The sequence below is a fragment of the Lithobates pipiens genome, unplaced genomic scaffold, assembly GCF_037356315.1.
Source record: "Lithobates pipiens isolate NorthernLeopardFrog02 unplaced genomic scaffold, aLitPip1_a1.2 Scaffold_19, whole genome shotgun sequence".
NCBI lineage: Eukaryota > Metazoa > Chordata > Amphibia > Anura > Ranidae > Lithobates > Lithobates pipiens.
The window spans coordinates 91,673,194-91,916,986 of NW_027507764.1; the positions used below are offsets into that span (position 1 = coordinate 91,673,194).

The 243,793-nt window shown below is 43.7% G+C and overlaps 1 protein-coding gene across 2 annotated transcripts; it reads right to left on the reverse strand.

Annotated features, from left to right (window-relative positions):
* Window positions 1–126,986: 126,986 nt before the first annotated feature.
* Window positions 126,987–234,592, reverse strand: KIF5B (kinesin family member 5B). Of its 2 annotated transcripts, none has more exons than XM_077491078.1 (26): window positions 234,253–234,592; window positions 192,982–193,069; window positions 179,470–179,543; window positions 179,278–179,382; window positions 175,792–175,840; window positions 172,884–172,939; window positions 172,663–172,750; window positions 171,578–171,702; window positions 166,659–166,763; window positions 163,217–163,362; window positions 160,699–160,847; window positions 155,826–156,007; window positions 151,893–151,961; window positions 151,278–151,484; window positions 149,387–149,530; window positions 145,833–146,021; window positions 143,172–143,289; window positions 142,093–142,154; window positions 141,878–141,987; window positions 139,772–139,873; window positions 138,222–138,282; window positions 138,067–138,138; window positions 137,863–137,967; window positions 137,559–137,775; window positions 136,103–136,236; window positions 126,987–127,818 (listed from the first exon to the last, which is right to left on the reverse strand). In XM_077491078.1, exons 1-25 carry the CDS (start codon window positions 234,376–234,378, stop codon window positions 136,109–136,111), a joined length of 2,877 nt encoding a protein of 958 aa, XP_077347204.1. In that variant the 5' UTR covers window positions 234,379–234,592; the 3' UTR covers window positions 126,987–127,818; window positions 136,103–136,108. The 2 variants fall into 2 exon arrangements, with proteins under 2 accessions (XP_077347204.1, XP_077347203.1); XM_077491077.1 differs by having other exon boundaries at window positions 155,826–156,002; window positions 160,694–160,847; window positions 234,253–234,591.
* Window positions 234,593–243,793: the final 9,201 nt, after the last annotated feature.

A 243,793-nucleotide genomic window follows, 5' to 3' on the forward strand; every position in this document is an offset into this window, starting at 1 on the left:
GCCAAGTTTTCTTTAAATTTTTTTTTCAGCCTGTACATGCTCCTCTACAAATATGGCTGTAAACTGTAAAATAGGCTAACAGAGTTGCTTCTACAGCCTTAAGAAGAAAGAAAAAAAAAAATCCAAAAGCAATTATAAGCAGCATTTTTATGCCCACTGTGCATGAGGCTTAACCACATTTTTTGAGCAGAAGCAGGCCCATTTAAATTAATGGTGCTGCTCCAAAAATGTACTATAAAAACACGCAAAAAATAAAAAAGCACTAATAATGCTCACGTGTGAACAAAGCCTGAGGCCGCGTACACACGGGCGGATTGTCTGCCCAACTAAGTTCGTCAGACAATCCGACAGACAGTCCGTTCAACTTTTGAATGAACGGACTTGACCACACACGATGAACAGACAGTCCGCTGAAAACTTGCGCGATGGCGTGTACAGCAAGTACGACGGGACTAGAAAAACTACGTCCAATACACTGCAATGCAACCTTCGGCCGTGTAAATCCTTTCTGAGCATGCGCCATACTTAGTCCGTCCAACTTGCCTACACACGAGTGGACTGTCCGCTGAAACCAAGTTTGGACGGACAAAACCAAGTTTGGACGGACAAAATTACGGAAATTCCGAAAGACAAAGTCCGTCAGACTGTCCGCTGAAAAAGTCCGCTGAAGCCCACACACGAGCGGATTGTCCGCTGAAACACGGTTCAGCGGACTAAGTTGGGCAGACAATCCGCCCGTGTGTACGCGGCCTAAAGGTTGAAAAAATTCAGAAGTGATTTACCTTGGTCTTTTTTATTACATCTCGAAAAATCTGGCATTTTCACAGGTGTGTGTAGAATTTTTCTTTCCACTGTGTGTATATATATATATATATATATATATATATATATATATATATATATATATATATATATATACACTGTATACAGTATCTTGAAAAAGTATTCACACCCCTTGAAGTTTTCCGCATTTTGTCATGTTAGAACCAAAAACCTAAATGTATTTTATTGGGATTTTATGTGATAAACCAACACTAAGTGGCACATAATTGTGAAGTGGAAGGAAAATGATAAATGGTTTCCAATTTTTTTTACAAGTAAATATCAGAAAAGTGTGGCGTGTATTTGTATCCAGCCCCCTTTACGCTGATACCCCTAACTAAAATCTAGTGGAATAAATTGCCTTCAGAAGTCACCTAACTAGTAAATAGAGTTCACCTTTATATAATTTAATCTCAGTATAAATACAGGTGTGCTGTGACTCCCTCAGAGGTTTGTTAGAAAACCTTAGTGAACAAACAGCATCATGAGGGCCAAGGAACACACCAGACAGGTCAGGGATAAAATTGTAGAGAAGTTTAAAGCAGGGTTAGGTTATAAAAAAATATCCCAAGCTTTAAACATCTAACAGAGCACTGTTCAATCCATCGTCTAAAAATGGAGAGTATGGCACAACTACATACTTACCAAGACATGGCGGTCCACCTAAACTGACAGGCTGGGCAAGGAGAGAATTAATCAGAGAAGCAACCAAGAGACCCATGGTAACTCTGGAGGAGCTGCAGAGATCCACAGCTCAGGTGGGTGAATCTGTCCACAGGACAACTATTAGTCATGCATTCCACAAATCTGGCCTTTATAGAAATGTGGCAAGAAGAAACCCATTGTTGAAAGAAAGCCATAAGAAGTCCCGTTTGCAGTTTGCGGGAAGCCATGTGGGGGACACAGCAAACCAAAATTGAACTTTCTGTCCTAAAAGCAAAACTCTATGTTTGGTGGAAAACTAACACTACACATCACCCTGAACATACTATCCCCACCGTGAAACATGGTGGCGGTAGCATCATGTTGTGAGGATGCTTTTCTTCAGCAGGGACAGGAAAGCTGGAGTTGATAGGAGCCAAATACAGGGAAATCTTAGAAGAAAACCTGTTGGAGTCTACAAAAGACTTGAGACTGGGGTGGAGGTTCACATTCCAGCAGGACAATGACCCTAAACATTCAGCCAGAGCTATAATGGAATGGTTTAGATCAAAGCATATTCATGTGTTAGAATGGCCCACTCAAAGTCCAGACCTAATTTCAATTGAGAATCTGTGGCAAGAAAATTGCTGTTCACGGACACCCTCCATCCAATCTGACAGAGCTTGAGCTATTTTGCAAAGAAGAATAGACATAAGTGTCACTCTCTAGATGTGCAAAGCTGGTAGAGACATCCCTAAAATGACTTGCAGCTGTAATTGCAGTGAAAGGTGGTTCAACAAAGTATTGACTCAGGGGGGCTGAATACAAATGCACACCACAAAAATGTAAAAATCATTTATCATTTTCCTTCCACTTCACAATTATGTGCCACTTTTTTGTTGGTTTATCACATAAAATCCTAATAAAATACATTTGCGTTTTTTGGTTGTAACATGACAACATGTGGAACATTTCAAGGTGTATAAATACTTTTTCAAAGCACTGTGTGTGTGTGTGTATATATAATCTGACAGGCTGCTATCGTCAATAACTACACTTTGCCCATCATCACGCCCTTTACACGGCTTTATTAAATAAGACTGTTCACAGTTACCTTTGTATTCGGATGTAAGGGATTATTTGTGGGACAGCTCTGTCCCTGGCTGACTGCCATATGTCAGAAAGCAAATTATGACTTTCATAAACTGTGCATGAAAGATTTATTTTTTGTCATTCAAAAACCCTGTTTTATTCATGATCAATAATTTGTCTTATCTAACATGCGAGTAGAAATAGTCTTTCACAAAAAAACAACAAAAAGACCAGTGACACATTCAGGTGAAAGCTGTATTTATTCTTTTCAGATGATTTGCTAATTAGAGTTAGTCAGTATACCCTGTTTGCATTGAAGCTGTCCACATAACATAATAGCATATAGAATGGCAGCTGCTCAATCAGCCGAAAAAATACATGGGTGGTACATAGTGGGGGGCTATTCGCCAAGCAACATAAAGACTCTAATTTTAATTTTAATTGCTTTCACATTTATATGGCTGCAAAAGTATAGTGAAGCTTTTCTAAAGTCACATTGGAGTTTTGTTACGTGGTCACAAACAACACAAAGATCATACATTTCAGATTCTACCAAATAGCAAAGAGGACCTGTATAATTCATTTCAAAACAGAAATCTTAGTTACATACATTTGCAAGTATATGTGGAAGTACAGTACCCTCTATTCAACGAGGGCACTAGCAGTAAGACATGCAGTTGGTCCAACCGTGGTCAGAGGAATAGATATGCAGCCAGAAAGGCACAACTCCTATGTTTATAGTCTCTTGGCTTTCTTGTGCAGAGTGCTTTAAAGCGGGAGTAAACCCGTTGAAATATCGCGGCTCCGGCGCTGTGAGTGGCCGGAGCCGCGATATCGTCATTTCTTTCCGGCAAAGTCCGGCGTCTGCCGGGCTTTCAGCCGAAAATCCCCTGTGTGCATGGTGAGGGGAATATCTCCTAAACTATACAGGTTTAAGAGAGATTTTTTTTACCTACAGGTAAGCCTTATTATAGGCTTACCCCTGTAGGTAAAAGTAAAAAAAAACAGTATACAACCGCTTTAATATGAGAGTGCCATCCAGAACATACCTGAATCCATCCATAACTATGCTCAAGACTCGCTCCTCTTAGGCCTGATTCACACCTATGCATTTTTAGTCCTTTTTTGCATTTTGAAGATTTGCACTACAGAACGTGTTCCATAGGAAACGATGTTAGATGGACTGTAGTGCAAATCTGCATAATACAAAAAGCACTAAAAATGCATAGGTGTGAATCAGGCCTTTCCACACATGGACAATCTGGTTACTGGCCATTACAGTCCATCTCCGCTCTCCATCAAAAACAAGAAAAAAGTATATCAGTCGCACTCCAAAATGAGCTCCTCTTGCTGTATTATTTATTGACGGTCCGCAAAATGTCTGCATATAACAATGTCTAAACCGCTCAACAATGAGACATTGTTGTATGCAGACATTTTGCTGACAGTTAATGAATACGCCAAGAAGAGCTAAGTTTGGAGTGTGACTGACCTTTTCATGCCTTTGAGTGCTGTCCAGTAGGCACTAAAGTTAAAAGCAGGGCTTCCACTAATGAGCAGTGGTCAGACGTGCCCACTCTCCCCTTTGCAATAGAAGTCTGTGTGATGAAGCGTGTACTGAGGGGTGTGTCTGTTACTCAGCTCTGCCAGCACAGAGCACTGAAGTTGCAGAACAGGTAGCTGCATTTATAAGGAGAGAAAAGTTCCATGTACACTATCTTTATTTTTTTTTAAACAGTCTCCCAGCAGGTTTTAAAACATGAAAGTGGCTTTTGCTGGAATACACACCTTCTTTGCAGTGCAATCCTGTAAAAACTCACCTGTTCTGTGAACCAGCATCGGTCATCTACCAGGTTCAATGATGCCTAGCATCATTTAATTGAAGGGTGCATTATGGGCTTGCTCCCTGTGGGTCATCACCATGGGATCTCGACCTTACACACATTGAGTGGTGCAGAGAAGTGCAATGACTTCATCATGATAACGTCAGCACTGCTCATTTCCTCCAGGTGGGATTTGATGCCCTGGACCTGTATAGCATCCTACCAGAAAATGCAGTGGCATTATACCTTTATAAACTAAAAGGGTTTTGGGACTTTAAATGAAGCGCATGGAATTCATACGCTTCCATCCCTGAATCTGGGTAAAAAGGGGGGGAATTTGAGACTTTAAATGAGGCACGTCAGTAAAGACCAATGTAAAAACATAGTATCTATTCTGTCAATTGGTAAATTACATAGCACCTCTGGCAAATAGTAGATAGCATGACACATATACAATATGATATATACACAAATGAATGTAGATGGTGCCATATTTACACAGGATACCACATATAAATTCAGGTATTTATATAATATTACCCAGCCCGTTGCAATGTATAGTGTAAGCCAGTTGTACTAATGCCATGGAGCAAATAAAATGCAAAAATTACATAGCATGGTCAAGATAAAACTATGGCATTATGTAATAAAATATGTATGCATCCAAAAAGACTCGAAACGTTTCATGGATTTGCTCCACTTCTTCGGGAACTAATGCATCGATTTTCTGCAAAAGACATAAATATACCATTGTGCAGAGTTTAATATATGCAGGGTCCAGTGCAGATCAGCAACATAACACACTGTGCCTGTGTCGTGCCCACGCTTCGGCCAGTGCATGGTCCAGGTACCATTCTTCTGAGCGATTATAGCTGTAGGAATATATCTGGATATAATCAATCTCCCAGTCCCTGTTGGAATCATTAAGAAACTGTTGTAATTGGGCAGAGAGCTGCACAGAAGTGATCATCACCTTCAGACATTGGTAGAAGAACTGAAGCCTTTCCTACAGGGGAGGGTTATGCCTAGCAAGGGACTTCTTATCTTTTTTGCCAGTGTCCATTCATCTGTAGGTGGCATATAACCCTGTTTTTAAGGATTACTAAAGCTGCTCTGTGTCCCGTAATGTACTCCAAGAAATGGATTTTACATGTAAGCCAAAAATCAATTATTTTCCGGCATTTGTTATACTTGTGAAAGAAAAGCCTCCAGCAGCATTTTGCTATGTCTGGTCTTTATATGGAGTAACAATACCCTTGTTTTGCTCGGGAATATAATTGTTACTTTACAAACACATTGGGCCTTATGTCTGCAAGTAAGAATTGTTTTTTTTAGCCATTTTAATTATTTATTTCATATCTTTAATGTGTGGAATGGGGAAAAGAAAGGTGCTTTCAGATGCAAATACAAAGTGAGCTCAAAAATAATCATTCTAATATATTGCCTTAGTTTGCCAGAACACCCAGTATGTACTTGTCACAAACCTCTCAGATCTCACCCACTGTGTGAATGTTCCATGCTCCTGAATGAAAATTCAGATATTAATTATAAGACTAGCTGACAGCCTAGAAAGTGTTACCACCCCTGCTCTCTGCCACCTACTCAATTAAATTTCTTTAGTGGCTTAAAGGGAAGGTATAGCAGATTTGTATATATATTTTTTTCTTTATTATATTCAATGTCAAAGAAGAAACTTAAAAAATAGGTAAATATTTAAATATATGAAAAGTATTTACTTATATCCAGCCAGCAGGAGGAGCTTCAGGCACCCTTTTACATGTTTTCAGGTTCTCCTTAGCTAATGTTGCAAAAAGCCTATTGTTTAAAGTGCGTCATAGCTCAAGCTGAAATTTAAAGCTCATCTTTGGTATAGTAAAATTAAAATTTATCTTAACCACCCTACCCCCACTCCACACCTTTAAATATTTTTTAACTCTTTATTTATTATAGTTTTACATTATACATTATATATATAAGAACAATGCAATCATACTTAAAAAAATACACTTATGAGGGTGTGATATGGTAAACAAAAAAGGAATATCAGCTTAAACAATCCTTATATGTCATAACAAATAGTACTTACAGTTGAAGAAAAACATTCTACTCATTTCGTTATGCTGGTACACAGCTGAAGTCTCAAAAGTGTCTTAAATATAGAAGATTATTCTGTTCATATAACATGCCAGGAATAGAAATAGCATCTAAGAACCGGGATACAAGTAGAAGAAAGGGAGGGAGAAAGGAAAGGGAGTTGGGTACGGGAATAGGTAATAAGGGGTGTAGGGTGTTACCCAACACCCTACCCATCGGACGCTCCTGGTCGAGTTCTAGTTCTTGGCCAGAGAAAAGAGCCAGGTGCTCAGCAACGTGGCGTTAGATTTAGTGGATAGTAATGAAGGTCACCTTTAACAATTTTGAATACCTTCTTTTAAATCAATCTACCTAGAAGCTCTGTTTACTTATTATATTCTGTGGTCACATGAAAGGCTGGATCCCGGGTCCTCTATATTCCTGGGTGTGTAGTGTAGGAGTGTCCTTATTGCAATGCCCATGTCACTTTCTGGTGACACAGGCACTGCCCATTGGCTGTCAGAGGAGTCCACTGTTGATGTTTTCACAGAGTTCTGAAGACTTTTTGTGTTGGCTTCATGATATATGAGAGTCAGCCACAAGACTGAACTGCAGCTTTTTAACATAATAGGTTATGTTAGGATGGACTAGATTGGTAATAAATGGCCATAGAGGTTTTGGTAAAAAATTCCACTGCATTGTGGCAAAATCTGTCCACACTGTCACGTTCAATTGAATGGGGCCAAGCCACCACCATGTGCAATTCACACAGCTGTGGGGCAGTGGTGCAAGTTTTTAGGGTTAAAACAGATGTTATGGAGATAATATTTTTGCTGTCAGCTGTCAAATGCCCTCTTCAGAGGGTAACACTAGTGTAAACAGGCCCCAACTAGGGCAGTGAAACTTGCTCGTACAAAACTAGCTTAGGTAATGAATGAAAGGGGGGGGGGGGGTAAAATATCTGAAGCTGGATTTGGGCTTCACAGATGATGGAGTTCCTATACCTATATAGGCTATAAGATATTTCACATTGTATTAACATAAAATGTACATCAGATAACATGAGATAATTCTGAATCTGATATTATGATCATAAACATTCACTGGCTATAGTCATTTATATTACATTATTATATGTTGTATTATATTCCGCTAAAAGCTTACAGCACTCCCAGTTTCAAACATACATTACTATTATTATTATATATATATATATACAGTGGTGTGAAAAAGTGTTTGCCCCCTTCCTCATTTCCTGTTCCTTTGCATGTTTGTCACACTTAAGTGTTTCGGAACATCAAACCAATTTAAACAATAGTCAAGGACAACACAAGTAAACACAAAATGCAATATGTAAATGAAGGTGTTTATTATTAAAGGTGGAAAAAAATCCAAACCATCATGGCCCTGTGTGAAAAAGTGATTGCCCCCTAAACCTAATAACTGGTTGGGCCACCCTTAGCAGCAACAACTGCAACCAAGCGTTTGCGATAACGTGCAATGAGGCTTTTACAGCGTCCTGGAGGAATTTTGGCCCACTCATCTTTGCAGAATTGTCCTAATTCAGTTACATTAGAGGGTTTTTGAGCATGAACTGCCTTTTTAAGGTCATACCACAACATCTCAATAGGATTCAGGTCAGGACTTTGGCTAGGCCACTCCAAAGTCTTCATTTTGTTTTTCTTCAGCCATTCGGTGGTGGACTTGCTGGTGTGTTTAGGATCATTGTCCTGCTGCAGAACCCAAGTTCGTTTCAGCTTGAGTACACGAACAGATGGTCGGACATTCTCCTTCAGGATCTCTTGGTAGACAGCAGAATTCATAGTTCCTTTTATCACGGCAAGTCTTCCAGGTCCTGAAGCAGCAAAACAGCCCCAGACCATCACACTACCACCACCATATTTTACTGTTGGTATAATGTTCTTTTTATGAAATGCAGTGTTCCTTCTACGCCAGATATACTTGGACACACACCTTCCAAAGAGTTCCACTTTTGTCTCATCGGTCCACAGAATGTTGTCCCAAAAGTCTTAGGGATCATCAAGATGTGTTGTGGAGAAATTGAGACGAGCTTTGATGTTCTTTTTGCTCAGCAGTGGTTTTCTCCTTGGAACTCTGCCATGCAGGCCATTTTTGCCCAGTCTTTTCCTGATGGTGGAGGCATGAACGCTGACCTTAACTGAGGCAAGTGAGGCCTGCAGTTCCTTGGATGTTGTTGTGGGGTCTTTTGTGACCTCTTGGATGAGTCGTCGCTGCGCTCTTGGGGTAATTTTGGGCGGCCGGCCACTCCTGGGAAGGTTCACCACTGTTCCATGTCTTCGCCATTTGTGGATAATGGCTCTCACTGTGGTTTGCTGGATTCCCAAAGCTTTGGAAATGGCTTTATAACCCTTTCCAGACTGATAGATCTCAATTACTTTCTTTCTCAATTGTTCCTGAATTTCTTTGGGTCTCGGCATGATGTGTAGCTTTTAAGGATCTTCTGGTGGACCTTTCTGTGTCAAGCAGCTCCTATTTAAGTGATGCCTTGATTGTGAACAGGTGTGGCAATAATCAGGCCTGGGTGTGGCTAGAGAAATTGAACTCAGGTGTGGACAACCACAGTTATAGTATGTTTTAACAAGGGGGGCAATCACTTTTTCACACAGGGCCATGATGGTTTGGATTTTTTTTCACCTTTAATAATAAACACCTTCATTTACAAATTGCATTTTGTGTTTACTTGTGTTGTCCTTGACTATTGTTTAAATTGGTTTGATGTTCCGAAACACTTAAGTGTGACAAACATGCAAAGGAACAGGAAATGAGGAAGGGGGCAAACACTTTTTCACACCACTGTATATATATATTATATACAATGCTCATTCTTCCTTTGGTATGTTTAGTATATCATAAATATAAAAAAGAGGAAGGGCTACAACTGGTGCAGATCATCCAAAAAAAAAAAATCTTCACCAAAAGATTTTTTCATTTTTTGGATGATCTGTACCATTCGGAGCATTACCTCTTTTTATATATTTATATATACTGAATGAATGAATGAATGAAATACTTATATAGCGCACAATGCGAACTGAATCGCCTTTAGGCAGTATACTGGGTATACTGGAGGAAGAGTGAATCATTGAAATGGGGATTGGTGTTAGTACCCAGTTTTGAGATATCCTATATGGGGATTATACCATATGTAATCCTGTGTTGAAGCACTGCTCAAATTGGAGGACATTAATTATTTTTGAGGGAACAATATATATTGTATATTTATTTGTAAAAAATTTGGAAAATCATTTATTACAATTATGTGCCACTTTGTGTTGGTCTTTCACATAAAATCCTAATAAAATACATTTACGTTTTTAGTTGTAAGATGACAAAATGTAGAAAATTTCAAGGGATATGAATACGTTTTCAAGACACTGTGTGTGTGTGGATATATATATATATATATATATACATGATCTCACGAAAATGAGTACACCCTTCACATTTTTGTAAGTACTTTATTATATCTTTTCATGTGACAATACAGAAGAAATAACACTTTGCTATAATGTAAAGTAGTGAGTGTACAGCTTGTATAACAGTGTAAATTTGCTGTCCCCTCAACGCTGGCAACAAAAGTGAGCACACCTCTAAGTGAAAATGTCCAAATTGGGCCCAATTAGCCATTTTCCCTCCCCAGTGTCATGTGTTACAAGGTCTCAGGTGTGAATGGGGAGCAGATGTGTTAAATTTGGTGTTATCTCTCTCACTCTCTCATACTGATCACTGGAAGTTCAACATGGCACCTCGTGGCAAAGGTCTCTCTGAGGATCTGAAAAGAAGAATTGTTGCTCTACATAAAGATGGCCTAGGCTATAAGAAGATTGCCAAGACCCTGAAACTGAGCTGCAGCATGGTGGCCAAGACCATACAATGGTTTAACAGGGCAGGTTCCACTCAGAACAGGCCTCGCCATGGTCAACCAAAGAAGTTGAGTGTATGTGCTCAGCATCATATCCAGGGGTTGTCTTTGAGAAATAGATGTATGAGTGCTGCCAGCATTGCTGCAGAGGTTGAAGGGGTGGGGGGTCAGCCTGTCAGTGCTTAGACCATACATCGCACACTGCATAAAATTGGTCTTCATGGCTGCCGTCCCAGAAGAAAGCCTCTGCTAAAGATGATGCACAAGAAAGCCCACAAACAGTTTGCTGAAGACAAGCAGACTAAGGACATGGATTACTAGAACCATATCCTGTGGTCTGATGAGACCAAGATAAACGTATTTGGTTTAGATGGTGTCAAGTGTGTGTGGCGGCAAACAGGTGAGGAGTACAAAGACAAGTGTGTCTTGCCTACAGTCAAGCATGGTGGTGGGAGTGTCATGGTCTGGGGCTGCATGAGTGCTGCCAGCACTGGGGAGCTACAGCTCACTGAGGGAACCATGAATGCCAACATGTACTGTGACATACTGAAGCAGAACATGATCCCCTCCCTTTGGAGACTGGGCTGCAGGGCAGTATTCCAACATGATAATGACAAATTTACACTTTTATCAAAGCTGTACACTCACTACTTTACATTGTAGCAAAATGTAATTTCTTCAGTGTTGTCACATGAAAAGATATAATAAAATATTTATAAAAATGTGAGTGGTGTATCCACTTTTGTGAGATACATATGTTTTTTATATGTTTTCATTGGCGTCACTAGGGGTGGCGACACCCATTGGTAGTGGCACTGCTAACACCGCCCCCTGCCCTAAACTAATCTGTGCCTCTGAGACCTCGCAGCTGTGTCCCTCAGCAGAGCGGACCAAAGTTGCCCCCTCCTCCTCCCACAACCACACAGGATGAGGAGGAGGCCGAGGGACACACACCGCTGTTCTGAGGTCTGTACACTTCACTATGTGTAGTCGGGGGGGGGGGGGGTGCTATGGGAAGGCAGAGGTGGTGTCCATATTGATGGGTGTCTGCATTGAGGGTAGTGTCTATACTGATGGGGGGTCTGCATTGAGGCGGGGTGTTTATACTGATGGAGGGTCTGCATTGAGGGGGGTGTTTATACTGAGGGGGGGGGCCGGATTGAGTGGGTTGTTTATACTGATGGGGGGTCTGTATTGAGGGGGGTGTTTATACTGATGGGGGTCTTCATTGAGGGGGGGAGTATTTATACTGATGGGGGGTCTGCACTGAGGGGAGGTGTCTTTACTGATGGAAGGTGTGCACTAAGGGGGGTGTCTTTACTGATGAGGGGTCTACATTGAGGGTGGGTGTCTATACTGATGGGGGGTCTTCATTGAGGGGGGGGTGTTTATACTGATGGGGATCTGCACTGAGGGGGTGTCTATACTGATGGAGGGGGTCTGCACTGAGATGGGGAGTATCTATACTGATGGAGGGGGTCTGCACTAAGGAGGTCTATACTGATGGTGGGTCTGCGTTAAGGGGGGTCTATACTGATGAGGGTTGTGCACTGAAGGAGTGTCTATACTGATGGGGGGTCTGCACTTAGGGGGGAGTCTATACTGATGAGGGGTGTGCACTGAGGGGGGTGCTAATACTGATGGGGGGGTCTGCACTGAGGGAGGGGAGACTGTACTGATGGAGGGGGGTTTGTACTGAGGAAAGGCGGTCTGTACTTAGGGAGGAGGGTCTGTACTGAGGGGAGGGAAGTCTATGCTGACAGAGGGGGGTCTGTACTGAGGGAGGGAGGTCTATATTGACAGAGGGGGTTCTGTACTGAGGGGGAGGTCTATATTGACAGAGGAAGGTCTATACTGACAGATTGGGGTCTGTACTGAGGCGGGAGGTCTATACTTAGGGAGGGGAGTCTGTACTGAGGGGGAGGTCTATACTGAGGGAGAGGGATCTGTACTGAGGGGGAGGTCTATATTGACAGAGGGAGGTCTATACAGACAGATTGGGGTCTGTACTGAGGCGGGAGGTCTATACTGAGGGAGGGGGGTCTGTACTGAGGGGGAGGTCTATACTGAGGGAGAGGGATCTGTACTGAGGGGGAGGTCTATACTCATGGAGGGGGTTCTGTACTCAGGGAGGGGGGTCTATACTGCGGGAGGGAGATCTGTATTTGGTGGGGGAGGACTATACTGGGAGAGGGGGCTCTGTACTGAGAGAGGGGGGTCTGTACTGAGAGAAGGGGGTCTGTACTGAGGGGGGACTATAGTTGGTGAAGGGAGGGTGACACCAATTTTTTCTGCACTGGGTAAAACCAACCCTAGTGACGCCACTGTATGTTTTATGCGCTTTTTTTGGTGGAAGTTCCTGATAAATAAATGGACATATTTCAGCTATTATACAGTATGTGATTTTTATTGCCAGCTGCAGCAAGAATCCTGTATTTTCCTGCAGCTGAATGCACAGTTAGATGTGGATATTTGCAGCCACTGTCAGCTATCATTGCCATGTACAGACTGGCATTGAAACTATCCCCACCCACCTATGAATTTAGCTACAGAAATATGTTGGATTCTTGCTGCAGCTGTGACAAAAAAATTCTGTGTGAATGAGGCCTAAAGCTGCAATTGGATCCTGATTTTAGTTTAAGACATTCCTCAGATCATTCTGAATTTATTGACAGGAGCATTTTACCTGAAGTTGCATTTGCATTCCTATTTGGAATGACTTGTATGGGGAGAGAAGCAGCTCTGAAATGAACAAAAGCTGATTTAAAAACATTTACAGGTTGTTCTTTCTCCCTAAAATTGGATTAAAAAAAAATATATATACTTAAAGTATTCCCACGTTCTCTATTCTGCTTCAAGTAATGGCACTGTGCTGGAAACAGCTGTTCGATGCAGGGACATTTTGTTACACAGCTGGCTGAGCACTGTTCACCTCAACAGCCAAACTCTGTTAAAGCAGAGCTAAACTTACCTTTCCTTCAACAATTCCTGCCTTGAGCCGACATCTTCTGCTGGGTGCCAGTCTTCGGCCATCTTCGTTTGCTGGCATGGAATGATATACAGAAGTCAATCACCCCAGCATACAGAGACCGTGCCAGTGATGTAAACCGAGCTGCACATGCTCAGCTCAGTTTTCATTGCAGAAAAGACAGCAAAAGCGGGTAGGTAGGTAGGTAGGTGTGTATTTTAATGCTAAATCAACATTGCATGCTTTTGCTGCAATAAAGAGCCTGCCTGCTCACAATTTTTGACAGCAGAACTTTAGTTCCACTTTAAAGTATTAGTTCTTTTTTAAACATCTAAAAAATTGCAAAGAATGCAAAATATATTTAAGCTAATTCTTCAAAGACAGTTAAACTCCCTAGTGCTTTCTTTCCTCTCCTGTAATTATAGTTCATACTTTCATTCATTATTTATCTAAAGAACTTCAAAGATACATTTGATGGAGATATACAACTTGGGGTAATATATTCATGCATGCCAAGTATTTGTCCTCAATGGAATTACTTTTATTTAAAGCGGGAGTCCGCCGGGAGTTCCGCCGTTTTTTTTTTTTTAAAAGCCAGCAGCTACAAATACTGCAGCTGCTGACTTTTAAAATAAGGACACTTACCCGCCCAGCGCGCCCGCGATGTCGGCACCCGAAGCCGATCTCTTGATCGTCTCTCGGGTGCTGCCGCCGCCATCTTGGGTATGGGAATCAGGTAGTGGAGCCTTTCGGCTTCATTTCCCGGTTCCCTACTGCGCATGCGCGAGTCGCGCTGCGCAATAAGGATGGACCCGCTGCCTCTGGGATCTGTTTGTTTCCCAGCAGGCAGCGGGGGACTTTCGGAAAGGGGCGTAGATCTACGCCCCTTTCCGCAGAGAGCTATCCCGGAAGTGGGTGCAGATACCTGTACTGTACAGGTACCTGCACCCCCCTCCCCCCTGAAAGGTGCCAATTGTGGTGCTGGAGGGGGGGGAGGATTCCAATGAGCGGAAAGGTCCACTTTAGAGTGGACCTCCGCTTTAAGGGAAATACCAGGCATTTGCCAGTTAAGCTGGATACACACTATACAATTTACTGTAGATTTTTTCCTTCAGATTTACCAAAACCATATAATATGAGGTCAAACCTTAAGAGTTTCAATTTGTATATAATCAGGCAGGCCTTTGCACTACATGGTTTTGGTAAATCTAAAGGAAATCTGACAAAAAAAAGTTGTATAGTGTGTATGGGCCCTTACATTCATATTGTGCTCTTAAAGCAGAGCTAGAGATGTGATGTACATTAGGAGCTCCATTTTCCCCTGTTATACACCTGATGATAAAGCTGCTGAAATACCTATAACCAGAATCACATCCCTTTTTCTGCCACAAAGGCACAGGTCTGGTGCAAAGGCACTCATTGGCTACCCAGACTGAGGCAGCCAGTTGGTGCCTCTGTCTCATACATATCCCCCCCTTGCTATGGTCATAAGCAGGAAGCGGTCAGGAGATGCGGTTCCCTTGACAGCCAACCAGTACTGTATGGATTCTTCAGAAACTCATTAAGGCTGGGTTCACACTAGTGCACGGAGTGTTTCACAGCACGAGTCCTGTGCGTCTCCATTCCCCGGTTGAAATTTTTGCCTGAATGGGGACCTGAAACGGAAGGAGAAGACTCACAGGACTCCTGTGCAATTCGCACCGGAACCGCTCCATAGATCTGTGAACCGGCTCCATAGAGAGCCAGTCACAATCTCCTGCTATGCGAATTGGATGCGGGGAAACCCGCATCCAATTCAAAATAGTGTGAACCCAGCCTCAAACTACATCACCATTGGTAAATCTTATGGTGGCCATTTATATTCACATTCACCATTCACATTTGTTGTAGATTTTGTTTTTGTATTTTTATTGAATTTATTTCAAGTACTCTGACAGCACAACACTACTTTCTGTTCATATGTATTTGGGTGTTGATATGTGCAATACAGTGAGTGCAGCTGTTAATCAGTACTATATTTAGGTAATTACACACAGCACAGATTACTCTTTTTTACATTTATGGAATATCTATAGCCTCCTTGGGTTAAGATGGCCGCCCAAGTCTCAGGAGAGCTCTTTGTTCAGTCATACACAGGCTCTCCCAAGATGGCCACTGGGAGTCTAATGCAGAAGACACATCAGTCTTCTGCAAGGCTCCTCCTAGTGCCAGAGATAAGCAGCGGTCACGTGATTGCTGTGTGTTTACTCCTGGCCACTAATGCAGACGTGAGTGAGCAATCTGCAGATTGTTGTATCTCCCTGCTCTATCATGTGCTTGAGTGATGATTCCACTCATCAGGTGTAGCTGCGGCTGCCAGCACACCTCCCCTGTACTGTATATGCAGAGACACTCTGAAAAGCCTGGTTAATCTGTCTGCCATGGGTCACAAAACACTCCATCTGAAGTTTAGGCTGGTAGACATTTAGAGTAGTGGCAACCTTTCATGGATGGGATTAACAGTTTGCTGGTTAAAAATATGTTGCCTGAAAAACGTCCCCTTTCGTTGGGCATCTAATGCCATACAATACTTGGGGACTAAGATACCCCCAGACCCGCAGCTGGTTTTCCAACTCAATTTCCAGCCCCTCCTGAAAACCATCACCTCGGACCTGGAGAGGTGGTCACATTTGGCGACCTCCTGGTTCGGAAGGTGTAATGTGCTCAAAATGAATATAATGCAGCGGATCCTGTACCTTATGCAGGCCCTGCCAATACGAATTCCCCAGTCATTCTTCAAGACTCTACGATCCGTCTTTATTAGATACGTTTGGCAAGGCAAACCCCCAAGGCTCAGTCGAACTTTACTACTTAGACCGAAACACAGGGGAGGGATTGGACTTCCTGACCCAGCTTGGTACTATACAGCAGTCCATATGAACCGGACGGTTGACTGGTGTAGGCACTTGGAGGATAAGCTGTGGGTTCGTCTTGAACAAGAGTCCATGCACTTCCCGATTGAGGGACTGCCCTGGGTTGGGCCTATCTCTTCGGGGGTGACGCTGGCACACCCCCTTGTTGAATCCACGCTACGAGAGGTGGCCAGATACTTTTCACTGGCGGGGGTGCCCAGCTTTCCCTCACCAATGACCCCAATTATTGGATACCCACAATTTGCTCCTGGCATGGTAGACCGGTCCTTTCGCCTCATTCCAGACCAGGATCTGATCAGAGCTTCCCACTTCTTGGGCCCGAGGGCATGGAAGAGTGTCTTGACTATTTATGAGCAGTTGGGGCACACTGCCCTGGGCAAGTGGAAACTGGCCCAACTCTCTCACTTTTTGAAGTCTTTGCCCAACAGTGAAAGCTTTCGCAGACCGTTAACTCCATTCGAGGACCTGTGCTTGGGTGAGGGGCCGATCCGTGGGTCTCTTTCCCAATCGTATGGGATCTTAATGGACCTTCTATCCCAGGGAGACCCAACGTATATAGGAAAATGGGAGAGGGACCTTGATGTCAGATTCTCGACAGAGCAAAAGGCTCGGGTACTGCTGTTTGCACACAAGTCATCCCTGTGCAGCAAGTATCAGGAAATCACATATAAGATCTTGACCCGCTGGTACAGGACTCCCACGGTCTTAGCAGTCATGTTCCCGGGGCATAGCCCTGGGTGTTGGAGATGCAGTGCACATGCAGGTACCCTGCTCCATATATTTTGGGAATGCCTGCAATTGTCCCATTTCTGGGGGCAAGTTCTCAAGATCATACTTGATCTCACAGCTGTCGATCTTAGGAATGACCCAGCGGCAGTCTTTCTTAACCTGACTACACTTTCTGGGAAGAGGTTTCGTAAGTCACTTTTAAAACACCTTTTGAACGCAGCCAGGGCATGCATACCTAGTGTGTGGAAGCAACAGGCCGCTCCGACGGTGTCTCAATGGTTTGCGAGAGTTTGCGACATCTATCGAATGGAACAGCTTACAGCGTCCTTGCATGATAGAGAGGAGGAACACACCGCTTCGATGGATGCCTTGGAACCTGTTTAGGTATTCTGATGCATACAGAACTTACTCGTGATGCTTGACATGGGAATAGAGAGACAGTTCCGGTGTGGGCTCGCCACCGGGATCACCACAGTCTGTGCCTCCACCTGAGGACCGTTAGGGTCCACACCACCCCCCCTTATTCCCCTTCTACCTTTTAACCCCTCCCCGCCGCCCACCCCCCTTCCATTCCATCTTCCACTCCCCACATTCCCGATAAAAATAACTAGTGATTGCGAGGGCTTTACCACGCTATTTACCCAGTTTTCTTTCTAAATGGCGGCTGGCCGTAGGAGTGGCCCCGACTGGGCTTCCCACTCTGTGAGTGACCCCAAACCATTAACGAAGACCCCTCGGGGTCGGCCTAGAAGGGACCACCCCACGTGCCGCATTACTATAACAGGAAGTGCCGAGTGGGAGACTCAAAGAACCCAGTAAGGGTTGGGGCCTTGGTTACTCTAGGTATGATACAGGTGTACTGTTATAAACTAATCACATGCTCCCCACCATGTACTGAATGTATTATTTGATGTAATGAGACGACTGGGCGTCTATTGTTTCTTTTACAGTTTGCTTCTGTATTACCTGCAATCCATAAATAAAGAATTAAAAAAAAATAAAAAAAAAATAAAAAAATATGTTGCCTGGAAATTCCCTTTTAGATCACATATAAAATGATCCTATGTGCAGTAGTAAAACATAAATAGAGACACTTTAAAATATATTTCCAGGCTGTGTGCAGCACATTGTGTGCTCTGCATTTATCATCTATTCAGAAAATGACTTTTGTCTGAGTGTGTCTGCTCATGAATGGCTTTCTTTTGTTGTTGCCTTTTCTATATGTTCTAGAACAATCCCGCAATGACTGATGCTGAAGCTCTGACGTTAGTCCCTGAAACAATGTATCGCTCCATTGTTGTTTGAATGTTCTACAAATAAATGTTAAAAGATGAGGACTTTTTATCCAGTTGATGATGATGTCATAGTGGAGGCTGACCCTCCTGTTTGATATTTCCAGACATGAGTTACATTTAGTCATTTAGAGCGCTGTCTCTGTTCCTGGTGTATTCTCCTATTGATAATACAAATATGATAGAGGTTCTGGCTCTTCCTCACTCTACTAAAAAGTGTTTTTTGCTATTTGTGTCTCCTGTGGAGAAATGTTCATGCACTTCCTGTCCAGGGGACTACCTGTGATATGTGTAGCACACCCCACACCCCAATGCAGATGAACTTGAATCCCCCACTCCTGCACAGCCAGGCACACCAATTTTCACAAGCAGCCAGAGTAAGAGAACAGTCTGTGGTTTTGTTTCTTTTTATTTGAGGGTTAATAACTTGGATAGGGATGGGAGGTTGTGGGATGGCCACTTGACTTCAACAAAACTTCTGGGATATCTTCCTATATACAGTCGCCTTCACTTTCCTCCTGCACATTCACTTGATTGCTCCAGCTGAATCACTGTGAATGATCTGACAGGCCCCCAGTGAGATGGGCAATAGTCCATTACAGGCAGGAACTCGTAGGCCCTTTCTGTGTAGCACAGATATGGTGAAACAGCTTGTAACTTCTTCTCTGTGGCCCCTGATCCCAGCACCACCTCCCACCTGGCTGCAGCTGCCCCTTTCACCAGCCCTCCTGGCTGTCTCTCCAGTATACACACCAGTCCACCTGACTGTATACTGGCTGGCTCACAGGAGATCTCTAGAGAAAGGCTGAAGGCTTAAGCACACCCTTGTCTTCAAGAGAGACTGGCTACATGTATCAGCCTCCCCCTTTGTTAGTCCCCACAGTGTTAATCTACTTACTCTGTCCTCTCTTGCTCCCGTGCCTCCAGAGCTTACTCCCATGTGTTTTTGGCAGGACCCTTCCAGCACCCAAGCCCAGACCCAAGCCACGATACCCCCCCAGACTAAGGGGTACCCCTCAGGGCCATTGACAGCCTCCTCAACACCGCATCTCCATTTTCCACTGACTGCCTCAGCTGGCATGGCTTATGTTTATTTATGGAGTGGTCTCAGCCCCCTGCCAGCCTACATCTGAGGATTGGCCAAGTCTCCATAAATATTCATACAGAAGGTAATATATTACCTTCTAGACTGGGGGCAGGTGCCAGAGAGCTGCCAGGATGAGTCACCCAGCCCTGAACCTTAGTAAACCCCTGACCCAGATTCAAGAGACTCATTGTACCATCAGCCAATAAATTTTTATTATTATTATTTTTATTATTATTGGTTGTGCATACTTTGACAATGGCATGCTTGCCCTTTAAGATTATTGTTGGTGTTTATGGCCCCCTTCTTCTAAAGGTGCAGCAAGGTGGCAGTAATAATTGCACCAAGTTGGGGGGCTCCTCTCCTCTTTGGGAGACCTCCCTTTATCATAGAATCTATTTTCGGTCCCTGTGAGGGAGTACTGTGAATGACATCATTGTTTTATGATAACACAGACTAACATGTATCACTGCATTTTCCCATGTTTTGCTAATAGTTTTGATAGCATCTGGTTATGTCTTTCAATTACTATAGCTCATACCCGCTACACTCCTGAGGAAGCGAAAATACTCCAGGAAACGCACTAAGCAATTTTGCCTGTGCCTCATTATTAGCCTCATATTAGCGCCAATAACGGAGTTGCAATGCAGATACATGGATATATGGGTAAGGTGTAAATTAACCTGTTGCAACTCTGACAGAACAGTTGCAAAGATCTCCTCTGCAAAGTGACAACATTTCAGGCCCCATTCCTACCTGAGCATTTAAAAAAAAATTTTGCTTGTTGCATCTTTGATGCACTTTAGTAGGAAGGTGTTATAAAGAATCACAAAAAAGAGTGTGCACCAGTCTCATGTAGAACCTTTGGCACCACTTCATTTAAAAAAATCAATAAGATATTGACAAAAGTATTCATATAATAGGCATGTAATCATCAATCTACCATCACTTCCCAAGGACAGGACCTCTTCACTTCTCCGCCTTCAATCTGATCAATGGAAGTACTCCTTCAGCAAAATGCAACGTATACATTTTAGTTGATGTGTTTCAGCCCTCTTCCTCTTCAGCTCTAAAGAAGTGGAGTTGTCCCTCAAGTGAAGGCCAATTTTTGGACATCGTGGGAACATAATTGGTGCACGAGAAGAAGAGCTTCCTATTCTGTGCTTGACCCATATCCTTTAACACTCGAGCGCTGGCAGTGTGCTTTGTTTCATATGTATGTTATATAGAATTGTGTTAAGTAAAAGCTGGCTATTCATTCCAAAATCCAAATCCTTATTTGCTACACATTAAAAATACAGTTGTTCAAGAAAACCGTTAGCTGTAAGCGTATTTTTAACATGTGGCAAGTAAAGATTCAGATTTTGGAACTTACCGAGTAGCCAGCTTGTTCTCATCATAGACTTAAGTTTTGGGAGTGACTATCCCAGCAAGGAGCGCTGGATTCCAGCAACATATGGACGAGAGAACAGTAGAGCTTGGGTTTTGTTCTTTACCATACTTCTTATATAGAATTAAATGAAACTGCCTTGCCTGTAAAACACACATAAAATAACCTAAAGCGCACCACAAAGTGTGACCAAAACCTTACAAGCAAAGGAGTTATTTGGAGAGGTTGGGAGGGTAATGAAAGCGTATCAAATATCAGTTTCGAAGGAACAAATTTTGTCACAGAAGGCAAATTGTGTCACTGAATTGCCTTAAAAATGTGACACAATAATTACATGTGTGGCACAATTACCCATTTACCAATTTACACAGAAGGGGCCTTCTTTATCTCCAAATTTCTTATCACCAATATGGCAGTATTTCTTTATGGATCTCTCCATAAATGTGGAGATGTGATTGGTGAAATCTCATTCACCTAAGCCTAGTTGACACTTATGGTTAGGGTGTCAGAAAAACAGGAAGTTGAACTACATTTTACCCCCCCCCCCCCCCCCAAGCTGCAAAGGCAGCCTTGTGCATGCAGTGCTATGCATCATGATACTCCATTACCCTTTGATGACATTTTATTGGATAAAACGTGATGGGTGGAGCCAGGGCCAGGACAAGAGGTGGCAGAAAGGGGCAACTGCCCTGGGCACTGTGGTATCATATAAAGTGGGGGGGGGGAGGGCACCACAAGGAGATTAGGGGGAGATGGCTTGTGTTGGAAGGGGGAATTTGGAGGTGGCAGGGAGTAAGTATTGTTCTAGGAGGGGAGCTAAAAGTGGTGATCTTTGGGGATTTGTGGTGGGAGGGGGGATGGGGGGAGAAGATTTGTGCTAGGAGGGGAGATTTGGGGGAAATTTGTGCTAGGAGGGAGGGATTTGAAATGGGTGGTGAGATGTGTACTAGGAAATTTTTATTTTTTTTAGGCATTGTGCTAGGAGGGGTGATTTTTTTTTTGGAGGGGGGGGGGCATTTGTGTTGTGGGGATTTGGGGAATAGGCAGGCAAAGATTCATGCTGAGAGGAAGGATTTCAGCAGGGGGGTGGATTTATACTGGGAGGAGGGAGGATTTATGCTTAGGGGGTAAACATGCAGATTAGTGCTCAGTGTTTTTGTGGGGGGAATTTTGCTGACACATAATGCTCATACATTGTGGGGGGAGGGCAGTTTGGCATGCTCGCCCTGGGCTCTGGATGACCTTATCCCAGCACTGGGTGGAGCTACAGCCCGCCAGGGTGTTTTTTTGTGATTTTCTGTGTTAAATGTGATTTTATATCTGTCTATTGTAAGTAGTTTTATCCTTATTAAATGCTGAATTTTTAAACTACTACACCTTGCTTTTATCCCATACTGAGTTTTATGTGGACTGCCTTGGATGTGTGGTAACCTTCTTCTGAGTCTTGGATCATGGTATCCATTCACCCCAGTGGGATATCTCCCAAAAGTGCAGCCAGACCTCCATCCTTGAGGTTTTACCTTTTTGTAAGTGGCCTGGGAGTGGGGTGTGCACCCAGGTGTGGATTGCTGTTTATTCACATTTGGTTACTGAAATTTGGATGCATCTATACTTACTTACAGACTTTTTGCACTTTTTTCTCTATGATGCATTCCCTCTAGACTATTTTATATTTATTTATTTTCACGTTAATTTCAGATTTATTTGCTTTTAAGCAGTAAATTGTTTTGTTACTTAATTGGATGAAATTTTGATGTATTTATGCACTTGCACTTTGGCTAGCACAGCAAAGTTTTGGTTGTAATGCTATTCAATGATCACACTGCAGCAAAAATGATTCCTGCCTTTCATTCTTAGTGGGCAGTATTGTCTGCTTAATACATTCAATTGGATAGGGCCCATGTCACAACTGCCCTGCAAACACTTGCAATGCATGTGATTGTGGAGCGGTGGTGTGGGTTTTTAATCGCCTCTCAAACTCCCCCTGTAAAGTGAAAAGGAAATATGGAGAGCTGCGCCAGTGACACTATATATACTTAAACTAATTGCACAAATAAAAAGTGAATGAGGGGTTAAATGGCGTTCATACAAAATGAATGTCTGCTTGCCAATAGCAATCACTTATCATACATGCAACAATCAAAAAGAAATATTTATGTAAAAAACATATAATCAATATGTCATAAAGAAAATGTAAGGAAATTAAAGTGAAAGTTAAAGTCCAAAAAAATGTTCCAATGTAGCAACGATTAGCGAGTCACCACCGTGAGTCCACACACAGCTACAGATCTGTGCCCGTCATCAGATAAGTGATGCGCTTACCAGATATGAAAACAGTAACAGCCTTATTAGTATTAATCCGAAGCGGGTTACGATATGAGTGGTAGAACATCAGATCATGGTTCTTGCATCCAGATAACCCTTATCGTAGGTGTATGGCAATACCCCAGCCTTTAGAGCTTCAGTGGTCAATGATCACGTATATCACCGGTAACAACATCAAAGAGAAAGAGATGCCTCAGTGAGCAGAGTCTCACATGTCCAGTGGATAATGCACTGATGGACCACTCTTCAGAGGGCTAACGCTAGAGCAAGTGAGCCCTAACTTTTTCTTGCAGATTTTTATTGCAGAAAGTGACCTGAGTGCAATTATGTTGTCAAACAGATGTGCCGTATTTATTAAAGAGTTAGTTTGAGCAGCAAAGTCTTTGTTGCCTGCTGTCAGATGTGTGCAGATAACGTGCCAGATTTGAGTCAGTGCTCAGTATTTTCCAATGAGCTCTTGGTACATGTTGTCAGCCATTCATATGCCAATTATGTGCAGAAACAGATGTGTGAGACTGTGAATTCCATTTCAGTTGGGAATTTCTGGCCACCGATAGAATATTGCAACTTCAAAAATATTTGGAATGAATATATCCATTTCCTCCAAGATAACTTGTTCAAAGCTTTACTGCTAGCAATCTTGAAGATGGTCTGTCATTCTCACATCAAGCTTATTTATAGGGTCAAGGTTGTAGGGGGAAGTACAGTGGCTTGTTGGGGTTACCACTCCTTCCTTGGGTCCTTGGTACAAGTCTTAGCCAGGACACTACCTGCTTGGAGTTTGCATTTTCTCCCTGTGAATTTTTTTTTTACCACACTTCAAAGACGTTTTAGTAGGTTCATTTGTAGGCAGGTTGCCTACAGGAGTATGGTTTAGTTAGTGGATGGCCCAGGCTGGGAGGAAGATTTAATGTGTCTTCTGCTGTTCCTGGGCTTTTTGGATCCAGCCTACCCACCAGTGACCTAAATACGGGGGAAGGCTGGTTTCCGGACTCGCTCTCTTTGGGTCCTGTACATATGGGCAGGACACGCTGTGGTTGTGTGAAGGAGGACTGCTGTCCCTTTCAGTCTGTCGGTGGAACTGGGGATCTGGAGATCAACCAGCTCTTGGATGCCAACATGGATTACTATCTTCTAGAGGTATGCCTGGGAAGCCAGCTAGGGATAGTTAAGATTCATCTTATGCTATTGTGCAATATGAACTGTAAAGATAAAAATACTTTTACGTCAAAATTTAATCAGCTGGTCTGAGCCTGGTGACAGGGTGATGGGTCTTCCATTAGCGAGGGGGTTGATGTTCTAGCTCCCTTCCTAGTGGTCAGTTTCCAGTAGCAACCGTAAACAAAACCAAATTACGGAGATCCATGACCTGGTTACTTGGGTAGAGGCATGGCCACTGTTAGAAATCACAGCCTTTCTGATGCCCCCCCAACCAAACCTACCCCACCCCCCCCCCTAGGGTGCAGCAAAACAGAGGCACTCACTTTATCCTCCTACGCCCCAAAAATGAAAAAAGTCCTACCTCCTGGACCCCTCTATTGACCTGATTGGGCCCAGGGAAAAGTATTTTAAGCCCCAGTAAGCAAGTAAGAGCTGGGGTGTGTCTAGTAAAATCCATTTATTCATTTAGCAGAAATTAACAATAAATTTGCCCTGTGCCCTCCTATTTATCTGACAGGATCAGTTGTACTGCCTTATCAGCAGCCCTGGGTTGGGGAATGAAGATGTGCATGCTTTCTGTTACTGGGAGTGAGGTAACAGAGGATAAGGGCTGATATGGGGTGTCCCTCCAAATGCAACATACATTTAGTTACAGTGTGTAGTGACACGGCACAGTACTTTTTCAGATGAATTCGGCACATTTTTTGCACACTGTGTGATGGCTCATCTCTAAGTCGTGGAACTCAGACTTTCACATGACTGTAGTCTCTGCTTGGTGCCAGACATTGATGAGCACGGTCCCAGTTTCCCTGATGTATTTTGTTTTCTGGATAATGTGGTGGGAAGAAAGAAGTTCCAAGGTGGGCAAATACACAGCTGGGTACTAAAGCAAAAAGATGTGGTAATAAAGTACTACCCCCCCCCCCCCCCAAAAAAAATGATATCAAGTATGGCTGAAATATTCCTTTCAGCTGACCTAACTTTTATTAAGTTGGTTCCAAGTGCTTAACTCATGGCAGACTATCCAATTAAATTTTATTATCTAGACATTAAATGTATTGCAGCCTACCCTTCCTTAGACATGGCGGCTACATTTCTTTTATTTTTTCACACGTTTTTCTTTATGGTGATCCTGCACTATTGTAACTGTAGGAAGGGAGTGTGTTTTAAGACCAATGCGTTTTGTAGTCAAAAGAGATAGCTCAGGAAAAAGTTAACTAATAACTGTCTGCAGAGGAATATAGCACAGGAAGCTAACATTTGAATGCAGTTAACAGGATTGCCGTTGGTTACTGCACTCTACATTTTATCACTGCACATTTTGGACTACAGCAGGGCTTACCAAACTTTTCACATTATACAATTTTTAAATATTTGCAGGCCGAAAAAAAAAATCAGTTTAAAAATTTGAACGAGTCCCCCCCACATCATGGCCCCCCTTACATTAGAATCCCCATTGGATTACACCAGTTGCCCTATCAGAGTCCCCCTTACATTAGAGGCCCCATCAGAGCCCCCCCTTACATTAGAGGCCCCATCAGAGTCCCCCTTACATCAGGGTCCTCATCAGAGCCCCCTTACATCAGGGCCTCCATCAGTGCCCTCCTTACACCAGGGTCCCAGTCAAAACCCCCCTTACATCAGGGTCCCCACCAGAGCCCCCCTTCCTTAAGGCAAACAATCAAAGCCCCCACTTACATCAGGGTGCCCATAAGAGTCTCCATTACATCTGCCTCTAACTGATGGTCTCATTTGCTTCTTATTATATTCCCCAACCAGTCATTTGATCACCAGTCTTTAGGGGGACAGCTTTGACATATGGAAACAAAGTCCAGCTCTGGTACCAACATTGCTGCCTTTACACAGAGCTGTACAAGGCATATCAGTAATAGGAAAATATCAGCTGCAAGGAAACCACAGGCAATACTGGTGACTAGTACTTTGGCCTCTGCCTGACTTTTTTGGGCATTGCTTTTCCAGTACAGGTCCTCTTTAAAAACTTCCAAAATAAAAAATAAAATGTTTTTTGACTCTATCAACTTTCATATATACTGATTTTTGGTAGGGTTACCTGGATCACATGCCTAGCTGAACAGAATATAGATATTCTAGCAAATAAGTTCACATATATGTACTTATCATAGTTTTCCTTTAAAGCAGAACTACTTTATCTCACCTATAATTGTTTCCATTTTTGACTTTACTATTTTACCAGCGACTTGAAAAAATGCAGATGTGTCTGGTATGTAGCTAAGGCGTTCGCTTTTTTTTTTTTTTTGGCTTCCATGGATCTGATTTTTCTTCCAGATTTGGACACAATCATCTGTATTGTCTTTCCAGAACAAGGCAAAGAAATCCAACATTTTTCTGAAAACAAAAAATAAATAGCAATGATGTTTCTGTTTGGCAATGTGTCTTCTCAGCAGTTCTTCTCACATTATCCCTTTATAGTTATTCTAGCCGAAATAAGTCTTTCCTATAGATGCCTCCCGTTAGAATTGTGGTGTAATTTTATTTGATTCCCAGCTGTGCAAAGGTCCATTCTGTTTCTTCAATTCATTTGTTTTATTAGCTGCTAAGCAAGTGACAAGTTTTTGGGTCTCAGGCAGCATTACTGGAATGGGCTCTACAAGGCTGGGAAATAACTGACTGATGCTTCTTCAAGACTACCATAGCAAAATGAATGGGCCCAAGGTGAATACAGACTGTAAGGTACAAAATGCAGTCATTTCTTCCCTCCATGCAGCCAGGTATTGATGTACAGTATCTCACAAAAGTGAGTACACACCTCACATTTTTGTAAATATTTTATTATATCTTTTCATGTGACAACACTGAAGGAATGACACTTTTAACAATTAGCAATTACTTTGCTACAATGTAAAGTAGTGAGTGTACGGCTTGTATAACAGTGTAAATAAATTTTCTGTAGCCTCAAAATAACTCAACACACAGCCATTAATGTCTAAACCGCTTGCAACAAAACTGAGTACACCCCTAAGTGAAAATGTCCAAATTGGGCCCAAAGCGACAATATTTTGTGTGGCCACCATTATTTTCCAGCACTGCCTTAACCCTCTTGGGCATGGAGTTCAACAGAGCTTCACAGGTTGCCAACGGGGTCCTCTTCCACTTCTTCATGATGACATCACGGAGCTGGTGGAAGTCCATCACCTTTACCCTCAGCTTCTTTAGAAAGGCAGTGGTCATCTTGGAGATGTGTTTGGGGTCGTTATCATGTTGGAATATTGCCCTGCGGCCCAGTCTCTGAAGGGAGGGGAACATGCTCTGCTTCAGTATGTTGGCATTCATGGTTCCTTCAATGATCTGTAGCTCCTCAGTGCTGGCAGCACTCATTTAGCCCCAGACCATGACACTCCCACCACCATGCTTGACTGTAGGCAAGACACACTTGTCTTTATACTCCTCACCTGGTTGCCACCACACAGACTTGACACCATTCAACCAAATAAGTTTATCTTGGTCTCATCAGACCACAAGACATAGTTCCAGTAATCCATGTCCTTAGTCTGCTTAGATTCAGCAAACTGTTTGCGGGCTTTCTTGTGCATCATCTTTAGAAGAGGCTTCCTTCTGGGATGACAGCCATGCAGGCCAATTTGATGCAGCGTGTGGCATATGGTCTGAACACTGACAGGCTGACTCCCCCCCCCCCCCCATCCTTTCAACCTCTGCAGCAAAGCTGGCTGGATTCATACATCTATTTCCCAAAGACAACCTCTGGATATGACGTTGAGCATGTGCACTCGACTTTTTTGGTCGACCATGGCGGGGCCTGTTCTGAGTGGAACCTGTCCTGTTAAACCGTTGTATGGCCTTGGCCACCATGATGCAGCTCAGTTTCAGGGTCTTGGCAATCTTCTTGTAGCCTAGGCCATCTTTATGTAGAGCAACAATTATTTTTTTCAGATCCTCAGAGAGTTCTTTGTTATGGGGTGCTATGTTGAACTTCCAGTGACCAATATGAGAGAGTGACAGCGATAACACCAAATTTAATACACCTGCTTCCCATTCACACCTGAGACATTTTACCACTAATGAGTCACATAAGACTGGGGAGGGAAAATGGCTAATTGGGCCCAATTTGGACATTTTCACTTAGGGGTGTACTCACTTTTGTTGCCAGCGGTTTAGACATTAATGGCTGTGTGTTGAGGTATTTTGAGGGGACAGCAAAGTTACACTGTTATACAAGCAGCACATTCACTACTTTACATTGCAGCAAAGTGTAATTTCTTCAGTGTTGTCACATGAAAATATATAATTAGATATTTACAAAAATGTGAGGGGTGTACTCACTTTTGTGAGATACTGTATGCTGGTAGATAATTAGACTCCTGTCTAAACTGATTCCAGTATGTGTGTATAAATTGGCTCTGCATGTGATAATGATCTGCATGTCAGCAATAGGGGAAGGTTAAGGAAGACCTACATTGTAAAAATAATTAGCCAACAAAACTCTATATAAAAATATAAATAACATTCTATAGGCTTAGAAGCCTACCAGACATCTTTGTTAAAGAGCTAGCCAAAAGTTGTCAAGATCAGCCAAGAAAATTTTACGGATAAATTATTTCAGACATGGTGCCCAAAGAGCTGGCCCAAACACATGTGGCAAAAGATATCATTTTTGCATTGATGAATATTGTATTTTGCTGCACACCTTCGTATGTAGATTGCCAGCTTTTAAATGTTTTTTTAGGTTAGAGCACCCCATTCCAAAAATTGAAAAAAAACGAAACTAATAATTTTGCATATGGAAACTATAATCATAGTGAAGAATGAGGTAAAGCATTTTTGTAAAAAAACGTTTTAACATTTTATTTAATTTCTTTTTAAGATTGATCATATAATCACAAATGTATGATAAAATACAATTATAAAACAGTAATTTCCAAGCACTGCAGTGATTTATATAACAAAGTCTTTCTACTCAAAGCGTTTCATAGACATAGTCCTCTTCATCAGGAGAGGGCAGACTTTGGTTGCTGCCTTCTAAATAGAGTGACAAAATTGATTTTAAATGAATAATCATATCAATATAGCACATTTCCATACATCGTGCTATAACTCCTCCCCAAGGACTGCAACATGAACCCAGATATTCTTCATAGTTCAATTATATATGGCATAGGGGTCCCAAAGGGCCCCCTTCTCCTCCTCCTCCTCCAAACTTCAGTTTAATTTATCCTTTCAATTATTTATTAGTTTCGCTGATTTGCTTCATTAGCGAGTACTAAAAATACTACCTAGATTTTATGCATTTATTTAATTATTTATTTATGTTATATTTAAAATTAGCCATGTGTACCCTCCACCCAATGGGATTCCATCAGGAACTAAGCTACACATACCTTGATTTCAAAAACACATCCATAAGCTCAAAATTCAATATTTACCTTCTGTGTTGCAGCCATAAAAATTGGGTTTTAAACATTTCAATCATTCCTGCTATCGTGGTGAAAACAGGGTGGTGGTCCATTAGACAGATAGTTGACAGATAAACTCCTCTCATAGGTTTAGTTTAGGTTCCTCACATTGAGTCTATAAGATAATAAAAATTAAAATTTTCTTTGTCCATCTGCAGATTGTTTTGTTCTACATATAACACTTTCATATCAACAGCCTTGTTGTGGAGGCTGTAGATATTTTAGGGCGGCAGCAACCACCTGTAGACCTAAGCGCGGCCATCTATACCCCAAAAAAAAAAAATTCTAACATCTGCAGATTGTGTCACTCTCTGCCCAAATAAGACAGCATATGGCCGTCAATGTTGGAACTTGCTGTGTTTGAAATATCAACAACCAACATTATCTTGCCCTCTCCTTGTCTTTGTGATAGGTTCGTATTAACGTTGGATATTTAACCACTAGAGACCCGTGCTATAGCCAAATGATGGCTACAGCGCGGACCTCCTATGCCGGGACAACGTCTATTGACGTCGTCATGTGCCCCTGAGGGCGCGATCTGTGATCGGCGAGTCTATGAGACTCGCCTGATCACTGATCCGAGCAAGGGGTGGATCCCAACCCCTTACCACGTGATCAGCTGTCAGCCAATGACAGCTGATCATGTGATACAACGGAGCCGGTAATCGGCTATTATTCCTCCTCACGCTGACAGCGCGAGGAGAAAAAAAATAGCCGAGCACCGGCCAGCCCTGCCAGTGCCCACCTGCCCCCTGCCACCTGCCCCCTGCCAGTGCCACCTCATTAAAAAATAAGTGCCCCTCGTCAGTGCCACCCAGCAGTGCCCATAGTGCCACCCAGCAGTGCCCACAGTGCCACCCATCAGTGCCCACAGTGCCACCCATCAGTGCCCACAATCTGCCTCAACAACGGTGCTGCACCCCAGTGCCACATATCCGTGCCCATCAGTGTCATCTACCAGTACCCATCAGTGCCCATCAGTGCCCAGCAGTGCCACCTATCAGAGCCACCTATCAGTGCCACTTATCTGTGCCCATCAGTCCCATCTATCAGTGGTACCTATCAGTGCCCCTTAGTGCCACCCATCCGTGCCACCCATCCGTGCCATCTTATCTGTGCCCATCTTTGCCCATCAGTGCCGCCTTATCTGTGCCCATCAGTACTGCCTTATCTGTGCCTATCGGTGCCACCTTATCTGTGCCTATTAGTGCCACCTTAACTATGCCTATCAGTGCCCACCAGTGCAGCCTATCAGTGCCCACCAATGCAGCCTATCAGTGCCCACCAATGCAGCCTATCAGTGCCCACCAATGCAGCCTATCAGTGCCGCCTCATCAGCGCACTTCAATGAAGGAGAAAAATGACCTGTTTGCAAAATTTTATAACAAACTATTTAACATGATTTTTTTTTTTTGCATCTTTTTTTGTTTGTTTAGCAAAAAATAAAACTCCCAGCTGTAATTAAATACCACCAAAAGAAAGCTCTATTTGTGGGGAAAAAATGATAAAAATTTCATTTGGGTACAGTGTTGTATGACCGCGCAATTGTCATTCAAAGTGCATCAGCGCTGAAAGCTGAAAATTGGTCTGGGCAGGAGGGGGGTTTAAGTGCCCAGTAAGCAAGTGGTTAATAGTTATGCAAAGGCAGTGTAGTCTTGCAGAGGAATGCTACTTTGTACTACCAACTAGACATCTCTGTTAGTAGTAGTACCATTATTGTGGTTATTATTGTGATATTACTATCACTATTATCAAGCGAATGTGAGGAATTTAAATTACATTTAAAGTATTATTATCTAATAAACAAATAAATAATTTAAATGATCATTTAAACTGGAGATTTGAGGTTGGAGGAAGAGGAGAAGGGGGAGTGAGTCCCTATTGGGACCCCTATGCCATATATAGTTGAACTATAAGGAATATATGGGTTCATGTTGCAGTCCTTGGGGAGGAGTTATGACATGATGTATGGAAATGTGCTATATTGATATGATTATTCATTTAAGATCAATTTTGTCACTATATTTAGATGGCAGCAACCAAAGTCTGCTATCTCGTGATGAAGAAGACCATGTCCATGACATGCATTGAGTGGAAAGACTGTGTTATATAAATCACTGCAGTGGTTGGAAATGACTGTTTTATAATTGTATTTTATCATAAGTTTGTGATTATATGTTTAATCTTAAAAATAAATGAAATATAATGGTAACTTTATTTAACTAAAATGGTGTGCCTCAAAAGTCCCACATTCTTCACTATGATTATAGTTTTGATATGCCAAACTGAGGGGTGTGGCATTCAAATTGATTTATCTTTGATCAAATTATTAATAGTTTTAAATATCACAGCAACATACACACACACACAGGACACCTAACATTAGAGGTGATTTATTTTTTACAAAGTAATACATCTTTGCACCACTGCTACTGACTAGTATTCCAGTGTTTTCTCTTCTCCCTCAATTTCTCTCTCTCACTCAGGTTATGTAATGCCAATTCTGATGGAGAGGGACATGGGTGGGGCAAACAAGGATGTCCTCAGGCCCTCTTCTTGCCTGCATGGTGCCCAACGTTGTAATGCTGCACAATAAAAACCTGTGGCTTTGTGTAACAGAAATAAGGCAGGCTTCATCCACCAGTCAGCTTGTTGACATTTTTTTAGGCAATTTAGTGCAGTCATTAGGAATTTTGGTGGTTGCCTGAGCGTGCCTGCATAGGAAAGAGTTCATCTTTGGCAAAGTCCATTGCTGGTGAGTTCAAGAGTGGCTACAAGCCCCAGCAATCCTCTTGGCAGCGGGAACTCCTACTTGAGAAAATCACTGAATTTCTAGACTCTGACAGGGCAGCAGCAAGAACCCCCAAGGCCCCCAGTCCTCTCTCCCGGATCTGAGCCTCCATCCCCTTTTTATAGTGTACAGGTCCAGGAGGTCGGATTCAGGAAAAACCCACCAAAAAGACCTGGGAAGTACAATTAACTCAGCTTTCCAGCTGGGGCAGTGTTAACGATTACCTGCCTACAGACTGTCTAAAAAACCTTTTAAACTACATCCTCCGAAGCAGCAGAGGAACCAGTTATCTTCCAGCTTTATTAATGCTCACTTTCCCCCTCCCTTATGGCTGTCCATGAATAAATTGTGCTGTTTTGGAATGCCACTTACAGTTTTAACACATCCCCTAAACCTGTAATTTAAAGGAGTTTCATATATAAAATGTAGCCCCAATATCATGAAAAGAGGTCCTCTTCCTGCTGTATTTTAATGTGTACCTCTCAGTTCCTGGCTTCCTATGCCTCTGTATTGACAATTTGTTTATTAGCCCCGCTGAAGAAAGGAATTGAATATCAATATTTACCCTCATAGATTTCAATGCAATTCACTGAAAAGCTAGGATTTTGTGAATTTTGAGGACGTTTCACGAAACTAGCCACAAACCGAAATATTTCTTCTAAATGTACATTAATCTGTGCATGAGCAGCTCAGTATACAATTTTGGCATGCCTTGGTACCAAGATAGAATAACCCCTGTGCATGTGCAGTTACATCATCCTAAACTGACCAATCAAGATGGTTGAAGATGAAGAACCCAGAAAAAGAGTGGGAAAAGATGTCAATGCCAATGAGGGAGCTGGATTCGCTGGAGGGGAGGTAAGTACAGCTGAGTTTTGCTTTCAGTGGCCCATTGCCAATGGTGCAGTACCTGTGGTGAAGATATACACACAAACATAATCAAACCAGGTCAAAACAGAAGTTCAGCGCCTGAGCCAAACCTTCAGATTTTGCAGCATACAATAAAAGTGATTCTACAACAACTGCATACATACTCAGAACAACGCTTAATGCCGCGTACACGCGATCAGACTTTCCGGCAGACTAGGTCTAGCGACCGGAATCCGTCGGACAATTCGATCGTGTGTGAGCTTCAGCAGACTTTTTTTGTCCCAAAAGTCAGACGGACCTAGAAATAAAACATCTTTCAAATCTGTCCGACGGACTCGGCTTTCTAGCTTGCAAACCGTTCGTGTGCTAGTCCGACGGACCAAATACGACGCAAGGGCAGCTATTGGTTACTGGCTATTTAACTTCCTTGTTTAGTCCCGTTTACATCATCACGTTCAAATGAACGGACTTTTGAACAGACTTAGACCGGTCGTGTGTGGCCAAGTCCGTTCGTTCAGAAAGTCTGTCGGACCTCCGCCGAAAGACAGTTGGGAAGACCGTCGGACCTAGTCCGTCAAAAAGTCCGGTCATGTGTACGTGGCATTAGGCTTGCTAAAACTGACAGTTCGTAAAGTGCAGTAATCAAAAACATCAAACCCATCTCAATTTAAATCTGAAGAATAATTCTGAAGGGTTCTACAAGATTACTGCACTTCGCTCTTTGTCTTGCTTGCCGAATAAGCATTAATGTTCATATGTAATGTCTATGAATACTGGAGTCCTCCCAGTTTCACCCACGCTGCTCTGTTGTATGTGACATTCATGGGTTTAAGTCTTCTAACAGATGGGTTTGTTATTCTTTTGAGTAGGTGCTTCATTTACGGTAATGAGATTATGACACACAGCTGTCCTCCCATCTCTCTTTAACATCACACTCTACAAAGAGTAGAGGTTTCTTGCTGATTATAACGTGAATTCATTATCAGAGGAGGTAATATTGTGAAGATGTTTTTAAAAAATTTGATCAATTAATCTTTGTTTTGAAAAGCAACCAGATACTCTCATTTCAAAAATTAAAACTTTTATGGGGTCCAAATCAACAAATTCTATCTCCTTAGAAAGATTCTGATTACTCCAGGTAATTTGTTTGTGCTTTCAGCCTCTGTCACCAAGTGCTGCAAAAAGTATTGTTGGCTCAGGTTCTGGCCCATTCAGAAGACGTAGACACCAGCAACTAATAAGAATTTAGGAACTGAGCAGATAGATGCACAAGATAACAGTCACTATGGAGACCAGAGTAGCACTGTGTATTCTGTGTCACTTGAGCCAGTTTAACCCTTCTACTAGTTGTAGGAAGTGCTGTGAGATACAGCATGGTTCTCGATCTTGTGTTTAGTATAACATCATAGCTATCCCCAGCAGGACATATAATACCTTTGCTACCCTGCAGCTCGCTTGCTGGGAGGGAAGAAAAATACCTTGTAGATCAAGGTATAAAGAACATGTGACTTACTATGCTATCTCATGCCAGCGCTAGTGCTTTTTTACGAAGGAGCCTTCAGCCTTATGTAAGCTCCAAGTCATAACTTGAAACCAACATAGATTCTTTTTTTGATCCCTGAGATGGAACAGAGCACTTCTAGTGGGTTCCCTCTTATAGAGTTGTCCAATAAAATGGTGATATCTGATAAAGCCAGGTTTGACAATCAAAACTGATCAGACAGCCACCTGATATCCACCATGTACCTCTGAGAAAAATCACAGCTATGAGAGGAGACTCTAGAACAGTGGTCATCAACCCTGTCCTCAGGGCCCACTAACAGGCCAGGTTTTATGTATTACCTTAGGGAGATGCAGACTAGAATGCTGCAATCACTGAGCAGCAAATATCACCTGTGATGTATTTCAGTTATCTTGCAAACCTGGCCTTTTAGTGAGCCCTGAGGACAGGGTTGATGACCACTGCTCTAGAAGACACTGCTCAGTTGGATTCTACAGCAAATTATGGTAATAGTGGGGTGAGTATATACATGGAGATGGAGAGCCAGGTAAAATAAACACATATATTTGCAATTTATGAGACTGCTTACATTGTCTATTTATCAGAGAATACCTACCTACAATTGAACAAGGTCGTTCAGTCAGTTCTACAGTTTCTAACTTTTTGGGGGGTCAGTTCTTTTAGCTTACAAATACTCGATTCTAAAAGGTGGGTCCAAACCTGTAAGGTTGCTATTAAATTGATGTTTAAATAGTTTGTTTGGATCAAGTCGGTTCGAATGAACTATTTAGTTAGTAACAGAGGCAGTGGCTGTGAGCACAGTATGCCAATAATCTACTCCCAGTGCTAACCAGGAAGAGAAAAACTTTAACATGAAGAGCACTTTCTAAAGGATATGTACAGATGAAGACAGCAGATATACATATGAAACTTATATAGTGAGATCTGATTCATCTCTGTGTATCATCTAAAACTGTTCGCTTCACTGGGTATATGTGAGGGTTTACATCCACTTTAACCACTTACAGACCAAAATATTTTCTCCATTAATCACCGGGCCATTTTTTGCAATACGGCACTGACAATTGCGGGGTCGTGCAACGCTGTACCCAAACAAAATTGACGTCCTTTTTTTTCCTACAAATAGAGCTTTCTTTTGGTGCTATTTGATAACCTCTGCGTTTTTTTATTTTTTGCACTATAAACAAAAAAAAAATTTAAAAAAATATATATTTTTTCACTTTTTGCTATAATAAATATCCCAAAACAAATTGTTTTTTATTTTTTTATCCGTTTAGGCCAATATGTATTCTTCTACATATTTTTGTTAAAAAAAATTGCAATATATATATTGAAAAGTTATAGCATCTACAAAATAGGGGATAGATTTATGGCATTTTTATTATTTATTTATTTTTTACTAGTAATGGCGGCGATCTGTGATTTTTAGCGGGACTGCGACATTGTGGCAGGCAGATTGCACACTTTTTTGGGACCATTGACATTTATACAGTGATCAGTGCTATATAAATTCACTGATTATTGTGTAAATGTCACTGGCAGGGAAGGGGTTAACACTAGGGGGCGATCAAGGGGATAAATGTGTTCCCTGGGAGGTGTTTCTAACTGTGGGGGATGGGACTGACTGGAGGAGGAGAAAGATCGCTGTTCTTAATCACTAGGAACAGCAGATCTCTCTCTCCTCCCCTGTTAGAATGTGGATATGTTTAAATTGACAGATGCCTGTTCTGGCTCTCTTTCCCATGATCACGGGTGGCCGGCAGACATTGCAGAGATTTCCTCTCACTTCCTGTTTGATATAGAATATGCCCACACATGTGGTTTCATTCATCACATTTGCAACTATATTCCAGAAATTAGATCAGCATATCAACACCTTTAAAACTGATTTTTAATAAGTATAATAAGTATTTAATAAGTATATAGTTTTAATAAGTATACCCCGAATACAAGTAGGACAGTCTGATACAGTATAATAAATAACTTTACTGCAGTTATGGAGACCATTGTTTGGTGGTGTATTATTACAGATATTTACTCTTGGCACCACTACAGTGATAGTAAACCATGGCATTAAAAAAATCCCCCACAAGGGAATGACATGCAATGCATATTAGCACATTATGCTAGGTCTGAAAAAAGATCTGGGGCTAGAGCCCATAGCAGTGGTCACCAACCTTTTTGAAGGCCGGGGGGGGGGGGGGGGGGGAGGGGCAAGCCGACAGTGAGCAATTTTTTGCAGGCAAAGGCTGTTGTTGCCGTTTCAACCATCATGGCACCATGGTTGACATGGTGTCAGGGTGATCGAAGCGCATTGTTTTTATTGTTACATATTTTTTATATGTTTCCTCAATAAATATTTTTGTATTCGTTTTGTGTTACTGTGCCTAAAAAGTCCAAAAGTCCCTCCCCCTAACTATACAATAATCTATAGGACGTGGCACCTTTATACCCTATTTGTATCCACAGTACCACTCTGCTATGATACAACAAATTTGTTCATTCATATTGTTACATTCTATTATATAATGAAGTTGTTCAACTCACCATAATGCAGAATCAGTGGGAGCCCTGGGCCTGTCACTTGCCACATCTCCTGCCACCAGATGCAGCATGTCACTTTCCACCGTTGCCTGTCACCAGATGCAGCTTTTTAACTTGCTACCATCAACTGCCACTAGATTTGGATTGTCACTTGCCATGTCGCCTACCACCAAATGTGAATTGTTACTTGCCACATCACCTGTCATAATTTGCAGATTGTAATCTGCCACGTCACCTAGCACCATTTGCAGATTGTCATTTGCCACGTCACCTGCCACCCTTTTCAGATTGTCACTTGCCTCCTCTTTGGCAGTCCCCCACTGGCACTGTCTGCTTATCCATAATCTGGCTTGTCCACTGTGTGTGCACTCTGGAGCAGGGCTGTGTGTGTTCATAGACACACATAGCACTGGTAAGCCATGCCCCACTGCCTCCTCACAGGAGTTTGACTGACAGCAGCAGGGGCCTATGACTCCTGCTGCTTAGTTTCTCCTGTGAGACAAGGAAGTCAGAGGAGGGGTAAGATAGGTATTGGGGAGGTTTTTTTCTACCATAATGTAGAGAATGCATTAGGGTAGAAAAACATTTTGACTTTAATGCCATCATTACATGTAGTAAATGCATACAATTATCAGAATACAACATTCTTTATAATGGAAAACAGGAGGAAAACCCTTTTTACAAACATGTCTGTTGTTGTGTATCTGTTCATTACTGGGAACTGTGACTACAGAAATAAATTAAATGGTTAATAAGAGTATGAGTAACCAAATCCTTTTCTCTTTAAGGTAAGCTGTCATGTGTAGGAGAGATTGGTTAGACCTGCGAGCCTGAAAAGCTGGTATGTAGGAGTTTCCGTAAATGAAGGGTGTTTAAAGAAATCAACGAGTTCCCTAACAAAGAAAGACAACATACATGGAGCATTGCATTGAAAGCTGAACTCCAGGAAGATAAAAAAAGACACAAATTAACACAGCTCTGTAATCATTAAAGCGGAACTTCACCTGAAAAGGAAGTTTCGTTTCCTTCCCCCCCAACCACCACTATTGAAGTTTATTTCTGACAGGTACCCACTCCACTTGCACTTATAGGCCAGTAGTTCTCAACCTCAGTCCTCAAGTACCCCCAACAGGCCATGTTTGTAGGTTTGCAGGTTTTCCTTTATCTTGCACAGGTACTTTAAATCAGTTAATGTCTTGGTATTTTGGACAGTTATTTTATCTAAGAGAAATTCCCAAAACATGGCCTGTTGTGGGTACTTGAGGACTGAGGTTGAGAACCACTGTTCTAAGCGATCTGCACAGACTTCGTCCCACCCCCTGTCCACAATCTCCTGGGTCACGTCATAAGTTCTAGCAGGCTGCGGGTCCAATGAGAAAGCGCAGCACTACGCGCACATGCGCAGTGGGAATATCGGCAATGAAGCACCTGGAAGTCACATTTGGCTTTTCACATTCAAGATGGCGCCACCGGGACCCAAAGACCAGCAAAGAACTGGCCTGGGAGAGGATTCCTGGACTGGTAAGTGCATCTTAATTAAAAGTCAGCAACTACAGTATTTGTAACTGCTGAGTTTCATTTTTTTCCACAGCAAAATGACTAGTATAAGTACAGGAATTCGACCTAAAATCAGCCTATTGTAACCCCCTACACAGCAGCACTTTTTATAGGCATGGAGGGAGGGCCAAACTCAGAGCCAATCAGGTGTACTACATGCAAATATGCAGACAAGGCACCTGATAATAGGAGGAGAATGTAAAAAAGGGGCACAACCATTTGGGCCCCCTTTTTCTTGGGACTGGGGGCCACCCGGTCCCCTTTTAGTATAAGTTTATTAGGTTAATGTTAAAGGGTAGGGTATTAAGGACACTGTTCGTTTAAATAATTTTGAAGGGGGATATGAGTATCCAATGGGAAATCTTGGAAGCTTCTGAATTTCCCTGGGAAGGTTATATAAGGGCTGCAGAGAGGTTATTGCTTCATCTGCAGTGACCAGGAACAAGAGAAGAAGAGCTGTGAGCGGCACTTGTCACTTGCCTGTGATGGAAGAACTGGTCAGCGGTTTCCTGGAGAGAGCAGAGAGTCAAGGGGGTGAGGACTGGTTTCACCGCTGCTTAGAGCTGCCTGTGGCGGGGGAGAAGGAGGACTAGGGTGGTGTGTCAGCGGCGGTGGCGGGCATTCAGCAGAGACATGGCGGGTGTAATGATGTGAATGCTTTATGTTATAATCCAAGTTCATTTGTTATGCCTAGTTCCTTATGCATGTTAGGAAACAGTCAACAGTTTTGGTCATGTGATCTGGAGGCGGGGAGCTGTGGAGAGTTCTGTAAGGTGGATGCTGCAGAATAAACACCAGTCTCCCTGTTAAAGCCCATGCTGTCTGCCTATTCTTGGTGTTAAATCATCACAGCGGGCAAGGGGCATCACAGCCTTCCTCTAGGAGGCTCACGCGGCGGAGTGTGCCCCCTTGAATGGCCGGTGGTGTTGTCAGAGAGGGAAGGAGGAGAGTGCCCTGAGCCTGCGGGAGGTCATCGGCATGGAGGTGGAGCCCAGGAGTCACTCTGGGCAGAAGAGGAGACATTGCTTGCAGCCCCCTGCAAGAAGGAGGAGCAGGAGCACGAGACCACGGGTGGAGATAACTGGAAGAATGGCGCCACCCGCCTCTGCAGGCACCGGGCAACAGGCGGCGGCTTTCCTTCAGCTGTTGGCTCCTCAGAGTGACCTGGTCTCAGGTGCACTATTCAGCATGCTGCAGCTGGGTCCTAGTGCTCCAGCACCAGATCCTGCACCAGATCCTGCACCAGCTCCTGCACCAGCTGCACAGAGTGAGTTTTTGCTGCATAATGTTACTCCTGATCTCCTGGTTTACCTGCCTGAAATTTCTTCTGCGCTGTCTGCTGCTGGCATTCCTATCTCTGTGTAGGAGTATTATTGGTCTATACTTAGGTGTGAGCAGCCTATTGCATTAGGGTGTGCACCCCAAAGCTCAAACACACATGCCTTTCTCTGAAGCCTCAGCAGCACTGGACAGTAAATTAATGGGATGTGCTCTGTGCTGAGCAGCTTCCTGTTCATTCACAAACTGAAGCATAGTAAACACTGTTTATTATGTTTAAGTTATGATTGAACACAGTGGGTGAGTGTGTTCACTGTGTTCATTTAGAAAAGGAAGTAGCCTGTAAATGACATTGATTACCCCCATCTGGCTCTCTCTATCCTGAAACATCCCCTGCAGCAGTCGGGGGAGACTAGAGGAGGGAAGCCAGCAGCACTGCGATGAGGGGGGGCACAACACAGGGGGGTTAAGCCGGGGCAGTAGGGGGAATCAACACTCCACAGAATGATTAGGGTGTGCTCGGGCACACCCCCTGCACATGCCTAGGGGTCTATAGCAAGGGTGCATCTGTTATCTATAAAGTTCTCTCATCGCATAGATCTGAGGGGTAGAGTATGTACATCATGGTGAACACTATACATCTTGTATCCTATGTACTGTGTGAGGCCTCCATTAGAACTTGCATTTATTAGTTCCATGCCACTCAATAACAAACCCCCCTGCTTATGTGCAATCATTGCCATACATGTATCACCATGTTGCTAAGTAACCTCCGTATGCCATACGGAGACAATATAGTCGAGTGCGGGGAGTTAAACCAATTATTTTGTTGATTAAACCTCTTATTTTGCTGTCTGGCTAAGATCCCTTAAAAATGTCACTCCCACGTCCCCTCCTACTTTAACTTCGAGAAACTCAAAGCTGTTATAAAGCGTGAGGTTGAAAATACTTGAAGAGTCTGCAAAAAAAACAACAGAAACCCCAAATAAAAATGATTCTGTGTATAGCCAGTCACAAGTGTTATGATCCGTTCATTTTTTTATATATTCTCTCACTTTTACTGTAACATGTGTGGGCACATTAGTGTACAATACAATTAGATCCGACTCCTGGCATTGCTCAGATCACAGGTTGGATTTTGTGCAGAATTCATTTCAAATAATGAAAATGTCATGTAGGATAAACTCTAATAATTTGCAGTTGGTTTTGTTGACTAAAAATGAAATGACCTTTTGAAACAGGATAGGGGAAGGGATGATTTTGACATTCAAACACTTTAAAGCAGTATTAAGGTTTGTAAAGGCATATATATATATATATATATATATATATATATATATATATATATATATATATATATATATATATATATATATATTTATTTATTTATTTATTTATTTTTTTTTTTTTAAATAACAAACAGCTGACTTGTTCTGTGAAACACCTCCTCTTCTGGGGTCCCCTGATGGCGCTCTTGGCTCCTCCTCTTCTTGGTGTATCCCATAGGAAGGTGCTTCCTATGGTTCTGCACCTGCGGGGCCAGAACAAGGGGTGGGCAGTGGGGAGCGACTGCCCTGGGCACTGTGGTATCATGTGAGGTGGGGAGGGGCGGGGCTAGGAGATTTATGAGGGGGAGATTTGTGTTGGGAGGGGGATTTTTGGGGAAGGGGGTAAGAAATGTCCAAATAATCCAATTCCCCAGCATTGGACAAGTGTGCTGTCTATCATAGGAGCCAGTCTGGGGACTTTGTTTGACAGCAGCTGGCATTTCAGATCCAAGCTGTGTCACTGCGAGAGATTCTCTCTCTGTGACCCTTGACTGGCTCTCCTCCCAACAGTTTCCCTGCTGATGGCAAAAGTGGTGCAGCCTTTTATACAGGACATTAATACAGGGTTTTAATTTCAAGTCGCTTCTTGTCTAGCATCTTTTGATTTCTAAATCACCCAAAAAACTCTTTTAATAAAATATTATGCACACAGAGAAGTCTCATAGGTTCCATCTGGGACTGCCATAGAAGACATAATGTCCATAGCAAGATTTGATGAAAACTATTGGCAGAAAATTAAGACATGAGTCAAATTAAATTAAGCCAAAACTTACTTCACTAGTACTTGGTAATGGTAGATATTTTAAATCTAAGTGAATTTGTGGAGGAAAAAGAGTCATTACAGAACTGGAGAGTAGGCACCTCCAGCTGCTTGCGCACTGGGTCTGGTGCCCTGTAAAGCACCCAGCAGCCCCAAATCCTAGGCTGCTCTCTAATAGATGGCCTCCATGCTATTATGGCAGTTAGGCTACACAGGCTTTAATCCAGCATCTGGAAGTAGTGTCGGTTTGGGGGCAGCCAAGTCACTGTGTGTTATGATACAGAGTTCTGTCCTTCCTGGAACTAGCTGTGTATTGGGAGCCAAGAATTGCCAGTCTCTATTGTTGGGCTGGAGGCAGTATTAGCTGTGGCAAGTTTTCTTTTAAGGTGGTTCTAAAGCCTTAACCCGTGAAGTGACTGGCCTCTGGTGATACTTGGTGCTCTGGATAGAGACTAGTACAAAATATAGAGGGATATGCTTTGTTCATAAGTACTGTAAATATCTCCTAAACTTGCACCGTTTAGGAGATATTTACTGTACATGCAGCTGGTGGCATCACAGCCTCATGCACTCTGAAGGAACGGCAGTTTCTTCAGGGTCCTGTGCCATAAATAGTGGCTCCCATGCGCAAGCGTGGGAGTGACATCACCGTGGCTCGGGCCACCTCCACAGCCGGAGTCCGCAAACACGGAAGGAAGACTGGGTGAAGATGGAAGCTGTGTCAGCTCGTAGCTGGAAGGGCTTCGTTCAAAGGTGAGTTTCACATAATATGCTAGTATGCAGGTTAAAAAATAAATAAAAAATTTCTGGCGGTTTACTACCGCTTTAAAAAAAGATATAAAACTGGGCTCATACAAAATTGTCTGAAAAGAATGAAGGTTCAGTGTTGTGGTCAGAAACAATGTACAGTAATACCTCGGATTGCGAGTAATGGGGTTTAAGAGCGTTTCACAATACGATTTTCAAATTTTGTCTCTCAAGAAGAGCAGGATTCAAGCCTCTGGGGTGTGCAGTACCACATGTGACCAGAGGTGTGGGGGCGCTGGTGATGCTCAGAGACCCTCAGAGGCACTCAGAGACACTCAGTTCCGAGTGTCTCTGAGCGTCTACATGTGGTCTCCAAGGGTCTCCGACACCCCTCTCACCTCTAGCCACATGCAGTACTGCATACACCAGCAGTGGCACTGGAGCGCATTATCTGAGTTTCCATTGATTCCTATGGGAAAACTCGCTTTGATATAAGAGTGCTTTGGATTACAAGCATGCTTCTGGAACAAATTATGCTTGTAATCCAAAGTACTACTGTATATTACAGAAGCTTTGCTACAAATTGCAATTTTTAAGCAATATGGTCGAGTGTAATGAGTCTAGAAGAGGATTTCTTGTGTAAATATACTGGTCAATCCAGCATTCCGAGAAGGCTTCTTGACAAAATGGACTGTTATTTTTCAGGTTCAAGATTAGTGCCTATGGGATATACACAATCCTTTGGTCCACCATCATAAAAGGAGAACAGCTATTGCATAGGTTTGAAGTAGAGTTACGCAAATTTGAGTTTTTAATGTGTGTGAAAATGTACAAAGTTCAGTTCATTGGTTAAAAATTGGATTTGTTGAAACGTATAGGACTCAATGGGGAAGATGTTTTTTGATATTTTTTAAAACCTCTGTTCAAAATCTTTTTCTTGGTTTTGGATAGAATGAGGAAGGTTTTATTACTATCTCACGGTGTGATTCCATTGTCTAATCAGCTTCCAGGAAGGAAGTAAAATGTTTTTGATCACACTATACAATGCTTAACCGTAAAATTTAAAAAATAAATGCAGTAAAACGTAAAAAAAATAAAAATGAAAAATATAGTCCTGTGCAAAAGTCTTAGCCCTTGTACACACAGTTGGACATTTCGACGGAAAATGTCCAATCGGACCGTGTTGTCAGATAATACGACCATGTGTGGGCTCCATCGGACTGTTTCCGTCGGAATATCCGACCGACAAAGTTTTAGAGCTGGGCTATAAAATTTTCTGACAACATGATCCGATCGGACTTTATCCGATCGTTTGTAGAGAATTCCGATCGAACAAAGTGCCACGCATGCTCAGATCAAATTCCTAGACCAAAGCTATTGGCTACTAGCCTGAACGTAGTCCAGTCGTAACTAAATAACCTCATCACGTTACGAACGATTGGATTTTCTGACAACTTTGTCCGACCATGTGTATGCAACACCAGTTTCGGACAAAATCAGACGGATTTTGTTGTCGGAATGTCTGACCGTGTGTACAAGGGCTTAGGCGGTTGTAAAAAAATTCTGTAAATTAAGAATGCTTTCAGTAATAGAACTGTTAATAGTTTGCTTTTATCAATTAACAGAATGGAAAGTAAATGAACAGAAGAGAACTCTAAATCAAAACAATATTTGGTATGACCACCCTTTGCCCTCAAAACAGCATCAATTCTTCTAGGTACACTTGCACACAGTTTTTGAAAGCACGCGGCAGGTAGGTTGTTCCAAACATCTTGAAGAACTAACTACAGATCATATGTGGATGTAGGCTGCCTCAAACCCTCCTGTCTCTTCATGTCTCTGTGGGGGCCAGACCATTACTTCCAGAACACCTTGCTCTTAATTACTTTGAAGATAGTTCTTAATGGTATTGGTTGTATATATGGGGTCGTTGTCCTTCTGCAGTTTAAATTTGGGGCCAATCACACACCTTCATGATGATATGGCATGATGGATAATTCCCCCTGTCATGCTCAGCATTGAGGACATCATTGATCCTGACCAAATCTCCAACTCCATTTGCAAAAATGCAGCATTAAACTTGCAGGGAACCTCCACCATGCTTCACTGTTGCCTGCAGACACTCATTATTTTTCTGCATCCCAGTTCCTATGTTTTTGTGCATAGATGAGTTGCTTAGCCCTGTTTCCATGTCCAATGCATGAAAACATAGGAACTGGGGTGCAGAAAAATGGCAGCAGGTGCTCTGAACTGATGAGTCAAAATCTTTAATTCTTGGATGTAGTAGAAGGCAGTTTGTTTGCAAAGGGCTGCAGAGCGGGACAATAATGAGTGTCTGCAGGCAACAGTGAAGCATGGTGGAGGTTCTTTGAAAGTTTGGGGCTGCATTTTTTAAAATGGAGTTGGAGATTTGGTCAGGATCAATTGTGTCCTCAATGCTGATGCTGAGAAATACAAGCACATGACCTACTGTCAGGGAGGTGTGTGATTGGCCCCAAATGTATTCCTCTATTGCCTTTCCCTGCTCTACACTGAAACCAGTGCTTCAATCAAGTGACCGGTCCAAAGCGAAGTATATGCATCTTTCCTTTTACATGGTAGATAAAATAGGCTTACAATGGGGGTGGGAATACATTAAGTTAGGGTCTGACTTGCCTTCCACTTTAAAGTGGATGTAAACCCAAAATTTATTTTTATTTTTTTGATGTCATAATGTAGAGTATAAGATTTCCTATCATTTGAGCCCAGTCTTGCCACAAAGAGTTAATCCAGCTCCGAGCAATCATCTTTTATTGTTCAGTGAGATAAATATGGACAAACAGAGAAAAACTTTGTCAAATCCTCTCCCTTGCTGTGAGTGACAGGTGATTTACATATATAGTGTACTATCCTAAGAGACATGCATTATTTTTTAATTCCCTCACACTCCTTTCTTCTGCTGCTCTGCAAGGATTGGCTGTTCCCCACCTCAGCATGCTGAAGTCATGTGGGGACTTTTCTGGGTTTTGACTGGATGTTAGTGATCATAACAGAAGTTCAGTGTAAGAAATACACAGGAGAAAATGCATGTTGATAAGGGGAGTGTAGAGGTGGGCAGGGAGTCTACTGACATCACAACTCCACCCAATGAGACCCACCCACAAAACCTGCAGTTTTTCAGGTCTCATAGCAGACAGAGGGGAGACATTTGACAGATAAGTATACCTGCAGGAGGCATGTATATCCTTCTAGATAACCAATATTGCAGTAGTTTATAAAGGAAGAGAGTGGGTTTACATCCACTTTAAGTCAACCCCCCCCCCCCCCCCCCAGCCTCTCACCAGAATTCCAATGAAGGGATCTGCTGGAATTAGTTTGAACCTCTAACATACAGTAAGACCTTACTATGGACCTACTCTCTTATTGGTGGTCATGATCGATATTAAAAGTCAGCATCTGATTCAGTTCACCGGCACTAAGTACTAAAATACAATTTATGTATGCACTTGACCTTTAGCTTCACTTTTCTTACCATTCACACTTTCATCCACCAGGCCCATGACATTTAATGAAAATAACCAGTACTATATTGTATACACCATTCAAGATCTTCTACTATCTCTGTGTTAAAGCACAATTGCTTAATAGACAGCAGTGGCCTGTGTATCATTGCCTGCTTCCATCTACTGAAGCATAAAACAGATTTGCTTCCAGAAATGAAGACTTACACATGTATATTTGATGAAATTGCTTGACTCCCTCATGCTGAAAATGCTGGAATTATAATTATCCTTTTAATGTTGGGCTTTCCCTCTGCGCCTATTTGTCAAATCTAAAATGTGTTCCATCTTTGAAGAAGATTTTTAGGTTTTCACATAGGTGGCTGTTTTTTTTTCCCTCCCTCAAGCCCCTCTAATGAGATTCTCCTTTAAATTTGATCTTTCCATTGGTAGACAGCTTTTCTCTCCGCTAATTCTCTGTAGGAGGAAACAATAGCCTCTAGTCCTTGTTCCGTTCTCCTTAATTATTTTTTGATCCTGTAAAGAGCTGACATTCTGGCTGTGTCCCCGGGCTGTTTCTTTGAACTCAAAAGTACCCATTAGAGTCATACGGGCAAAAAAGTCATAATTAATATAGTATACTCTCTGGAGTCATGAAATAAACATATGCATTTCCATGATCAAATCACAACATTCTGCAATAAAATATGCTGCATTAAAAACACTGCCACATATAATATTAACCTTTCAATAGTAAAGATTATTCAAGTTTTCTTTTCAATAGGCTTGTTTTTGTATGGTGCTACAACTTTTTTTTTTTCAAATTCTTTATTTGCAAAATAACAATACAGTAGCTGTAAACATACTTGGTTACAAAGGGCAGAACTTGTTGTATTCACAATGTCTGCGCATCTCGACTTCCAGAGCATATGAAAATTAAAACATTTTACGTTCCTGGGTCGAGACTACTGTATTCCCATTCTGGGATAACAGTCTTGTGAGTATGAAGCTCCTTATGTCCCTTGTGTTTGGTATTTTTGGTTCATTAGCAAGTATGGGGTGATATTTGATGTCGACTCATGAGTCAACATTCCTTTAAAGGGATAGATAGAGAAAGAAATGTGAGGGTAAAGTAAGCTAAAGAGGGGGAAAGAGATAGGAAAGGGGTAGACTCCATCAGGGAGGGTAGGCCCGGGGGTAAGAAGAAGGATGGGGAGTAGAGGGGGATTCGCCCATCCTCCAGCCCCCATCTGTGTCGCCACACCCGATTAGGGGTCCCTGAGCCCTCCCATTTATGTTGTCAACCTCGCATATTCCTCTGAGTAGTAGAATTCCAGCCAATAATAAAAAATTTTGAGGAACTGCTCCCTGAGGCCCCTGTCTGTGGCCACGAGGTCTTCCATAGTCTGCATTTCCGCTACTCGCTTCAACCACACAGCTACTTTTGGAGGCTCCGTCTGTTTCCAGAAAAGGGGGATGCAACTTTTTGCTGCTGTGATCAGTGCTGGGAGGATGGACCTTCTGTATGTTTTGCTTGGTATGTCATGGTGGTGTATTAAAAAGAGCTCAGGGGTCTTGGGTAGTTTTCTTTCTGTGAACTTTTGCATAATGCGATGTATCTCTGTCCAGTATGGTGCCTGCCTCTTCTCCACATCTCCAACAGCATTCCGAGCTCTGGGGGGAACATGCCGTGTATTCTGACTGGGGTGTAGTACCAGCGTGACAAGATTTTGTATCCTGCCTCCTGTTGATTGGCACTCATCGATGTTTTGTACGTGAAGAGAAGTATTCTCTCCACTTGCCTCTCCGTCAGCTGTATTCCCAGGTCCCGTTCCCATTTAGCTATATAAGGAAGTCTAAATTCCTTGGGGGTGTGACCAAGATTTGATAAGCTAACGATATCATGTGCCTAATCGGCTCTAGTTCCGAGCAAAGAAGCTCGAAGGGTGTAAGGTTTCTCAAAAATAGCTGCGGTTGGGGTTGCGCTCTAATAAAGTGTGCTAGTTGTATTTTCTGCCAAAAGGGAAGCTTGTCCAAAAGAGGGTCTTGTATTATGTCATCTCTAGACATCCACCTGCCGCCTCTGATGAATTGGCACAGTAGATGTCTATCTTTATCTCTGAGAACCTGAAACCTGGTATCTGTCAATCCCGGTTTAAAGTTTGGGTTCCCTATTATTGGGGTCAGTGGTGAGGGCAGAGATGCAATCGACTGCTCTCGGTAGGTTTTTTGAGCTAGTCTCAAGGTCTCGCCCACCGTAGGATGTTTTGTCACTTGTTCTGGGAGGCCTTTCTGGCACCAGGGCAACCCCACCAGGGTTGCCCCTGTCAGGTATTGTTCTATTTGGATCCACTGCTTGAGCGTCCCGTGTCGACACCAGTCAATGATCCTTGTCAGGTGGCATGCTGTGCGATATAGTGAGACATCCGGAAAAGCCATTCCCCCCAGCGCTTTTGGTAAACGCAGGATGGACTGTGCCAAGCGCGGATGCCTACCTGCCCAGATGAACATAGTCAGTGCTCTGTTTGTTGCTCTGAGGAAGGTATTTGGGATCCTAACTGGGAGGGCTTGAAGGTGGTACAGTATTCTGGGCATAATGTTCATTTTTATTATATTACACCTCCTGAACCACGAGAACGTGCCTTGTTGCCACCTCTGAAGGTCCTTTTTAATGTCTTGCAGTAGGGGGGGGAGTTGATGGAGAAGATGTCCTCCAGTTTGTTGGGCAGACGGATGCCCAGGTACTTAATGTGGGAACTTGCCCACTTAAAAAGAAAATCCTCCCGTAGCAAGGAGTACATGGAGGCTGGCAGTGAAACATTTAACGCTTCCGATTTCTGGAAGTTGACCTTAAAAAAGGACAACGCTCCATACTTCATCAATTCCGACATTAAGTTGGGCACTGAGATCAGGGGATTAGATATGAAGGAGAGCAGGTCATAAGCGAAAGCTGCTACTTTGGGAGAGAGGAAATCACTCAGTGTAATGCCGGATATGTTGGGATTATCCCTCACCGTGCACAAGAAGGGTTCTAAAGAGAAGATGACGATCAGCGGGGACAAGGGGCAACCCTGCCCGTACCATTGGTTATGTCAAAGGCAGAGGAGAGCCGCTCGTTGACCTTCACCTGGGCAGAAGGTTTGGATGGCCTGGACCCAATTTAGCATTCTCTGTCCCAGTCCTATGTGGTGGAGGGTTTCCATTAGAAAAGGCCAGTGAACCCTATCGAACGCCTTTTCTGCGTCGGTCGAGAGCAGTAACATTGGGGTATTCCGTGTTTTAGCAGCGTAGAGCAGATTAATGGCTTTCGTAGTATTGTCTCTCGCCTCTCTTGATGTCACAAACCCAACCTGGTCTGAGTGTACTAGTGAAGGGATCCATTCTGAAAGCCGCATTGATAAAACCTTTGTGAAGATCTTCAAGTCGACATTCAGAAGAGATATCGGCCTATAGTTTTGGCACAGTAGGGGGTCTTTGTCCTCCTTGGGTATTACAGAAATAAAGGCCCTCAATGAGTCCATGGTGCTACAACTTAAGGGCCTTGTCCAGCCCTACTTTAGACTTTGTAACAATTTCCTTTTTTCTTTTCTTTTTTTTTTTTTAATATAGGATGGGTTGTAAAATCACCCATTGACATAAGACATGCCCAGCCAGAAGTAAGAGCAAAGGGGTGGGACTTTAAATGAAGCACGTGGTTGCAATTGAATAAATTGGTGGATATTAAAATATTTAATATTCTGTAGACACATGATTACATACATTATTCCATATACATAGAAATACATACTAACTGTAGTGTAAATTTCTAAAACAGTGGTAACCGATAAGAACATGGTTATAAATTGATAGCATAATGAGGTTACAGAGTCCACCAAATTCCATAATTGGGTATACATATAGGGCAAGATAACATCTGCATGGCCCATGACCTTTCTGATCCCTGTCACAATAATGTGATAGTATGAATATATTTACATAATGATCTATTTGAACTGTAGTACTATGATACATGGCATCTGGTAGCACGATGCGTTTCGCAGCTTAGTGCTGCTCATAAGGAGCAAGCACTTGATGAATCTGCAATAGAAAATGGATGTCTGAATAAATAAACATGTATCAATAAAGGGGAGGATGGATTAAGAAATCCCCCTATAAATCACTTACAAGTGTATGTACAATCGATGATGCGATGTCAGGGTCCGTGGGCCACCCAAAGGCATCAGGGTCGAGAGCTGAGAAGGCGTATCCAATGGCAGCACCCACCATGGACAGCAACCCAGGCACACAGAGCACTCCTAAAGTGAACATTGTAAATTATAATGAGCGAATGAACAAGTAGATGCAGTGTGGAGGCTGAGTGAATAGAAATGTAAAGACAGTGAGGACTATGCTATGTGAGGGGACTAGTGTATGCAGGAGGGGAACTAGTGAAAGGTAAGTGAGCACGAGTAAAGGTAGGTAGCCATGATGAGAGGTTACCACCAAGACACCTAAATGTAATGCGCGAGAGTATGTGTGGAGACAGGAAGGTGGAGTGACTGCTAAATGTACAAAGAGTTACCTGGTGCTAGAGAACAGGGAGGAAAAGGGCCATGATCCAGGATTGGACATGGTATCTGGTGTGTATGAGAGCCCTGAGTAACCAGGGCAGCCGCCTATAAATATGCGCACTGCCCTCCCAGACTAAACGAGATCTGGGCGGCACCACAGGCCACCACACACACTTCACCGAGTGCACAATTGTAACAATATGCCTAATGGATGCAAAGGTAAATAGTAATAAATTAAAAAAATATGAAGTTTTAACCAGGGGAGGTTGACATGGGGTCACCAAAACGCAGAAATAGTTGTGAAAAATAGGACCAGTTAAATGCAACCACAGGCTTCCATCCCTAAGTGAGTAACAACAATGGGGGAAGGAGGAAGGAAAAATGTTGGACTTTGAATGAGGCCATGGCCTGGTAAGGTCACGTGCCTCTATCCCTATCAATATGAGAAGTAGGAGCAAAGGGGTGGGACTTTAAATGAAACACGTGGTTGCAATTGAATACATTGGTGGATATTAAAATGTTTAATATTCTGTAGACACATGATTACATACATTAATTCCATATACATAGAAATATGCACTAACCGTAGTGTCAATTTCTAAAACAGTGGTAACCAATAATAGCATGGTTATAAATTGATAGCATAATGAGGTTACAGAGTCCACCAAATTCCATAGTTGAGTATACATATATGGCAAGATAACATCTGCATGGCCCATGACAATAATGTGATGATATGAATATAGTGACATAATGACATATTAGAACTGTAGTACTATGATACACGATAGTAAGCAGTGCAGTAGAAAATGGTTGTCTGAATAAACTTGTATAAATAAAGGGGGAGGATGGATTAAGAAACCCCCCTATAAATCACTTACAAGTGTATGTGCAATCGATGATGCAATGTCAGGGACCGTGGGTCACCAGAGGGCATCAGGGTCGGGAGCTTACCACTGTTTTAGAAATTTACACTACGGTTAGTGGGTATTTCATATTAATATATTTCAGACTATTAAATATTTGAATATCCATCAATTCATTCAATTGCAACCATGTACTTCATTTGAAGTCCCACCCCTTTGCTCCTACTTCTCATACTGATAGGGATGGAGGTGCATAACCTTACTAGGCCATGGCCTCATTCAAAGTCCCAAATTTTATCTTCCCCCTTTTTCCATTGTTGATGCTCAGCCAGACTCACGCAAAAGGATTGGTCAGCAGAGCTAATTACCATGTAAATGGAGAGATGAAAGGGGAGGAGATTGGTGGCTTTGGCTTATCTATAATATTACCTGGTCTTCGGTCTGCTGAGAGTTTTTCCAGTCCTGTCATCAACTGGCCAACTGGAGTATTGATGTCAGCATTAATAATGTGGTTACTTAGCAGCTGAAGCAGCAAGTGGATGTTGCAGCAGGCGAATGCAAGGAAAACCATTGGCTGTTCTCTAGCCTCCTTCAGCTCCTCCTTCTGAGTCTGACCACACCAGTCCATCTCTGATGAGAACTATGGCTTGTTACTGAAGGCTTAGAATATAGATATGAGGAGATGGGACAGGGGATGGTGGAAGAAGACTGGGCTTCCTTTATTATGCATTGTGACCATTGCCCATTTGTTGCCCACATAATGTCATGAGTGCCCATTTGTTATTGTAACAACTGCCTATTTATTGCCCATGTATGACTATGAGCCTGTAACTTATGCATAACCACAATTTCCCATTTGTTGCCCACATGTTGTCACAATGGCAAAATTTTTTAGTCAGGGAATATTTTTTTTTTTCCTTCTATGTTCGGCTGGAGAGACCCTTGTTCACTTCTTGTAGACACAAAACCAAATCTGTCCAAAATAAGGGAACATACAGTTCTAAAAAGTTTCCATCTGAACAAGTGTGAACATTGATAGATTTACTATTCTCCATTTAAAAGGTAATACCTTGCCTCACTTGCAATACCGTAACCATGGTCAACAAGGCAAATAGGGAGGGGATTTCTGCACCAGGGACACAGACAGAAGGAAAATCCTGACAGGGGTTGTTAAACTTTAACTTAAAAACTAGATAGACCTAAGAAAAAAATCTAACATATTGCAGCTTATTAGTAGTCCTTGGATGTGTTGACTGCATTAGTTGTTATATTCCAGGTTTTTTTTCCTTTATATTCAGCTAGTTTCACCAGTACCACATTTCTTGGCCTAGGGTGATGAAGCTCACTCACTGCACTGTATTTTAGTAGATACAGCATTGTCGCTCTAGGACAAGACCATAGAAGCCTCCCCCTCTCCTCTTCCCATAGCAGAGAGGGGTGGGGTTCTGTAGTCTTCAGAGCGTAGCACAGGTAGAGAGAATACTAAGTTATCAGCTTACAAGATTTCCAGCAGAATAAAAGAGTATTTTTTCACTTTCATTTTAATAGCATGGATGTGGTATATTAACAGACCAAATGAGACCAAATAAAGAAAAGTTTATTGTTAGGATTTAAATATTATTTAGGGCTCATTTACACCAGATGCAGTAGGGTGCGTTTTAAAACACAGTATGGACGCAGTACAAAGGCATATGCAAAAAAAATGTATATACCGTATTTATCGGCGTATAACACACACTTTTTTCCCCTTAAAATCAGGGGAAAATCCTCCGCGAATATTTGAGCCTCTGGGTGGCCTTCGGCCCTTCTCGGCGGCTTCCGGCCGCCTTCGGCCTTTCTCAGCGTCTCGAGAATGGCCGTGAGCGGCTGAAAGACGCAGAGAAGGGCTGAAGGCGGCCAAAAGCCTCTGAGAACAGCCGAGAACTACCGGGCACCGCCGAGATACACAGGACATCTCGGTGGCACCATTTTTAAAATTAGAACCTGAAAATAACACTGACAAGGGGACAACGATAGACAAGGCTGCAATGATGGACAAGCTGCATGACAAGGCTGCATATGACACTGACAAGGCTGCAATGATGGACAGGATGCATATGACATTGACAAGGCTGCAATGATAGACAGGCTGCATATAACATTGACAAGGCTGCAATGATGGACAGGCTGCATATGACACTGACAAGGCTGCAATGATGGACAGGCTGCATGACAAGGCTGCATATGACACTGACAAGGCTCCATTGATGGGCATTTAAATGTAAGGTTTTTTTTCCTTAAACTTCCCTCCTAAAAGTTTTTTTCCTTAAAATTCTCTCCTAAACTTGGGGCGCGTGTTATATGCCGGCGCGTGTTATACGCCGATAAATACGGTATTTCAATGTGCCTAGTTTACACTATAGCAGTGCTTTCATGTGTGTTTCGAGGATCCATGCATACAACGCTTTGATCAATGCATGCCAACGCATATACGTTGTAAAAGCAATGTGTTTCAATAGGAACAGTTCACACCAGTGTGTTGCACTCATGTGGGCTGCCCTGTGCTAAAGTAAAAGTAGACTATGCCCTACTTTTTTCAGCATAAATGCATGTAAGCAGCACTCTGCAACCCTGAATGCACATCAGAGTCAAATCAGTCAGTCAAAGTTTCCTTTACAAATAAAGTAAAGTGAAAAATGGAAAAAGTATTTTTGAATGCATTGTAAAATGCAACACAGCTTGCGAATGCATGTCAACACACCTGCACATATGTATACACAGTGCACACATTGCAGTGCATGTATATTTGGCATGCTGCATTTTTCCACACATAAACCCACCACAAATGCACATGAATGTGCGTAAAGGCACCGCAAATGCAGGTCAATTCACATAATATTACTAAAAACTAAATTTTAATTATTGGGCTGTTTTGTGGTTGTAAAAAGCAGTACCGAGGTCTTGGAGCTCTTGTAGCTGAATACAGTTTCTTTCTTTAAGCAGAATTCCACATCTGGAACTAAGTCACACCAAAAAAGGACACGCACAACTCAATTGGAAGAGGTTTCTGCCTTCATGTGGAAAACACATTTTTAGAGGATTTAAATATAACCTTTTGTAGCACTATCATCACATACATAATATAAAGAAGGATTTGTGGAAATCAAATGTAACATTCATTATTTACAGTATCTGTATGTGTAATCTTCCTAATCATAGTCTCCCCTTTTATTATATTGTTATGGTAAAATCACACGTAACAGTTTAGATAAAGTTAAAATGGATTTAAGAATTTATCCCAAGTTACCCCATGCCGATGCTCAACCAGTGGCCCTCCAGCTGTTGCAAAACCACAAGTCCCATGAGGCATTGCAAGCTGCTGAAAGTCACAAGCATGACTCCCAAAAGCTGTGGCATGATGGGACTTCTAGTTCCCCAACAGCTGGAGGACCACAGGTTGAGCTTCTATGCCTTAAAGTGTAGATTTACCTTCAGCAACATTTTCTTAAAATTCTCTTATGTATTTACATATGTTATGATTAGTACATATTAGCATTCTCTATCACATGCTGCACCTATTACCATTACACATGCAATGTTGGGGGCCCACTATCCCCCTCTGTCCTGCCATATGCAGGACAGGCTAGACACTACAATTGAGCTCTCCCTAGTGATTGTCCTGGGCCAATGAAACAGCATGTGTGCACCCTCGCCTCCTCTAGCTGAGCTCAGTAGTGGGAGCTCCAAGCCGTTCAATCTGTGCACGTGCGCTCTCTTCTTTTTGAGCTCGGCAGCTGCACCTAGGGAAAGAGAGCATGTGCACAGTTTGAATGAACTTGAGCGTCCACTAGGAGGTGCACAATTGTAGTGTCCAGTTCGTCCTGCAAATGACAGGACAGAGGGGGGCCGAGGGGCCAGTGGGTTTTTTTTTGCGGAAAGGCCTCCCCCACAGTTGCCAGTGTAATGGAAGGCAGTGCAGCATTTGTAACAGGAGGAGTGCTGGTATGTTCTATTCAGAACATGTGGGATTGCATTGGGGGATTTTTGGAAAATGATGCTGAAATTTACAAAACTAAAGCAAAAACAGCACTCCGAACATTAGAGCCTATCTAATTTGGATAGAGTAGAAAAGTGTTGGAGTGTAATTTTGTATTGCCAATTTCCCTCTATCTTGTTAGGACAGGTGGCAATAATAAAGGCTCATTCACATGGGCACAGAGACCCATGGAGTGTGAAGAGCTATTTGTTTGTCTCCAGAGTGTGCCTGCAGTCTGTGTTAGTCAATGGAGAAGCAGCGGCTCATATTCACATCCCAGTTTAAGAGGCGTGCATGGATGGGTGCACCGTACACACTATCTGCTATGTGCACCCGTTCCTTTGTATCTGTCAAACTTGGATGTGTGGATGAGTCCATTTAACTGCTGCTTCTCTATGAACTAACACCGGTAGCCTGTTCTCCAACCGGGAGAGTCAAAAAAATGTTTTTTTTACTAAAGTGTGGAAGGGTTAGAACTTCTGATAATGTTTTTTTGCTGCGTTTTCCTTCCCTATTGACAACTGCACCCCCTAGTTCTTGTATGGGCATCACAGAGGCAGGGAGTGAAGGAAAACAATTGACATAAATGTTACTTCTTCCATGCTAGCCACGACTAGAAAAGTGGTTATACTTCAAAATATAATAAAATAAAGAAATTGAAGGGTACACCATTTCTCCAGCAAATTTTTGGTAATTTTTTATAGTCTATTGTTTTTTTAAGGTGTAATGTAAGGTATGTGCCATTGACTATAGCACTACATGTTGGGATATTATATACTTTCTCCTATTTGTTAACAAATCAAGCATCCTCTGAACTGGGTGATAAAATCAGGCAGTTGAGCCACAGTTTTAGGCCCCCTCGACTACCCACCAAAACAAGAAACGCAAGCACTTGGGGTCGTATTCATGCTGAAGCATGTTGCATTCAGCAGGTGGTACCGCTTTCATATGAATTGGGTTGTGCTTGGTGGCAGTACTGCCTGCTGAATGTGACATCCCATTACATTTTTGCTGTGCCACGAGTACAGCCCTGATTGCCTGCATTTCTGTGGTGCTCCACTTTAACTGCCCAGATTGGCAGCATTATGGCTGCACATATGAACAAGTCCTAACACAAATATAATGTAGCTGCCACCAGTTCATATGTGAAGTATAAAGGTCTCTGCAAAGTGCTGACCGAGTTGCGTTTGCATTGAGTTTGTATTGTGTGTTGGTGCATTTGGCACAGGTCACTTTATAGAAACCTTTATTGCAAAAAGCCTGAGCTGTATACACTAAAGAATTTAACAAGCATTATAAACAGGACTTATGTACTGGACCTAAATTTGCAAATGTAACGCGATCCATGGCAAGTTTACTTAAACACAACACAAATCACCGCTGGTTTCCATCAAAGACCGACTGATACAATTCAAGATTACGCACAGATTCTATTACACCCCCTCCATAGACTTCATAAAGTCAATACATCTCTCTCTCCAGCCTGCTGAAGGTGTGATCATACTATGGGGGATTGCTTTCATATGTTCCGGACATGCCCGGTTATTGCAACTTATTGGAAGTCAGTGGTTGACATTATTGGCTCTGTAGCTCAAGTCCCACTTACCCCTTCTCCTTGCATGTGCTTGTTGGGATTGGTAGATGGCCTCTTACCTACTGCGGCTGGGAAAACTTTCATTGGACTGCCCTGTTCTATGCTAGGAAAGTGCTTACACTTCATTGGAAAAAACCCTCAGCCCCTACTATTGCCTATTGGAAACAATCGCTTAATAATGCTTTGCCACTTTACAATGACACCTTTGTGCACAGAGGTTGTTCTCATACATTTGACAAGGTATGGGCCAAATGGCTAGATGATGTAGCCACGGCGTAAATTTCTCATTGCTTCTTGATGAGACTTGGGGGTAGAATTGATTTGAAGCATATGCACTTTCTATTATCCTGTTCTATAGGGGGGATCCTTATTGGGTAATCACTCTTTCAGTATATGGTATTTTAACACAAGCCAACGCACTTCTATTCTCACACACACACACAAACATATATATATCGTATTTATCTGCGTATAACACGCACTTTTTTCCCCTTAAAATCAGGGGAAAATCGTGGGTGCGTGCTATCTGCCGATCCCCGCCGTTCCCCACCGATCTCCCGCTGATTGTGAGGAAAGGAGCGAAAGGAGCCGAGATACACAAAGCCGAGTGTACTTCGGCTAGACTCGGCTCCTCTCGAAGTCCCACCCACCTCTACTTATTGCGAGAGGAGCGAGAGCCACCGACATACAGAAAGCCCAGTGTACTTCGGCTAAACTCAGCTCCTCTTGCAGTCCCGCCCCTGACTGTGAGCAGAGCCGAAGTACACTTGGCTTTCTGTAAGAGGTGGCGCTCGCTCCTCTCCTCTAGCAATCATTGATAATGGGCGGGACTGCGAGCAGAGCCAAGTCTAGCTGAAGTACACTCGGCTTTGTGTATCTTGGCTCCGCTCGCTCCTCTCCGTTCAGTCAGCGGAGATCGGCGCCAATTTTAAATCAGGGCAATGCTGCAAAGAGGCTGGCAATGCTGCAAAGGCACTAGGCAAGGCTGCAAGTGCACTGGGTAAGGCTGCAAAGACACTGGGCAATGCTGCAAAGGCACTGGGCAAGGCTACAAAGGCACTGGGCAATGCTGCAAAGGCACTGGGCAAGGCTACAAAGGCACTGGGCAATGCTGCAAAGGCACTGGGCAAGGCTACAAAGGCACTGGGCAATGCTGCAAAGGCACTGGGCAATACTGCAATGATGGACAAGGCTGCAGATGGACACTGATAAGGCTGCATTGATGGGCATTTAAATGTTTATTTTTTTTAAGTTTTTTTCCTTAAAATTCCCTCCTAAACTTGGGATGCGTGTTATACACCGATAAATACCGTACATTTTTGGATGTTTGAGTTTTTGTACCTTGATCTTTTTTTTGGGGCTAGCCTGCCCCATTTTTTTTGCATGTGTAAAAAATCAAATAAAAAGCTTTGGTAGAAAAAACAAAAACAAAAAAACAACACAAATCAAGCATGAATAAAAATAGAGCACACGTTAGTTACTGACAGTGAATTATAATAAGAAGCATGCAGGTTTATGCCGTTGGTTAGTGAGCTGAATTTGTGTGTTTGGAATAAGTCACTTTATAGATAATCTTTATTATGCAGGTTCAGCATGTATAAACTCATTTAACATGCAGAGGTATGTACTGGTCCCAAGTATACATAAGCCATCTGTGTGTAAGCATTTTTTTTTTTAATTGGTTTTGTAGCATTGCATTTAAGGTCTCATGCACAAACATACGCTGTGGGGCATCTGCTGTATATTGTGGTTGTACTTCCACACCCAGGAGAGATAGCTGTAGCATACAGCCGCCCATAGTAATGAATGACGCACACAGGCGTAAACTCTTAGGGCCCGTACACGCAGAAAATCTGAAGATAAATTTTGTTCGATGAACGATCTGCTGATTTTTAGACAAAAACTGGATGAGCAGGTTTGAAAATTTTTGTCTGATGTGACCACAACGTCAGATTTTCTTTTCTTTAGTATTGTTTTCTGACAAAAAAAATCTGAAGAGCAAAACTAGGCATGCTCAGAAACGAAAGAACACGTACAAAACAATTCAACACATTGGGGATTATTTACAAAAGGCAAATCTACTTTGCACTGCAAATGCACTTGGAACTGCAGTCGCTGTAAATCTAAGGGGTAGATCTGAAATGAGGGGAAGCTCTGCTGATTTTTTTTATCATCCAATCGTGCAAGCTAAAATGGTGTTTTTTATTTTCCTTGCATGTCCCCCTCGGATCTACAGCGACTGCACTTCCAAGTGCACTTGTAGTGCAAAGTGGATTTGCCTTTTGTAAATAACCCCCTTGAATTGTGTCATCGGAAAATTTTCTTATGGTAAGTACCCTCTTCACTTTCGATTGGAGACTAGCATCAAACAAAAAACTGACAAAAATTCGTCCAATAGTCTGACCGTGTGTACAAGGGCTTTAGAACACTTTTTTTTTTCATCCAGAGTACTTACTTTTGTGCAGCTGTCTCTCCCGGGGGCAGAAATAGGCCCGCAATTTTGATGCCTCAGAGCATTTGTATGTCAATACCTAAGCCCTGCCTTGTATCAGTTACATAATTTTAGTTGCAATTATTTGGGACAATTCACAAAATAAAATGTTTACTTTTAACATAAGTAACCTTTAATTAAAACATTTTTGACATCATTGATCAAACTGTAAAAATTATATTTCATAATTTGCGTCTTTCGCATGTTAGGATTTATGGAACACAAAAAGGATTAATGAAAGCCTTGTGTGACATCTGTATCACCTAGGTTTCAATAATGACAAGGTACTGCCAGCTCAGTAGTGCTGTGAGTCTTTAGATTTTAGCAAGGTGGTACTATATTCCACAAAGGTTACAGACTATGTACACAAACCATAGCACAGTGTTGGACATGTCATCAAGTTATAGAATTGTTGGTCTGTCCAAAGTTGGCAAAATTGAATTAAATGGATTGGTGGGTGATCATAGGCACCCATTGCATCCCTAAATCAGTGGTCATCAACCCTGTCCTCAGGGTCCACTAACAGGCCAGTTTTGCAAGATAACTGAAATACATCACATGTGATATAATTTGCTGTTCAGTGATTGCCGTATTCTAGTCTGCATCTCCCCAAGATAATACATAAAACCTGGCCTGTTAGTGGGCCCTGAGGACGGGGTTGATGACCACTGCCTTAAAGTACATGTGAATCATTACCTTGTAAACCAATTAATTTAGTTTAAAATAGAAATGAAAGGCAAACATATGTATATAGATATATAGTGCATCTGGAAAGTATTCACAGCGCTTCATTTTTTCCACATTTTGTTATGTTACAGCCTTATTCCAAAATGGATTAAATTCATTATTTTATGAATACCATCCCTACAGTGAAGCATGGCGGTGGAAGCATCATTCTGTGGAGATGTTTTTCAGTGGCAGGAACTGGGGGATTAGTCAGGATCGAGAGAAAGATATATGCAGCAATGTACAGAGGCACCCATGATGAAAACCTGCTGCAGAGTGCCCTAGACCTCAGACTCGGGCAAAGGTTCATTTTCCAACAGGACAACGACCCTAAGCACACAGCCAAGATAAACAAAGTTACAGGACAACTCTGTGAATGTCCTTGAGTGGTCCAGCCAGAGCCCAGACTTGAACCAGATTGAACATCTCTGGAGAGATCTGAAAATGGCTGTGCACTGATGCTTCCCATCCATCCTGATGGAGCTCGAGAGGCCCTGCAAAGAATAATGGGAGAAACTGCCAAAAAATAGGTGTGCCCAGCTGTAGCATCATACTCAAAAAGACTCAAGGCTGTAGTTGGTACCAAAGGTGCTTCAACAAGGTATTGAGCAAAGACTGTGAATACTTATATACATGTGATTTTTTTATTTTTTTATAAATTTGCAAAGATTTCAAACAAATTTCTTTCACGTCGTCATGGGGTATTGTTTGTAGAATTTTGAGAAAAATAAAAATGTAATCCATTTTGGAATAAGGATGTAACATAACAAAATGTGAAGGGCTGTGAACACTTTCCAGATGCACTGTAAAAAAAAAAAAAAAATACCTTTTTTCTTTTTTATAAGTGATCACATTAAATCTGTTTTCAGCTGCATAAGGGGCTTAGAGAGCTAGGGGTGGAAAAAAAGCAACACACTGATCTTTCCAGTAAATGGTTGTGCGGTGGAGGCAGTCGTGTCATTACAAGTCTTTGCCATTGAAGGGCAGGCAAGGCTGTCCTGCCAGCACAGCCAGAAAACTGTCCATACTAGGAAGGATGTGCTATCATGCCTAGTGCGGTCAGTTTGAAATAGGAAAGGAGGGGGACTGGCGGGATCACCAGAGATTTCACATAAATGAAGCAATAGAAAGACAACAGGGTACTTTTTCATACGAGTACATGGTACATCAGGCACATATCAGAACGATGAAATGTTAGGGTAACATATTCTTTAATATGTAGAAAAAATAAATAATAAGCACACGTTTATTGTAAGAACACCCATCATGAGTGAAATACTATGGCTGACTTCCCGATAAGGCTAGTTACCTGGCTGCTTTTGACTTTAGAGTGAAACACCCAAAACAAGCATGCAGCAACTGCAATTAGAAATTCTGATTTGTGTACTTTGCACAAAATGACCCATTGAAGCCAGAGGATGACAACATTGTGACTAGCATTTTCAGGAGATCAAAAGGGAAAGGCCCTCGCATATCCCTCTGAATACATTTCTTTATTATGTAGGCCACTGATTTTCAGATACGGCAGGAAAAACAAGTGTCCCATATGAAATCTCCACTCTGACAGATTTCCTGAGTTCCTGGAGGATTCCGATCCAAGCGTTGTGTCTGCCAAGCTGTACAAGTGGAATATCTCTGGAGCTCCATTCCCAGCGCAGCTGCTTCATTGTGGAGGGGGGAAAACAAATTAACAATTTATAGGAGCATAAAATGTTCACCGCACTAACACTCAGAGCCTGGTAATAGAAATGCCCGCTAAAAGTCACTAATGAATTTCTTTCCCACTCTAGCAGTAAAGTAATGGGCTGTATTAGCCACAGACAAAATATATTCTACATTTACCCATTTTTTTCACTATCATGGCACACAGCATTTTAGAGCCTTTACTAACAAAATAAAATGTATAGATTTTATGCAGGGCTTTAGAAGCTCAACTTTAAAGAGGAAGTAAACCCTGATGAGTTTACTTCCTCTTTCATTCCCTGCAAAGGTAAAGCATAATGGACTACTATGCATCGCATAGTAGTCCATTATGTGTCACTTACCTGACACAGGAGCCAGCGAAGTCACCGCTGTCCCCTGTAGTCCGGCGCATCCATCTTCTCGGTGGGTCTCGCTGCTCCGCCGCTGTCATTTGGCGAAGCCATGATGACATCACTCCCGCGCATGCGCACGGGAGCCGCCGCATGCGCCGTAGACTGCGGTGCCTTTTTTTCGGCAAATATCTCCTAAACCGTGTAGGTTTAGGAGATATTTCTTGGACCTACAGGTAAGCCTTAATCTAGGCTTACCTGTAGGTCAAAGTGTGTTGTAAGGGTGATTGTAAAGCCTTGTTTAAAAAAGAAACTAAATAACAAACATGTTATACTTACCTCCTCTGTGCAGTGGATTTGCACAGAGCAGCCTAAATCCTCCTCTTCTCGGGTCCTCCGTCGACGCTCCTGGCCCCTCCCTCCTGTCGAGTGCCCCCACAGCAAGCAGCTTGCTATGAGGGCACCCGAGCCGGGCTGCAGCTCTGTGTGCCCAGTCAGACACAGAGCTGCCGTTTAGCCCTGCCCCCTATCTCTCCTGCTTGGCGAACTGACTTTGATTGACAGCCGCGGAGCCAATGGCGCTGCTGCTGTGTCTCAGCCAAGACATTTGTGGACATCGCTGGACAGGGAAGGGGCTCAGTCAAGTATTAGGGGGTGCTGGGGCAGCTGCTACACACAGAAGGCTTTTTATCTTAATGCATGGAATGCATTAAGCACTTGCTTACTGGGCACTTAAACCTCCTTCCTGCCCAGACCAGATTTCAGCTTTCAGCACTGCCACTCTTTCAATTACAATTGTGCAGTCATGCTACATTTTACCCAAATGAAATATTTATCAATTTTCATACAGATAGAGCTTTCTTTTGGTGGTATTTAATTGTTGCTGGGTTTTTTTATTCTTTGCTAAATAAAAAAAAAAAAGGATAAAAAATTTTGAAAAAACAAACAAAACTGTTTCATAGTTTGTTATAAAATTTTGAAAACAGGTCATTTTTCTCCTTCACTGATGTGTGCTGATGAGCACTGAGAGGCTGCGCTGATGAGGCGGCACTAATAAGCACTGATAAGACGCTACTGTGAGGTGGTACTCTTTATGAAACACTGATGGGCATTTATTGGCAGCACTGGTGGCGGCACTGTGGGCACTGGTAGGTGGCACAGTGGGCACTGGCAGCTGACACTGGTGGGCACAGAAAATGCAGCCGCGGCTTTCTGTGACCGATGTCCCCCTGACAGAAGCCGGTGATCAGCTTTGTATTCCCCTCACGCTGACAGTGTGAGGAAAAATAAATACAGATTACCAAGCTTCTGTTTACATCCCTTGATTAGCCATCATTGGCTGACAGCTGATGACGTGGTAAGGGGCTGGGATCGACCCCTTATTCGGATCTGTGATCAGCTGGTAACCAGACGACAGAACGTGCTCTTAAGGCCCACACAAGTAAATTTCCTCTACTGAGATTTTCCTATAGGTAAGCCTATAATAAGGCTTACCTATAGGTAGTGTAAAGATCTACTAATCCTGTACAGTTTCTGAGATATTTACATTACATGCAGCCAGTGACATCACTGGCGCATGCGCTCTGAAGGAACGGCCACGGGTGTCGTTCTTTTTGAGACTTGTGCCATGAATGGCATCTTCTGCACACATTCACGTCATCGCAGCTCTGGCCAATCACAGATTCGGAGCAAGATGGGTGAAAATGGAAGTGGCTGCAGCGCCGACATTGAGGCAGTGGAATAGCTTTGTTTTAAGGCAAGTTTCATACTAGCACATTATGACTTTACCTTGGAGGAAGAAGAAAAGAAAAAAAAAAAAGCTTCCACTGCTATACAACCCCTTTAAGATAAAAAAAACTCTGGTTTTACAACCCCGTTAAGTAGCTATAATAGATACTAATTAATGCGGCTCTGTAGACTTTAATGCCAAGTTCACATCTATGTTTGCCTGTATGCATGCAAAATTGTACAGAGAAACTCCTAGCCCTTTTGCAGACATGCAGTGGTGCCAATAGCTGTTAATGACACCCCCACACATCTGCAAACATGTGGCTTGGAGTGGCATGTCTTTGGAAAAAAGTCAAGGTCTTCTTTTCTGTGTTTCTTGCATGTATTGCAGCTAATTGAAATGAATGGGCTGACTTACACACAACGCGTAGAACCTACGATGGGTCGCGCCAGTAGGCAGGAGTGGCCAGTCAATTAGGGCAGGGCGCTGTACTCGTTTTTACAAGCCACAGGATTAGAGCCTGAGGCTCTAATTGGCTTGAAAAAGGTAGGGCTCGGGGCACAAAACCCACGCACTTATGGCAATAGCGAATTAATATTCGCTAATGTCTGCCAGCTTCTCCTCCCAGCCACTCAGGACAGAAGGCAGATTTGGTTGGTAGGGAGGAGAAGCCCAGGAAGCTATGGAGGGGTGAGTGTAGATAGGAGATCATCACCGCGGAGAGGCTGAGTGTGGGCAGACCTGGGGGGTTTGTTTGCGCATTAGAATCTCTAGAGCTGGCAACAAATCGTACACCCGGGTGACATCAGTGCATAGCTCTGCCCGACATGTTTCGTCACATGCAACGTCTTCCATGCCCCTGGAAGACATCACGTGTGACTAAACACGTCGGGCATAGCTATGCGATGACGTCACCGTGCCCTATGCGATCCCAGAAGGACGGGTGTGTGATTTGTTGCCGGCTTTAGAGATTCTCTTGCACATACATTTATGAATTTATCATCACATGAATTTATTAATTTATATACATTTTTGCCAAGTTTGCACTTTGCACTTTATATAACATTCAATGTGTTATTAATTGTTTATAGGGATTCACTCAGTTATCTAATCTCAGGATTAGTCTTACCCTTTTGCAGATTTTTCAGCATTGTTAATGTGGTTGTTATTTTTAATTATTTTCTTTTTATCAATTAACTTTTTATTGCTTCCAACAATGCATTACACATCATGCTGTATTACATCACATCAGTTCCACAAGAAAGAAAATGAGCCAACATTAGGGGCCTTCCGCCCGTTGACCCACAGGGAGCCCTCTGGAACAGGTATAGACCAGGCCAAAAAGACTCCTCCACGATCAACCGGGCCAGCACTGGATATAGATATATAGTGCCAACCGTCATGTTGTCCAGCGAGGTAGCCCAATAGCTAGTTACTGATATCTACAAGTACTTCTAACTACTCACACCTGTCGGTGTCAAAGCATCTTTCTAAAGGAACCATAGGGCACATGGAAACAAGAACAAGGGAGATTGGAGAATCAAGAAGAAAAAGAAAAGGAGAGAGAAGTTAAGCGGAAAAGAAAAGGGAGGGGAGAGCAAAAGCGAGAGAATAGGAGATAGAAGGAATAAGAGAAAGAGGAGAGAACTTTTAAGAAATGGAAGAGGGACGAGGGATGAGAGGGGGCGTGGGGGAAGGAAGAGGGGGTGTAAGCACCGTGTGTGGTCTCCGCATCAAATCACAGCCGGTCCTCCCGAAGATTCCATGGGGTCCAAACCAGATCGTGGGCCTCAATCCGGTCCTGTATCCTGGCGGTCATCCTCTCCATCAGTTCCACGTCCCTAATTCTAGTATGGAGCGCGCCGAGGGTGGGGGGCTGTACTTTTTTCCAATTTAGGGCAATTAGACACCTCGCCGCTGTCAAGATATGTCTTGACAGTTTCTTTCGGGACTTCGTCAATTTAGGAAAGGGGATGCCTAACAAGAAATTTTTGGGGTCCAGTGCCACCTGCTGATCTAGGATAGTAGTCAAGAGGCGCTGGACCTCTTCCCAAAAGGCAATTACGAGGGGGGCATTGCCAGAAGATGTGGAACAGTGTACCCCTGTGGGCTAAGCATCTCCAGCATCTGTCGGAGGAGGTGGGGTAGATGGCATGTAGAACGTCCGGGGTCATGTACCAAAAAAATAAAATTTTATATGCATTCTCCTGGTAGAGCGTGCACATAGAGCTTTTCGAGGCCTGGGACCATATCAGCTGCCACTGCTCCTCCGTAATCTCCCCGCCCAACGCTTCCTCCCACTTGAGCATATAGGTATGCTTGCCTTTCAAAGCTTTAGGGGGAGCGTTGATTATTTTATAAATGGCAGATATCAATCCCCTTTGGGCTATGCCCGCTAGAATTACAGTCTCAAAAGCAGAGGGCGGGGAAAAAACGCAGGTCAGAGGATATGGTCTGGGCATAGTGTCGTATCTGTAAAAGGGTTTGGATTCCCTCTGCAACAATAAGTCCCTTGTCATCAGACCTGCAGATAAAGGGGGCGGCATTGCCATCCTGGACAGGTGCGACTATCTCAAAGAGTTGCATCGCATTACTGATGACAGGGAGACTTATTCCCTGCTTAGCAGGGATCCAGTGATTAAATACAAAAAGGAATTAACAGGGATTGTAGATGAGGGCTTCCGTAGAGGGATCCTTACGGACAAGGAAAAATCTTTCCTTATACCTATGGCCCCTAGAACCCCAGTTATCTATTATCTCCCGAAGCTACATAAGAGTACTACCTGCCCCCCTGGTCGCCCTATTGTTAGCGGTATAGACTCGGTGACGTCCAGGGTGGGCAGGTATATAGACTTTTTTCTTCAGCCACTTGTGAAGAAAATCCCATCATACGTGAGGGATACCAAGCAAATCCTTAATATGTTAAACTCCTACAAACCAACCCCAGGCTTATGGCTCGTGACAGCCGACGTCACATCACTTTACACCATTATTCCCCATGAATTGGGTTTTGAAGCCGCCAGGGTTTATTTGGAGCGAGACTCTGGTTTAACACAGATCCAGATTGATTTCATTTTGGCCCTTTTAGATTTTGCAGCCAAGCACAATTATTTCTGGTTCGACAACCAGTTTTATCGTCAAGACAAAGGGGTTGCCATGGGGGCCAAATATGCCCCCAGTTTGGCTAACTTATTTATGGCCAAATGGGAGGAGGATGTCATCGATTCTCCCAGACGACCGGAGATAGTGCTGTGGGCACGATATATTGATGACGTCCTCCTCCTGTGGGATGGTGACGAACATGAACTCCATGCCTTTATGGAAGGGCTAAATAACAACTCGAGAGGCATCAAATTTAGCTATGAAGCCAGCCAGGAAGGTGTGAACTTTCTAGATTTAAACATCAAGGTTAATAGTGAGAGTTTTGTTACCTCCACCTTCTTCAAATCCACAGATAGGAATTCCTATATTCCTATGGGCAGCTGTCACTTGGACTCCTGGTTAAGGTCGGTCCCTTTGGGACAGTACCTACGCATAAGGAGAAACTGTTCTGATACCAACAAGTTTGATGAGCAAGCCAAGTTACTATCTCAGCGGTTTTCGGAGAAAGGCTACGCGGTAGACCTGTTGACCGAGGCTTATACAAAAGCACGGGAGAGAGACAGATCTACCTTGCTGGCAGATAGGGAGAGTGAGGCCGATGCCAATCAGTCTTTATTACCCTTCGTTACTACCTTCTCGATGCAACATCAGAAGGTTAAACAGCTGATCCGTAGACACTGGCATATTTTGACCAATGACCAAACTCTTGGAACTATCCTACCGGAAGTCCCTAGAGTAATTTTTAAAGGAGTCTCTTCACTAGGCAATATGATTGCTCCTAGTGTACAGAACCCCCCTGTGAAGGACAGATGCTTCTTTCAGAACCTCAAAGGGTTCTATAGGTGTAGGAATTGTCAGGTGTGCTCCTACAATAAGAACAAAAATTCTAAAATCCTTGAATTCGTCTCCACCAGCACCCAGAGAAGGTATACAGTGGAGCCGTTCATCACATGCTCGTCAGAAGCAGTGGTTTATCTCATCCAATGTCCTTGTGGGCTTCAGTACGTGGGGAGAACTAAGAGAGCCCTCAAGGTCAGATTGAATGAGCATATCGCCAACATTAAACTGGGTTTTGACAAACATCCCCTTTCTAGACATTATGACGAGAAACATGGAAGGGATCCGTCTAACACCTTGTACATGGGGATTGATAAGTACAAACCCCACTGGAGGGGGGAGCTCTGGTCAGAGAGATCTCACGGCTAGAGATGTCGTGGATCCATAGACTAAAAACTTACACCCCTTACGGTATGAACACAGATACAGACGTTAATGCGTTTATTAATAATGCTTAACGTGTTGTTCCTGCCAGTGTTCTTGGCACAGACGTAAAGCATTTATGACTTTTTCCATCAGACATTGTGGGATCTGGATATTTGTGAATTTTTCTACCTCAATGTAGCGTTTGATGGTTTTTCTTGTAAGCTCCCATTCTTTCAATTTTGAGAGAGAAATATCTTTTTTCTCAAATGTATTGAGTTCTACATAATACAGTTGTGTATGCCCCTTTCACTTTTTGCTGTGGGTGAACTTTGTAGCTTAGTTAATACCGCTATCTTAATATTATGAAGTGTTTAACCACATATTGAGTTAGCCATGTATTACAAAGTGCCTTGTATGTTTTATCCATTTTTGATTATTAAGTGTTAGTTAATAATTTTTAATTTTGTGGTTGGACTAGTCCCCTCCTCCCTTTTTAATTTAATTTTATTTGAGGTATATATATATATAATTCTTCATTCTTCCTCCTTCGTGATATGGAGGAAGATTTATTTGCTATGGAGGTCTGGAGCCACGACTACACTGTATTGAAAGCGAGACATGGCACCAGATGAAACGCACACACTTCCCTGCAGGGGGTGATGTGCGCCGCCCATCCGCCCGCTACGTACGGTGTGCTGTCATCCGCTCGTTACGTACATTGTATTGAAAGCGAGACTTGGCATCAGATGGAGCGTACATACTTCCTTGTAGTGGGTGATGTGCGCCGTCCATCCGCTCGCTACGTACGACGTGTTGTCATCCGCTCGTGACGTACGAGGTGGCGTCATCCGCTCGTTACGTACGGCGTGTTGTCACGCCGTTGTAAGGAGCGTCGCTTTACAGTCGTAAACAGGGAGGGGCGGGTGATTGCATGGATCATTTCCGCCGCCTTGGCTCCCTGACCTTGCACTCTATTGGATATGAGAGTGAGGCCTGGTTCTTTGATCCCGGAAGTGAAATAGGCTCGCACTCTATTGGATATGAGAGTGAGGCCTGGTCCTTTGATCCCGGAAGTGAAACAGGCTCTCACTCTATTGGATATGAGAGTGAGGCCTGGTCCTTTGATCCCGGAAGTGAAACAGGCTCTCACACAACGGAGGAGGTGGCTTGTTCCAACATTCACTATATAATGGAGGCAATATGGCGTGTCACCCATACCCCAGACGACGTGAATTTTTCACGAAACGCGTTGGGTGGCGTGACACGCTGACTTGCCTCATGTGAACTGGTACCAGAAGGGATATCGATTGGTGTTCGCGATCGGCCGACGCTTGCCCAGTTTGATGATATGCCTGATGTTCTTTCATGTTTGTAAGTGCATCTGTTGTTTTATATTTTTGTTTTAATAAATGATTTTACACTATTTGGAGCATCTTTTCCTCCCTATGGTGAACCTTCCTTGATCCTACAATGCTACACATCTGAGTCCCGCTTCAAACAGCGTTTTCCCCTGCTGGATGGTTTATGACTGGCGTATCTCCTAACCTGTCCTACGTAAAAGTGTTCCATTTGGAGGGCTCAAGTTTGATCCATCTTCAGACCCATTTTGTGATTAAGCGCTCCCTACCGGGACGTCTGGTAAGGGGCTATTATTACTTGTCTGGTGGAGGTGCACCTGGTGTTACTTCACGTTGATTGAAAAGTTTTACGATTGAATAGATCCCTTCTACACAGGGTGTTTCTCCAGTTGGACTTTTAATGGACTTTATGTTATCACATACATTTTCAGTACTGTTTGATTCTACTTTATATGTTTCTTGTTTTTGAATCGCTGACTTAGAATTGTACATTTTTTCCTTTTGGTTCATAACCTATGAGGGGCAATATATATGTTTACTGTATTTAGTTATAAGTAATGCCTTATGGTTTATTTAGTCATTAGTTTGGTGTGTTAGAATAATAGATCACAAGATACACTTCTTTAAGGTAGAGTGGTTTACATCCTAATAGAAGTATTAGGGATTGCGCAGTTCTCTTCTTTTTCTTTCTTTTTTCTTCGTATCTGTAAATAACTGTAAAAACTCTGTCGTGGGAGGTCAAATTTAGATTGAAGGTCAGCGTATGACTGCAGTCTCTGTGACCTAGGGTCCACCAGGGTTCCCAGGTGGAAAAGATTCCGGGATGACCACGGATGCGACATTGGGTATGTCAGGCTATCTGGCACCTTAGGGTGATATAAAAAGGACGTCAGGAGCGACTTATCCGAGGATAACTCATAGACCTTAGAGAGCTTACGCCATAGGTCCTGCAGGTGTGCCATAGTTCCCAGAAGTTGGGCCCGAAGGATCAAAGCTGCCGCGCTCCAGAGCATACTATTAGGGTGAGCCGGGGCCAACCAAAGTTTCTTGATTTCCGTCCATCTATTGTATGACCGCTGGGTGAACCAGGAGGTCACTGCTCGGAGCTGGGCTGCCTGATAGTACTTAATAAGGTCCGGAAACGCCAGACCCCCGTCTGAGCGGGAGGCCGTCATAACAGAGCGAGGTATTCTGTGGCGTTTGTAGTTCCACGTGAAATTGAGCAGGTCCGCTTGCAATTTTTTCAGATGGTGGTAAGGTATGGGGATAGGAAGGGTCTGGAAAAGGTAAAGGAGTTTCGGAAGGCTCGTCATTTTTACCGACGCTATCCTACCAAAGAGGGAAATCTGGTGCTTCCGCCACCGGGAAAGTAGCTGCCTGATATTGCCATACAAGGGCGGGAAGTTTGCCTGGTATAGGGAAGTAAATGTCGGGGTAATATGTATCCCCAGATATTTCAAGGAGGAGGTTTTCCAGTGATATGGGAAAGTGGATCGAAGATGATCTACCTCCAGGGGGGGAATGTTTACCGGGAGGGCTTCTGATTTTGAGGTGTTAACTTTATAACCCGATAGGGCGCTGTAGCGATCGAGCTCCTTGTGTAAATTGGGCAGGGAGATCCTAGGCTGGGTCAGGGTAAGGATCACATCGTCCGCGAACAGTGAGATCTTGAACTCCCTATCCCTGACCGGGATGCCCCTGATATCCCGGTTCCGCCTAATGGACGCCGCCAGGGGTTCTACGCAAAGGGCAAACAACAAGGGCGATAGGGAGCATCCCTGGCGTGTGCCATTAGAAACAGAGAAGGTCGAAGAAGTAGCAAAGGGGGTCTTAACTTGAGAGGACGGATTGGAGTAGAGGTGCCGTATAGCCTGCAGGAACGGTCCCCTCATCCCCATGTGAGTCAGCGTGGCGAACAGGAAGGGCCACCCCAGTCTATCAAAAGCTTTTTCCGCATCCAGACTCAGGAGCAGAGATGGGATGCCCCCCCTATTCGCCATGTCGACCACATCTATAACCTTCCTGGTGTTATCACCAGCCTGGCGGAGGGGGACAAATCCCACCTGATCTTTATGTACGAGGGAAGGGAGCACTATGTTAAGCCGCAGGGATAGGAGTTTAGTAAAAATTTTCAGGTCTGCGTTCAAGAGCGCAATAGGCCTGTAATTGGCACAGAGGATGGGGTCCTTATCCGGTTTGGGTATCAGAGTGAGAAAGGAGCGTTGCATAGCAGGGGGGACCGGGGTAGTCTGCAGGAATGCATTAAACAATCTGCACATGTACGGAAGCAATAGGGGTAGGAACGATTTATAATATTCATAGGGCAGGCCATCCGGGCCCGGAGATTTATGAGCCGGTAACGACTTGGTTAATTCTATCTCCTCCTCTGTAATGGGCTTATTCAAGGAGGCTAGGTCCTGGGCTCGGATGCAGGGAATCCCGCTGTCCGTCAGGTATTGTTGCATACGTTGGGAGAGCTCCGCCGGCAAGGGATCACTAGGGATGTCGCGACTGTTGTACAGCTCCTCATAGAAGCTCGCAAACGTGTCCACGACCTCCCTAGGGTGGGAGACCACAGTATTGGCCTTAGTTTTAATCCGATGCGGGGTAGACAGGAGGTTTTTATCTCTAAGTTTCCTCGCTAAAAGAGAGTGCGCTTTGTTGCCCCTGTCGTAAAACGTCTGCCTAATCCTCAAGAGGGTCTTTTCCACCCGACGAAGCGCCAAATCCCTAAGCGCCATGCGGAGCTTCATTATCTTTCGGAGGGTGCGCAAGGAGGGGGAGGCTTGCATGTCCCGTTCCAATTGCCCGAGCTCCCCTTCCGTTCGCAGTTTCGTGGCCTCGACGTCTTTCTTCAACGCTGAAGAAAGGGCCATGCACTTACCGCGGATGACCGCTTTGTGGGCCTCCCACAACGTGGGGAGGGTAACATCAGGGGTTGCATTTTCAGCAAAGTAATATTTCAAGGTCAAGACTAATTCTGCCTGGGAGGGGAGATGTTGCAAGAGGAAAGTGTTCAGCTTCCAATTATAGGGTCTAACCACCGGGGCACCGAGGTCCAGCGTTAGAAGTATCGGGGCGTGATCCGACCATGAAATTGGCAGGACATGGGCACTCTGGACCGACCTCAATGTAACATTGTTGGTGAAAAAGTAATCTATGCGGGAGTGCAACTGGTGGGGGGCTGAGTAATAAGTATACTGCCTATCTACCGGGTGGAGGGCACGCCAGGCGTCGACGAGAGCATATCGCCGGGTCAGTTGGCGAAAAAGTTTGGAGTCTCTAAGTGCTTTAGCCGAGGGCGGCTGGGGCAGTGCCGCCAGGCGGTCCGCAGTAGCTGAATGGGCCAGGTTAAAGTCACCCCCCACCACTAGGTAACCGTGGACCGGTTTAAACAGTCGCAGCAGGAGTTTAGAGAGAAAACTGTGTTGACGAGTGTTCGGGGCGTATAGGGTACACAGGGTGATCGGTTGGGACCTCCATGTGCCTTTAAGTATCAGGAATCCTCCCCCGGGGTCACTGTAATGATCAAGGTAGGTAAATGGGGCTCCATGACGGAGCAGGATGGCCACGCCCGCTCTCTTATGGGACCCTGAGGATAGATAGGCGAGAGGGAAATATCTGGAGGCAAAAGCAAAAGAACCCCCCTTATCGAAATGTGTCTCCTGAACCAGGACAATGTCCGCACCCGACTGCCTGAATTCCCTCAGTGCCAGATGCCGTTTCTTGTTTGAGTTTAAGCCGTGAACATTTAAGGATAACATTTTAGCCATCGGTCATGTCAGGGGGGGGGGGGTGTAAGCGAATTCTTACCCGGTCACCGCCTCTCCGGACGACCGCCAGGAGCCAGGAGCTTGCTTGTTCCGGTGGAAGGACCCGACAGGATGCGTCTCGACGTCTGCGGACCCCAACACGGTGGGAAGGGAGGGAAGGGGGGGGGGGAGAGATAGAGAAAGAGAAAAGAAGAGAAGGTTAGAACAGCAAACAAAAGAACACATATGAAGTAGGCAATTGTTATACAACAAAACATACAACCACATGAGACCATGAACAGGCAAATCGCTCAGGTCTAGTCGGATTCCCAGGGGGCCACCAGAACCCGAACCCGAGGGCCGGGTCTGGCGGCCGCATGGGAGTCCAGCTCCCCCCGGCGGACTCTGCAAGTGGAGTGGGCGGCTAGAAACGGGAGGGAGCGGAGGAGATGCAAACGCGATACCAATCGCCAGACATCTGCTAGGGTCCCGGATACATTTCCAATGCATCCGGGAGGGGAGGGGGGTGACACAAAGACATAAGGAAACCCACTTTCTCGGGTCTCCCACGTGTACCAGCCTAAATGTGACATGTCAATAAGAGGGCACCTAGAGGGACGGGAAGGGGACTCAGGGGGCAGAGCATGCGGGCAGGTTTGTACTGTCCAGACAGCGGTCCATAGGCCAACCAACAAACAAAACGGGCCTTATTCCCTTTCGCCACTTGGGCAAGCGGAATCAAAAAAGAGAAAAAAGTATGAAAAAAATAGATACTGCGCTATGCTTCAGCCATGTCCCTGGCGGGCAGATTTTTTTGGCGCTTCCAGGTTTCGAGGGCGTTGTCGGGAGGGGACCTTCTGCCACAGTGACGGAGGAATGGGCTGGGTAGCCACTAGATCCCAATCCGGCAGCTGGGGAGGACGAACGCCCAATTCTTCACAGAAGGCGAGGAGGTCTTCAGGATACCGCAAGGACGCCATCTTGCCTTGGTGTTTAGCTGTGAGGGTGAATGGAAATCCCCAATGGTAAGGGATGGCAGCATCCTGCAAGGTGCGGAGAAGCGGCTGGAGAAGTCTACGTTTCTGTAGCGTAAGCCAGGAGAGATCCGGAAAGAGTTGGACTGGTGTGTTCTGAAAGGTCACCACCCGAGCTAGGCGGGCCTGTCTCATTATGTCCTCTTTAATGTGGAACGAAGTAAGTCTGCATATGAAATCCCTGGGGCTCGAGGTTGCGTTTTTGGGGCGCAAGGCCCGGTGTGCTCTGTCCATCTCAATGAACTTGGTAGGGGGTTCCCCAAGGAGGTCATTAAATATTTCCTGCAGGATAAATTGTAGATCCTCCGGGCCATCCACCTCTGGTATCCCCCTCACCCTTATGTTATGCCTGCGCCCCCTGTTATCCAAGTCCTCCACATGGCGTTGCATGTCCCTCAGGAGCATGCGATGGTCGCCCCCTGCGTTTGGGTCTTGTGGATCACTATTTTGGTCTCTTGGATCTCCTCTTCGGCCATCTCCACCCGGTCCGCCAAGTGCTTGAGGCCGGAATGTAGCATTTGTATTTCCGCTCTACATGTAGATTTGACGTCTTCTATCAATTGCTTAAAGTCCTCTTTAGTAGGAAATGCTTGCAGGTAGTGTTGCCATTGCGGATGCATGGGCGGCAGGGATGGGCCTCCCGGGTGGTTGCAGGTGAGGTGGCGGGGCAGGTCCGAAACTCCCGGACCCACTCGCCCGTATAGGTGGGGCAGGGTGTGTAGATCCCACACCCCCTCCCAGGCAGGTACAGGGGCCGGGGGGGTTGGACGGCTCCGTTCTTCCTCCCTACGTCCCGCGGCACAGTCAGTGGGGATCGGGGTGACGTTGTGGGCTGAGAGCCCATGGTGAGGCCAGCCTCTGGGCCTTGGATGGAGGCGACCGGGTCCCCGGGCTTAAATCGGGGCCCCCCCACTCCCCCATACCCCTGGCACAGCCGGGACAGCGGTTCCCCCGGAGGGGGAGGGCAGGAAAGTCAGTGTCATCCAGGGATGGGGGGGAACCCCACAGAACTGGCGGAGAGGAGGGGGTCTGACGCCGCTCTAAGCAGCCTGGGAAGGGTCAGCGTGCACTGTGTTTCCGTCGGGGGGAGGGGAGCCGCAATCCAGGTGCTCCTGGCGCCGTCCAGACTCCATGCAGCCCCCTGCCTCCCCCCATCCACCCCCTCTGTCAGGGTCCCATTCCGCTGCGGAGCTTGGGGGGGGGCTTCTGGCCCCAGCGGTGTAGTCCCTGGCCCTTGGTGGCTGCACACTGCCGCGATGCCTGCGGGGGGCCGGACTCGCGGGTGCTAGGCTCGGATGGCGTCACGTCAGGCTTCAGGCCTAGCCTGGCGGCTCGAGGCGGGGCCGGGAACGGGTATACACTCACCCCCCCAGAAGTCCGATCGGGAGCGCCGGAACCGGATGGCGTCCCGGCCTCCCCGGGGACCGTCCGTTCTGCTGGCTGGATGTCGGGGATGAGGCCCGGGACGTCTCCGCGGCCGCGGTCGGCGCCATCTTGGGAGGCCCGCCGGCCGGGAGATCCGTCAGGGAAAAAAAGGCCCAGAGGCCCGTCACAGGTCCCGGAGGGGCCGCGGAGGGTCCCCTGGAGGAGGCAGAGCGGGTAGCCCTCGATCTGCCCATCGGATGGTGGTGGATGGTCCCTCAAGGTGCCGCTGGAGCTGAGCTGGTGGGAGAGCGAATGGCTTAAGCGTCCATTCGCCTCGACTTCCGGTCACGCCCCCCTTTTAATTATTTTCATGCACTGATTAGCGCAATTTAATTTATAACTATATATATTATTGCACCATTTGCACAACCATTCGTATTAACTACAGTCTATATGCTGACCTGAGTTGCCTGGGCTACCAGCTAGTTGGTTATCATGTCCTCCCTCTCTCGTTGGGTGCCAAGTGAGGGTCACATGGAAGGCCTACCCTGGGGTTGGTTCTTTGGCCTATGCCAGGCGATAAAAAGGGTCACTCATCCTAGAACCAGGGTAACACCTTGCCCAAAGGCATGCTCACCAATGCCTGGTGCCACGATCATGTGAAGAGTCAAACATTAAAGCAGTTCACCAGCTCAGAGATGTGTAGTGTTGTATGCTCCACCAGTCAGCGTACCTCTGTTACCTCACACCCAGTAACAGAATGGGGTCCCGCCAAGCACATAGCGCAGACCTCATGCATGCTTTCACTTAACTCTACCCTTTCTGTACCTAGTGATCTGGCCATAAATCTCCATAACGCTAATCCGCTCCCGGAGATGAAAAGCTAGGGAGGAAGCTGGAAAACCACACTCCTTCACCTAACCAGGTACTACACCCATGTCTGGTTGGTATTTTCTATTCTGTTTACCTGTACAGAAATCTCTTAGAGGAAAGTTCAAACTTGGCAGTGCTCTAGTAGAGAAGTCCATGTTGCAGGTTTCTTCCAATGAGTCGGCATTCCACAGCGGACCATAGGTCCCAGTGAGTCTTCAGACAGAAAAACAGGGACAAAGCAGCACATTCTAAGTGTAGCAGTTAAGACATTTAATGAATAAAAACCATAGTGGAAACACTCACAAACAATTATAAACAGCATGGGTATTGGTATCATCCGAACTGCCTAGTGCCTGATGTCGCTGGCTGGAGAGTCCGTATATCTGTCTTGTTACACTGGTGGAGCCCAGCGCTCCCGGAAAGCTGCGACAGGGATCAGCGATGTTCTGGGACACAGCCGGGTATTGTCAGCAGGGAGGTGCGTGAGTTCGGAGCATGCCTGCTCCTTCCTCAGGGTCTGTTGGGCCAATTTTGAAGAGGGTTTCTTATATATTTATATACACAGCTAGAGTAAGTACTAAATCTTCTATGTTAGGTATTTATCAAGAAAGAACTTATCCCACCATTGGTGGTTAGCTGCTATAATATTATCTTCAATTTTGCGAAACTTTGCACATGTAAACTTATAGGTAGATCTAGGAACTGATGTTGAAGGGTGAAAGAAATTGTCAGGAAACATAGTATACAGCTCATCAAGAATGGCATATCTGGCTGATTCAATATCTAATATCATTTCCATGGTGTCGCTACATGTACGTATACCAGGATAACAAATAAACGGATTATACTGAAATATCAATAATAGTAGATAGGTATTGGCTATGCTATATTAAAACATCATAATAATAAAAATACAAGGGAAAGGATCATACATATAATATTTAAAAGTGAACACCTGAACCCAGGGCTGCTCAAATAATGTGTTTCTAAAACTGTAACGTACAATGGGGTAATTTGGCGCACTCTGGGTGAGGCTATACAGAAAAAAATATATATGGGAATGGGATCAGTAATTAGAGCAAACATTCAAGTATTCAAGTCCATCACATATAGTCCATGTAAGATAGTTAGAAATGCGTATCCTAATCAGGCTGCCAGCTTACAGATAGAAGTAACTCTGGAACATAAAAACAGGGACAAAGCTGCTCCTTCCAAGTGTAGCAGTTAAGACATTTAATGAATAAAAACCATAATGGAAACACTCACAAACAAGCGTTTATAAACATGGGTATCGGTATCAACCGCGCCGTCCCAGAAACGGCCTAGTGCCTAATATCGCTGGCTGGAGAGTCCGTATATCTGTCTTGTGACCAGTTACATTGGTGGGGACAGGAAGGAGCAGGCATGCTCCAAACGTGCGCACCTCCCTGCTGACCCCGTATCCGGAAGTGACGATACCCAGTCACGTTCCTGCGCATAGCTGATACCTGTCCCAGCTTTACAGGAATGCTGGGCTCCACCAGTGTAACCAGTCACAAGACAGATATACAGACTCTCAAGCCAGCAACATCCGGCACTAGGCAGTTCCTGGAATGGCGCGGCTGATACCAATACCCATGCTGTTTATAATCGCTTGTTTGTGAGTGTTTCCATTATGCTTTTTATTCATTAAATGTCTTAACTACCACATTTAGAAGGCACTGCTTTATCCGTGTTTTTATGTTCCAGAGTTACTTCTATCTGTAAGCTAGAAGCCTCCTTGGGATAAGCATTTCTAAGGATCTTACATGGACTATATGTCACGGACTTGAATACTTGAATATTAGCCCTAATTACTGATCCTATTCCCATTCCCATATATATATATTTTTTCTGTATAGCCTCACCCAGAGTGTGCCAAATTAACCCATTGTTTGTACCCAGTGAGTCTTCAGCGTAGGTTGCCCATGTGTTTCCCCAAGTGTTCCCTGGAGAACCCCTGGGACTCCACCAGACTCCTGGGATCCAGACCTCATCCCTTTAATATCACACAGAAGGATGCTTGACCACAGCGATAGCCCACAAACGCGCTGGGGAAAAGGCAGCAAAACAATAACCCCTCCCCCTGGATTTGGGCAGCCGGTTGCCAACTAATTGCACACAGTAGGCAACGGCAGCCTGTGTGCAAGAGCCCCTTATGCTGGTTTTTCAACATAACATATGCAATAATTTAGAGTTCGGATGAAAGTTTAGTGTAGTATAGAACTAATGGCAGACAAATATTCTGTTACACAGTAGTGGTCTATATATGAGACCTAAAATGGGGTGGAATTGAGGAGGAAAGGGAGACAGAGGGAGTTTGTTCTAAAAGAGGGACAGTTGGGAGCTATGCTATACTGCATTATATTAAAGCGCAAATTCATCCATTCGATTTGGTTTCTTTTTTGACATCAGTGTCTCCATTGGGGAAATCTTCTGACTTGGTTACTCTCAGGGTGTGACAAAGACTATAATAACAGGCCTGCAGAGGTTCTACATACTGTATTCTCTTTTCTTTAAGAAAAAAAAAAAAAGATGCATTTATAATCCATTTCATTAAATAAAAGTGCGTATTGGTTGAATATTTATGATGCTCTTAATCATAAAGCAATACACTGCTTTTTTTTTTAATTCTACCTCATTACTACAATATGGGTTATACAGCAGCATTTGAAACTTTGGCTTAAGTAGGTCCACATTCTAAATTCAGAATTGATTTCATTAATACCCCCACTGTCGCAAGTCAGCATTATTAGAAGAAAAATTTATTAAATGTAAATAATCTGTACTCAGCCCCTTTTTATAACTGCTTCTGTGGTTGTTTGATCTCTAGTGTTCATATATCTCTTCAATATTTGTTTTAATACAGAATACAATGAAAATCAACATTTACTTTGTGTCAACGCCCTCTGCACTTTTTTTTTTTTGCACATTCCATTATAGATCTGACTGTAGGTGATATAAAATTTTACTGTGCACCGCTGCCATCTGCAGGACAAGAGAGAAATAGTTCTGATAAGCCTGTTTGAAATGAACATAGTTTGGATATTACAGAAAGTGTAAAGCAGTTCTTTATAGGGGGGGGGGGGGAATGTGACAGCTGCAAACATTACTAGAGATGGCCTTACGGTTTGCGGCGAATTTTGCTCGTTCGCGATTCGCCAAACTGGGGGACTTCTGGCGCTGTTCGCGTGGCGGACATATGCGTTTACATTGTGAAAGAACTTTGACCCATGATGACACATCCACCATGGGGTACAGGACAGTCAATTGAGACATTTCAGCACATGGACAATTGGACATACCCCCTACCTTTATAAATAGACCTGATCTGCCGGCCATTTTACATTCTGCCTTTTGTCAGTGTAGGGACAGGACGCTGTGTGGAGCAGGGACAGTCAGTTTAATCACTAGCTATTACTATTAGGTCCACAAAAGTCCTTTTAAGGACTGGTATAGGTGTACAGTATATAGGGTTGTAATACATTTAGAATATACTTTTTTTCAAATATACAAAGTATATTCTGATGCACTGCTGCTGACTGCTGTGCTGCTGAGTGCACTGCTGACCGATTCTGCAGCTCTCTTTTGTCAGTGTAGGGAAAGGACGCTGTGTGGAGCAGGGACAGTCAGTTTAATCACTAGCTATTACTATTAGGTCCACAAAGGTCCTTTTAAGGACTGGTATAGGTGTACAGTATATAGGGTTGTACACGTATAATATACTTTCTTTCAAATATACAAAGTATATTATGGTGCACTGCTGAGTGCTGACCGATTCTGCAGCTGTCATTTATCAGTGTAGGGACTGAGGGACAGTTTGGTGTTTGGAGCAGGGACAGTCTGCAAATCACTAGCTACTAGGTCCACAAAGGTCCTTTTAAGGACTGGTATAGGTGTACATTATATAGGGTTGTACACGTATAATATACTTTCTTTCAAATATAGAAAGCATATTATAGTGCACTGCACTGCTGTGCTGCTGACCAATTCTGCAGCTGTCGTTTCTCAGTGTAGGGAGGGACAGTTTGGTGTTTGGAGCAGGGACAGTCCTCAATTCACTAGCTTGCAAAATTAAGTTTTTGTTTATTTTTTTATTTTTTTTTACAAAATTGTCATATTATCAGGTTATTTCTCACACACAGCATATGCATACAACAAATTACACCCCAAAATACATTCTGCTACTCTTCCCGAGTATGGCAATACCACGTGTGAGACTTTTACACAGCCTGACCACATATAGAGCACCAACATTGAAGTGGCACCTTCAGATGTTCTACGAGCAAAAATGACACATCTCATTTCACAACCACCTATTACACTTTTGAAGGCCCTGGAGCACCAGGACAATGGAATTGCCCACAAAATTACCCCATTTCGGAAAGCAAACACCCCAATGTATAATCTATGAGGCATAATGAGTCTTTTGAAAGGTTCATTTTTTTCCAGAAGTTTTTGGAAAATGTGGAAAAAAATTAAAACTTATTTTTTTACACAAAGTTGTCAATTTATAAGATATTTCTAACACATAGCATGTATATAGCAAAAATTACACTCCAAAACACATTCTGCTACTCCTCCCGAGTATGGCGATACCACACGTGTAGGACTTTTACACACCCTGGTCACATAGAGATGCCGAACATTGAAGTAGAACCTTCAGGCGTTCTAGGAGCATAAATGACACATCTCATTTCATTCCTACCCATCACATTTTTGAAGGTCCCTGAGCACCAGGACAGTGGAATTACCAACAAAATGACCCCATTTTGGAAAGCAAACACCCCAAGATATATTCTATGAGGCATGGGCTGCAAATAGGTACTCGGGTAGTCTGATGGCCTGGTGACAGGTACTCGGGTACTCTGATGGCCTGGTGACAGGTACTCTGATGGCCTGGTGACAGGTTCTCTGATGGCCTGGTGACTGTTATTCGGGTACTCTGAAGGGCGGTGATAGGTACTCAGGTACTCATATGGACTGTGATAGGTACTCGTGTACTCAGATGAACTCTGACAGGTACTCAGGTACTCAGGATGGACTGAGGGGTACTCAGGTACTCAGATGAACTGTGACAGGTATTCAGGTACTCAGATGAACTGTGACAGGTACTCGGGTACTCAGATGGGCTGTGACAGGTACTCGTGTACTCTGATGGGCTGTGACAGGTACTCAGGTACTCTGATGGACTGTGACAGGTACTCTGATGGGTGGTGACAGGACCTCTTTATTGGGGGGGGGGGCAATCAGTGTACACTGTAAGCAGTACCGAGATGTTGCCGCAATCTCCTCGATCATGTGTGAGGAGGAGAACCCGGTAACATCTCGTTACCACGGTTTGTTTACATTTAATGATCGGCTGTGAAACGATCACAGCCGATCACGTGGGTAAACAGCCGGCCAATGGCTGTTTACCAGCGTCGGTGATGAGCAGTGTTCCCGGGAACATGCCGCCACTGATGTGCATGCACAGCGCACTCTCGCGCTGTGCACAGTGGGGGTGTAACCATCTGTGATCGGCCGTGACTTCATCACAGCCGATCATGTGGTAAATGGCCATATCCAATGGCTGTTCAACCCCCTCGGTGGCAAACAGTGTCTCCGTGACACGCCGCCACCGAAGAAACAGGGATGCGCACGCACGATCGCATGCATTCCCTGATTAAATGGGAGGACGTCATATGACGCCCTCTCGCCACAAGAGCCGCACAACCTGGCCGTCATTTGCCATTTAAAAAAAAATAATTAAAATCTTCGACAGCTTCCTCCTATAGATTTTATAAAAATAAAAAATAAAGTGCTGTTATATAATTACATATAAGAAGAACCTAATGTAGTGCATCCAATTCTGTTTGAATAGATATATTAAATAGTATGAATTGTATTCAGCATTACATTTAGAATAAAATAATATATAGCATGGGGAGTTTGGGCATTTTAAATAGATCACTCCAAATTAGACAAATCCTATACTTCTGTAGCACTAACCCCCGAAGGAGCTGCTGAAATTTGATTCGGGCCTGCACTCTGCTAATGAACCCCCTTGACACAGCTGTGGTGCAATACAATAAAGTACAAGAAAATATAATTCAATATACCTGTATTGTAACCTCAGGGTCCACTGGCTCTACCTGGTGGGAGAAAACAACACTCCACACAACTGGATAGTTAATCAAATATATTTTACTGTGAATATGTTTCAAAAGGTGATTACAGTAATTGTGCTGTCATTCCAACATAGGACGACAGTACAATGGATTTCAACATAAACAATGGCAAACAATATATATATACAGTTACTACAAGTAGTATTCAACCCCCTGCAGATTTGGCAGGTTTGATAAGATGCAAGTAAGTTAGAGCCTTCAAACTTTAAACAAGAGCAGGATTTATTAACAGAGGCATAAATCTTACAAACCAAAGAGTTATGTTGCTCAGTTAAATTTTAATAAATTTTAAACATAAAAGTGTGGGTCAATTATTATTCAACCCCTAGGTTTAATATTTTGTGGAATAACCCTTGTTTGCAATTACAGCTAATAATCGTCTTTTATACGACCTGATCAGGCCGGCACAGGTCTCTGGAGTTATCTTGGCCCACTCCTCCATGCAGATCTTCTCCAAGTTATCTAGGTTCTTTGGGTGTCTCATGTGGACTTTAATCTTGAGCTCCTTCCACAAGTTTTCAATTGGGTTAAGGTCAGGAGACTGACTAGGCCACTGCAACACCTTGATTTTTTCCCTCTTGAACCAGGCCTTGGTTTTCTTGGCTGTGTGCTTTGGGTCGTTGTCTTGTTGGAAGATGAAATGACGACCCATCTTAAGGTCCTTGATGGAGGAGTGGAGGTTCTTGGCCAAAATCTCCAGGTAGGCCGTGCTATCCATCTTCCCATGGATGCGGACCAGATGGCCAGGCCCCTTGGCTGAGAAGCAGCCCCACAGCATGATGCTGCCACCACCATGCTTGACTGTAGGGATGGTATTCTTTGGGTCGTATGCAGTGCCATCCAGTCTCCAAACGTCACGTGTGTGGTTGGCACCAAAGATCTCGATCTTGGTCTCATCAGACCAGAGAACCTTGAACCAGTCTGTCTCAGAGTCATCCAAGTGATCATGAGCAAACTGTAGACGAGCCTTGACATGACGCTTTGAAAGTAAAGGTACCTTACGGGCTCGTCTGGAACGGAGACCATTGCGGTGGAGTACGTTACTTATGGTATTGACTGAAACCAATGTCCCCACTGCCATGGGATCTTCCCGGAGCTCCTTCCTTGTTGTCCTTGGGTTAGCCTTGACTCTTCGGACAAGCCTGGCCTCGGCACGGGAGGAAACTTTCAAAGGCTGTCCAGCCCGTGGAAGGCTAACAGTAGTTCCATAAGCCTTCCACTTCCGGATGATGCTCCCAACAGTGGAGACAGGTAGGCCCAACTCCTTGGAAAGGGTTTTGTACCCCTTGCCAGCCTTGTGACCCTCCACGATCTTGTCTCTGATGGCCTTGGAATGCTCCTTTGTCTTTCCCATGTTGACCATGTATGAGTGCTGTTCACAAGTTTGGGGAGGGTCTTAAATAGTCAGAAAAGGCTGGAAAAACAGATAATTAATCCAAACATGTGAAGCTTGTTCTTTGTGCCTGAACTACTTCTTAATACTTTAGGGGAACCAAACAGAATTCTGTTGAATTGAGGGGTTGAATAATAATTGACCCTCTGAATAAACTTTTCACTATTTAAAAAAAAATTAAACAAAGAAATAACATTCTTTTTTGCTGCAGTGCATTTCACACTTCCAGGCTGATCTACAGTCCAAATGTCACAATGCCAAGTTAAGTCCGAATGTGTAAACCTGCTAAATCTGCAGGGGGTTGAATACTACTTGTAGGCACTGTATATATATATATATATATATTTATACCCGGGAGCTCCCCCTACTTTTTAAGCTATGCATGAGATCTCACTTAAAGTACTTAGTCCTTGATCTTCTTGTCTCCGCTAGCTAAAATAACTCCTTGCAATTTGTAATCTACAGGCTAGAGTAAGTTAAGTTGAGGTAAAGGTGCTCCTGGTATAACTTCAGTAACTATATTACAAGGCTTAGGACGTCAGAGTAGATAGGCCTCAAACCTGCTCGGTGTCAGTTGCTCTGCTCCTCCTCCGTGGAACTATAAATCCCAGTGAGGCCTGTGTATGAGTCTAACTGCATGTGAAAGTTAAACTGTGGGCCGTAACCCGCTCACCAACTAGATCGGAGGTCCGTGTAGTAGCTTTGGTCCGATGACTGCAGCTTGCTTCTCCGTCAGCTGGGTTCGTTGCTGCGTTCCACAACGCTGGGTGAACCCGGTCCTCTGATGCTCAAACGAGTGTCTCTGAATCTCTCCAATCCGGTCACTGTGTCTCTGGCACCGTCAGGTCACTCACACAAACTGCAGTTGCACTCTGCGATGGCTGTAGGCCCCTTCTCATGGGAGACCTCCTCACAGATCCTCAGAGGCAGGTCATATGATCCTAAGAAACCTAAAATGGCCGCTCGGGGTCCTTTTATGTCCTACCCAGCATGCAGTGCAAGAGGGTGTCCATGGGTAGGTCACCAAGCATCCTGGGTAAAAAGGTCAACATCACATTAATATGCAAAAATATGTCTTCGCTACATACTCCCCCTACTTTTAGTCTTTGGTCCCCAAAGATATTTAGAATCTTGGTTCTATCAAACGTTTTTGCCTATTACGTGCTATCATTTACATGCGGAGAGAACAGGTTAGTATGATAACAACCAAGTTGCATTTCCATAACCAGAGTCTAAACTCAAATGGTTCATCTTATAAACACAAATCTGACACAGGAGCTTCCCACCAAATTACATATGATGGGGAGCTGTCCTGTGCACTCACAGTTGACGCTATAGTGGCTGGTACAGATGTGTCAAGGGGTGAGCTGGGGTTGTCGCTTACTGAACCAGCAGTAGAGGAACCAGGCACTTCAGAATTTCTCTTGCTAGTAATTTGAGTCGCTTCGGAGCATTCGCCCAATGTATCATATGTCAGTCTTTTTGATGGGCGAATGTCTCTTTGTTCTTTGTATTTTTGGTGTGTCCACCACTATTGGGCAAGTATCCTCATTCCTCATCTCAGATGCTGGTAGTGGAGAGTAAACAGGAGTATTTTGCTCTTCTGTGTGATGGATTATCGGCATAAACTCTGGGGCCTCTGCCCAAAGAGTCCCATTATTATCTTCCCCTGTCTTTGGGGGAGGCATCAACATCTGTCTCTGAAGCCTTGCTACAATGGGGTTTCTGCTCTGCACTTAGTGTCCCCAGCATGTTCAGAAGAGTCCTGTTGAATCTCTCCGGTTGAGGGTCCCCTGGTGGGTGGTAGGGAGTAGTCCTGGACTTTTGTATGCCTAGTAGATCCAATAGACTTTTTATCAGCCTGCTCTCAAAGTCTCTTCCTTGGTCCAAATGTATCCGTTGAGGTAAGTCATAATGGACGAAGAACTTTTCTACAAGAGTCTTTGCTACTGTGGCTGCTTGCTGGTCTCTAGTAGGGAACACCTGGGCATAGCGGGTGAAATGATCTGTACCCACTAAAATGTCCCCTTGCCCACTCAGGTCGGGTTCCAGGCACAAAAATGCAGACTAGATACATCGGCCCTTGGCTCTCTAGGTGGCCCATTGGAGCAGCCCTCTGAGGCAGAATCTTCCATTATATGCATCTGAGGCAGGAATGACAATAGCTCTCCACTTCGGTCCTCATGTGGGGCCAGTAGAATCTGTCCCTTATGAGTTGAAGAGTCCTCTCAGCTCCTAGATAACCATGATGGTCGTGCAGGGCCATCAGCACCCTCTCTCTGTTCTTTTCCAGCAAAAGCAGTTGCCACTTCTCTTTGGGATCTTCAGAGGGGCCCCTTCGGTAGACCACCCCTTGTTGTAACTGCAACCGATCCCGCTCTTTCAATAGTAGCCTTTCAACTGATCCTGCTCTTTCAGTGGCTTGTCCCTTCACAGAGGGCTCTTACTCCTTCCGTGGTCTGTACTTCAGGCTTAAGGTAAATGCAGAGAGAGCAGCCAACCACCTGTGACCAGTGGCGTCCAGCTTCGCAGTGGTGAGCAAGTATGTGAGGGGGTTGTTGTCTGTCTTGACTACGAATTCAGCCCTGTAGAGGTAGTCCTTCAACTTGTCTACCACTGCCCACTTCAGAGCCAGAAATTCAAGCTTATGAGCTGGGTAGTTTCTTTCTCCAGGAACTAAACTTCTAATCACATAGGCGACAGGCCGCAGGTGCCCATCATACTCTTGGTGAGCACCCCTCCTATGCCACCTCGGCTGGCATCTACGTGTAATTCGTAGGGTTTGACAGGGTCTGCATAGGCCAAAACCGGAGCAGTAGTAAGGCTACACTTCAATTGTGTGAAGGTTTCCTCACAGTCTGGAGTCCACTGGTCTTAAATAGACTCCTTTTTCTTCCTGGGCCCTTCTTTTGACTTCCAGGCCTATTTGGGTCTATGCCGGTTTCCTCTAAATTCTTCAATAGTTCAGTAAGCGGGTGAGCTATCTTGGCAAACCCTTCTACAAACCTTCTGTAGTATGAACAGAAGCTTAGAAATGATCTAAGCTCAGTCACATTTGTGGGTCTGGGCCAAGAAGTGACAGCTTCCAGTTTCCTGGGATCTGTTGCTACTCCTTCTTCAGACACAATGTGTCCTAAGTAGTTCACAGAGGGTTGGTAGAATTGGCATTTCTACATGGAGAGATTTTGTCAGGGATCCGTCCGCGTGCGTGCGCGCTAGCGCGATTGGCGCCAGTGGCCCTTTTTAAAGGTACAGCTGCAGATGTTCTGTGCTGTTCGTCTGCAGCTAGTACCTGAAGCAACCTGTTTTCCTGCCTGAAGTTTACCTGATTACCCGACCCGGCTCCTGTCTGACTCTGCTGTTCTCTCCTGCCCCGACCTCGGCTTGTTTGACCTATCTCGGACTGATTACCATTGCTGAACCTCTGCCTGTTGACGTTTCTTCTGCCTCTCCCCTGCTGGGTCCTGCTTGTTGTCGGTCCTGTTTATTCTCCTGCTCAGAGACCTTCCTGAACCTGCTACTGCCTCTCAACGCCCGTGGACTGCCCATTCAGTTTGCCAACCATCATTGGCTGCCATCTGCTGTTGAAGTTCCTGCATCTGGAAGATCCCCATCTCATCAGCATCCGCTGCTGCATCTGGCCAGACGCTCCTACCCCGCTGTGCTCTTGTCCCTCTGTTCCCATTTCAGGGGGACTTGAACCAGAGCCGTAAGAGAGGTCTCCTTCCACCAAGGCTCACCACCCAGGTACCTAACAGATTTTCAGGCCTTCATCGTGTAGTGTCTTCAGGACCTTCTGCAAGAGTTCTTCATGTTCTTCTAGTGTTCTTCCAAACACTATGACATCATCCAGGTACACCAGCACTTCAATCAGGTTCATGTCACCCATTGCCTTCTCCATCAATCTCTGGAAGGTTGCTGGGGTGCAAGATAGACCTTATGGCATCCGAATGAACTCGAAAAAGCCCACAGGGGTGCTAAAAGCCGTGTTCTCTCTATCTTCAGGGCACATGGGGATCTGACAGAACCAACTCTTTAGGTCAAGCACACTGAACCACTTCGCCCCCGAGAGGCTCTGTAAGGCATCTTCTATCCAAGGTGTGGTGTACTGGTCAGGAAGAGGCCAAGTAGGTGTAAGAGGTGTGTTCTTTGGGTAGAACTCTTCCAGAGGAATCTCTCCTGCTTGTTCTCCCGTTAAATCACATGCGGAGACTGGGGTGGCTGGGCTGACCTGTCGTAACAGTGTCCTGGCTGGTACCCTCACTGGCACAGCTGCTGTGTTGCGGACACTAACTGAAATCTTGCCTCTGCTCCTCTTCAATGCTCTAGTTGGCAATACTTCAGAGATAAGTTCCAGTCCTATATGCTCTTCTTGACTTGAGGTCTCAAGGACAATGAATGGGCCTGGTTTTTCCCAGCATAACTTGATGGAGGCTCTCAGGCAGAATACTTCACCTGGCTGGACCAGTCTCTCCTTATAAAGAAGCCAGATTTTTCCCACTCACGCTTTTGGGGCCTTCTCTTCTTGTTTGAGATCTCAATACACCTGGGCAAGCATAGGGTATATTTTTGTGGGGGGGAGTTCTTCCTTGCAGTACAAGTGGTGTAAGTAGTCTCCTCACCAAGTCAGTGTTTGTCCCAATGATAAGAGAGCTTTTTTCAGCCCCTGGGGGATGAGGGCACACCACGACCAAGGTGTCAAAGGTCTCAGCCTCTCCTGCTGTACTTGGGTCAAAAGTGAGTTTGACCAGCAGGTAGCCACCATATGGGAAGTTCTGAGTACCTAACCCCCATATCTCTAGTTCCTCCAATTTCTGTAATGGCAAGTGCTTGAGATGTTTGTTGTAGAAGTCCCTGTAGAGCAATGTAACTTGAGCTCCAGTGTCCAGCAGGGCTCTTATGTATATCCCTTCTACCTAAATAGGGACAATTGGGGAGGACCCCACTAGCTTGGGAAGAGGCCCATGGGAGGTGGTACCTTTTGCCTGCTTGGTGGCTTGCACCTTTACACTTGACTTCCGCTGACTCTTTTCCTTCCGGTTGAACTTAGCTGTTGTTCCAGGGGTCTGGCATGTACGGGTGGGTTTGGATTTGACTGTTGTGACAGGGCACCCAGTGGACTCCTTCAATGGGGCTCTCTGAAGTTTTTCCGCCGGCTTCTTGGTGGGCATTTTCTTCAGTGCTTTGGCAACTTCCATTGCTATATCTGTTAAATTTCCCTTATTTGGGCACTGTGCAATAAAAAGTCCAACTTCCCCACATTGATAGAACTTCGGAACTGGGGGCAGGGTCACGTCCCTTCTTCCAACCGTAGAGGTGGGTACATCATGTTTCATTTCCGAGAGTGATTTTTGTATATCAGCTTGGGTTTTCATCACATTGTGCCAGTTGAATTATGGCTTGTTTCAAGGTAACCCTTGGGGTGGACTGCACAATAGGACTCTTGGGGTGTTCCCCCCACTCATATTCCTCATCACTTTCTTCCACCTGTACTAATTGTGCTGCAACCTTCTTTCTTCGTAACGGTCCCTGTCACGAGCCGAGCCTCTTTATCCTTCTAGTCTAGGATAGCCTCTTCTTCTCTCACCACCTGGATCAATTCTGGGTAAGAAAGGGCCTTTTCGGTGCCTTTCAGGAGTAATCCGAGAGCAATGGGTTAGTTTGGTCTAGCTCCTTGTAGAGCCCGGTCCAACCTGGTTTTGGCCACTTCCCTGGGATCAATGCCCTTCTTCAAAATGATCCGATATCTTCTCTCCTCTCATCTGATGGGTATGCTCAAACTGATACATCAGATCAGATCGTTTTTCCACTCTTCCATAAACGGCATAAAGGGCTTCGATGTAATCCTCGGCTTCACAATCTGTTTTTTCCCTTATAAAGTTTCTGATGACATCGGCTGCTGGGCTCAACAGGCTTTCACTAATTCGCCATCTTGCCACTAGCTTTGGCACATTCCAGTCTTCTAGAGCTTCCAAGGCCTGATCCATCCAACTCTCAAATCCTTCCTCCCCTTCAGGTCTTGGTATCCGACCTGAGAAGGTCGGCAGCTTCCGATATCTCTCATTGGTGAACGTCTGGTGGCTATGTACTAGACTATCCACTAGGCGGCTCATTTCCGGGTAGAATGATGCCGATCCCAAGAGACCTAAAATGGCCGCTCAGGGTCCTTTTATGTCCTACCCAGCATGCAGTGCAAGAGAGGGTGTCCATGGGTAGGTCACCAAGCATCCTGGGTAAAAAAAGGTCAACCTTCAATGTAAATAAGTCACTTCGTGTATTGTATTTAATGCTTGAAAAACCAAAGTTATCCCAGTCCACTTCCTGTATTTGACCGCTAGATGGCGCCAAATACTAAGCTATAGAATTGTCCATAGGCTTGCATTGTAAAACATTAACATCACATTAATAGGCAAAAATATGGCTGCACTACACTTCTCTCATATAACAGGTTCCCAGTCTCCTGTAGCATGACTGTAGTATCCAACAAGCTTCCATTAACAAGGTTAACAGCCTTTGATCATCTTCTGTACATAGGAGTAAATGGAAGGGCCATGCATGACCACTTCCTGTGCCACAGATAATTTCCAGTCTATACAATTAGCTAGGACTACGTCCTTCTGAGAATGAACCCAATATTCTGCAGACATAAACTGGTTTTCCTGGTGCCTCCATGGCAGAATACAGATGATAGAGCTCCGCCTTGACTCCTCCCTCAGGACTACTGAATAGCATAAATTAAAGACATAGTCCCCCCCCAAAATTCTCTTTTTCTTCCCTCATACCTCTTGAGATGGTGAAGAGTAGCAGTTAGTCCAGTTCGCCTCTCCTGGGCACAGTCCATGTTCTTGGGCCGCTCACAGTGCTAAAAAGACCGGGAACCCCTTCTGTGGACATTTTTGGGTCATTCTACAGAGTTTCCTCACAGGAACGCTATCTGCCAGTACATGTCATGATGAATTTAGGTGGATTGGCAGAGGGATCAGCGCTTGCACCCCAGGCCTGCTGTGATTTTTTTCCCCCTTCTGTTACTTTTTTCTGTTTGTTGTGTTTATTGGTTTTGTTCCTTTTTCTCTCTTCCTTATTTACCTGTGTTGTCCCCTTTTAAATACCCACACATGCGCGGAGCTACCTGTTTTTAGCAGGCTTTCCAGGGAGTTCTGTTTTCCTTGAGGGGGTTAGGGTGTGCTTCCGGGATCCATTAGGCAGCGGTGCTGGTACGCTCCTGCGGTGTGTTCCAGCCGCCGTGCTCAGCCTGACATCTCCAGGCAGCATCGGCATTGGCGCGGTCCCAGGGCCAGATACGCGCACGCTGGCCATCAGATGGTGATAGCGGCAGTAGCAAGTGCACATGTTCAGTTGCTGGGCGGGCCGACCATTTTGGTTAGGGGAAAGGCTGCTATTTTTACCCTTCCTGCAGTTATTTGTTCAGGTGGGTGGGCATCTCTGCTAGCTTAAAGGACAGAGTATTTCAGGGCTGATGGCTGTCAGTGATGCTCAGCTATGCCCTGCAGGACTCTTTTGGTACTTGTTAGTGGTAGGTTTTATTTAAAAAAAAAAAAAAATGTACATATATCTATATATATATATAAATAAAATAAAGGAGGATAATAAGGAGGGAGGGAATAGAAATGAGGGGAAAGTGTGTATATATATATATATATATATATATATATATAAATAAATAAAAGGAGGATAATAAGAGGGAGGGAGGAAAGGATAGATTTTTATATATCATATATATATATATATATATATATATATATATATATATATATAGAAAGGCCAGTATGGTGGCCTGAAATTATGGGAGGAGTCCGGTGGAATATATAACCAGCCGTCCGCCCGTCTTCCTCGTCGGTTCCGGTGCGCGATACCTGATACGTCAGATATCAAGGGCCGACTATCCTAGACCAGACGCAGTGAGCCCGTTCGTGAGTTCCCGCGTTGTTCGTCTCCGCCTTGACCGTCTTCCCGTTCATCAGCGTCCGTGGGTTTCGCCGTCGGAGTGTCGTCTTACCCATCGAATTTGTCGTTACACGTCGGGCCGGCTGTCGCAGGTAGGGCTTCGGCACCCCCTTTTCGGTTCATGTATTACGATGTCCCATCAACATTCCCTGAACTCACGAACCGCTCGGATGTTTTACTGTGGCTCTCGTACTCATGTCACTGTGTCTACTTTCGATGTAGTCGTTATCACCTTCGGTCGATCACGCCACGTCAGGCGATTCATTCGCAGGTACGACATTCGAAACCGTTCGACTCCCCGAGCATTTCTATTAGTATCGGTCGAATCGTTCGACTCACAGCCAACTGCTTGTTACGACAAAGCAAGCAGTCCGCACGTATCGGTTGGTCTGCTCCAGTTCGAATATATCTCATCATTCATGCAGTTGTGTTATGTATCTCATTTCATCTCATTTCAAGTCATTTCAGTCCCACTCATTTCTACCGATTCAAATCATTTCTGTCACTAGCCGCGCTCCGGCGCGAATCCTGTCGCACCTCTGGTGCACCGATTCGCTTTGAAGTGCCCCAGGGTTCGGCCTCATTTCTGTACATGCTCCAGAGACTGAGTCACTCGCAGGTTCACGCACGGTCCCTGATTCTTGTCTTTGTCATGGCATACCATTTCTGTCACTTATTACGCTCCAATTCGAATCCTGTCGCATTCTTCTATGCACCGATTCGTCCTGGTGTGCCCAGCTGCTACGCCTCATTTTGGTACATGCTCCAGAGACGGATTCTTTTTTCGTAACCTGCAGTCCAGTCGTTGAATCCGGTCTCTGTCATGGGATATCATTTCTGTCACTTATTACACTCCAATTCGAATCCTGTCGCATTCTTTTATGCACCGATTCGTTCTGGTGTGCCCAGCTGCTACGCCTCATTTCAGTACATGCTCCAGAGACGGATTCTTTCTTGTAACCATCAGTCCAGTCGTTGAATCTTGTCTCTGTCATGGCATATCATTTCTGTCACTTATTACGCTCCAATTCGAATCCTGTCGCATTCCTTATGCACCGATTCGTTCTGGTGTGCCCAGCTGCTACGCCTCATTTCAGTACATGCTCCAAAGACAGGATTCATCTGTTTGGTTCAAGGGCTCGTCCTCTGATTCTTGTCTTTGTCATGGGTTTTTCATTTCATTTCACCTATCACGTTCCGGTACGAATAGTCACATCTGTGTACCAAATTCGTCTCGGCGTGCCCCAGGAATGGCCTCATTTCAGTACATGCTCCAGAATCCGTTTCGTGCTCGGTCGCAAGTTGTGGCATGGCGATCCGGATCTCTGTCATGGCAGGTTCTCTCATTTCACTGTCACATACGGCTTCCCGGCTTGGGTCCAGTTGATTCTTCAATGTTTGGATGCCTGCCGGGGGCCTTGCTCCTCGGCCTCATTTCATTATAGATTGCCTCAAAAGGGAAAACACAGCTTTGTTTAGGCGTGTCTCGCTGTTTTCTCCACATACAAGCGTAGACTTCTTGCAATCGTTGCAAACACACATCCAAGCGTAGACTTCTCGCAATCGTTGCAAGCACGCATCCAGACATAGACTTCTCGCAATCATTACAAGCACGCATTCGAGCATAGACCTCTTGCACTTATTACTAGCACGCATTCGAGCATAGACCTCTTGCAATCGTTGCAAGCACGCATTCGAGCATAGACCTCTTGCAATCGTTGCAAGCACGCATTCGAGCATAGACCTCTTGCACTCATTACAAGCACGCATTCGGGCATAGACCTCTTGCAATCGCTGCAAGCGCGCATTCGAGCATAGACCTCTCGCGATCATTACAAGCACACATTCGAGCATAGACCTCTTACACTCATTACAAGCATGCATTCAAGCATAGACCTCTTGCAATCGTTGCATGCACGCATTCGAGCATAGACCTCTGGCGATCATTGCAGGCACGCATTCGAGCATAGACCTCTTGCACTCATTACAAGCACGCATTCGAGCATAGTCCTCTTGCAATCATGGCAAGCACGCATTCGAGCATAGACCTCTTGCAATCGTTGCAAGCAGGTGTCCAGGCACAACTTGTTGCAATCATTGCTGGCAGGCACTTCTGGCTTGCTCAATAGATTGCTTTAGGGAAAACCTGGATACCTTCCTAAATGTACGTTGTATTACGGGGTACTTATATTTATAGGTATAGTTGATCCAGGGAAAAAATCCGATTGCCTCTCGAGGGGTCAGGAAGGAATTTTTTCCCCGGCTGTAGCAAATTGGCCTATGCTCTGTTGGGGTTTTTTTTTGCCTTCCTCTGGATCAGCTGCGGGCGTAGAACTGGGTGTGTCGGGTTGTGTGATACCTTATTTATTTTGATTTGGTTGGACCGGATGGACTTCTGTCTTTTCCGGCCTGGCTACCCGTGAGGCCTACCATAATTCCTTGCAGTCGTTGCAGGCACGAGTCCTGGCACAACTCCTTGCATTAGTTGCAGGCACGCATCCTAGCATAACATCTTGCAGTCGTGGCAAGCACGCATCCTGGGTAACATCTTGCAATCATCGCAAGCACGCATCCAAACATGCATTCAAGCACAACTCCTGTAGTCTTCGCAGTGCACATGCGGTAACACGAATTGCTCACAGTCATTACGTATACATCTCCAGTGACAAACTCCCGGGCAATTGTCGCAAGCACATGTTTAAACACAACTTTTAGTCATGCCAAGGCTCGCGACTTAGCATAACTTCTTGCAATCATTCGTTGGCAAGCACGTTCTCAGTGGCACACAAACTGGCTACACGTCATTTTCAGCAGCACTTAATTGGCCACTCGTCTTCTGTGGCTTTTCTTATAAACCACTCACTGTTGTCTGTCTATCCGTCTCTTCCTTAGGACAGTTGAGTTCAGCTTCCGTCCCGCACCAGGATCATGTTGTCACACGCAACTGGCTTCTTCCTGTAGCACACCCAGGCTATTTCTAGCCAGCGTTCAGCATTTCTTATCCTTACAGTGCACGGAGAGCCGTCTGTCGTTACGGCCCATACAGCAAGATCCCCACCACGAGGCATCCAGAGGCATCAGCCCATAGCCAACGGCAAACGCTCGCCATCACAACTGCCATCTTTAGGGGCATATTATATCCTCGCATATTCTCCAGTCTAGTCGTCCAAAAGACACCTACAGTCCCTACACGGCATGTTGAGTTCGCTATGCGCATCATCCCTCAGGGTCGCGCCTTGTGTCACGCCTATTGGTCTTACTGTCCCTCTCACAGGATCCAGAGCAAGTCCTCAGCCTGGATCCCGCGGCAATAGCAGTCCTTGCTATGCGGGAGGAATTCCTATCGTCTGGGAACGGCGTCTCCCTGTTCATTCCCTCCGTGTCTTCCCTTTCGCCCCAGGTGATGACCGACGCAGCGGCCTCCACGGGCTTGCGGCTGTTTTTTGGCCACCTCCGGCTCGCAGCTCCCTGGCCTCCCCAGTTACTGGCAATTCCTGGCTGCGCCAAGGCGTCCTCTCTGTTGATTATGTCCTTCCTACGTCAACTGGTCCAGCTCTTGTTGTTGTTTCAGTTCAACATCCATTGTTCCTTTATCCACGGTAAGTTCAATCAGGCAGCGGACGCCCTCTCCCGCTTTAACCTTGTCTCTTTTCCGATCAGGTACCCGGAGCCGGACCAACATCAGCAGCTATCCCGGACTGGTCTCAACTAACCCTGGATTAGCCCCTCACCTCCTAGCGGCTACCCAACTTATCGATCACTCCCTTTCCCGCAATACCCTCAAGGCTTATCAGTCAGCCTGGAGGGCCTTTAACCGCTTCATCACGTATCACAGCACAGTGACGTCCCATGTCAAGCAAGTCGTAGCCTTCATTTCCTACTGCCACTCGCAGTTGGTGTTATCTGTTAATACGATCCGGCTATACCTGACCGGTGTACAACATTTCACGTCCCTCCAGGACCCCACCGTACCCTCCTCATTTTCTTACCACACCGTTCGGACTGTTATGCGCAGTGTCCAGAAGCGCCAGCCGATGGCCGGCACCAAACCACCGCCTTTCACAGGAGACGTTCTAGAACTATGTCAGATATCCTGGCCACTTCACCTTTCGGTCTCCACATGAGTGGCATTTACAAGCAGCCATACACCTGGCCTTCTACGGCTTCTTACGGCCAAGCCAGTTTACTTGTAGTAGCCTCACAGCACGCATGCTGTACAAGCACCACCTGGTCCGATACGAAGACCATTTCATCTTACACTTAGCAGTCTCCAAGACGCAGCAGCTTGGCTCAGGTATGGACATACACTTCTATAAAACCAACAACCGCTGGTGCCCGGTCACTGTTCTCATCCGCTTGTTGCCCCTTTTGGCCAACCAACCAGGAACTGGCCCGCTTCTGCCTTTTCACACGAAACCTCTCAACGCAGCCCAGTTCATGGAGCATGTCAGGATACTCCGGGGCATCCTTCACCTCAATCCTGCTCACTACTCCGGACATTCATTCCGTATCAAAGCAGCTTCTACGGCCTCCCGCCAAGGGGTCCCGGTCCATGTTATCAAGAAATTGGGTAGATGGAAGTCCTCCTGTTTTGCCCGTTACATACCCAATCTGCAAATAGAGATGGCCCAGGCCTTTGTCAAACTCACCCAGTGACAGTCTTGATTCAATAAAGTGCAACCCCTACCTGGATGTTTTGCCCCCTTATTTTGGCATACCGTACGTTAGACCAGGGCACACTTTCAGGTCCATTTCAAGTAAGCGAGTTTATGTTAACCTTGTTTGTCATCCTTATCCGTATCGGTCTGAGGGCTCTGGACCATAAATATATATATATATATACATATATACAGAGAGAGAGAGAGAGAGATGACCTTTTCCAAGTATCGTGTTTTTTTTCTCTCTCTCGCTACATTTCTACAACTAATCCTCCTGCCCGAATCCGCCATGAGCCATTCATCTTGTAATCAAAAGCCTCCCACTTCCAATAGGTATGAGACCAACTGTACGCGAGAACATAAATAAAATGCGCTTTCTGGATTAACGTGGCTTCCTTTTTATCACAACCGGCCCACTCCAAGAGGTCTAAAAAATCCTCAAGACATCAGGACGATTACAGATCAGACAGCAAGTCCCGTTCCTCATGCCATAGGTCAACAAAGAGGTCAAGATCCTAAAGACAGTATCGTTCTCCCTCTCCTCAAACTTATGCAAGGAACAAATGCTGGGCTTGTGGAGCTACACCACTGCCAAACAAGTTAGTCTGCAAGGTCTGTTTCAGGGACTATTCAGTTAAGCAGGTGGTGGATCCGCTTAAGCGGATGATGAAGGGCTCCTTCTTGGAGTTAGCAGTTCCCACTCAGTCAGTCCCACAAACGTCCCAAGTACAGGATACGGAACCCAATGTTCCCGGTCCCTCAGAAGTCAGTACCCTACTGTTCCCCAGGGGTCATATCTAGCCTTCTAAGAGCCAGAAAACCTGCAACAAATGCAGTATATACAAGGATCTGGAACAAGTTTTTGTCGCCAAGAATGACTTTAATCCAATCCTCCCCTCTACATTCAATACTCTGGGATTTCTTCAAACGGGTCTTGATCTAGGACTTGGCCTGAGCTCCCTCAAGGTGCAGGTAGCAGCAATTTATGCCGCAACAAATAAAAGATGGGCAGAGGATCATTTGGTGGTCACTTTCCTCAGAGGAGTGTTAAAGATTTGCCCACCTATCAGACGCTCATTTCCTAAGTGGGATCTGTCCATAGTCCTTGAAGTTCTGTCTGACCATTTGTTTGCTCCAATGATACAGGTAGTAATATGGAACCTAATGCTGAAGACGGCTTTTCTTTTAGCAATTACATTTGGAAGAAGAATTTCGGAGCTTCACTCTTTAGGGATAGGCGATGACCAAATCTAAATTTTTCCACAGAGTGGAACTTCGACCCATGCGGGGGCTCACACCTAAGGACGCTAGTCCAAGCCACCCATTGGAACCCTGGGCATTACCAGTATTTACAGATGCAGATTCAGAGTCCTGTCATGAGCTGGACATATCGCCAGAGTGCTCAGGGCTCCAGATCCTTTGGAAACTGAGAGACTATTCATTGTACCATTCAGTAAATACAGAGGTAAAGAAGCTTCCATCAGAACTCTGGCATCTTGGGTGGTAAAGTTGATTCAGAAGGCCTACAGGGCAAAGAATATGGAGCCTCTGTCCCGAGTGAATGTTTCTTTGGAGACAGTTTGCAGAGCCGCCACCTGGTCTTCTCACCATAAGTTTCTCAGGCACTAACGTAATGATCCGGGGGCTCTCACGGCTGTAGAGTTTGGAAGGAGGGCAGCTCAGGCTGCAATGTCCTTTTCTAATTAAAATACTTATTATTGGCATTATCCCACCCCTGTCAGCTAGTTATTTATCATCTGTATGCTGCCATGGAGGCAGCAGAAAAATTGAAAATTGTATCATACTTACCGTAATTTTCCTTTCCTGGTGCCTATCCATGGCAGCATACATTCCCACCCTTGATAGTCTATGTTACAGAGACTGTTGGGGGGAGGGACTACATCTTTAATTTATGCTACTCACTAGTCCTGAGGGAGAAGTCGAGGTGGAGATCTATCATCTGTACGCTGCCATGGATAAGCACCAGGAAAATTACGTTAAGTATGATACAATTTTCAGTTTTCATGCATTGGTCTCAGTGTTCATCACAGGGGGCTCTTGCCACTTTCTCTTCCTGGAGTCCATTCCATTCTTAATTCTAACACAGGACCAGACCTGAGAGGTGCACTGCCCACTATACATACAGCAAATTTTGTATTATTGTTTCATACCTTGATTCTGGTCCAACTTCCATCCCCCAGTGCAAATTCAGGGTTAGCACTTGGAGATTAGAGATTGCAGCTTCCATATTACTTTCACTACAGCCTTCCTAAAGTGGGGTCATACAGTCTAGAGGATAAGCACTATCAATGCATGTAGTAATTTTAAAGGCAAAACCAAAGATTTCAATTACAACACAAGCTCAGTGCAGTATATTCATATTACATTGCAGTGTGCACGTTTGTGTTTCTTTATAATCAAAAATTATTTCTTTCAATTTGAAAGCATACACATGGTTGTAGCAGCTTCTTTTTTTTTTTTTTTCATAACAATTTTTACTTGGGTTATCATCCATTCAATAGCAGCAGTTCATCTATAAATAAAGCCTGGTAACAGACTAAGCTTTTTTTTTGTTCGGTCGATCAATGGCAGCAAGCGCCGATCGTAGCTGTTTTTCCAGCATGCCGGCTCGACAGAAGCCAGACATTCAATCAACTACTGTTGGACAGGCTGCTGTACACACAGGCTGAATGTCAGCTGGTTCCTGTTGAACTGGCCGATACCGGCTGATATTCGGCCTGTGCGTATCAGGCTTTAGGCCTAACAGTTAAAGCAGATCTAAAGTCAAAAACAAAAATGTAAAATATTGCATCTTACCAATCCTTAGTTCCTACCGGTAATACACTTAATGTCCTAGAGTGACAATGGTCGCTCAATGTATTCTACCTATGGGGAAGCAGTGTTTTCACACTCTAGGACAATAAAATGTGTTAGAACTCAACTTATCTTCATGCTATAGTGGGAGGTATTATTGCAGTCCACAGAGATAGCTGAAAACAATGTGGATAATAAGATTGAGGCAGAGGCAAAGATCATGGGAAATGATCAGCTCACAAGATTAACAGATGTTAATCAAACAGATAAAACAGAACACTTTCAATGGCTTATTACAAAAACGTACCCAATGAGAGCAAATAAAAGAGCTTCATCGGTAGGGTTTACATACATACAGTGGCTTGCAAAAGTATTCCCCACCCTTGGCATTTTTTGTGTTTTGTTGCCTCACAACCTGGAATTAACATGGATTGTTTGAGGAGGATTTACACCATTAAATTTACAGAACATGCCCACAACTTAGAAGATTTTTTTTTTTTTATTGGACAAAATAAAAAAAAGTTAATGAGGCTATCACAGCTCGAAGTCGCTTTGGATAAATCTCTATGAGCTTGCCACATCTTACCACTGGTATTTTTCAAGTTGGATGGTTTGCGCTTGTGAACAGCAATCTAAGTCTGACCACAAATTTTCCATTGGATTGAGGTATGGGCTTTGGGCCATTCCAACACATTTACATCTTTCCCCTTAAACCACTCAAGTGTTGCTTTAGCAGCGTGTTTGGGGTCATTGTCCTGCTGGAAGGTGAACCTCCATCCTAGACTTAAATCGCATACAGAGTGGTACAGGTTTTGCTCAAGAATATCCTTGTATTTAGCACCATACATCTTCCCCTCAACTCTGACCAGTTTCCCAGTCCCGACTTCTGAAAAACAATTTTAGTCTCACCAGACCAGAACACCTTCCTCCATACATTTTGGGAGTCTCTCACGTGCCTTTTTGCAAACTCAAAACGTGCCATTGTGTTTTTTGCTGAAAGTAATGGCTTTCTTCTGGCCACTCTGCCATAAAGCCCAACTCTATGGAATGTAGGGCTTATTGTCGTCCTATGTACAGATACTCCAATCTCTGCTGTGGAACTCTGCAGCTCCTCCAGGGTTACCTTAGGTCTCTTGGTGCTGCCTCTGAGATTAATTCCCTCCTTGCCCGGTCCATGAGTTTTGGTGTGCGGCCATCTCTTGGCAGGTTTGCTGTTGTGCCATGTTCTTTCCAATTGGTTATGATAGATTTGATGGTGCTCCTAGGGATCACCTAAGACTTGGATATTTTTTATAACCTAACCCTGTCTTGTAATTAACAACATTGTCCCTAACTTGTTTGGAGAGTTCCTTGGTCTTCATGGCAGTGTTTGGTTAGTGGTGCCCCTTGCTTTGGTGTTGCAGACTCTGGGACCTTTCAAAAAGGTGTGTATATGTAATGACAGATCATGTGACACTTAAATTGCACACAGGTGGGCATCATTTTACTAATTATGTGACTTCTGAAGGTAATTTGTTGCACCAAAGATTTTTATGGGCCTCATAACAAAGGGGGTGAATACGCACATGCCAATTATTGTTTTATTTCTAAAAAATAGATTTATGTATCTATTTTTCTAATTTTACTTCACCAACTTAGACTATTGTGTTCTGACCATCACACATAATTCAGTTAAAAAACATTGAACTAAAGGCTGTGATGTAACAAAATAGGTAAAAAGCCAAGGGGGTGAATACTTTTGCAAGGCACTGTACATTCTATTTCATGTGAAAAATGGACTGATGCTATACATCAGTTTGATTCATGAACTGAATCTTTGTAGGGAAGTATTCTGGTAAAATAACTCATCTATCCTACTGAACTCAACCTTCTGCTAGTTACATGACTTTGGTCAGTTTCTACATCTTTCAGTTGCTGGAAAAATACTGTAGTTGGTACATATGTACCAACTACAGCATAACTAATTCTTTTTTTATTCTATGTTATGTGATAAAAGGTTAGAAAGAAAGGAGGTATGCCCTCAATGGTATTTTAACGGCAACACCACCACCAATGTAGAATAAAATTAAATATTTATTGGTGCATGTAAAATAGATCAATCACATGTGATGATCTTATTAAAAAAAATTACTCTCCAAAGTCTGAAAACTCCTCTTCGGTACCCGATTTGTTTCAGGTTCAAGCTTTTCGTCAAGGGTATTTAGAAAGGATAATATATATTCAATTGTTTGTCAGAGTTAGATAGGATAAATGGTACAATGTTCAATAAGCTATGCAAGCAGGAGCTGATCAATTTAAGCAATTTTATACCAAACTCTATAACTTATGAACCCCAAAAAAGCCCAAGGAAGCCATAGAATGAAAGGAGATGATCACGGATTTCCTCAATCAATATAGCCCCAAACCTATAACATCTTCAGAGGCCACAGAACTGGACAGACCAAACTTTTTGGAAGAAACATTTGAGGCCTTGAAATAGTTAAAGACACGCAAAAGCCCCGGCCCTGACGGCTTGACTGTTGGCTACTATAAATTCTTCACAGACACGGTACTCCCTTACTTGAAAACATTTAACTCACTATCCTCCTCCTCTCATACTAATAAAGATCTTCTCGAAGCCCACATAACTATGATACCGAAACCAGGTAGATACCACTATTGTGTCAAACTCACAGGCCCATATCACTTCTAAACATTGATGTGAAAATTTATGTGAAAGTGCCCGAATACTCCCTCTGCTCCCCAAGCTGGTCTACTTGGACCAGGTAGGATTCATCCTCAGGCGTGTGGCCAGAGACAACACCCTGAAAGCTATAAGTGTAAATCATTGGTTGTCTTCCTCTTCCAAACCAGGCTTGATTCTATCACTTGATGCGGAGAAGACGTTAGACAGAGTGGCTTGGGACTACATGACAGAAGCTTTAAAAGCGTTGGGTTTCCGAGATTGCATGCTTCATTTCATCCTTGCCCTTAAGGCCTCATTCTCATGAGGCGAATCCGCTTCCACGGAGTCTGCCAGCTCAACAGGAGAGCTCTCCGTTGATCTCCACTGAGCCGGCGGATGACAGGTACCTCTGCTCACTGAGCGGGGAGGGGCTTGTCGAGCGCCGCTGGTTTGTATGGAGAGAGCGGATGAGAACGGACATCCGTTTTCATCTGATGCAATTGCGACGGATGCATATGTAGGGCCACCCATCTGCTTTTAGCGGATCGGACTGGGTCAGATGTCAGCAGACATTTCACTGCTGACATCCGTCGCTCCATAGACTAGCAAGGAGCACCCGTTCAGGTCCACCATCAAAACTGACAGGCGGACCTGAACAGTCCAACAGTGTGAATGGGGCCTTATTCGTCCCCAACAGAAAGAATTAAAGTCAATGCTTACCTGTTGAGAGCCTTCTGAATATCAAATGGTACATGCCAAGGATGCCTCTTATCCCCACTCATATTTGTGCTCACCTTGGAACCCCTACTCTGCAGATTTAGGGGCAATGCAAAGGCTGAAATAAAAGATAGACAATACAAACTAGCAGCCTACCCAGATGACATTTTACTAATCCTCAGACCTAGTCACCACAATTCCCAACTTACTAAAAATACTTTTTATACTCACTCTCCAATCTTCAAATCAATTTCATGAAATGCAGGCCACTAAACATTTCCCTCCTCACAGCTACTAGGACACTATGCCAATCTAATTTTCCTTATGATCCTTGATCCTAATGATCCTTTGGCTGGGATCCCCACGCCATCACCTATCTTGGTATCCAGCGACCGGCAAAATTAACAGATCTATATTCTAGAAACGTCCTCCCTATTCTCAAAACCATCCAAAACGATTTTCAAAAATTGAAGCTGGGCCCTCTCTCATGGTTCGGGAGAGCAGCAATTATAAAAATGAATGTCCTTCCTAGACTCTTATCTTCTACAGACTTTACCAATTAAAATCCTGTTAACATTTTTTTCCCACATAAACAGATCTGCAAAAACTTAATTTGGGCTTCCAAACACCCTCGAGTTGGGATAGACTAGTGATCCCTAAACTGAAAGAAGGAACTGGCCTTCCAGGTGTATATAAGTACTACTGGTCTTGCCACTTGGCTAGAATAGTTGACTGGCATGTCCATGCAAACACTAAAGATTGGGTCAGATTTGAGGAACCGTTCTCCCAGTTGCCAATCCATCACCTACCATGGATCAGACATAAAATGATCCCTAAGGAAAGCACTGTACACCCCCTAATTGGCCCTACCTTACAGAATTTCCGGGCTGTGTGTCAAAGGCTGAATCTTGCCTCTTCATCAGGCCCACTGACCCCTATTGACCGAAATCCAGACTTCCCACCAGGGCTTCCGGAGCTCACCACAAATAGCCTAAACGCAGGAAAATCGATTAGGGCAGAAACCTTCTTTGATAAGGGCAAGCTTACATTTTCAAGCCCTCTCCTCCCAATAACCTGACCAAAGCATTTAAGTTCCTGCAGATTAGACACTTTTTAAATAGCTCCAAACCAATCTCCAATTGGTATAGAGAACGCACTCCCTTTCAAGCGATCTGCACCAGAGCCCCAAAGACACTTGATATCAGATATGTATTCTCTACTGTTCACAGGTAGCAATCCCAATGACAATGCAACTAGTCAACAATGGGAAAGGGAACTCGCAATGAATCTGTTAACATTGGACTGGGAGCGAATACACACCCATGTACACAAATGTTTCCGCGCAGGAAAATGGATTTAAAATCAACTTAAGGCGGTACAGTACCATATATAGAATCCATAAATATCCCAGTGTCTTTCCACTATGTTGAAGATGCAACACAACCCGCGGTTCTCTGCTCCACATATGAAGGGACTGCCCACTGATACAATCTGGAAAGAAATACACCACATTTCTCATACAACGACCTACTCCCCAGATTTCCCCCCAGCTCAATATCTACTTTACCAAACATTCATATCCCAATTGGCCTACAAAATATCTCACCCTACACCTCATCAACTCAGCCAAAATGTGTATACCCTTACAATGGAAGGATAGCTCCCCCCTAGTATTTCAGAGTGGCTTCAACGTGTAGGGAGGATCGCTGAAATGGAAGACCCAGTCCAACAGGCGAGAGAGACCCCTGGTGAAATTCCATAAAACCTGGGCCTGCTGGATTAATTTCACAAAATTTGCGGAATTCCACAGTCTATCAAACGTATCACCATTGCTTGACCTGAGGGCACCCACAAGGCATCAGATGACTAACCCAGAGAGAAAACTGCACACTAACACTTTACCGCCTTTACCCCACCCTCTCCATACCCTTCCCACCCCATAACAGAAACATAGCTTACGAATCAATTAGGAAACCTTAAACAGCCAGAATACACATTACTCCACTTTAACATAGGGATTCTCCCTTGAAGCCCATCCCTGACGATGGGTCCAATATATATGTGCTACCCAAGACGTAGAGTGATTCAAATATACTTCTCAGAGAACCGGTAAGATAACATGACAAAGGCCACTCACAGTTTGTTCCCAATAGGGGTGTTTGGATGCCTTGGAGGTTTGCCCGGTTTCTCTATAAACTCCTCAGAATCCCTCATCTGTCTTACCTTATTACCCTTTTGGGCTCAGACCCTTTTGACCCTAACGATTTTCTGATTATATACATTAATATGTTTAACTGGATATTGCTAAAATGCATCATTCTGGTTGTACTTAAAATTTATTATTTCTGTACGAATGAAAGTTGTTCCGTTTTTCTTCCTGTGCACTGGAAAACATTAATAAAAGCATTGAAACAAAAGAATTCTAAGTAGTCTTCATCCTCTCCCTGTACTTTGCATTGTAGAGTTTGCCTGTCAAGATGCCATCCTCCCTGGCAATGCGTGATGAAAGGTTACACATTATCGCTCACATTGTGTGATCAGTGACTGCCAAAACACTGATACTGGGCCATAAAATGAACCCTCTCAAAATTGAAATAACAATTGAGCAAACCTGCAGCCTTTCGCCAACAATTCAGAACCAGTCACCATTTTTATGAAAGCATGCCGGTTGGCCCAAATGTTCGTAACAAAACTTCGTTTGTGACTCTCAAATTCTTTAAATAATGTTCCTAAACAAAACTTCTCATTACACAGCCATTGCCAACAGCTGAAAAGGAAGCTGGAAAATGCCATGATCGTTTCCTGACCCTGTGTGCAAGAGGATGGGAGTGGAAGAAAACACTTGCTAGTTTATCTGTTCTATTACATACCGAAGACATGCTCTCATCCCAGCATGTGCACAAAATTATTCCAAGACTGGAGCATCTACAGCTGGCTCTGGAGACACAGTACAATGTATGACTGTAATCACGGTATAAGACTTCTAATATGGTGGAATACATTCATAGTTGGGAGATTTAGAGTCATGGATGGATTGTTTTTCAAAATATTTTTAGAGCTCATGCACACTGCACAAAGCTGCTTTTACAGGCATTTGAGCTTTTATTTCAGCTTGAAGTTTGTGCTTTTTTGTGCTCTTGTGCTGTTTTTATTGCACTCCTTAAAGCTCCTGTAATGGAAATTTGTAATTCTGTATATAATTGTATTCTATTTTATATGTATTGCACACTGCCCTCACTGTGCACACGGCACTAATAATGTTTTCAGTACATGTTTTGCATTCTTTCAAATCCTGATTAGAATTAGCCTGCCTATGTAACGCCCCTTGTTACCATAAACGTACATATCACGTAATATTAATGTGATACCTATGTAATCATGTGTATAAAAACCTTCAAATGCTTCATAATAAAGGAGAACAGTTATTTGGGAAGATGCTGAGCGTATCTTTTGTGTCTGTTCCCTACTGCAGTAGTTATTATTAATTTGGAACCACTAATCAATATGAGGATAGGAGTTGCCTATCTATAAAATATCTATTTCAGGTGGCGAGCCAGCCAGGAGGGGGTTCCCAGGTGACCCCGAGTGTCCGAAACTAGGAGCTTGAGACGATCCGGGAATTTCTGATAATCAGCCGGCTGAGGTAAGCCTTTTGCTTGCATTTGAATTATCAGACTTCCTTGATTGGTAAGGCATTTTCGGGACAAAGGATACCTATTTTACTCCCTTTAATCGAACTGTATTGATTGGTGGTTATATGTTATGTTGTCACTGTCTACTGTCCATCGGAGTGTTATAGATAAGAAAAGGAAGAATAGTGCTGTTCACAGATATATGTAGTACATCTGCTAGGTAAAGTAGTTTAGAGGCAAGAGGGTATAGCCACACGTAGAGAAGACTGGCCAGTCATTATGGGCATTAAATTAAGTAAGGGAACGAAGTGTAAGAAACCTTCAAAAATGCCCAGCGCAAGAGCGCTATATATGAACCGAAGGTGCGGTTCCGCCTATACTGAGCCTCTAGATTAATGGTTAAAGTGGACAGGGATCCACAAAGGGTAACTGGGTTACCAAAGTCCACAGGGACAAAGAATCATGCAGAGTATACAGCTAGAGAAACAGCTATCTATGTGAGCAGGATGGATCAAGGGTGACAATAACACTAGACAGAAAGGGACATTTTGATGTTAAGTTGTGGGATGAATTTGGGGTCAGGCACTACAACTAGTAAACCAAGAAACAGTGATGAGAGTTAAAACAGAATGCTTTATATGTTGTCAGAGAGGGAAGATGAGATGAGCACTATGGCTGCCCATCTGATCATAGAAGGTACAGTATTGTGAAGTATGGTATTACAATACAATGGATGCAAACAATATCAGAGCAAAATAAAGGAAGCAGATGTTTAAGCAAGGAAGTATTAAAAAAAGTTAAAAGAAAGTGAGAGAATGATATGCATGTGTTGTGTACAAATGGGAAAAATGTAAGCAATTTTAGAGAGATATTGGTGTGTGAATGCTGGAACCTTTAGTTCTATCGCTTGTGCGTGTCATGTACGCAGATGTGACCCCCTCCTTTGTGGTCTCCTGAAAGAATGTAGATGGGATGAGAGGTTAGTGATAAGCTGGAAGGACACCATGCCAATTTCATTTTTTTTTAGCCAAAACATTTCTAACAAAATATGCTGGGTTAACGAATCTAATGATAAACAATGTGATCACAATTATTTTTGAATCTGTTTTCCAAACATGGTATAATGAAGGTTACATTTAACAGGGTCTTACACAAATTGAATATCCTGTGATAGTGGAAACATTTAAAAAAGGAAAATTATGTAAAATTAAGTAATATGTCCCCCTTTAAGGACATTTATCTGTGCATATATATTAGGCCGCGTACACACGGGCGGACTGTTCGCCCAACCTTGTCCGCTGAACAGTGTTTGGGCGGACAGTCCGCTCGTGTGTGGGCTTTCAGCGGACAGTTTCAGCGGACAGTTGGACGGACAAAGTCTTTCGGAAATTCCGAAAAACTGTCCGCTGAAACTGTGTTTGAGCGAACAGTCCGCCCGTGTGTGGGCTTGTCCGCTGTACTTTCGAAATGAGCGGACTGTTCCCGCTCGGAAAGTCCGCCCATTTCGAGCGCGTGTACAGGTAGGCGGGGCCCGCGAAGGAGACGTCGCGGGCTCCGCCGCCTGGAATGGGCTTAAAGGGGAACCCCAACGCCGAAAAAAATCGGCGTGGGGGTTCCCCCCAAGTCCAGACCAGACCCTTGTCCGAGCACGCTACCCGGCCGGCCAGGAAAGGGGGGCGAGCGAGCGCGCCCCCCCTCCTGAGCCGTACCAGGCCGCGTGCCCTCAACATGGGGGGTGCCTTGGGGAAGGGGGGGCCGCGCGGGCCCCCCACCTCAAAGCACCTTGTCCCCATGTTGATGAGGACAAGGGCCTCTTCCCGACAACCCTGCCCGTTGGTTGTCGGGGTCTGCGGGCGGGGGGCTTATCGGAATCCGGGAGCCCCCTTTAAGAAGGGGGCCCCCGGATACCGGCCCCCCACCCTATGTGAATGAGTATGGGGTACAATGTACCCCTACCCATTCACCTGTGAAATAAAGTACAAAAAAAAACACAACACATGGAAAAAGTATTTTATTGCACAGCTCCGGGGGTCTTCCGTCTTCGGGGGTCTTCTCGCCGGACTCCTCCGCTATGTGTGTGTAGCTCTTTTACTAGCGGAGGAGTCCGGCTTTCTTCCTCCCCGCCGCCGGCCTCTTCTCCCGACTTCGGGGGTCTTGTCCCCCTCTTCGGTTCTTCTGCCGGGCCACCGCGCCTGGTCCGGTGGCCCGGTCTTCTGTCGCCGTCTTCCGTTCTTCTGTCGCCGCCTTCGGTTCTTCTGCCGGGCCACCGCGCCTTCTTGTAGCTCTTTTACAGGCGGTGGCCCGGTCTTCTGTCGCCGCCGCTGTCGTCGTCGTCGTCGCCGCCGCCTTCCGTTCTTGTTCTTCTTCTTGTTCTTCTTCTTGTTCTTCTCCTGGAGATGTTGACTCGACGATCTCTCCGGCCGGAATGCCAGAGCCGCGCTGTGCGGTCACTTATATAGTGACAATGGGGCGGTGTCACATGGTATATGTCACATGGGTTGGTCACATGGTGACCCCGCCCCCTTACGATGTCATAGTCCCCATGTGACATCAACCCATGTGACCAACCCATGTGACATATACCATGTGACACCGCCCCATTGTCACTATATAAGTGGCAGCGGAGCGTGTCCCTGGCATTCCGGCCGGAGAGCTCGTCGAGTCAACATCTCCAGGAGAAGAAGAAGAAGAACAAGAAGAAGAACAAGAACGGAAGGCGGCGGCGGCGGCGGCGACGACGACGACAGCGGCGGCGACAGAAGACCGGGCCACCGCCTGTAAAAGAGCTACAAGAAGGCGCGGTGGCCCGGCAGAAGAACCGAAGGCGGCGACAGAAGAACGGAAGACGGCGACAGAAGACCGGGCCACCGGACCAGGCGCGGTGGCCCGGCAGAAGAACCGAAGAGGGGGACAAGACCCCCGAAGTCGGGAGAAGAGGCCGGCGGCGGGGAGGAAGAAAGCCGGACTCCTCCGCTAGTAAAAGAGCTACACACACATAGCGGAGGAGTCCGGCGAGAAGACCCCCGAAGACGGAAGACCCCCGGAGCTGTGCAATAAAATACTTTTTCCATGTGTTGTGTTTTTTTTTGTACTTTATTTCACAGGTGAATGGGTAGGGGTACATTGTACCCCATACTCATTCACATAGGGTGGGGGGCCGGTATCCGGGGGCCCCCTTCTTAAAGGGGGCTCCCGGATTCCGATAAGCCCCCCGCCCGCAGACCCCGACAACCAACGGCCAGGGTTGTCGGGAAGAGGCCCTTGTCCTCATCAACATGGGGACAAGGTGCTTTGGGGTGGGGGGGCCGCGCGGCCCCCCCTTCCCCAAGGCACCCCCCATGTTGAGGGCACGCGGCCTGGTACGGCTCAGGAGGGGGGGCGCGCTCGCTCGCCCCCCTTTCCTGGCCGGCCGGGTAGCGTGCTCGGACAAGGGTCTGGTCTGGACTTGGGGGGAACCCCCACGCCGATTTTTTTCGGCGTTGGGGTTCCCCTTTAAGCCCATTCCAGGCGGCGGAGCCCGCGACGTCTCCTTCGCGGGCCCCGCCTACCTGTACACGCGCTCGAAATGGGCGGATTTGCCTCCTCCTTACGTGGGCGAGTCCGTTCATTTCAAAAGTTGAGCGAACTGTTTGCCCAACCTTGTTCGTCAAACAGTCCGCTCGTGTGTGGGCAAGTCCGCTCATGCAAATTTTGAGCGGACTGTTTGCCGAAACTGTTTGACGAACAAGGTTGGGCAAACAGTCCGCGCGTGTGTACGCGGCCTTAGTGTCTGATATTGAAATTATCATGAGTATTAATTTCTAATATGAGTTTAACAATTTTATTAATAAATATAGATATATTGAAACTAGTTTAGACAACCTTTGGTTGGAAATGAAATCCAGGTTAATGGGGAAATTGGTAAAAATGGGATTAGTTTAGATAAAGATAATAATTTTGTAATTTTACATTTATTGAGTGGAAAGGAAAAAAAAAAGCTTAAGATGAGGTTGTTAATTTGAATATAGCTGCAATAATGTTTAACAAAGCCAAGATGGGTGGGATACATAGAAAATTTTTCTACAGAAATGAAATCTTAAAGTCTGATAATAACTTGATGTGCGGTCCATGATGTGAGAGTAATAATAAATAAAATTGACATATAACAGACCCATCACATCAAGTCCACACACTCTGTTAGGATAGATGCCACCTGCAGCCAGTTGTTTTTTTGAAAACTGACATTTTATTGAAATTTCAAGGGAAACAAAAAAATCAAAGAAGGAACAATAAGGCACAAGTAATAAAAGCAAACGGTCACAGACCACAGCAAGCAAAGGCATAGAGTACAGCATTGCATCAACTCAAGCAGTACATTACAATGACACTCCGTTACCTGGAGAGTTAGATTCCTGCAGCCTGCTACTGGTCAATTAAACAAACCTTTCAAAGACTAAAAAAAAGAGGGGAAAAAGAAGGGAACTGAAGGAGAAAGAAGAAAAATAGGAAAGGTGAACAAAAACACGAAGAGTCGTGCGAACAGCCCTAGAATGGGAGAGAAATGGTGCAGATTAGAAAAAGAACAAGAAAGAAAAGAAAAGGAAAACAAAAGAAAGGAGACTAAAGTAAAATAAAATAAAGGACGCCCCCTCCGACCCCACGCCCCCCCCCCTCTACACACAAAAGGCGGGTGCCTCCATCCTATCCCAAAGTCCCCATACCTTGTTATGTTTGTCAAGCGTATTATTTAGAGAAGCTGTAAGATATTCCATACGCCTGACGTCCCTAATTCTAGTGTGTAACTCAACTAGTGAAGGGATCTCCCGTTTCTTCCATTTTAGGGCAATTAGGCAGCGCCCAGCCGTCAACACATGGGCTAATAGGGACTGGGAGGATCGGGAGAATGTGGCAGGAGGGAGGCCCAGGAGAAACAGCTTGGGGTCTAACGGCACTTGTGCCTCAAAAATTGTACATAATAAGGCCCTAACCATTTCCCAATAGGGGACAACTCGTGGACATGTCCAATAAATATGGAACAGTGTCCCAACTGCACTACGGCAGCGCCAACAGCGGGAGTCCGCGGAGGGGTAAATAGAATGGAGCAGGGACGGAGTTTGATACCAATGCAGCATAACCTTGTATTGATTTTCCTTATATAAATTGCAAACAGAGCTTTTGGCTGCACGTGACCAGACCCGCTGCCAGGTCTCCAAAGGCACGGCCTCCCCCAAGTCCCTGTCCCATTTATCCATATACGCGTGCCGCGGTCCCGTCATAGAGGAATCCGCTATTAGAATTTGGTAGGTACGTGAGATCATACCCTTCGGAGACGAGCCCTCCAAGCATACCTTCTCAAACTCAGTTAAAGGGGAGAATTGTAGGGTTGTTGTAAAAGATTGTGCCAAATGGCGGATCTGCAGGTAGCTATAGAATGCTTGTTTAGGTAAATCATATAAATCCTGTAATTCCTGGAAAGATCTAAGTAACTTAGTCCTAGTGTCCGCCAGCTGACCAAAACGAAAGAGACCTCTACTAAACCAGGGTTGGGACATTCGAGATGTCAGACTATCCGGAACAGCGGGAGTAAACAAAAAAGAGGTGGCCAGGGAGGCTGGGGAGGACAGTGGATACACTTTTTTGGAGCGGAGCCATAAAGTGCGAACCAGCGCTATTGGTCCCAGTAATTGATATTTACTAAGGCTAATGTCCGTGCTCCACAACATGGAGTTAGGATGTGTAGGGGCCAACCACAACTTCTCAATTTGGGACCAGCGGTTATAGGCATGTAGAGTACTCCACGAAGCTATTGGTCTAAGTTGGGCCGCTAAATAATATTTGGTTATATTGGGGAAGGCTAAACCCCCCTGATAGCGCGGGGCAAATAGTACAGACCGTGCCAGCCGGTGTCTTCCATAGTTCCAAAAGAACCGTAGAAGGTCACCCTGGAGCGACCTAAGGTGCGCCGGAGGGATAGGGATGGGTAGAGTCTCGTAGAGGTAGAGAAGTCTAGGGAGGATGTTCATCTTAATGGTCGCTAACCTGCCAAAGAGGGACAGTTTTAGTAATTTCCATTTGGCCAGGGATGTCCTAATGTCCCTAAAAAGTTGGGGGAAATTAGCTTTATATAGAGTCTCATAGGACGGAGTAAGATGTACCCCCAGATATTTCAGAGAGGATGTCTTCCAAGCGTAGCGAAAGGAGTGGGATAGGGTGGACAAAGTCCTCGGGGCCATATTAAGGGGAAGGGCTTCCGTCTTTGAATTATTAATTTTGTAGCCCGAGAGAAGGCTGTAGGCGTCCAATTCTTTATGGAGATTCGGCAGGGAAACATGTGGCTGAGTCAAGGATAGGAGGACATCATCCGCAAACAGGGACACTTTAAAGTCCCTTGTCCGGACCGGGATGCCATGAATGCTCGTGCAGCCAGTTGTTTTATAGTTTTTGATCGCCAAGTGCTTTCTGGTCCATCATACATATTGTTGGTCCTTTTGTTTTTATTTTTGAAATCCAAAGCAGAATGTGTGGATTGTGAAATGATGTGCCCCCTTTCCTTGTAAGTGCAATGGGTAAAGGTAGAAGAATATTTTGGATTTATGGACATCTCTGCATGACCGCAGGGTATTGTTATTGTTTATTATAATATTGCCAGGAAAAAGTTGTCTTTTTGAAACATGAAACTGGAGTTCTTACACAAACAGCATGATAGAAAACAAGCCATTGTTATATTTATGCAAACTGGACCCAGTAATGAAGGGTTCATCGCGATATATCAGAGCTGTAGATTTTATGCAAAGGTGCTATTAGAGAAAGTTACAGACATTATTTTAGTCAAACATTTAATTTTTAATGGTCACCCAGAAGCATACTCTGTATTCAGAGACATTGGATCATTTTTCCCCAGCTCAAGAAGCAGAGCTCCATGTTTTAGAAAAACACGTGAGATATAAAAAGAGTATATATTTATATAGATAGTCGAGATATAGAGAGCTTTTGATTCCATCTGAAGGGCCAGAAGTTTGCCTTTACTTCGGCGGGTAAACCAATCAAGCATGCTAAGATAATTTGATCAGCTGTTTTCAGCCTTCCAGGTTCTTGCTAGGGTAGCCATACTAACTTTAAAACTCGCATATGGACGCAGACCAGGGTGCTGCATTTACAGCCCCGGACACTTGCTGGGTCTGTGCAACTCACAGATTCCACCCTAGTTCTGGCCCAGTATAGCTGGGATTAATAATTCAACTTTAAGGACCCCAGAACGAGAAGCACAAGTGGTCCACAGAGGGCAACTTCTTACGAAACAAGACTTTGGAAAGGGTGATCATCATTTATGTCTACCAACCACTCTTTTCTCTCCAGCTTGACACATGAACCATGTCATCATTCACAAGCAGTTATGGCTGCCTTAGTAAATGAGCGTGGGATAGAGCCAGGGTTCAACACAGTTGTTTTTATAACATACCACTTCTTGTTTTACCTGTTACCAAAGGTGTTACCAAAAGCTGAACATCCCTTCCAGAGATAACAAAAAGATATATCCAGATGCCCAAGTCAGGATCTTATGAGTATGTTTTTTTTTTTTTGTATGGACATGTTTTCTAGATGTCCAGTGGCAAATGCTACTGCAAAGGCCACAGTAAAAAGTGTTATCAGAAGTAGTTTGTAAGTACAGAGTGCAGAATCTACAGAGAGTAACAGAGGAAATCATTTTTATAGTAGAGTCCTTATTAGAAGTTTTGAAGTTTTATTTTTTACACCCCCTACTTTCTACATGTAGCAGACAAAGTAGAGTAAGAAACTAGAAAACTTTTGCCTGAATGTTTTATTATATTTTATCAAGCTCCTAAGGGGATGTTGGACTCTCTCCCTATGGGATTTGGTTTGGTAGTGTGTTACTCACTTGCTTATATTTTGTCTCAGCAGCTGAAGTCCTCCATTCGGATCTCACAAAGAATGTTGCTGATCTTTTAAGGTTTTTGACAAACTCATTTATGTTTTCTCCCCAATTCCAGATCCTAAAAGTTGGTAAGGATCTAAAGCTAAAGCCAGGTGATTTGTGGATTGTTAAGAGACATTTATATATAAGGAAATGTTTGGAGACTAAATACAGCATCTATTTCATGTACAGTTTTGCAAAACTTGAAGGAAAAGTCACCTGGATCCACTCCAGACACTGCAAAAATGACTAAATTAAAGAAATCCCTGTGTTTGATTTGTTTCCCTCTTGCACGCACAGTCTAGGGCACTTTTTTATTCAATTACTTTAATTGTAAGGGATATATATATTTGAAAAGTATTTGTTGAAGTCACATTTGTCTTTTGTACCTCTTCCATTTTATGTAGAATTGTCTGTGTTTACATATGCTGATAAGTCAGCATACCAACAATTTAGCTAGAAGGCCATTCTGGCCACAGGAGTGTACAGCCAGTACTCTGTAAATATGTCTTATCAATCATTTGTTTTTCACAATGAAAAGTCATTTTGTAATGAAAAAAAGCTGCTCGGCTATTTTTTTTCAAAAATAAACTATAATATAGCACTAATACAATAAATCATGAAAAATAACAAGGAACAATGCTACATGGTGAAGTAATGGACGAAAAATAAAATTACATAGTGAAGTGATTAACACCAAAAAAATTAAAATATATATATAACATTAAAGTCCCAAGAGTGAAATCAATCAATCCTTGGAATCCGTATAGGACTTTGAAATAGTGATTCATAAAGTATGTGAACTCAAGAGTGATCCAGTGGACATGCTAGTCACTGACAGAGAAGGATATGGAAAAGGTGGGTACTCTTACCAGAGCCACAGGACCTGTGTATGTGTGTATATATATATATATATATACACACACACACACACACACACACACACACACACACACACACACACACACACACACACACACACCAGGTCAGACAAGCAAAGGCAAGTGAGTCCTCCACTATACAGAAACTATGCAACGGATCATTCTAGGCATTACCATCAGAACAGAATATAGAAAAGGGTGGGTACTCTTACCGGAGCCAGGGGACCTGTATATAAACACCAGGTCAAACGAGGAAACACCAGCTGATCCTCAACTCCAAAGGGTATGTGCAGCAAATCCCAGATGGTTCGCCAGCCAATGGAAAGGCTGTGGAGGAGCAATCAATCCCGTCTCGAAGATTCAAATCTTCCTTCCAGAGATTCCAATAAGGAAACAAAGGTCTCCAACCAATAACTCAATAATGGGTAGAAAACTCACGGAAAAAGTCATATGTAAAACAAAAAGAACAACGGCTTCCCATAGTGTAGATCAAAAAAGAAAATTTGCTGTTTATTGGCATAAAATCAGCATACAGAATAAAAAAAAGAAGCTAAAAAGTGATCACATTATAAAAAGCAATATGGGCAACATAAGAACCTCACCCTAAGCGTTTCATCCCAAAGGACTTCTACTGGGGCATCTGTAGCACACTATGGGAAGCCATTGTTCTTTTTGTTTTACATACAACTTTTTCCGTGAGTTTTCTACCCATTATTGAGTTATCGGTTGGAGACCTTTGTTACCTTATTGGAATCTCTAAAAAGGAAGATTTGAATCTTCGAGATGGGATTGATCGCTCCTCCACAGCCCTTCCATTGGCTGACGAACCATCTGGGATTTGCTGCACATTCCCTATGGAGTTGAGGATCCGCTGGTGTTTGCTCAATTGACCTGGTATTTATATACAGGTCCCGTGGCTCCGGTAAGAGTTCCCACCTTTTTCCATATTCTGTTCTGATGGTAATGCCTAGAATGATCCGTTGCATAGTTTCTGTATAGTGGAGAACTCACTTGCCTATGCTTGTCTGACCTGGTGTGTGTGTGTGTGTATATATATATCACATATCCACACACACACATATATACATACATACAGGTCCTTTGGCTCTGGTAAGAGTACCCACCTTTTCCATACCCTTCTCTGATGTCAGTGATTAGCATGTCACCTGGATCACTCTTGAGTTCACACACTTTATGAATCACTATTTCAGAGTCCTATACGGATTCCAAGGATTGATTGATTTAACTCTTGGGACTGTAATGTTTATATATATATATATATATATATATATATATATATATATATATATATATGTAATTTTGTTTTTCGTCCATTACTTCACCATGCAGCTTTGTTTCTTGTTTTTCTTTCACGATTTATTGCATTAGTGCTACATTATAGTTTCTTTTTGTATATGAATTTTGTCACGTTCGTGTGTAGCTGCTTTGTTCACTTTTTTAGGTTAGCGCAATAATTTTCCTTGTTTTCATATTTTCTCCACAATGGAGTTTTTGCCTCTTTGGCCAGGTCTACCTCCACCTAAGCCTGTGGAGGTTCCAGGTTAAAGTGGTTGTTAACCCTTACAAACCACTTTGACCTACAGGTAAGCCTAGATTAAGGCTTACCTGTAGGTCCAAGAAATATCTCCTAAACCTATATGAGCGCGGCATTCTCAATGACGGCGCTGCTGCTCGTGTCGGCTCCCGTGCGCATGCGCGGGAGTGACGTCATCGCGGCTTCGCCGAATGACAGCGGCGGAGCTGCGAGACCCCACCAAGAAGATGGATACGGCGGACTACAGGGGACAGCGGCGACTTAGCTGGCTCCTGTGTCAGGTAAGTGACACATAATGGACTACTATGCGATGCATAGTAGTCCATTATGCTTTGCCTTTGCAGGGAATGAAAGAGGAAATAAAATCATCAGGGTTTACTTCCTCTTTAAAAGGTGATAGCAGGTATGGTTAGTGATCAAAATATTGATCAAAAGAGGAGACTGTAATGGAAATTTGTAATTCTGTATATCAACAATGTTAACAATGCTTTCAGTACATGTTTTGCATTCTTTTGAGTCCCGATTAGAATTAGCCTGCCTATGTAACGCCCCTTGTTACCATAAAGGTACAATTGTAATATTAATGTGATACCTACGTAATCATGTGTATAAAAACCTTAAAATGCATCATAATAAAGGAGAACAGTTATTTGGAAAGATGCTGAGCGTATCTTTTGTGTCTGTTCCCTACTGCAGTAGTTATTAATTTGGAACCACTAATCAATATGAGGATAGGAGTTGCCCATCTATAAAATATCCATTTCTTTTGTTCGCAAACCCTCCTAGACAGTATTTTCTTAACTACTGTATAAGCAAAACAAAAAGCTGGAACAAACGTTTGAGCTCTTTGGGGCACTAGCTTCTATCACAAACAAGTTTGGTGGAGGGTTTTTTTCTGCCTGTAAGGGGCATATGCCTGAAAAAGCCAAAGTGTGCATGGACACATTGACTAACATGGAGGGGAGTTTCTAGGCAGGAAAAAAAAAAAAAAACTCAAGGCTGTAGGAGCTGCTTCTTTGAGCTGCAGTGTGCATGAGCCTTTAAAGTGTATGTATAGGCAAAACATTACTTTATTTTGGATTGAGTAGGAAAATAGGAGAACCTCTGTTTTTACTGTGGTCCGAGTCCCTGCTGGGTAAGTTCAACCTATTAATCCTGGCAATCACTGTTACCAAGACAGAAAGTGATGAGAAATCCAAAATGTTAAAACAGTCACCAAAACAAGAGGTGACAGTAACTAGTCCAAAGCTTTTCTGGTGACAGCTACGAGAGGTCTCTTAATTTGAGTTGCTTTGGGATGAGCCATCATTCTTCTCAAAATAACAGGAAAGAACCACCAGCCCGTTGGAAGTCTTGAGACTTAATTTTTGAGAAAGAACACATGTGGCATTATTTAGAAGGTAAAAGGTGTACAGTGAAGGTCCGGTCAATTGCTTCACTGCCAGATGATGCGATATGGCTGAAATGGGAGAAAAATTGCTCAGGAAAGGTGGTTAAAGGCAGGTCTAACCAGCTGTCTGAGCTTTTGCGATTGCTCTTTTAAGAGGTTATTGTGTAGTACACGCTAGATTTGTAGTGTAAAAAAAAATGGTGGTCGTCAGCAAATGACAAAATGTTGACACATTAGGGAACATTTTACAGCAGGGGTGTCAAGCTAAATTTAATTGCGGGCCACATCAGCATAATGGTTGCCCTCAAAGGGCCAGTTTTACCAGACTATATAAATATATCTATTCTTTATCATAATAGTTGCCTCTGCATTTGAATTTTACTGGTTTTTGTAATAAGTTAAGACTTTTTCTATGAAAAAGAGGTGCAGAGAGGGAGCCCACTCACACGCCTGTAGCAGATTGTACAAGTCTAAAAAGGAGGGTCGCACACCACTGGTATCATCCACAAGAAAAACTATTTCTGCCATGGTTTTCTGTCTGAGCAGTCTCCAGTAAAACTCCTTGTGGATAATACCAGTGGTGTGAGACCCTACTTTTCAACTGGCATGGAACTGTATTATAATTATAAGAGGATGCCCCCCCCCCCCCCCATATCAGAAGTCAAGAGTCTTCCACCCTCCCTTACATCACAGTGCACTCCCCTTAAGGCCCGTACACACAAAACAAAAATTGGAAGTAGAAATTAGTCCGAACAATCTGCCGATTTTCAGATCATTCGTATGGTGCTTTCACAAGCCGATTCTGTTTTTTCATCAAACCAAAGCTGGATGAGCAGACTAACATTTTTGTCTTACGTGAACTCAGCGTCCAATTTTGGCTTAATTAGTACGGTTTTCATGCTCAGAAATGAAAATACATACAAAACTATTCAACACATTACATCACTTCTGTTGATGTAATCTGTCGTACAGAAAATTTTTCATATGGTGAATAACCTCTTCCCTTTCGCCATGTGACTAGCATGCAACAAAAAAACAGATGAACGGTCGTCTGAAAATCTGATTGTGTGTATGAGGCTTAATTTTGTCCTGCTGCAGGGAAGATGCTGGGTTCAGAGATGGGAGCACAAAATGCAGGGTCTGGAGGTGGTCTGCTAAATGCTGAGACAAAGACGTGCTGCTATAGCACAGAGGGGTGCAGAATTGTCCTCTCTGCTGCCAACTACTGAGACCAGGGCAGTGGTGAGAGAGGAGCCTCTCTGTGGCTGCAAGGAGAAGTGCAGGATTTGGCTGAAGTGTTGTCCTCCTCTCTGCTGCCGACTGCTGAGACGAGGGGGTGCCACAGCTGTAGGAGACATTTGAGGGCCACTTGAAGTGGCGTGGCAGGCCAGATTCAGCCCAAGGGCCTTGTGTTTGACACACGTGTTTTAGAGGAATAGTAGTTAGGCTAGTATTAGGAGCATAAACACAATGTCAATTTGGGTCTCAGCCCTGCAGTGTGGATGAGAGACAGGACGCACAAGCAGTATCTATTTTACTACAATTTAAGCCTTTTGCAATTCATGTTTTTTTTTTTCCCATTTTAACCTCCAGTTATGGTCCTACACATCAATAATCAATCGCTCAGATCTGGGCAGCTGTCGCCGCCATCCTCGGTGAGGAAATCAGGAAGTCAAGCATTGCGGCTTCCCTTCCCAGTTCCCTACTGTGCATGTCGCGTTGCACATCCTAACTGGTCCCCGCTATCTCCGGTGACCTGTGTGTTTCCTAGGAGACGGGGGGCGTGATTCCCACAGGAGTCTATTCCCAGAAGTGGGTGCAAATACCTGTATTATACAGGTATCTGCACCCCCTCCCCCCTGAAAGGTTCCAAATATGACAGGGGGGGAGGGGGTAGGGTTCCGAAAAGCAGAGGTTCCATTTTTGTGTGAACCTCTGCTTTAAAACACATAATATAGATAGAGCATTTCTATGTGAAACTGAGGGAAAGCTCAAATGACACTGTATTATTATGCAACGGCTTAACTGCTAATGAGAAAAAGAATTTTGATTTGGCAAGATTTAGGTGAACAAATGTACAGAATGAGAGGCCCATCTGAGTACCCTCAATGGCACCCATCAGTGTTTATTCTTTACACAATTATCAGCATATTAAAAATGCAAAAAAAAATAAAAATAAATAAAGATTCCTGCGGCTCAATTTCTTTCTGTTGTAACAAGCAATTTCTTTCTGCTGTAGGCAACATTCTGATGGTCACACAGAAGCGATTCCAAGTGCAAACTGTGTTTGAGATGTAAAAAAAAAAAAAACCCAAAAAACAGACCAAGATTAATCACTTGTGAATTTTTCCCACTTAATGTGACCTATACTGTGCAATTCAATTAAAAACAAGCTGAAATCTTTAAGGGGGGGGGGGCTAAAAAAAAGGTTGCATAAATATGCACACCCTTAAATTTGTTGGAGCACCTTTTGATTTGATGGGAGCATTCAGTCTTTTTTTGGGGGGTGTCATAAGCATGCCACATTCTGCATTGGGAATCTTTGACCACCTCTTCCAAGCAAAAGTGCTCCAAAATTTGGAAGATTGTGAGGCCATTTCCATGTTCCAGCCCTTGTGGTCACCCTCACAGATTTTCAATTCAGGTCTGGCCTCTGGCTGGGCCATTCTAAAATGATAGTCTTCTGGTGAGGCCATTCTTTGGCAGATTTGGAGGTATGCTTTGGGTCGTTATGCTGAAATTCCTTTTTTCATCTTCAGATTTTTTAGCATAGGCCTGGAAGATTTGTGCCAAAATTGACCAATATTTAGAACTGTTCATAAGTCCCTCTACCTTAACTATAACCCCAGATCCAGATGACGAAAAATGCTCCAAAGCATAATTGCTGGCACCACCATGCTTCACTGGGGGTATTGGTGTTTTTTTGGTGATGTGCAGCGTTGATTGTGTCAAATTTACTTTTTGGTGTTATGGCCAAATAGTTTAACCTTGGTCTCATCGGGCCAGAACACATTTTCCTGCATGCTTTTGCCAGACATGATGTAGGTTTTTGCAAAATGTATTGGGCTTGGATGTTTTTCTTCGTAAGAAATGGCTTCCGTCATTGCTCCCCATCCCACAACCCTGACAAATGAAGAACATGGGAGATAACAGTCAAATGTAGTACAGTGCCAGGACTAGCCAGCAGCTCCTGTTGCTTTAGGCCTCTTGGCAGCCTCCCAGACCAGTTTTCCTTTAATTTTATCAATTTTGGAGGACTGTCCAGTTCTTGTGCCATATTTTTCCACTTGCTGATGACTGTCCTAAAGGTGTCCCTTGGTATCCAATGCCATTTTTTGTGCCTTCTCCTGACCAACACCTTACGAGACCCCTTTGATGCTTTGTAAGCACTTTGCAGACCGTAGCTTTTACTGTAAGGGCCCGTTCACACCAAATGCTGTCCAGTGTGTTTTTCTCTGCACCAAAAACACAGAAAGTAGGTTATATGGTTTTCAATGGCATAGTTCACACCAGTGCTTGCAGTTCCAGAAAAAAAAAAGTAGAACATGCTGCATTTTTCCTGCACTGGACTGTACTGGAACGCTGTAAAAAGCATCAAAAACTCAGGGGAACGCACCGGAACACCCATGTACTTATTTAAGGTTAAGGAAAAAAAATGGGGGGGAATGCACTGGACTGCATCAAAAACGCACTGGAACGCATCAAAACAGGCATGCAAAATGCATCTGGACTGCGTTTCTATGGTGTGAACTGGTCCTAAGGGGCAACTGAGTAAATGTCAGCAAAATGCTACTAGAACAGCTGAACTTTATATAGGCTTAATCACTTTCACTGATAGTATGTGTTTACTGACTTATTTAACATCAGTTGAAAGCCTTGGTTCACACTAATGCGTGCATGTGATTAACACAGGAATGTGTGGTACATTTTGAGCCATACATTTTATATAGCTCAATTTACACCGCACAAAAAAGGTGCATGCACCATTTTTGCCGCACTGGAATAAAATTGCATGGAAGTTAACATCTATGCAATCTGATTCTGCCAATTGCACTGTATTTTGAAAACCGTTTTTGGGGTGTCGTTAGGTTAATATTGACAGCTGCAGCAGTTCACATAAAAGGAGTGCGATTGTGATGTGGCACAGGAATCTGTGAATCCCGCACCACAGTGTAAACCAGAGACTGATTGTGATTCAATCTCATACAAAAAAACATTGCAACAAAGCATTACCAACACCTAAAAAAATAAAAAAAATAAAACACCTTTTCACGTTTTTTGTATTTTATTTAAAACACAATTACATTTACAGCATGCAGAGAGTCTGACGTAAATGGTGTTGATGTGAGTTGCTGTATTGGAATTACATGGCTAAGACATCTTACTGGCTTTATTTTTTCCATGACGACCAGTAATAGTCTATAGCTTTTAAATAATGTAAATAACTTAGTTGATAATCAAGAATAAATAGGATGCGTTACTATCGCCCCACACATGTGCCTGGCAAAGATAAGAAAAGGAGAACAAACAGAAAGTGTTTTATGTAGAAAATAGTTTGCAGAAAGTTATAAAAATCCTAATAGTTAACAGAGAAGACAAAACACACAATCATAAGGATGCGATGTGAATGGCTATCTATGCCTGCTTCTTATGTGAAGGTGCACAATTTTGTAGAACCAATTAGACCAAGTTTTGGGCCTATAGTGGAATGACAAGCCTGTCTGATTCATTACTGCTGCAGCGTAATGGCTCCAACAGTGGACACGTCCCTTCCATGCAATGTGCCACTTTACACTCTCCTGCTAGGGACTGATGTGCACACTTTAATGCAGGGATTTTCAGTAGCTCACAATCAAGAACAAACCAGAAAGTATATAACCTCTATAGTATGTTTTCTGGTCATTTTTATCCTGACTAGAACTTAACACATAATTTAAAATAAGCTAGTTTTAGGGGAGGCGAAGAGAAAGTATACCAATATAGCTTCAGACTAATGTTTATTTCAAGCATTTTGTATTTTTGACAAAGCAAAAAAAAATTCTGATATCATGAAGATCTTTTAAAACATAACAAAAAGTAGATACAGTGGAAAATATTCTGCTTCCCGTTAGTGTGATGCATATGGTGTGAGGCAGTTCTCTGCTAAAGTGCACCTGTTGTCTATGCCAGCACTGCTCAATCCTGCTCCTTCAGGGACTGCTGACTATGTTCTACCCTCTTCCTAGAAGCATATGTGCCTTTAATTAAAGCATGGTCAACTACATTTAAAAACAAAACAAAAAAAACCCATCCAATAATATAAGCTTGTGCAGCCCTTTGAACTAAAAGCTGTACCCAGCTGCAAACAACTTTTGCTGGTTGTCATATGGAATCCTGTAGACAGCTAAAGTCCTTTCATATAGCAAGCACAGCCTACAAATCTCTCATTTGGCACAAAGGGCACTCAATCTTGAACGAGATACAATTTAAATTTTACCAGCCACATAGGCTAGTATAGGATTCCCCAAGTGTCCTAAGTATACCAAATAGCAGTGCATTATAGAGCTTTTAAACAGTGGAAAGAATAAAGAACCCAACTGAGGACTTTGTCCTTTAATGTCTAGCAGCTAATCCACAGGATGAGTAAAAAAAGAAAAATTAAATAAAAAAAATACTAATGTAATAACAGATATCAGGCACCAAGTGTCCACGGAGATGTAAACTGTGGTGGGGAGTGTCCGCTTCTATGACCTCCAGTTTTGTTTTGTTTTTTAACAAAGCCGTGTCCTGATTTTATCCACAGGATGACCCAGACACTTTTAGAGTGCAAAGATTCAGACAGTAGAAATAGCTGGAAAAAAAAAAATGTTGCAGTGTAAGTAGGCCTATATTGAAGTTCAATGGCACTTAGACATGGCACGAGGCCATTTAAAGTTGGGGGAACTTATCACTGGAAAAAATAATATGCACTGTTAAAATAGTTTTGAAGGCTGGAGTTGAAAAACCTACAAACTTAGAGATAACTTTTATTTTAAACAGCCTAGAAGCCCAAACACTGACCCAAATGTTCTACTTCCTAAAATTTTGCATGCTGCATGTAAGCTCTCAGCACAAAATGAATGTTTTTACTGTGACAGGTGCCCTTTATACCCCCCAATGACCATTCACACACTGTACAAATGGACAGAAACTGATTTCAATAACCCAGAACGGGCTTAGTGTTTAGCACTGAATCGATTTTACAGTACGTCAGTTCTCCCACAAACATGGTTACCAAGAAGTGTCCTGCTGTCCTTAGAACCAATTTTGCAGTTATAACTTAGATATGGAGTGTACATATTAAAAGGAGGTATTTAAATAGAATTCTAAAACTTACCAGTGAAGGACAGTTATGGGTATTTAAAGCCACCTAGAAGTCAAGTATATATATATATATATATATATATATATATATATATATATATATATATATATATATATACACATACACACACATATATATTTATGGCCTGCATGATCTATTAATACTGAAGCTTGCACTATCAAGCAACTACTGCAAATGACCAGGAAAAAAAAAAAAAAAAGGATATCAGACCACTATGAACAGGCAGCAAGCCATATAAACGCAGACTTATCCCAGTCACTACAGGATATGCCATTTAAGGATTCATAAGCCAAAACAATATGGAGGACAATGCAGTGTCAGTTTATTAAGTGAGCCACCTTATATGGTAGAGAACTGCATTATATGTAAGAAGTGAAACTACTTTAATTGGAGATAGTGGTTAAGATCTGCCTTTGACTCTTAAAAGTGGGCTGTTTTTAAAAGTTGCATTATATTTGAAAAAAAGGGGGGGGAAATGAAAAAATATATATGGTAATCTCAATCTGTAAAGAGGTAGAGTGCATAACTAATGACATTAACTCCCTAAACAAAAAAAAACAAAAAATCATTATAGCTACATAATAGAAAAAACAATATTCTGAAATCTTACTGAGAAAATTATGGACGGCTACCAGGGCTGGCTAGCACTCCGATTCAGTAGCTTCTAAACTTTGAGCCAATGTCCTGGAATAAATATGACAAATTTATATTCTACTTGCTAGTTCCGGGTCACAGCAAGACAACCTCGATTATCTGGATTTTTCAAAAGGAATAAAAATTACTGCAATGGCAGCTTACATACTGTCCACAGTGTAAGTTTCCTTTAACAGGCATTTTATTATTTCCCAAAAAAGTGCCAAATCTACTTACTAAACATGGCCACAGATCATGATTGATACTCCTAGCCCTACACACTTTAAAAGCGTTATGCTTTATGAAAACTGGAGCAAGGGTGATGTTGTCCAATCTCTTCGTTTTAAAATTAACTGAACGTTATGTGCAACAGTGTCACTTCTTGTAATTGCACCAGTCACCTTTCCTGTGATCTCCAGAAAAAGAAAAAACATGCCAAACAAGACTACCAACACTTTTCCAAAATGCCTTCAGATCATTCAGACTTTGCCCTCTACAATGGCCAATAGCCGTCTCCCAATGGACATTTCCTACCCAAGTAGCTAATTGTATAACAGAGAAGGCTTAACACTTATATACCTTAGGCGTGACAACAGACAGACCCAGATTCAGCATAAAGCCCTTGTGATGTTCCCTTCAACACATTCCCATAACCATGTCCAAGATAAAAAATAAAAAAAATTAAATTCCTAAAAGAGCATAAAATCCAGGATGCTCTTAGTAATTTGGAGGTCCTGCTGAAAAACGGTAGGGAAAAATGTTTTGACCAATCAACTAACTGCTGCTTCCCATTGAGTACATGTACATTATTTCAGAAAACCACTGCTGCAAGGAATGTTTGATCTCTTAGCAGAGCTAGACACTTACATGTGGTATTCGAAGAACACAGAAAAAAAAAAAAAACTGTAGAACATAAAAAAAAATAAAAAAAAAACACCCTAACTGCCAGTGCAAGCTCTGAATTACAGTAAAATGATTAAATAGCTCATGATAATCCCATACACATTTATTAACAGAACGAAGCAGAATGTTTTCACAGCAGTCGTGACACATTAATGCTTGGTATAGGACAGTCAATGTTTGCCAACAATGAATCCCTATCGTCTTGTATAAAAGTTTTACTCCTGTATCTCATTACTATACATTATTTAAACCAAAGACAGCATGGCAAATGGCTATTCCACTGGATAACAGTAGAGCAGCCTCATAGGAACTGGAAATTTAGATTTTCTGCTAGTTGCATTGGTGGCAGCTTGGTGTAAAGCACACTTTTATAGCCAGACACTGTAGTACACTGTACAATATGACAGCGTCATATCTTAGCATCGCCATTTAATGAAGTCACTTCAGAAAGCGCTCTACTGCTCTTGTATAATAAAGCAGTAGTGTTATACAATTAAACAGGTTAACCTGAAGTGTAATAAACCGTTAATGTTTGCTCCATGTCCCCAAAACTAAAGATTTACAGAGACCTATCTAGGTTCTACTCGACCAGCAACATACATTCAGACTTGGCACAGTGCAGACTAAGTTTTAAGACATGGATAACAAACTGTGCAATAGATGGAGCTATATACCTTAAATTACATGTTGTATGCAAAGACATCAAAATTGCACTCTAGTTTTGCTGCAAATCATTACAAATTTGCCCCAAAAAAAGAAAATTTGTTGGGAATAAAAGGAAGAGCTGTACAGGCCAGATATAAATTACAATTGGAAAAAACAATCCTACAATCCCAAAAAAGGTAAATGAACCCCAAAAATGGCCATTGGGCACTGCTGTCATTCTGATCGGTACTTCAATGATCCTTCACCATCTGAAACACAGAAGAAAAAAAAACAAATGTGTCAATGTGTATTGCAATTCTGAGGAAAGATGTTCCACCCAAAACTGAAAACGTAACCTTCGTGACTAAGGCTAAAAAAAATCTTTATGCCCAAGCCCAATTTTGCAACTTTTCCATATTTAAGTAAAACCGTACATACAGTGGATATAAAAAGTCTACACACCCCTGTTAAAATGTCAGGTTTCTGTGATGTAAAAGAACGAGACAAAGATAAATAATTTCAGAACTTTTTCCACCTTTAATGTGACTTATAAACTGTACAACTTTTTTGTGGAGATAAGTAAAAATATTGTTGCATAAGTGTGCACACCCTTAACCGATTCCCGACCATGTCACACAGCTATACTGCGGCAGAATGGCTTCCTTGGGTGAAATCCCATATGGGTACGTCCCTTTCCTTTTTTGGCCACCAGAGGGCACACGCTGCATGGCGGGTGACCCGATGCACATAGACGGGCATGCAGACCACTGCTGGCCATGCGCGATCACGTGCACGAGTGCCAGCACGGATATTTGTGTGTGAATCCCTGTGCTGTCAGGAGAGGAGCCATATTGTTTGTTCATTCTAAGTAGGAAAAACGATATACGTCGCCTAGTCAATCCTATCCCCATACAGTTAGAACACACTGAGGGAACACAACCCCTTAAGCACCCTCTAGTGTTAACCCCTTCCCTGCCAGTGGCATTTACACAGTAATCAGTGCATTTTTACAGCACTGATCGCTGTGTAAAAGCCAAAGGTCCGAAAAAAATGTCAAGAATCTCCAATCTGTCAATGTCGTAGTACCACAAAAAAATAAATAGCAGATCACCAGATCTTTCCCATAGTTTGCAGATGCTATAACTTGAGCAACCCAATCAATATTACGCTTATTACGTTTTTTACCAGAAATATGTAGAAGAATATATATTGGTCTAAACTGATAGATTTTTTTTTTTTGGTGCGATATAGCAAAAAAAAAATAATAATAATTCTCGAAATTGTCGCTCTTTTTGTGTTTATAGTGCAAAAAATAAAAACCTGCAGAGGTGAGCAAATACCACAAAATGAAACCTATATTTGTAGGGAAAAAAGGACGCAAATTTTGTTTGGGTACAGCGAATGAGCGTGCAATTGTCAGTTAAAGCAATGTAGTGCCAAATTGGAATAAAAGTGCTCTGGTCAGGAAGGGGATAAAATCTTCCGGGTCTGAAGTGGTTAAACTATCACTTTGTTGAAGCACTGTTTGATTTTATTACAGCACTCCGACTTTTTGGGTATGAGTACATCAGCCTAACACATCTCGACTTGGCAATATTTGCCCACTCTTCTTTGTAAAAACACTCCAAATATGTCAGATTGTGGGGGCATCTTCTGTGTACAGCCCTCTTCAGATCACCCCACAGATTTTGAAATCGGATTCAGGGCTGGGCCATGGCAGAACTTTAATCATCTTCGGGTGAAGCCATTGCTTTGTTGATTTGGATGTGTACTTTGGGTCGTTATCATGGCGAAAGATGAAGTCCCTCTTCATGTTCAGCTTTCTAGCAGAAGTCTGAAGGTTTTGTGCCAATATTGTCTGGTATTTGGAACTGTTCATAATTTTCTCTACCTTTACTAAGGTCCAGCTGAAGAAAAACAGCCCCAAAGCATGACGCTGCCACCACCATGCTTCACGGTGGGTATATTGTTCTTTTGACGATGTCTAGTGTTTTTGCGCCAAACATATCTTTTGGAATGATGGCCAAAAGGTTCAACCTTGGTTTCAGACCAGAACACATTTTCCCACATGCTTTTAAGAGGCTTCAGATGTGTTTTTGCAAATTTAGCCAGGCTTGGATGTTTTTCTTCGTAAGAAAAGGCTTCCATCTTGCCACTCTACCCCATAGCCAAGACATATGAAGAATACGGGAGATTGTTGTCACATGTACCACACAGTCAGTACTTGCCAGATATTCCTGCAGTTCCTTTAATGTTGCTGTAGGCCCCTTGGTAGCCTCCCTGACCTGTTTTCTTCTAGTTTTTTTATCAATTTTGAAGGGACATCCAGTACTTGGTAATGTCACTGTTGTGCCATATTTTCTCCACTTGGTGACTGTCTTAACTGTGTTCCATGGTATATCTAACGCCTTGGGAATTATTTTGTACCCTTCTCCTGACCGATACCTTTTAACAATATCCCTCTGATGCTTTGGAACTTCTCTGTGGAAAATGGCTTTTGCTGTAGGATGCAACTAAGAAAAAGTCAGGAAAGACCTACTAGAACAGCTTAACTTTATTTTCGGTTAGAGGCACCTTAATGCACTGAAATGATTTATCTTTGTCTCTTTTTTACATCACAGAAACCTGACATTTTAACATGGGTATATAGACTTTATATCCACTATACAGTAGAGCTGCACGATTCTGGCTAAAATGAGAATCACAATTTTTTTGCTTAGAAGATGGATCGCAATTCTCTCACGATTTTCGTGGTGTAACATCATCTTTCACATTAAAACAAAAAAATAAAAATTGTGCTAACTTTACTGTTTTTTATTTATTGAAGTGTATTTTTTCCCCAAACAAGACTGCTGGGCAAATACATAAATGACATAAAATATTGCAGCAATTGCCATTTTATTCCCTACGGTCTCCGCTGAAATGATATATAATATAGATATAGATATACATTATATGTTTGGGAGTTAATTTTCTAGCAAAAAAATATTGATTTTAACTTAAAGAAGTGTCGGAAAAACATTTAGACTTTAAGTGGTTAAACTTCCTGCATTTAGGTGGTTGAAAGCTTGGCAGATTGCCCAGATTATTTGTTTACACAAGAAGTTCTATCCCTTTCATCTAAGTAAGCTTTAGTTACAATGTTTCAAGTTCTAAACTTGGCAGATTGGGATGCTTTCTTGTGACAGCTGAGTGAACAGATAATCTCTCCAATTGTTTATATGAAAGAATCGCCTGCTCTCAGCGGAAGAGATCGTCATGGGGGTGAATCGAGATCGCGTTTTTTTAAAGATTAATCGTGCAGCTCTACTGTACAGTACTACACTAGACACCACATTCCAGAAAAGATATGCTAAGAATACAAGGATTGAAAAGCGATCTAAAAAAAAAAAAAAAAAAAAAAAAAAAAAAAAAAAAAGAAGGGTTTAAAGCGAATCTCCACCTTGAAGTGGGAGTTCCGCTCATCTGATCCCTCCCCCCCTCTGGTGCCACAATTTGCACCTTTCGGGGGGGAGGTGCAGATACCTGGATTATCCAGGTATCTGTACCCACTTCCGGGACAAGCTAGCTGCAGATGCCCTGCCCCCCGTTGTGTTCTGGGAAACACACAGTTCCCAGGACACAGCAGGGACCAGTGGAGATGCGCAGCGCGACTCGCGCATGCGCAGTAGGGAACCAGGCAGTGAAGCCGCAATGCTTCACTTCCTGATTCCCTCACAGAGAATGGCGGCGGGGGGCCCCGGAGAGACGAGCGATTGCTCGTCATCTGCCACTGACATCGCTGGACCCTGGGACAGGTAAGTGTCAATTTATTAAAAGTCAGCAGCTGCAATATTTGTAGCTGCTGGCTTTTAATATTTTTTTAAAAGGTGCAGCTCCTCTTTAATTCACCAGGGTATGAGAAAACCCTTTCAGCGTCTTATAAATTCATAGCAATGAATCAAATTCAAACCTTCTCAGTCCAACCGCCATGTTTAACTACTTGTTTGAATCTGAATGGTTGTAGGAGTTAAAGTAGATGGTTCCAAGGAGTCCAGCAGTAAGCCCAGGTACTCCAGGCATTGAGTTGGCACCAACACTGACTTCTTTAGGTTCAGCACCCAACCAAACTCACGGAGAGTCTGTATGGTGATCGCTACATCCTCCCTTAATTCTAAGGTGGAAGCTGCTCTCAGGAGGTCGTCTAGGTAGCCCACGATTGCGATCCCACGTTGCCTTAACAACGCCAGAATGGGAGCCAACACCTTGGTAAAGACTCGGGGGGGCTGACGCCAGGCAAAAAGGTAGAGCCACAAACTGGTAGTGCTCTTCCCCGACTGCAAATCACAGAAACTTCTGATGCCTGAGGCATCTGGGTATATGCAAGTACGCGTCCTTAATATCCAAGGACGCCAGGAAGTCCCCCTGATGGAGTGCAGCGACCATGGATTGAACTGATTCCATCCTGAACCTTTGCACTTTTACAAAGCTGTTGAGGGCCGTCAAGTCCAGGATTGGATGTACCCCTTCCTTTTTGGGAACAGAATCCCTGAAACCTTTCCAGCGTTGGTACAGGTACTATCACCCCGCACAGCAGCAGGTCCTGTCCTGCCCCAATCAGGGCTTCCTGATGAGCCAGAAGCAGATGAGAGGCTGGCATCTGTTGTTACTACTTTCCAGATTATTGGTCTGAAGGATTTCCCTTTCAGCAAATTCTGGCTTCGTAACCAACTGAGGCTTTCAGACACTGTTGGGAACAGCCGCATTGGCAAGTCCAAAGCTTGGATCATCTGGTTCCAAGCAGAAAGGATTCTGTTTTGCAACAGTCTTGAATGGAACTGGGCATAGGGGACTGCTTCGAATGAAGCTACCATCCTTCCTAACAACCTCTTGCAAAGGCGAATTGAAGGATTTGCTTTTGACCTGACCATCCGTACCAGCTCTTGTATGGAGCTGATCTTTGCTGGAGGCAAGAACACCCTTTTCTGGGCAATATCTTCTGTGGGGTTCTCTATGATTACCCCTTGAATCAATAATCGGTCTAATGCTTGAAACATGGATTGTCTTTTCCCTGAATCCTTGGGAACGTTTGATCTCAGAAAGCGAGATGGTGGAAATTCTAGTTTGTATCCTAGAGTCACTGTGGAGAGAGCCCATCTGTCCTGAGTTTCTCTTTACATTTACACAGCCTTTCAGATTTATGCTTGTTTAAACATAACATGTATCCCTAGCCACTCAGTTTCCCCATTTAGGGGGAGAGGAGCCACCCCCCCCTCCAGCTGCAGGATACTGTTGTAAAACGACAGATGCAAACTTCACCCATCATGGCGGGTAGCGTGGTTAAACCTTCAAAGACTGGGGACCTTTTAATAGGAGCTCCACTCCTTTGGACCATGTATAGCACCCCTCAGGACAGCTTTGGGCAATGTAGCAAGACCAAAAAGAGTCCTGGTTCTAGGGTCCAGCCCCCAAAAAGGAGCGTTACAGGCAAAACCTTGTTCTTCTATGTGAGGCCCGGGTACCATCCTGGAGCTGCAGTGGCGGGATGGATGCGGCTGTGGAGGCTTTTTAAATACAGCATGGATCCCTACTAGAGCTCCGCAGAGCACATCTTCACTCATTCCAACACCTTTAGACACTGGCGAAAAAACTGAAGTACTCCTGGAAGGAGAAGGGGTTATATAGGGTAGTCAACTTCCTGTATTGGGTGTGCCATTGTCAACACCTGAAGGTAGCTATAACCCACTAAGTGAATACTTGAGGCTCTGTGTCCTATGATGTACGATAAAGAAAATAGGGCCCTTGCCTACGGTGTGGCTCCTTACCGTTCCTGGACTGTGTGAGTAACGTACTCTTCCCACCGGTAACATTTTTAATAATGTCATCCAGCGAAGATCCAAATAGCCTCTCACCTTGGAAGGGCAAATTCGCCAGCCAAATCAGGTGCCGTAGCACCACTGCTGATACTGATGCTCTAGAGAGCAGGGGGACCGTATCCAGGGCGGAATCACAGACATACTTAAGGCCATACTCAAACTGATCTGCCAGTTCTACGAAGACCGGGGAAGCCTGTTGCTTTTCCAATACACGGTGCAAATACTTTGCCCATTCAGTAAGTGTCTGCTGACACCAAGGCTGTGTTTTTATCCCCCTTACACCGATTTCATCCTGGCAACAAAGGTCTCCAGGAATGCCGACACATCACCCATAGGCACCATATTTTGGGCAGGTGAGCCGGTTGCAATAGCAGGGATGTCTGAGGAAGAAGCGCCAGCTTTCTGAAGCCATGCTGACCCTCACTCGCCTGCCACAACTTAGGGACTTAAGGCATGGTATACAAAATCCCACCCTCCTAGCTGCTCGCAGACTGAGGAGCCCCCCCCCCCGCGCAGAACTCACCCTGACTGAGTACTGCGCTGCTGCCGTCCGCTCTGCTCCATGTCAGTCACGAGTAAAAAACGCGCTGTTCTGAAGTATACAGACACCAGCACTAAAGATAAAACGCGCCACGGGCATCCTAGCAAAAAAAATAAAAAAAAAATCACAAAGAAAATGTCCGCCGAGCCTTACAGAAAATGCCCACTAGCATATACACTGCGTAAGGCTATGGGAAAATGGCTGCAGCCCACGTGGCAGCCTCCCCTCATGGCAACAGCCTGAGTACCTCACTGTGAAGGAAAAAAGCAGGGAAAGAAAAAGCGGACTCTGACAACCAGGGCAGCACCCGCCTCCCCGGTACATACACCACACCTCATGCCCAGTCACACAACGGCCCCAGCAGGGGGAGGAGGGAATAAGGGATAGGGAGAGAGGAAAGGGAGAGTAAGAGACCCCCTAGTCGACCTCCCAGGGAATGCCCAGCTGCTCCATCCTGCCGAGGCAGGGGGAGCCTTAATTACCCCTCCTGTCGGGATTGCTGGACGCATTCCACCACAGACCCATCACCCAAGCAGTACGGGGTGGCGGTTGGCCACGGCACACTGACACGGACAGCAGTAGCCTGGTCATATATGAGTGCCCCGGAGCATATAGCTCACCGGCCGCCCCTGGAGCAGAAAGGGCCCGTCGTGGCCGACCCAGTGCGTAACTAGGGTCTGCTCACGCTCGATGGCCAGGCTGGGGAGACTACAAAGGATCTATATTATCCAGCCTGTCACCCAGCCCGGCTGTTGATTGTAGATAGCAGGATCAAAATTGGTGCTGGGAATTTTTTCATTTTTTTCTTCAATGTTCCCCTCAGGGAGCCAGGTCCTTCTACACTAGGCAGAAAAAACAGTTGCAGGAAGCAGGGTCAGGGGTTATAGGCAGTGTGCTGTGCAGTCTTGCTGGTTTTACATGTTCTGCCTAGTCCTCTCCTGAAGGTGGCATGATAACCCTAAGGTCAAGAATTAAAGTAGCTGTGTCCATCAATGAACGAAAGAGAAACATAATTGTCATCTGCTTTAAAGTGGATCTAAACCCATCAATTTAAAGTGGAACTAAAAGTATCAATGCTCACTTTACCAATGGTCCCTTGGCAGCATATTCTCTTGTGTGCTGGTTTTCGAACATCTTTACTTGCCGGCGCGGGACGACATCACTCCTTCACATGATCGGGAACTAGTCATTCTGGCACACAGGGTACGGGCTGGCCACTGTAAGCTGAGCATGCATAGCTCAGTTTACATTGTGGGGATTGCTCTGAGCAGGCAGGTATTTTATTGCAGAAGAGAAATGACATGTCTCTTCTGTGATAAAAAGCCTGCCTGCTCACAGGACATAACAGCAGAACTTTAGTTCCACTTTAAAGGGGAGGTCCACCCTACAGTGGACCTCCGCTCATCGGAACCCTCCCCCCCTCCGGCGCCACAATTGGCACCTTTCAGGGGGGGGGGGGGGGGTGCAGATACCTGTACAGTACAGGTATCTGTACCCACTTCCGGGATAGCTCTCTGCAGAAAGGGGCGTATATTACGCCCCTTTCCGTAAGTGCCCGCCCCTTCCCGCAAGTGCCCCGCTGCCTGCTGGAAAACAGACAGATCCCAGAGGCAGCGGGGACCGTCCTTACTGAGCAGCGCGGCTCGCGCATGCGCAGTAGGGAACCGGGAAATGAAGCCGAAAGGCTCCATTTCCTGATTCCCATACCCAATATGGCGGCGGCAGCACCCGAGATACGATCTACAGATCGGCTTCGGGTGCCGACATCGCGGGCACGCTGGACAGGTAAGTGTCACTATTTTAAAAGTCAGCAGCTGCAGTATTTGTAGCTGCTGGCTTTTAAAAAAAAAAAAAAAAAAAAAAAACGCGGAGTCCCGGTGGACTCCCGCTTTAACTGTTTCCTAAAACAGTTATGTTAAAGGCATGTAGCAAATGATTGCTGCCACCTTTGTTTGTGCTCTAAACCGAACCGCCCAGCCATCAAATGGCTAGTGTCAAAACTGATATGTATTGTACCGTGTTAACTGCAGATCAGACTGCAGCTTCTCTGGCTGTAAAGAATAGGAGGGTGTAGTTGCGCTTTAACAGAACAAAAAAGGCACTCTGAACATAACCGATCAGAAATGTTCCCACAAAAAGAAACACATTAAAGCTTACGTTTTGTCAGGGTTTAGTACTTCCTCCACGAATAGCCACTGGCTGACTATTCTGAGGGAACACGGCTCCCCCACGGATTGCATTTGGATGCGTTGGAGAGGCAGCTGGGTGCTGTCCAGGACGGATGGGTTTAGCTAAAAAAAGGAAAATAATGGATTGTTAGCAAGTCAATCATTGTAAAAGTGACATAACTTTTTTAAATAGAAATAAAAGTGGATTTAAACCCAAGAACTTGGCAATGCTATACATTGTATCGATTGCCAGGTGTGACTGATCAAGTCTTTGACCCATCATAAATAATACATATATAGATATTTTGCATAGCACATGGCCATGTGAAGGGAGGAGGATGTGCTTTGATATACTTTGTTTTTTAAATTGTAAAAATGCTTTTTATATTTCAAAAAGCAGCTTTCTGGAGACAAGTGCAAGAATTTAGATACGCATCTCCAATTTAACGGTTTCCTGCCCGGCCAATGTAGATAAACGGCCAGGCGGGTGCTCTGTTATTCCAGGAGGATGTACAGGTGCTGTATGTCATCCCGCTGGCGCACAGTGGGACAATTTGTGACCAATGTTTCCACCGGACACCACAGATCACAGTGCTCATTACCGATCGCTGCGGTTGGCCAAATACAGAGGTCACATGCACACTAGTAAAACAACTTTCATGCATGGCATCCATTCGTGACAGCATGGTTTACTATTGTGATCTTTAATTGGTCACAGTGATCGCATGGTACACGTCCATTGACACTGGACAAAAAAAAAACGCAAAAAATGATTAATAATGCAATAAAACTACCCCCTCCCTGTAGACTACTACAAAATAGGGGATAGTTTTATGGCATTATGGATATTTTTTTTTTTTTTTTTTTACTAGTAATGGCGGTGATGAGCGATTTTTATCGTGACTGCGACATTATGGTGCACAGATCGGACACTTGTCGTGATTTTGGGACCACATTTATACAGCGATCATTGCAATTAAAAATGCATTAATGCAGTGATGGCGAACCTTGGCACCCCAGATGTTTTGGAACTACATTTCCCATGATGCTCCACTACAATGCAAGGTACCAGAGCATCATGGGAAATGTAGTTCCAAAACATCTGGAGTGCCAAGGTTCGCCATCACTGCATTAATGTGTAAATATGACTGGCAGTGAAGGGTTTAACCACTAGATGGCACTGTAGGGGTTGATTCCCCTAATTTTAGGACAGGTCTGTTTTAAAAGTAAAGGCGTGTCATCTTGCCTGAGTGACAAGGAAGTTTTGAAACTGTGCTCTATAAACAAAACTTTAGTAAGCCACCTCAATCCTCCCAGGACTTACTACTAGTCACAGGCCGACAATCGCACAAAAGTGACTAATAATGTGGTCTATAAGCTTGATTGACATTTTTCAAAAGTGCAAAGGTCTGTTTTTCAAATAATTACAAGTATATTATATTTACCAATCTGTGCAGAATGTCCTCTTCTAGCCATGTTCTTGGACCTTACAGCCTCCTTGATGCGATCCACCTCTTGCTGATACCGTTTCCTATCACGGGATGCATTTTCTTTGGCTTCTTTTAGAGCAGACTCCAAGGCCTTAACTCGCTCAGCTGTAGCCCTAAGTCGTTTCTCCAGCTTTGGAAGCTCACAACGAAGATCTGCATTATCACGTACCAACTACAATAAAGAAGAAAACATGCTTACCTATAATTTTTTTACCGCTTCATGTCATGGACAAAAACCCTGGGGGAAGGGGGTGTATACCTGTTTGTGGACTTTTGTGAGCTGTTCCAGGTTGTTCTCAAGAAAGGAGATCTTTTGCTTCTGTGCAGCACTCCCCCCTGTGTCATCTGAGTCCATTTCTGCGCTCTACAAATAAAACATCCCGTTAAGATAGAGGTGGGGCAAGAGCAAAGGACTGTGCAAGGATAGTAAGGGGGAGACATTTTATATAGCAGACAGACATACCTTTTTCACTCTAGTAGTCAAATCTTGAACAAACAGCTTCCTGAGATTGTGCAGGGTTTGAAGCTCTTTTGCCTACAATAATACATTTTTTATTTTTTTTTGTTAGAAACTCAAGCAGTAGAATTAAACAGCAATGTATGTATTCATTTACTCACCACTGTCTCTTCCAGTCCCTTCAGATCCTGCCGTGCTTGTTCTCTTCTATCTTGCATTACCCTGAAGAAATAGTGTAGTACATAAGGAAAACTGACAATCACCAAGGAAAAGGTCTGAAAGTGGAAACTGCATTTAGGTGATGCAAGGTATTAGTCCAAACGGTGCATACAATTTTAACACTTTATTATCCAACTCCCTAACCTAAAGAAAAATGAACTCTGAATGCCATTCCTTTGGACGACGGTTTAGCACATTACCATTGAAAATGCCTATTCTAGCTCAGGCATATTAAAAGTGATAAAAAAATTACAAAGAAAAAAATAAATAAAACAATAGCAGGATTTTACTTACCTGCTCTGTGCAATGGAACTCCACAGAGAAGACCTGATCCTTCGCTTCGAGTCCCCAGCCGACACTCCTGACTCTACCACTCTGGGGAGTGCCTCCATAGAAAGCCGCTTTTAATGGAGGCACTGGTGCTGGTTTGCTTCCAAGCCTCTGTCTGCATCTAGACACAGGCAGCAGGACTCGGCCACACCCCCACGTCACTTAACAGCAATGAGCCAATGATTTCCGCTGCCTAAGCAAGGCCAGTGAGACCAGGAAGTGAGAGGGGAGAGAAGAGCTGCAGGATCATATGAGGGCTCAAGTAAGCAAAATGCATTATGTGCATTAAGATAAAAAGCCCTCTATGTGGGTAGCAGCCTCTTCAGGACCCCCTAATACTTACCTAAGCCCCATCTCTGTCCACGAATCCCTTGGCTGTCCGGGACTCCACTCCTGATGGGCTGAGACACAGAAGCAGCGCCATTGGCTCCTGCATCTGTCAAATTCAGTTAGCCAATCAAGAGTGGGGCCAAACGGCAACTCCACGCCTGAATGGACACACGTAGCTGCAGCTTGGCTGCCTCCATAGCAAGCTGCTTGCTGTGGGGGCGCTCAACAGGATGGAGGGACCAGGAGCAGTGAGAAGGGGCCCGAGAAGAGGAGGATCTGGGCTGCTCTGTACAAATCCACTGCAAAGGGAAGGCAAGTATAACATTTTTTTTTTTTTTTTTAAAGACTTTACAATCACTTTAATGCAAGATAAGCTAAGCAGAAGTTATATTTTTGGCTGGAACTTCATTTTAATCTTGAACAGAAGGTGGAAAAAGTTGACAGCCACAGATTTCCCCTTTCCAAGTATCCGAGGCTCTGCTGGGAGCAAAAATCACACTAGTATATTCTGGATGCCCCAAAATCAGCACTTATCTCAAACTGTCACACACATCCTATCACAAGTGAATCTCAATTTTTGATCGATAAAGGTATATTAGACTTGTCTTACTCTGCAGAAGAGTGGTGAACATTTACCAAGCACCCTATACGATGGAGAAATATTACTCCTAATATCGTGAGTAAACTAAAACAGGTATTAGATCTGAAAACTTTGCTGCAAACATCTCAAGCATTTGAAAATCATCTAAGTTAATCCCTTTCCTAACACATCAGTGCACCTGATGAAAATTATCTGCAGGCTATTGATTGCTATAGTTGAACATCTACTTACGTGAGATCATGGAGTTTCTTACTCTTCTCCTGGTCAGCGTATTTTAGCTTTTCATGTTCCACTCTAAGTAGTTCCTGCTCCAGCATCATCTTCTGGTTTTGGCTGCGAGAGACAAAGGAAACATATTAAAATAATTTGTATTGTCCATGTTATGTTGATAAATTTTAATACGTCAGTTTAAAAAAGGGACATCCCTCATATATTTGCTAACTAGCATATCACAGTTCCACACACTGACATACTAAACAGCTGCTATGATGGTTCTTATGGTGCAAGGAATCAGCAGCTCTAACAGATGATATCTGAATGATGCCTGTAGCTGAAGGTATCATTCAGATATCACCGCTCAAAGCCCGCAACGTCATATGATGTTGGGCGGGTGGCAAGTGGTTAAAAGGAGGTATATGTGCTTTGCAGTTTTATAAGTGGCACAGCTCCAACTGGCTGTACACTCCAAATCTGTAGCTCTCAGTGTGTTGTTATTCATAAAAGGAGGCAAGAACCATAGTGCAAATCACCAAAAAAAAAAAAAAAAAAAAAAAGTATTTCCATATAAAAATCTACTCCATTTCCAAGCATTTTACAATACAATCCTATGCATACACAGCTCCACCTAGTCCCAGCGTGATTACATCACTGCTCACCTCACATATAGCGCCCAAAGGTTCAGGCTAATGGACTGCATCACATTTCCTGTTTTTATGCAGCCCAGTTCCCATGGTAACTGCCACACAGTTGCCACCATGATACCAGAGCCCCACCGATCTTATTAAATTTGATACAAGCTTTACACGCAGAGCATATACCTATAATTATCCTACAAGCTGATAACCTTACTGCTTATACCTAAAATGCAGTGTTTGGACATATGAGCCATCTCTACATATGAAGCTGCCTCTATCACTATACACACACACACACACACACACACACACACACACACACACACACACACACACACACACTAGCCCCCATCTAGTGGGTACATTTATTTATGTTTATATATTGTATATGGGCGTATAGCCATTGGATCCATCTACTACTAAACTGTGTATATATTAAATATTTTACCAATACTGACATATTGAAATATTTTAAAAGTAACAAATATTAGTTACTCCAGACTGGTCTACGAATTGCTAACAAAACAGTTCAAATCAAATTCATGTTAAGCCCTCCAGGGGTAGGTACTTTTGTTTGATGGATTCACTGCGACTCCGCCTCTGGCTAATTTTTTGCTTGAAATTTCCCCCTCTCCGATGTCTGATAACTTTTTCTAGGCTAGGTGGAGCTGTGTATGCAAAGAACTGTATTGTGAAATGCTTGTTTTTTACTTCTTAAATGCGAGTGGATTTTATATGGAAATAAATACTTTATTAGCAATTTGCACTATGGTTCTTTCCTTCTATACGATAGGCACCACGCTGAGAGCCACGGATTTGGAGTGTACAGCCAGCGGGAGCATTGCCACCTAACACTGCAAAGCACATGCAGCCCTCCTTCAAATTATAGAGGTCCATTCAAGCAGGTGAGATGACACCCATAGGTGGGGTGAAGGGCACTGTGGTGGTCGGGGGCTATTACTAAAGAGTTTCTGGTGTATGGGACTGCACTTTTTCATGAACATTGAATCTTTTATTGATGGATTGTATATATATTTCAAAGAAAAGATGGACTCACTTAAAATATAGATGATTTTTACACCGTTTTCAGGTATTCATTTATGCACTATAATTTGATGCACTTTATTGAAGGAGAGCGCTACACTTTTTTGTGACTTAAATATTAGATCTAAAACAAGCACATCCACATAATGCGTATCCTAAAAAAAAAAAAAAAAATGTACTTATATTACAGATTGCAATTTGCTTAGCCATGAGCAAAGCAAAGTAAAAGGACATCTCAAAGAGAATATGGTTGGTCACTTATTAGTGAAGATATCCAAGGAGCCACTTGAGCAGTGACAGCTTTGCAATATAAACTCAGCCATGATATGCAGTCTAACAATGATAACCTAATGATACAGACCGTAGAGATTTTCTTTTCATCAACAAAATAGCAGGTCAGAGTAATTTGTTCTATAGCAGGGGAACATTAATAACTTACTCTTGAAGATCTGTGATCAGCTTCTCCTTGTTCTCAATCTCATCTCTCAGACTACTCAGCTGTTTCTGGTGGCTTTCCCGATGAGTTTGAATTTGCTGCTCCACAGCATGCTAAGTGAGGGAAATAACACTTTATTAATTTTTGTTATGAATGTGTTTTAATTAAAAACTTCACGTCAAAAAAATAGTAGCCTAAAAGGCTCATCATCAACATACCTTAACTTCATTGGCAGTCTGTACTTTATTTAAGTGCTCCTTCTCCATTTCATGAACTTTTTCTAGAAAAATAATTTTTTTTACAATTAATTGCGTCTAGTGATGTCCCCTGGATTTCATCTGGAGATGACAAACAGATTTGTGGGCCATCATCCCAACATTGTTTCACTACATAGAGGGTCAGTGGCCTGGAGCAAGCATGCAAGCTGAAGACTATGAACTTCAGCCCAATGTGCTTACGGTAAGTCACCCATTCGTTGAAAAGTGAAGCCAATGTTGGGATAATAGCCCAAGAGGTTCTGTCTTCGCAAATTAGCTATAATGCCAAGAGTGTGTATAACAAGCCCAATGTTTGAAAACTCTATAAGTCATATCAGTCCCCCCCCCCCCCACCCCCAAAGGTATTTTGGTAAAGTGGAATTAAGCCTTAGGCCAAGTATATCTCTATAACATTAAAGCCTAACAAAAGGCCAAAAAAAAAAATCCCTGGAAAGGGGTCAGATTTCAATTTCCAACTTTGACCCCAGAGGGGGAGATTTTCCCTTCCTGCCAATGCTTACAACACCCATACAAGAAATCAGGAGGGGGGGGGGGGGGGGGGTCCGTGTCCCGTTCTAGGTCACAGCCATTGTTAAATGGAACCAAGCACAATGGCTGTGACCTAGCACATTTGAGGTCCCCATCCACTGCTAATGGCTGTCGCTACCTAGCTATCAGAATCGCTGCATAAACATCACTGAGCACAACACTGCAAAAGGTGTGCTGCACTCTGAAACCAGCACAGCTCATATCAGTAGGGCAATGGCAGCTCCTAAAATAGGAGCTCTGTGATGATCGTGAATAAGTTGTTTTTAATGCACTTTAAAACTTAAAATGCAAGCAGATTCATGCTGAAATCTGAAAAAGTATGAATTAAAATAATTAGCACGCCCAGACATAGTGCAAATAATTTACCTGCCCACATTGCCCCTCCCTGCTTTAATAAAATGCTTAGCAGGTTTTCTCGAATATCTGGTCTGAGGAGTTTCTAATGACTTTCAGAGATGGTTTATACAACTTAACACTGTATAAAGCCCCACCCTGTGCCCGTAACTTGACAAGCTCCTCATTCAACGAGTCCACGGATTCCTCCAACTGCCTCTTCTTCTGCTCCACATTCTGTACATACTCCGTCAGGGACTTGATTTTTGCTTCATGCTATAAAGAGACAACAAAATTAGATATTCATAATATAGGTAATCTAAACGTAATGCATTAATATACAATTGTGCTCATAAGTTTTTGATTTCTTGGCCATTTTTCAGAGCATATGAATGATAACACAACCATTTTTCACTCATGGTTAGTGCTTGGTAGAAGCCATTAATCAATCAACTGTGTTTACTCTTTAAATCATAATGGCAACAGAAACTACCCAAATGACATACGCTGGTGATTTTGGCCCAATAACATGCACAAAAGTCGACACAACGGGGTTTGAATGGCTATTAAATGTAACAATCCTCACGTGTGATCGGTTTCCTTGTAATGTGCGTGCGTATATAAAAAGGTCAGTGAGTTTCTGGACTCCTGACAGACCCTTGCATCTTTCAGCCAGTGCTGCACTGACACTTCTGAGTCATGGTGAAAGCTAAAGAATTGTCAAAGGATCTGCGGGAAAAGGTAGTTGAACTGTATAAAACAAGAAAGGGATATAAAGAGATAGCCAAGGAATTGAGAATGGTAATTGGCAGTGTTCAAACTCCAAGAGGTGGAAAATGAGGGGTTCTGTTAAAATCAAACCACGGTCAGGTAGACCAACTAATGTTTCAACCACTACTGCCAGGAAAATTGTTCAGGATGCAAAGAAAAACCCACAAATAACTTCAGGTGAAATACAGGACTCTCTGAAAACATGTAATGCGACCGTTTCAAGATGGAGGCACTTGAAAAAAGATGGGCTGCATGGTCAAGTCGCCAGAAGAAAGCCATTACTAAGCAAATGCCACAAAATATCCTACTTACAATACATCAAACAGCACAGAGACGAGCCTCAAACTTTGCACAAAGTCATTTGGAGTGATGAGACCATAATTGAGCTTTTTGGCCACAATCATAAACGTTACATTTGGAGAGGCGTCAACAAGGCCTATGATGAAAAGTACGTTATTCCTACTTTGAAACACGGAGGTGGATCGTTGATTTTTTGAGGATGTGTGAGCTACAAAGGCACAGGAAATTTGGTCAAAAATTGTTGGTAAGATGAATGCAGTATGTTATCAAAAAATACGGGAGGAACATTTGCATTCATCAGCCAGGAAGCTGTGCATGGGACATACTTGGACATTCCAACATGACAATGATCCAAAACACAAGGCCAAGTCGACCTGTCATTGGCTACCGCAGAATAAAGTGAAGGTTCTGGAGTGGCCATCTCAGTCTCTTGACCTTAATATCATTGAGCCACTCTGGGGAGATCTCAAACGTGCAGCTCATGTAAGACAGCCCAAGAATTTACAGGAACTGGAGGCTTTTTGCCAAGAGGAATGGGCAGCTTTACCATCTGAGAAGATAAAGAGCCTCATCCACAAATACCACAAAAGACTTCAAGCTGTCATTGATGTTAAAGAGGCCAATACGCAGTATCAAGAACTGGGGTATTTAAAATTTTCATGAGGGTCATTTGGGTAGTTTGTTGCCATTAAGATTTTTTTTAAAAGATTAAACGCAGATAATAAATGGCTTCAGCCAAACACTAAACCATGAATGAAAGAAATGTTTGTGTTCATCATTCATATTCTCTGAAAAATGGCCAACAAATCAAATTCTACCAAGGTATGTAAACTTATGAGTACAACTGTATGCATTACCTAGCTACGTGAACAGGCGCAAGAAACCTATAACACAATGGGATGGATTTACTAAAGCTGGAAAGTGCAGAATCTGGTGCAGCTCTACAGAGAAACCAGCTTCCAGATATATATTTTTTTGTCAACGCTTGACTGAACAGTTAGAAGCCAATTGGTTACCATGCATGGCTGCACTATCCAGTTTTAGTAAATTAACCCTAATATGACAACACATTTTTTCTTTAAGGACAACTTCACCCAATGATGATAATTCAGTTCTCTACACAACTGTTGGCACGTTGTATCACAACCTGACTTACATTTAAGAGAGACTACAGATATACCCAGAACTAATGTTCTCAACATAAAATAACTACTAGGAGATCAACAAGACTATAGGACCCCATAAACACTATTCGATTTTTGTCTTCAGATTTACCAAAACCATATAACATGAGGTCAAACCTTAAGGGTTTCAATTTGTATGCAATCAGGCAGGACTTTGCACTATGTGGTTTTGGAAAATCTAATAGTGTGTATAGGGTCTAAGTCGTTCAATACAGCTTCCTGGAAGACAAGTTATTGTGTAAAAATGTTAGCAAACACAGATAGAAACAACACAAGCATATACTATCTCTCCCAGTCTAAGTTCTGCTGTATAGGGGATTGCAAAAAGCTGATACCAGGTCAGATTCAGGTCCTTACACTGCTTGCTTTCAAAAATGTATTAATAGATAAGTAGCTGCAGTAATGTGTGCCTTTTATAACATCCTAGAGTTCTGCTTTAATAAAGCCATATGTGCAGTGTTCATGCCAGAGCTGGAGTTTTAATACTTGGCTTTTTCTAACTAATCATGATACACAATACCTTTTTACAACACCCATCTCCCAAGCGTGGGTTGCAGAACTTACCTGAGAGATGCGAAGCTGACATGCGGCAAGCTCTTTCTCATTCTCCTCCATTTTCTTATTGCTCTCAGACTGGGTGCCCTCCAGCTGTTTGCAGCGCTTCACCATGCTCTTCACCTCAGATTTCATCTTGCTGATGTACAGTCTGGCCACTGTGAACTCTTCGTCGATCATGCCACTCACTTCAGGTTGCTAACAGGAGATAGCAGATGTGAGATAATTGCCTATTACTTGGCGGAGGTTACTCTATTTTGAACAAATGGATCAACAAGCAGTTTTCATAAGCCTGCCAACTGATAACCAGTCAAGTGAAAATCAGGGTGCACTGCTCGCCTCAATTTAAACCAGTGACAAATTAAAAATAGCAACACAGACAAAATGGTTGAATTGGTGGCTCCTTTCTAGATGTAGCACTCCACATGGAGGAGTAGTAGTTGATTACACCCAATTTTCTTTATAGCCCAACTCTGGGCAAAAAGTAAAAATACCCCCAGCAGAGGGGCTGTGCCAGCACTGCAAGAGTTAAGTGCTCTTTTGGCCAGGAGGAAGCCCAATACTCAACTGATCCTGACTCCACTGACAAATGGTACTCCCACCAAGATCCAGGGGATGGACTGCTCTTGATGTCCTCACATCCAAAGCAGGTCTATGGAGCGTGTCCTGGGCTTGGCGACATCAAGAATAGGTCACTTGCGCAAGACCTCTAGAGCGCACAGGCGCTGGAGGTGCAGTGACCGGTGTTCAGCTGGGAGAATTAGGTAAGTATATATCTTCCTTCATCTCTCCCCTAGACAAAAAAAGCAATTAACCCTTGCAGTGCAAGCACAGGTCCACTGTAGGGGGGAGACTTTAGTTTGACCAGAGTTCAGGTTTAATACATCCAAACATTTCAGGAAAATATGCAAATATAGAACATTTATATTTCCCTGTAGCCACTGGACCTGGTAGATGCCTGACAAACTTTTCTGATTGGTGCCCGATAATGCCATCTACAGTCACAGGACAAGGGCTCTAAGCGAACTTATAAAGTTGGCCTTAAAAAGCTGACCTATACCATTAAAATTGTATTTAAATAGTTACCTCCAGGCAGGGGAGGCTTCTCACACCCATTCCATTTTACAGCTTCATCTACCCATCTGCTCTCATCCTCATTGTTCAATTCCTCTCTCAGCATTTACTTGAAGTACACCATGTCCTGTTTCTATCAGCAGTATGTCTACAACTAAAAACTCTTAAAGCGGTTGTATACCCCGATTGCACATTTTTAGCTACAGTTAAGCGTATAATAGGGCTTACCTGTAGGTAAAATGAATATCTCCTAAATCTATATGGTTTAGGAGATATACACCTTGTATGCAGCTGCTGACGTCAGCAGTGCATGTGCTCTGAAGGTCCGGCAGATGCTAAGCAAAGGTCACACGATAAATTACAATGCATAAGACTATGGGAGGATCGCATCACATGGTACACCGGTATATTAGGTTGAAGAAATTAAATATTTTTGGGCATTTGCTGGAGAAAATGTTACTCCAGGGTTTATTCATGATATCTCTAACAAAGGGAAGGATTCGAAGAAGCCACATAATCTCTTTTCAAGGTGAGGAACAATCATAACTCTAAAACCAGCTATACACTAGTGGAATTTTGTTCAAAAATTTGTTTTAAGAACACTCGCTTAATTTTCAAAATTAGTGGTAATAAATCAATATTTGTTTTCAACCACAGTGGAGAGAAAATGCGAGAAAAATTGAATATTTTTCTCATAGTTCAACAGTTTGTAGTTTCAGCTTAGGAAATGAATTCCCAAATTGAATGTTGAAAGCAAATGTAATTTTGTAGTACTTTGAAAAGTCCCTTGTCCATTCATTGAGAACGTGCAAATTTTTTTTTCACATGATTGTTCTTTAGACCCCTTTCACACTAGGATGCATATTTCAGGCGCTTTAGCACTAAAATAGCACCTGAAAAATGTCTCATATGCCGCCCCAGTGTGAAAGCCCAAGTGCTCCCGCAGCGTCTGCAAAGCACTCCGGCAGTGCCACGACACAGGCGCTTTCAACACTTTCTTCGGCCGCTAGCAGGGGTCAAAAGCACCCAGCTATCGGCCAAAAGATGACGCTATAACATCGGTAAATCGCCGCTAAAACTAGCCCACGTGGCTGTGTCATTCATTCACAGTTTCCTGTGAATGAATGCCTACAAGTACCGCCAGCTACTGCAACTGATGGCCAGTAGTTCTCAATGAACTGCGAGGGTGCTGGTGAGGGATCTAGTAGCTTATTGATTCTTCCTGCTCTCCAATAATTAAACCTATTCGACTCCTGAAAGTGGGAAAAAAAAAAAAAAAAAACACAAAACGTAAGGTTGAGTCTATAAGACAAGGCCAAACCACAGGGGTCTACAGATATCTTTGCAGTGTTCTCAGGACAAGTCAATATTTCCCAATAGGAAGTGTATGACGTGTACCTCTTTAACCGGTTCCCGACCAGCGCACGCCGATGTACGTCGGCAGAATGGCACGGGCAGGCATATTGGCATACAGGTACGTCCAATCTTCAGTGCCGCCCTGCTCGCGTGACGGTCGGGGCCCCCGTGAGTCTGGTCGCGGGTCCCGCGGACTTGATCGCCGCGGGCATACCCACGATCGTCTCACGGGACGGCTGAATGGAGAAGTGCCGTTGTAAACAGCATTTCTCCAATCTGCCTAGCAACTAGTGACACTGATCTCTGCTCCATGTGATTGGAGCAGAGATCAGTGTTCACTAAATGAAAGCCCAACCCCCCAGTTAGTAACACACCCCTAGGAACACTTAACCCCTACACTGCCACCCACTGGTTAACCCCTTCACTGCCAGTGTCATTTACACAGGAATCACTGCATTTATATAGCAATGATTGCTGTATAACTGACAATGGTCCCAAAAATGTGTCAAAAAAGTCCGATGTGTCCACCATGTGGCAGTCACAAAAGACGCTGATCGCCGCCATCACTAGTAAAAAATAAAAATAAAAAATTATTAATAAAAATGCCATAAAACTATCCCTATTTTGTAAACGCTATAACTTTTGCGCAAACCAATCAATCGCTTATTGCGAAAAAGGACGTCATTTTTGTTTGGGAGCAACGTCGCACGACCACGCAATTGTCAGTTAAAGCGACGCAGTGCCGAATCGCAAAAAGTGGTCTGGTCTTTGACCAGCAAAATGGTCCGGTCTGTAAGTGGTTAAAACAAAATAAATTGTTCTAACCTGGGGAAAAAAAAAAAAAAGATGGATTTTTCCAGTCAGACTCACATCAACAGAAAATACTTTACAAAGTAATTCAAATATTTTGCCAGTGTATACGAATGGGTACAAGCAAACATTTCTGTATTGTTTATAAAAACATCAGCCCGGTTAATTCCAGATTGACTGTATCACGTGGATCTAAGGAACATTTCCAAATTGAGAAAAGGAGTTAAGCCTCAGGAGGGGCCTGCAGAAAGCATACTGAGAAAAGGGAGGCTTGCATTATTTATCTATACTAAATATATTCATGAAAGAGACAGACCAGTTACCTTGGAATCATTATTTCCTACTGCGATACCAATTTCAGCAAGATCTTTCAGTAAAGAGGTCATCATTTCTGTAGCTCTTTTCTTTTGATGGTTGGTCATTTCTTTAAGTTTTTGGAGTTCAGAGTCTATGCTGCTAAGAATAACCTAAAAATAAAAAACAGAACTACAAAAGGTCAACTTGTGGAGCGATTCTCAGCCTGATCACAAAGCGATAAACAGGAGCTGAGCCAGGAATTGATACATCCAGAGGACACGTCAATGTGCTTAAACAAATACAGATGGCTCAACTGTGGCTCTCTCCATTTTTGTCATTAGAAGCACAGGCTTCCTAGAATCTTAATGCATGCTGGCTTCTTTAGACAAAAAAAGGATATATCATAAAACAGAATGGAGGGCATTATAGTGTATATGTGCACCAAGCTGGTCCCCAACTTGGCTTTTTGTATCCAAGTGTTTAGTGCCACTCATAAGCGCACACTTCTCTAAACTTATAAATAGTAAAGCACTTCGGATTCCCCCGATTCCTTCAACAAATTTGTTTTGCCATTTAGGGGATCTTAGAATTTGTTAAAGCGGTTGTAAAGGCTAACTTTTTTTTTTTTTTTTTTTTTAATTAAAAGAACATATTATACTTACCTACTCTGTACAAAGTATTGCACAGAGTGGCCCCTTACCTCCTCTTACTGGTTTCCGCTTGGGCTGTCTGCTCCACTGCCTGTGCCTCTATAGAAAGTTATGTGCTATAGGGGCATACATATGGGTGTGTTCCTGAGCTGGGCTGTGTCTCCCTAACAGACACACCCTTACAGCACAGTTTGGCTGTGCCCCCAACTCTCTACTCTCAGGATTTGATTGACAGCAGCAGGAGCCATTGGCTCTCGCCGTCAGTGCAGCCTGTGAAAAGAGGGAGAGAGGAGAGAAGAGCTGCAGCCGGGCACAGCGCTGGATCAATACAGGTGTTTGGTGGGGGGTAGGGGCACAGCAAGAACTATTTTTTTTTTACCTTAACGATATATATCTATATCTAGATAGATATATCTCTATATAGATAGATATATCTCTATCTAGATATAGATATAGAGATAGATTTTTTTTTTCCACACAAATAGAGATTTTTTTTGGTGGTAATCAACACTGGGCATGAAAAAAAAAAAAAAACGTTTGGCTATAAAACATTTAAAACAGCCAATGATGTTGATAAAGAAAAAAATCCCAATAATTGTATATGGATTTTGTGTGAAAGTTATAGTGCCTACAAACTATGGTGTATATACATGGGAATTTTTATTTTTTGGTGGCGATCAATGGCTTATAATGACAATTTGACACTTAGAGGAACATAAACATGCCATAAACATCAGTGACATTATTACAGTGATCAGTGCTAAAAATATACACGGTCACTGTACTAATGACACTGGCTGGGAAGCAGTTAAATATGTGCCCACCTATGTGAAATATTTGTAAAGTGTGCTGCTTTTACTAGTTTATCTCTAAGTTTTTGATCCCTGCTCTGGGCTGTGAATGTACATAGCCAATCAGAAGGTCAAAGACGTAAATGTACATAGCCGATCAGCAGGTCCCAGGTGTGAATCACTGACCAGGACTTGCTGACAGGCTACCCCATTGTGTACATTCACAGCAGGAGCCGGGGGGGGTGGACACGCACCCGAAACCCAGAACCTCATCCACAGTACAATGTGGGCGGTCAGTAAGTGGTTAAAAAAATTTCTTCCCTTCGGGATATCCAAGAAAAATAGGAACATGCCCGATTTGTAGACCCTCTATGTAATAAAAATGCCCCCACCTGTTACCTCTTGCATGAATACATACACAATCCTCCTAAACATGTTAAAATTAGCTATGATAAACCAAGAAACCTGAACCTCACCGATTTCTGACTAAGCTCTTCACTAAGAATCTCATATTCTTTAGCTTTGTCTTCTACTTCCTGAGACTTCTGATCGTAGTTGACAGCCAGTTCCTCCAGGGCCTGGAGGACTTCTTTCACTTCCTCTTTGGAGGCATCATTTTCAGCTTGTAGGCGGTTTAATTCAGCCTGCATGTTATCCTGATCCCGCCTTGTGGAGGCCAGTAGCTGAGAGATAAACATACTTTAAAACTAATACATAAACATGGAATATATAGGACATTCACATAGAACACTAGTATGAATTCACATATGTAAGAACAACCTTTCAAGAAAGAAAGGGAGACAGTGCAAAAGATGTACGATGGGACATGGATAGAAGCATTAAAAGGAGAAGTCCAGGATTCCTGTCACTTTACTTTGTTTGAGCCAAGCTGAGGTGGAGATCATGAAAACAGCTGCCGCTTCTCCAGAGGAAGCCTTGTATTCATTGATAAAAATACAAGGCTTTCTCTGAACAGTTGAGAACTACTCAGGCCAACTCACACAGTGCTGCATACTGTAAATGTATAATATAGCACACACAGCCTTCAAATAATGTAGTAATGATCTTAATGTTTCTGTACAAGTGCTTACCTCTTCTTGATCCAACATTTGTTGCTTCAGTTTTTCTACCAATTGACTCTGCTGATTGATCTCTTCATCCTGGAAGGTAAAAAAATAAAAATAAAAAATGTTCAAATGAATGCTGTAGGACAAACACCAAATTTTAAAAACACAGCAGCCAGTAGCTAGAATGTCAACCAACTTGACAATTTCAGTAATCACAACCTATTAGAAGAGGGACCACTGTAGACAGAAGTCCACCTGATTTTCTTGATTAAAGTGGTTGCAACCCACCCAAAAAAAAAAAATTGCTCCTGTCCCTTTAAGCATAATATATAGCATAGTGTTTATGCAGTGTAATTTTTCCCATTCTATGTTGTATAATATCTAGTTTATCTTGCCTTCCCGTTTAAACTGACCATGTTTATTATGGGTGCGGATTCCCAATACCGTGGTCAGTTTACGTGCCTCCATCACCCTGCTCTCTCCTCAGCATCTCTCCTTTCCCCCCTCTGTCATTTCCATAGTCTGTGTGAGCCAATCATCTTCCCGCCCCTCTCCTCTCCTGCCTGTGTAATTCTACTCCCTGCAGCTGCTCCAGTGCTTGTAAAGAAAAATGTATTACTTTGATTCTGTTAACTACATTGTGGGTTTTTCCTAAAATTATAATGCTAAATGCACAGCAGAACCCTGATGTGCAGACACGTGACCTCCATCTGCTGGCTTGCATTCATTGGAGGGGAACCTTAGCCCCCTCCACTGTACTCACATCAGGAAGGGAAGCAGAGGGAGGTCACATGACATCACTGACATCCCAGCAGGGCTCTGCAAAGAAGGCATTTAGCATTATAATTTTAGGAAAACACACACATACACTCTACTGAACAGGGACCTGAAACAGAGAATCAGGGTAATACATGTGGCTTTACAACCACTAAAGTTGGAGTCCTAAAAAAAAAAAAAAAAAAATGGAGAAACAAGGCTCCAACACCTGTCCACAGCTGTGCAAACGTAACATAATATCCAGTTTCTGCAAACCACAAAGCCATGTAACATGACAGAGGCAAGAGATAAAATCTATGTTTATTCCTTGTTACCTTTTGCAAATAGGGCATTATAAATGCAGTTGGTTGTATTTACAATTCACTTTTGAGCTGACAAAAGTTAAAACAAGTCTGTCACCGTAGAAAAAAAAAAAAAAAAAAAAAACAAACAAAACAAAAACAACAACAATGAAACATAGGCACTCTAAGAAGTTTAGGGCCTCCTTCATGTGAGTAACAAGTGCCCTCCTACAAATTTCTGCTTCACGTATACTTCGATACTTGCAGCTGGAATCCTAGGTGTTCTGATAAGTAGCAGCTGCACTATTCTACTGCTGTAAGCATCTAAGTGTCTATCAGTATAGCCAGGGGTTACCAGCTTAACATCACAAAATAATGCAGAACCAAGATATATTAGAGTGTATATGCAATACAATAGTACAATGAACATATCAACTGGGTCACTACAAATTAAAAAAAAAATCCAAATTGTGAAGCCAAAAACTGAATTCTGTGATTCGATTATAAAGGGAAATGTGGATGCCAAACTACTTAATGATAAACCACACAGCACCTCAGTGTGCAACAGAGGGAGGCTTACCAGAATTATATGACCCTTATTGGTCATCCAGCACTTGTGTTTCAGTCCAAGATATCCGGCTTTTCCCAAAACCACGACAAGCAATGGTACTGCTTCATTGTAATCGATGTGTATTTATACTCAGTTGGCCATAGTATCATGAATAAGAAAGACACGCTCTCCATAGTGTAATCCAAATTAAAGCAGCAATTTAATGTGGCAAATGCACTTACAATGAAGAGATGACAACCAGGCACTTCGTATCATATAAAACAGCTCATGTTCCGGAATGCAAGATGGCTGTGGTGTGTGCTCTGTCTCTGCCCTACTAGTGTCGTCAAAGATGACATCACAAGCATGGGATACACACTGCCACTAGTCCCTTTTATACAGACCACAAGTAGGAAAACATCCTAATTAGAGCAGAGTACACAGGGTGGAGATCGATAGTTAACCCTGCATACAAATTGTAGAGCCAAACATTCAGTGTTGTCTCATGAATGATACTATATAAAAGCAAGTGTTGACAACTTCTACAATGCACCATCTTGTGGTCAAGAGTAAAAGCAACAAAACTAGTAGGGCAGAGACGAAACACACGCTTCTACGCATGTGCAATTCAGCCACAGCCACCTTGGTTTATGAAATACGAGTTTATTGTTTACGAATTAAACCTTCTACCCCCCCACTTAGGCCTTAATTTTTTTTTTTTATATATATATATTTTTTTTCTTTTTTTATATATCATTAATATAAATTTCAGATTTGTATATTACGAAGCCTCTTAATGATAGATACCAAACATAAGGAGAGCAGACTGGACTATAGCTACTTAGTGAAGGTCTTATCTACTTATTCCTAGGCTATTTGCCATATAGAAGTTTCTATGGAAATTTATTTCCCATATACTGCTTTTCGTTCATAATAGGTTATCATCGCTCTGGATCGAGCTTAGCTTCTCTTCTTATACAACATTTATAGCTTTCCTTTTCAGGCCTCAAGAGACCACGTATAACCTTATTAAGATTTAGGTAGCTTATTGCTTTTTCTCGTTGGTTCTAGACCATTGACAACATTTTTTACTTAGAGGTTGTACACCTAAAAGAAGTGCATCCTTACATTCCAAGTCTTTCATGCCCTACAATAGTCCCAGATATAAATGTATAAGATACCTTGTATAACTTGTCTTTCACTGATTGATGAATCCTGGTTTATTTATACTTTCTCTCTTTTATGTTATGTATTTGCTTTATACCTATTTTTTTGATGATACATGATGTATTTATCAAAGATTAAAATTCAATAAAAATTATTGAAAGAGAAATACGAGTTTATATGATATAAAGGGCCTGGTTGTCATCTCTTCATTGTAAGGGCATCTACAAATAAAAGATGCTCGCCAATTAAATCAGTTTTTATCGGGATTATACAATAGAGAGCGTGCCTTTCTTTTCATGATACTATGTTCAATTGAGTATATATATTCACAACGATTACAGCGCAGCAGTACCATTGTTTGATGCGATTTTGAAGAAAGCTGGTTTACTTGGATTAATACACAAGTGCTGGTTGACCACTTTTATTGGGGGTCACACAGCACTGAGGTGCTGTGTGGTTTATCATGAGGTTTAGTGGTGTTTGGTATCTAAATCTCATTTCCCTCAAAAATCGAACAAACATGGAATGGAGTTTTTGGCTTCAAATTTGGATTTCTTGTTTTTATTTTTAATTTGAGATGACAATTGTTTTAAAAACTGTACATTTTATTTATCTTAGTGCTGCTCTATTGTTTTGTGAGGTTTATGCTATGTATTATGGTATTGTGCCAGATGCTCTCTTTTTAACATCCAATAGAGCCCTCAATGCGTTTTTTTTTTTTTTTTTTTTTTTTTAGTTCTAATTAGTAGTTACCTGCTATTAGAAACAGATGGCTCCTCTAAAACGCAGAGAGATTTCCATCAGTAACAGACTTCTGTTCTTAATCACAGGTAACCACTGGATGCACAGTTGTACAGGCAGAGCAGCCGCTTGAACAGCTAGGACCCCAGCCGCAAGCATCTACAGTATACTTGCCACGAAAATCCATAGAAGGGCAATTTTTACCTGTGTGAACAAGGTTTAATACTTGCATTCCCAAAGGGCAGCAAATGATATTAGTTCTTTTGAAGAGATACAGGTGTTGCTCCTAGCCAACACTTCCGACTTTTTTAGATGCCTCCAGCTGGGCCCTGTGGCTACTGCTGATGTCTACATCACTACTGTGTGTAAACAACTCAGATACTGATTCGTGCCACATTCTTTATGTTAAAACATATTATAAATGTACAGAATAAAGTTTACCTTGTCATCCAGCTGTTTATACAGTTTAGCAACTTCATCCTCACCGTGTCTTCTATCAGCATCAGTGAAATTAGCAGTAAGTGTCACAGCTGGTTTATCATTGGCTACCACATTGTCCACAACAAATGCATCCAGATTGGCCTTCTCCTTGTCAAACTGCTCATCAACAGGCACCGTCTCACCTGCAGGACACAGAATGAAATTATACTTTAGCACACCATCCTTCAATCAATATCAGTTTGCAAATCTAAAATGTCATTTTCTGTAAATTACCATTATATTGTGCTACATGTAGCCTTCCACTTGCAAGGAGCAAAGCCATTTATAATGATTACTAGCACATGAACAAAACATCCGTTTTCCGAATCTGAGCAATCGCCTTTTAGTAGACTTGGACTGCTCTCACCACATCAAGAGAATGCAGTGATTTTTCTTCCAAAGAACAGGGTTCTGGAAAAATGAAGGTAGGACAATATCCCGATTTAGATAAAAACCTGATACTACCTTTGTTAAAAAGTTAGGATGAGTACGCAATACCACCTTATCCTTGTGAATAAAATATGTCTCAATTCTGATACCCTTCTTGCAGCAGATATGGTTACCAGAAAAAAAAAAAATGTTTCCTTGCCAAAAAAAGACCAAGGGAATATGTCGTATTGGGCAAAAAAAGGCTAAAAAAAGGCTAATGCAGACAAAACTAAACTAAATTCAAGTCCCAAGGGTTACCCAACCAGAGATTAAGCTGTGTTATCCCCTGAATAAAGCTACGAACCAAAGAATGTGACGTAAGTGGTCATTGAAATAATACCAATAAGGCTGAGACCAGTCCTTAAGGCCAGCTTTATTTCTCACCCCATCTGCAGAAAGTCAAGTCTTTGACCTATTTCCTGGGGTGCAACCCCTGGCTTCACAGCAGGAGACATACGTTTCCCAGGCTCCATAATATAAAATTATGGAGGCCGGCTCCCTTGCAATAACCAAGGTAGAAACTACTGAACCTGACAACCCACGATTCTTCAGAGTGTGGGTCTAAATAGCCAAACAGTTAAATTTAGCGTTTGTAAAGTAGGATGGAACACTGGACCTTGCAAGAGAAGGTCTGGCCGTGATGGTAGGGTCCATTGGGTCCCCTACTGCCATCTTTACAATCTCTGCATACCAAGCTTACCTGGGCCCAGCTGGGGACCACAAGAATAAACGACTTCCCTTCCTGCTTGGTCCTGCAAAGTCGTGGATACAGGCAGAATAGGAGGGAATGCATAAATCAGTGAGAACCAATTCTACGAGAATAGCAAGGCATCTGTTCCGCATGCTAGCGGATCCTTTGTTCGACACAAAGTTGAGGATTTCTTTTGTTGAACCCGGATGCAAACAAATCGATATCTGAGATTCCCCGTCTTTGACAGGAAGATAGAAGGGTGAAGGAACCACTCTCCTTTGAACTGCTGGTGACTCAAGTGATCCACCTGCCAACCTACTATTCCTAGAATGAAGACTGTCGATAGGCAAAGTACATTGTTTTCTGCCCAAGATAGGACATAATTCACCTTTCTCTGGGCCGCACAACTTCCCTTGGTGATTAATATAGGCCACTTCTCTTGGAAAGTTGCCTCTTCCAGGACTGTTTTCCAACCTAAACAAAAAAGGTTGGCATAGGTTGTTACCCTTGCAAATTTTTGGATATTAATCAAACTGAGGCTCATGCGCACCCAGCCTACAGCACCTGGCATCTCCAGGTGGTCTCTCATCCAGGTACTAACCAGGCCTGACCCTGCATCCCCCAAGATCAGACGAAATCGGCAAAATCAGGGTAATGAGGCTGTAGGCTTTGGACACATTGGGAATGTAGAACTTGAACCCTTTGTTTCACGCCGATCGGATACTGTTTTGCAGCAGTCTCGAATGAAACTGAGCATAAGGAACAGACTCGAACGAATCCACCATCTTTCCCAACAACCTCAGGCAAAGTTGAATAAAAGAAATTGATCTTGCTTTGACCACCTAAATCAGATCCTTTATGGCGCTGATCTTTGCCTGGGGTAAGAATACCCTCTTCTGGGTGTACTTATGATCAGACCCATTTTAGCCTTCTTCATAGTTTTAAAGAAGATTTCTCCTAGGTTGAGAATCCGACCTAGATATTCCAGGTAGATAAAATGTGGTGACCACACTTTGGTCTAAGCGGGCTACCGACTGGTCCATCAAGAACAAATCGACTAGGTAAACCATAAACGTTATACCTTGGGCCCTTAATCTGGCTAGAAGGGCCAGAACCTTCGTAAACACTTAAGGTGCAGTAGCTGGAACAGAAAGCAGAGCTACACACTGAAAATTAATTTTCCAGCTTGAAAAGTATACATTTACTAGTGAGTGAGGAAACAGGCATTCGGAGAAATGCATCTTTCACGTCAGTTGACACCAGAAGTTCTCCTCCCTTTAGGATGGAGATAACGGATTGGATGGACTATGTAAAAAAAAAAAGAGGATATATTCAGGAATTGAATTTAGATTTTTGAGATCCAGAATGTCTATTTGGATTTAACCAAACGCCAGGCTCTGCTCTTACATGGGGGCCACCATGATCACTTTTTGGAAAAAGATGGTTCAATGCTTGAGAGAAAGACTTATTTTTTTCTGGATCCTTAAGAACGTTTGATCTGAACACGAGGAGACGGGATCTCTAGGAACCTCCAGTCTGTACCTTGGAGCTATTGAGGAAGTCCCCCATTCGTCTTGACACTCTTCCCGCCAGATCCTTGAGAACTGCAGAAGAATTCCCCCTATTGAGCGAGCGGGGAGACCTCCTCATAAGGAGGCTTCAGTAACTTGTAGGATTCCTGCCCCAAGACCTCTTTTGACCCTGGGGGATAAACCTAAGGATTGCCTTTGAACCCGATTGTGGAAGCCATCATGACTGCCTGGAGGCTGATGCCCCTGGCACAGAAGGAGCTTTAACGAAAAAAAATTTTTCTCCTTTACTTAAAAAGTCAAACAAGGGGTACTTTTTCACTAGAAATTATTTGGCTGTACTATCCAAAATATCCCCAGATAACTGTTGCACTGCAAAAAGGAAGACTAGCCAGGAGCTTCCTGTATGGCGCTTAGCGAATGGGTGCAAGGCCTAAAGGATAGAATCTGTCATAGCAACTATTGCAAACACAAAGCTGCCTCCTGGGCCTGCCGAGCAGGACCTTGAACACCTGTTTAAACTGGCCTCTCAACGATTAACCAATTACTGTCAGCACAGGCTGAGACAATCTGCCAGAGAAAAATATTGTGTTTTTTTTATAGGAATTACAACTTTTTATCCATTGGATCCCTAAGTATTTGAGAATTGTCTGCCGGACAAGTCAAACTTATTCACAGAGAATATAGCAATGTTAATTGCTGGTATACTCTACTTAGTGAATTTTCTTCACCATAGGATAACGTTTGAAAACTTTTTAGAAAGGAAAATAATGTTTATCTGGATGATCCTACATATACAAAAAACTTTTCCAACAAAGAATGGACAGGAAAAAGCATACACAGCTTAAGGAGGCTTAGCGAAACCAAACACTCAGTTAAAGGTACCTAAATGTGGAGCGGATCATTCAGCAAGAAATTGTACCATCAATCTTACAGATTGTGAAAGCTGACTCTCCCACATTTGACACCTCAGAAGAGGAGTCATCAGCACCACGGCACGAGGGAATTCGTTTTCTCCTGCCCCGTGTTCCTCAGTTTGAGGGTCCCAACATAATCTGTTGCATCTTGACCACACTGGGATGCGATTAAAGTTGCTAAACTTTTTTTTTTTAATTTTTTTTAAACCTACCATTCGTAAAATGAACAGGGGCTGGAGTGTTAAAAACAGTTGCAAACATTTCATGGCCCCCATGCTCACTCTGACCAGCCAACCTCTCTCAGGTGAGGATGCCATTTATGGAATAGGCTTTACAGAGCTTGAGGGGGACTCCTTTAGCTTTTTTTGGGGGGTTTTTCAACCCCCCCTTCTGACCATAGCCCGATGCACAAAGCAGATGTACCAACAGAAGAAATAGCCTTCGCCCCCCATCCATCTTTTTTTTTTGTTTAAATAGCTTTTCCCACGTGAGCGTGGGCTTCTGATCCTATGGGATCACTCAGAGGAGGAAAAAATGGCGAGGAGAGAGCCTGGAAGCCGCCGAGCAGTGCTGCGTGCCGGTGTTTTGTTTTTTCCCCTCCCAACGCTCTTCCTCATGAAGAGGAGGATACAGCAGAGGTGATCGTGATCTTTTGAGCAAAGCATGAGAAGGTATGTGCTCTATACAGACCCCAGTGGTGACACATAGGCATGACAACATTTACTAATTTAAAGGACACATTCATAAGAACATTCCAAAATTTCTTAGAAAATTCCACTTTTCTTTCCTGCCGCAGGGTTTTCTGTGGTAAAACCAACAGATCCAATCTAAAAAGAGAAGCATTTAAAAAGACAAAACCTTGTTTCTTCGGACACGAGGGCCGGGTACCATTCTTTTTGGCCTAAAAGACACCTTGAATGTATCCGGATGCATAGCTAGCCCCAGCAAGGATTGCTGCAGTGGAGCTCAGCACATCTTCACTCGTGACCAACACCTTAGACACTGGCAAAAATACGGAGATACTCCCAGTAGTGAGAGGGGTTATATAGGGAGGCAACTTCCTGTTTAGGGTGTGCCAGTGTCCAGCACCTGAAGGTGGACGATAACCTACATAGTAGTTACTATGGCTCTGTGTCCCGTGATGTACAATTAAATACAGACTTTAGAAAACCCCCTCCCTTTAGAAGCATTTAGACAGTACTAAAGCTTAGAGATGCAAGTTCATCACTAAAGCCCTCTCATAAATCCAGTACTATGCTTGACCTCACCTTTACGCCAGCGAGCAAGCTCGTTTTCCAGGAACTGCACTGTAGCTCGCAATGTCTTTGTCTTCTCCTTTTCCTTTTCATATTTTTTCTTCCACTGCTCAGCTGTGAGCTCAACATTAACACACACAGTATTTTTAATGGTCTTCGCTCTAATGAAAGTAAAACAAAAAGCTGTTACTCTTCTCAACTTAGTGCTAGAACAAAGATGTAACTGTGTAAGTAAATGGCATTTATGCAGTGAAGGGGTTGTATACCCTTGTGTCTTTTCACCTTAATGCATCGTAAGTCAGCCCGAGTCCGGCAATCTGTGTCTAGGGATGCAAATGCTAGACTAGGGAGCGTACCTGCACAGTAATCCCAAAGAGTGCTTCTCCTAGGGGGTTTCCTGATGCAGGAAGGAGCTACGAGCGCCATGAGGGGACCCCAGAAGACGTCTATTGGGGCCACCCTGCAAAGGCTTGGCTTGGCATGGAGACAAGTGAGGGGAAGATGGCCCCCATCCATCTCCATACCACTGTAGGGCAGAAGCGACATCAAAAGGTCACTTCCGCCCTTAGCTCTTAAAAAGGGAATTTTTTTTTCCCAAATTGCAATAAATTATTAATTTTATGTATTTTAGTGTAAATGAGATCTGATGTATTTTTGACTCCAGATATTAAGAGGTCCTGTCATGCTTTTTTTTCTATTACAAGGGATGTTTACATTAATAGGAATAAAAGTGACAAAAAAAAAAAGGAACAGTATAAAATAAAAAATAAAATTTCCATTCCACTGAGCTCATGTGCAGAAGCAAACTCATACGTGAGCAGCGCCCACATATGAAAACTGTGTTCAAACCATATATGCCATATATGTAAGGTATCGCCGCGTTTGGTAGAGCGAAAGCAATAATTCTAGCCCTAAACATCCTCTGTCACTTAAAACATGTAACCTGTAGAAATTTTTAAACTTCGCCTATGAAGATTTTTAAGGGTAAAAGTTTGTCGCCATTCCACAAGCGGGCGCAATTTTGAAGCGTGACATGTTGGGTATTAATTTACTTAGCGTAACATTATCTTTCACAATATAAAAAAAAAATTGGGCTAACTTTACTGTCATCTTTTTTTAACTTAAAAAGGGGATTTTTTCCCCAAAAAATGCACTTTTAAGACCGCTGCGCAAATACAGTGTGACAGAAAGTATTGCAACGACCGCCATTTTATTCTCTAGGGCAGTGATGGCGAACCTTGGCACCCTAGATGTTTTGGAACTACATTTCCCATGATGCTCCACTACAATGCAGAGTGCATGAGCATCATGGGAAATGTAGTTCCAAAACATCTGGAGTGCCAAGGTTCGCCATCACTGCTCTAGGGTGTTAGAAAAAAATATATAGAATGTTTGGGGGGTTTTATGTAACTTTCTACCAAAAACAACTGTTTTTAACTTGTAAATCTCAAAAAGAGGCTCGGTCCTTACATGGTTAAAAAAAAAAAAAAAAAAAAAAAAAGGTTTACAACTCCTTTAATACCAAAAGGCAAACAGTTGATAATGTCCTGCCCATTCATAAAGGTTTAAGCCAATTAAAAATGAGCTATGAAGACCTAAAAGGGAAACCTAAATCTGGAAGATCAACAAAAAGAAAAGGACTAGACAAAGGGCAGCAAAGGACTAGTCATCAGTTTTACCTGTGTTCTCCTTGCAGATAATCTTTTCCCCATTAGAGACTTACCATTCTTTGTTTTACAAAGTTTCTCTGAGGCAGTCATGTAGGTGAAAACAGGGATTTACCTTCTCATTTCATAGCCATTAGTAAAGAGAACAGTAAGCAACACAGTAGCGACATCAAACCCAATTCCCAACCTCTTGAGACAGAGTGCCTCAGATCTTACATTGCAGACATACATCTACGGAGGCTGAAGGCACATCCAAATACCAGGAAGCACACTGCTACTGGTATCTTTCAGGATGAATTTCATACAAAAAAGTTCAAATCTTTCTTGGGTATTGCTTAGGCACAATTAACAGTTCTTTACTTTTTGAGTTCAGTTCCATTTTAAGAAATTGAAACCAACCCTGAACGTATTCAGCTGGTAATACAATGTGCTCTATAGGATGCTTACTCAACATATTACAGCTCTCTCTCTCTCTCTCAAAAAAAAAAAAAAAAAAAGCCAGATTGAGGCCAAGGTAATAAAAAAATAAAAAATAAAAAATGTGCAGAAATTCAGTTTAGCGACCCAATTTGGCATGCAGGAATAAAAATGGCTCTAGGTTTGTGTCTATGTCACTCTTCTATCATGGTTTCTTCCATCTCCTTGTTAACAGAGCAATTTAAATACTTGCATGCCAGTTCTTACATTTTAAATAGACAGATTAAACAAATTACCAAAATCACCCCAATGAAATAGATTTTAACTTTTTAAATTAACATTGCAGAATCACAATCTGCTTAGATATTAATTAGCAAGAGCAATTTTTGTTTTGTGGGGGGGTGGTGGTGGGTGTTAAGTTGCACATCATGCACAGCGTTTCTCACCTTTGACCAAACATTAGAGTAGTCTTCGTTTCAGACTCATTGTAGGAGGATGGGGAGCAGCAAATTACAATAGTGGTTCGACAATTGCCTCCTAGGGAGTCTTGAAGGATTCTAGTCATTTTACTATCTCGATATGGAATATAGACCTGTATTGGGACATAATGTCATATGAAGCAAGCTGAAACATTCAAACTTAAATTTATGACTGCTGTTTCATTCAAACAAAATAAAAATAGGCTAGGAATTCTTACTAGAAGCAGGGCCAGATATAATTGTTTAGCAGAGGATGTAAATGACCTTATTTACAATGCTCAGCCAATGAAACAAGTTGTGAAATGTATTAAATGTATTTATATTCCTTGGCAAAATATTCTTTTTAAATCTCCCTCCTGAATGAATTATATATACACATACTTTTATTTTAGTTTTATTTTATGCATGTGCAAAGTTCCCTTTAACGAAGGACTCCATGTAAACACACACATATATATCTTGTATAAACAAACAGTGTAAATTTTCTGTCCCCTCAAAATAACAGCACACACAGCAATTAATGTCTAAACCGCTGACAACAAAAAAGTGTGTACACCCCTAAGTGAAAATGTCCATATTGGGGCCAATTACGCATTTTCCCTTTTTGGTGTCATGTGAATAGTTAGTGTTACAAGGTCTCAGGTGTGAATGGGGAGCAAGTTTGTTACATTTGGCGTTATCGTTATCTCACTCGCTCATACTAGTCACTGGAAGTTCAATATGGCACTTCATGCCAAAGAACTCTGAGGATCTGAAAAAAAGAATTGTTGCTCTACATCAAGATGGCCTAGGCTATAAGATTGCCAAGACCCTCAAACTGAGCTGCAGCATGTTGGCAAAGACCATACAGTGGTTTAACAGGTCAGGTTCCACTCTGAACAGGCCTCGCCACGGTCGACCAAAGAAGTTGAGTGCACATGCTCAGCGTCAATTTCAGAGGTTGACTTTGGGAAATAGATGTATGAGTGCTGCCAGCATTGTTGCAGAGGTTGAAGGGGTGTGGGAAGGGGGGGGGTCAGCCTGTCAGTGCTTAGACCATAAGCCGCACACTGCATCAAATTGGTCTGCATGGCTGTCATCCCAGAAGGAAGCCCCTTATAAAGATGATGCACAGGAAAGCCCGCAAACAGTTTGCTGAAGACAAGCAGACTAAGAACATGGATTACTGGAACCATGTCCTGTGGTCTGAGACCAAGATAAACTTATTTGGTTCAGATGGTGTCAAGCTTGTGTGGCGGCAACCAGGTGAGGAGTGCAAAGACAAGTGTGTCTTGCCTACAGTGAAGCATGGTGGTGGGAGTGTCATGGTCTGGGGCTGCATGAGTGCTGCCGGCATTAGGAAGCTACAATTCATTGAGGGAACCATGAATGCCAACATGTACTGTGACATACTGAAGCAGAGCAGGATCCCCTGCCTTCGGAAAGTGGCCCGCAGGGCAGTATTCCAACATGACGACCCCAAACACACCTCCAAGACGACCACTGCCATGCTAAAGATGCTGAGGGTAAAGGTGATGGACTGGCCAAGCACGTCTCTAAACCCAAACCCTATTGAACTTCTGTGGGGCATCCTCAAATGGAAGGTGGAAGAATAGCAAGACATCCAACATCCACCAGCTCTGTGATGTCGTCATGGTGGAGTGGAAGAGGACTCCAGTGGCAACATATGAAGCGCTAGTGAACTCCATGCCCAAGAGGGTTAAGAGACAGTGCTGGAAAATAATGGTGGCCACACAAAATAGAGACTTTGGGCCCAATTTGGACACTTTCACTTAGAGGTGTATTCACTTTTGTAGCCAGAGGTTTAGACATTAGGGGACAGCAAGTTTACACTGTTCTACAAGCAGTACATTCACTACTTTACAATGTAGCAAAGTGTAATTTCTTCATGGTTGTCACATGAAAAGATATAAGAAGATATTTACAAAAATGTGAGGGTATACTAATTTTTGGGAGATACTGTGTATATTGATCCAGGGAGTTTAAAGTTAAATCAAAGCTGCACTCAGACTCCAAAGTCACACTCTAGCCTTAGGCTACATTTCCACTAGCGCGACTCAAACTGCAATTTAGGCTGCGACTTTGAGTGCAGATTTGATCCAACTTTACACTCTCGATTAAAGTCACATCAAAGTAGTGCAGGCCCCTTTTCAAAGTTGCATTGATAGGAAAGTTTGTCATTGAAATCAATGGGTTGTGACTTGTACACAAAGTCGGATGACAAGTTGCACTAGTGAAAATGGAGCCTTAAACTTATTACTCACATATAATGAGCAATAAAAATAGATCTGTATCCTTCCAAACATGTGTCCTTTGTACCTTATTTCTTTCATATTTCTTCTCCAGCTCCCTCCACAGTAGCTGAGCGTATGCACACAGTGCCATTCAGAAACAAACACGTGGTTCTACACTGTAGAAAATCTGCAGCATGTTGTACTGTAATCGATCTTATAGTTTATAACAAATATGCCCAAAGCCTGTCCTCTCTCTTGATCATGAAGGATAGGAGGGGTGGGGGTGGGCAGGTCTAGGCATGCCTGTCTAAGAATGATGACAACCTTTTCAGGAAGTGAAAGACAGCTTAGCAAATTCAGATTGTGGTGTCCGTTTAGGAAACTGTGATCCAGAGGATCGCCACTGATCACAGTCCATAAACGGTTTATGAAACAGATAATAGGGGGAGAACATGTCTCCTGACGATCTCTGCACACTGAAAATCCTCATTGCTGGACACAAACAGCCCGTTTCTGTGTCAGAATTCACCCTCCCCGATTCACCAGCTCAGAGGTGGAGAATAGGGGTAGACAGACAGAATCCTGGGGGAACTGAGGGGGAAGTAGTATGATTAACTTTCTTCTTCCTAGATCAGACCACCCCCCTACCAAGACAGTAACCATACCTCCTGTCAATAAATATATATATCTCCACTATTTTAATTAGCAGTAACCATGCTGTCTGTGTATTGAGCAGTGATAGTTTATCACTGCTTAATAAACTGGCATCTCAGTGTTTCAGTGAATTTCTGGTACTGTAATCTCAAAAAGTCTCACAAGATTCCAGTATCAGGGGCCATTCTCCACTGTTTGTAGATCATTTCGCTTCTCCTTTTGGAGCCGTGATCTACAAAGCTTCATAAACTGGCACACAGAGGAGAACGATCTCCTCTGAGAATACTGGAGAATGAAGCATTGACATTTTTTTCACTGCTTTTCATAAACGAACACCAAAGAGATAGCGTTGTCAGTGAACAGGAAGAAACCGATTGTTTAGCTTGGAAAGTCTTCTCCAAGCCAGACAATCAGCTAGCCAGAAAATGAATAATATCAAAGATAAAGATATTTAACATACTATTAATAGGAAAAATTTAATTTTTGACTGGACCTCCACTTTAAGTGTGCTGACAACTTACACTGCCTTCAGCCAGGGCAGAGATGACATTTCCAAGTGCCGACAAAGATTTGTTGATGTTTTTAGCCTCATCGAGCACAGCACCTTCAGCTCCAGTTTTGCTAACCTAAAAACATTAGAAAGAAATATGGTTTGAAATGAAGAGCAAAAGCTTTGTGTTAAAGAAAAAGTACAGGAGCTACATTAAGAAATAAGGATTCACACACAATTGAACACAAAAAGTAAGGGTTTTAAAGTACTTCCAACTTATCTGTTGCATGTTCTCAATCTCAGAAAGCATACCTTTCTTCAGCAAAGCACATAGCATAGCCGGTTAACCCCTAGCAACCAATCACAAAGCACCTTTCACTATTAAACTTAATACAAATTCCATTGTGTGAGCATTTTGGCCATCTGCCGCTAAGACATTTTGTTTTTTTAACTTCGTATGAAAGTTCCCTTAAAGCCTAAATTCTAAAGTATCTGCAAATCACGCTCATACTCTTCAGGCATCATCTATCTCCTATACTTTACTACTGTCTCTGAGGAAACCTTCGGTAACTATCAAGTGAGTTACAGTCCGTTCACACAGGGGCAACTCAGGATCCGACATAAGGTCGCCCCTAGTCGCGCTACATGTAAAAATCAATGTAAGTGAATGAGAGCCGTCTTAATGCACATTACTGAAGCCGCTCCGACTTCAGAAAAGGTTCCTGTACTACTTCTATCCGACTTCTATGCGACTGGTACCCATTGATTTCAATGGAAGTCGACTCAAAGTCGGACCTCAGTCTATATTAAGGCGACTCACAGAATAATCAGCTCTCGAGAGGAAACTATACGCCAAATTAAAAAAAGGCATTGGTTCTCCCTCCAGGAGCATACCAGGCCCTTAGGTCTGGTAGGGATTTAAAAAAACACGGCGTGGGGGTCCCCCCCAAGGGTCCATACCAGACCCTTATCCAAGCACGGAGCCTGGCTGGTCAGGAAGGGGGTGGGGACGAGCGCCCCCCCCCCCCTCCTGGACCGTACCAGGCCGCGTGCCCTCAACACGGGAGGGTTGGCGCTTTGGGGAAGGGGGGCGCCCTGCGGCCCCCCCCACCCCAAAGCACCTTGTCCCCATGTTGATGAGGACAAGGGCCTCTTCCCGACAACCCTGGCTGTTGGTTGTTTGGGTCTGCGGGCGGGGGGCTTATCGGAATCTGGGAGCCCCCTTTAATAAGGGGGCCCCCAGATCCCGGCCCCACACCCTGTGAATGATTAAGGGGTACATTTCCCCATTCACCTGGGGAAAAAAGTGTCAATAAAAAACACAAGTTTTAAAAGTAATTAATCAGCACCAGGGGTCTTCTTCCGACGTCGGGGGTCTTCTGTCAACTTCTCCGCTCTGTTCGGCCTCTTCTCCCGCGCTCCTCCGCTGTCTTCTAGGAACTCTTACTAGCGGAGGAGCCCGGTCTCCTCTGTCCTCCTTCCTTCCCTCTTCCGATGTTGACACGGCGCTGTCTTCCGCTGCACTAGCGTGCGCGACGACTTGTATAGGTATAGGGCATGGTCACCGGGTGAGGTCACTGTGACCCGGCCCCTTTATGATATCACGTCTTGGGGCACGACGTCATAAAGGGGCGGGGTCACCATGTGACATCACCCGGTGACCATGCCCTATAACTGTATAAGTCGCCGTACACGTTGCACAAGCCATTACAGCGAAAGACAGCGCCGTGTCAACATCGCAAGGAGAGAGAAGAGGGAAGAAAGAAGAACGGAGGAGACCGGGCTCCTCCGCTAGTAAAAGAGCTCCAAGAAGACAGCGGAGGAGCCCGGGAGAAGAGGCCGAACAGAGCGGAGAAGTCGTCAGAAGACCCCTGACGTCGGAGGGAGACCCCCGGAGCTGATTAATTACTTTTAAAACTTGTGTTGTGTTTATTGACATTTTCCCCAGGTGAATGGGTAGGGGTACGATGTACCCCTTACTCATTCACATAGGGTGGGGGGCCGGGATCTGGGGGCCCCCTTATTAAAGGGGGCTCCCGGATTCAGATAAGCCCCCTGCCTGCAGACCCCGACAACCAACGGCCAGGGTTGTTGGGAAGAGGTCCTTGTCCTCAACATAGGGACAAGGTGCTTTGGGGTGGGGGGGGGGGCCGCAGGGTGCCCCCCTTCCCCAAAGCACCAACCCCCCCATGTTGAGGCCACGCAGCCTGGTACGGTCCAGGAGGGGGGGGGGGGGCGCTCGCTAGTACCCACCCCCTTCCTGACTGGTCAGGCTTCGTGCTCGGATAAGGGTCTGGTATGGACCTTGGGGGTACCCCCTTAAAATCCATACCAGACCTAAGGGCCTGGTATGCTCCCAGAGGGGGAACCCCAAGTTGTGTTGACAAGTCGTGTCCAAGTTGCCTACAAAAGTCGTGTTGCCCCTGTGTGAACCGGCTCGTAGGGGCTGCGCTGGATCCAAACTAGCAGGTCATGATCAGTGTTGGTCATCTTACTTTAAAAACGTAATTAAGTTACAAATTATTTCTCCCAAAAAGTAATTGCGTTAGTAACTCGGTTACTACATTGGAAAATTAGTTACTTTACTGTGTAACTGACATTTTTTTATATTCTATAGACGGGACTAGCGAAGGAAGTGAATGTCGCCACCACCATCGGCGAGATTGAAACCTCACAGCCCCGTCGCCTGGTATGGATTTAAAGGAGAACCCCTACCCAAAAAACATTGTGGGGGCCCCCCCAAAGTCCATAGCAGACCCTTATCCGATCGCAAAGTCCTGGCCGTTGGTTGTCTGGGTCTGCGGGCGGGGGGCTTATCAGAATCTGGGAGCCCCCTACCCTATGTGAATGAGTATGGGGTACGATGTACCCTACCCATTCACCTGAGGAAAAAAGTTAATAAAAAAAAAACACAACACAGGTTTTTAAAGTACTTTATTAGACAGCTCTGGGGGGGTCTTCTCGCCAGGCTCCTCCACTATCTTCTGCACTTTTACTAGCGGTGGAGCCCGGCTTTCTCCTTCGTCCTCACCGCCACTGCCCGGGGGTCGTCTTCTGATTCCGGGGGTCTTGTTCTGCCCTTCGCTTCTTCTGCCAGGCCTCTGCTATCTTCTTACAGCTCTTCTACTAGTGTTGGCCCGGTCTTGTCGCTGTTTGCTGTCGCCGCCGCCCTCTCTCTTCCTTCTGTTGACAAGACGCTCTCTCCAGCCGCAATGGCAGTGACACGTTGTGCGGCGACTTATATAGGCATAAGGGACGGGGTCACCCGGTGATGTCACATGGTGACCCCGCCCCTGATGTCACAGTCCCGGGGGATGCTACAGCAGTGACAAGACCGGGCCAACACTAGTATAAGAGCTGTAAGAAGATAGCAGCGGCCCGGCAGAAGAAGCGAAGAGCGGGACCAGACCCCCTAAGTCGGAAGACGACCCCCTAAGTCGGAAGAAGATCCCCAGACGGCAGCGACAAAGGAGAAAGCTGGGCTCCTCCGCTAGTAAAAAAGAGCTAGCGGTAAAAGAGCAGAAGATAGCGGAGAAGCCTGGCGAAAAGACCCCCGAAGTCAGAAGAAGACCCCCGGAGCTGTCTAATAAAGTACTTTAAAAACCTGTGTTGTGTTTTTTTTTTTTAACACTTTTTTTCCCCCAGGGGAATGGGTAGGGGTACATCGTACCCCATACTCATTCACATAGGGTAGGGGGCCGGAATGTGGGGGCCCCTTATTAAAGACACCGACAACCAACACAGGGCCCCCCCTTCCACAAAGCACCCCCCCATGTTGAGGGCACGTGGCCTGGTACAGGTTTGGGGGGGGCGGCGCTCGCTCATCCCCACCCCTTTCCTGACTGGCCGGTCTGAGTGCTTGTATAAGGGTCTGCTATGCACTTTGGGGGGGAGCCCCACACCGTTTTTTTTGGCGTAGGGGTTCCCCTTTAAATCCATACCAGGCGACGGTGCTCGTGAGGCGTCAATCTCGCCGATGGATGCGGCACCATTCACTTCCTTCGCTAGTCCTGTCTACCTGGAGTCATGTTCAAAATGAAGCTGGTCATCTGACTTCATTTTTCAGTGTCCGCCCCACCTCCTACATTCTCTCGCTCTGGATAGGCGGGGCGGTCCAGACAGGATGTAATTGCAGTAACGGCGCCCAAGTAATGGGAACGGCGTTACCATAAGGGGAAGAGTAATCCGTTAATTACTCGTTACCCTCTAAAGTAAACAGAGTTGCTTAACACAGTTATCTTAACTGAGTTACTTACATCACTGGTCATGATACAGAATATCACTAAATGTCCCAAGAACTTACTCATTTTGTAAAACGTGTACAAAATACTGTACCGCTTGTACTATATGCCAGACCATTTTGGCAAGCTTTAGGCATAATAGTGCACATTTGGTGGACAGGTCCAAGGGTGAGCAGACTGTGGATCAGGGTTTACGCATTACTACATACACTACATACACTCCAATTTAAAGAAAAAAACATGAGGCTCCATTTCATAGACCAATCGACTCTCCCTTCCGCTTGGAATGCCAATTGGCTGCCCACTTCTTACAGCTTTCTTTACAGCTACTAAATTAACTATAGCCAGGACTTGGAAAATGTCTACCCTTATTTTTGAGGTACTAAAACACAGCATGAACATGATTAAGGAAAGGTTGACAGCCATCTTGGCTGACTCTCATAAGTTCCTCCGTACTTGGCATCCCTGGATTATGCCCATCCATCTAGATTTGAACACCTGTTACATACTGCATCTGATCCTATGCTTTTTGAGATTCCCCGGGACCTCTCTTACTACACCCCTTCACCATCCACCACCTTGTGAACAAAAAACAAAAACAGTGTATGATCAAGCTTTAGTCCCCAAGTGTATATAGGGAACAGCAACTTTAGACATTACATATATACACACACACACACACACAAATAAAACCTCTAAAGCAGTTTACCTTTTCACTACCAGCCAAATCAACCAAGTAAAGTTTACCGCTCAGTTTCTGTTCTGTTTGAGTGTTTTCTTGCTTTACATTGATTAGAAAAATGCTGTGGCTTCTAGAGCTGTGTTCATTCATATCTAAAAGAGGGGAAAGAATATCATTACATCTACAGCAGAGGATAACATTTTCCATTGTAGTTGGATATTGTACAGTATGTTTTCCTTACAGCCACCAAGCTGGGGACCAAAGCTTTGTTTAGTAACGTGCAAGAAAAACATAAGATTAGAACTTAAAAATATGTTTTGACAACTGGAGATTGTCATCTCTGTTACAGCACATCTTAGGAACATAAAAAACCCTAATAATGAGTGCGCACTCCAAAGGACATTACAGTGAATATCCAAAACAAAGCCTGCAGAGTTAACATTTCATTCAAAAAACAGAGCACAGCGTAGCATCTCTTGGATATTCTCTGCATACCACTTCAGCAGCGTCTGCGGCGGTCTGGCCGGAAGTGTGTGCAGTTACCTGGATTATCCAGGTAACTGCACCCCCCTCCCCCCTGAAAGGTGCCAATTGTGGCACCGGAGGGGGGGAGGGATCAGAATGAAGAACCGCTTTAACTTTTCAATTCTGCTCTTCTAGGGAGATTGTTCAGCAATCCTAGCATGAGAGGTCTTGTAAGAGGTCTATTGTAGGCAAACATTAACTTTTTGATAAAAAATCATCTCACCTCTATTGTAAAACCTGGATGCAATAGGTTACCAGCATTAATATTATCCCGTGATTTGTTAGGTATAAATGAAATGAAAATTAAGTATTAATAGGATAAAGAAGAGTAAGGCATAGCCCCGATTTTCCTGTGGATAAAGAGGTTGTGCTATAATGCCATTTTTAACACTAATAGCATTTGCTTTCAACATGTACCTAATATGATAGATAACATGGAATCTGCCTAGGCCAAGTATGCATGAAAATAAACTCTCCTGAAAATACAGCAGACAGGGGCAGGGCCCAGAAAAAAAAGGCAGTAGCAGCAGCTCCGAATCTCCCAGGACTGTTTCAGGTTAAAAGGGGGTCAGTCATGTTCAACTTACTTGTCACAGCTACATGTCTGTTAGATTTTCCTTCATCTATAGTATCCATGACTTCTTCAGGACTACAAACAAACCTCTCAGTACAACCCTATAGAGGAAAAGGAAATCCGTTAATGCAAAAAAAAAAAAAAACAATACAAATTAAAGAACACATATATAAATTTTCGCTTTTTTCACACATACGCACAGTTTCCATAGCAAGTAACTAAAAAAAGGCCCACCTTTACATATGGAACTCTGTTTTTGTCTTCATGAACAGACAGATTTGTTTTCGACACTGCAATAAAAGATGGAAGAATTTGAACGCATTGGAGTACATTAGCAGTGAAGTCTCTGCACAGGTACCATGTCAGTCCAGGCATGCGCACAGCAGTTTCAGCGGCAAGTCTCAAGACTTGATTGGAAAAAAATTCAGCTTCAGATCCGCTAACAGAATTTAGAATTGCACCGACAAACAGACTGATGAGACAATCATTGTCTGGATGATTGCTAGGAATAGTAACATTTGCCCACATTTAGACTTTTTGTGGAAAAAAATAAAAATTGCCGTCTCATTCGTCCCAATACCAGTAAGTTACATAAAAGGGGTATTCACAAGGCCAGAGTTGTCAAGCCTTCCTCAACTTCTTTTTTTCCCCATCCCCAGAGAAGTCATGGCATGCAACACAAAAGATGTCCAAGTACCATTTGTCTGTCACTGTGGCCCCTTCCTCCAGAGGCACTGAAGAAACAGACATTTTTGTAGAAAGAAAAAGGACGGTGAACATTGCTTTGCCAGCTTACTTGAAGCCTGGAGCCCTTGGAAAACCACATTTGAACGATTCTTGGTTTCAGGCTTAACCATGGCAGCTACCATTCAGCAGTTTTGTGTCGAGTTGGGGCCCATTCCCTATTCCAGTGAAGGCAAACCTTGGCACCCCAGATGTTTTGGCACTACATTTCCCACAATGCTCAACTACACTGCAGAGTGCATGAGCATCATGGGAAATGTATTACCAAAACATCTGGGGTGTCAAGGCTCACCATCACTGCTCAATTCTACTAACATGGTAACTTGTGATTTTGGTTGTTTTCACAAATCAAACTTCTCCATGGGAAAGATTTTGCATAAGTTAATTGAAGCTGTGAATGGCGAACAGGACAAATTCACTGAGGAGGATTTTGTGTAATGCTTTGGCCTAGGGATTAAATCACTAAAAAAAATGCATCAGTCATGAATATTCAATAACATTGAATAAATGAGCTTTCTTGTGACTGAAAAACAAATCTCAGGAAGGCAAAAAGTTGAACTATAAGATGCAGTAGGGCATTCGATAGGTGGTGAAGAGGCAATATCTCAGAAAATTTGATTACACAAGACCAATAAAAAAGAAAAAGAAAAAAAAAAGGATTTTTAATACAGAAATGTTGTCTTACTGAAAAGCAAGTCGATGTCCAGTATAGTATGCACTTAATACTTGGTTGGGGCTCCTTTTGGATGAATTACTGCATCAATGCGGCGTGGCATGAAGGCGATCAGCTTGCTTGTGGCGCTGCTGAGGCATTATGGAAGCCCAGGTTCCTTTTATAGCAGCTTACAGCTCACTTACATTGTTGGGTCTGGTGTCTCATCTTCCTCTTAAAATACCCACAGATTCTCTTTGGGGTTTAGGTCAAGCGAGTTTGCTGGCCAATTAAGCACATTGATAACATGATCATTAAACCATGTACTTTTGGCAGTGTGGGCATGTGACATGTCCTGCTGAAAAATGAAATCAGCATCTCCATAAAGCTGGCCAGCAGAGGAAAGTAAGAAGTGCACTAGAATTTTCTGGTAGAGGGCTGCGCTGACATCGGACTCAATAAAACACAGTGGACCAATACCAGATGACATGGCTCCCCAAATCATCACGGACTGTGGAAAATGTTGCATTTCATTTAGAAACCAAGGCCCCAGAATCTGGAGGAAGAGTGGACAGAATGCAACTTGCATGAGGTCAAGTGTGAAGTTTCCAGTGTCAGTGATGATTTGGGGAGCCACATAATCTGCTGGTGTTGGTCCACTATGTTTTATCACTGTGCTTGATTGGCCAGTAAACTCACCTGACCTAAACCCCATAGAGAATCTTTCAAAAGTAACACCTCACCAGTGCCACAGGCTGATCACCTCCATGCCACACGGTATTGCTGCAGTAATTAATGCAAAAGGAGCCCCAACCAAGTACTGAGTGAATACTATACATACTGTTCAGTAAGCCAACATATCTGTATTAAAAAATCCTTTTTTATTGGTCTCATGTAATATTCTAATTTTCTGAGATACTAAATTTTGGGTTTTCACTAGCTGTAGGCCATCATCATCAAAACTAAGCCTCCATGCCTGAAATATATCATCCTGTGTGTAATGCATCTACATAAAATATGAGTCACTTTTTGAACTGAATTACTGAAATAAATTAACTTTTTGAAGATATTCTAATTTTAGGAGCTGCACCTGTGTGTGTGTGTGTGTGTGTATATATATATATATACACACACACACACACACACACACACACACACACACACACACACATATATATATATATATATATATATATATACATACACACACATACATACACCAAATCAGGTAGCAAAACAGAGTAACAAATGTTACATTTTGCAGCTTACAAGTCCTTAGACTGGTGGTGGCATTTCTCTGCATGTAACAGATAAACAAGGGCAGTAATGTTTGATGTCTATCCTGTGTGGCAACTATGGATGCCTCCATAAATACAGTGGAGAAATTAGTTTAGCTACCCAGAGAAAGAAAGCATTATTCAAAGGAATACTAACTGAAAAAAATGAATGTACATCTATGGACTGGTAAGCTGAAACTAACATTTTGTTTTTAGTCAAGATACGCTTTAACTTGCTATTGTATTTTAAAAAGTAATTTTCAAATCTGCATCTTTTATTACTGTTCTGGCACTGTGTAAACATTTACAATATTTTGCAGCTTGGTCCCATATGTGCCCTTGTGTTATCACCCTATCACATATGTTCCCCCTGATGCAGACCACAAGTGGCTGCGCCACGTTGCAACTCCATCATATCCATGCACCACATGGGAGTTCAGAATAGTAATCTGCATATAAAAAAACTTACCATCCAATAGATCTCTAATCTTGTCTAGATAGATTTCAAAATATGATACCTAAACAAAAAAAAAAAAAACACTTGTGAGCAATACTTGATTTTTGTATATTCTTTGCCTAAGCAATTAAACACCAGGTTGCCCCTTTTCTTATTGGATAGCTTTATTTTCTGTAGAGAAGCCTGCATTTGGGTTAGGCAGAAATCAGCTGCATTTAATTAAATTACCTTTAATACCTTGGTAACAGCTTTATGTGCAATTCCTTGAGCCGCTGCTTTTTGGGACAGATGCTGGTGTATTCACAACTGACAGTCAAATAGGTGGGGTCTTTAACCACTACAATACAGGGCACTTTCACCCCCTTCCTTCCCAGCCCAATTTTCAGCTTTCAGCGCTCTAGCGCTTTCAGTGACAATTGCGCGGTCATGCTACACTGTACCCAAATGAAATTGTTATCATTTTGTTCGCACAAATAGAGCTTTATTTTGGTGTTATTTATTCACGACTCCGTTTTTTTTTTTTTCGATATAAGCGCAAAAATTGCGGAAATTTGGAAAAAAAACTATATTTTCTTTTTTCTATTTGAAAAGAAATCCAATAAAATCAAATTTTGTCATAAATTTAAGCCAAAATGTATTCTGCTACATGTTTTTGGTAAAAAAAATTCCGTTAAGTGTATAATAATTGGTTTGTGTGATCACGGACATATGTACGCAAATGATCATGTACATATGTGTGCAGGTGATCACGTACATATGTGTGCAGATAATCATTGGGACATGTGATTTTAGTGGGACATATGTGGGGGACATGTTTTATTATTAGGGACATGTGTTTTTATTATTTGGGGACATGTATGTTTTGGGGACATGTGTGTTTTGGGGACATATGTGGGGACTGTGTTTGTACTGTGTGGTGTGTTGTGTGTTTACACTACACTGATGATCAGTGAGTAAAAAGCTGTAAAAAGCAGCCCATACTCACTGATCATCAGCCGGCTGCAGCGTTCTGCTCTCCTCTCCTCAGCGGTGACTTCCGTGTGAGGAGAGGAGAGCCGATTGCTAGGCAACCGGCTGTTTGTTTACATCACATGACGGCCGTGATTGGACACGGCCGTCATGTGATCAGGAGGGCCAATCACAGAGCCCTCCTGCCGATCTGAGATGTGCTGTGTCCGGGTGACACGAGCACATCGGGATCGCGCCGCTGCGCGGGCGCGCGATCCCGCTACTCCTGAAGGACGTTCCTGAACGTCCTATCAGGAGTAGACGGCTCCCACCCGGCCGTAAATATGCATTGGCCGGGTGGGAAGTGGTTAAACACTAGGGTCTGGCCTGAGAAACATAACACCCATTTGGCTGTAGGTTGTGGACAAAGCAGGTCTGATCACAAGCAGCAGCGTTGGGATGCAAGAAGCATAGTGGGCAGGGTAGCGCTTTTAAATGCGTTCACCACTAGTAACATGTTACACAGTCTTTATCATGCAACATGTTCTTAAGCACCCCAGACTTCACCCCAATTCCCACTCCCCATGACAGTAGACAAGGTTTCTACTCACACAGTATTATTCATTCAAATAAATCTGTGAATCGAACTACAAGTCCCCTGTCCCACAGTAGCAGATTGACTTGTAGATCTCAATGGACTACCTGCATGCTGATCAATGCACTCAATCTATTGACACTTTCTGGAGCTTAATAACTGAAAGCCCATACATCGGTATGGGCAGAGAGCTGTAGGAAGTGGCTGCCGAAGCTGGATATCGCACCTGCAGTACGATGTCGTGTGCAAAGCTTTGACGGCAGCAGTGTGAAAATATAAATACCCTTTTTTTTTAGCTGAAAAAACATGTGCATTTATTTTTTTCTTAAAAGGTGAACTTAGTCTTTAAAGGCCAACAGTTTGTGGTCACCTAACAACCACACCTATGTGAGCTAAAACTATACACAGTTGTCCTTCCCCATTGCAGCTATACTGGTTTCCACTTCTTTGGAAAGGCTTTCTATATGATTTTGGGGCATGACTGAGGAAATTTGTGCCCTTTCAGCCAAAGAAGCGGTTATGAGTTCAGGCAATGCTGCTGGATGACACTTGGTTCCCAAACTCATCTCAAACGTGCTAAATGAAAGATAAAAATATAAAGGGCAAACTTTTTTTTTTGTTTTGGATAGAGTAGAGTGGGATTAGAATGCCTGAGTTTTTATTGCTCTCTGTGCCCCCATTAAGGAGATTCAATCTCTATTTGCCCTCTATTTACCAGTATCCTTAAAAGTAAAATAAAACCCCAAACTTTGGGCTATCACCAGAAAATTAATGGGCCTATTAATTAGTTCCAGTGACCAGCAAGTCCCCAAAGAATTCCCCTACATTTGCAGGTACTTCCTCTCACTTCACGTTTGACTATATGACAGGAAGTGAAGGGAAATCTTTGTAATGGGACACACAAGGCAAAGACAAATCTGACAGGGGTTATAATCCTCCCTTAAGCCCCATACACACTATCAGTTTTTCTGCTGAGTTTTTCCTTCAGACTTACCAAAACCATGTAGTGCAAGGGCCTGCTTGATTGCATACACATTGAAACTCCTAAGGTTTGACCTCATATTATATGGTTTTGGTAAATCTGAAGGAAAAACTCAGCAGAAAAACTGATAGTGTGTATGGGGCTTTACTCTTACAAAAAAAAAAAAAAAAAAAAAAAAAAAAAAAAAAAAAAAGAAGAAGAAGAAGATTTGCATTTAAAGTAAGGCAGGCCATAGATGGTACAATTTCTTTCCTGCAACTATGGCTGGAGGAAGCCGATGCCGCCGGGAGAAGGCCTATTATTGCTAGCAGCTATAGTAGCTGCTAGTGATAATCGCAAGTAAATCCAGTCGATCGATCAACTTGCATATTCAGCCTGCCCATACACGGTTCGAATCTCACTTGGTTCCTGCTGAACCGGCCGAGATTTGAACCATCTAAGGCTGCCACTTGAGTTCCTCCAAGTCAGACTTGTGAAACTATTTACAGAGCTGGCTTTGTGCACATGGGTATGTTCATATGGGAACAGAAATGATGTCTGTCTTTCACTTAACTGTTACCACAAAGTTTGGAAGCGCTTAAGTGTCAAAAATGTTTCTGCACTGTATGATATAGCCTCAACACTACCCTTCACTGGAAAACACATGAACTCAATTTGGAAGGGTGTCCACAAACTTTTGGCTATATAATTTAACACCAGCCCATGTCTAATTTAAACACAGGCCTTGCTAATGAAAGTATCCTTTAATGCAGGCCAAAAAAAAAAAAAAAAAGACTAGTTCTGAAGATATTTGATCTAAGGTAGAAGACTTGAAGTAGTGCATAATACCACAAGGTAAAATCAAAACAATACATTCTATGAGACAGAAAGAAAAAAAAAAGAAAAAGAAAAGGGGGTGAAAAAGGGGAGCTGCCACTTCTGTGCTCTCACACTGCGTGTTATTTTAAGGCAGTTTAACTTATGTGTGGTTTACCTTTATATGAAACTCCAGGTTTTCATCCATGGAATAAATGTAGTTAAATATATCTTGCACTATTCTAGGAATAATTCCCATTCCATCTGGATCATGTAATTTTCCCTAAGTAGAAAATGAAAACATTCTTATCAGAACAATAACACATCATCACAGCACATACCACAGCAAACTGCATGTTTGTTTCTTTACCTCCATGGTGTGGGTCTTTCCGGATGATGTCTGTCCATAGGCAAATATTGTACCATTGTATCCTTCGAGTACATCTGGGAGGAAAAAGTGTTAGATATTAATGCAAGCAAACGGAGACAATATAATCATTGCCAATTCTGAAAAGCCTCTTAATGCAACTCTGTTGCCATTTGAAAAAGGTGAAAGGAAATCCCAGCAAAGTTAGCAGAGATGCTCAGAAGTGTGCTGAATACTGAAGATCTTTCGGCAGTGAAGTTCAGTGGTGGGAGTAGCAGAATAGCAGAGTATTGAGTATTAATTGCTTGCTTTACAGGGATTGTATGTTTTCACAAAGGCCCAGTTCTCACTGGTGTGACATATGCTCCGACTTTGGGAGCACATCTCATGATGTGTATAAATCAATGATTCCCTATGAGAGCTGATAACAGGTACAACACAAGTCGGTCTGCTTTGAAAAAGGTTCCAGCACTACTCTGGTTCGACTTGGGCATGATTTCAGCCCATTGATTTGAATGTATATCAAGACTGTAGCCGATAAGTGCCAACATCTCAAAATTTCTAGAAAAAAAAAAAAACGGGAACCCTCATAGGTGGGACGTTAAGCGGAAAAAGGAAGTGGGTAAATAACTTGTCTTGAAATTAAATCTAAAATTGTAACAAACAAATTTTATTCACATCATAAAATATAAAAACACATTACACAATGTTAAAAAGGGAGATTGGCCATTTGCCACAAGGGTTACATTGACATGGTATACTCAATTTTGAAGATCCCCAAGCAGGACACTCCAAATAATGAACACCCACCACATTTCGAAATTAACATTATATATAATGTTCTTCAGGTGTGTGTATATGTTTGGAGAAAGGGAGAGTTACCATTTAAAGGCATTTGAGTATTGGAGGGATAGCCATCATTAAAAAGACATCATATACACATTATCCCCCCGGCATCACCTCTGGTTCTGCCGAGGCATGATGGGGCAGTGACATCTCAAGGGGCAGGGTCTCTGGATGACATCACAGAATAGCTACGCCCCATGGCCAAGTTATGGCACATGCCAGAGCTAACAACAGTGGGAGCTAGCGTCAGGAAAAGACTTCAGAAGGGAGAAGAACCAGCAGAAGAACCGGAGGGAGAAGACCCAGAGGAGCTACTTTAATAAGAAGGACTTTGTCAAAAACCTGTGTACTGGTTTTATTTTTGACACTTTTTTGGGTGAATGAGTAGGGGTACAATGTAGCCCATAATCATACATATAGGGTGGGAGGCTGTGATCTGGGAACCCCCATTGTTAAAGAGGGCTTCCAGATTCCGATAAGCCTCCTGCAAGCATACCCCCACAACCAGCACCCATGGTTGTCGGGAAGATGCACTTGCCTCCCTATGTTGAGGGCATGTGGCCTGATATGGTCCGTTCATTGAAGTTGCATCGAAATCAAACATGACGTCGTAGGGCAAAGTTAGATCAGACTTCCGTTAACCACTTGCTTACTGGGCACTTAAATCCCCCTCCTGTCCAGACCGATTTTCTGATGCACTTTGAATGACAATTGCGCGGTCATACAACACTGTATCCAAATTAAATTTGTATCTTATCACAAATAGAGCTTTCTTTTGGTGGCATTTGATCACCCCTGCGGTTTTTATTTTTTTGTAAAAAAAAAAAAAAAATTAAAGACCGAGATAAAAAAAATTATATTTTTTTATAAAATTTTGCAAACAGGTAATTTTTCTCCTTCATTGATGTATGCTGATGAGGCGGCAGTGATGGGACTGATCGGCACTGGTTGGTTACACCGATAGGTGGCACTGTGGACACTGGCAGGGAGTACTGGTGGCACAGATGAGGCAGAATTGCCTCTTCCTCACCGATGTCCCTTGCAGATAAGCCAGTGATCAGCTTTTTTTTCTCCTTGCGCTTTCAGCGTGAGGAGAAAAAAAAAAAACAAGACAAAAAAAAAAATTACCAAGCTTTTGCTTAGATCATGTGATCAGCTGTCATTGGCTGGCGGGAGAGCCCCCCTACTCGGATCTGTGATCACCCGAGTCTGGGTGACTTGCCAAGCACACCCTGCAGGGGGTGGGTGTGCAAAGGGGAGGCAGTCATATGACGGCCTCCCGGAAATTAAGGTCTGCACTGTGGCCATCATTCGGTTATAGTGCAGGCAGCAAGAGGTTAAATAAGGACTGCACTGGACTCTCAAGAGCCCTATGGCAAGTAAAAGTACTCCTTTATGAAAAAAAGAAACCGCGTGCCCACATCAATTACACACTGTGGAAACAAAAAGATGAGGGAGATTTTACCCCCACCATCACACCCGTAAGTTGCCGCTAAGAAACTCTGAACTGTGTGCTGCCCATATTTCATTTAGTTGCACCATTATTCAGGGCATGTTAAATAGGCGTCAAACCTTTTATCATACGGCAATAAAATTTTGACTGTAATTATCACCTATTGTTTCAGTATTTACTGCTGTGATGGTGTACATTTTACCTTTATGTTAGGTTTCATCAGTAAGCAGACATTTCCTTTGCTGAGGTTATAAACATTTTTTTTGATTTGTGCTAAATTTTCAAAGCATGCCATTAAATGTACTTTTGTGTCAACATGCGAAAAACAAAAAACTTAATTTCCGCTACTCTCACAATGAAAATTCAATATAAGAAGCTAAATGTCTTTAGCATGCAGAATTAGGCCCCTTTCACGCTGGGCTCCCTGATTGTGGCTTGCATGTGGATTTTGTGAACACAAGTGGATTTTTTAACTAAAGTGGAGAGTTAATAACCAGGAGTTGAAAACAGGAGTTAAGACAGGAGTCTCTAACCTCTATCCTACCTCCATTTTAACCACTTGAGGACCGCCGTATTGCCAATGTACGTCAGCACAATGGCACAGGCAGGCACAATCACGTACATCTACATGATTGCCTTCCAGCGGGTGGGGGGTCCGATCGGACCCCCTCCCGCTGGTTACGGCGGTCCGATTCGGTCCAGGAGCGCTCCGTGATGAGGGGATGGCCGTTGGTTTTCGGCCACCCCCTCTGGATCGCTCCTGGCCAATGAGAAGCTTCCTCCCCTGTGTATTGTTTACACAGGAAGGAGGAAGTGATGTCATTCTCCTCGGGGCGGTCTTTTTGACCGGACTACGAGGAGAAGACAGAAAGTAAGTGTGCACCAACACTACACTGACATGTAGGTACACACAGGCACACAAACCCCCCCCCCGATCCCCCCCTCCCCCCCCAGTCACAGTGTCACTGATTGCATTGATCATTTCTTTACTGATCAATGCATTCAGTGTCAGTTGTGACAGTAAAAACTGTCAGGACAGTTAGTGTTAGGTCCAGGGTAGCCCCCTATCACCCCCCAATAAAGATTTAACCCCCTGATTGCCCCTAGAGTTAACCCTTTCACCCCCTTTTGCCAGTGTCACTAAGCGATCATTTTTCTGATCGCTGCATGTGTCGCTAGGTAGCTAGTTATTTTTTTGGGTTCACCGCCAGGTTTTTATATCGCTAGGTACCCCGATATACTACCCAATAATGGTTTTAACCCCCTGATTGCCGCTAGTTAACCCTTTCACCCCCTTTTGCCATTGTCACTAAGCGATCGTTTTTCTGATCGCTGCATTAGTGTCGCTACAGTCGCTAGGTAGCTAGTTATTTTTTTAGGTTCACCGCCAGGTTTTTATAGCGCTAGGTACCCCGATATACTACCCAATAATGGTTTTAACCCCCTGATTTCCGCTAGTTAACCCTTTCACCCCCTTTTGCCAGCGATCACAGTATAAGTGTCACTGGTGACGCTGGTTAGCCAGTTAGTTATTTAGGTTCCCCGTCAGGTTTTTATATAGCGCCAGGGACCCCCATATACTACCTAATAAAAATTTGAACCCCCTGATTGCTCCTAGTTAACCCTTTCACCACTGATCACCGTATAAGTGTTACGGGTGACTCTGGTTAGTTTGTTTTTTATAGCATCAGGGCACCCACCATTTATTACCCAATAAAGGTTTAACCCTCTGATCACCCGGCGGGTGATATCAATTAGGTTTTAGGGTCAGGGTCTGCGTCGCCCCAGGCAGCGCTAGGTTAGTGCCAGTACCGCTAACACCCACACACAAAGCATACACCTCCCGTAGTGGTATAGAATCTGAACAGATCAATATCTGATCTGATCAGATCTATACTAGCGTCCCCAGCAGTTTAGGGTTCCAAAAAAACGCATTGTCAGCAGGATCAGCCCAAATACCTGCTGGCACCTGCGTTTTGCACCTCTGCCCAGCCCACCCAAGTGCAGTATCGATCGATCACTGTCACTTACAAAACACTAAACACATAACTGCAGCGATCGCAGAGTCAGGCCTGATCCCTGCCATCGCTAACAGGTTTTATGGTAGCATTTTATATTCAAATCCGGAAGGCAGTGCTTGGTTTTCGGGGTCCCGTACGTGGCTAGGCTCCCAAAAAGTCCCCCACATGTGGTATCCCCGTACTCGGGAGAAGCAGCAGAATTTATTTTGGGGTGTAATTTGACTTCTGCCCATAGCATGTGTGAGCAATATATCATTTAGTGACAACTTTGTGCAAAAAAAAAAAAAGTTTGTAATATTCCCGCAACTTTTGGCAAAATATAAAATATTCCATGGACTCAACATGCCTCTCAGTAAATAGCTTGGGGTGTCTACTTTCCAAAATGGGGTCATTTTGGGGGGTTTTGTGCTATTTTGGCATTTTATGGCCTTCGAAACTGTGATAGGTAGTGAGGAGTTAAATCAAAAATTTGCACCCTTAGAAATCCTGAAGGTGGTGATTGGTTTTCGGGGTGCCGTGCGCGACTAGACTCCCAAAAAGTCCCACACATGTGGTATCCCCATACTCGGGAGAAGTAGCGGAATATATTTTGGGGTGCAATTCCACATATAACCATGGCATGTGTGAGCAATATATCATTTAGTGACAACTTTTTGTAAAAAAAATTTATTTATTTTTTTTTGTCATTATTCAATCCCTTAGGACAAAAAAAATAAATATTCAATGGGCTCAACATACCCATCAGCAATTTCCTTGGGGTGTATACTTTCCAAAATGGGGTCATTTGGGGGGGGGGATTTGTACTGCCCTGCCATTTTAGCACCTTAAGAAATGAGATCGGCAGTCATAAATTAAAAGCTGTGTAAATTCCAGAAAATGTACTCTAGTTTGTAGACGCTATAACTTTTGCGCAAATCAAAAAATATACGCTTATTGACATTTTTTTTACTAAAGACATGTGGCTGAATAAATTTTGCCCTCAATGTATGACTAAAATTTAGTTTATTCGATTTTTCTTATAACAAAAAGAAGAAAATATCTTTTTTTTTCAAAATTTTCGCTCTTTTTCCATTTATATCGCAAAAAAAAAAAAAATCGCAGAGGCAATCAAATACCATCAAAAGAAAGCTCTATTTGTGGGAAGAAAAGGACGCAAATTTCGTTTGGGTGCAATATTGCATGACCGCGCAATTACCAGTTAAAGCAGCGCAGTGCGAAATTGCAAAAAGACCTCTGGTCCTTAAGGTATTTATTGGTCCGGAGCTGAAGTGGTTAAAGATCCCACTGCAAGGGGCAACCAGACAGCTCTCCGGAAACGTCAGGCTGACAGCAAGCCAGATTCACCGGAACTAGAGTGTTTAACGGGGACCACCGCAGCTAGGCAAGCTCGCACCTCCACTCCCCCCCCAGTGATTGTTCCAGGGACTCCGTCCGACCGCCTACGGGGGTCAGGAAGGAATTTTTGCCCCACTGGTGCGTTCGGCTGCTACTGTCAGGGGGTTTTTCGCCTTCCTCTGGAACAATCAGGAACAACCGTAGGTTAGCATACCCCTACCTCCGGCCTCCGTTCCATTTTTCACGCTATCCTAGGACGACTATTCCAGATCACAGCCAGACTTCTCTTCTGAGCGGAGACCTTCACCTTAAGTAAAGGTAGCCGGAACAGCCAGCAACCGAATACAACAACTCCTTCCGCATCCATATAGGCATCCCCTGATCAACTTGCGCACTAATAGCCTCAAGCACGGTGGCAAGTCTGATACCTAGCCCCTCCTCAGGATCAATACCCTGATCAGGATCATCATCTTAGGCCCATAGTACCATCAACAGCATCCACAAACCATGTGCTACTTCAAATACTCAGCTGAAGTTCTGCACAGACTAAGGAACATCAACACCACATTGCCATCTTCCATACAAAAAATACTTCAAAGAGAACAACTATTAAAAACCGGACGACAAGCAGCTCCCAACCACAGGAAAACATCTACTCGACCACTACAATTAGATTGCGCCTTGATTAACGCCAGGTCTGCAGTCAAACATAGACTGGAAGTACACAACTTCATCATCGAGAACAATGTAGACTGCCTCTTCATCACCGAAAGCTGGTTAACCTCTGACTGCAACACCATCCTCACCGAATTGGTGCCGGAAAACTACAGGATCCTAACCGAACACCGGATAGGGAAAAAAGGAGGAGGCCTAGCAGTGATCTTTAAAGGTCACCTGGATCTCACTAAACCATCATCTCAGAACCCAGTGCCTTTTATGGAAACCCTGACGCTACATCTTCAACCAACACCCCATGACACCACTCATATTCTACTGTGCTACAGACCACCGGGACCAAAGTCCAATCTTCTTTCACCCCTCACGGAATCCTTTGCAATGCACACCCTAAAATTCAAAAATTTCCTGGCACTCTGAGATTTCAACCTTTGGGCAAACGAGCCTAAAGACCCCATTGCGACTGCCTGCATCAATCAACTAGAAGAACTGGGTCTCCAGCAACTGATAAAGACTCCCACGCATGGGTCAGGACACACCCTGGACCTCATTTTCAAACAGAACATTGACGTCAACATACTCGACAACATAACTCTGCCATGGACAGATCACCACGCCATCAAATTCAAAATAGCTACCAACATCACCAACGAAAAACGGAAACCTGTAACAACGCACTGGACCAGATCGCATAAAAAACTGTACTCCGAATCCTTCAAATCCACTCTGTCCAACAAGATAACTACAATAACCATAAACCACTCTACGGAGGAAACACTCAACTCCCTGAACAGGGCATTGCTGCAATCAGCAGACTCGGTAGCACCAAAACGCAGGGCTCTCATCAGGAAGAAAAACTCTGGATGGTTTAATAGCTCCCTCGCCGTACTAAAGCAAGAACGCAGAAGAGCGGAAAGAACATGGAGAAGAAATACCACATAGGAAAACCACTTCAACTACAAAGGTCTCACAGAGAATTATCGGAAAGCAATCTTCAAAGCCAAAAAGGACCACTTCTCATATACAATCTCAACGGCCGCAAACCAACCACGGGAACTGTTTAAACTGGTTAATCAATCAATGAATCCGGTGTGCCTAGAACCCCCAGAAAGCGAATCCCAGGATTACTGTGACAAACTGTCGGATTTTTTCATCGATAAAGTCAAAACCATCAGGGAAACAATTTGTCAGAAGAAAACATCCAACCTCAGCCAGCAAATACATAAAGAGGATGTCTGCACCAACATACCGCAACCGCCGAAATTTTCACTATCCCCAATTACCGTAGACACCGCAAAAACATCATTAATAAACTGCGTGACAGTACCTCACCTATTGACATCATCCCCACAAAACTACTGAAAGAATGCTCCGACATCGTGGCTCCAACCATAACCCACCTCATACACCGATCATTCCACGAAGGGATTGTTCCCAGCATCCTCAAACAAGGCATCGTCAAACCTCTACTCAAGAAACCAAACCTGGACCCTCAGGATCCAAACAACCGTAGGCCAATTACAAGCCTCAACACCATTTCTAAGATCATGGAGAAAGCTGTAGTACATCAGCTACAACTTCACCTGGATACTCACAAACTCCTGGACCCGCTGCAATCAGGCTTCCGCCCGGGTCATGGAACAGAAACAGCTCTCCTCAAGATCTGAGACGACGCCCTCGAAGCAGCAGATGACGGAGAGCCGTGTCTCCTCGTACTGCTAGACCTAAGTGCAGCGTTTGATACAGTAGATCACAATACTCTACTCGTCCGACTCACAGAAGTAGCCGGAGTCCAAGACCTAGATCTCCAATGGTTCGCGTCCTTCCTAGGAAATCGGTCACAGACAGTGAAACTAGGAAAATTCCTCTCCGAAACTCGGGCAGTCACCTGCGGAGTCCCTCAAGGCTCTCCTTTATCACCCGTTCTCTTCAACATTTACATTCGCCCACTTCTCCAAATCATCAGATGCTCAGATCTCTGCTTCCACTCTTACGCTAATGACACGCAACTTTATTTCCGGATCAATGGAAAAAAAGATCACCAACAACAACTTGAAAACTGCCTCAAATCAATAGAGGACTGGATGACCACTAACTCCCTCCAGCTGAAAGAATCAAAGACAGAGCTTCTTATCTTGCACCCAAATCATAAGCCCGCAACCAAAAGCTCCTGGTCTCCACAAACCGTCTTTGGGCAGACTATCTCCCCAAAGACCAAAGCGAAGAGTCTCGGGGTTATTTTAGACGCACAAATGTCAATGGATGCGCAAATAGGATCTGTAGTCAGTGGATCTCACCATCTGCTGCGCATGCTTCGCAGACTCATCCCTTTTATCCCAAAGAAGGGCAAAGCAGTGGTAGTTGGAACAATCATTAATTCACGACTGGACTACGCAAACTCGCTTTACATAGGATTACCACAATATCAACTTGCGCGATTACAACTGATCCAAAACACGGCGGCAAGGCTGATAACAGGAAAAAAAACCCTGGGAATCCATCTCTCCTTCGCTGAGGAGCTTACATTGGCTAACCGTAAAAAAATCGGATCACGTTCAAGACCCTTTGCCTCACCCACAAATGCGTGCATAGAGAAGCTCCGCAATACCTAATGGAGAAACTAAATCATTACACACCAAACCGCAGTCTTCGATCAGCCAACAAAAACCTCCTCCTCGTGCCCAAAGCCCAGTATAAATCCAGGGGAGATTCGCTGTCCAAGGGCCTCGGTTATGGAATGCTCTACCAATCAACATCCGCCTGGAAGAAAATCACCTGGCTTTTAGGAAAAAACTCAAGACCTTCCTCTTTTAGCAGATGATCAAAGCTCGCCACAGCGCCTAGAGGCGATTCAGTTCGCATTGTGCGCTATACAAGTATTTCGTTCGTTCGTGGGCAGATCCGTTTTGACGGACTCCGTTTGCTCAGCATGGATCGAGCCATTGATCTTCGCTGAGCAGTGAGCAGGCGATGATAAATCAGTCTCCACTCACTGTGCAGAGACAGACCGGTCCGAGCCCCACTCTCCTCTATTTGGGAGGGGCGGTGTGATCGGATGAAATCGGACCGCCTGAAAATAGGACCTCCATCTATCTAGATTTGGCGGACAGGATTGGATTAACAGATCACAGTATATAAAAGTGTAAAAAAGCTTTAAAAACAAATATGGCATGGATAGAGAGCAAAAAACATTCCTAAACCTTTATTCTAGTATAGGCATCTGTAAACATTAACCACAGGTCCACATACAAGGGAATAAAAAAAATATTCAGTTCCAAAACTATAGTCCATAGTACTTCGTTTTACAGCTCAGCTCATATACTGCTTCACACTGCAGCCAATAGAAATGAATGAGAATTGGATTTCGACCAACCTGCAAAATCCATTTCGACACCAGGGAAAAATGGAGCATCTTCAACAATCCTTACTATTACGATTACATGCCACCAGGGTGGATAAAAAAAAAAAAAATCAGATTTCTCTTTTTAATCAAATTTTTTTTGTATTTTTATCAAATTTTAATAAAATGCTTTTGGAGTAGAAATCAGTCTAAAGATAGTTTTCTATTTAGGATACATTAATAATTTATTCAGCATGAAATGGAGCTTAGTTATGTTGCATGAGGCTGTATATTCTGCAATATTTACATTATTGGTAAAATCATCCAATAAATCCAAGCTATGCAAGCTGAAATAACATGCACTGCATTGATGCTTTCACACAATTTCAAAGTAACCATGAGATAAAACAAAGTTCAGGAATATTCCTTTATCCCATTGTTTTGCAAACCTACAGTATGTACACTAGAAACTGTATGATTGAATTGTTCTGATATCGCCGTTTTACTCACCTGAAAGATTATTATTCTGAAAATAGGAAACCATTTTTTTTGCAAATATTAAATATTCTAACTACCGGCAAAAATTAGTCCCCACATTTAAAGGGCACCTGTCATTTCAGATCCATCATGATTAGCGAGCATCCATTCACCTGCTGCTGTCACGTCCCTCACCTTGTGTCACTGCCACATCACCAGCAGTCCCATTAAAGTGAATGGGACCATCGGTGAGTCAACAGCGGGTCAGAGGAGGAGGCGCTGGGACAGAGATGAGAGTTACGCTTTAAAAACTTTAAATCAAATCCACCCTGCGTGCCACCTACTGGCGATTGGACACTGGCAAGAAAAGCAGGAAGTCCCCCTCCCCTCGGCATAAGCCCTCCCATGTGGGAGATGCTTCCGTTTTGTAGCAAGCCATAAACCACAACACATAGAAGAGGGATTGTCATCTTCCATGAGGTACGCCAAGAAATAGATTTTACAGGCAAGTCAAAAATTAAATTTTCTTCATAGTACATCATGGGACACAGAGCAGTTTTAGTAATCCTTAGCATCAGGGATGTCCCAAAGCAATTAAATGAGGGGAGGAACAAACCCCAAAAAGCAACCAGAAACAGGAAAGCACCTCACACAGCAGCCTGCAAAACACTACGACTAAAAAGTGTCGACAGTGACACCATCAACCTGTTAAAATTTGTAAAAACCTGAACCAAAGACCAGGTAGCAGCTTCGCAAACCTGAGCTACTGAATCTTGATGGCAGATGGCCCAGAAGCCCAACACTACTGGTAGAAAAAGCAGTCATTGAGAAAAAGGTGGAACCATGTCTTCCAACCCGTAAGCTTGAGAAATTTCCAGGTAAATCCACCAAGAAATAGAAGATTTGGAAGCTGAATGACCTCTTTGGATCCTCAGGAATCGCAAAATGAGCATCAGATTTTTCAACGACTTCAGACCAATTTTAATAGCACTGACCACAACTAAACTGTGGTGTTTCTCCCCCCACGATGGTGGCAGAGAACCAAAAGCAGGTAAAATAATGTCTTTGTTTAAATGGAAAAACTAAAACCACATGTGGTAAACAAACATGGCCGAGGCACCAGACATTTTTCCTAAGGGCCGCCAGTTCCAAAGCCCTATGAGCTGAAGTAAATGCATCCAAAAATGCGACCTTCCTCGTCAAACTGGGCTTTCTGAAAAACCAAACCAAGGTGTCATGAGGTCAAAAGGCCTTTCGACTGAATGAGCAAGACCTGTGGCAACTTGTATAAAATCATGCACCAAGGAACGAGAGGCAAATTGATCAGGGGCGGCTAAAGTTGTAAACTGATCTCTAAACATACTAAAGCCTGAACAATTACTACCCTCAGTATAGAGAAAATCCAAGATATTGATCACAATACTTGCAGGGATGAAACTTGCTAGTCTCATCAGGTAAAAAAGAAATTCCAGGTCCAGTAGTAAATCTTCATCGATGTGGACTTTCTAGCTTTTAAAGAGTAAGAATAACAGAATCATAAATTTCGATCTTTCAAGACTCTGGCTTAAATAAGCAGGCGGTTAAAGACTATAAAGAAGAAGGATGGAAGATTGAACCTAGAGTCAGGATAATCCAGAAGAACCCAAGGACAGTCCACCACATTCCCCTAGATCAAACCGGAACAAAACAGAATCATCAGTGTTCCTTACACCCAAATATTGGGAAGCAGAAGTGGAAGAAGCAGTAGTGGAGGAAAGGAAGGTAGTGGTCCCATGTTGTCCCCAAAGCATTCACAACAAATGGTTGAAGATCTCTGATCCTTTAATTGAACCCGTCTAGTTTTGCAATAAACCCGGACGGCAGAAGATCCATAACTAGTATGTCTGAGTGCCTACAGCTCTTCTGGAATCCCTCTGGGTGAAGAGCTACTCCCCGAAAGAGAACTATTCCCGGACAACTCCTACAGTGAGTCCTTGCTATTGCTTTGACCAATTTAGAGGATCAAATCACTCGCTGTTCTAGAATATTGATGGACGACACCCACTCCCATGGAGACCAGCACCTTTAAAGAGAGGGGGGAGAACTTTCCTGTCTTCAGCTACAGCAAAGACATGCTGGGGTGTATGGACATCGGAAAATGCTACGCCTGCAGCCTCCTGTCCCAGGCTGGATAAAAATCGATAAAAAAAAACCTAAATCAATGAATCAAAGCTCTGCAAACAGAGGACGTGCACCGCATTGATGCATTTACACAATTTCACAGTAATAACCATGAGATAAAACAAAATTCAGGAATATTCCTTTATACCATTGTTTTGCAAATCTATGTACACTACAAACTGTATGATTGTTTGAACAGAAATGCATCTGTACCAAGCTCCATGTGTAAGAAGGAAGGGCAAACAGTAAAAACGAAAGTGAAACTTAAGCAGCTTATAAAACTTGTGATCTTTCTGCACATAATTTGAAGTGCTTTTTTCCTCCCTTGAGCAAAATGACAGCAGGCTGTAAAAGAGACTCAGTTTGGGAATATTTACTAACCTGAGGGTTTGTTATTCTTAGGGCCGGTTCACACTGCAGGCGCGGCGAGGCGTCTCCGACTTGCCTCGCCGCGACCTGCGGCGACCTCAGCGGCGACTTGCAGAGGACTTCTGTATAGAAGTCAATGCAAGTCGCCCCCGAAGTCGCCCAGAAGTAGTACAGGAACCTTTTTTCTGAGTCGGAGCGACTCGAGTCGCTCCTCTCAGAACGGTTCCATTGTACAGAACGGGGGCGACTTGCGGGAGCGAGGCGAGTCGTGTCGCCTCGCATCGCCCGCTGTGTGAACCGGCCCTAAATAGGAAACCTGCATTTTTGTTTGCAAATATTAAAGATTCTAACTACCAGCAAGAATGAGTCCTTACATTTAAAGAGCGCCTGTCATTTCAGATCCATCATGACAGCACCTGTTAGCGGGCATCCACTAACCTACCACCACATCCATCACCTTGTTGTGTCACTGCTGCATCACCAGCTGTCCCATTAAAGTGAATGGGACTGTCAGTGAGTAAACAGAGGGTCAGGGGAGGAGCCGCTGCGGGACAGAGATGACAGTGGTTCTTTTAAAAATTATGATTTAAAGAGTTGATTTAAATCAAATCCACTCTGTCCTGTCCTATGCCTCCAAGTCTAGTGCCGGGTCCAATAATTACTGAGCGATTATAGCTGTAGAAATAAATTCAGATAGAACCAGTCTCTTGATCTGGTGTGAACGGGCCCTAAACATGCAATAATACTGGGGGTAGCAAACTTCTGTAGTTATGACACTAGGCATCTTAAATCTGATAACACAACTTTTTACATTTAAAGAATTTAATAATCATTCTTACCTTTAACAATTGCTTTAGCACAGGCATTGTAAACTTGTTCTTGAGATGTGTTTGACTGGAATACTCGGTCAAAGACATAAGGTTTCGTCTATATAAAAAGGGGGAAAAAAAAAAAAAAATAATAATCAGATCAGCATGAGGTTATAGAGGAAAGGTCATGGTGATGGTTCTAGTGGTACAGAGTATGGAATGCCATCCTGACACAGATGCTATTTATAAGGTAAAGACTATGGTGCTGGGTCCCGATACTGGTTAATGTAACAAAAATATAAATTGAAGCGCAGCACTACTGCTAAAAAGGTCCAGACATGACCTTATTCCCATAAAAGTCAGGGGGACAATCCAAAAAGTAGGCAATGCATTTTAGGGATCCAAAAATGCCAGCTGCATCAGGTCTTGATTGAAAACATTGTGAATGGACAAGTAAACTGCATATGCAATGGTATTTTTTCCAGTGTGATTACAAGCACGGGTTGTGTCAGCAGCTGGTTTGGCGGACAAGACCCCTGCTTGTAATCACACTGAAATAAATATCAGTAAAGGTTCAGTTCACTTCTAGTCCATTCGCATTATTTCCAATCAAGACCTGATGAAAGGGGCGTTTTGGGATCCTAACAATGCCCTGGTACTTTTAGGATTGTCCCTCTGATCTATTTGAATAGAAATGCATCTGGACCTTTCAGCGGTGATGTGGCACTTCAATTTACATTTTTTGTTACTTTACACTACAAGCTAAGGAGACCGTGGAGATCTTCCAGGGTGTAGAAGTCACCCCTCCAGGAAACATTTCTTATATCAATAACTGCTAAGAGAACTAATAAGATAACCCTAAAGGATCCAGTGCTATTTTTCAACTGATACAGGTTAAGACAGAATGTGGCACACTATTCTTTTACCAATATGCCATCTTGTACTAGAATGCCATCTAATACAGAAGTTGGGTATAACGTGCTATGATGATGAGGTATGTATATTGTAGCAGTGAGGTAAGGTTAGACCAGAAAAATAGGATTTTTATTACAGCTTACCTGTAAAATACTTTTCTTGGAGTACATCATGGGACACAGAGCCTAAGTAATTACTTAATGGTTTATGGGCCACCTTGAGGCGTTGACACTGTATACCCAATCCAGGAAGTTCGCTCCCTATATAACCCCTCCTCCTTCCAGGAGCACATCAGTTTTTGCAGCAAAGCAATATACTTAAACCCCAAAAAGAGGGGATGGACCTCTGTATCCCATGATGTACTCCAAGAAAAGGATTTTACAGGTAAGCTGTAATAAAAATCCTATTTTCTTTATCGTACATCATGGGACACAGTGACTTAATTACTTAATGGGACGTCCCATAGCAATGCTACTTGAGGGGGAGGGAGAGACAACCCACAGGGTACCCCCAGACTGGAGGACTTATACTGCTGCCTACTCATGCCTTCTTACATCCACCTGATAAAAGTTTGTGAATGTAGGTACTGAAAACCAATTTGCTGCTATGCAGATCCGAGCCATGGAGGCCTGGTGACGCACTGCCCAAGAAGCACTAACCACCCTGGTAGAGTGTGCCTTAACTTGAAAAGGGGGAATCTTACCCCTTAAAAAGTTTGAATTATAACTTGCCGAACCCACGTAGTGACAGTGGATTTCGACACTGCCTGTCCTTTCTTAGGACCCTCTGGCAGGAAAAAAAAAAAAAAACACATCAGTCTTACGAATGAGCAGTTGCCTTTAAATGGATTTTCACTGCTCTCTCCACATCAAGACAATGTAGTGACTTTCTTCCCTGAAACATGGTTTTGGAAAAAAAGGATGGCAGGACAATATCTTAGTTCAGGTGGGAACCTGAGACCACTTTTGGTAAAAAGTCTGGATGAGGGAGCAACACCACTCTGGCCTCATGGGAAAAAAAAAAAAAAAAAAAGGAGCAGCCAATTCTGAAACCCTCCTAGCTATAGCAACCAAAAATACCAGCTTCCTTGTCAGAAGGATTAAGGGAGTATGATGCATCGGTTCAAATGGCTGTTTTTGTAACACTGACAAAACTAAGTTCAAGTCCCAAGGGCTCAAGTTGATTTAACTGGTGGACTAATCCACATCACCCCTTGCATAAAACCTCAGACTAAAGAATGCATAGCAAGCGGCCTTTTGAAATAAAATCAATAAAGCTGAGCCTTAGCCCTTAATAGTACTCAGGGCCAACTTCATCTCTACGCCTAATTGTAGAAAGGTAGGAATTCTGCCTATGATACATCTCCAAGGGTGCCAACCCTTGGATTCACACCAGGAAACATAAGCCTTCCAGACTCTAATATATAGTTCTGGAAGTTGGTTTCCTTGCATTAATCAAAGTAGAGATAACTGACCCGGAAAGCCCAGGTTCTTCAGAATGTGGATTTCAATAGCCAGGCCATTAAATGTAGTGTTCGTAAAGTAGGATGGAATATTGCCCTTTATCAGAGCAAGTCTGGCGTCAGTGGAAGGGACCATGGACCTCCACTACCATCTTTACGATTTCTGCATACCATGACCTTCTGGGCCATGCCGGAATTACCGGTTTTCTTTCCAACTTGATCCTGCAAAGAAGTCGAGGCAGAAATTGAATAGGGGGAAATGCACAGATCAGTGAGAACTGATGCCACGGTATGACCAACGCATCTGTTTTGCATGCAAATGGATCCTTTGTTCTGGACACAAAGTTGACTTGGATGCTAGAAGATCTACCACCATCTCTGACAAACAGTCCAAAAATATGTCGGGGTGAAGAGACCATTCCCCTGGGAATAATCTGCTGGCAGCACAAGCAGTCCGCCTGACAATTCTCTATTCCCGGAATGAAGACTGCCGATAGGCACGGAATATTTCTTTCTGCCCAAGTTAGAATATGCTTCACCTTTCTCTGCACCGAGAGACTCTTGGTGCCCCCTTGGTGATTGATATAGGCCACAGCCGTGGCTTTGTTGGATTGGATCCTGACTGGACAACCCCTTAACCTGGAAGTCCAAGCTTTCAGAGCCAGACGCACTGCCCTAATCTCTAGGATGTTGATGGGCAAGGCTCATTCGGTTCTTGAACACCGTCCTTGGACAGTTTTCTCTAGTACTGCTCACCAGCCTGAAAGGCTGGCATCTGTTACCACTTTCCAGATAACTGGTGTGCAGGATTTTTCTTTTAGCAGATTCTTTAGTAACCACCAATTGAGGCTTTGGGACACCCTTGGAGACAGCTGCTTTGGCATTTTATTCCAAGCAGGTAGAAAACTGTTTTGCAACAGTCTCAAATGGAACTGGGCATAGGGAACTGCTTCGAATGAAGCCACCATCTTTCCCAACAACCTCATGCAAAGGTGAATGGAGGGATCTCCTTTTGACCTGACCCTCCGCACCAACTCTCTTATGGAGTTGTTTTTTGTCTGTCTGGGCAAGAACACCTTTTTCTGGGCTGTAATCATGATCACACCCAAATACACCTGCTTTTTTTAGCGGTTTTAAGGGAAACTTCTCTAGGTTGAGACCGCGACCCAGACTTTTCTAGGTAACTGGTTGTAATGCGTACACTTTACTCCGAAAGCCGGCCTATTAGCAATAGATCATCTTAGGTATGTCAATACTGTTTATGCCCTGTGCCCTTAACCTGGCTAAAGATGGGGCTAGCACTTTTGCGAACACTCAGTGCTGTAGCTGGCCCAAAGGGCAAGGCTACAAACTGAATTGCTGTTCTACATCGAACCACAGAAACCTTTGGATAGCGGGAAAATATATGGAGAAAATATATGCATCCCTGATGCCGATAGACGCCAGAAGTTCTCCTCCTTATAGGATAGAAAACTACTGACCTGATCGACTCCATAGAAAGGAGAGGATCTTTAGGAACCGATTTAGATTCTTTTAGATCTAGAATGGTTCCGTGGAATTTCTTTGTGGATCTGTACATATACAGGAAACGCATGAAAAAGGCAGTGAAGGTTTTAAGGAACCGAAGAAGAAACAGATCAGCTGACTCTACTAGAGGTAGCTTGAAGGAGGCACGAACCATCTCGGGAAGAGATTTGTACCAGAAATCTCTCAGATTGCGAGGTTAAACTCCAGTTTCCTCGGCAGAGGTGTAATCGGTTTGCCTTTATTCCTAATCACCCGAGGGTAAACCCTCATCCTCTACCCACTGTTCCCCTGATAAGGGGGTCTAAGGTGGGGGAGGGTGATCTAACACTTCCTATCCTTTTGGATCGGGGATGTAATTAAAGTCACAAATTTTCCTTCTAAGCCCTGCATGATTGACAGATTGTCAATCATGTATACAGAGGCTGAATGTTTTCTGTGCCTGAGCCTGACTCTGAGGCTTTTTATAATCTGACGGTGGAGGCCATTGCCACTGCCTTAAGGCAGATGCCCCTGGTGCAGGAGTCAGTTTAAATAAAAGGACACTTATACCTTCTTTTGGGCAAGAGCGTACCTTTCCCACTAGAAATCATTCGGATGTATTTGACCAAATCCTCCCCAAATAGTCGCTCCCCATAAAAGGGGAACTAGTAAGAAGCTTTTTGCAAGGTGCTTCGGCTGACCAACTTTTTAACCACAGGGTGCTACGCATGTGTTTTAGCAGAAGCGCAAGGTGGGACGCTTGGTGAATAGCCTTTCATGGCATCTATAGCAAAACATAGCGCCTTTGGTAGTTTGGCTAACCCACTGGCCTGTTGTGCAGGGACCTCCTTAAGGGCCTCTTTGAACTGGTCCTTTAGGGACTGACAGATGTCTATTGCAGCAACTGCAGGCTGAAAACATCTGCCAAGGAAAAAAGGGATTTTAAACGGAAATTCAAACTATCTGTTGGCTCTTTAAACATGGGTTAGAGAACTGAGAATCTCTTTGGAGGGAGAAAATGCTTATCCGGATGATCTCATTCAGCATAAATAAGCTTTTCTAGTAATGCATGGACCGGAAACGCATGAAAAAGTTGTAAAGGTTTTTAAAAAACCCAAGGCAGAGACCAAACTTTCAGTTGACTATTAGGGGCAGCATGAAAGTAGAATGAACCATCTCCGTAAGAGTTTGTACCATCAATCTCTCAGATTGCGAGGCTGTAAAAGGTTCAACGTGGTTTCCCCTGCAGAGGAATAATTGGCTTGTTTTTCTACGTGATCGCCTGAGGGTGATAACTCATCCTGTGCCCACTGTTCCCTTGGTAAAGGGTTTGAGGTGGGGGAAGGGGGATCTAGCACGCTTTCTATCTACTTGGATGGAGGATGCGATTAAAGCCTCTAATCTTCCTTCTAAGCCCTGCAGGGCATAGGAAGATGCATCCTCAGTCATGTATACAGGGGCTGAAGTGTGAGAAGCAGTTGCACCACCAATAGGTTCCAATGACTCACCCTGGCTTGCCATCTCGGGTATCTCCAGAGAGGATGATAGTGTGCAGGCATGACTGGAGTTCCCAGCGCCTGGGGGTGGATACCTTTTTGGTATCTTTGTGGTAGTTCTGAAAGTCATAATGCTAAGCACAAAAGGCATTTTTTAAGACAAATATACTACTTGCTGAGCAATAGTCTAGCAGCAAATGCTACCATACAGATCAGCTTTTTATGCTGAACAACAATTGTATTTTCCTTTAATGGAAATTATCATACACCACCACCTATAATCGGATTTCATAAGTGTAAATTAGTTGAGCGCTGTCATTTTTGCCAATTCAAAGTAATGCTATATTCAGACATGCGGATGTAGTACAGCTTTTACAAAAAAAAAAAAAAAAAAAATGCTGTATCTCCACTCTCCAGCCCCTTAGTTTCCCCAATTGGAGGGGGTGGGGTGGGGGAGGACCATTTTGTTCAATTACAAACCCCCACCTGCTCCTGGGACACACACAGCGGTTTGTAGCTGGACACAGAGCTGCTGAGAAGCACAAGGTATTTTTACTCCCTCTAGATGAGATTTAAGGCATTTGCAATGTCAGGCATAGGTGGACTTTGCAGTTCCTAAGCTTCTTCTCTTACCGCTACCGGATACGGCTGAGACAGATCCAAACTTCACCTATCACGGCAGGCAACATAAGTAATCTTCAAAGACCGGGTCCCTATTATAGGGGTTCCACTCCTTTGGACCAGTATAGCGCTCCTCAGGAAAATCTTTAGATGATGTAGCATGACCAAAAAAAGAAGGAGTCCTGGTTCCCAGGGTCCAGACCTCAAAAGAGGCGTACAGGCAAAACCTTGTTCTTCTATGCGAGGCCCATGTACCATCCTATGGCCTCAGTGGCTTCGATGGGGCCGGTCAAATGGAGGAATTTGAATCCAGCATGGATCCCTCCTGGAGCTTCTCAGAGCATATCTTCACTCGTGACCAACACCTTGGACACTGGCGAAAAAAACTGATGTGCTCCTGGAAGGAGGGGGGGGGGGGGGGGGGTTATATAGGGAGTGAACTTCCTGGATTGGGTATACCAGTGTCAACACCTGAAGGTGGCCCATAACCCATTAATTACTTAGGCTCCGTGTCCCATGATGTACAATAAAGAAATGAGTCCATCAATAAGCCTATAGGATATAGATAATGGCACAAAATGTTGAGCAAAATGGTTTTATTATTTCTTTTTAATAAAGCATGTGCAGAGTACACTTGGAAAAAGAACACATGGTTAGCTAAATACAGCAAACATTTTCCCCTTGAACAAATGGCGAGCTATAATTATACAATCGCTCATTATATACTGTACAAGCATATGACCCGTTATAAGGCAACACAGATTTAAAACAGACTAGTTAGCTACAGCACAGAGGCCACATTAATTCACACATTTGAGAACTTCTGGTACATGAACAATGAAATATGTTCTTCATATGCAGATAAAAAGAAGATTATATAAATATTTCCTCTTCTATACTGCTTCATAGCCAGGATTCTTTTTTTTTTTTTAAACTATCATATTAATTTGTCATTTCTGAAATGTGACCTCCAGGAGAAAATGTTCATGCTTTACTGCACCAAGATATTGTAGTCATTCACCAGAGTTTTCAAAGTAATTGCCTCTATGAAGGTTAACTAAAGCCCTCTCCTCTTCCCTATAATATAAGGAGAACATAGGTACGCCATGCATTGTACATTCCGACTCACTAAGAACAGAGCTGAGCGTCAGGGATGATAACCATTATATGCATTTACTGGAGTTAAATCATCAGTGGGCGACTAATGAATAAAGAGACGTGTGGCAGGACCCGGCAGGGGTGTGAGGAAGATGGCAACAATGGTGAAGTGACTGGAACCTAGATCCATCATGGTTGGAAGCCTACCCATATTAGGTGGTGAGCGATGTGCACATAATGGCCACCCAGAGGAACTTTGCTCCACTTTAAAGTATAAGAACATTTCTGTGATAAAAATACACGGCTACTTGTACCTGCCGGATTCATGCCGGTAACCCTTTACATCAGCATTTCTATCCTGCAAATTCTTCTGGAAGCATGTACCAAATGAATACGGTGAAGGGAAGGTGGCTGTATTGCTTTTCAGTGCCGAGGGCCACAAGCCTAAAACTTTGTGGAATATTCTTTGGATCCGAAATGCAAGAGATACATTTTTACTTTATCATTACGACATTTGCTGACTGACATTCCACCTTCATCTATTAGTACAGAGGCCTAAATTTAATTCTCTTTACTTTCCACATTAAACTTCAGCCCTTATCATAATGCATCTGCTGCTAGTCCAGAGGGAAACGTCTAATTCGTCTGACAAATAACAGCGGAGTGACGCCCTTCACTGCCTACAAAACATCAAATCACCAAGATGGACAAGACCCAAGAAACATTAAAATCAATTATCTAATATGATAACTGCACGGTGGTGATGTAGTAATTCAATCTATAGAGAGTCATTTGTACTGGAGAAGGAAGCATGCCTACAGGGAGAAGCCATGTTGTATAATCAGCAGGGTGGATAAAAAGCGTTGATTTTATTTATTTTTAATTAAATATTTTTGATTTAAAAAGCACTTTTTTTTTTAATCAAATCTATTTTAATGATATGCTTTTGGAGTAAAAATCTATCTAAAGATAGTTTTCCATTCAAGGTACAATAATAATTTAGTTTATTCAGCATGAAATGGAGCTTAGCTATGTAGCATGAGGCTGTATATTCTGCAATGTTTACATTTGGTAAACTCATTCAATGAATCCAAGCTCTACAAGCTGAGATAACATGCACTGTATTGATACATTCACACAATTTCACAGTAGCCATGAGATAAAACAAAGTCCAGGAATATTCCTTTATCCCATTGTTTTGCAAGTCAGTGTACACTACAAACTGTATGAATCTGTTCTGATATCGCCATTTTACTAACCTGACAGCAAATTATTATAAATAGGAAACCTTCACTTTGTTTGCAAATATTAAAGATTCTAACTACCAGCAGGAATGAGTCCTTACATTTAAAGAGCACCTGCAAATTCAGATCCATCATGGCAGCACCTGCTAACAGGCATCCACTCACCTGCTCCCGCCACGTCCCTCACCTTGTAATGTCAAAGCTGCATCACCAGCCGTTCCAATTAAAATGAATAGGAAAGTCGGTGAGTCAGAGATGACAGTTGCTCTTTTAAATAATTTTTTTTTAAATGGAGTCGATTTAAATCAAGCCTTTTTACTGGTGATTTAAATCAAATCCACCCTGGTGATCTGATCAGATACCCAATACCAGTGCACTCCCGAACAAAGCCCAGTTTCGAGAACCAACCCTAGGCTGGCTATACTGCCCTGGCTGGTAAAAACAACCTAATTTCCACAAAAACCTTAGACTATTGGTGACAGTATTTCCAGAAGTCTTTCAGGACAGCACGTGGAGCTACACTAGGTGCTGTCCTAAAAGAGGCTTTGAGAAAATAAAGCAAATAAGGCCTCATGTACACTGCTGCTGGTAAACGGACATTTAGGAGCAGTTGGGCATTTTTTTCAGCTGCCCCTGAGCTCTCCTCTGTTATCTTATCAGTACATGTACACAGGGTCGTTTATAGTCATTTCTAGGCAGTTGAGTTTAGAAGCATTTTTTGGAATGGAAAAAAAATGGGTTCAGAGGCATTTGAAACGGCAAATGCCTGTCACAGCTTGAAAACGCGGCGTGTATATGGACATTTCTAGCTGTTAAGTGTTAGAGCCAACAGGGGACCAATGCTGCATCCACTTAGGGAAGTAGGATTGTAAAAAAAAAAAAAAAAAGTAAAATTATATATATATATATATATATATATATATATATATATATATATATATATATATATATATATATATATATATATATATATACACATATACACACACACACACACACACACATGTATATTAGGGATGCACCGAATGGTTTTTGGGTGCCGAAACCGATACCGAAAATTACTGTTTTTAAAAAATATTTTTATACAGGAGATGGTCAGAGACTGGCGACATGGTACAGGAGGTGGTCAGAGACTGGCGACATGGTACAAGAGATAAGTGCAGCCAGCGATGCCCCCTACTGATGCAGCCAGCGATGCCCCTCTGCAGTGAAGAGAGCCGTCTGGTTGAATAGAGTGCCGGGAACATCCCAGCTTTAATTTCAATAGCTGTGTGTTCCCCGTCCCGCGCCGTCACACAAAGCCCCTCCCCCTTGTCAAGGCACTTTGATAGACAGATCACCCGTCCAATCTGGACAGGTGGTCTATCAAAGTTCCCCGGACAAGTGGGAGGGGCTGTGTGTGACGGCGCGCGACGGGGAACCCACAGCTATTGAAATTAAAGCTGTGATGTTCCCGGCGCTCTATTCAACCAGACGGCTCTCTTTACTACAGGGGGGCATTGCTGGCTGCATCAGTCCTGCGCTATTCACCCCCATCATGGGCGGCACCAGGGGCAGGGCGGGGACGGAGTTCCGCCCCAGGCCCCGCCCCATTTCCGGCTCAATTATCGGCCATTTTTTCCTTTCGGCAAATTGCCGAAAAGGCCATTTTCGGACGATATGTTTCGGCGGCCGAAATTTCGGCGCATCCCTAATTATATATATATATATATATATATATATATATATATATATATATATATATATATATATATATATATATATATATATATATATATATATATATATATATATATAGGAAATCTTACAAGTTTGGCTGAAATCGCACAATTACATACCCACATGTCAGTCCGACTTCTGGTGCGATTTCAGAGACATCTGTGCGGGTTCCAGCACAGATGTCAATACAAATCGCACCCTGAAGTCGCCAAAAGTTGGGAAAGGGTACCGCACCAATTCGAACAGTGCCACTGTCGGCAATAGCATCGCTTTGCACTGCGATTTGACGTGTCAAATCGCATGCCAAATTGCACCAATGTGAACCTAGGCTCAAAAGCTGAACTCCATGGTAGCAGCCAAAAACACAGATCAGCCTTTCTCAACCTTAACACAGAAGAACTCTTGAAATAACTTTTGGTCTCAGTGAACCCCTGCTAAAAAAATACTAAACCTACTCCTGATACATTAGTGCACATGTATCAAACACAAGGCCTGTGGGGCAAATCCAGCCAGTCAGGCTGACCATTTCATGTGGCCCTTGCATCTCTCCTGAAGCTGTGGCAACCCCAATCTCCACCCCCACCTTGCCTCAACAGTCAGCAGCAAAGAGGATGACAGAACTCCTACAGATCTTGCACCTCTGTGCAGCCACAGCACACCCTTGTTTCCGCCTCCCCTGGTCTCAGCATTCAGTAGACTCCAGTAGCCGACTCCTGCTCTCCTCTGGTCCTCCTCCAGAATCTGCACTTTCTGCTTCCCAGCTTCGACCCTAGCTTATTCCCAGCAGCAGAACAAGGCAAGGGGAGTGTACTGTGATGTAAGTGAGGGTGGGAGACTCGACATCTGATCCGGGTGCTCTGGACATCTAGTCTTGCAAATACAATCTGCCCTATGAGGGGAACCATAATGCTGATGCGGCCTGCTATGCAATGGAGTTTGACTGCAATAGTGATGGTCAATGTGAAGAGTGATCCTTACATTTGTGGTCATTGGGAAGAATTACCTCCTTACAGATGGCTAAAATGATTAATGGTATCAGTGGGAACTTATACAGGAGGCAGAAATTGCAACCCCTGGGAGGAACCTGGTTAAGAAGCCCTGACAGATGAAATATATAGTGGAGCTTTTATACCTGACCAAGCAATTGTGTTTATGCCCATGCAGATTAAAGATTTGACCAGCTCTGTCAGAGCACAGCAGACCTTATTTTTTACTAGCAAAACATCAGGTGTGAGGAAGACCGCACTGGACATCATGGTCTGGTAAAGCTGCCCATAGATGGATTATAATTCGGCCAGTTCAGCAGGGACTGTCTGAATTTCAATTCAACTATGGCCACCCCTGTTTGAGATGAGTGGATCTAATAAGGACTCCTCTTGAACAGCACTGTTCGTGAACTTTCATTTGAACAGCCAATCGACTGCAGATCTGAAGAGTCTTCGCTATCGGATTACAGCACAGCGGGGAGGATGCCTCCATCCACCTTGCTTGGGGATGGGAGAAACTGTTCAGTTTTTTTTTTTTAATCAGTCCGTTGGCCGAATTGAAAAACCAACCAAAAAAAAACACACTTAACCATCTTCATTATGTTTTCTAAAAATCAGCAGCCACAACAGTACTTGTAGCGGCTTTTACCTTTGTAAAGGGTGAGTGAAGTTCCAGTAAGTTTGTAATATCCAAGTCCTGTACCTGAAAACAGAACTCCTTATCACATGACTGAGGCTCCGATAACTCAATGTAAATTGCCTTGCTAAAATCTGATAATGTGCAAGGTGACTCAATTAAAGTGAAATAGAACGTATAAAATATGCAACACACACATGTGCATAGGTAAGTGAAAAAAAGTCCAGATTAGTTTTTCCCAAGACACCGCAGTGACCCTTTGCAGAAAGACCGTGTTCAATCCACTTTGACAATCACGTGAGCCTTCACCAATCACAAGCAATGGACTCTTGTCAGAACATGAGGACTTCACCAGAGTCAAATCAGCATAACTATGACAATCCCATCAAGCAGAAATCTGGTTCATATTGTTTTGGCTGGAGTTCAGCAGTATATCTCGTGAACTTAATCAATGGTAACATCAATGGCAATCACTAATTTCACCATAAAATAAAAGATGGAAGAATCCTCATAGGGTAACAGTCTAAAAGGTTTTACTGCACTTTAATGTAGGAATACTACGCACATGAATAAAAACAATACGCGCTTTGTATGCTTAACATTCCCAAGATGCATGATAGAGGTTACAAAACAATGGTTTAAGCCCCCCGATGTCACGTATGACAAAGCGCTTTGGGTGGAGCTAATGCATGTGACGTCGCCACGCCTACGTGGACTGGTAATTTTTGAAAAGCATTGTTTGGAATCTCTCATACATCTCGGGAATTTTATGCATACTTAGCTAAAAATTCGTTTTTATTCATACAAGGTCATAATTAGTCTATTTTGTTGCCAGCAGCTTTTATTCCTGTTTATATACCTACCAGTGCAATTTATATTATTGTTTTAAAACGCAATTACAATGCTACTTAACCAGTTCCCGACCGGCGCGTGCCGATGTACGTCGGCAAAATGGCACGGGCAGGCATATTGGCGTACAGGTACGTCCATTTTTAAATGCCACCCTGCCATCGCATGTGCGCCGCCGGCAGCACGCTCTCATCCTGGTTGAGACCCCGTGAGTCCAGGCATGGGTTCCGCGGACTCGATCGCCGCGGGGATACCCGCGATCATCTCATGGGGCAGCTGAACGGGGAGATGCCGTTGTAAACAGCATCTCCCTGTTCTGCCTAGCAACAAGGGACACTGATCTCTGCTCCATGTGATTGTGTTAGTGAACACTGATCTCTGCTCCAAAGCCCAGCCCCCCACAGTTAGTAACACGCCCCTAGGAACACTTAACCCCTACACTGCCATCCCTGGTTAACCCCTTCACGGCCAGTGTCATTTACACAGGAATCAGTGCATTTGTATAGCATTGATTGCTGTATAAATGACAATGGTCCCAAAAATGTGTCAAAAATGTCCGATGTGCCTGCCACAAAAAATAAATAAATAAAAATCGCTGATCGCCGCCATTACTAGTAAAAAAAAAAAGCAAGTTGCAGTAAAATCACGTGCACAAAAATCAAAATGCACAGCAAAAAGCACTGCAGAAACAGATCAAAAGCCAAAGGATCTGGTCAGCAACAACACTTCCCATAATTAGTACATTAACATATCTAGAGAAATCAGTGTTATTACTGCAGTGTAGAAGTAAACTAGATTACATAAAATTGCCTGCTGCAACTCTGCCATCCTCCCTGCAAGCCCAAGCCTTCATTTCACAAAAGTTGCTTAGTCAGGATACTGAAGAAAAAACAAAAACCCTTTCTAGCTACAGGACACACCTTCACCTTAGGAGAAAAATCACAATGAAACAGGGCGGACAGATTACATAGACGTTCCAACTGTACTGAATATTAATAGAGCCTATACTAACTGACATCCCCCTGAAATAGAAACTTGCTGCTCTGAAAAGCAGAGCCAATAACAGAAATATTTATAGGACGTAGGAAATAGATGCAGACAGGAAACAAAGAACAGCCTATTCCAGAAAATAGGAAGGGCAATCAGTAGGAGCTGTAAAATGATCAGAAAACAACATGGTATTGTTCTGATACAGCAGAAGGAGGATTCAAATTCGCTTTCTTGAACTTATAGCTGCGCTAAGATTTCCTTTTAAAGGGATGCTCCACAGACAGACACCAAATTCTGCCAAAATTGTGAAAGTGAAACAATCTGTTTCTTGGACGTTCAGAATTCCAACCAAAAGTGGAACTTCCGCTTTAAGCATTCCTCGCACCCCTACATGCCACATCTCTCATAACAAATATCCTCCAGACCCTTTATTAGCTTTGTTGCCCTTCTTTGTATTCGCTCCATTTCCAGTACATCCTTCCTGATGACTGGTGCCCAGAACTGGAAAGCATACTCTAGGTCAGTGATGGCGAACCTTGGCACCCCAGATGTTTTGGAACTACATTTCCCATGATGCTCATCTACACTGCAAAGTGCATGAGCATCATGGGAAATGTAGTTCCAAAACATCTGGGGTGCCAAGGTTTGCCATCACTGCTCTAGGTGCAGCCGGACCAGAGTCTTGTAGAGTGGGAGAATTATCATTGATCTCTGGAGTTAATCCCAATATTCTGCTTGCTTTGTTAGCAGCAGCTTGGCATTGCATACCATTGGTGAGCTTATCCACTAGGTTCTCCCCCAGTGTATAGATTGCATTCATATTTTCCACCGAAATGCATTTTACAATTTTCTACAAACCTCATTTGCCATGTAGTTGTTAATTTGTTCAGATCTTTTCGCAAGGTTTCCACATCCTGCGGAGAAGTAATTGCCCTGCTTGGCTTAGTATCGTCCTCATATACAGAGATTGAACTGTTTACCCCATCCTCCAGGTCGTTTATGAACAAATTAAATAGGATTAGTCCCAGCACAAAACACTGGGGGGGCGCACTACCCACCCCTGACCATTCTGAGTACTCCCCATTTATCACCACCCTCTGAACTCGCAATTGTAGCCAGTTTTCAATCCATGTACTCAACCTATGGTCCATGCCAATGGACCTTATTTTGTACAGTAACCGTTTATGGGTAACGGTGTCAAATGGTTTTGCAAAATCCAGATACACCACGTCTATGGGCCTTCCTTTATCTAGATGGCAACTCACCTCCTCATAGAAGGTTAATAGATTGGCATCATTAGCAAGAATCGTTCTTGCCAAACCATTCTCATTACCAATATCTTGTATACAGGGTCTTATCCCCAAGAGCTTGCATATTATTGAGGTTAGGCTAACTGGTCTGTAATTCCCAGGGATATATTTTGGGCACTTTTTAAATATTGGCGCTGAAGCCCCCCCCCCCCCCCCCCCCAATTTCTTCATGAAGACTGAGAAGAATAGAATTCAATACCTTCGCCATCTCCCCATCCTTTGAAACCAGATGTCCTTCCTCATTATTTATGGGGCCACTTCCTCAAGATGATGTCACTATAGGATTAGTTTTCTGTGTTCTGCAATAAACCTGGTTGATCTTGCTGTGCTCTCTCCCCCTCTTCTGTTCATGTCCCCAACTCATCTGATGATTTTGCAGCTGTGGTGGCAACTCTGAACATGCTCAGTTTCCATGAATTTCTATGATGAGCATTTACTCCATATCAGCAGCCTGACTATAGTCACACATGTGGCTGTATACACAGTGGTAAATGACAGCCTCTCCCTCCTCCATGCCCACTAACCAGCTAAAAACAAAGGGGGCGGGATATTACATGTAGATGAATGGTGTTCTGATCTGTCATTACATATACACACCTTTTTGAAAGGCCCCATAAGCTGCAACACCTAAGCAAAAGGCACTAATAACCAAACAATGCCATGATGACCAAGGAACTCTCTAAACAAGGGACAATGTTGAGAAGTACAAGTCAGGGTTAGGTTATAAAAAAAAAAAAAAAAAAAAAAAAAAATATCAAAATCAGATCCCTAAGAGCACCGTCAAATCTATCATCAAATGGAAAGAACATGGCACAACAGCAAACCAGCCAAGAGACGGACGTATACCAAAACTCACGGACCAGGCAAAGAGGGAATGAATCAGAAAGGCAGCACAGAGACCTAAGGTAACCCTGGAAGAGCTGCAGAGTTCCACAGCAGAGACTGGAGTATCTGTACATAGGATGACAATAATCCGTACGCTCCATAGAAGTGAGCTTTATGACAGAGTGGCCAGAAGAAAGCCATTACTTTCACCAAAAAACAAAATGGTGCATTTTGAGTTTGCAAAAAGGCACGTGAGAGACTCCCAAAATGTATGGAGGAAGGTGCTCTGGTTTGATGAGACTAAAATTGAACTTTTTGGCCATCAAAGAAAACGCTATGTCTGTCGCAAATCCAACACATCACATCACCCAAAGAATACTATCCCCACAGTGAAACATGGTGGTGGCAGCATCATGCTGTGGGGATGTTTTTCAACAGTCAGGACTGGGAAACTGGTCAGTTGAGGGAAAGATGGATGGTGCCAAATACAGGGATATTCTTGAGCAAAACCTGTACCACTCTGTGGGATTTGAGGCTAGGACGGAGGTTCACCTTCCAGGACAATGACCCCAAACACACTGCTAAAGCAACATTTGAGTGGTTTAAGGGGAAACCTGTAAATGTGTTGGAATGGCCTAGTCAAAGCCCAGACCTCAATCCAATAGAAAATCTGTGGTCCGGTTTAAAGATTGCTGTTCACAAGCACAAACCATCCAACTTGAAGGAGCTGGAGGAGTAGTTTTGCAAGGAGGAATGGGCAAAAATCCCAGTGGTAAGATGTGGCAAGCTAAGAAAGAAAGACTTATCCAAAGCGACTTGGAGCTGCGATAGCTGCAAAAGTTGGCTCTACAAAGTATTGACTTTAGGGGGGTGAATAGTTATGCACACTTTTTCTGTTTTGTCCTATTTGTTGTTCGCTTCACAAGAATTTTTTTTTTTTTTTTAAATAAAACATTCAAAGTTGCGTAAATTAAATTATGCAAATCCATGTTAATTCCAGGTTGTGAGGCAACAAAAAACACGAAAAACACCAAGGGGGGTGAAAACTTTTGCATGACACTGTATGTAAAGCAGCGTGTAAGCTAAATCGCTGTAAGTACATGTAATAAATAAAAATACATGCGTTTTTAATGCAGTTCCACTGAAATCTATGGAGCAAAAAACCCATAATGCTGCATGTACAAAAGTCCTTGCACGAAACTGCATAAATGTGAACAGGTCTCACAGGAACAAATTTTAAATGGATTGTGGTGTGTTCCGGCAAATCTGCAAATGCCCTAAGGCTCTATTCAGACTTGTACGACTCCAACGCTGACTTTGAAGTGCGACTTTGATACGACTCACTTTCACCAGTGATAACGGACAACTGTTGCACACAAGTTGCATTGCATAACATTCAGGTATGACTTTCATGCAACTTCTGAGGATTAACATCTATGGCCCTCGAGTTGCATGAAAGTTGGACCAAAGTAGCACACAAACTACTCTGAAGTCTGAACTTTAAGTTGCACTTACATGAATGGCTATCATTGAAAAAAAACGTGTCATGCAACTCTGATGTCCAAAATTGCATGAAAAGTTGCAAATACACACATTTAAAAACACACAGATGTGACCCAAGCCCTAAAAAGGCAGCCAAGTTATAACTAAGTTTACAGACGCTACATACTGAAATAACCTAATTTTCTATGCAGATATGATTGCACAGACCCATTTTCAGCAACCATTTCTGCAGTTACCCTTAAAGCCAGCCCAGCTCGTCAATCAAGCTAGATTTCCACTGCTGACATTTTGATTACGAAGTGCAATTTGGATGCGGCTTTAAAGTGGTTTGCATATTCTATGGGGACACACTTGTACTAGAATCACATTAATGTAGTACAAGAATCTTTTCCAAAATGTTGCCGTGCTGAGATGCATTGATGTGAATGGGCACCATTGAAAACGATGTGATTACCACTAGCATGCATTTCTGTGCAACACAAGTCCCCCAAAGGGTCTATCACTCTCTGGGCTCACAGGAAGTATATTAGGCTCGGTTCACACAGTACGCGGCACGACTTGCAGCGCCGCGACCTGCCGCGACCTCAGCGGCGACTTGCAAAACGACTTCTGTATAGAAGTCAATGCAAGTCGCCCGAAGTCGCCGCAAAAGTAGTACAGGAACCTTTTTTCTAAGTCGGAGCGACTTGAGTCGCTCCTATTAGAACGGTTCCGTAGTACAGAACGGGGCGCGACTTGTCAGGCCGCGAAGTCGCCTGGACAAGTCGCCCCTGTGTGAACCGAGCCTTAGATGAAACTGTACAACATTCAACTCAGAGGAGAACTGCCGCCCATCAGGAAGTGGCAGATCTTTTGGGGGACAACATGGAGGTCAGTATTGCAGCAAAGGCTGCTGTGAATGTGTAATGAACATTTTACTACATCAGTGGCTGCCCAAGGGTTGTAAACCTTTACATATAACCAGTGAAGTGACTGGCCCCATGTGATACACAGATGACACAAATCCTCAATATATAAATTGTACCTGTTTATCTGCAGGCATCTCTTCTCCACATCCCTTTAAAGTTTATAATTTACATAGCTTGTCTGGGCTCCTGCAGGCAGGAGGTGGAGATATATAATGCAGAGCTTGGGAGATCAGTGTAACTGGAGACCTGGGTGGAGGGAATGAACAACCCCCATACACCCCCCTCTACACAGTATTAGAGTGACACATGCACTGCTGAGGCCGCCAATCACACCCTTGGAGTTGGCACAGCTTGTAAGAAATTACTCATGGCACATAGCGGAGAAAGCGTGATTGAGGCATGTACACACTATAGAAGCATGTGCTTTGTTCATTATTCATGTCAGGGGTTTACAATAGAGCTGCACGATTCCGGCTAAAATGAGCATCACAATTGTTTTGCTTAGAATTCTCTCATGATTCTTACGGCGTAACATCTTTCACATTAAAAAAAAAAAATTGTGCTAACTTTACTGTTTTTTTTTATTTTTTATTTATTGATGTGCATTTTTTCCCCAAAAAATTGCATTTGAAAGACCGCTGGGTAAATACAGTGTGACAAAATATTGCAGCAATTGCCATTTTATTCCCTAGGGTTATACATCTATAGCTATATTTATATCTCTCTATATCACATACATATATGTGTGTATGTGTATGTTTGGGGGTTCCAAGTAATTTTCTAGCAAAAAAATAGAAAGAAGTGTCAGAAAAAGCTTGGCAGACTGCCCAGATTATTTGTTTACACAAGAAGTTCTATCCCTTTGATCTAAGTAGTAAAGGTTAGTTACAATGTTTCAAGTTCTAAACTTGGCAGATTGCCTGGGATGTTTTCTTTTGACAGCTGAGTGAGCAGATAATCTCTCCACTTATTTATATGAAAGAATCCTGATCGTCAGGGGGGGGGGGGGAGGGTGAATCGAGATTGCGATAAATCGTAAAGCTCTAGTTTACAACCACTTTGAGAAAAGCTTAAAGCATAACAAAAAAGGCAAAACATTATTTCTATAATTCTGGATAGAGTGGACAAGGATTAGAACACCGGCCAGGTTTTTATTGCAGTCTATATCCTTGTTAGAGACTGAGAATCATGGCCTTCATTTGTCCGGTTTACGGTTATCAGTAAAAGTGATAGTAAAAGAAAACTGTTAAATTTTGGGTTGTACCCAGAACAGGAAACAGTCCAACGGGGACACAATTTCTGGGGAATTTTCCTCCCACTTGCTGTTTTAGTTATGGGAAGTGAGGGGAAATTTCCCCTATAGGATACAGATGGCAAACAACATTACAGGGGCTGTGAAAAAAAAAATTGACTTATTGTTCTACTTTAAGGAAAGAAGACACCCAAAGATTCCAAGCAGCAGAAAGGGCAAACTTAAAAGGTCAGTCTGCCATAATGTGAAAGTATGTACACATCATGGCAAACGCTACAAGAACCCCCCTTCCACCATTTATATTTAATTGAAGGGCAGCCACTGTTCAGCCAAGAAAAATCCCAGACATTTTTGACAAAAGTGGATTAAACGATTGAGGTTTGCAGAATGAAGTGGGTCCATAGAATAAATTTCAAGTGGTTCTTAAAGCAGTGCTCGACAAAACCCGGTCGCCAGGTCGCATTGGCGACTAGAATCAGCGACCTTGCGCCTGGGGCAGCATAGCTGGGGGTATCCCCGTCTCCGTGGACCCCCCCCCCCCCCCCCGCGCGCGCGATCGCGTCGGGCCGCAGGCGGCCGGTAATTGAGCCCCCGGCTTTGAGGCCTTCTGTGATCCTATGGTTCCTTCTGGAATCTGGCGCCCTCTTGTGGTGGCCGTTGGAATTACAACCAACAATGCTAATGGGCCAGTCTTTCTCCATCCCTTTACTTAGAACCCCTAAACAAAACAAAACAAAAAAATATAAATAAATATATATATATATATATATATATATATATATTTTTTTTTTTTATTATTTATTCTAACACCCTAGAGAGTAAAATGGTGGTCGTTGCAATACTGTCTGTCACACCATATTTGCACAGCGGACTTACAAGCGCACTTTTTTTGGGGAAAAAATTTTTATTTAATAAAAAAAAAAAAGACAACAGTAAAGTTAGCCCAATTTTTTTTTTTTTTTTTTTTATTGTGAAAGATAATGTTACGCCGAGTAAATCGATACCCAACATGTCACGCTTCAAAATTGCGCCCGCTCATGGAATGGCGACAAACTTTTACCCTTTAAAATCTCCATAGGCGACGTTTAAAAAATTCTTCAGGTTGCACTTTTTGAGTTACAGAGGAGGTCTGGGGCTAGAATTATTGCTCTTACTCTACCGATCGCAGCGATACCTCACATGTGTGGTTTGAACACCGCTTTCATATATGCGTTCGCTTCTGCACGCAAGCTTGGCGAGACAGGGCGCATTTAAAACAATTTTTTTTTCTTATTTTAACTTTTATTTTTATTTTTTTCACTGTTCTTTTAAAAAAAAAAAAAAAAAAAAAAAGGTGTGTCACTTTTATTCCTATTACAAGGAATGTAAAAATCCCTTGTAATAGAAAAAAGCATGACAGGTCCTCTTTTATATATGAGATCTGGGGTCAGAGAGACCTCACATCTCATATTTACACTAAAATGCAATTTAAAAAATGTCCCTCTAAGATCTATGGGCAATGACTTGGAGACAGGTGGGGGGCTGGGGGCTATCTTCCCCTCACTCGTCTCCATGTCAGGCCAGGGACAGGTCCAGATCGCCGTCACGGACCTGGCTCCTAACTTTTTTAGCTGGCTCCTAGATTCCAAGCAAATTTGTCAACCCCTGTCTTAAAGGACAGGTCAAACATTGCACAGTGTATGGCCAGCGTAATGCTTTTACGAGTTACAGCAACAGTTTTTTCTATTGGGATAAAAGGTTTTACACAGCTGACCATTTTAAACTTGAGGTTCACACAAAAATTTAATCTCTGCTTTTTGGAACCCATTTCACATTTGGCATCTTTCAGGGGGGAGGGGGGTGCAAAAACCTGTCTAAGACAGGTATTTGCACCCACTTCCGGACAGACTCCCGCGGGAGTCTTTCCCTCTTCCTGTCCCGGCGCGCTGTCTGCTGGGACACACGCGAGACCATTCCTATTGCGCGGCTCACACATGCGCAGTAGGGAACCCGGAAGTGAAGTTGCAACGCTTCACTTCCTGATTACCTCACCGAGAATGGCACCGGCAGCAGCCGAAAGATTGCTCGGCCCCCGACATCGCTGGACTCCAGGAAAGGTAAATGCACATTTATTAAAAGTCAGCAGCTGCAGTATTTGTAGCTGCTGACATATATATATATATATATACACATACACACACACACATATATATATATTTCACCGGACTCCCTCTTTAAGCACCCTTGTCAGTGATAGTTTGTCCCAACCTTAGAACACCTCTGGGATTGATTTACAAAAATGTGTGCACAAAGAATCTGGTCCAGCTGTGTATAGTAACTAGGGATGAAACGGATCGTCACCGATCCGAACGGGTCACCCTGCTCGGATCGGCACAGGCCGCAATCCGCGGTCTCTGCCTTAGGAAAGGCCCACGGCTTAGGCCTAGCTCCGAAGTGGTGGACGTCTTTCTAGAGCCAGGCCGTTTACAATGCGATTGCTCCATCAAATGGCAGAGCGATCACTTGTAAACAAACCAACGTCATGTCATGCCGCTGGATCCTCTCTCTCCCCTCTCTGTACAGTGGAGCGGAGAGATCAGATGGAAGCAGCGCTGTGGGCTGGATCTGTAGTGCCCACAGTGCTGCTCTGTGACAGCCATCCTGCCACACCCAGCCGATATTACAGTGGGGGAGATTGTGGATATTACAGTGAGGACTATATGGTGGTGGAATTGTCACAGGTTTTTGCAAATTCAATTATTTGCCGATCCGAAAAATTATCCGATCCGAAAAATTATCCGATCAATGATCCGATCCGTGAGTTTTTTGATCCGTTGCACTCCTAATAGTAACCAATCAGCACCCAACTTCAGCTTGCTCAAAAAAAACCTTTGACAATTAGCCCTGGTTTACAATGAACAGGACTTTAAAATCGTCTGACTTCGTCTGAACTTGAGCAATTTCAAAGCTGTATTTTAGTCCGACTTAAAGCGGTAATAAAACCGCTGAAAAAAAATGTTTTCATACCTGCAAGGGAAAAGGCATAATGAGCTAGTATGCACCGCTAGAGGTCGACCGATATATCGGCCGATATTTGCCGTTTTTTAAATAATCGGCATCGGCCGATTGTGTTGATAAAAAGCCGATTCTACAGCGGGACTTTGAAATGACTTCTGTAAGAAGTCAGTGTGAGTTGCCTGAGTCGTCATAGCAACACTTTCCTCCTCTCTGGGCAGACTGCCAAGAAAAGAACTAAATGATACAATGTTTACACTTCTGAATGAATGAAAGGGGTTGTAAAGGTAATTTTTTTATTTTCTACATAGATTCCTTTAAGCTAGTGCATTGTTGGTTCACTTATCTTTTCCTTCGATTTCCCTTCTAAATGTTTTTTTTCTTTAGTTTCTTTGTCTAAATTTCTCACTTCCTGTTTCACCCCAGTAAGCTGTTCAGTAAGCTGTTCTGGCTGACTAACCACCAGCTCGGATGATGGTGAGAAGTTTACTGAGGAGAAACAGGAAGTGAGATATTCAGACAAAGAAAAAAAACATTTAGAAGGGAAATCAAAGGAAAAGGTAAGTGAACCAACAATGCGCTAGCTTAAAGGAACCTATGTAGAAAATAAAAAATTTACCTTTACAACCCCTTGAAGTCATCTCTGTGTAGAAGTTCTCAGTTTAACCATTTAAAGACTAAATCTTTTCTGACACTTGTTGCTTACAAGTAAAAATCCTGTATTTTCTGCCAGAAAATCACTTAGACCCCCCCAAAAATTATATATATATTTTTAGCAGAGATCCTAGGGAATAAAATAGCGGTTGTTGCAATATTTTATGTCACATGGCATTTGCACAGAGGTCTTTCAAATGCATTTTTTTGGGAAAAAAATACACCATTTAAAAAATAAAAATAAAATAAAAACAGTAAAGTTAGGCCATTTTTTTTTTTTGTCCAAAAGTTTTGACTACCCGTTTTTATTTAATATATAGTTTTTTTTTTTTTTTTTTTTATCTAGATCATACATACAAGTAAACTGATTGGAGGTTTGTTTTGTTTAATAAATGTTTAAAGCGGGAGTCCGCCGGGACTCCGCGTTTTTTTTTTTTTTAAAGCCAGCAGCTACAAATACTGCAGCTGCTGACTTTTAAAATAGTGACACTTACCTGTCCAGCGCGCCCGCGATGTCGGCACCCGAAGCCGATCTCTAGATCGACACTCGAGTGCTGCCGCCGCCGCCATCTTGGGTATGGGAATCAGGAAATGGAGCCTTTCGGCTTAATTTCCCGGTTCCCTACTGCGCATGCGTGAGCCGCGCTGCGCAATGAGGACGGTCCCCGCTGCCTCTGGGATCTGTGTGTTTCCCAGCAGGCAGCGGGGCACTTGCGGAAGGGGGCGGGCACTTGCGGAAAGGGGCGTAATGTACGCCCCTTTCCGCAGAGAGCTAGCCCGGAAGTGGGTGCAGTTACCTGGATTATCCAGGTAACTGCACCCCCCACCCCCCTCCCCCCTGAAAGGTGCCAATTGTGGCGCCGGAGGGGGGGAGGAATCCGATGAGCGGAAGGTCCATTTTAGGGTGGACCTCCGCTTTAAGTGTAAGAAATTTTCTGTATCACTTATGAAGGCTGCTTTCACACTGGAGCGGGCAGACGTTGATGGTAAAACGCAAGTTTTAGCGGCTCTTTACCATCATTTTAGCGGTGCTATTTGGCTGCTAGTGGGGCACATATAACCCAGCTAGTGGCCAAGGAAGAGGTTAAATGCGCCCATGAAGCACCGCTGCCAAATCGCATTGCATGCGCTTCGGCAGTGGTGCCCATTCATATCAATGGGCAGGAGTGGTGGAGGAGCGATATACACCACTCCAAAACGTGCTGCTTGCAGGACTTTTTTTTTTAAGATCCTGCCAGCACATCGCCTCAGTGTGAAAGCACTCTGTCTTTCACACAGACTGCAGGGGAGCCATTTTGCAGGGACTTTACAGGCGCTATTTTTAGCCTAAAAGCGCCTTAAAAAACGCCCCAGTGGGAAAGGTGTGTTAGATCAAGGGGGATTAAAAATAAATAAATAAAATAAAATCGGCCTAACATATCGGCCCAAAAAAATCGGCATCATATATCGGCTATCGGCCGCCATGATTTCTAAATATCGGCATCGGCCAGAGAAAAACCCATATCGGTCGACCTCTATGCACCGCATACTAGCTCATTATGAAATGCTTACCTTAAAACGAGGCCCCGACTTCTCGCCCGATACAGGCCGAGGGAGCCGACGTGTTCCCTCGCCGTATCTTCTGGATATCGCAACTCAGGCGCTGTGAGGGGCCGGAGCAGGGTCCAGCGTCTGCTGGGCTTCCAGCAGAGAAACCCCTGTGCGCATGCGCCGTTGCAATCAGTGGCTCATTGCCAGGGGAATATCTCCTAAATCATACAGGTTTAGGAGATTTTTTTTTTTACTTACAAGTAAGCCTATAATAAGGCTTACCTGTAGGTAAAAAAAAGTAAGACTATACAACTATTTTAAGGGGCAAGTTGCACAGAGGTCTACTGAAGTCACCAAAAGTAGTACAAGAACTACTTTTGAAAATCAGTGCAGCGCTGCAAAGTCGGCGTCCCATCAATTGGGACTGTTCCATTGCCGGCAATAGGCTGCAATTTGTCATGCAATTTGACCTGTCAAATCACTCTGATGTGAACGAGGACCAATACATAGAAGCAGATTGGTTACTATGCACAGCTGCACCAGTCTACCTGAAAAAAACCTTTTCTTGGAGTACAACACAGGGTATCCTCATATTCATTATGATAGGGTTATGATGGGCGACTGCACACTGGCAAAAATAATGGAAATCCCTGCCCAACCAATAACTGTTCCCTGATAGGCATAGCTTCAGTATTTTAGTAATCCAAGAAACAATCAAGGAGAGGGGTGGGATTCCCTGTGTCCTGTGATGTACTTCAAGAAATGGATTTTACAGGTAAACCAAAACCCCAGTTTACTTTATTGTACATCCCAGAACACATGGCACCTTCATATTTAACCACTTCCCGACCGCCTCAAACATATACGGCAGCAGACTGGCACCGATGCGCAAACCGCCGTATAGGTACATCAGCCCCTTTAATAGCCATAGCAGGTGACCACACCCACTGTGCAGAGGGCAACCCGATGCGTGTGGCCAATGGGCGCAATCACCGCCGGCTTCCCACGATTGCGGGCACAAGAGCAAGAGCTGGGATTTGTGTGTGTAAACTAGAGCTGCGCGATTAATCGTTATAAAATCGCGATCTCGATTCTCTCCTCTGACGATCTCTCCCACTAATAGGCGATTCTTTCATATAAACAAGTGGAGAGATTATCTGCTAACTCAGCTGTCAAAATAAAGCATCACGGGCAATCTGCCAAGTTTAGAACTTGCATGAAACATTGTAACTAACTTCTTAGATCAAAGGCATAGAACTTCTTGTGTAAACAAATAATCTGGGCAGTCTGCCAAGCTTTCAACCATGTGTAAATGCAGGAAGTTTTTAACTTAAAGTCTAAATCTTTTTCTGACACTTCTTTAAGTTAAAATCAATATTTTTTGCTAGAAAATTTCTTGAAACACCCAAACATTAATAAATAAAAATTATATATATATATATATATATATATATATATATATATATATATATATATATATATATATATATATAATTTATTATTTTAGCAGAGACCCTAGGGCAGTGATGGCGAACCTTGGCACCCCAGATGTTTTGGAACTACATTTCCCATAATGCTCATGCACTCTGCAGCATAGGTGAGCATCATGGGAAATGTAGTTCCATAACATCTGGGGTGCCAAGGTTCGCCATCACTGCCCTAGGGAATAAAATGGCAATTGCTGCAATATTTTATGTCACACTGTGTTTGCCCAGCAGTCTTTCAAATGCAATTGTTTGGGAAAAAATACACTTTAATAAAAAAAAAAAAAAAAAAAACAGTAAGAGGTGGTTCACACAGGGGCGACACGACTTCGGGAGGCAACTTTGAGACGACTTGAACACGACTTAGGGCGCCTCACAACACGACTTTAAGTCGCCCCAGGCCAGGCGACTTTTGCCGTGGCCAATCAGAGAATGAGCTCTGAAGGGGGAACTCCACGGCAAATTTCTGAAAAACATTTTTTTCATAAATTTGCCGTGGATTCCCCCTCCGAGAGCATACCAGGCCCTTAGGTCTGGTATGGATTCTAAGGGGAACCCCCTACGCCGAAAAAACGGCGTGGGGGTCCCCCCCAGATCCATTCCAGACCCTTATCCGAGCACGCTACCTGGCCGGCCAGGAAAGGGGTTGGGGACGAGCGAGCGCCCGCCCCCTCCTGAGCCGTACCAGGCCGCGTGCCCTCAACATGGGGGGGGGGTGCCCCAAAGCACCTTGTTCCCATGTTGATGAGGACAAGGGCCTCTTCCCGACAACCCTGGCCGTTGGTTGTCAGGGTCTGCGGGCGGGGGGCTAATCGGAATCCGGGAGCCCCCTTTAATAAGGGGGTCCCCGGATAACGGCCCCCCACCCTATGTGAATGAGTATGGGGTACAATGTACCCCTACCCATTCACCTGTGAAAAAAAGTAAAAAAAAAAAAAAAAAAAAAAAAAAAAACACAGGGTTAAAATAGTTTATTGCACAGCTCCGGGGGTCTTCCGTCTTCGGGAGTCTTCTCGCCGGACTCCTCCGCTATCTTCTGCTAGCTCTTTTACTAGCGGAGGAGCCCGGCTTTCTTCTTCCGACTTCGGGGGTCTTGTCTCCCTCTTCGGTTCTTCTTGCCGGGTCACCGCTTCTTCCAGCTCTTTTACGAGCGGTGGCCCGGTCTTCTGGAGATGTTGACTTGACGCTCTCTCCGGCCTCAATGCTAGGGACACGGTGCGCGTCGACTTATATAGGGACAAGGGGCGGGGTCACCGGTTGATGTCAAATGGTGACCCCGCCCCCTTACGCTGTCACAGTCCCAGCATCCTCCGGGACTGTCATCGTAAGGGGGCGGGGTCACCATGTGACATCAACCGGTGACCCCACCCCTTGTCCCTATATAAGTCACCGCGCACCGTGTCCCTAGCATTGAGGCCGGAGATAGATTCGAGTCAACATCTCCAGAAGAACGGAAGGTGGCAGCGGCGGGGACAGAAGACCGCCCCCCCCCCCCCCCATGTTGAGGGCACGTGGCCTGGTATGGCTCAGGAGGGGGGCGCTAGCTCGTCCCCACCCTCTTTCCTGCCGGCCGGGTAGCGTGCTCGGATAAGGGTCTGGTATGGATATGGGGGGGGGGGGGGACGACACCCACGCCGTTTTTCAGCGTAGGGGGTTCCCCTTAGAATCTATACCAGACCCTGGTATGCTCTCGGAGGGGGAACCCACACCAAATTTTTTTCATAAATTTGGCATGGAGTTCCCCCTTCAGAGCTAATAATTCTGTCAGTCTCCTCCGTATAGACGGAGATCCGACTTGGAGGCGACCTCCATTGAAATCAATGAGTACCAGTCGCCTACAAGTCTGATTGAAGTAGTACAGGAACCTCTTCTGAAGTCGGAGCGACTTCAGTAGCGTGCATTAAGATGGCTCTCTTTCACTTACATTGATTTTTAAATGTTGTCCGACCTGAGGCGACTAGGGGCGACCTGAAGTCGGATCTGAGTCGCCCCTGTGTGAACCAGCTCTAAAGTTAGCTTTATTTTGTTTTAATGTGAAAGATGTTACGCCGCAAGAATCGTGAGAGAATCGTGATCTATCTTCTAAGCAAAAAAAAAAAATCGTGATTCTCATTTTAGCCAGAATCGTGCAGCTAAAACACACATATCCCTGTTCTGTCAGGGGAGAGGAGACAGATCGAGTATTCCTACTAAGTAGGAATAACGATCTGTCTCCTCCCCCAGTCAGTCACATCCCCACACAGTTAGAAATACTAACGAGGGAACACAGTTAACCCCTTCCCTGCCAGTGACATTTACACAGTAATCATTGAATGTTTATAGCATTGATCTCTGTATAAATTTCAATGGTCTCAAAAATGTGTCAAAAGTGTCCAATCTGTCCGTCGCAATGTACCAGCAACCGCAAAAAATGATAATAAATATGCAGATCACCGCCATTACTAGAAAAAAAAAATGCCTTAAATCTTTCCCATAGTTTGTAGACGCTATAACATTTGCGCAAACCAATGAATATACGCTTATTGCAATTTTTTTTTCACCAAAAATATGTAGACAAATATATATATTGGCCTAAACTGATGAACTTGGGGGGGGGGGGGGGGGGGGGGATATTTATTATAGCAAAAAAGGTGTTTTTTTTTTTTTCAAAAATTTTCACTTTTTTGTTTATAGAACAGAAAATAAAAACCACAGGAGGTGATCAAATACCAACAAAAGAAAGCACTATTAGTGGGAAAGAGACATCAATTTTGTTTGGGTACAGCATTGCATGACCGGGCAATTGTCAGTTAAAGCGGCACAGTGTCGTATCGCAAAGAATGGCCTGGTCATTAAGGGGGCAAATTCTTCCTGGGCTGAAGTGGTTAAAGGAGTTATAACCCAAATGGCCCTTTCACACAGGCACCTCCGTTTTACGGATTCCGCTTGCTGAGCAGGCGAATGATAGGTCCTTCTCCGTTCACTGTGCAGAGTGGAGACGGACCCAGTCCCACTCTCCTCTATGGGGAATTTGGGTGAAAACGAACCACCTGTCAGTTTTCATCCGATCATATCCCACCTGATCAGCCAGACGGATGGAAAATAGGATCACCATTCACCTGGAATTTGCGAACAGGGTCAGAACAAATAGAGGCAGATGTCCATAGGGGAGACTGGAGAATCCAATCAGGTCCACCTGAAAGGCTGACAGATGGACCTGATCAGACAGCCCATGTGAAAAGGGTCTAAAAGGGTGGGGGGCTTTGGAAGCTTCTGGTCCTCTAAGGCATGATCTATACCAGGGATATGCAATTAGCGGACCTCCAGCTGTTGCAGAACAAGTCCCTTGCATAGCAAGACTGACAGGCCAATTTTTTTTGGCAGGTTTCACAGCCCATCTCTCTCGAGAGAGATCAGCTTTCCAGCCAATGATTCGGCTGTTTAATAAAGGGGCGGGGCCACATACACGTAGCGGCACGCCCAGATCCTGTCCCACTGGCTGGTGTTCGATAGCTGGGGGCCTACCCATCCCCGACATCCTGGTCCCGGTGACTTAATGATAATTTTTTCAAGTGTATTTCTAATTCTGTCCTCCGTTAGCCATGAGGGTCCTTCCTGTGTCATGTCATGAGGATAAACATTTCCGTTTTGGTTACTGAAGCCCTCCGATTCCCTCGTGAAGACTGAGGAGAAGAATAAATTAAATACCTTCGCCATCTCTCCATCCTTAGTAAGCAGATTCCCTTCATCATTCTTAATGGGACCAATATAATCTGACCTCCTTTTTTTTACTATTTATGTACTTAAAGAATTTCTTGGGATTTTTACTACTCTCTTCCGCCATGTGCCTTTCCTGTTCTATTTTAGCCACCCCGATTGCAGCCTTACGTTTCTTGTTGCATTCTTTGTAAAGATGGAATGCCGATGATGATCCCTCAGCCTTGTATTTTTTTAAGGCCACCTTCTTTGCCTTTATATGCATTTTTACGTTGGAATTAAACCACACAGGACGTTCATTAGCTCTTTTAAATGCATTTCCCATTGGAATGCACTGGCTAATGCCCTTATTTAATATGCTCTTAAAGCACACACATTTTTCCTCCTTGTTCCTAAGATTTTATCCCAATTATTTTCCAGCAAAGATCATAGTTTAGGGAAGTTGGCTCTTTTGAAATTCAGTGTCTTTGTATTCCTCTTATGTTTCCCAATTGCGTGATTTATACTAAAACGAATTGACCTGTGATCACCATTTCCTGAATTGCCCCGTATTTCCACATCCGTGATCAGGTCTGTATTGTTGATAATCAACAGGTCTAGTAATGCTTTGTTTCTAGTTACCATCTGACCCAAGAAATAGTCCTGCAAGACATTTAGAAACTGGGGAGCCTTAGATGAATGCTTGGTTCCTTCCACCCAGTCTATGTCTGGATAATTAAAATCCCCTATTATGACGACACTTCCCATTCTTGCCGCTAATCCAAATTGTGATAGGAGGTCCGCCTCAGCCCTCTGGTTAGGGGGCCTATAGCATACTCCCAGTATTACTTTCCCCTTAGTTTTCTCCCTTTGTAGCTCTACAGGACTAAACCTCCTCCTTTAGCGATGTTATCTCACACATTCACTTGTACATCATTTTTGATATACAGGCATACCCCTCCCCCTTCTTTACCCTCTCTATCCCTGCGATATAAGGAATACCCTTGAATGGTTGCCAGCCAGCCAATCATGAGAGCTGTCAAACCAAGTCTCTAATTCCTACAAAATCTAAATCCTCCTCATACAACAGTAGCTCTAGTTCTCCCATTTTATCTGCCAGACTCATGGCATTGGTGAACATACCACATAGTTTAGACCGGTCACATATGTAAAGTACGATCGCAAAAATCAGCAATTCTAGCACCAGACTCCCGTGTGAAATCTAAAGTGATAACCTGTAAAGGCTTTTAAAGCTTCTATAGTTAGTAAAATTTATGTTGTTAGTTGCCTTTGCACGATGGTATCTATTTACTCAGCGTAACATCTTTTTAATTTTATCAAAAAATTGGGTTATGCATTGTCCTTCTTTTGCATCAATATTCAAAAAAAGTGAGTTTTTTTTTTTAATTGCCTTTGAAAAAAACCACCACGCAAATACCGTGCGACATTAAAAATTGCAACCCCCTCCCCCCCCAATTTTTTCTCTGGGGCCTCCACTTATATATCTTTAATCATGACAAGTAGATTGTCATGCAGGACCAGTCAATTGGGACCCCAATGCCAAGCAACTAGGATAAAAAGGAAAATGTCTGCAATAGCAGCCTTCTATTTCTTTCATGACAGGTTTCCTTTAAACTGTCACCTCCAGCACCACAGTGACTAACAGGTTCGCAGAGAGGAAGATTTTCGATGAGTGACTCTACAAGAACCAGCAAGATGAGTGGGATGACTAACAAAGCGCACCCAGCTATCCGTACTGTGCAGAGGGAGTATCAAATCCCATAGGTGACACCGGCTATTCACAGCCGTAAACAATAACTATGAAGTAATCTATCAAGCTTCTCAAAGGAGAACATGACTATACGCCAGACATGCCTGATTTAAAGGCTTGGCATAACTAAATTAAATCTTAGATTTTACAGTTAAAGCAATTATTAAAAGGATTACATATATGCTGTGCAGACCAGAGCAGTCTGAAAGCCCTTCCTACAACTAATTCTGAACATTTTGCTGTCTGGCCACTTGTGCATTTGTATAGATCACAAATGTAAGCTGCATTGTGTTATTTCTCAGAACTATTTATTAAAACATACAGATTTAAATTTAAAAAGCCCCAATGCAGGAACATCTGGTCTCAGCAGGCCCAGACTCTGGCTCTTTTGCCAGATCAGGCACAATCTGTTCTTCCTAGCAGCAGACAATCTCCTTTATGGAAGTAAGAGGAGGAAGATAAAGAATTGGTCTGCTGACTGCAGAGAAACTCTGTGCTTTTGTCTTCTGGTAATCAAACACCAAGATATGAAGTCTGATTATTTAGGCCCAGGGAAAAGACATTTGTGTTGCTATTTACTGAACCTAGCCATACACAGAGCGAATTTGTGCAGAAATACGAGCTGTAGGTGGCCCTCCCAAAAATCTCTCATCCAACGTTGTTGAGGAAAATCCAAAGATCCAGGCAGAACATTATCAGCCCAACAGTGGCTGCTTCTCATCAGATGCAGCCAATGTTAAGAGTATTCTGGCAGCCACCAGTGCTGACTGTCAGAATATAATAGCCGACAGGAGATTCCTTCATCCACATTGTGTGGATGGGGAAATCTGCATTACCAACTACTGTATTCAGACAGCCACAGCAACCACAACAGTCAAAATGTTTAATATGATAGAGTCACTGTTAAGCCAGCAATTTTTCTTTAATTTTGAAATCCAGGTGGTACCAACAGTTCACCACGTTTCCATGCAAGGTCAGATTATGAGAAACTACACATACATTTTCGGTGACTACCCGATTAACACCCCCAAAACTCTGTGTGAACAAACCCTTACAATTACTAGTATGCTTTTGTTAGTTCTCAACCAAACTTGTCAAGCTAAATGGCTGGTGTCATAGCCGATTTCATGAGCAGCTCTATTACAACTACAGATCAAACAATGGCTAAGATGGCCACTTCCTGGGCTGTAAAACGATAAGGTGGTTTTGTTTCCCTTTAGACCCCTTTCACACCAGGGCGTTTTGCAGGTGCTATAGCGTTAGAAATAGCGCCTGCAATCCGCCCTAAAGAAGCTGCACTATTGTATGTAGTGCGCTGGCAGGACGTCAGAAAAAAAAAGTCCTGCCAGCAGCTTCTTTGGAGCGATGAAGGAGCGGTGTGTTTACCGCTCCTGCCCATTGAAATCAATGGGGCAGCGCTGTAATGCCGCTGGCAAAAGGCCGCTATTGTGGTGTATTGCTGGTGATTTTAACCCTTTCGCAGCCGCTAGCGGGGGTAAAAGCGCCCCGCTAGCGGCCGAAATGCGCCGCAAATCCGGCGGTAAAATGGCGCTAAAAATAGCGGCGTTTTACCGCCGACGCAATGTGCGGTGTGGTGTGAAAGGGGTCTTAAAGACACCAACAGAAAAAAAAAAGTGAAGAGCCTCTTTTACAGGCCTGATTTCTTGTTGAAAGACCCCTTTCACACCGACGGACCAATCAGGCAGATGTCAGCGGACATGTGTATGCCAACATCCTCTGACATCCGATTCTATCCGCTAAAAACAGATGGATGGGGATCTGGATGGATCGGATGATGGGCAGTCTGTTTCCATCCAACAGCCCCATAGAGAACAGAAGGCTGTCCGCTCTGCTAATGAACACAGACCGGTCATCTGCCTCCCCAGCGGGGATCAGCAGACATGTGAAAGGAGCCTTGGTGACCCTGTGATTACACTGGTCCAATGGCGACAACGCTCACCTATTATGTTTCACTCTTGGAGAAGCAGCATTTCACCACCCAAGGACAGGACTACCTCATCCTCTTCTCCATAACAAAGGATAGAGGGGGGTTTTGTAGTCCTCAGAAAAAAACTGGGAACAATGTAAAGCTAGCCATAGATGGATTGAAATTTGGCTGGTTCAGCAGGGAATGGCCAAACCGATCTATATGTGGCATCCCGCTTCAACAAAATCAATAGTTAGAACAGCATTTGGTGAACAGGAATGTTGGAAAACTTGCCGATTAGCAGCTGTGGCCACTGATCAGTGTATTCCGACAGTGGAGAGTCATGCCATTCGACTACAAGATCCAGGCAGGGCAATTCCTCCATCCACCTTGTTTGTGTGAATGAAAGCATCAATTTGTTTTTATTTAACGCACTGAGCAAATAGAAAAAGGAAAAAAAAATAAAAATAAAAAAAACAACAATCATCTATTGGCAGCTTACTTGATAAGCGTGCAGCAGAGAAAGGGAGCACAGAAAGTGATCAGCTCACAAGATTTCTGGCAGGATGAGTCAATGGATGACACATTTATATAGCAACTAATAAATTCTCTTATACTAAAAGTGTCCAGTAGCATTCTTATATGCAAATGCTTTATATTGAAATTCTGTTACAGGGTGGCAATTCCCCAAGAACTTCACAAGATTAAGCCTGGTACACATAGGTAATTTATTCATTCAACCCAGCAAGCTGAATAAAAAAAAAGGCGTTCGCTGTACTATTATTGGTGCACAGAAATTAAAATTCTGGATGCACTTGGTTAATAAGGGACAGGTTTAAAAAAAAAAAAAATTCTCAAAATATATATTTTTTTATAAATAATTATATATTCTATTCGACTAAATATCATGAATTTAAATTAATTTATTTCCGGCCGATAGGCCGCCTTCACACAGTTTTTGAAGAGCTTTTGCGTTAGAAAAGCTAAAAGAAAATGAATCCCTTTAAAAGGGGTTGTAAACCCTCATGCATTCAGGTGAAAAAACCTTCTGTAGTGCTGCAGCCGTGATATTTTAGTTACCTGAACACTGTCTTTCTCCAGCCGTGAACTCGCACACCAGTTCTAGCTGGTGTCTCGTGTCCTGGTTAGATAGATAGCAGCGCAGCCATTGGTGCCCACTGCTATCAAACCCAAAGACACGGGTGCCAAGTCCTGATTTCTGTGTGAATACACACAAAAGCAGGACTCTGGAGCGCACCCGCACAGGTGTCCACCAAGAGCACTTCTCCAAAGTGGACAACCGGTGTGGGGGAGGAGCTACCAGCGCCGCCGCGGAACCCTAGAAGAGGTAGATCGTGGTCACTGCATTTGTCTAAAAAATTTTTTTAGAACTAAGATTTACAATCCCTTTAAATTCTGTGCATGTCTTCACACTGGTCCGTTGCACTTCCATTGCAGTGTTAAAAATCCTGCATGCCACATTTTTGGAGCATATTTGGTCAGTTAAAAAAAAAAAAAAAAAAAAAAAAAAAAAAACACACCTCCCTTGTTGCATTTTTAATGCATATTTTGAGTCACATGTGTGTGAAACTCTGTGAAAACCAGGACAAAGCCGTGTGTTTTTCAGTGGCCATTAGCAGCATCTTTTTTTCTATCAGCAAAATGCTGATAAACCTATTTACAGCCAATAATAATTTGGAGGCAGTTAATATATCAGTGCATCCCTACTATGTGATGTTAGTACAGAAATCTGCCCGCTAACTTAGTGTTCTGACATTGTATTGACATTGTATTGTGTTTTATTATGTGGACTTAAAGTCAACAAACATATCTAGCTACTGTTCCACCTTAGTTGCTATGGCTTGATTTGACCTTGTTCTCCCATCCACTTTAACCCTAGGTTCACACTAGTGCGATTCCAGCGCTGGTTCCCACATCGTTCCTCTGCCTTGTGCGAACCACTGCAGGTATCATTAAAGTTAAAGTGGTTGTAAACCCTTACAACCAACTTTGACCTACAGGTAAGCCTTAATCTAGGTCCAAGAAATATCTCCTAAACCTACACTGTTTAGGAGATATTTGCCGAAAGACAGGCACCGCTGTCTACGGCGCGCAGGCGCACTGAGCGCGCCGCAGTCAACGGTGATTTGCCGCGAGTGGCGGCTCCCGTGCGCATGACATCATCGCAGCTTTGTCGAATGACAGCGGCGGAGCAGCAACACCCACCTAGATGATGGATGCGCCGGACTACAGGGGACAGCGGTGACTTCGCTGGCTCCTGTGTCAGGTAAGTGACACGTAATGGACTACTATGCGATGCATAGTAGTCCATTACGCTTTACCTTTGCAGGGAATCAAAGCGGAAGTAAACCCATCAGGGTTTTCTTCCTCTTTAAAGTTAATGACACCCCCAGTTTAGTTCACAGATCGTAGGGCGAACTGTGAACACGCACAGAAAATCGGATCGCATAGGTAAGAACACCCATGTGAGCCGATTCTAGTGTGGGGAAAAAAGTCCCTGCACTATTTTCTCTGCGAAACCAATGCGAGTTCAGCCACACAGTTGTATGGCTGAACTCGCATTGCTCAGCAATAACATGTGAACAGCACCTGTGGTGCTGATGCAAATCACATGTGAGCACTCAAATCGCGCTAGTGTAAACCCAGGCTAAGTGGTGGATGTGTATAGTTTATTTTTGGAGAATAAGGATATCATTTAAGCTGGCTAAAGATGAATCGCCAACTTGGCCGGTTCAGCAGGGAACAGACAAATTTTGATCCATCTGCCCAGTGTATTCTGATTGCAGGGAAGCACCGCATACTAGCTCATTATGAAATGCTTACCTTAGAACGAGGCCCAGGTATCGCCGGCAATCCACGCCGAGGGAGCTGACATGTTCCCTCAGCGTGTCTTCCGGGTATTGAGGCTCCGGCGCTGTGAGTGGCCGGAGCCCTGATATCGTTGTTCCCACGCATGTGCGCGGGAGATTTCTTTCCTGCAAAGTCCGGCGTCTGCCGGGCTTTCAGCCAAAAAATCCCGTGCGCATGCGCCGCTCATTGCGAGGGGATAATCTCCTAAACCATACAGGTTTAGATTTTTTTTTAACCTACTGGTAAGCCTTATGGAAAAAAAAAAAAAAAAAAAAGGATGCATGGCCACTTTCATGTATAATGTATGTTACTTTAAAAGCGCTATGTTAGTTCTATAGGTGGGCTAATGCAAACAAACATGCATCCATTTCCATACTTTTACCTCTGATCTGTCATGTTTATGTCTAAAAAACCAGAAGGGTGCAAAACGTTTTCCCTTTTTTTTTTTTTTTTTTTTTTTTTTTTAGACCTAGTCCATTTACATTTGCCTGGCCATAGATTAACATGGAGCCTCCTTGCAGATCCACCAGAAAAACTGAAAAGCGACTCTCATCCAAACATGCTTGTGTGAAAGGACCCCAAGACACCAAGAAATATGTGCTGGTTGCCAATAGAAAAACACTGAATAAAATAAGGCCCTATGTGAAATTAGTTATTAAAATGGAGCTCCAGCCAAAAGGGGAAGCTCAGCTTGTTCGCAAACACACCCCCCCCCCCCCCCCGCCACATTTGGCACTTTTGGGGGGAGGGGAGCAGTTACATGGTTTTGACGGGTACCCACCCTTACTTCCAGGCAAGATCACTGCACAGCGATCTACATTTTCGGCCCCTCCTTCCCCCTGCTGCCTTTTGGGACACACAGACGGCTGGACCATTTAGAAAAGGGATCCTCAAACTTCGGCCCTCCAGCTGTTGCGAAACTACACATCCCATGAGGCATTGTAAAACGCTGACATTCCATGACATGACTAGGCATGATGGGAATTGTAGTTCTGGAACAACTGGGCCATAGTTTGAAGACCCCTGATTTAGAAAATGCAGCACTGACTTGAACACGCACAATAGGAAACAGGATGTGCCTAACTGGGCTATTGCCGATTCGGCTTGGGTGCTGACATCACGGGATCCCTGGACAGGTAAGTGTTCTTGTATTAAAAGCCAGCAGCTAAAGTATTTGTAGCTGCAGACTTTTTTTTTTTATATATACAGACTGAAGCTCCTCTTTAGTTGCTTTGGCTACATTGAATTTAGACTAATCGACCCTGTAAATAATAAATGATAAAATAAAAATACCCACTAAATATAAAATCTATTCTAAGGGACAAGCACGGTCCTGCCATCTGTTATGAATAAAAAAATTATGTATACTGTGAAATTGTATCATTTTATTTGGCCTGATTTTATGATCAAGCGCAGGAAAGAGATGCCAAGACTCAGCCTACTAACAGAAGATACACAAAATCAGCAATAAAAATTGTCATCCGAGTGCGCAGCAACAAAGCACAAGATATATGCATTGTGAACACAAACCTGGCAAAGTCTGGAGATGCATTAGGACTCAGTTCTATTGACTATAAATACAGAAAAACATATCCACCTTTAAAATGAAAGTCTCTTGCACAAGATCACATGAATCACAGCTTCCTTGCAAAACAAAGATATATGGTTATCTGGTTTAATATTGCACTCCAAAGTACAACAAACCTTCATTAAAAAGACACTACACCGCACTTCACCTCAAAGCGGGAACGTTTATCTTGGGATAACACTATAACAAGTCAATCAACTATACGGTATGCACAGAATCTTCTTACAAACTGAAGGCTGCGTATTGACTCAGTCCCAGAAATCTGGTTAGAAATGATAAATTACTACAAAGCCATCCTGGAGGAACAAATAGAAACTTCGACCATTCAACACTGACGCTTATAAAGTCAGTAACAAGAGCTTTTCTAGTTGAACTACTACTAAGTCCCATACAGCCAGCCTGATCAGACCACCACAGAAAGTAAGCAACCCCCAGAAAAACTAATGCAATTCTACAATATGACAGTCTAAGCTACTAGGTATCCAGATCATCAATTACACCAAATTGCAGCTCTGCCAATACAATATTGGCCAGGTGGTAATAGAAAAGCTGCCAAAATGTAAGAGCTATTCAGGAAAAGAGAAGACAGAGCCCAGACAGAAGTCCTTCATGTTGGCAGTAAGCCAGCTGCACCAGACAATGATAATGGGGGCCTGCTTGTTGTGGCTGGTAGCACTGGGGCACTGCCAACTGTGCTATGGAAAATGGCTGGAAGGACTTCAATAATGGCAGCAACTGTCATAGTGCTGGTGACATAAGATGAGACTGCAAAGTCCACAGTCCAGAGAGATTTAATTCGAGAAATTTCACTTGGAGAAAGCCTTGGAAAAGCATCAAAGCCTTGCCAGAAAATTCATGAAACACTCCAACTACACCAGTTCTACCGGTCCAACCAGCAATATCATTTAGGACTTTTGATTGCCTCTATATAGGAAGGACAATGGTCATATCAAACTGGACAGGCTGGTCCTACACCGGTAGAGGACAAGGGGATGGCAGATAACCCACAAGCAGGGAGGACTGTAGGAAACCCAGAAGGCCTCAGTCACAGATGTGTACCTATCCACAGAGCCATACAAGGGGCTGGCACACTGTTCTGCCCTGTACAGAAGTACACTATGGGGGGCACGGAGATTTATGCAGCTGGTTGCCCTCTAATTGATTTAGACAATGTCAGCAGCCCCTACACAGAATTCATGTGCATCCCGGGCAACTGAAGATAGCCCTTCACACAGGTATAGGGATCGGTACCCCCCATGTAAATGAGGCCTAACTGGAAGAGGACTTAGCTAGTCATATCATCGCTTTACAACTTAATGTGACAGCAGGCAGCCCCAGTGTCAGGAAATGAAGGGAGCCCCATCGGTGTCAGGGGACAGAGAGTGGAGGGGGGGGGAAGAGGGGGCAGTGTCATGATATGGAAGGGGGGGGGGGGAGAGGGGGCAGTGTCATGATATGGAAGGGGGGGGGGGAGAGGGGGCAGTGTCATGATATGGAAGGGGGGGGGGGGGGAGAGGGGGCAGTGTCATGATATGGAAGGGGGGGGGGGGGAGAGGGGGCAGTGTCATGATATGGAAGGGGGGGGGGGGAGAGGGGGCAGTGTCATGATATGGAAGGGGGGGGGGGGAGAGGGGGCAGTGTCATGATATGGAAGGGGGGGGGGGGAGAGGGGGCAGTGTCATGATATGGAAGGGGGGGGGGGAGAGGGGGCAGTGTCATGATATGGAAGGGGGGGGGGGAGAGGGGGCAGTGTCATGATATGGAAGGGGGGGGGGGGAGAGGGGGCAGTGTCATGATATGGAAGGGGGGGGGGGGGGGAGAGGGGGCAGTGTCATGATATGGAAGGGGGGGGGGGAGAGGGGGCAGTGTCATGATATGGAAGGGGGGGGGGAGAGGGGGCAGTGTCATGATATGGAAGGGGGGGGGGGAGAGGGGGCAGTGTCATGATATGGAAGGGGGGGGGGGAGAGGGGGCAGTGTCATGATATGGAAGGGGGGGGGGGGAGAGGGGGCAGTGTCATGATATGGAAGGGGGGGGGGAGAGGGGGCAGTGTCATGATATGGAAGGGGGGGGGGGAGAGGGGGCAGTGTCATGATATGGAAGGGGGGGGGGGAGAGGGGGCAGTGTCATGATATGGAAGGGGGGGGGGAGAGGGGGCAGTGTCATGATATGGAAGGGGGGGGGGGAGAGGGGGCAGTGTCATGATATGGAAGGGGGGGGGGGAGAGGGGGCAGTGTCATGATATGGAAGGGGGGGGGGAGAGGGGGCAGTGTCATGATATGGAAGGGGGGGGGGAGAGGGGGCAGTGTCATGATATGGAAGGGGGGGGAGAGGGGGCAGTGTCATGATATGGAAGGGGGGGGGGAGAGGGGGCAGTGTCATGATATGGAAGGGGGGGGAGAGGGGGCAGTGTCAGGGTATGGAAGGGGGGGGCAGTGTCAGGGTATGGAAATTGGGGGGGGAGGGGGCAGTGTCAGGGTATGGAAAGGGGGGGGGGAGGGGGCAGTGTCAGGGTATGGAAAGGGGGGGGGGAGGGTGCAGTGTCAGGGTATGGAAAGGGGGGGGGGGAGGGTGCAGTGTCAGGGTATGGAAAGGGGGGGAGGGGGCAGCGTCAGGGTATGGAAAGGGGGTGGCCCCCAGTGTCAGGGTATGGAGAGGGGGGGGCCCCCCAGTGTCAGGGTATGGAGAGGGGGGGGCCCCCAGTGTCAGGGTATGGAGAGGGGGGGGGCCCCCAGTGTCAGGGTATGGAGAGGGGGGGGGCCCCCAGTGTCAGGGTATGGAGAGGTGGGGGGGCAGTGTCAGGGTATGAAGGGGGGGGGCCCCCAGTGTCAGGGTATGAAGGGGGGGGCCCCCAGTGTCAGGGTATGAAGGGGGGGGGCAGTGTCAGGGTATGAAGGGGGGGGGGGGGCAGTGTCAGGGTATGAAGGGGGGGGGGCAGTGTCAGGGTATGAAGGGGGGGGCAGTGTCAGGGTATGAAGGGGGGGGGGGCAGTGTCAGGGTATGGAGAGGGGGGGGCCCCCAGTGTCAGGGTATGGAGAGGGGGGGGGCAGTGTCAGGGTATAAAGGGGGGGGGCAGTGTCAGGGTATAAAGGGGGGGGGGGGGGGCAGTGTCAGGGTATGAAGGGGGGGCAGTGTCAGGGTATGAAGGGGGGCAGTGTCAGGGTATGAAGGGGGGGGCAGTGTCAGGGTATGAAGGGGGGGGCAGTGTCAGGGTATGAAGGGGGGGGCAGTGTCAGGGTATGAAGGGGGGGGCAGTGTCAGGGTATGAAGGGGGGGGCAGTGTCAGGGTATGAAGGGGGGGCAGTGTCAGGGTATGAAGGGGGGGGGCAGTGTCAGGGTATGAAGGGGGGGGGCAGTGTCAGGGTATTCAGGGGGGGGCAGTGTCAGGGTATGAAGGGGGGGGCAGTGTCAGGGTATGGAGGGGCCCGGCTCTGCCCTGTCAGCAGACTCTTGCTGGTCCCCCCTGTGCCCCTCATCCACACTCACCGAGACCACCACCGTGTCCTCCGTCTGGAACTTGGCCACATACTTGTCCCCTCTCACCACCTCCGAATCATTCAGAGGCCTGAAGCGGCACATCACTTTGATGCTGCACTCCGCCGGGTCGGCCATCTTGCCCGCTATCTGCCCCCCTCGGTGTGACCGGCAACAATCAAGCGGCTGGCGGCGCCAGGGGAACCTCTATGGCACAGTGAATGGACGAGCACCGGCGCCGCCAATCTCAGTGGGCGGAGGGAGGCAGCTCACTTCCCATCCAATATGGCAGACATGGCGGAGGCCGGCGATGACGATGCCGCTCCTCCCCTCCTGGCGGCGCTGGCCTGGAGTTGACGTCACCCGCACACGGGGCTCCCTCAGCTCACGGCGCATGTGCCATCCTCCCAACACTGTCTTCCTGAGAGGGGCGGAGATTCGCAATCTGCCACCACTAGAGGTAGAAACACCAAATATAATATGTATTCCAGGTAGCACGGTCGCTGTCTAGCCACAGACGCCATTTTTGTGTAGATCAAGACTGGTATCTAATCCTCAAACCAAAAATGTCATATTTTGCAGCTCACCAGTTTTTAGAATCCTTTTATTTTGACCAGGTGATCCAATAATGCACTTCTTGTGTTAGCGTGACAATGATCATTCAGAAAACATCAGACGGGAGATAATCTAGGACTAAAGAGCTCACTGTCCCCTCTTCTATTCTAGAAAACAGAGGGGTGTGCTTCTGAATCTGTAGTCCCCGCAGATAGCTGAGAACAATGTAACAGAGGTCAGGACGTTATCAGATCACTGGGTTTCTGGCAGGACCAACAGGAATTGTTTTGAACTTATTAAATAGATATACCAAAACACAAATGCATATATTACAGATCAGTAGGAAGCACACAGTACATTTTTGTTGTTGGGTTTAGGTATGTGTAGTTCACCCCTGCAGGAGCCGCTACTTTGGTAATCCCACTGCTGCTTGATTACCTTTACTGAGCTTAAAGCAGAACGTTACCCATAATAACTTAATAAAAATAATTCTCTTTAGCAAGGAACATACATACCACATTAATAATTGTAGCACTGACTCCCGAAGGAGCTGCTAATTTGAGTTGGGCCTGCACTCTTCTGAGAAACCCGCTTTTTGTGTAACTCTATCCCCTTGACACAGCTGTGGTGCAATAATAATACAGTACAATATAGACATTATAAAAGGTACATGTACCGATCCCTCAGGATCCTCTGGCTCCACCTGGTGGGGAAAGACAGTAGACCACACACTTGTACTCTTAACCAGAAATACTTTTACTGGAAGTATAACGAAAAAATGATTACAGGATCTGCACTGTCATCCCAACGTAGAACGTCAGCCCAGCATGAATCAACAGTCACATACAATAAACAACATGCAAGTATTATTATTATTATCTAGACCTGGGAGCTCCCCTTACTTAAAATCTATGTGAGACCTCAATTAAAGTAGTTCCCTCCTTTATCTTCTTTCTTCACTGGCTTAAAAGGGTTCCTCAGGTAATTGTAATCCAAAGGGGTAAGTGGAGAAAGTTAACTCAGAATACTCCAGGTATGACTCCAAGAACTTGTAATCGCACTTGAGCGCTAAAGTGATTCGGGCCTCAAGCCTCCTAAATGTCAGTTGCTCAGTCTTACTTCCGTGGAACAACAGGTTCCAGCGAGGTCAATCCAATCACCAGTTCTCAGGCTCCATCAAGTCACCTCGCAAACGGTCCGGTTTGCACTCCGCGGTGACTGTCTGCAAATGTGTCCGAGAACCTTCAACACAGTTCCACACAGGCAGGCAGCGTGGTCCCAAGAGACCAAATATGGCCGCTGCAGCCCCTTTTAGACCCTACCCAGCATGCACTGCATATCAGAGTGTTCATGGGTAGGTCACACAGATTCCTGGGTAGATAAGGTCAAATAACACAGTTCACTTCCTGTTATCTTTCCAACACCATGAAAAGAAAAATAACTAAAGTCCATTTCCAGTTTTGGTCACTAGATGGCGACAAATTCTAACGAATAACATTGTCCATAGGTTTACATTGTATTCAGATTAACTACATTAATACACAATTGTGTCTCCGCTACATAATTATGCTACCAACATTAGTGTTTGCTGTAAATCGCCTCTAGCATTGATCCTGTTTTTTCTTGCTGGAGGCTGCCATTTTGATGAAGCCCAGGGCCCATGAACAGCAGTAAATCATAGAGCGGAACTAAACCCATCGATTTAACATTTTCAAAAAAAACTTTTACATTCCTGGAATGCCCCGATTGCTAACTGTCACTATTGGTTGTGTCCTCAACTGTCAAACCATCACATAGCTGGTGTCATAACTGATCATATGTGCAACCCCGTGGCAGTTGAAGATCAAACAGAAGCAGCTTCACTGGCTGTAAAGAATAGGAGGGTTTAATTGTGCTTTTAGGCTGTCAGCAGATCAGCCTCTACGAAGTGCCTAAAAATGGAGAGCAACTGAGCGTGTGCAGAGCAGGTCAAACAATGTATTATTGGATTTTAACCACTTGCCAACCACACTATAGCCAAATGATGGCTATAGAGAGGCTGGCCAGTTCTGGGACGGTGTCATATGAGGCCTCCACGTGATCACACCCGCTGCCACGTGCAGGCTGTGATTGCTGTGTCCTCCAGACAAATGCCATGGGAAAGCGCCGCTAAAAAATAGCTTTACCGCCGACGCACCATCCGCCCCAGTGTGAAAGGGGCCTTAAGCTTTTTTCCTTTATTTTCAACTTCCTTTAACTGCTTGCCACAGTACATTTCTTGGGCGGCACAGCCAGGCATGATCACATACAATTATGTCATCCTGCTTCTTCCAAACAATTGTAATTAAAAAAAAAACTCGCCATGCCTCTTACTAAATACCTCAGACCATCTACTTTACAAAATGGGGTATTTGTACTGTCCTTAACCACCTCAATACAGTGCACTTACACCCCTTCCTGACCAGTTTTCAGCTTTCAGCGCTCTCACAGTTTGAATGACAATTACTCAGTCATGCAACATTGTACCCATATGAAACTTGTGTCCTTTTTTCCACACAAATAGAGCTTTCTTTTAGTGGTATTTAATCACTAGTTGGTTTTTTTGTTGTTGCTATAAATAAAATAAAACGTAAATTTTGTGAAAAAAAATTATTTTTCTTTGTTTCTGTCATAAATTTTTGCTAATTAGTAATTTTTCTTCATACATTTTGGCCAAAATTTATACTGATACATATCTTTGGTAAAATAACCCACATTAGTGTGTATTATTTGGTCTTTGTGAAAGTTATAGAGTCTACAAACTATGGTGACAATCACTGAAAATTGATCACATCTGATCAGGCCTTCAGTACATCAGGTGTATCTCATTTCTTGAGACACTAAGGGCCGGTTCACACTGCAGGCGCGGCGAGGCGTCTCCGACTTGCCTCGCCGCGACCTGCGGCGACCTCAGCGGCGACTTGCAGAGGACTTCTGTATAGAAGTCAATGCAAGTCGCCCCCGAAGTCGCCCAGAAGTAGTACAGGAACCTTTTTTCTGAGTCGGAGCGACTCGAGTCGCTCCTCTCAGAACAGTTCCATTGTACAGAACGGGGGCGACTTGCGGGAGCGAGGCGAGGCGAGTCGTGTCGCCTCGCATCGCCCGCTGTGTGAACCGGCCCTAACAAGTCAGGAAAGTATAAATACCCCCCAAATGACCCCCTTTTTACTAAGTAGACATTCCAAGGTATTAAGTAAGTAGCATGGTGAGTTTTTTCAAGTTGTCATTTTTTCCCACAATTCTTTGCAAAATTAATTTTTTTTATTATTATTATTATTTTTTTTTTTTTACAAAATTGTCATATTATCAGGTTATTTTTCACACACAGCATATGCATACAACAAATTACACCCCAAAATACATTCTGCTACTCTTCCCGAGTACGACGATACCACATGTGTGAGACTTTTACACAGCCTGGCCACATACAGAGCACCAAAATTGATGTAGTACCTTCAGACGTTCTACGAGCAAAAATGATGCATCTCATTTCTCAACCACCTATTACACTTTTGAAGGCCCTGGAGTACCAGGACAATAGAATTGCCCATAAAATGACCCCATTTTGGAAAGCAAACACCCCGACGTATAATCTGTGAGGCATAATGAGTCTTTTGAACGGTTCATTTTTTTCCATTCGTTTTTGGAATATGTGGAAAAAAATGAAAACGCATTTTTTTTTTACACAAAGTTGTCAATTTATAAAATATTTCTAACACATAGCATGTATATAGCAAAAATTACACCCCAAAACTCATTCTGCTACTCCTCCCAAGTATGGCGATATCACATGTATAGGACTTTTACACAGCCTGGTCACATAGAGAGGCCGAACATTGAAGTAGTACGTTCAGGCGTTCTAGGAGCATAAATTACACATCTCATTTCATTCCTACCCATCACACTTTTGAAGGTCCTGGACCACCAGGACAGTGAAATTACCCACAAAATGACCCCATTTTGGAAAGCAAACAGGTGACAGGTACTCTGATGGCTTGGTGACTGGTATTTGGGTACTCTGAAGGGTGGTGACAGGTACTCATATGGACTGTGACAGGTACTCGGGTACTAAGATGAACTGTGACAGGTACTCAGGTACTCAGATGAACTGTGACAGGTACTCAGGTACTCAGATGAACTGTGACAGGTACTCAGATGGACTGGGACAGGTACTCAGATGAACTGTGACAGGTACACGGGTACCCTGATGGACCGTGGCAGGTACTCAGGTACCCTCGGGTACCCTGATGGACCGTGACAGGTACTCGGGTACTCTGATGGACCGTGACAGGTACTCGGGTACACTGATGGACCGTGACAGGTACTCGGGTACCCTGATGGACCGTGACAGGTACTCGGGTACCCTGATGGACCGTGACAGGTACTCGGGTACCCTGATGGACCGTGACAGGTACTCGGGTACCCTGATGGACCGTGACAGGTACTCAGGTACTCTGATGGACCGCAGGTACTCGAGTACTCTGATGGATTGTGACAGGTACTCGTGTACTCAGATGGGCTGTGACAGGTACTCGGGTACTCTGATGGGCCGTGACAGGTACTCGGGTACTCTGATGGGCTGTGACAGATACTCGGGTACTCTGATGGACTGTGACAGGTACTCGGGTCTTCTGATGGACTGTGACAGGTACTCAAATACTCTGATGGACTGTGACAGGTACTCTGATGGACTGTGATTGACAGGTACTATGAGGGGTGGTGACAGGTCCTCTTTATTGGGGGGGGGCAATCAGTGTGATTGGTATACACTGTAGGCGGTAACGAGATGTTACCGCAATCTCCTCCTCACACAAGATCGGTGTGTGAGGAGGAAATCCCGGTAACATCTCGTTACCGCGGTTTGTTTACATTTTAGTGATCGGCTGTGAAAGGATCACAGCCGATCACGTGGGTAAACAGCCAGCCAATGGCTGTTTACCAGCGCCAGTGATAAGCAGTGTTCCCGGGGAACACGCCACCACCGACATGCACGCACAGCGCGCTCGCGATCGCGCGCATGCGCCGTGCACAGTGGGGGTGTGACCATCTGTGATTGGCCGTGACTTCATCACGGCCGATCACGTGGTAAACAGCCGCCGTGACACGCCGCCACCCAAGAAACAGGGATGCGCACGCACGATCGCGCGCATTCCCTGTTTAAACGGGAGGCCGTCATATGACAGCCTCCCGCCACAATAGGTGCGCCGCCTGGCCTTCATTTGACTGCCGGCGGTCAGAAAGTAGTTAAAGGGGTTGTACAGCTTTGTTTTTTATTTTCTAAATAGGTTCCTTTAAGCTAGTGCATTGTTGGTTCATTTACCTTTTCCTTTGATTTCCCTTCTAAATGTTTTTTTCTTTGTCTGAATTTCTCACTTCCTGTTTCTCCTCAGTAAACTTCACACTATCATCCGAGCAGTGTTTAGTCAGCCAAAACAGCTTACTGAGGAGGAACAGGAATAAAAAAATTCAGACAATGAAAACTAATTAAAAAAACATAGAAAATAAAAAACAAACCTTTACAACCCCTTTAACTGCTCTGTGTAGTCGTTTTGCACAGAGCAGCCCAGATCCACTTCTCAGGCCCCTCATCGGTGCTCCTGGCCCCTCCCTCCTGTCTAGTGCCCCCACAGCAAGCAGCTTCTATTTAAACACCAAGCTTCGGTTTGGTCCCACAACCTCTCTCTCCTGACTGGCTAACAGACTTTGATTGACAGCACTTGGAGCCAATGGCACCACTGCTGTGCCAATCAGGAGGGAGAGTCCTGGACAGCTGAGGCATTCTTGCACATCGCTGGATACAGATGGGGATCAGGTAAGTATTAGAGGGGCTGAGGGGGGCCACTGCACACTGAAGGTTTTTTATCTTAATGCATAGAATGCATTAAGATAAAAAAAACCTTCTGCCTTTACAACCACTTTAAGCAAGATAAAGGTTTTATGTAAATGAATACCAGCTGGCCATAAGCACCCTGTTTGTGGTAAATCATTTGTCACAACCCTAACTGTCATTTTTGCTGAACAGCTTGTTTTGTTACAGGAAGATCACCAAGTAAAAACTATATTACGGTGGAACGCAATATAGTACTGTGTTAAAGTAATAATAAAAGCTTTTTTTGTTTTGTTTTAAAACATGTCATACATATCTGCTCTGTGCAATGGTTTTGCACAAAGCAGCTCCGCTCCTCCTCTTCTTGAGTCCCCCACTGGCGCTTCTGGTTCCACCCCCTGCCAAGTGCCCCTATAGCCAGGACCGCCATCAGGGGGGTACAGCAATGACAACTGTAAGGGGCCCGCCTGGACCAGAGGAAGGCAGGACAGGTTAAGGGGAGCCGTGTTGTGTATTACAGAAACAATTTCACACCTTCTGCGGTTCTCGTGTCACTGAGTTCAGACATTGAGCTCTTAACTGCCGCCTCTGACTACTATGTGTATGTGCACCCCTTGTGTGATTTGTGCTGTGCTTCTCAGCAACATGTCAGCTTTGTGAAAACAGGCTGGGACTAGGTAGGAAGACCTTCTTTACAAGTAGGGGCTGTGAGGGAAAGAGAGGGGGCTGTTTGTGTACAGGGAGGGGCCAGAGGCATTTGCGAATTCGGTAGGATGGCCCAGTGGGTATGCCCTGATGAATGTTGGTGGTCAGGCTTGGGGGGCCCAGGCCTAAAGCTGTGTAAGGGGCCCAAAAATTTCTGATGGCTGCTCTGCCTATAGCACTGCTTGCTCTGGGGGCACTCATGCGTACTCGCTCCCGAACCCCACTCTTTGTGTCCAAAAGACAGACTCGGTCCTGTCCCCCGCTCCCTCCTCACTGGCTCTGATTGGCAGGAGCCAATGCTGCTGCATCTGATCCAATGAGGAGTGAGAGACCTGAGAGAGCCTCGGCTCACGTGTACATCGCTAGATTGGGCTCAGGTATATATTTAGCAGGGCTGTGGGGGAAGCTGCATGCAGAAGTTTTTTTTATCTTACTGCATAGAATGCAGTAAGGTAAAGACAATTGTCTTTGCAACCACTTTCATGCTACTGCCAGATTGTATCATATACAGTAAGTCCCCTATATAGGAACTCTTGAGTTGTGAACATGTGTTTACACTGGGGTTTTTTTTTTTCACTCAACCCAGTGGGCTGAATGAAAAAAACTGACAGATCGCTGTGCCAATACAAGCAATGTAGGTACTGTATAGTGATCTCACCCCGCCAGAACATTCTACCAGCGCTCACATCCTTCGTCTGCATGGGCTGATCTTTGTTGGACTTATGAACGAGCACCTGGAACCAAACTCGTTTGTAAGTAGGGGACTTACTGTATGTCTTTTTTTTTTTTTGCCCATAGTGTCACTTTGAGGATTGATAAACTGCAGTATAATATATTTTTGCTTTTGGGTTCAGATATGGTTTAAACCAGCAATGGCATTTCCCATATTTTTATTCTCAGCAGCCTGAGCCACGGCTTCCATCAAACATTGGATTTCCTTATTTAATATTTCTTATTTAGAAACAATAAAATCTGAGTAGTTCTTGTATATTGTGCAGCTTTGGCACCTGCAAAATCATTCATGCATATTTTCAATCAACTACCAATCCACTTCTGAAATTCTGTATTGATTTTTTTTCAAAGACAAAATATGCCTCAAATTGCTGAGAGAACATTTTCTGAAAGCAAACAACATACATAATTCAAAATGGACTGAATTTTATACTCTAAGCCCTTGTACACACGGTCGGAGATTCTAACAACCAAATCCGTTGGATTTTGTCCAAAACTGTTGCATACACACGGTCGGACAAAGTTGTCGGAAAATCCAACGTCATTACGTTATTTCGTTACGACGGGACTACGTTCACGCTAGTAGCCAATAACTTTGGTGTAGGAATTTGATCTGAGCATGCGTGCCACTTTGTCCGATCGGAATTCTCTACCCATGATCGGAGTATGTCCTATCAGAGCATTTTGTTGGAAAAGTTTACCGGCAAGTTGAAAAAGTTGGTCCGTCGGATACTCCGATGGAACCAGTCCGATGCAGACCACACACAGTCGGAATATCCGACAAAACGGTCCGATCGGACACATTCCGTCGGAATCTCCGACCGTGTGTACAAGGGCTAAGAGATACTCTAAGAGCGGAGTGATATTGTTAAACTGTATTCAGAATAAGTGGGGCTTAGGTCAGGACAGCTGATAAGGGGACCAATTCTCTAACCTGGGGACCGCTACTGTTAATCTATTATTGTCTCCCTTTTGTATGTTAAACATATGACTGAGAGCTTTTTGTTTTATCTTTTCCAAAAGTACAAAACCAATTAAATATCAGTCGATCTTGCCTGTAGTTCAGTACGTTAAAGTGTCAGGAAATGCAAAACTATAAACTGACTTTTAAATGTTGACTCCCTAGTGTTCCCCCATTGCCCAGCATTAATTTTCTAACAAATTGCAATGTAAATACCTTTTTTATCATTAGTCTATATCAGTGATGGCGAACCTTGGCACTCCAGATGTTTTGGAACTACAATTCCCAGGATACTCATCTACAATGCAGAGTGCAGGAGCATCATGGGAAGTGTAGTTCCAAAACATCTGGGATGCCAGGGTTCGCCATCACTGGTCTATATGGTCACATAACCACAAAGCCCTGACTTCACTGTCTAATGTGGAAGGGTGACAACAGGGCGCTGCACAAGCTAAAGCCTAGTATACACAATGAGATTTTTGGATGAATGATTGGCTGTTTTTTTTGCATGCTAGTCTCATATCGAAAACAAAGAGGTTACTAAAGTATGAAAATTTTTGTAGGACAGAATAAAAATTTGGAAGTGATGTAATGTATTTGTATTGAATTTTCAGATGAAAACTGTACTGATTAAAATTAAAATCGTGTATTGTACAAGAAAAGTTTTCATGTTTGTCCCTTTCCGAAAATATCTATAATAATAAAACGATAACACACTATTGGGGCCTCCTATTTTTCATACGCTCCGGGACATC

Coding starts and splice junctions, on each gene's coding strand:
- KIF5B (XM_077491078.1), bottom strand. CDS start 234,378: ATGGCCGACCCGGCGGAGTGCAGCATCAAAGTGATGTGCCGCTTCAGG. Junction 138,283..139,771: donor AAGAAACTCCATGATCTCAC/GTAAGTAGATGT, acceptor CTATTTCTTCAG/GGTAATGCAAGATAGAAGAG. Junction 137,776..137,862: donor TCACAAAAGTCCACAAACAG/GTATACACCCCC, acceptor TCTTTATTGTAG/TTGGTACGTGATAATGCAGA.